The sequence below is a fragment of the Misgurnus anguillicaudatus genome, chromosome 4 (genome assembly GCF_027580225.2).
Source record: "Misgurnus anguillicaudatus chromosome 4, ASM2758022v2, whole genome shotgun sequence".
Lineage (NCBI taxonomy): Eukaryota > Metazoa > Chordata > Actinopteri > Cypriniformes > Cobitidae > Misgurnus > Misgurnus anguillicaudatus.
This window is the reverse complement of record NC_073340.2, coordinates 10493014-10770975: the sequence shown is the minus strand read 5'-3', so window position 1 is coordinate 10770975 and position 277962 is coordinate 10493014. Positions and strand designations below refer to the sequence as shown.

At 37.4% G+C, this 277962-nt stretch overlaps 12 protein-coding genes and 2 long non-coding RNA genes across 18 annotated transcripts; 8 read left to right on the top strand and 6 right to left on the bottom strand.

The window, feature by feature from the left end:
* Positions 1–278: 278 nt before the first annotated feature.
* On the top strand, positions 279–61959 carry ngfrb (nerve growth factor receptor b). Of its 2 annotated transcripts, none has more exons than XM_055176405.2 (6): positions 279–572; positions 14410–14551; positions 35043–35402; positions 53729–53897; positions 58209–58369; positions 60489–61959. In XM_055176405.2, exons 1-6 carry the CDS (start codon positions 537–539, stop codon positions 60815–60817), a joined length of 1197 nt encoding a protein of 398 aa, XP_055032380.2. In that variant the 5' UTR covers positions 279–536; the 3' UTR covers positions 60818–61959. The 2 variants fall into 2 exon arrangements, with proteins under 2 accessions (XP_055032380.2, XP_055032379.2); XM_055176404.2 differs by having other exon boundaries at positions 280–572; positions 53621–53897; positions 60489–61958.
* Positions 61960–90811: 28852 nt separating this feature from the next.
* LOC129421140 (uncharacterized) lies at positions 90812–91247 on the bottom strand. The gene is made up of 2 exons (XR_008636990.2): positions 91185–91247; positions 90812–90998 (listed from the first exon to the last, which is right to left on the bottom strand). It is a non-coding gene; the product is annotated as an uncharacterized lncRNA (long non-coding RNA).
* Positions 91248–98286: 7039 nt separating this feature from the next.
* Positions 98287–100707, bottom strand: ndufa4b (NDUFA4 mitochondrial complex associated b). Its single transcript, XM_055176471.2, has 4 exons — positions 100548–100707; positions 98818–98906; positions 98663–98723; positions 98287–98562 (listed from the first exon to the last, which is right to left on the bottom strand). The coding sequence occupies exons 1-4, from the start codon at positions 100587–100589 to the stop codon at positions 98506–98508; spliced, it is 249 nt and encodes an 82-aa protein (XP_055032446.1). The 5' UTR covers positions 100590–100707; the 3' UTR covers positions 98287–98505.
* Positions 100708–102336: 1629 nt separating this feature from the next.
* On the top strand, positions 102337–107682 carry prdm9 (PR domain containing 9). The gene is made up of 6 exons (XM_055176387.2): positions 102337–102518; positions 102812–102922; positions 103033–103304; positions 103386–103453; positions 105105–105295; positions 105728–107682. The coding sequence occupies exons 1-6, from the start codon at positions 102503–102505 to the stop codon at positions 107632–107634; spliced, it is 2565 nt and encodes an 854-aa protein (XP_055032362.2). The 5' UTR covers positions 102337–102502; the 3' UTR covers positions 107635–107682.
* Positions 107683–114760: 7078 nt separating this feature from the next.
* Positions 114761–142169, bottom strand: ppp1r9bb (protein phosphatase 1, regulatory subunit 9Bb). The gene is made up of 10 exons (XM_055175327.2): positions 140299–142169; positions 127274–127406; positions 126851–126971; positions 126663–126767; positions 121709–121844; positions 118513–118656; positions 118331–118384; positions 117973–118202; positions 116723–116813; positions 114761–115172 (listed from the first exon to the last, which is right to left on the bottom strand). Exons 1-10 carry the CDS (start codon positions 141682–141684, stop codon positions 115131–115133), a joined length of 2442 nt encoding a protein of 813 aa, XP_055031302.2. The 5' UTR covers positions 141685–142169; the 3' UTR covers positions 114761–115130.
* A 360-nt stretch (positions 142170–142529) lies between these two features.
* On the top strand, positions 142530–177988 carry heatr1 (HEAT repeat containing 1). Its single transcript, XM_055175326.2, has 45 exons — positions 142530–142677; positions 143590–143731; positions 143969–144185; positions 144335–144476; positions 144621–144722; positions 144803–144949; positions 146043–146254; positions 146338–146468; positions 147547–147655; positions 147748–147852; positions 149223–149340; positions 149517–149624; positions 149703–149798; positions 149911–149993; positions 150836–151047; positions 153321–153442; positions 153799–153993; positions 154072–154240; positions 154361–154509; positions 157620–157812; positions 158334–158506; positions 160752–160907; positions 161315–161557; positions 161677–161808; positions 163539–163639; positions 163724–163870; positions 164001–164119; positions 164236–164357; positions 164431–164559; positions 166122–166352; positions 166438–166564; positions 166670–166839; positions 166921–166973; positions 167065–167188; positions 170758–170898; positions 171000–171301; positions 171489–171639; positions 171715–171873; positions 171963–172097; positions 172177–172281; positions 174130–174298; positions 174392–174567; positions 175638–175796; positions 175896–176004; positions 177469–177988. The coding sequence occupies exons 2-45, from the start codon at positions 143590–143592 to the stop codon at positions 177555–177557; spliced, it is 6474 nt and encodes a 2157-aa protein (XP_055031301.2). The 5' UTR covers positions 142530–142677; the 3' UTR covers positions 177558–177988.
* A 1833-nt stretch (positions 177989–179821) lies between these two features.
* Positions 179822–192483, top strand: arg1 (arginase 1). Its single transcript, XM_055175328.2, has 8 exons — positions 179822–180042; positions 180124–180196; positions 184326–184500; positions 184700–184859; positions 187905–187999; positions 188117–188221; positions 188309–188445; positions 191062–192483. The coding sequence occupies exons 1-8, from the start codon at positions 179932–179934 to the stop codon at positions 191223–191225; spliced, it is 1020 nt and encodes a 339-aa protein (XP_055031303.1). The 5' UTR covers positions 179822–179931; the 3' UTR covers positions 191226–192483.
* A 4999-nt stretch (positions 192484–197482) lies between these two features.
* p4ha1a (prolyl 4-hydroxylase, alpha polypeptide I a) lies at positions 197483–225722 on the bottom strand. Of its 2 annotated transcripts, none has more exons than XM_055175781.2 (15): positions 225575–225722; positions 212404–212526; positions 211968–212064; positions 210670–210821; positions 210004–210141; positions 209664–209918; positions 208090–208283; positions 205769–205945; positions 205364–205434; positions 201227–201326; positions 201094–201147; positions 200921–200986; positions 200727–200795; positions 200085–200181; positions 197483–198154 (listed from the first exon to the last, which is right to left on the bottom strand). In XM_055175781.2, exons 2-15 carry the CDS (start codon positions 212501–212503, stop codon positions 198084–198086), a joined length of 1641 nt encoding a protein of 546 aa, XP_055031756.1. In that variant the 5' UTR covers positions 212504–212526; positions 225575–225722; the 3' UTR covers positions 197483–198083. The 2 variants fall into 2 exon arrangements, with proteins under 2 accessions (XP_055031756.1, XP_055031757.1); XM_055175782.2 differs by lacking the exon at positions 205364–205434 and adding an exon at positions 204175–204245.
* Positions 225723–226385: 663 nt separating this feature from the next.
* nudt13 (nudix (nucleoside diphosphate linked moiety X)-type motif 13) lies at positions 226386–235260 on the top strand. The gene is made up of 8 exons (XM_073866662.1): positions 226386–226983; positions 228910–229052; positions 230156–230263; positions 230466–230572; positions 232338–232463; positions 233426–233545; positions 233706–233852; positions 234809–235260. The coding sequence occupies exons 1-8, from the start codon at positions 226844–226846 to the stop codon at positions 235001–235003; spliced, it is 1086 nt and encodes a 361-aa protein (XP_073722763.1). The 5' UTR covers positions 226386–226843; the 3' UTR covers positions 235004–235260.
* A 3096-nt stretch (positions 235261–238356) lies between these two features.
* On the bottom strand, positions 238357–243514 carry LOC129420738 (uncharacterized). Its single transcript, XR_008636898.2, has 6 exons — positions 243277–243514; positions 240028–240149; positions 239276–239366; positions 239123–239183; positions 238631–238754; positions 238357–238501 (listed from the first exon to the last, which is right to left on the bottom strand). It is a non-coding gene; the product is annotated as an uncharacterized lncRNA (long non-coding RNA).
* Positions 243515–244001: 487 nt separating this feature from the next.
* LOC129420737 (uncharacterized) lies at positions 244002–245545 on the top strand. The gene is made up of 3 exons (XM_055175786.2): positions 244002–244215; positions 244315–244480; positions 245097–245545. Exons 1-3 carry the CDS (start codon positions 244071–244073, stop codon positions 245503–245505), a joined length of 720 nt encoding a protein of 239 aa, XP_055031761.2. The 5' UTR covers positions 244002–244070; the 3' UTR covers positions 245506–245545.
* A 144-nt stretch (positions 245546–245689) lies between these two features.
* Positions 245690–248807, bottom strand: dnajc9 (DnaJ (Hsp40) homolog, subfamily C, member 9). The gene is made up of 6 exons (XM_055175785.2): positions 248655–248807; positions 248329–248504; positions 248025–248165; positions 247686–247940; positions 247484–247567; positions 245690–246114 (listed from the first exon to the last, which is right to left on the bottom strand). Exons 2-6 carry the CDS (start codon positions 248500–248502, stop codon positions 246010–246012), a joined length of 759 nt encoding a protein of 252 aa, XP_055031760.1. The 5' UTR covers positions 248503–248504; positions 248655–248807; the 3' UTR covers positions 245690–246009.
* Positions 248808–250196: 1389 nt separating this feature from the next.
* LOC129421268 (uncharacterized) lies at positions 250197–257986 on the top strand. Of its 3 annotated transcripts, none has more exons than XM_055176685.2 (5): positions 250197–250583; positions 250979–251144; positions 251266–251324; positions 256125–256224; positions 256302–257986. In XM_055176685.2, the coding sequence occupies exons 1-5, from the start codon at positions 250392–250394 to the stop codon at positions 257315–257317; spliced, it is 1533 nt and encodes a 510-aa protein (XP_055032660.2). In that variant the 5' UTR covers positions 250197–250391; the 3' UTR covers positions 257318–257986. The 3 variants fall into 3 exon arrangements, with proteins under 3 accessions (XP_055032660.2, XP_055032659.2, XP_055032662.2); XM_055176684.2 differs by having other exon boundaries at positions 250199–250583; positions 250976–251144; XM_055176687.2 differs by lacking the exon at positions 250197–250583 and adding an exon at positions 250712–250755 and having other exon boundaries at positions 250976–251144.
* Positions 257987–261427: 3441 nt separating this feature from the next.
* pgap3 (post-GPI attachment to proteins phospholipase 3) lies at positions 261428–275781 on the top strand. Its single transcript, XM_055176076.2, has 8 exons — positions 261428–261865; positions 264070–264167; positions 264267–264419; positions 264584–264646; positions 264925–264986; positions 265067–265203; positions 266850–267054; positions 269804–275781. Exons 1-8 carry the CDS (start codon positions 261685–261687, stop codon positions 269865–269867), a joined length of 963 nt encoding a protein of 320 aa, XP_055032051.1. The 5' UTR covers positions 261428–261684; the 3' UTR covers positions 269868–275781.
* The last annotated feature ends 2181 nt before the right edge of the window (positions 275782–277962 follow it).

Here is a 277962-nt window from a genome sequence, read left to right as displayed (position 1 = left end):
CTGTTTATTTGATTTATGAGCCGCTAAAGACGTTAATGCCAACTTACGGCATAATTAATTTAGTGCAGGGACACTAAATCTAAACAACTCATATAAAATATATAATAAATAAATACATTTATAATAAATACTTAAAATTAATTTACGATAGTTTAGTTTTTTTATTATATTTATTTGAATACATTGTGTTCCTGTGAGATGAGATGCAAATGGGAGGGGAAACCCTCTGAACTGACATACGATGACGCGTAGAGAGAGAGAGAGAGAGAGAGAGAGAGAGAGAGAGAGAGAGAGTTTCAAAGCTATATTACTTGACACGAGCACATGCACAGATTGCAGTCTTTCACGTGTGAAGAGACATATTTTCTTAGGTTTCATCTGGATGTCCACATTGACAGAATAATGCTCGTGGGATCTGCGTAAAAGTTGTGCAGCGGACGCGCGTGACAGTCGGACAATATAGTCTATGAGGGAAATATGATGCTGAATGTATTTCAAAGCCATTGATTGAATTATTCATCCACAGAGAAGACAGCATGTTCGGTGTGATTTTTGTGTTTTTACTCGGAGTGGTGAGTACACAATCTCTTATTCAACCTGCCTGTGGTCTGCTTCAGGACTCTTTTCACACCTAAAAAAGTCAAACCTCATACTTTAAATGTCACATTTTACTTCATTCAAATATAACAGTATTATAACAACATTATAGTGCATTCACTGTGCATTGAATTATACATTAAAAACATGGTGACTACACTTACTTTTACCACAAAAAAATTGTTAATTTTCTCGTAATGGATGCTTGTGAAAAATTGAAACGTGTCATACATTATTATACTTACCTATTTACTGTTATAACTTTAAAGTGATTAATACATCAAAACACGTGATTACCAGCCAAAGTAATGCATTATAATGCATTATATTCACTATTAAAAAAACAAAATATTGAAATGCATTACATTGCTTATGACAACATAAAATTATTATTTAAGCATACCTTTATAATGCATTATAACGTGCAAAGTCTTATTTTCATTATTAATAACACCAATTATCTTGTCACGCCCACTTTGACAAACAAGCACATTGTTTTCTTTTCAACTAAAGTGTGGCCATTCATGTTTTACTTGTGTGTGTGTTTGATGGGTGGGTGTTTGAGAAGTAAACATGTGTACTGTATGTGTATTGTGATAATGTTAATAACAATCCAATGCAAGTCATTTTTTCGTGATTTCTACATAAAATCATCCTACATAAAGAACATATAACCTTGATATGTTTAATATTGACTGAGTAATGTCATGACAAAGATGGAAATCAATGAGGGAAATCAATCTTTGATGTTCCTAATCCCATAATGAGATTATGTGACTTTAGCCTGGATTTCACAGACAGGGTCACATATGCGTTAAGGGTCACATGTCGTGTCTTGCTTTAAAACCGACGCTGACCGTACCCCCATGCGAAGAGCACGATGGGCGTGTGGGCAAAAAGGTCTCAGTCGAGCAGGATGTCAAAACGTGTCCTTTGTAGCTACACCCACATATTAGTGTCAGTTTACATGCAGCTATATTGTCGCAGGGACCTTACAGACAGTACACAGACTGCTTTATAAATACTTTACTATTTTTATGATCTTTTTGAGAGACTTGGTAAAAAATAGATGAGTTGTTAGAAAAACGTGCACAGAAAAGTGACTGTTGCTGTGTCAGCACATCATACATGTTTTATGCCACACGAACCATTACTTCATTTTTCATATATGTCTTATTTTAATTTTCTGCAAAAAAATTAGCTCCCCCCAAAAAAGGTATCTGTGATATTCTGCTCTTGATGGTTTCAGGAATTTGTTTCAACCAGATATAAAACAGGAGTCAGGTAGACCTCAACGATCTTTCAACATGTGATTTCCGATATCATTCATGTCTGCAGTGCAATACAAACAGTGTGACTTTAAAAACTTAATCCTGATAAAGGATTTGGAAAAACCCTTGAATCAATATGCAGTATAAGCAATAGTAACAGTTTGCTTTAGTAAGCGTAAATCATATGTCATTACACTATAAATCAACTAAATAAAGTGAGACACAGATGGAGAAAGAAATCCATTAACTTCAGTAAGATCATTAGAAAAAGTTAACTTTGCCAGAACTGAGAATGATTTGAAATGTTGACATGCACTAACAGGCTGTAAGGGTAATGAGTGAACCCCGTTCAAGCATTTAAATGTTAGTTCCCAAACATCATGGACATTCAATGGGAAAATACATATTGCATTCATCATGCTTTGGTTTTCAGGACACATGGCAGCTCCATAAATCACTTTAGTGATAAAATTACTGTCTGTGTGTGTGTGTGTGTGTGTGTGTGTGTGTGTGTGTGTGTGTGTGTGTGTGTGTGTGTGTGTGTGTGTGTGTGTGTGTGTGTGTGTGTGTGTGTGTGTGTACGGGTGAAACTTTTTTTTATCTCTTAGAGGAACACATTACTGCTTTGACGTTGATCTTTCGTAGCTTAGGAGATTTGAGTGGCGATACTTTTGGCAAAAGATAATTCAGTTGCTCTTCATACATCTCATTTAAAAAGAATTAAGCGATTAAAGAGATATTATCTGTGATTTTTCTTTCTTAAGGGCTATAAAAAAGAAAAAAAAGAACTTGGGCGTAAATTTTCCCTTTTTATAATCTACACCTGTACACAAGCCTTGTTTGGAAAGACGCCACAGTAATTAGTGGTGTGTGCTAAGGCAAGCGTGTTTTCTTATTGCTCATGCTTAGAGATCTGAACAAACTCGTCCTATGCTGTTTGTGCCTTAGACGTGAATTGTACAAAAGTCTTGTAGGTTCTTGAGGAGATGCGTGTTTTTACTTTCCCAACAATTGGAATCTCAATTTCTGCTTGGCAGACGATTAAACAGACCGAGAAATCCTTAAACTTACAATGAAGAAAGAAGTAGAGACAGAGATTAGGATATCATAAAGACTTGGGTAGGTGCTGTTAACTTGAGCCAGAGAGCAACCACGCAGGACATCCTTGCAACTGCATAAAAACACATAGGAACCACTAGGACTGTGGCTCTGACTTTTGCTTGGGCAAACGCAACTTATGTATTTCTTTCGAAAACGTACAAATGGTAAGACTTGAGTGCTTTTCTGTTACACTTTACTTACAATAAGTTTGTATTTGTTAACATTAGTTTATACAGTAGTTCCCAAACTGGGGCGGGCTCCCCTTGTGCACTGTAAAAAATTAGATGTAATTATGCAGCAGGTTTCCAGCAACTTACTGTAGAAGATAAAGACTGAAAATGTTTCATGTTCATTTAACTTTGAACAAACTGTTGCCAGTAAATAACATAAATGTAAAATCTACAGTAAGTTACTGGCAGCTAGTTGTCAGTAATACCCAGTAATACTGTAATTTCTACAGACATTTTTTTTACAGTGTTGGGCACGAGATGGGGGCCCCATAACATTTTATAAAACACATGAATCAGGGTTTCCCACAAAAAAATTTGTTAGTTAAGGTGGTAGGGTTGGATGAGTGGGCGGGGCAATCAAAGGGGCGGGGCGTATGCGTCATGATGAAAATGACAATATTTTTGTTTAAAACACTCAAATAAAACTTAATTTTGAAGAAACTATGACAGAAAATGAACACATACTAGATTATTAATGAATTAAATGTTTTTAACAGATACCTCTAATGGGAATAGCTGCGTGATGAAGTGAAACTAAAGGGTTAATAAACACAAACTAAAGCAGATGTTGTAGAACATCAGACGAACGATGAAAGATGGCGCAAAAATTGTAAAAACTGATTATTTCTCACTATTAATGACATTATCTTAAAGGAGTGTAACTACTGTAGCATGTAAATAATGCACATAAATAACGTGAGCAAGAGCGCTCAACAATTATATCGAATCAACAGACACGTGAAACCCTAGCAGGTTGCTCAAACAACAAAATCACCAGCTAACTTACTTTCAATTTGCAAGAACTTTAGAAGAATACAATAACAGGCTTAAATAACCCCAAAACACAAGTCCACTTACAGTTCTCACGGACACGCGTTTTATCAACTGGCTATCCTCCAGACATGACGGACCACGTCTTTATCTCATTTCGGCCGTATGGCACGCATGCTCGCTCGCGGTGTGAAGCGCGTACGCTGTATTCTCCGAGATGCACCTCACGGCCTTTTGTGCAGCAATTTTTTATTTTTTTGTTGGATGATCTAGTTAAGGCGGTAGGGTTTCCAAGCTTAGGTGGGCCGCCTGAACTGAAATGTGCTGCGGGAAACCCTGTGAATTAATCATAACTTCTGAGTAATTAAAACACAGAAAATGTATAATTTAATATGTTTTGTTTAATTCAAATTATAAGTTTGAGATTGTTTTATGTCATAAATTTTCTTCTTTTGGGGGACCTTGAAGATATGCACTTTACACAAGGGTTGGCAAAAAGTTTGAGTTAATGCATTTAATGCTAACATGAACTTATAATGAAAAATATTTCTACATCATTTATTAAAGAGCACCTATCGTCCAATTCACGTTTTTAAATTTCCTTTGGTGTGTAAGTGTGTATTAGTACATGTTAACGATATGTAAAAGGTACAAACCCCAAAGTAAACGATGACGCGAGTACAACAAACACACGGATTGTAGGCAACAGTTTACTTCCTGGGATTGGTGATGTAGACAAGACCGACATTATCATAATTTCTCCCGCTTCGGACTTACAGCCTGTAAGTTAACTCCTGTTAGCATTGCATTGTGAGCGAATCTTTCAAACATGGTAATGAGCGTCACATTTCCTGCTGGCATCAGAGGTCTGAGGATGCGTATAAATAGCACGAAGTGTAAAACTCGTGCAATACATACGCCAAATTCCACTTTGGCGTGCATATGATACGCAAGTCCTTCCCATTCACTTGGACGGGGCATCTTTTTTTGTCGTTTTATTTGTTGGTTTCTCAATTTCTTTTCTGTTTTTTAAACCATTTTCGCTTGGGTTTACGGTTAGATTTTAGATTTGCTTAATGAGGTTATTTAATATACAGGTTTCTCCATGTTTTTGTCCATATTTAAGCCATGCTCGCTTGGAGTTGGGGTTAGAGTTGGGGTTTGGGTTAGGATGTCATTTTTATATAACAAAAAGTTGTTCTAACCCTAAACCCAAGCGAAAATGGTAAAAAATAGCAAAAAAATTGAGAAACCAATGAATAAAACGACAAAAAAAGATGCACCGTTTAAGTGAATGGGAAGGACTTGCGTATCATATGCACGGCAAAGTGGAATTTGGCGTATTTATTGCACGAGTTTTACACTTCGTGCTATTTATACGCATCTTCAGGAGACTGGGTTCGGTATTCAGGACAATCACAACGTGCAGATTAGCTGGCCAATCTTTTTTTAGATCGATGAGCTTTGTACGAAATTTGTACAAAAAGTGCATTTCAGGAAGACAGGGATATCTAGAGCTAAAAAAATGCACGGTATGTGGAAATAATGTGTTTTTTGCAGACACATTGTATTATACCAAATACACAAAATAACATTGTTTTAAGCAATGAAATAGGTGCTCTTTATCTTAGTTTGTGTTAATTTCACATTTACTACATTTTTAAAATCATAAATTGTAGCTGTTAACATTAGTTAATGCACCGTGAGCTAACATAAATAATTGTATCGCATTAATGAAGATGAATAAATGCTGATAAACTATAGCTCATGGTTAGTTCATGCATTTACTAATGTTAACAAATTCAACCTTACTGCAAAGTTGCTGGCAAATTGTTGTTAGCAAATGAGTTTCCATTAACGTTACGCAGACATTGTTCACATTTCTGCTCGAACAAAACTACACAAGTTACTACAGCTTGTTCTCCTGTCAAGATTAATGGCGACTCTGAACTGGTTTAGTCACATGCATACTTGTTTATAGTTTTTTTTACACCTTTTAAAAGACATCAGTCAAATCAGTCATTAATCAAAAAACCACAACAACACCCGGCTAGCGTACAGTTCTCCCTGCGAGGTCAAAAGTTACCTTCCAGAGGTGAATATCTGAGGATTGTTGAACTTTACCTGGAGCTGGAATGCTTGTATAGGTGTGTGTTTGTGTGTAAAGAGGTGACTTAATGCCAGGGGGTAATGTGAGGGACAGGTAGAAACGAAGGGAATGTTTATTTCCCAACCTCCTCTTCTCCTCACCCGTCACTGTCACTTATTCAGCTGATTCACAAAGGCCTTGAGGGGATCATCTAATCTTTCTCTTTAACTCTTAATCTCGCACTCTGTCTTTCTTCTCCCATTTTTTAAATGTCCTTCCCCGCACACCTGTGACAAACGAGTGTCACAGGATCAGCCAATCAGCTCTTTCCATTCCTCCTCCTCCCTCAGACATCAGCCAGTCAACAGCTGCTTCAGCACGAGGCCAAATTCTAGTTCACTGTTTTATGTCAGTGTAGCCTGACTAAAACATTTTAGAGATACTTCATGCGTTGCACGAGTTGTTCAGGTGTCATGCTGTTGGCTGTGTCTGTCAATAATTTTATTTGAATGCTGATCATAATAAAATGTTGTTTTGTTGATTAGAAATATTTTAAGATACATAACAGACTTTGTATGATAAAATAAAAACATTTAAATTACTAAGCAAAAAATGGCAATAATAAGCAATAAGGTAAAAGAGGCTGTGCTGTATTTTGAAATAGTAAGTCATTTTTGCTGGATTTACACTGCTAGTCTTGATGCCCGATTCCAATTTGTTGCCTGTATCTGATTTTTTGTTGACCCGCGACTTGTATCCGATATCAGCATTTACACTAAACTTAAGGTAACTTTAGCTTAACCCACAGAGGAAGTAAAAAGTTGCGATATGCAATGGACACAGACAAAATGATTATATAGAGCTTTATTTCTGTAACAAGACATAAAACTTCAACATTACAGCATTAAGTGGAGTCGTCGTCCTCCATTGCGCTGCCAAGAAGAGACGTGATCGTGGGTGGTGTCCACCTGAGTTGATGTCATTTGCCAGCGTCAAATTTTTAATGACGTACAACATATCGTGTAATGGAAATGCATGTATTCGATGGATAGGAGGCGCAATGATATTACGCAGCAGCCGAAAATAGTCCCCTTAGTATCTTTCAATAGCAGGGGACTATTTTTGGTTGCTGCACAATATCATTGTGCCTCCTACATATATGTTACAGCAACAAAGTCCTTGATTATTACGCCAGAATTAGAGTATAGTTCCTAGCAATATCGGCCTAGAAAATCGCAACTTTAATTTTCTGTCTGTTACACAATGTAACTCCAGAAGAGTCAAGTTTTAAATAGGAAAAATATCAAAACTCTTTGGTTATTTTTAGTGCGATGCTAATGGTCTAATCAGATTCAATGGATTATGCTAAGCTATGCTAAAAGTGCTAGCACCAGCCGGCGCTTGGCTTAGAGCGTCGAGGGTTGAAAGAGATTTAACTTTGGGTGAAAAGCTCCGCTCGTCAATGTCAGTTCTCACACGGCCGTCCAATCACAGTGGAGGAGGGGCGGGACAAGTATCACAACAACCAACCGTCTCACAGCTCAAGTATCACAGCTAAAAAGCGCTCGGCTGAAAAAACAGCTGGCAATCGGTGTCCTCCAGGCATTTTTTAGCCACGCTTAAAAGTTTTGGTGTGCACAACCTCTAAGAATCAAATGTTTAACTCTAGGGGAGCTGGAAAATGAGAATTTTTTTAAGTTGAGTGTCCCTTTAAATTAGTGTCTTGAGAGTATTTTGTGAATGTGAACGTCTCTTTTATCACAAACCCTTTTGACGGATATGCAGCAGGCTCGTATTTTGACATGATGCTTGATGCACATGGTTCACATGACCAAACAAACATATATTTTGAAATGACGAGCAACATACGTGACACTCTGAAGACATATTTCAAATGCGCGCCCTTCAGAAGAGAAGTCATTGGCCGCCACTGGTAAAAAAGTCTTCCTTCCGCTGGAAAAAATAGTCCTTGACTGATTGTAAACAGCAACAGAATGCTGCAAAGTGATACACAGAATCGTTGGGTGCATAGCTTGACCAATCATAATCAAGGTTTGGAACTAAGCGTTTTATAATAATTAGTATTTTAAGCAGATGGGTTGGACTTTGTGAGAATTTTCAAGTTTACGTCATTCATCCCTGCATGTTTATGTCACGTCTGTTAGTAAAGAATGATACATCCGCTCTAATGGTAAACACCTATATAACCTAAACCATCAGATTAATCTATTTAGAAGATCAATGCTGAAGCACAGCTGGAGTAATTTTATGTATCAGCCACACATAGTGTACCTTTTAGGTTAAATGTACTATGAATGTTTTGACGCAAGCTGATAAGGGCTTATTTGGATCTCTATCTGTCTAATGCAATGCTGTTGACAGGCATTAGACATTATCAGCACTAAATAATGCAACAAGTCGTGCACCATTGCTATCAAATAGTATTTCTGGCTCTGAGTCTAAATGGGAAGTTTCTGGGATTGCATTCCCATGAGATTTCAGATTCACAGCAGAGTAAGGAAAACTCATTAGTTACAGTCTCATCATCTTGCTTCAACACAAGTTTCCTTATGTATGACTTATCATTTCATTGGTTGCTAAAAACCCTTTTGGCTGTAAAGTTTTATAGCTATAAAATCTGCTAAGCTTATAATGAGAAGTAAGTTAACAAACAGCATTCAGACACTTTTTCACTACTGTAATGATGTATTTGACACTGAATTAAAATATTAAACAAAACCAAATTGTTTTATTTGGCATTGATTCAATTGTGTAAAGCAATACATACACTGTACCATGTGACCTAAATGTGACTCGGCTTGTTTTAGAGATGGAGCAACTATCTATATAAATATACAGCAATTTTTATGGAAAAATACTTTAAGCCCGATGGCTTACCAGGGCTGAAAGTACAACAGAATGGGTTGTTTTGAAAACATACTTTTCTGAGGATATTTAAGGAGATTTAATATTAATTTCCCTACTGAAAAATCCAGCAAAGACCAGCATAAGCTGGTAGCTGGTTTTAGCTGGTTTAAGATGTCAATAGCTGGTCTAAACTAAAAAGTGACCAAAACCCAGCTAGACCAGCTTAAAAAGTGACCAAAACCCAGCTAAACCAGCTTAAAAAGTGACCAAAACACAGCTAGACCAGCTTAAAAAGCGAGCAAAACACAGCTAGGCCAGCTTAAAAAGTGACCAAAACACAACTAGACCAGCTTAAAAAGTGACCAAAACACAACTAGACCAGCTTAAAAAGTGACCAAAACCCAGCTAGACCAGCTTAAAAAGTGACCAAAACACAGCTAGACCATCTTAAAAAGTGACCAAAACCTAGCTAGGCTAGCTTAAAAAGTGACCAAAACACAGCTAGGCCAGCTTAAAAAGTGACCACAACACAACTAGACAAGCTTAAAAGTAACCAAAATACAGCTAGACCAGCTTAAAAGTGACCAAAATACAGCTAGACCAGCTTAAAAAGTGACCAAAACACAACTAGACCAGCTTAAAAGGTGACCAAAACCCAGCTAGACCAGCTTAAAAAGTGACCAAAACACAGCTAGACCATCTTAAAAGTGACCAAAACCTAGCTAGGCCAGCTTAAAAAGTGACCAAAACACAGCTAGACCAGCTTTAGAAGTGCCCAAAACACAGTTAGACCAGCTTAAAAAGTGACCAAAACACAATTAGACCAGCTTAAAAAGTGACCAAAACACAGTTAGACCATCTTAAAAAGTGACCAAAACACAGTTAGACCATCTTAAAAAGTGACCAAAACCCAGCTAGGCCAGCTTAAAAAGTGACCAAAACCCAGCTAGGCCTGCTTAAAAAGTGATTAAAACACAGCTAGGCCAGCTTAAGAAGTGACCAAAACACATCTATGCCAGCCTAAAAAGTGACCAAAACACAGTTAGACCAGCTTAAGAAGTGACCAAAACACAGCTAGACCAGCTTAAGAAGTGACCAAAACACAGTTAGACCAGCTTAAAAAGTGACCAAAACACAGTTAGACCAGCTTAAGAAATGACCAAAACACAGTTAGACCAGCTTAAGAAGTGACCAAAACACAGTTAGACCAGCTTAAGAAGTGACCAAAACACAGCTAGGCCAGCTTAAGAAGTGACCAAAACACATCTATGCCAGCTTAAAAAGTGACCAAAACACAGTTAGACCAGCTTAAGAAGTGACCAAAACACAGCTAGACTAGCTTAACTCTTTACCCGCCAGCGTTTTTAAAAAAAGTTGCCAGCAAGCGCCAGCGTTTTTCATGATTTTCACAAAAGTTTAATGCCTTCCAGAAAATGTTCTTGTTCAAATATATAAATAAACATACAATATACCAAATGAAAGAACAGACCCTCTGCTTTCAAACAAAAAAAGTTTCATCCTACCTTCAGTAGTTCTTTTGTAATCAGCTTTTGAATATGGGTAGGTTTCTGCAAAAACACCACATTTTGAGCAAAAAGCAGATATAATTCCATTTTTTTTACGGACTTTTCATAGAGATCCCATTCAGAGCGATCTTTAAAACAGACACGGACATGCAGCAGCTTGCCATAGGGCAAAACTTCCAGTTTTAAAAAGTTGCGGAAGGGCGCCACCTAGTGGATAATAGCGGTATTGCGGAAAGATGAAAATACTCGTCATTGGCGGGGAAGCGTTTTCTCTTGATTGACGAGATATCTCGTCAATGGCGGGGAAAGAGTTAAGAAGTGACCAAAACACAGCTAGACCAGCTTAAGAAGTGACCAAAACCCAGCTAGACCAGCTTAAAAAGTGACCAAAACACAGCTAGACCAGCTTAAAAGTGACCAAAATACAGCTAGACCAGCTTAAAAAGTGACCAAAACCCAGCTAGGCCAGCTTAAAAAGTGACCAAAACACAGCTAGGCCATCTTAAAAAGTGACCAAAACACAGCTAGGCCAGCTTAAAAAGTGACCAAAACCCAGCTAGGCCATATTAAAAAGTGACCAAAACACAGTTAGACCAGCTTAAGAAGTGACCAAAACACAGCTAGACTAGCTTAACTCTTTACCCGCCAGCGTTTTTAAAAAAAGTTGCCAGCAAGCGCCAGCGTTTTTCATGATTTTCACAAAAGTTTAATGCCTTCCAGAAAATGTTCTTGTTCAAATATATAAATAAACATACAATATACCAAATGAAAGAACAGACCCTCTGCTTTCAAACAAAAAAAGTTTCATCCTACCTTCAGTAGTTCTTTTGTAATCAGCTTTTGAATATGGGTAGGTTTCTGCAAAAACACCACATTTTGAGCAAAAAGCTGAGATAATTCCATTTTTTTTACGGACTTTTCATAGAGATCCCATTCAGAGCGATCTTTAAAACAGACACGGACATGCAGCAGCTTGCCATAGGGCAAAACTTCCAGTTTTAAAAAGTTGCGGAAGGGCGCCACCTAGTGGATAATAGCGGTATTGCGGAAAGATGAAAATACTCGTCATTGGCGGGGAAGCGTTTTCTCTTGATTGACGAGATATCTCGTCAATGGCGGGGAAAGAGTTAAGAAGTGACCAAAACACAGCTAGACCAGCTTAAGAAGTGACCAAAACCCAGCTAGACCAGCTTAAAAAGTGACCAAAACACAGCTAGACCAGCTTAAAAGTGACCAAAATACAGCTAGACCAGCTTAAAAAGTGACCAAAACCCAGCTAGGCCAGCTTAAAAAGTGACCAAAATATAGCTAGACCAGCTTAAAAAGTGACCAAAACCCAGCTAGGCCAGCTTAAAAAGTGACCAAAACCCAGCTAGGCCAGCTTAAAAAGTGACCAAAACACAGCTAGGCCATCTTAAAAAGTGACCAAAACACAGCTAGGCCAGCTTAAAAAGTGACCAAAACACAGCTAGGCCATATTAAAAAGTGACCAAAACACAGCTAGGCCAGCTTAAAAAGTGACCAAAACACAGCTAGACCAGCTTAAAAAGTGACCAAAACCCAGCTAGGCCATATTAAAAAGTGACCAAAACACAGCTAGGCCAGCTTAAAAAGTGACCAAAACACAGCTAGGCCAGCTTAAAAAGTGACCAAAACCCAGCTAGGCCATATTAAAAAGTGACCAAAACACAGCTAGGCCAGCTTAAAAGTGACCAAAATACAGCTAGACCAGCTTAAAAAGTGACCAAAACACAGCTAGACCAGCTTAAAAGTGACCAAAATATAGCTAGACCAGCTTAAAAAGTGACCAAAACCCAGCTAGGCCAGCTTAAAAAGTGACCAAAACCCAGCTAGGCCAGCTTAAAAAGTGACCAAAACACAGCTAGGCCATCTTAAAAAGTGACCAAAACACAGCTAGGCCAGCTTAAAAAGTGACCAAAACACAGCTAGGCCATATTAAAAAGTGACCAAAACACAGCTAGGCCAGCTTAAAAAGTGACCAAAACACAGCTAGACCAGCTTAAAAAGTGACCAAAACCCAGCTAGGCCATATTAAAAAGTGACCAAAACACAGCTAGGCCAGCTTAAAAAGTGACCAAAACACAGCTAGGCCAGCTTAAAAAGTGACCAAAACCCAGCTAGGCCATATTAAAAAGTGACCAAAACACAGCTAGGCCAGCTTAAAAAGTGACCAAAACACAGCTAGACCAGCTTAAAAAGTGACCAAAACCCAGCTAGGCCATATTAAAAAGTGACCAAAACACAGCTAGGCCAGCTTAAAAAGTGACCAAAACACAGCTAGGCCAGCTTAAAAAGTGACCAAAACCCAGCTAGGCCATATTAAAAAGTGACCAAAACACAGCTAGGCCAGCTTAAAAAGTGACCAAAACACAGCTAGGCCATCTTAAAAAGTGACCAAAACACAGCTAGACCAGCTTAAAAAGTGACCAAAACCCAGCTAGGCCATATTAAAAAGTGACCAAAACACAGCTAGGCCAGCTTAAAAAGTGACCAAAACACAGCTAGGCCAGCTTAAAAAGTGACCAAAACCCAGCTAGGCCATATTAAAAAGTGACCAAAACACAGCTAGGCCAGTTTAAAAAGTGACCAAAACACAGCTAGGCCATCTTAAAAAGTGACCAAAACACAGCTAGGCCAGCTTAAAAAGTGACCAAAACACAGCTAGGCCAGCTTAAAAAGTGAGCAAAACACAGTTAGACCAGCTTTAGAAGTGACCAAAACACAGTTAGACCAGCTAAAGAAGTGACCAAAACACAACTAGACCAGCTTAAAAAGTGACCAAAACACAGTTAGACCAGCTTAAGAAGTGACAAAAAAAACAGCTAGACCAGCTTAAAAAGTGACCAAAACCCAGCTAGGCCATATTAAAAAGTGACCAAAACACAGCTAGGCCAGCTTAAAAAGTGACCAAAACACAGCTAGGCCAGCTTAAAAAGTGACCAAAACCCAGCTAGGCCATATTAAAAAGTGACCAAAACACAGCTAGGCCAGCTTAAAAAGTGACCAAAACACAGCTAGACCAGCTTAAAAAGTGACCAAAACCCAGCTAGGCCATATTAAAAAGTGACCAAAACACAGCTAGGCCAGCTTAAAAAGTGACCAAAACACAGCTAGGCCAGCTTAAAAAGTGACCAAAACCCAGCTAGGCCATATTAAAAAGTGACCAAAACACAGCTAGGCCAGCTTAAAAAGTGACCAAAACACAGCTAGACCAGCTTAAAAAGTGACCAAAACACAGCTAGGCCAGCTTAAAAAGTGACCAAAACACAGCTAGGCCAGCTTAAAAAGTGAGCAAAACACAGCTAGACCAGCTTTAGAAGTGACCAAAACACAGTTAGACCAGCTAAAGAAGTGACCAAAACACAACTAGACCAGCTTAAAAAGTGACCAAAACACAGTTAGACCAGCTTAAGAAGTGACAAAAAAAACAGCTAGACCAGCTTAAAAAGTGACTAAAACACAGTTAGACCAGCTTAAAAAGTGACCAAAACACAGTTAGACCAGCTTAAAAAGTGACCAAAACACAGTTAGACCAGCTTAAAAAGTGACCAAAAAAACAGCTAGACCAGCTTAAAAAGTGACCAAAACACAGTTAGACCAGCTTGCTACACCAGCAATACCAGATAAAACCAAGCTGGGAGACCAGCTAAAACCACCTCACCAGCTTATGCTGGTCTTAGCTGGATTTTTTAGTAAGGTTATCCAAGCATACTAAACTGTGTATAAAAATATCAGAGCAGTGTGACTTGTTGGAAATGTTATATTGTGTATTTTTTAATGTTTGAATACTTTTTGATATGGGACATACTACGGTTTTTGGTGCTTTGGCTCATGCCTTACGTGGGAGAGTATTTGGATTATTCAGTCTGTTTCTCAGCTGACATATCTGACCAAATTTTATCCGTCAGTTGAAACCTTTTTTATCTTCTCTAAAGGGACAAGTCCTGTCCAGACTGGATCCGTGTCCTTCAAACGCCTTCACAAATAAAGGAGAGTGTTGCAAACAATGCCAGCCAGGAGAGGGAATGAAGAAGCCCTGTGGAGTGGAACAGACAGAGTGTGAACCATGCCTTGACAGTGAGTATCATCACACACACACACACACACGCACGCACGCACACACACGCGCGCGCGCACAGTCATCTTATTTAAAATGCCATTTCCTGAACTCTCACTTCAGTGGGGGCAGAAGGCTTTTCAACTGTGAACGGTAATTAGCAGTTAAAGTGGAAATGCTTTTAGGAAATTAGACAAAATAACTGCGTGGAGTGTTCAGAGACCGGGCTGAGGGTTTGTGACGGCTCTAAGTAAAATTAATTATGGAAAAATTCAATGGTAATAGGAATGATTTGCCTTTTACAGAGTCATCCATTATAGTGCACCAAAAGAACTTTAGAGTTTAGATTTGAGTTTTTTTATACACAGGAACTGGTCCTGAACCAGTGCCAGATTCCCATCCCAAAATGATCTCCCACACCTCTGTCTGCATGACCCAGCTGAACAAGACAAGACACAAGAGAGAGATGAATGGAAATAGAGAATAACTAATCAGGAATGCAACCAAATATAGTCATCTTGTTTTACTGTGTAGTTATATCAAGATTTTTTTTACCTTTTAATCAAAAAGGTTTATTACATAGACATACCCCAGGGAATTGTTTTGTTCAGAGGTTATTTGTTTTTAGGTCAAGAGATATTTATGTTTCATTAAAGAATCGTCGATTGTGGGGGCAGATGTCACCACCATGTGAAAAAATAACAACTTAAAAATATGTATATAAAAGTAGGCCTAAATGAATAAATAAATGATTATTTATAATACAGATTATCATGGTAAATAATTTCCCCTCATATCCTCATCAAAAACATCCTTCTGTGGGGTTTGTTAAAGCATGAATCACTTTATAAATATGAAGGCTTATAGGGGTTAATAAGTGGGAAAAGTGTGGCCCGTGATATTTTGGTTTAATTTAATTTATTTTTTTTATTAAGGATTTTCAAAGAATACATCATCAAAAACAAAGACAGACAAACAAACAAACCCCAAGCGCTGCATGTTAATTAAAATATACAATATACAGATGTGACTATTTACAAAGAACATAAGTCAAAACTAAAGAAGCTAAAACTTTCAAAATGTTTGTAGAAGGGATTGGAGAGGATCCCAAAGACTCCTGAATTTGTCCTATTTGTGGTTGAGGTCATAAGTTAATTTTTTCAAACGAAGAAAGGCTGACAGCTGAGCAATCCACATAGAAATAGTAGGGACCTGAGATGTAGACCATTAAAACTAACATACATTTCTTAGCTAGAAATATAAAGGTTGTAAATAGAGAAGTCAAGCAGGTCTTTAGGAATGTCATTCAGCAAAAAAAAGATTTTGGTCTAATCTTTAATATACATAATTTGGATTTAGGATTTATTTCAGTATTTTGTGCGATTTCTGGCAACATACAGTAAGTAAGAATATCTATTTTCTTGTGATTTCCTTCACCACACATACAGAAGAGAGCCCCATGTCCATAAACAATTCAAAATATTGTGAATTGTTTATGTAACATTTTAGCATAATTGTTTCAATTTCTCTAAAATCATAGTGGCTTACATTCTATCAGTAGCTGAGTTTCCATAGACTTGCGCAAAACGTATGCAATATTTTTTAAATGTCGATAAAAACCCCAAAAATGATTAACTCCAAAACAGTTAAGCCCCAAAATTACCGCAACACTCTCCAAAGCATGTAACACCTCTGTATATAGTGGTTTATTAAAATTGCAGAACATAACTCTGTAATATTACTTTGGTTAAAACAACAAACGTTAACCACGCAAGATGGTAAAATGTTGCCCTGGTTACCACTGTCAATCAACACAACTAGTGTACAAAAATTTTTACATACAGTGAGGAAAATAAGCATTCGAACACCCCGCTATTCTGCAAGTTCTCCCACCCAGAAATCACGGAGGGGTCCGAAACTGTCACCGCAGGTGCATGTCCACTGCGAGAGACACAATCCAAAAAAAAACCCAGAAATCACAAAGTATGATTTTTTAACTATTTGTATGACACAGCTGCAAATAAGTATTTGAACACCTGAGAAAGTCAATGTTAATTTGGTACAGTAGCCTTTGTTTGCAATTACAGAGGTCAAATGCTTCCTGTAGTTTTTCACCAGGTTTGCACACACTGCAGGAGGGATTTTGGCCCACTCCTCCACACAGATCTTCTCTAGATCAGTCAGATTTCTGGCCTGCCGCTGAGAAACACGGAGTTTGAGCTTCCTCCAAAGATTCTCTGTTGGGTTTAGGTCTGGAGACTGGCTAGGCCACGCCAGAACCTTGATATGCTTCTTACAGAGCCACTCATTGGTTATCCTGGCTGTGTGCTTCGGGTCCTTGTCATGTTGGAAGACCCAGCCTCGACCCATCTTCAATGCTCGTACTGAGGGAAGGAGGTTGTTCCACAAAATCTTGCAATACATGGCCCGTTCATCCTCTCCTTAATGCAGTCGCCCTGTCCCATGTGCAGAAAAACACCCCCAAAGCATGATGCTACCACCCCCATGCTTCACAGTAGGGATGGTGTTCTTGGGATTGTACTCATCATTCTTCTTCCTCCAAACACGTTTAGTGGAATTATGACCAAAAAGTTATATTTTGGTCTCATCTGACCACATGACTTTCTCCCATGACTCTTTTGGATCATCCAAATGGTCATTGGCAAACTTAAGACGGGCCTGGACATGTGCTGGTTTAAGCAGGGGAACCTTCCGTGCCATGCATGATTTCAAACAATGATGTCTTAGTGTATTACCAACAGTAACCTTGGAAACGGTGGTCCCAGCTCTTTTCAGGTCATTAACCAGCTCCTCCCGTGTGTTTCTGGGTTGATTTCTCACCTTTCTTAAGATCATTGAGACCCCACAAGGTGAGATCTTGCATGGAGCCCCAGTCTGAGAGAGATTGATAGTCATGTTTAGCTTTTTCTGTTTTCTACTGATTGCTCCAACAGTGGACCTTTTTTCACCAAGCTGCTTGGCATTTTCCCCGTAGCCGTTTCCATCCTTGTGGCATACCTGTCAAGTTTTGGATTTGAAAATAAGGGAAATTTTCCGGCGCCCACCGCAAACAGTCCCACCACCAACCCAAACAAGCTCCAGTATTCCTTACATTTTAAGACTGGTGAGGGACGGATAATATTTTTTAAACTTTAGTGCTGATAATTGTGTTAAAATTAACTAAACAAACTAATTCATTAGCAAGAAAACTAGTGAAACACACAGCTCTGTGAAAACTACATTTCATAAGTCACACTCATACTGTACATACTATACACACAAATTTGCATCTGTACAAAACCCAATGGCCTTAGTTTGAAAAGCCTTATTTTAACTTCTGTTGCATTATACCTTAATGCCAAAATTATTTATAAACCATTCACTTTTCTTTGTAATGAGAACAGTCATTTTTAGAAAATGAAAATGCTAGATGGGGCAGTGGCCCAAACCAAAAGGGCACTATGGGGGTGGTACTATTAGTTTGGTTTTAATATAGTATTATAAATAAATGTGTTACTATATTACTAGCATCAATTTAGACAAGTGATTACAAGTGATTATAATGGGAAAATATAATAACAAGAATTAAAGTGTGACAATAGATATTCAATGATTTACCTGCTGGCTTGATGGAGCTTTGAATCAATGTTTGCAATGTTGAACTGCCTTTACCAGCCTCCCTTTCCGTTCTCTGTCTTTATTTTGTGAAGGCATTAGTGTTTTTGGTATTTTTTTGTCTACAAAGTGTGCCAACAACAGCAAATTTAGTGTTTATGTTAACTTAGATCTGACCGGGAACATTTAATTCATTAGACAAGCATTGTAACGATAATAATGTGGATATTTTGTTGCTGTTTGCTTGCTAACTTGTTAGCACTTTTAGAACACCGACAGCAAATCATTAACCAAAGAAATACATAAACAAACTTTCAAATTAGTAATTCTGCGGTTTAACAACTGATATATTATGTAATAAATCTACCTGTTAATGCAACAAACTTCAGACAGAAACTCTCGTCTTCGTTCTCCAGGGAGAGAGTGCACACAGAGATGCTGCGGAGCGGGTGGGAAAACACGAAGTGGATTAGCGGAATCAGTGGATCTTTAGCGATCTGGGATTGGGAATGTTTTTTATTACTCCGCCCGGGCATTATTATTTTTGTAATAACGCAGGTTAAAATACGGGAGATTTACGGGAAAATACTAATACGGGAGGACGGCGGGAAAGAAGGGTAAAATACGGGACTTTCCCGGCCAAAATGGGATACTTGACAGGTATGCCTTGTGGAGGTGTACAATTTTGTCACTAGTGTCTTTGGACAGCTCTTTGGTCTTGGCCACGTCAGTAGTTGGATTCTTACTGATTGTATGGGGTGGACAGGTGTCTTTATGCAGCTATTGACCTCAAATAGGTGCATCTAATTTAGAATAATAAATGGAGTGAAGGTGGTCAGCTGATAGACAGGTGTTCAAATACTTATTTGCAGCTGCATCATACAAGCAAACAGTCAAAAAAAATCAAACATTGCGATTTCAGTTTTTTCCCTAGATTATGTCTCTCACAGTGGACACGCACCCACGATGACAACCCCAGACCCCTCCATGATCTCCAAGTGGGAGAACCTGCAAAATAGCACGGTGTTCAAATACTTATTTTCCTCACTGTATGCATTACTGTATGACCTTATTGACATGTCAAGTGAGAATAGAAGCAATCCATGTAAAATGCAACACTTACCTGTTGGTTTGTTGAAAGATGCATATAATGGAGGCAACCGTTGACAGCCTTAAATTGGGCTGCACCCTTTCACTAGCCTCTCTTAGTGAAATCAGTGAATTTCATCACTGACTACTGTTTTTGCAGCTCTTGAAATGCCACCACCATGCAGTCTTACACCTCTACAGTACATTGCCCTCTCCTTGGGCATGCTCTTCTTCCTGGCCCCTTGCTCTTACTCTTCCTCATCCAGCCATTAGTTTTTGTCTTTTTTCTGTTTCTGTTTCCAAAAACATCACTCCTCAAAGTCCTCATTTTACTGTAAAAGTGTCAATGTAATAGATAAAATCAGCTGTGTCTGGCCCAATTTACCTCACATAAATCAGTTGTAGGTCAATTATTCAATTTGTTTGTTTATTATCTGCTGAGATATATTGTTTTTGAACTGATAGCATTGCAGAAACAGAGGTTGTTGGTAGGTATAGCTTATCTGTTAAGAAAATGTAAGCATTGTGGAAATGTGTTCACTGGCTGCATATTGTGTGAAAACGACATGAAATGTGTGAATTGTATGGCCACAAAAGACTGAATTAGACTGTGCTAATTGTGTTTAGACAGTCCTTCCAGAAAAACGCGGAGTTTTTTTGTGATTGTTGCGGGCGAAAATCCTCGATTTTGCAGCACGTTTTCTTAAAAAATGCGATGGAATATGCGGGATATTTATGCAATTTATGCGATGGAATTGCGGGAATTTGCGAAAATTGCGGAACTTGCAAAAACTGCGGAAACTTGCAAAAGCTGGAATGATGTTCACATCACATAATCACGTCACTTCATAACGTTCCTATGGCAATAGAGGACACGGCTGCGCTTTTGGGAAGTAAATGCAAAATTTTTCAACTTTCTGCTAATATATATGTGACATTTTGCTACGAAAATGCAGAGATAATGAAATAATGCAAGCCCCGCATATTTTGTGCGCGGAAATATTTAATTAATGCGGTGAAAGTGCGTCGTATTTGGAAAAAATGCAGCCCCGCATAAATATGCGGACTTTGGCTGATTATGCAATATATCGCGCGATCGCACAATCTCGTTTTTCTGGAGGGACTGTTTAGAGTTTTGAAAATATGACAACTGGTTGGACAAACGCTTGTTAGCGACTGAAATAAACTTTAGTGTGTGCAGAGAAAGATGTGTTCTATTTTGAAATGAAGAGTTAGTATATATTTAACAAAATGTGTTTTTGAGAAGAAAATTATCCATTTGGCCAATTGTGTTTTGTAGGTGTGAGTCTGTGTTAAGTGTTTATAAAAAGTATCTGAAGTATGGGTAAGGGCTTGTTAGCGATTGAAAATAACTGTAACTCCCACGAAATGCAGGTAGTGACAACCACATTTTTAGAAACACTGCATAATGCGTACCAGTTGATGTTGTTTTAAAAGTGTATCATCGACATCAGGTGATGGAAACAACAGGAAAAAGGTACAAGCTTTTTTTAACTCGCGTTGCCAGATCTTGCACAAAATACTGAAATCAGTCAAAATTCTATATATTAAAAATTAGACATGCAAAATATCACAAGCTGCACCTTTTCACTTTATTAACTCCATAAACGTATAAGCCAAGCCCAAAAATGATTAACTCCAAACGGTTAAGCCCCAAAATGAACGAACATAGTAACACTCTCCAAAGCAACCTCATACAACATTTAACACCTCTGTAGATAGTGGTTTATTAAAATTGCAGAACATAACTCTGTAATATTACTTTGGTTAAAAATGTTAACCACGCAAGATGGTAGAATGTTGCCCTGGTTACCGCTGTCAATCATCGCAGTTTCGGGAGTGATTATAGTTCTGTACACACATGGAACAACCATTTAGGTCATTCACTCTTAACACATTTAAATGTGGTTGTCATTACACAAAATTAAATATAATATAAATATAAAATGTCTTTTAATAACATATCCGGCATTATATTTACAAATGATTAAACCAAATAGTGTTTTTGTGACATTTGAACATCTTAAAACCTCATGGAAAGTCTGTATTCGTTAAAAATTTGCAAATAAAATATTTCAAATCAATATTTAAAGGCGCTCTAAGCGAATTGAAGCGTTTTAGACCATAAAACATTTTTTGTTACATACCGGAAACATCTCCTCACTATCTGCTTGCTGCCTGTCCGCTGATCAAACTGTAAAAAAAGGCGATCTCTGTAGACAGCCCAGGCTTCACAAACGGCAATATCAACATAGTGGCCAAACCTACCATCACAAAACAAAGTATTCCAGCCAATAAACGACAAAAAGGATTTGGGGGTGGGGGTTGGGCGCGTTCATGAAAGAACGGAAGGGAGGTGGAGGGGGAGGAGTTAGCTACGCTCCGTCTGTTTGAAAACAGTTCAAACGTCAACAATAACTAACGTCTCCCAGATTCGCTTAGAGAGCCTTTAATGCTCCTTATCTTACTCATGAGGTAAATACATATGTAATAAGCAGAATAATATACAGGCAGCAGTTGGTTATTGCGCCCCTTCAATGTGACATTATCTTATTTCTGCGATAACAACCTGCTCCCTATACATTATCCCTTACTTATTCTTGCCTCATGTAACTGAGAGCGTGTGTAAACAAAAAAAATGTTGATATCTTTTTCAGTGCAATCAGTAAATTAAATGCTACAATGTTGCTATTGATGACAGTAAATATGTCTGACCAGGGCTAGACATAACACCCGCCAATCCCCAAATGCAGTTAGATTTCAACTGTGGTGGGTAAGACAGCCAATTCCACTAGCCACTATGGCAGGTTGAGTCATAGATATGTATAAAGGCTAGATGGCTCAAGGCGGAGTCCCTAACGGCATCACCTGGCGGCCATCTTAGGACAGGGCGCTCGCTCACTCGTAGCATTGAGTTTAATGGTGCAGGTACTTTTAAATGACCATAACTTGCTCAATTTTCTACCGATTTTCAAACGGTTTGGGTTTTTACACACGTTATTAACGTGGCTATAATTCTGGATGCTTTAACATGTTTCATGAATTTATTTTTTATTTTTAGTATAGGTATGCAGTGTCATAGGTACATCTTTGACGTTTATAACAAACCAAACCGTTTGAAAATCGGTAAAAAATTAAGCAAGTTATGGTCATTTAAAAGTACCTGCATCATTAAAACTCAATGCTACGAGTGAGCGAGCGCCCTGTCGTAAGATGGCCGCCAAAATGCGGACGTTGCCCTCAATTGGCCAGCAGCGCGGACGAGCCATCTAGCCTTTATACATATCTATGGGTTGAGTATATTTTTTTAAATTGTAGTTTTCTAAAAAGTAATGTGAAATAATAAACAATGCGCAATTAGACGGTACAGAACTTCCATGAGCACTCCCTGCACCCAGCGCAATGTAGGGGTTTAGTTTTGACAACGGTTTTTACAAAAATGTTTTTTATTTACTATATACATATTTTATACATGCTTTTCAAAACAGAACATTTACTGATTAAAATATTTAAAAAATCTATAAATTGTGGAGCACAAATCTAGACATATATGGTAAAAGCTTAGTCTAAAAAATGTAAACAAAAACTTTACCTTAAAATCATGTGATGGACTGGTGGTGTTTAAAGAGACTATCCTCTATGTTTGGATTTAAAATCAAGATAAGCAAACTGCACCCCCCCCCCCTTTATATTTGTGGTAAACAATGAAACGTTGGCAGTGTGAATGCACAATTGGCACATACTGCGTCCGCTCTTTATGCCTGCGGCTTGCACTCGCTCTGTGTCCAGTGTTAAGCTGCCGTAACCCACAACATTCTTTCTTCTGTAATTAGTTTCCCATCTCTCCGTCAGGCCTTCTCCCTAAGGGCCTGTTCTGAGATTTCAGATTCTGACCCCATCCATCAACTTTCAACCATTACATGCTGAAAAGTCCAAACTGTTTTTTTCACAGCTCTCATAAGTCATCCAACGCTGCTCGACAGCAGTTCAGCAATTATGTGTTGACATGTAAAAGCAGTATGTCTGGTGGTTCTGGAATGAAAACCGCTGCTTAACAAGTGATAAATGTAAGTTACACAGCACATATGAAAGAGTCCCATTATGCGTTTTAACTTTAGTTATTGTGAAATATTGCTGTTTAAGCATTTAAAAATGATCTGTAAAGTTGCAAAGCTCAAAGTTCACTGCAAATTGAGATACTCTCTTTAACAGAAATCGCAAGAACTACAATGAACGACTGGTAATGGACTACAACGAGGTTCTTGAAATTTGAATAAATCCCACCTGCAGGAATATACAAAAAATGGATGAGTATTTGTTGAGTTGCTTTAAAGTGCACCTATTTCTTTGCTAAAAACAACGTTATTTTGTGTATTTAGTATGATACATTGTGTTCGCATGGTTTATGGTTCAAAAAACACATTATTTTCCACATACCGTACATTTTTGTAGCTCCAGATTTCTTCCTGAAACGCACTGATTTTGTACAAAACTCATCGATTTGAAAAGCTCCTTTATTGGCCAGCTAATCTGTACGTTGTGATTGACCTGAATACCTCTGATGTCAGCCAAGAAATGTGACGCTCAATTCGTGTGTTTGTTGTAGTCCAAGAAAAGAGATTTATGTTGGAGATGATAACTCGCGTCATTGTTTACTTTGGGGTGTACAAACTTACGCATCAAAGGAAATGTACAATTTTGAATCGGACCATTGGTGCTCTTTAAGATAGCAGCTGATTTAACAGCATGTCGAAGAGATGGTGTTTATTCAAAGTTAATTTGTACGTATTTTACGAGTTGGCTAATTCGTATTCATTCGTACAACCACACTCGTGCATTTTTGTACGATGTGCCTTGACCCATGTGACGTTGGGGTTAGGGGTGGGGTTTTGTTATTGTTTTTTCATGATAATCACGTTTTTACAAGATTAACTTCGTATGAATTCATACAAATTAGCCAAATTTGTAAAATATGTACAAATTCTCTCGAGATCAGGCTGGCTTATTTTACTCTTGATTCTAAACCCACTTTGTTCTGCCTTAGGGGCTGGACACACCAAAGCTTTTACGCCCGCTGCCGGCGCATGTTTTCAATTAAATCCAATGGAAACTCTGCGTTTTTTAAATAAGCAAGCAGCTAGCATTTCTTTTCCACGCTGAAAACCGCCGCTCTGGGTTTTTTTGCGGTGAGCGCCGAGAGTTCAAAAATATTCAACTTTGAGTAAAAAGCTCCGCTCGTCAATGTCAGTTCTCACACGGCCGTCCAATTACAGTGGAGGAGGGGCGGGACATTACCACAGCAACCAACCGGCTCACAGCTGAAGTATCACAGCTATCAAAGTGCTCGGCTGAAAAACAGCTGGCATTCGGCGTCCTCAAGGCGTTTTCAGCCGCGTTTAAAAGTTTTTGTGTGTCCAGCCCCTAACTAATACGAATTAATATTGATGTTATATTTTGCTTTGGGCTCACTTATTTCGCTTTTGAAAGTTGTTTTGAAGTTCAAACCTCTAAAACATCCTTTCCACATCATCCTTGTGTAACACAATCCTACTGTAACCTGCCGCTCTGACATACAGTAAGGTTTATACACCACACTGTACAGTTTTAACACATATGGCGGTCCTCTGTCACACTTACAAAGACAGACTGGAAAAAGACGTGCTGCAAAAAAAAAAATAATAATAATAATGTGTTCTTTTGAACAACAAGCCATGGGAACCTATTCTAGGTCAGATTAAAAACAAAATGTAGACTTTGAAAAAGTGTATAATATGACCCCTTTAATTCTTCTTTACACATTAGTGCTGTGTAATGTGAATAAACCCAGTATGTACATTTACCATGCAGATAATCATATGACCTTCATTTGGTCTCATGGAATTAACTATAACTTTAAGGTATAAAAAATATGTAACTTCTGAAAGAATAGAATCCACTTTAGAGATACAACTACTTGTCAATTAACTCTCATCAATTAGTACCCTGTGAGGGTCAGGGAAGGGGTTAAAGTTAGTAGAATAAGTTAGTAATAGTCAAGTTACTTACAAACCTCATTCACACAGCATTTTGGTCCCAGAAAATACCCGTAAAATAACTTCTGTTTGAACGCAAACATGTCCCATAAATGTTCCGGGATCGCCTCCGGAAAGAGGACATAGTAACATTCCCATAACATTCCTGGAAAGCTCTCTGTGGGAACAAGATGCAGAAACAATGCCATAAGGGGCATGCCGTAGTGAGGATGCACGTGTCATCGCAACAAGTTATGGTTTAGCTCTTTAAAATGAGGGATTTACATGCAGATCAATGAAATAAAGCAGAGATCAGGGAGCTTGTCACTTTCCACACTGAAGCTGAGATCATTTACCAGCATACTAGAACGGTGCGTCACACGCTCTTTATAGTCTTATCATAAACACGCGAGTGGTTTCTGGAGAGAGAAATAATAGATAATAAGTGAACTTGCAAGTGCAGGTTTTTTAATACGTCATGTGTCTTTACTGGATCTTTACAGCATATGTGGGAACGCGTACACAGATTCCGGAAAATAATTGGAAGTGTGAATTAACCAAAAATCAAATGATCCCGGACAAATCCAGGATGCATTTTCCATGTATTTTCTGTAATGTCTATGCAAAGAGGGCTATACAGTAGAAAGTAAATATCTAGTTGAGAGATCATCACAATATAGTGTTTGTTGATATTACAGATACAGTCTACTAATACTATAATGACTCTTCCAATTCTGCAGAGACAACATTAATAATGTATTTTAGTATCAAAAACATTTTTAGCACTGAGATAAATGAAATAAAATCATCACCGTACTACAATATCAACAGTCCTGTTTTGTTGTTGGCTATGCAAATCTGATGAGCCCCACCCAGTAAATTACAACAACTATATCTGTAGCCCTCAGGGAGATCTACATTCTGTTTACTTACAGTACAATTGTCACAAGTTCCCATCACTTTACTGTCCAGAATTCATGACTCACATTAGCTGCAGTATATAGTTGATTTGATATCTAATTCACTTCTTCATTAAATGTCTATATGCAGGACCACCTCAAATACACTGAATTGTTATGAGAGGATAACAGTGTTTAAAGTACCCATGATATCAAAACTGACCATTTTTATTTTTTTAATGGAATATTGCAGTGTTTATTATAAACAATGTGTCAGTGCAAGTTATTTATTTAAAAAATATATTAAAAAGTAGAGGGCCTAAAACTGATCCCTGAGGGACACCAGTGAGCACCGAGCAAGTGTCAGAGCTAAAGCCACCCATCGAAACAAAATGGGAACAGTCGGTAAAATAGGATTTAAACCAGTCCAAAACTGTCCCGGACATCCCGAAAAACGGGAAAGTAATAGACCATGGTCCACAGTATCGAAGGCTGCTTTAAGGTCCAAAAGAATGAGAAGTGAGGTAGCTCCAGAATCGGCGGCCATTATCAAGTCATTGGCAACTTTGACCAATGCCGTTTCAGTGCTGTGAAATTTACGAAAACCTGACTGAAAGGGTTCAAAGAGGTTATTAGTTATAAGATGATTACGGAGTTGAGAGGCAACAACCCGCTCAAGTACTTTTGCCAAACAAGGAAGATTGGAAATGGGACGATAATTGTTAAAATCATCCACAGGAACATTATCTTTCTTTGGTACAGGCGTAACAGCAGCAGTCTTTAGTACTCCTAAAGTACAATCCTCTGATGGCGTCAGCTAGACGGCTTGGCCGGGAGCATCCATTAACCCCGTCTTGTTTTTCAGTACAAATATCTACAAAATTGTAAAACAAAATGTATTTTCTTGATGAGCAAAATGACCTAAGAGTCTAGTTTTTAGAGAAAAAAATATACAGTTGATGTGCTTCACTGCCAATGTGGTAACAAAATATTTCTGGACTTTTTCTTGAATTATGTGTTTAAGAAAAAAGATTTTTTTCTTACCCCACTGGCAGATTTTAAAACATAAACATAAATTTACTTAAATTTGATGATTTTTTTTGTCTAAAAACTAGACTTTTTTTCTTCGTTCATTTTGCTTATCAAGAAAATACATCTTGATTTAAGAATATTTAAATATTTGCATTTAGATAGATTGTAACTTGAATACACGTTCAGTGTTCAATGTTAAATGTGTTTGTATCACATCAGAGTAACAGATCAGAATTTAAAGGAATATTCCATTTTCTTAAAAGAAAAATCCAGATAATTTACTCACCACCATGTCATCCAAAATGTTGATGTCTTTCTTTGTTCAGTCCAGAAGAAATTATGTTTTTTGAAGAAAACATTGCAGAATTTTTCTAATTTTAATGGACTTTAATAGAACCCAACATTTAATACTTTACTCAACACTTAACAGTTTTTTTCAACGGGGTTTCAAAGGACTATAAACAATCCCAAACGAGGCATAAGGGTCTTATCTAGTGAAACGATTATCATTTTTGACAAAAAAAATAAAAAATATATACTTTTAAACCACAACTTTCCGTCAAGGTCCGGTCCAGCGCGACCTAACGTAAATTTGTAGTGACGTAGGAAGGTCACGTGTTACATATATAAAACGCACATTTGCGGACCATTTTAAACAATAAACTGCCACAAAGACATTAATTAGTATCAGTTGACATACAACAACGTAGGAACGGTCCTCTTTCAAGACGCTTGTAAACACTGGGGCGGAGTTTCGCGTTCGTCCTCTGTGACCTCTTGACGTCATGACGTATTGCGGTGACGTAGTGGGGTCAGCTGGCACATCACGACCGGATCTACACGACAAGAAGTTGTGCTTTAAAAGTGTATATTTGTTTTTTTTATTGTCAAAAATGACAATCGTTTCGCTAGATAAGACCCTTATGCCTCGTTTGGAATCGTTTATAGTCCTTTGAAACTCCGTTGAAAAAAACTGTTAAGTGTTGAGTTAAGTATTAAATGTTGGGTTCTATTAAAGTCCATTAAAATTAGAAAAATTCTGCAATGTTTTCTTCAAAAAACATAATTTCTTCTCGACTGAACAAAGAAAGACATCAACATTTTGGATGACATGGTGGAGAGTAAATTATCTGGATTTTTCTGGAAAATGTACTAATCCTTTAACTTCAGGGTACTCTTGTGATCTTGTGGTGAATGAAGTTCTTGTTTCGGTTTCCTGAATGCTACACATATGCACATGTCAGATATTTTTAAAGTATCATCTGTTTTGTTTCTTGATTTTATTAAGTACAGTTTTATTAAAATCTTCAGCTATTCCTGCTTCAAATTGAACATTATATTTGCCAGACTGCTCTTATTTGGGTATTTTGAAATTGTTTACATCAAAATGTTTATAAAGCCTGTCGGTGTATAGGTTAGTTTTATACACTTTGTTATCTAAGTTAGTATGTCAATAAAATACCTAATCAAGTGATCAATTTGTACTGTAGGTCAAAATTGCATTTTAACATATGTTCAATTATTAATAAAATTTTATAAAATGATACCTTTTATTTTTAAAAACTGTATTTTAAGACTTATCCAATTAATGCAAACAAACAGTATCAAAAAGTGAATTGGCTGTGTTAACTAAAAGGCGGGACAAACAATCCTACAATTTATTACTATCTCCGTACCCACCAGTCTCTTGCAGTTCATTCGAATTTGAAAAAAGATGTCAGTGTAGCTTTTTTGGATATTGATAAACAGAAGCCATTGACAGAATCTTACGTGAGCACTTTACTGTACTAATGTTGATTTACACACACACTCTCATACTGTACAGTTCAAAATACTGTACACACACACACACAAACTCAGTCCGTCTGTTTTAATGCACAGACATGCATTATTGATGGCTGGCATTATGCTAATGGATCTCAGAGAACAAAGATGAGAAGAGCAGACGAGTTTCATCTGCAGGAAATGCACAGATTACCCATCACCCCATCTCCTAAATAAAGCCCCTTATAACAAGCCCCCTAGAAGCCAACACATTACCCCCTTATCATTAGGACCATTAGCAACACCAGCACACAGGGGAGTAAGAGAAGCCCTAATGGGTGCGACTCTATTTGTCCAGAACAAAGACATAATAACATCTCATCCAATTTGATGCATAGATCTAAAGATACGAATGGCATTAGCCTGTTATCTCTCTTTCTTTCTTTCTTACTTACTCACTCTCTGTGTCAGGTCACTTTTTGAATACCCCACCAATGGCATATATTATACCGAGAGACCTGATATGGTGTGGGATATGAGGGCAAAGTGCATGGGGGCTGCTTACAAAGATTGTGGTGTCTCTCTATCACACACCCACACGTGCACTCATGGACAAAATAGCTTCTTGAATAATTTATTGATAGCTAGACTTCTATCCTATCTACTAATATATCTGAATAGGACAGAGGATTGGAATATAATACCATAAGCGTGGAGCATTTATATTTTCTTTCTCCACTCTTTGCAATATTAATATTATAATTTATTATTACTCTGCAGCTCATAGATGCCTAACTTACATACGGTACTCAACCCATAGATTCTCAAAATATAATTCAGTGCAACATACATTGATTTTCCAATGGCTTTCCATCGGCTTTTGTTTCAGGGATACGGTAAATGTTGTTTTACAAAGTTGACTACTCATGGAAAAATGGCTAATGGTAACAAGCAAATACTATACAAGAAAACAAGCAAATATTATTGCATCGCACAACATTTGTTTTTATATGTGCACTGTAACTCTCTGAACAATTAAGGAGCTCAGATGCAAAAGCTGCTAAACGCCATCTCAGTCAGAAATGAGATAATGATATTAACCGAATGCACTCGGCATATATTATCCGTCATTCATCAAATGTGTTCGCTTCATATCTGATTAATCTCTGCCTCAGGCAATTCAGAAATACCGATATGTTGGCAGAATACATTAAAGGTGCAGTGTGTAATTTTTAGAAGAATCTCTTTACAGGAATGCAAAATAATATACAAAACTATATTATGAGGGCAGTGTTGGGGGTAACGAGTTACAAAGTAACAGATTACAGTAACTACATTACTTTTTTGGGTAACGAAGTAAAGTAACGCATTACACTAATAATATTGGTAACTACACTACTTTACTAGACTATAGGAACGCGCTTTCCTGCGTTACCCAAGCAGTGTTTGCCTGGGTGTAAAGTTCTGTCTGTTTAAGTGGTGCGTGCATGCGTGTCCCTGTACGTGTGCCGTTGCCATAGATATTGATTTGACGGAGCTGCTGGTGCAAAGGGGAGCGGGATATGAAGACGGAGGGTTTCAGCCACTGGGGCGATATTCACATTACTTTCAGCGTATTGCTCGAAAGGACAAAAATATTCGTGTGAAATGCACACTATGCCCACACGACAAGTGTCTTTCAACTGCTGACAACGCGATGAGCAACCTGTCTGAGCATTTGTAAGCCCAGCATGGCAATACAACACTTGTGGCGAAAGATCCTGCTTAACTTACCGGTCGGTCAGGGATCGAGAGGTCCGACCCGAAGACGGAATTAGGTAAGTTAATGAACCTCAATCGAGTCAGAGCCAGAGCATAATTCTTTTAAAGAAATTAATTGAACGTAACCCGAACAGCAATATCGCGTGCGCTCAATTTATAGAAAAAAGCCAGGAGTCAGGACCGCTGTTTTCTACATAATCTTACTTCCAAATCTAATCCTATAAACTTTTCGGTGTTTGATGTATCGCTGTTAACGCCCTGCCAGACTGTCTTAAATAGAGAAATAAGTTAATTCCTTGATTTGCGTTGTTGATTCATTTATAAATAATTCCCCCAAGGGTTTAGTTTATGCGCAAAAAGCATTAAAATGAATAGAACGTGATGATTACGTCTTTCTTTGGTGAAAAAATAATAGGCTAAAATAAATAAGCCTATATGAAATGTGTTTCCCTTAAATAATTAGCAAATTAACAAAACGAATTCAAAAGTAGCCTATAGCCTATATGAGTTTATTTTTTGTGTTACGTGCTCCCAAACCGATGCAGCACAAAACACTTTTTACCTATTTAAAAAAGCACAAAGTTTTGTTATTATTGCGAGTGTAACTTTACATAAATAAATTTACTCATTACAGTTTTGAATGTTGTTTTACTTTTATTTGTATGACCATAATTTAAGGTAATTTAAGGTAATGCAAAATGCAAGCTCCTCACGCGTTTGCCATCACCCGCGTGGGTTTACACAGGGCAGCGAGAAAGAGACATTAAACTTTAAACATTTAACATTCTACTTGAGTTTTTTTGGACATCCCTTTGGAATCACTGCAATCATATCATCAATTTATAAGGTAATAATAAATATAAGCGCAGCGCTTATGAGTGTTCAAACACTGCTGTCCGCTCAGCTGTCAATCAGCCGACCCTCACAAAGTTTCACATTAAATGATAATATAATTGAACAGTCATGGTCCTGTGCTTATTTCTGTCAATGTTCTGCATGAAGATCTTTAAAGGTTTCTACTTACATCACGATTTGCGGTGCGGCCGGTCGCAGTCTTTATGTAAAACGGGTATGAAATAAATTGATGCTGATGTCGGATAACGGGTCAACTGTTATTTTAATCGCGCGGATGCGGGTTATCAAACAGGACTGTGCATGACTCGTATAAGGAAAATGGAATGACAACATGAAAATTATAAAATAGCCTACATGTTTATATTCTGTATGAAACCACAATGGGCGCTAAACTTGCGGTGTTAAAGGGACAGTTCACCCAAAAAGAAAAAATTCTGTCATCATTAATTCTCCCTCATTTTGTTACAAACCTGCATATCTTTGTTCTGATAAACACGAAGCAACATATCTTGAGAAATGTTAACAACCAAACCAAGCATGAGCCCCATTCACCCCCACAGTATGAAAAAATAATACTATGGAAGTGAATGAGGCCCATGAATGGCTTGGCCACAAACACCACTCAAAATATTTTCAATCATGTTCACCAGAACAAAGGCATTTATACAGGTTTGTAACAAAATGAGAGTTACAAACCTGATTTACAAATAAATTATACAGAATTTTAATTTTTGGGCGAACTATAAATCCGATGGGGTCAAAAATTAGGGTGCACCTAACTTTTGTGCTGGTGCACCTAAGAAAAAATGTTAGGCGCACCAGTGCAACCAGTGCAAAAAGTTAGTCTAGAGCCCTGGCCGGTCATTTAAAGTAGTCACTCATCATCAGCCGACCCCGCCTAAACCATGTCCATGTATCTATGTGGTAAATTAAGAAAAAGGAAAGTAAAGTAATAAGTAGTGAAGTTACTTTTCAAATGCAGTAACTAGTAAAGTAATCTCATTACAATTTTAAGAAGTAACTAGTAACTAGTAACTAATTACATTTTTTGAGTAACTACCCCAACACTGTATGAGGGGTGTGTAAAGACCTTTCTTTATAAGCCGTTATGTTTTTATTACCTTAGAATGAGATGTTTTTATCTACATACACAGAGGGTCCCCTTACATGAAAGTCGCCATTTTGTGCCGCCATGTTTCTACAGAAGCCCTTAATGGACAACCTTTTTTTTTACTAAGGGTGTTTTCACACCTGCCTTGTTTAGTTCGATTGAATCGCACCAGGGTTCGATTGCTAAGTTGGTGCGGTTCGTTTGGGCAGGTGAGAATGCAGCAATTGAACTCTGGTGCGCACCAAAGTGGACCAAACAAGCGGACCGAGACCACCTTAAAGAGGTGAGAACCGTTTGTGGTGAGAACACGATCCGAGATTTAACCGGACTAAACCAGCTGCCGTAGTCAGCTGCACAGTGCATTATCGGATGAGGAAGTGTTTGTTGACACTTTCTATTATTAATATAAGCACAATGACAGATCGCGGACATACCTGGAGTTGCAAGGGGGTGAATGAGTTGCAATGAGTGATGTGGATGTTATCACATGACTGAATTTTGTTTCGTTTCAACTGGTGCGGGTCAGAGCACTCAGTGTGGTGTGAAAAGGAACCAAAACTGCTAAAAAAGCTACAACGTATAATTTTTTGCTTTTTGTCCGAACCAAATGAAATGAATTGGTCTCCGACGATGACATGTTTGTCCCGTGGCGGCTAACGTAGCTTCTCTATTGGTTTCAAAAGTGAGGGGTGAGCAGTGGACTATGCCGTTGGTTGCAATGCGCAACCTCACCACTAGATGCCACAAAAATGTACACACTGCACCTTTAACCACCACATAGATTGTTCAGCAACGTTCTCTTACTGTACATTCACACCGCCGCCGCTGACTTGAGCTTCCAAAGAAGCTCAGGCCGCCCGGTCAAGGACGCTTGTCAAAAAGTACGAGGAAGCTTGTTGACGCTTTGGCTGCTCTGAAGTCTGTTTTCTCCGAACTAACGTTTTGGTAGGAATGAAAGTTTACAACTATGTTTTTTCGGAATCAGCCAGCGAAGAACGTCTAGGCTATATTCTGATTGGTTACTGGCGTTTTGTTGCTGCTTGCCACTGAACCACGTCATAGCTCATTACCATAAAGTTGAGCTTCTTTAAACTTTCTGATTTATGCACTGGTCGCTCAAAACGCGATGCTAATGGATTTGACGCTCCTTCCTTGCAGCAGAGAGAAGCCAGCTGCTATTGTAAATGAATGACTTACAGCAACTTTGGAAGTTTAAGTCGGCGGTGGTGTGAAAGTACAGTAAGGGCGTGTTCACATTATCCTAACCAAACCTATCCCAAGTGTGTTTGACCCTCAAAGCCTGATTCGTTTGACTAGTGTGATCGCTCTGTACCGTGCCTGGGCACGGTTTGGTTAATTGCGCTCTGGCCGGCTTACAGAGGTGGTCTAGGCGCGGGACGTGCAGTATGTTCACAAATCGCGCCAGAGCACTGATCACAAGGAGAGACGTAAACTTTGCAACCACTCACCTTCATCTGCCTTGTAAAAACCTTCTGATGTGTGCAGCAGGGTTACATGAATGGGTGAGCTGCACACGCGACAACTAAGCAATATGAAAGGCATGTGAGGGGGCTGTGTGTCGCGCACCAAACGTCTCAGAATAAAAAATTACGATCGACAGTTTTCATCCTCATGACGAAAGCATGCCTAAGCTCGGACTGCTCAAAGTAAAGTGTGAGTGTGTGCTTCTGGGGGAAGGGGGGGACAATCGCACTCTGCATGGTTTGGTTGGGTTAGGTATAATATGAGCGTGCCCTAAGTGCACGGAAGGCGAATGTAAAATGACCATTGACCACATTAAATCTTAGGTCTCTTGTGAGTACTTGGGCCTGAATACGACACGAATGTGGCAGCCACATGCATCACAGCACCCCATAATGTGTGCCTCAGTTTCGTCAGTTTTACATTCTGAATTCTAGCTGCATCTTTAGTGATTTTGCAATTGTTCACAATGTACGAAGTGGAGGTTTTTGCAAATTTACTTAGAGGGTTTTGCAGCAAAAGACAGTCAAATTTGTTAAATACCAATGAAATAACTAAGTGACATTTGTGAAAATAAGGCATTTCAATTACTGACTTAACCTTTGCATTGCAATTAAAGTGAAATAACTGATCCAAAACAAAAGAGCCTGATAAAAATGCTAATTTTCAAGAAAACTTGACTCTTCGATTTTAAATGCCTTGTGTAAACATAATGGAGCCAATTAGCAAATCTTAATTTGAAAACATGGTCAGAAAACTTTGGTGACATCATTGTCAGAAATATAAAACCATAATTTTTTTGAGAGGTAAACTTTTAGAAAGTAACAGCAACGTCTGTGTTTTTAAAAACATTTTCTTTTTTCACTTTCAGGTGAGACGTTCTCTGAGAACTTCAGCCACCAAGAGAAATGCCAGCCATGCACGCCCTGTCCCGATCTCATGCGGATGTTGACACCCTGCACTGACTCCAACGACGCTTACTGCGTCTGCAACTATGGCTACTTCTTCAGCAGCGTCACAAGCCGCTGCGAGCACTGTACAGTGTGTCCTGTGGGTCAGGGGGTGTTGAGTCGCTGTAACTATGACCGTGACACCATATGTGAGGAGTGCATGGATGAAACGTTCTCAGATCAGGAAACATCTCTTGACCCGTGCATGCCCTGCACAGTCTGTGAGCAGCCCGATATAGAGCTGAAAAGCTGCACTCCTGTCAGCGATGCTGTCTGCCAAGGTAGGAGCCAAAATTTCAAATGCAAATTGCAAATGATTAATAACAAGGCAGGTTACCATCAATGCAAACTGAGCGATGTTACAAATAGCTCAACCTGTTGTAAGTTGTCATCATTTCCTGATGTCTGTTTAATACTTGCAAATGTTGTTGCCATGATGCTAGAGGCGTTTCAAGCAGCTTTGCATGCTGTGTACGGTTGCCAGGGCGTGCTGGGTGGTTGCTAGGGCAGTGCTACTCTAGGTGTTAATGCCAATTTTGTTCATTTTCAAGTGATACATAAAATCAAATGATAAAAGAATGAGGGCGAGTCACAACCAGCTTTCATATGCATTCATATGTTGCATGAAATAATCACAGATCAATGCTCTACCAGCATGTCAGTTTACAGGATCCTGCCGTATCCTTCACAACCTAGCATACAGAACTGGCCTTCAAGATGAAGAATTATTATGTGCAAATAGCTTTCAGCACAAATGCTGCGTATGTGTTTACAATCTTCCAATACACAACACAAGATTTAAAATCTAAAGCCATGTATACACTGCATGACTGAGGCTCATCCTTTCATGTTTTAAGTTTGCAACTAGAAGACCGTAGCCAGCTGGCAGCATGTATATCACGCCGCTTTTGTTGTCGGCACACTTCTGAAGCGTGCTTCAACTAGTTGCAGACGCTGTAATAAATTTTAGTCTGGTTTGAGATCTTTCCTGCTAAATTTACTTGTTCAAACTGGTTTATGCCGGTCATTTTAGCCATAGTTTTTACCGGTAAAACTTACATTGGCTGGTGAAGATTTTAACCAGCATGGCTTTTCCAGTTAACCTCCTTGACCGTTTAAGTATTGCTGAAAGAGTTTTGGAATGTGGCACACGTAGCCTGCAAATAGTTGTGTAAAGTGCACACCAACAACACTCTCTAAACCGCCAAAAGGTTCAAACAGAATCTGGCTTTTTGATCATTAGCACACTGTATTATACCAAATACACAAAATAACGTTCTTTTTTAGCAATGAAATAGGTGCACTTAGTACAAATATGTACCTTTTGTGGTACTAATATGCACTCTTTGGCAACAATAGGAACCTCTGCTGTAGTAAAATAAACTCTTTAGTTGCAGTCATGTACGTTTTGAAAGGGTACCGCCCCAGTGATGGCTAGGGACCATTTCTTTTCAGCCCAGGTTCTGCCCTAAAAGAGTGGTACAACAGTGTTTTGTATTGTCATTGCGGCATTGCAAGAAACATAGACTGTTAAAAGTTGGATCAACTTTAAAAATTACTTTAATTGCTAACACCTAAAATTAAAAAAATTTCAACTTACATTTTCACTTTCGTTTTACTTTAGGATAAAAATGTAAGTTGAAACAACTTCATTTTTTAGGTGTTACCAATTGTAATTTTTTAAGTTGATCCAACTTTTCACTTTTTACAGTGTATTTGTTCCAAGCTATACTTTATAGGATGTCACACTAAATTCTTGCACTCCGTTTTTATCCATTCATATGTATGCAAAAGCAAGAAACTAGAAATGCAAGGCTGTGCAAGAAAAAAATGAAAACAAAATAGTTGTAGGCTAAGAAGAGTTTAGGTGGTCCTCATTCAAAAACAGCAACAGTAAGGATTCAGAGTAGTGTGTCAAAGAGAGTAAAAATAGGACCTTTTGGCCAGTCCTCACTTTTTGTCATCCCTTTGAAGGGCTGTTTGAAGGTTAAGACTTGTTGGGGTTTGGGTTAGAATTGGGTTATGGATGGGGTTAGGGTTAAGGGGGTAGGGATTGCATAACGTCTATTGGCGCTTTTCCATTGCATAGTACCCCACGGTTTAGTTTAGTTTGGGTCGGGTCAGCTCATTTCACTTTGGCGTGGTTTGCTTTTTCATCGAGTTTAGTAACACTTCGGAGTGGGAGGGATTATAGGCGTGTCGTTATATTTGCGCTGCCTACTGCTGTGACATCATACAAGTGAGAGCGTTGATGTACATTCCCATTTATTTATTTATCAGTCCGCCACAAAATTAAAATTGGCCACCACAAACAGTTGTTTGCACATCGCGTTTATAACTACCTCTGTCTCACATGACAGTTTCTGTACAAACACCCGCGGCGTCAGTCGACGGCGCTCCGCTGAGCCTCACTGAAATTGCATTTAAGCATATATAATGCGGACGTGCACGTCGCAAATGTTCTGCCACAAACTGCAAGTCTGGAAAAAACTGTTATGGTGTCCCGGATTCTCAACCTATGAATGTTGTCTTGACAAAGATAGCTGAAAGCAGAAAAGAGTATCTGTTTTAACTTCTTCCACCCTGAAGCTATTTTGGGGATTTTCGCCTGGATTTGTCCTACCCAATTTCAAAAGCTTCCCATACCCACATGCAGAGGTTTACATACAAATGTTTGGTATCATTTTACAGGAAACCCTTTGAAATTACATAAAACACTGTTGAAAGTGCTAAACATGGTTGTATGTGATGTCAGTCCTCTAATAAACACAAAAATAAATAGGCGCTTTTTGATGTTTTTTTTCTAAAGTTTTTATTTAAAAGTGTATAACTCTGGCCCTGAGTGCCTCAGCTCCCTGTAGACAGTTTTATTTGATTCCAGCAATTGCCAGCTTACAGAGGAAAAAAGATTTTTTTCTCTATCATAATCTATGCAAAAGTTATTTTACTCCAACTGATGGGAGGAATAATACCCTTTTTGTATACAATTTCTGCCTAAAAACATTTGAAGTGCTCCCATAACCACATACAGTGGAATAAATGCAATTGCTTTATATCATTTTAAAGAAAACCCTTTGAAGTTACATAAAAAGCTGCTGTTTGTGACAAATAGTGTTATTTATGTTGTTTTTCATATGATGAAACACCAAATTTTCTTTTTTTATGTTGTAAATACTGCCTCTGATAGTGTATAACTTCTGGGTGCTCTAGCAGACTGCAAACAGTTCTGGTTGTTACCAGCAGCAGACAGTAAACACCAAAAAAAAGAATGATCTCTTTAGCATGTCGCATTCAAAAGTTATTTTCATTTTACTGAAGTGTCCAAAAATACATTTTTCATATAAATATTAATTTTTTGTTTTGCACATATAATAAATAACAAGGGATTATTCATGCACACAACCTAAGAAAATGCTGTGAATGGACTCATTTTTTAGAGTAGGACCTAAGAGAAAAGATGGTGTATTATTTGTGGCTATATGTGCTATCTGAGGCAGTCCACACTCAATTTTCCCATATGTTTACAAAAGACGATTTTTTACCTTATTATTCATTCAACTATTGTTGGATATGTGTTGATATAATAGAACAAAAGTAACGCTGTAGCCTTATTCCTGAGAATGAGAGCTTTCAGTTGATATAAGACTTGCCCATGTTTGTCATACTTGAAAAATATGAAATATGTGAATATTAAATCATATAAAAAATTATGGGGGGGGGGGGGTGATAGTGTAAATTAAGTGTAAATAACTTTCTTACAGTAAAAGATTTCTCAAAGTGATGCATATCTGGAGAAAGTAGAGAGTCTAAGCTTTCAAACAGTATCTCATATGTGTTACTGGGGTCCATGATGGACCAATAAAGATAAAAAGAATATTTTATTTGAGTCAAAATACGAAATTTTGTCCCCGGGACTGGGTCCTCAGGGTTTAAGAGGTTAAAGCAGCTAATTTAGTCTGGCTCAAATTCAAATGGTTAGGTTTTTATGTTTCTTAGCAAACATTAAAAAATAATGCATTGTGTACGTAACAATTATTTTAACATTTAGCTTATACTACAAATCAAATATTAAAGTGTGCCAATGTGAACTTTAACTCACTATGGGTGGGCGATGGATATGAGCCGGTAGAAATTTGTCAAGAGAGATTTTGGTAGATTTTGGACTCTCGTCTCTATCGAGGTTACGTGCCCACGTCACATTGCTGCGTGGTCACGAAAATGTTTGCACACGTATTTAAGCATCCCAATTTTAAAACAAGTGATTTTAAGTCATTGAAACACAAACAACAGTGCTATATGCGTGCACTGTTTTTGTGTGAGAGGAGCGCGCAAGCTGTGCATCTCCACTGCTTTGCCGCTTTATTGGTCTTAAATACACATATGCGTCAAAATTCCCGTCTTTGCATGTATCCTCGCAAACACAACAATTTAGGGCTTTGGAGAAAGTAAACAGTAAACTTCTGTTTGTCAGTCATGTTTTTGTGAAAATCTCACTGCTCTTAAATCCGTGAAAATCTCACGGTTAACCCAACCAAACCGTGCCCCAGTGCGATTGTCCCCCCTCCCTACCCCCTCCAAAAGCACGCACTCACACTGTACTTTTATCGATCCGAGTCCAGGCGCTTTGGATGGCCATTGGTCTATGAAAGCGCTATATAAATGCAGTCCATTTACCATTAGGATGCGAAAACAGGAAGTAAAGCTCGCTCTTAACACTGGAGCCCATCGTAATGTTAAGTCTGTGTTTTTATTCGGAGTCGTTTGGTGCGCAATGAAAAACAGCTCTCTCACATGCCATCATACTGCTTAGTTATCGCGTGTGCAGCGAAGACATTTACGTAACCCTGCTGCGCACATCAGAAGGTTTTTACGAAGGCAGATGAAGGTGACTGGTCACGCAATTGACGTCTCTCCTTTTGAATCGCGCCCAAGCGTGATTGCGCTCTCACTATATCCTTCCGCACCTGAGCCCAAGTAAACCGCGCTTCAGCCCACCTCTGCAAGCCGGCCAGGGTGCGATTAACCAAACCGCGCTTGGGCACGGTACAGTGCGATCACACTAGTCAAACGAACTAGGCTTCGGGGGTCAAACGTGCCCGGGCGCGGTTTGGTTTGCATAATGTGAGTGTGCCCTAAGGGACAGATTTACTAACAGCTTGCGCCAGCTCAAATTACTTTTTGCCGTTAAAAACACTGTCAGGATTTACTAAAGACACACAATCAAAAATTAGCGCTGAAAAGGCATGAAGATGTTTTTGCGACTGACCTTTATAAATTAATAGAAGGAGAGTATTTAAATGAATCACGTAATTAAATTTGCGTGCGTCAGTTTACTCGCATTTGCGCCATTATTTAATGCCTAAAAAATAGGAGAGATTATAATACATACTCAGATATGAAAGTTTATAATTACTTATTAAAAATCAAAAAAATCTAAAATCTTTTATACTAACTAACTTTTAAGACTGACTTTTCTTTTATAGTTTGCAATGTGAATGATAATGTAACGTCCTCAATAAAAATTGTGAGTTAGTTCTTAGTTTGGTCTACGTATTTGTGACCATGCCTGTGAAATCCAGGCTAAAGTCTCATAATCGAATTACTTTATAAGAGTAGGAGTGTTATGTGTATGTATTGCATGTAAACACATTTGAAATACAGTAAATGGAGCTATAAGGTTTAAGTGGGTTTGCTCAGCACAGTTTCAGATATGTGTGAGGCTTTGTTTAAATCCCTAACTCTTAAATTTGAGCGATATAAAAAGTATTGCATGCATTAGCAAAAAAGACTGATATTGTGACACTCTTTTACTTATTGAGTTGGCTTGGGAGTTAGCAAACCCCAAATTTTGTTAAATATGGTTAAACTTTATTCTTTAGTTATTGGCCTTATACATTTTATTTGACATAAACCCAATTAACATTCATTAGACATTAGTTATGTAGCTTGTATGAGTTTTTTCTTAACATGTGTAGGCCTGTGATGTTTATCTGTGTGCTGACCTCGTCCGACCTCTGGTTGAAGGTGAGAGGTCAGGGGTCACAAGTGATTGTAGTAAATTTGTTTTATAAACATACAATAATTGATAAAAGCAAGTAAGTAAAACATCCTTGTTCACGGCAAACCAATGTGGCATCAATTTCAGATTTTAAAAAAACCTATACAGAACTGTGCAAAAATCTTTGACACATTAGATCGTTCACCAGAACCTACAGAGATGTAAAGAAGATCACATAGAGAGACAGAATGGCATGTAAAATAATGTTAGATATTTGGATTAGAGACGCATTTGTATTTCTCAGATGTAATTGGAGATAGCCGCTTGTGAGGCAGTATCTGTCGGTGGAAAAGCCAGCATGACAGTGGCGTGTAACGTCATTATTAAAAGCATGAACAGTAGCTATGTTTCCATCACACTGATTTTATGCACATTTGGAAGTATCACATAAGAAACGAGTGATGGAAACGCCAAATTTCAAATAAAAATCCTTTAATTCGCAAATTGTTTTTATGCTTGCTTGAGGGGTTTTTTGACTTATGCGAATAATAGGAGATGGAAATGCATTTGCCAAATAAATTCTGACGTAGCAAACATTAAACCCATGAGATTGATTGTCTAGCTCTATCAGCTGACGTTGTCTTTCCCGTATATGCGTCTTGAAGTTGTCGTAATGCCCTTGCTGCCAGAGCCTGCATCAAAAAGTCAGCATTTTGGCAATTACAAGCTGCACTGCTAGTATATTTGTAACTTGCCCAATTGTAACTACTTGCATGTCTCCGTTTTCTAAGCATGCCTTGGTTTATTTACTGTTGGTTACTAGGTTACCAAAATCATCTAGATGCCATTTTTACAGGTGTATATACCGTAAATGAGCAAAATAATAGTATAATGCTCTAATACTATTATCCTCAAACTTTGCTTTCCAATACAACTAAAGGTGGCCATCTGTAAAAGCCCATATGACAATGAAGTACTCTCTCAACTCGACTTGTGTGTGTGCGTATGTGTGTAAGCACATAGAAGAGCTTTATTGGTCAGTCTACCCTCGTCCAAAGCCAAAGATTTATCATCACCCATGTTGACTCTTTAACTTTGACCTCTCTCTTTGCCTACTACAATGTGTGCCTTGAAACTGAGACGTCTGTCTATAGTGGACACAAATATTCAATCTCGCTCTCTGTCTTTTTCCGCTCCCTCCGTCCTAAGACAATGAAGTGTGTCCATTCATACTGTAACAGCTACACATCCTCCAGCTGTCTGCACTGGTCTGGCATGTGGCCTATGACATGAGTACAGGGGGATGCTTACAGAGGTGACGAGTCGGCTCGTGTCTGAGTATCCGTCAACCCAAATGAAGCTTGTTTTCCGGCTTAAACATTTTTTAAGACTTTGGGCCAGTGATTTTGTCCCATTCTTTCTCTGGGATATAACTGTGATTGTGACTGAAATGACATCATCGAAATTCTGGGATGCCCAGTGTGGAATTTCAGCTTCGCACTAAGAATTTCCCTTGCTTGCCTGTGCCAAAGTTTCCGAAAGAATCCTTTCAGTCGAGAACAATTTGCATCTATTCTTTTATCAAACAATCTTCCCCTCTAAAACCCCGATGTCAAGGTTCAACCACAATTCTGCAGGGCAAGAGTGTAACTGCATGACATCACTCACATTCAAATATGGAAGTTCATTGACTTGAGAAGTTATTATTGCATAAATAGGGGCCACAAATGTCTTGGATTTGATGTGCTAATCGTTGAGTTAAGGAGTTTGCACAGTCCGAAATTCTCATTGAGAATTTTTAAATGGTAAAAAATAAATGCAACCTCGTGTTATGTCAGTCACGCACTGCCTCCAAAACTTTTTTTTGTCATAATCATATTTGGATCAGGTTTGATTTTCTGTGTTTTGTGCATCCACAACAAGCATTTTGAGAGGTGTTTTGACCATTCAGAGCCACCGTACAAACGAACGCCATAGTCCAGAATGCCGTCTTTCAAGTTGATCCACTTCGTCTCGCACACTGTAAAAAAGTCATATCAATATAAAGTTTTAGATTTACGATACCGGACGAGCCCCCACTTGTTACGACTTCCTAGTCTAGGAATTTCTCTCTCCTAGATTTCTCTCTCTCCACACTTAATAAATTACTTTAAATAATTTCAACTTGTTTTATATGTTATGTCAACTCATCACTAGTTAAAAACTTAAAATAGTAGGCTCAATTAAATTGCATAACCAATTTGATTAAACTTGCATGCAGCATTATATAATTTTTACAGTGTACCACAAAGCGCTGTATGACCAACAAAGTAACAGATGAGATCTCTTTTAAGGGCACCTATGTACCGATTCACGTTTTTACATTTCCTTTGGTGTGTAAGTGTGTATTAGTAGTACATGTTAATGATATGCAAAATGCAGAAACCCCAAAGTAAACAATGACACGAGTTATCGTCTCCAACGTAAATATCTTTTCTTGGACTACAACAAACACACGGATTGTAGGCAACAGTTTGCTTCCTGGGATTGGTGATGTAGACAAGTCCGACATTATCATAATTCCTCCCACTTCTGACTCACAGCTTGTAAGTTAACTCCTGTTAGCATTGCATTGCATTGTGAGCGAATTTTTCAAACATGGTTTGATGAAATTTTCCTGCGGACCCCTACTGAAAAATCCAGCATAAGCTGGTGAGCTGGTTGTAGCTGGTCCCCAGCTTGGTTTTAGCTGGTTTTGCTGGTGTAGGAAGCTGGTTTTGCTGGTGTAGCAAGCTGGTCTAGCTGTGTTTTGGTCACATTTTAAGCTGGTCTAGCTGGACTTAGCTGGTCATGCTGAAATACCAGCTGGCCCACCAACATGACCAGCTTTGTCAGGCTGGGAGGACCAGCGTAAACCACCTTAAACCAGCTAAAACCAGCTGCCAGCTTATGCTGGTTTTAGCTGGATTTTTCAATAGGGACGTCAGAGGTATTCAGGCCAATCACAATGTACAGATTAACTGACCAATCAGGGACACAGAGCTTTTCAAATCCGTGCGTTTCAGGAAGAGAGTGAAATCTGGAGCTACAAAAATGTCAGTATGTGGAAAATATGTGTTTTTTTAACCATAAACCACCCAAACACATTGTATTATACCAAATACACAGAATAACATTGTTTTTTCGCAATGAAATAGGTGCCATTTAATATATCAGTGGTTTATTGACAAAAATATTAAGTAAGAAAGTCATTTTTTGAGTGTAGATACAGATAAAGCAGTATTCCTATCTTGTTGATTGACATGATGACGCGAACCCTAAAGATCACGGGTGGCACCGAACAGCATTAATGCATTAGAGCTTGATTGAATCAGGTAGTGGGAAGTACTGATTGAGGATCAGATTTCCCCGCCACTGAATTGACATTGTCAACTTCCTCTAGTCTGGGTTAACTAAAGATTAGAAGAGCAAAATTGAACTCTGTTGACGTGATACAGATGACAAGATTTGCTTGTTCGTCACATCAACAAAACTTGGTTAAGAAGGTAGAATTTGATAAAGACCACACGGATTCAAAAGAACGAACAAAAGAGAATAGAACCGAGATGCTTGAGAAAACAAGAATGCCAAAACGAAGATAGATATCAGGAGGCTCAGATTTAGAGAGAAGGCATATGTACAGAAGCGATTGTGGTCGATAAAAGAGATGGGGTTTCTCTACTGAGCTCTCAGGTTACTTGCGCTGACCTTTGTGAGTGCTATCGCATTTTGCCGCAGAGAACGCACACGCGCACGCACACGCATGAGTAACAAATTACATATCTGCGCTTCAGCATGACAAGGCATGTACAGTATCTGCAGGAGTCGTGTAGTTACTCCTCAATAAAGATAATGACACACTAAGGGTTCGCCCACAGGAAACGCTTTCTTAAATCGCCATTTCAGTTTGAAGACTGCAGACAGAGTGTTGTGAGATAGCTAGTTATCTTCTCATTGTAGAATAAAACACTCTGCATTGTAAAAATAATTATGCTGTGTCTGTGTGGGTTTATTATACTATCACACGCACACCTGATTATAGTAATTAAAGTTTGTACAGTAGTCTGTTAGGGCATAAAAATCTGATAAAATAGAAACAGAGGTCGTCCAAACCTGTATGTTCCTGTTGCTCACAATGCATTGTATTAGTATGGGCTGTAGATGTTTTATAACTCTATAATAAAAATAAGAAAAGCAGACAGCGTCTCTATTCATGAAAAAACTAAGTAGGAATCACTAAAAATGAATATCGCCCACTGAGTTTTAATGGCTAATTCAGGATTGGTTTCAATCAGGGCACGTTTACATAACACTGTTCTTAACTAAAAACTAAAATTTAGGCTTTCATTTATATGACTGCAGGTTTCGGTAAAGGCCAAGTTCAAGTTTTTAAAAATGACGCTGTTATCATCTTCATACCGAAAAAGCGAATTTGTGAAAATTTGTTTAGTCATACTTATATACATATATTATGTGTTCAGAGATCATGTGACAGCCTGGCATCCATCATCTGTATGTGAAAAACATGAAGGAAAAACAATTCTGTCATGTAAACGTACCCTTAAATCAGGGGTGTCAAACTCATCTGGTTAAGGGCCAGATGGTAAATAACATCACCATGTGAGGGCAGGATAACTTTTTAATATTAAAAATAACTGTGTTAATATTAACTAAACAAACTACAAAATAATTAGCAAGAAAAGTAGAAAAAACAATGCTCTGTGAAAGCTAAATTTCATAAGTCTTTAGAAACATTAACATACTCATACTATACAATAACACAAATTTACATCTGTAAAAACCCACTGGTCTTACGTTGAAAAGCCTTAAAGGGACATTGCACTTTTTTTGAAAATATGCCCATTTTTCAGCTCCCCTAGAGTTAAATTTTTGATTCTTACCATTTTGAAATCCATTCAGCTGATCTCCGGGTCTGGCGCTAGCACTTTTAGCATAGTTTAGCATAATCCATTGAATCTGATTAGACCATTAGCATCGCGCTAAAAAATAACCAAAGAGTTTTGATATTTTCCTATTTAAAACGTGACTCTCTGTAGTTACATAGTGTACTAAGACCGACGGAAAATTACTATTGCCATTGAAAGTAACCAAGGGGACTATTTTCGGTCAGTGCGTAAAATCACTACGCTTGCTGCAGCCATGTTACAGCAGCAAAGTCCTTAATTATTTCGCTGAAATGAGAGTATAGTTCCTAGACATATCTGCCTAGAAAATCACAACTTTTAATTTTCCGTCGGTCTTAGTACACGATGTAACTACAGAAGAGTCAAGTTTAAAATGGAAAAAATATATAAACGCTTTGGTTATTTTTTAGCGCGATGCTAATGGTCTAATCAGATTCAATGGATTGTGCTAAGCTATGCTAATCGGATGAATGGATTCCAAAACATTAAGAATTAAATGTTTAACTCTAGGGGAGCTGTAAAATTAGCATATTTTCAAAAAAAATTTAGTGTCCCTTTAAATGCACTCTAAGTGAATCTGTGTGACGTCACTTTTTGTTGATGTTTGAACTGTTTTCAAACAAACAGAGCGCAGCTAACTCCTCCCCCTCCCTTCCGTGCTTCCAACCCCCACCCCCAAATCCTTCTTGTCGTTTATTGGCTGGAACACTTTGTTATGTTTCGTGGTGCTAGGTTTGGCCACTGTGTTGTTATTGCCGTTTGTGGAGGCTGGGCTGTCTACAGAGATTGCGTTTTTTTACAGTTTGATCAGCGGACAGGTAGCAAGCAGATCGTGAGGAGATGTTTGCTGTATGTAACAAAAAATGTTTATGGTCTAAACGTGTGAATTCGCTTAGAGCACCTTTAATTTATGGAACCTTAACAGAAATATACCATATCCTCTGGTATCTGTATTGCCAAATAATGCTAAAATTATTCATAAATCATGAACTTTTCTTTGGAATATTGAAACTTGAATTTAAGAACATTTATTTAGCAAGGAAAATGCTAGATTTGTAAAGTATTACAGTGCCTAATACAGATTGAAGTCATAAAACCCAGGCATTATGCTTTTAAATCGTGCTTCTTTACATTTCTTTGACCACCAAATCAACATTACCAGTTTTGGGGCAGTTGCTACTCTCATTTCTAGACATTTGTGTGAGTCCAGACCAGCCACTACATTTAAAATAAACTGTTTCTGTTGCCATCGGGGCTAAAGGCAGAAACTGATTCATGGCCGTACATACATGGTACGTGGCGCAACCGGCGTTGGTCACAAGCACAGGATGTCGGTGTGTTCTGGCTTCTTAACTAGCTAAACCAGCAACACAACCAGCAAAATTATGCTGGGTAACCAGCTTCATAGTTGTGATGGTCCACCAGCTAGAGCAGCATCAGATGAGCACTGGCCAGTTTGAACCAGACTAAGCAAACATAGAAATTGAGCAGTGGTTGTTTTTCTATCCTTCTGTGCCTAAAGTGATTCAATAGAGTTCTCAATTACGTTTCATTAAACATCAAGTTTGCACCTTTATTTTTTTAGACTGAAGCACAGCTCACACAATCCTTCATTCGCAGTCAAGGGTGGATTTCAGAGTAGAGACTTCAATATAGAGTTTAACAAGAAATGTTCATAATTACATCTCTGACATGTGATTGTAGACTTCAATTGTATCATTGGTACCATTTAATGTAATTACAGTCTGGGAGAAATAATTGAGGTATTCGAAAGATTTACTGTGGGTTTGTGCACACGAACAATACGTAAAAGTGCAATGTTGACAACACAAAGAAAAATACGTAGAATAGGAGTAGAAAATTAAGCACTAGAAACTGTGTAGATGAGTGAGTCATATCTAAATGAAGAGGAAGAGTCGTCCAAATAAAGGTCAAGCATGAGAGATGTGATGGAGAGATAATAGAGAAGAAAGAGAGCGATATGGAGAGGAGTTACAGAGAAATGGGTGTGTGTATGGTGGGTGTGTGAGGAGGGGGGTTATTACAAAGAGGATCTCTGTCCATGATGGTGTCTGGTGTCTCTTCTCCCAGGATTCACTCTCTGTCAATGTGTCCCACTCCCATCTTTTAAAGGACCCGTTCTTTCGGTGTTTTTGAAGCTTTAATTGTGTTTACAGTGCGCAATATAACATGTGTTCATGTTTCATGTGTAAAAAACAGGTTGATGTCTTCCTTGTTCTATGAAGTCCCCCCTTCAGAAATACGTAACGAGTTCTGATTGTGTAGTTTGTTTAGTGTGTTGTGATTTGATAGCAGCTTAGCTTGCCGTTAGCTTAGCTGGCGACGGATATATTCCTGTGGGCGGAGTTTAGTCAAAAACTCATATATTGACGTCATTAAAGCAGGAAGTAGAGGGCTGTAGTCCAAACCGGCCGTTCGCTGTAGGCTTTGAAAGAGGAATTCTGTTAAAGAAAATATATCGCCTGCCGGTGAACTTGGAGCTTTATAATTTTACAGGTATTATTTATGCTATTATAGCAACATTACACACTAACTAGGGTTTTAAAAATGGGATCAGGAAGAACGTGACCTTTAAAGTTTAAAGTTCAACATGCACAAAAAATGATTTGCCTTATAACACTCACTTGTGCTTGGGTATTTGTTACTTTCTCTAATCTAAAAAAACAAAAACATGGACAGGAACGGTGCCGGTGAGTTGAAGGCTAAAAGGATACAGCTACGACCAAAATCTAAAATCTCGCTGGATAAGTGCTGTTTTTATCCTAATCCTACCCCCAAACCTAACCCTAAACCCAACATCTGGCGAGATTTGGCTGTAGCTGTATCCCCTCTAGCCAGAACTCGAGTTGAAAGGTGCGGGGGACAATCATCTTTATTTTAAAGTGTTTAAGCAAACCATGGGAGGTTTACAATTGAACTTAGTGTTTGTGCTCTGGGCAGGATTGATTGTGTGGCTTATTAAAGTGACGTTACTTTTCTGTTATCAGAGGGAGGGACGCAAGCTGTTGCACTTAAATTTTTATGAATAATCAACTTGGATTTACAAGTGAATAGTTTGGTTCCAAAACGCAATAAATCAATTTAGACTAATTTGGGTAAAAACAGGTTTTCTACACCAAGTAAGTGACAAGATGAAAACCACTATTTTCTGTTACAAACTTTCACATAGCATCTTTAGGTTATAATAACATTAAAAATTCAAAGCCATTATTTGATTTTCAAATATTTATTATAAGAACAGATTATTTTTTCCGCAAAATGCAATAAAGTTTTTTTTCAAAATGCTTTAAATCTATTGAATAAACAAATGTGCATTCATCTTTGCCATGTTATATTCATTTAGTTGACTAGTGGTATACACTGATAATAAAAATAAACATTAATGGCATTAATCAAAACACTTACTTTGTCATATTAAGCACACTGTCATTGCTGAAGTTATACTTGGGACGTCGCCACTGAACTTTTTTTGACAGCAGTCAGCTGTAAAATGTTTCGGTCCTGCTCGATTTTCGTTGACTTTGAGTAAAATAATGGAAAGTTTTTCATAAAATCCTCTGGGGTCAATGTGTTAGCATGACAGAAGCTCGATGCTGTCGGGAGAACAAGCAACAGTCGGCATTTTTCCTTTGCATGTGTGCCTCTCAAGTAAATTATTTGATTTTGATGGCTTACGTTTCTTCCCCGCCACAGAAAACCACCTCAAGTTTATCAATGCCATTGAAAGTATTATTTTGTTTTTGTTTGTTTGTTGATCACAAAGTACAAAGTAGATGAGAAACGCCACCATTATTGTTTACTATGCGTGTAATGGTGCGCTGTGATTTGTTGAGCAAATTTATTGCATTCTGCAGAGGAGGAGGACTGGTGTTTGTCGCCGTTTGAAAAAAGTGGGAGAAAAGATGACAGAATAACACAGCGGATATCAGATTTTGCGTAAAATAAAGAATTTACTTTTAAATACTGACCTGATACAATACTGATTTTGGCGGTAACAATTAAAAAAAAAAGAATTCTTGAAGTCATTTTTTATTTCTACAAGTCGACAATTTTTTCTTGACTAGTGATTTGCTATAACCTATAAAATAAAGTTACAACAACTTATCACTACTCAGGATAATAAACAGTGAGTAGCTGAAATGACTAAAATCAAAAGTTGTAAATGACGTAAATTCAAGTTGATCATACTTAAAAATTTAAGTGCAATAGCTTGCATCTAAAGGCCCAAAAATCTAAAGGCAACAATATTTTTTTACAGTATATGTAGAATATTACTGAGTTTGAGGGTGGACTCTTTGATTGGGCCTTGAGATCAGTTACCTCAAAATGCCCAAGAAAACATTCAGGCTGCGTTCACATGGTGTGTACAGGTCCTGCAAGTCAATGCGGTTGTGAGGCCCAAAACTTTACAGGGTGTGAGTTCGGTTATAAAATGCGGTTGTCAGTTTTTTGCAGCATCCTTCCTCCACCCTGTTGCCTCACTTTCTATCCCAGTTAAGAAGGGGGGGTACTCAGGGTTCAGGCTAATACTCAGAGCTCGGAGCCCTCCCCTCGGGCAGCATGCAAACTCGTGAAATAACCAAAGTGGGTGTGAATGCAACCATATCAAGGACTCAAATATGGTAGCGTAACCGGATTCTGGTGCTGTTTGAACAGCCCCAGAGAACCCAATAACCACGCTGTGAGCAAACACCCTGGCAACCGCTACAACATGCTAGCAATGTGACTGAGTTTTACACAAGCAAACAGTACTAACATTCTCTTCAGAAAATGTTAAAGTCTAGTTTTAAGTTCTTAATAACTTTCTAGTTTTAGTTAACCCAACACTGCCACCAAACAAGCTCGCCTTGCCACAATTCTCTCCAAAATCTGTCACGCTGCGCTACTTTGATCAATTAATCCATACTCTACATTCCCTAGAGTAGGGCGCTTCCCCAAATCAAATCCCAAATGGCCCCCAACCCCCCTACAGTCAGAATATCTGATGATCTTCAATGTGTCTGTCCATCTGGCTACAGTATAACTTACACAACCCAACCGTACACACACAGACTCTTACCCGCACACATACACACGGTAGCCTGGGGCGAGGTCTGTCCTACATGGACTAGGCTTTATACCTCTCCAATCTAATCACAGTTTCCTGCACTACCAAGTGTCCATTATGTTCGACTCTGGACAAAGCCTGTTTATTATGGCTCCCAATCGAATCAGGCCTAATTCAATCAAAAGGACCATTTTTAAGCTGGATAGCTAACAAAATGTACAGAACAGAGACAGGGCGGTCTTATTACTTGTCTTCTTGGTCTCAAGTTTACTGCTGTATTCTCTGGGCTGTTTTTATGTCTCCTGTTTGGGGATGTATTAAATAACTAATAACAAAGCCCAGAGGACATCTGCAGCGTTTTTTCTTTTTAATTGTTGATTTGAGGGAAAATCTGAAGGATTCTAAAGAACAGAAACATGATAATATTGTTAAAAATGAGTTAAACATAGCTAAGGGTGGTACACAATTCTAGGTACAGTAGCTAATGACAAATGAAAATAGCCAAAATAAACAGCGCTGAAGCATGCAGCTCAATTGCTTACTTGCCATACGCACATTTTATATGTCTATATTTTAGGGATGCACCGAAATGAAAATTCTTGGCTGAAACTGAGAACCGAAAAAGAGGAAACCAAGGCCGAAAACCGAAACACCAAAAGAAATTATGCCAATTATTAGTACCATTGCATTTATAGCTATGACTGTGTACTAACTTTACGGATCACAAAACTCACCGTTCAGATCACATTACAGTTGTTGAAAATTTTATATGTTGAAAAGAAAAAATATCTTTTTTGCTGTGGGTTGTAAAATTAGAAATGTATTTGTTGCACCTAGACGGTTTCATCAGACGCACACACATGGTCGCGGTTATGCGTGTGGACGGAACTTAACTTCTGGTCTCTGTTTGATTAATGGTCTGATTAGTGGCTAAACTAGACTCCGGAACAAATACCTCATCGAAAATAACAAATGTTTTGGTTTCCTAAAGACGAGGGCAGTTGGCGATCTGTAGTTAACATTGTATACAATATTATATAATACACATTTTACACAGTAATGTTAGCTAAGTGTAGTTTTTGCAGCCCACTCTTACGAAATTTCGTGATATAGTCACGTATTTTTTTGATTCTTTTTTCGTGAAATTGTCAAGAATTTCCGCGTTTTTCGTGATCGTATAACGAATTCCTATTTTCGTGTGATTATAACGTATTAGTTACTCAACTGTTTTGTCCTATTTTCTTACCATTGTCGCTTCGGTTTAGGGTTAGATTTACATAAAATGACATTCCTAACCAAACCCAACTTTAACCCTAACGCCAGGTGACATATAAAAAAAAATTCAGAAAAAATAGTATAAACCAATATATAAAGTGGCATTCTAATGCAAGCACCAAATCTAACCCTAAACCGAAGCGACAATGGTTTAAAAATAGAAATACCAATACATGATAATCACACGAAAGCGAATTTGTTATACGATCACGAAAAAACTTGGAAATTCGTGACAATATCACGAAAAAAGAATAAAAAAATATGTGACTATATCACGAAACCTCATGAGACTGGGTAGAGTCTTTGATAAGCTTTAACTATGATTCGAAATAAGGTAATCTGCTTGTCGTTTATTTTGCTTGTTTTTCAGAACAAACTCTTAAAGGTTTATTTGCGAACTTTTACCGGAAGTTACATTTGTTTCTGCAAACGAAATATATTTTCAAATTCAAAATATATTTAACTTAGCTTTACTTTCCACAAAATGTATTTAGCATTATTTATTTAAAACATATTTTTGTTCAAAGAAATTAATTTTTTTGCCGTATGGGACTGTGTGTAATTAGTTTCAGGTGGTTGTCGGATTGTCCCGATTGGCCAATCAGAATCAAGCATTTTTAGTGTTCCGTGTAATAATACTTTATAGTCAATTGCTTCCTGTAAACAACAAGTACTTGACATACCTTGGCCAAACATAATTAATCCTGATGGCAACAACATCATACATTTGTAGCAACCATGTGTAGAACTTTTAAAATGAAATCTGTGAAGCTTACTAAATTTTGGGGCAGGCCTGCTAAAATATACTTAACTATAAATGTGACTAACTTAAACTCATGAAATATGAGCAGAACATTTTAGCGCAAATTCTTGCAGAATAGTTACAGTTGACAAATTATTACATAGAAACTTGCATGACAGTTACAAACATATGCTTTCTGACAATTTACATATAAATGTTATTATAAAAAAAAGTTTGTTAAAATTGTAAAAAAAAATGATTTAGTCAGACATATGTTCTGCTATGGTTTCATGACTGAGACTTATGCTTATGAGGTTAATTAAAAATGCCCAACTGTTGTTGTAACTTACTCTATTTTAACCTGCTTTAAAGAAACTGTAACTGCCATGTACAAACTAACTATGCTTCTAGCAACGCAAACTAACAGATGTTGTGAACTCTTTCTCTTTGTCTTTCTCTCTTCCCTCCAACAGATGTAGATCCCGCTAACAACTCAACCTCTTCCTCTTCTCCTCCTCCATATGTTTCAACTTCTCTTTCCTTTCCTGCTTTTTCTCCTTCTTCTCCTTCTCCTTCATCAGATGTCTCATATGTAGACAAGTCTCCTCCCGCGAGCCCTACGGAGAATGTGACCACAGCTGACCCTGGGCTGAGGAAACTCCCCGGTCTCAGTGATAACCTGATTCCCATCTACACCTCCATACTGGCTGCGGTGCTGCTGGGCCTGGTGGCCTTCATCATCTTCAAACGGTGAGAAGAATTGGGCTTATGATTTTTCCCATGTTGTTTTGATTTCCGTCATCATCAGGACCTGTGGTGTTAAAACACACTTTTAAGCTTTTTTTAAATGTGCTCCTAGGCTTTTCTCTCATCTGATCCATCACGAGTGCATTGTTTATTATGTGGAATCAAATTATGAGAGACACTGATCTTAGATATTTATGAAGATAGTGAGACACATTTGAGGTTCAGCTTTCAAATGCTGTGCTGCTTGGAAATATTATTATCAATCACAAATATGTATACACAATCGACCGCTCCACATTTGTATACGCGTCTGCCTTTTTGTGAAAAATGGACTAACCATATACAGGTGAGAATGTGTTGTTTTGTTTATATATCAACTTAAAGAGGACATATCATGAAAATAATTGGGTCCCCAGTGCTTCTATTAATCTAGAAAATGTGTGAAAGATCAACCCACTAACTTAGTTTTGGTAAACCATTCTCCAGAGGCATGTGAAAAAATAGGTAATTAAAATGTGTCTTCCCTTGTGATGTCAGAAGGGGATAATACCACCCCTTAATCTGCACTATCCAACCACAGCACTGCCATTTCGTGCAGAGATCAACTCATCTGCATTTAACAGGACACACACAAAAACAGCAAATTTTTGCTTACACCTACAAAGTGGCAATTTTAACATGCTGTAATAAATTATCTATATGGTGTTTTGAGCTAAAACTTCACATATGCACTCTGGGGACACCAAATATTTATTTCACATTATAAAAAGTCTTGTGAAATGTCCCCTTTAAACCTATAAAGTTATCACTGCAGACTTGGCAACGCTGGTTGCCATAACAGGTAGCTTTATTTGCTTTTTTATGAGTCAAACCCCATTCATTTTATTAAAGCTGCAATCCGTAACTTTTTCAGTAAAAAATAGACAAAAATCAGTTTTTGAGAAAATACATCTAAAATCTCCTTACTAATTAGTCAGAAGAAACGCGGCAGATATTACTTTCAGATATTATGACTTTTAGGATGTACTTCTAATGGTACATTCAATCAGGGCAAAAGCGTTAACGCTTCTCATTTACTTTTAATAGGTGACGTCATGCTTTGCCAAACTAACTTGTGGATCCGTCAACGTCACGTCACTGTTGTTATTCACGGCAGAAGTTTAACATTTCTAAACTTTTCAAGCACCAACGCATGCGTCAACCAATCAGTTGCTTTATGCAAATAACCTACTCTAGTGCGAGCAAGCCAATTACGTTTATGCAAGACCGGAGCATGTGTTGCAGCCACTGTTATTGTCCTTCCGTCAAGTGCCTTCCGTCAAGTGTTAAAGTGTGAATGTTTACGTTCTGTCACGTGTGAATGTAGGGTGACTGTCATGTCGATGTATAAATTAGATTAAAATTTACTTTGCAAATTATTTTATGTTTTAAACAGATGGCGATAAAGCCCCAAAATTATAGATAGTCGTTTCAGGTCCTTATCATTTATCTATATAAATGACAGGATTGCGCATAGAACGCTTAACGTAACAGCGTGAGGTGAAGCCAGCGCCGAGTTCGAGCGGCCATCTTGGTATACCCAAACGGCAGAGGGTGTCATTGACTTACATTCAAAATCTAAATTCACACGGTTTACAGCGTATCAGTCACACAAGATTCATGTTTAGGATATGTGTACGTAAATTAATTGTTAATTACGCTGTTATTTGCAATGTTTATGATTTAATCGGGCAGGATAATGCATTTATAAAAAATGTTAAGGTAAGTGTGTCTGCTGCATTCTGTTATTAGTGCCTTTCACACATACAGTCTTAACTGGTAATTTACTGGTAAATTGCAGTTAACAGATCATGTGTGAACAGAACCTTTCCGGTAAATCAGTGCTCCCAATTTACCAGTAAGACAGGTTGTAAGATTACCAGTAATTTACGGGTAAACGCTATGTGTGAACGAAAATTATAGGATTACCGGCATTTAGAACAGACAACGTCAGACCGCGCTGACAGCTTCGGGCCAATCATAGCGTTTTAATACAGATGACGCGTTTACCCCCGCACTGTTTACTGACGTTTCCACACACATGCTGCTTGAAAGTTGAGCACATCTGCAGTTTACGTCCACATTTTTTCACCAAAGTTGATAAAAACAGCTGACCGCCGAATTGCCGACGTCCTTAGCACGCCCTCTGTGAAGCCTAAAGTGCCAACAGTACTGTTGTTAAAAACGCATTTCGGTTTGACGTCGTCTCATTCAATGTTGTTTGGTCATGAGCAACTTCGCGACTGTTTACCACAGACATGAAAACAACAAAATGTGGACCGTGGATGTGAACGACGTGGATTGTTTACAAATACAACATTGAGCTCGCCGCGTGCTACAGGTACTTCCGCTTTCTCAACGAATTTACCGGTATTTTGATACTGATGTGTGAATGATGTCTTACTGGTAAAATAACGGAACGCCACTGCGTGTGTGAACAGCCCATTTTTGTATTTACTGGTAAATTCATTCTGGTAAATTCATGGTAATTTAACAGAATTACTGTGTGAAAGAGGCTAATGACACGGGTATAAATAAAGTTTTTTGACATTCAGCTACACGGTCAGCGTTATTTTTCTGAATAAGTTTAGGTAACTTGTAAAGATACCATAATTACATTATAATAATAACCAGCTAATTATTGCATGCACATACGGTACAAAGCATGTTATTTATTCAGATTTCAGAATGAGCACGTTTGTCATTAATACGAAATATGGTGCAGTCTGTCTGCCGATCTGATACTGTAATGAAGATGAATGTATTGTAACTTACTGTTTCAAAAGCAAAATGTACAACTTTTAGTTTATAACTATATACATGCTTAGGGCGTTTGCATTGTAATAATGTACATGGAGACTTCCGATATAAAAACAGAGACTATAGACCGTTTCAGCAGTAACAACATAAACAAGCGGCTGTCGCGGTCCGCACGTAACTTCCGGTAAACTCCGCTAAGAATAAATAACAACAAAGTTCTTTAAACGTAGTTTATTTATATAACAAGCAAAAAAACAACACATAGATTACCTAGGAAATCAAAACATTAGTTATTTTCGACGAGGCAAATTTGTTCAAGAGATCAGTTTAGCAACTAGTCAGACCATTAAAAAAACGAAACTGGAAGTAAGGTTCGGAACCAGACGTGTATCACGTGCGTCCGATGAAACCGTCTATAGTAAAGTGATGTTTTATCATTAAAATCTGATAACGTCCATTGATTTAATAGAATGTTTGAGCATACCAATTTGGCGGCGCGGTGGCTTCACAATTGTGACGTCATGCGCAATCCAGTCATTTATAAATCAGTGGTCCTTATTGAAGGGACAGCAGGGGGCAGTGGGCTAAGATATACTGTATATATAATACATTTCTTAAAAATACAAAAATATTCTATACTGTGTATATTTTAAAATATATATTCTTTGTTTATTGAGGTCTTTTTTAATTTCTTTTACAACATTTAATCTATCCTTATTTTATCCCAGCATATAAATAATATCTATAAATAAGCCATTCATATGCTGACTTCCTGAAGAGTGTAAACACTATGACGCTGTCAAAACATTGCTCTGTTTGTTTAAGTATCTCCACCAGCTGAAGGACACGAGTATAAGCTGTTTGTTCAATCATCCTCCCTTTTGCAGTTTCGTAATGATGCTCTCGGTGCAGAAATTTCAAAACAAACATTAAGACTCTCTCTCTCTCTCTCTCTCTCTCTCTCTCTTTCTCTCTCTCTCTCTCTCTCTCTCTCTCTCTCTCTCTCTCTCTCTCTCAGACAATAAAGTAGTGCAGTAAATCCAGGACGTTTAATGGTAGCTCAGTGACAAACTGGTTCAAAACTAGTTTAACATGATGATGTTTGTTCATGTTATTAATAGTTAAAATGTAGTTGCGTGTTTATAAAAAAATATGTTGGTATGAGCAGACACAAAATGAAGATTGTAGGAAAGGGTGCATACAATATTAAAATGACAACTGGAGGGTGCAACACTGACCCACATTGGTTCCTAAAGCGAGTAAACTGTAGCTCTGTTGTGCTTTCAAAACATTGTTGTGTTGGTTTGAGTGGTCCGACGTGTCAGCTCCAATAGTGCCCAAGGATGAATTACTGTACGTCCTGGGCCAATGAGGCCAGCGCCCCGAGGCCTCGGTGATACCAAAAGCCTGAACAATGTCAATGAGGTGGAAGAAGCAGTGAGAGTGGAAAATACACAAACATGAGTAACGACTTTATATTGTAAAGCGTCTGAAGTTCAGTTTGATATCTTCCAGGTGGAACAGTTGTAAGCAGAATAAACATGGAGCCAACAACAGAGCGTGCAGTGCAAACCCCAGTCAGACTCCATCTCCTGAGGGTGAGAAACTTCACAGTGATAGTGGGATCTCGGTTGACAGTCAGAGCCTACAGGAGGGGCAGGGTCCTCCACATACAGGTACATAACACAACAGGTGTTGTACATCTGTTCAGTGTCACGCTTTTAACAAATTACACGTTTCAGTTCACTAAAAATGCATTTGATTTGCAAAATGTGAAGTCTTCAATCTACATTTACGTTACATTTATGCATAGAGACAAAGCGCAGTTATGCAAATTTGAAAACCACGCCCACCGGGGGGGAACGCAATCCAACCGTCTCCATTGACTTTGTATTGCGAGAAGCCGCCTCCTTGTCATTTCTGGCTTATAACAAAAAACTGAATAATGCCTAAAAGCTGCTGTGTGACAATATGTACAGCTAACAAGCCAAAGAACCTAGAAATAAGTTTTTATAAGCTGTCGAGCCGTAAAACCCAGTCTTTAAGGAGAATAAAGTGGATCGCCGACTACGTTTCCCCCTATTGGAAGCAGTTCTACTAATAGAAGTACTTTGAAAAGCTGCCTGTGTCCATTTTTGTGTCTTTAAACGCTCGTTTTTTGGGGCCGACAGCTTATAAAAACTTATTTACAGATTAAACTTAAAAACAGATTAATACCTAAAAGCTGCTGTGTGACAAGGTGTACATCTAACAACCCAAAAAAAAAATATATACGTTTTTATAAGCTTTCGACTTCAAAAAACGAGCGTTTAAAGACACAGAAATGGATACAGGCAACTTTTCATAGTACTCCTATTAGTAAAACTGCGTCCAATAGGGGGAGGCGTGGTCGGCGATCCACTTTGTTCTCCTTAAAGGCTGAGTTTTACGGCTCGACAGCTTATTAAAACTTATTTCTGGGTTCTTTGGCTTGTTAGCTGTACATATTGTCCCAAAGCAGCTTTTAGGCATTATTCAGTTTTTTGTTATAAGCCAGAAATGACAAGGAGGCGTCCTCTCGCAATACAAAGTCAATGGAGACGGTTGGATTGCTTTCCCCCCCGGTGGGCGTAAAAAAATCAGTTAATTAGTCCCTTTGGGGGTAAAAATGACCCAATTGAAATGAATGGGAAATGCAAAAAAAAAATGTTTTTGTTATTCATCAAATAAAATCAATGCATCCAGAATAAATCTGAATATTTTGACACAGAAAGGTAGGCCTGGTACTAGAGTACAAATGTTACATAGAAAATACATGCTCAATCACACACACACACACACACACACACACACACACACACACACACACACACAAACAGACACACACAAAGGTATGGCTGCCGCAGAGAGCATTTCTTATAGAAATTGGCAAAAAACAGCCACAGATGCAAAACAAAGATGTCAAGTACTCACACAGGTGTGCGCACACACATACACACACACGTACACACGTACACACACACACACACACACACACACACACACGTGCGCACATACACACACACACACACGCACAAACACACACAAACACAGACTCACACACAAAGACACAGTAAAACTTACACACACACACACACACACACACACACACACACACACACACAAACACACTTACATTCAGTCAAATTTCAAAATGCATCAAAAACTAAAAAATTCTACTATTTGAAATAATATTTATTTTTAATGTCCTTTCTAATGTTTATATAAACATAAATTCACAAAATGTTTCACTAAAGTAGTGATGTTGAGCAGTTGGCCACATCCAGTAAAATGAATGGGTCTCTATGGGCCTCTGCTGGTCGAAGTGATTTATTTCCTAAACTGTAACCATAAACACCAAATGGCTGAATTCAACACATAATATCTAGATCAATATCTAAAAACAATTTAAATCAAATTTAGATCATAACTTATGTGAATTTTTCATAAAAATTTGATATTTTTCAGGCAAGCTAATGGTGTAGTTGAGGAATTGAGTGATAAACGGGTATAAAAGTACTTCATATCTCTCAAAACACAGCGTTATTGTATAGATGGGAAGTAAATGAAAAAAATTATATATTATTTGTATCATTAAAAATGTATATATTTTTTGTAATCACTCTGGGGTCATTTTTACCCCCAAGGAGCTATAACGTATACAGAAAAATACAGACTTATGAGGGTTAAAAATATAATCACATAGACGTAATGTTATTATTGCATCCCATTTAATATTTAACACTGTGTTGACTGAATGACTTCTCTCTCTTTTAGTGGTCAAGATAGATGGCGGTTCATCCCTCCCCATACCCTTACATACACGAGAAGAGGTGGAGAAGCTGCTAAATCGCACCTGTGAAGGGGAGGAGTCAGGGGCCAACGAAGAATCCGATTGGTGCAACCTGGCAGGGTTGCTCGGATACAAGGAGGAACACATTGCTAATTTCAAACAGGAGGAGAGGCCTGTTCAGGCCCTGCTGTGTCATTGGGCGAACCAAGATTCGGCCAGTATCGATACGCTGTGCACGGCCCTAAAGAAGATCAACAGGGAGGATATCGCGCAGAGCATCACGCCCAAACCTACAGCTACATCTAGCGTATGAGAGAGCCGCGATCATCCGTCGGTGTGCTTCAAAGCTATAGGCGCTCAAATACACACCTTATATTGTATCACTGGTGAAGTTGATGTATCGCTATATCCAAATCCTAAAACCAAATGCTGTCTTAAACTCTTTTGACCAAATCAATCGCATCTTTCACGATATTGTTTATTTTGTTAATTTGAGAACACTTTATCCACCAATAGGCTTAAATAATTAATTATCACACAAGGAGAAATCATTTAAACAACACAAATACACAAAATACAAGCTTCTTCACACTTTAGCATACCATAATATACAGTATTGGCTTTTTTTTAAACAATATTGATTTTAAAATACATAAACTACTCATAACATGCTAATAATATATAAAATGTAGCAGGTTCAGTCATTTTCTGTGCAAAACCTCAAACCATATCCACCATTTTTTTCAAAGTTTGACCCTTACCATTTCATGTACACTGTCAGTGTTGTGCTCCTGTGTTTGTAATACATGTGTGTATTGTTAGTCAATGCGCAGAACAGTATGAAGGGGAAGAAATACTGAATGCAACACCTCTACGAAAGGATGTCCAATAGCCAGTCGTCTTATTGGCTAACGTATCGATTGGTATGTAGAACCAGCTTGATGAATACAATTTATACCTTAGCAAGCTTACTGAAATAGCTGTTTTAAGCCATGCACTATGATTTGCTACTTGCGTTTGCTAGTCAGTATCAGATGGTATTGGTGGATGGACATTCTCATTCTTAATGGTCTCAGTTTATTGGACAAAAATGTGTTTAGCGCAAGATGAGCCATGAATATTCTTGTTGCGTTTTCCCAGACTGTCGTTGATGTATTCCGTGATGGTTTAAGTCAGATAATGTGACTGTAGCCAAGACAATGAATCACTTTGAGAGCTTGGAGATAGCAGAGCAACTATAATGAGAAGATTGTAGGATTTTAGGGAGAATGTAATGTTTGGGTTTACAGACTATCTTCATATTTGCTAGTTAGCTCCCCTGTGACATAATCACATGATAACCACATTATTATTGCGACACACACTCTTACATCTTTAGCCCGCAACCCATTCTCATGCGTGTGAATAGGATGCAGTGTGAGAGGCCGTGCAATATGTATGATGAACCAGTCCTTCCTGTTCACTTAACCCCTTACCTAACGCAGGGGAGGGGGGGGAGCTGATGTACACTCTCAGAAATAAAGGGACAAAAGTTGTCACTGGGACAGTACCCTTTCAAAAAGGTACACCTTTGTACCCAAAGAGTGCATATTACTACTTCAAAGGTACTTATTGGTAGTTTAAAGATACATATTTGTACCTAAATGGACCTTTTTTAAAGGGTACAGCCCCAGTCACGGCTTTGTTCCTTTATTTTTGACAGTGTACACCTTCAAATAAATATACATTTGTTTTGGTCTAGAAGACTAATCTTGGTCTTATTTTAAAGAAGACACTTTTTCTGTTTTTTTAAATCATTGTCGCTTGGGTTTGGGGATAGATTTGGGATTTGCTTTAGGATGTCATTTAATATATAGGTTTCTTCATGTTTATCTTTTTTTTAAAATCATGGTTGCTTGGAGTTGCAAAGCATTTTTGTCGAATCAACATACAGTATATTTTTTGGGCTGTCAGAAGATTAATCGCGATTAATCACATACAAAATAAAAGTTTGTGTTTGCATAATATATGTGAGTGTGTGTACCATGTGCATATATTATGTATATATAAATACACACATACATGTATGAATTTAAGAAAAATGCTATTTAGGTATTTTTTTATTTATATTTATAATATAAATATTATATATATGTAAAAGTTTCTTACATACAAACATTAATGTGTGTGTATTTATATAGATATAAAAAATTACACACAGCACATCGCACACACATAAATTATGCAAAAAAACTTTTATTTTGTATGCGATTAATCGCGATTAATCTTTTGACAGCCTTAATATTTTTTGTGTTACTTTAAATTAACAAATTAAGTTAACTTTTTTATAAGTTATGTCAGCTTATCAAAACTTAAATTAGCAGGTTGATTGACTTGCAAAACCGCACTGCAAAAAATGATGTGTTAATTTTTTGCACATTGTGTGTGTCATGCCATTTAATGCGTTATTTCATGTTAAAATAAATGAAAGGGACAACACAAGTTGTGTTGAAAACAGTGATGGGAGTGGCGCGTTACAATTAGTTCTGTTGCAGTGATTCCACTGCTTTTGGCTGTAGTAAACATGTAGCGAAGTATTTTTTTTAAGTCAAGTAACGCAGTTACAATTGGTGAAATTTGGATGAGTTGGTTACTCACGTTAAATCTATTTTGTGATAAAAGAACACATTAAATGTGTCGTCCCTATACTAACACACCTTCTGTGTTATTATTCGTTGTGCCACCCCCCATGGTCCTGCGACGTTAGATCAGAAATGTCTTGTCTGCAAGTGTTCATTTATCACAAAATAGCGTGAGTGACAAACTCATTGAAATTTCACTAATTGTAATTGCGTAACTTGAAAATATTTTGTTGCATGTTTATTGCCGCTGAGAGTGGTGGAATTACAGTAACAGAATTACTTGTGGCGCGTTGCTCCCATCGCTGTTTTTGGCACAACTTGTGTTGTCCCTTTGATTTGTTTTGGCATGAAATAACGCATTTAATGGCATGACGCACACAATGTGTAAAAAAAAACATCATTTTTTGCAGTGCGAGTTTTAACTTTGTGCTGCTTTTTTTACAGTGTGTGAATAGAATTGACATTTTATATAACAAAAAGTTGTTTTAACCCCAAACCCAAGTGATAATGGTTTAAAAAATACAAAAAGATGCGTCGTATTTAGTGAACAGGAGGAACTGGCGTATCATATGCACGCAAAATGAGAATTTGGCGTATGTATTGCATGACTTTTCACACTGTGTGCTATTTATACGCCAATAATGAGAATCTTTTGACATTCTGGTTTCGTCTTGGGAACATTTCTGTAATCAAAGTCTTTTCATTTATAGTCATTTTAAAGGTAAATGAATGTATGTTTTGTTCGTTGTAGTAGTGTTTATGTTTTTTGTATGTGGGCAGGTGACTCCGAACATTCGGGGTGGAAATAATGAGGGTTTGCTGGCCTGGTGGTCTGGCTGAAAGATGATAGCAGTATTTTTGTGTGTTTTCTTTATTATAGAGGTAATGTGACACTGGTCACTACCTGTCTAGGGTCATCACCATGACAAAGCGCTTGGCCACGCGTTCTGGGACCCAGATAGAAAAATGTTTAAGATTCAACGCACTCGCATGCCATATGCTCAACACATGACAAAGATACAACCTACTTCAAATAAACCAGTGACTTATCTAAACATTCAAGACATTATTACAAGATTCTCACTGTTAAACCCTGGACATTTCAGAGAATAGTACAGTTAGGATTGTCATACCTGGAAGTGTCAGGGAAATGAATCATGTACTTTTAGATAGTAAATATGTGAAAATGTTTTTAGTTTTGCTATAAAATAATTCTCCGGCTAGTTGTTAAGTAATGATTGTGTAGAGAAATGCTCTAATGCACTAAAAGTGTCATAATGTAAATCAGTTCCAGAGGTTGGTACGGATGGAAATCAATCCCTCTAAGTTAATTTTGTTTAAATTTTTTCCAAAACTTTTTAAATACTCAAATTGCCCTTAGTGGAACTTTTGTGTTTGATATTTCTCAATGCAGGGCGTTATATCTTCTCAGGGTTTATGTGGAGGTTTGCCCATCTGTAATATTATATTCCATGTTGTCAGCATCAGTGGCCTTATAATAGAGTAGTTTAGCAGAACACACGTGCGGGAAGCCCTGAATGAACATACGGTAGATTTATTTTAAGAAAGGAGGAAGGGCAGTTTAGATATGAAACACCATTTAAATTCTCTAGCTGCATGATAGTCAGTATTCATCCTTGTGATATCTGTTCAGTATAAAGAGGGATGCGAGAGCATCTATTATTGTTATAATATATTTGATTATTAAAGTCAGTGTCTGTTGAATGCTGAGAAATTTTAGTTTTAAACTTCGTATAATCAACATCTCTACCCACAAATGTGACCCTGGACCACAAAACCAGTCATTTTTTATTGAGATTTATACATCATTTGAAAATAAATAATAAATAAGCTTTCTGAGTCAATGCATGCATGTTTGTTAGGATATAAGACAATGTTTGGCCGAGATACAACTATTTGAAAATCTGAGGGTGCAAAAAAAATCAAACTTTGAAGTTGTCAAATTTAGTAACACATTACTAATAATAAATAAATTTGATATATATTTATGGAAGGACATTTATTAAATATCTTCATGAATTATGATCTTTCCTTAATATCCTTATGATTTTTGGCATTAAAAAATATAATTTTGACCCATACAATGTATTGTTGGCTATTGCTACATGGGTGATTCTCACGAAAACTTGGTTTTAAAAATGTCAAGCATGAAAATGTAAAAATTGCTTAAATTTACTTTTTTTCCCACCAGACATTGAAAAACAAAGCCTGGAGTAAATGGGAACATTAATTTAAAAACTTTTACTTATCATTTAACACTTTTTGTAACATAATTTTAAAAATTAGTCCTAAAAAATCTCATTACCGCAACAGTCCGAAAACATCAACACTGACATATTTTCAAAATGACATGACAAACCTGAAAGAACATAATTTGGAGATTCTGCACATGCATTTAAAATCAAAGTATTATGCTTCTATTAATTAAATTAACATTTAATAAGCATCTGTTGCGGTAATGATAATCAAAATGTCGTGTAAGCATTCTGACAAGACAATATTTCAAATTAACTGTAAAAAAATGATCTTACCTGGTAGCCATCTTGAAGTAACTGGTCCATGTGCTTGGTCACTCAAAATCAAACTTTATTAAAATTCTGTATGTGTGCTTAAACTGTTCTCAAAAAGTGTTGCGGAGGATGAGAACATCAGGCATGGACACATCATTTTCCTTCATTATTATTATACATGAATATTCAGTAAATATTTTTTCTGTCATCTAAAGTAGTCTAGCAAAACATCCATTTATTTTTTTTCTTAATATTTTTGTGTTAATTTCATTAAATTACAACATAACGCATGTTCAAACACAGCCGGACACATTGCGGTAATGAGAATTTCAGCAGAAAATGAGATAAAATTTACAATTATAACTTCTTATGTTGAAATCACACATTGTGCAAGGTAGAACACAGTATTGTGTTGATTCTGATGCTTTGTTTTAATGTTACTATATTACACATTTTAAAGCTAAAATCATTAGTGCCGTGGTGTTTCAATGGTTTCGTGAGAATCACCCACATATACCCATGCAACTTATGACTGGTTTTATGGTGCAGGGTCCCAAACGCATTTTTGAACATGTAAACCCACTGTATTTTGTATCTTAATCATTTGTATCTAAAATGAAGGCATTCTCCGTTTCTGGATGTGAATTGTTTTAATTCTTTCGCGATTATGTTTTTTTTTTTAGATTAGAGTGTAGCACTTACAATTATGATATGCATTTTTATTATAAATGCCTGAGGTTAATATCAGGCCAGTGTTGTTTTTTGTGTTTGTTTAGTATGTACATAATTTGCTTGTTTTTGTAATCTATAGTTTTGCTTTTTGTTTGTGTTTATACGCGGCCTCGAAGGCTTTTGTTATGGTCAATATTTTTATGGCCAGACTGTACATCTGCATCAAGTGATTTTGAAAAGTGGCTTGTGTCAAATCTTACCTGCCATTTTTAACCTCTTAAAGGCTTTATGCTATAAAGTCTGTCATTTGTGCCACTAGCTTCATTCCAAAACATAATGACAATTTATGTTGCCATGTTGTGCTGGTCAAGATATACAACAGATCAGCCTGTGAATAATTTAAAGTTGTTTTGTTGTTGCTTAAAATAACCTGAAAACACACTGCACCATGATAACAAGACTGAATCTTGACAGAAACTTGACAGAAGAGCTTTGTGACGAGAGACAAAACAATGACCGTGAGAAACAAAGGGGAAATGAGAGATGTACATGGATTTGTCGCAATTATCTGGACACAGGTTCAGCAGGAAGTAAAATTGAGTTGAATGTTAAACGTATTTACTGTTATGTACACTGTATCATATAAATGTGAATTTACTAGAATTCATAATGCAGTTAGTATCACAAACAAGAAATAATAAACCAAATAAGATTGCAAGTGTACATTTGTCTGATGTTTTTCTTGCTCATGCAAAGCTTCAGATCGCAGTTGTGTTATGTAGGTGTTCTGCATCTCTGCAAGATCGTGTTGATAGCCATAACAGAAATGTTTAGCACTAAATGATGGGACATTTTTTTTAAGTTTTTTTTTTTTTTTGATGAATTACTGTTTGGTGTTTTAACATGTCAGGTCAACCTATAGGGGTTTTTTCAAGAAGAAATCTCCTAAAAAGTTAGTTCGGACAAATTGAGCTGAAGTTCTCACATCTACACTGACATCTCTGAGGATTTGGGGTATTAGAAGAGCTGTTGACAAAACAAACGTCTTATTCCCCCTGTGATGCTCAGTTCAGGGTCAGTAAGCAGGCACTTTCTCACTGAATCTTACATTCCTGAATGTGTGCGAACACTCACCACTTCCTTATTTTGCTTCTGTCATTTAAATAGACATCCATATTTTTCGTCCCATTTGCACAGTTTAAATTGTGAATATCTTTTTCAATGATTTTTCTTTCAATTCTTACCTGTCATCTATTTTAGGCTGTATGTGTTCTGGTTAGAAGATTTGATTAAACAAAATTTAAGTGTTTAATAAATAGAATAAATAAATAAAATATTTTTTTTTAAATATAGACATATATACGAACAATGGCAAAGCTAGAATTAAATGTGGCCAAAGCTACTTTACGTGGTACATATGAAAGAAAACGATGTGTAACCTGTACACTAAAAAAAAATGATTCATTCAATTTACTCGATCATTTTAAGGGTAAGTGGTTGCAATCAATTTAATTAAGCTACATCTAAACAAAAGTTTTTTGTTTTGTTATTCTAATTTTTTTGTTTAAATGTAGCCTAAATAAATTGATTGCGACCACTTACATTAAAAATATTTAGTAAATTGATTGAATAATGTTTTTCAGTGTATCAAAAAGCATCAATCATGCAATCATGAACCTCATGATTGCTGATTACTTCATATTAGCCCACATTTGATAAATATTACTGCACTGACTGCACAGATTACTGTCACTGATGTAAACACAATGTAATGCTGAATATTATTATTATTTTTCTCACATAAAAAAGTTGTTCAGAAAAATCCTAACTCCATGATACACCTTAAACTTAACACTTTTGGCAAAAAAAAGTAATTTTAGCCTTTTAACAGTCATAGCAGTGTGTTTTTTCTCTTCTTCTTTTCTTAAATTTAAATGACAGAGACTTAAACAGGTAGGCCTATAAGACTGAATGCCATAAAATGTTTACATTCGGTTAAGATAATCAATTGTTTACTATGATACTATTATTTACTAAGATTTTTGAATATTTTGAGACATGTTCATGTGTACACTACAATTTACAATTTACAGTTCAATTTACTCAATTTTTAAGGTAAGTGGTCGCAATCAATTTATTTAAGTTACATTTAAAAACAAATTTAGAAAAACAAAACGAAAAACTTTTGTTTAAATGTAACTTAAATAAATTGATTGTAACCACTTACCTTAAAAAAAATGTATACCAAATAAAAATGAATAATTTTTTTTCTGTGTGGTTGTCCATAAACCAAAAAGACGCAAACATGAACTCATAGATGTGCACGCACGCTATTGTTGGGTAGGAAGCGTCGTGCCGTGTTTTCAATAAAGGCCGCAGTCCAGTCCAACACAGTTAATCTAATCATCAAACAGTAGAAAGATCACTTTAAGAATAAGAACATGACGCATTGAGCTCTGTTGTAAAACAATGAGAAAAAGAAAGACTGTAATAATCAGTCCACAAAAAGGCAAATAGCCTACTATGCAATTCTTTCAGCCCGAAATTAGCATGTAAAATTTGCAACATACGTTAATATTTTCTTAATATTTGTTTTTAACAATCTGCTGTGCTGCTGTTGAAATAAACATGTCGATTAATGGGAAAATTAATTATTGGAGGGAGTGAAAGTAGTGCATTAAATTTGGACACCCCGGACACCCTTCTAGCCCTGCCACCTTATCAGAGCGGGAAGAGCCAAAGCTTGCCTTTCTGCCGTTTTCATATGAAATTTAAATGGCTAAAGCCCCCCTAAAAATGGCCTAACGACGACCATGTTATACTGAGTAGTAATGATTAACAACATGTACTTATAAGGTTGGGGTTTGGTTTGGGGTTAGTTGTAATTATACATAATTTGCTTTTATTACTATAATAATTGCACGAAATGTGTTACAAAGGCGCAGTCAAATAAAGTGTTACTGCTCTTTCCACAACAGGGTTATATATATTATACGGTAAATTACTTGCAAGGCAGTACTGTATTGATTTCCTCTGCTTAGATTATTTTTTGAACTCTTAAAGAAACAATATAGAAAAATATATAAATGTGTTGGTATTTACTTACCCCACATACTAAATGTCAGTTGTTTTTAACTGCAATTCCTGATGTGGTAGAGAGACAGAATATTAGTGAATATTTCATGAATGACAAATAAGTTAAAAGGGTAACACTTTATTTTTACGGTATCTTTGTTACACATGTTACATGTAATTATTATAATAATAACAATTAATTATGCATAATTACATGCAACTAATCCTAAACCCCAATCCTATAGTAAGTACATGTTGTTGATGATTATTACTTAGTACTTAAATATATAATTACACTGTAACAGTGACGCCGTAAAATAAAGTGTAACTGTTAAAAGTTACAAATAACAACTAATTCTAACACCTAATGATACTTCTTTCACTATGAATGTGAAATCTTTGTTTTGTAGATTATTTGGGTCCTGTTGTCATAAAGAATCGGTAGCACTTTATTTATTTATATTTAACTTGTACATATATGGTAAATATGTTGTACTTACAGACAAATTACTTTTGCGTATCTACATGGTAATTAAATGGTATCATTACCAGTGGTACATACTTGGTAGTTATTATGCAACTCTAGATAAGTACTGGGTAATACCAGCAGTGGCGGCTCGTGACTGCTCATAAGAGGGGCGCTAATTCAAAATAAGTGTTCGGAGTGTCATGTGTGTTGCTTGCGTTTTCAAAATATGTGTTTGTTGTGTCATGTGAACCATGTGAATCACGTACAGTATCTTGTCAAAATAAGTGCCTTCTGCACACACGACAAAACCTTTTATGATAAAAAAGACGCTCACATTCACAAAATACACGCAAGACACCCCCTTAACACTAAACTCTGATAACGCATGAGATTATGTGGCAAACGCGAGCGTCTCTTTTATCATAAACCCTTTAGGATCTCTCTGTGCGCAGAACACATATTTTGAAAAAAGGAACCACATATGACGGGCTATACATGTTGTGATGAACTTCGCATCGAGCGCTCTCGAAAAAATAAGTCACACTGAATTGTGATCTTTCTTGCATCTATTTACATTACACAGACTTACAGAAGTCATGTTATAATTGATTGTCATACCCAGTGATGCCATGTTTGTAGTATGTTTACTTGTCTGGATAGTTTGGTGCATAAAAATTTCAGACAAGTAAACATCCTACAAACATGTTGTACGGTGCTTTGAGGAACATGTCTGCTATAGGAATGTATGTGTGTGTTTCTGCTTTGGTATTATAGAGCATCATCTGGATCTCTAAGCTTTTGAAGCTGTACATGTGTGCACAGTGAAACGCAATTAAACGCATGCGGTTGCAAACCAAACAATAAAATAGTTAATCGACCATTAAACCTCTGCTTTTCCTGCACTTTCAAGCAGCATTTCCTTGTTAAAAGTGTTCCTTGATTTAATCAAATCAGGAGAGGTATTGTTATGATCACCAAATTCTTCTCTAAATCAAAACTGTATCCTTTTGAAGTAAAGCTATAAAATGTTGATCTGTACCGCATATCTGGTGTCCTTTCAGTTCATGCTCTCATAAAAAAGAATAATTTTGTGATCTCTATCCTTCAACTTCAACCATTTCAAAATCATATTTTTATTATAGATGCTGAAGTGGAAAGGACTAATTCAACCCAAAATAACAGATTGTAATCATTTACTAATCCAACATATTTCAAGTCCGGTATGGTTTTCTGTTGTCTGTGGTATAGATCAGCTGAACTTTCCTTCAGGTCACCTGCAGTGATTTGAGTTTTCCTTTATTGTATTTATGAGCTGTTTACTGGCAGCTGTGTGGGACATTTTTCCTTTCATTTTCAGTTGTTCCCTTTCAAACTTCCATTTCTTAATGACATTTCAGACCATGGAGACAGTAAACAGGAAATGATTAATATCTTTTTTATAGTCATTTACTGTATTGTAAATTCCATTTTAAAAATGACATTTTAGACTGCAAAAACTGCGTCCAGGAAGCACTCAGAGCTCTCTTTATAGCTTTCCACCAAATCACTGGATTTAATTTTTGTCTTTATTTCATTTCTTTTCGTTTTATTTCACATTTTCAGTTTGCTGAGAGAGAGAGAGAGTGAGAGAGAGAGAGAGAGAGAGAGAGAGAGAGAGAGAAAGAGAGATTCATAAACTCACTTCATGTAAAAGAGCCTAAGTTGAATAAATTCTGAGATCTAACTTATGGATCCACAGAAAGAGCAACTAAAGATTAAAACAGTCGCATGAGAATATTTGTAGAAATAGCCAACAATACGGTGTATTGGTCAAAATTTTCGGCCTTTATGTCAAAATCATTAGGATATTAAGATCATGTTCCATGAAGATATTTTGTACATTTCCTACCATAAATATATATATATAAAATGCATTATTAGTAGTGCTGGGCAAAGATTAATTGCGATTTTATTCGCTTTTATTTTGTAAGCGATTAATTATGATTAATCTTTGCCCAGCACTAATTATAACAGTAATATGCGTTGCATTTGGACAAATTGTCCAAAAACAGCATTAACTTACATTTCCAATGAATTGTAACGTGGTGCTTTAATGAAAGCGGAGAAAGTGTGAATCCATATGCAAAAGGTGTTTATTAAGTAAAATCCCATAAAGGGCCAGCAACCAAATCCAAACAGGGTTAATCCAACAAACGTAATCCAAAATACAGGCAATGTGTCAGGGCAGGCGGCAGTACAGGCAACATCCAAATAACAGGCACAGGTCAGAAAACATAGGCAGATGCAGATACAGATACAGATATAACAGAAACAGATACAGGTAACAGGATAAACAGACAGGTTGGGGCAATGTAATAATCAGCCAGGAACAGCTATACAAGAAGTGCTTAAATACAGACAGACAGGAAGTGTGAACTGTGACATGGCATGATGTATATCAAAATAAAAGCCAGAACAGAACAGGATGTCAAAATAAAAGTCCAAAATACAAAAATACACAGAATACAAGAAAACACAGAACAAAACCATTACATGAATATTCTTGTGCTTTGTGCCAACAATATACACCATAAAAAATGTGACTGTTATTTTTAAAATGTTTCACTTTGTGAAGTCAATATAAATTATGCAATAAACTGAAAAAAAAATCCTCAGCATTTTTGTCAAATCAACATTGATTTTATGTTACCTTAACTTAAAAAATGAAGTTAAACAATTTCAACTTGATTTCTTAAAGCGACACCATGTAATTTTTCAACCTTCATAATAAATTTTCAAGACCCTTGTGATAGTACATCGACTTTAAATAGGTTGAATGACATGTCTACAATAGCCTGACGGGGTCTGTATCACTTTTACTCGTACTTTAAAACTTAGGGTTTCGGGTAGTAACCAGAGCACAAAAAAACTACAAAATTCAACTGCTTTACGGCATACGTCACTTCCTCCACACAATTTTTTTAACGTGAATTTCCCGGGTTTGATTCCCCTTTAAGGCAATTTTTTATATAAATTCACGATCTTGATTCATACATAAATGCGATCTTCTTTATAAATGACGGCGATTATCTTGCATGTTCCCTGTATTCAGATGCTGCATTCACGTGTTCACGTATTTACCTTTCTTTTACTGTCTATGGTATTTACATTACAATCCAGGATGCTATAGCAGTCAAACTTGCTCAAACTCACACAGTGTAAAACCAAACCCTATTCATTCACCAATCAGATCCGAGCGTTTCTCTCTTCTCTCTTTCTAATTTGCTGCGTTCCGCTGTCACTCGCGTGACGTATTACAAACGGCATACCTAAACACATCGGTTTACTTGGATTTGGAGCAACAATTTTCACACAAAAGAGAGGAAAAACGAGCGCCATTGCAGAAAATCCTGGTGGCGAGGGAGAGAGAGACGATGCAACAATATTTGTTTAGAAAACGGCAAGGAAATACTTCTGATCGTTTCTCAATTGGAAGGCTGCAGCCTCCGGAGGTCAAATATGCAGGCTGCATACGTCATGAAGCCTGGTTTATTAAGGTAAACTGAGCATTACATTCGCAAGTCATAAGCATACTGCAACAATTTACGATTAACTTAATAGTCAACTTTATAATTGTTAATATTCTGAAATAAGACAGTCTTGATGACATATGCAGCTTAGAAATACGACATCCAGAGGCTGCATCCTTCAGATTGAAAAACGGCTTCTGCCACAACGAGTTCCTCCTCAGAAAGTTGTAACATGACTGCGTTTCTCCCTGATGCCTCAAAATGTTGATCGTTTAGCGTTTAAAGGTTTAGTTTTTAGTTTAGTTTTAAGGTTGGTCAGTTCTTTTCCTTTGCGACAGTGCTGCGGCGCTTGTGGCCTCTAGGGGCGCTAGGCGTGGGAAATACATGTCTAGCGCCCCCTAGTGGCCAAAAAGTTCCGCGGTGTGCCTTTAAAGAGTAACTAAACCCCTGGTCAGAGCCTGACTCCACCCACTGACAATATTTGAAAAATGCAAGAAAAGTGGGCAGATCCCAAGGAGATAGAGGGGACGAACTAAGCTCGTACCAAGTGTGTGGTGAGATCGTAACAAGGGCGTTGTGAGCTTGAACCTGCTTACGTCACGAGTCACTTTTTGGACCCACCATCCAATAGGAAAATTCAACTGCAGTAGCCACCGTTCAATCTGAAGAGGGCAGCACTCAGACGTTTTTACACCATATATTGTAGTATTGAAACACTTTACATCCAAATGTCAACAAACGTACTAAAATCAATGAACAGCACTAATAAAGCCCCATTCTTACAGATCATTAACAAAAAAAAGTTGCTTTAGTGTTTAGTTACGCTTTAAGTTATTTTAACTTATCACAAGCCAAAACTTATAGTAGGTTGAATTGATTTGCAAAACCAAGTTGTTTTAACAAGCTGTTTTTTACAATAAAGCATTGTAAGAAAGAACTACACAGTCAACTTTTCGCTTTATTTTCTTTGCCAGAATCAATATTATAAATAGTGCCAGTGTATTAAAAAAACTGAAAAATAAATACCATTGGAAATTTTTTTGTTGATATTTGTTGATTCTAAGTTCAGGTGTTAGAACTGGTTTGTAAAAATAAAAATATGTTTGTTAGTATAAGTTTGTTTAATAGTTAGCAGTAACCAGTGTTGGGGGTAATACATTACAAGTTAACGCGCATTACGTAATAATATTACTTTTCTGAAGTAACGAGTAAAGTAACGAATAACTTTAAAAATGAACACTTTAATATTTGAGGTACTTTTCAGTTAAATTAAATCAATGTAAAAAACATGTGCTGAATAAAACTGAACATATAAACGTAGAATTACTTTTTGGGGAGTAACTTAATATTTTGTAATGCATTACTTTTAAAAGTAACTTTCCCCAACACTGGCTGTAACCAAACAATATAAAAGTTGTGCTGTTATGAAAGTCAAATCAGTTTTCAGTCCAGATGTAACAAATAAATAAACAGCAGTGTTGAGCGTAATGCATTACAAGTACGCATTACGTAATAATATTACTTTTCTGAAGTAACTAATAAAGTAACGTGTTACTTTATAAATGTATACATTAATATTTGAGTTACTTTTTTTAAGTAATGCAAGTTACTTTTCAGTTTAATTAATTTGATTTAAAAAAGATAATGTACTAAATAAAGTGAATGTAGTCACATAGAATTCTGCATGCGTGCATGAGCGGGAAATATTTGAGTCAGAAATGGAGATGGCAGGCCAGAGTAGATATTTTTGCGATGGAAATATGCAATTTCTGACTGAAGAACTTCCCAGTCATAAAAAACACCTGCAAGGCCTAAATAAGATCAAGCCTCAGCCAGTAACAAAAAGTTACTGTTTTGGGGAGTAACTTAATATTGTAATCCATTACTTTTAAAAGTAACTTTCCCCAACACTGATAAACAGATCCCTTGATTCAAATAATTATCTCAGTGTTTAATAACAAATACACATCTTACTGCTAAATACCCTTTACTTGTCTCTAGAGCCTGTGAAAGTGATCTGTAGATCCCTGTGGTGAGATGTGAGTAATCTCAAGGCTTAAAAGTGGCAAAAGCATCTGTCATAACCCCTGCCTCCGGTATTTAGCGTACTCCACCCTCATAAGAAACTCACTCAACAAGTTAACACCCATAACCTTACAACAACAACAAAGTGACTTGAAAAAATGCAGCTCATATTGATATATGATATATTAATATACAGAGGTTATGTTATTGAGATCCTTCTTAATGATGTGACATTGATGTTTGAGTTCATTTTCATTCTGTACAATTTTCTTTGTTTTATGTTTGCTGACTGTGGCATTGAAGCCGTCTAGAGGGTGCATTACAGAAATATTACATTTACTTGTCCTGTCTTGTTTGAGCTACCAGCACTCCAGATCACAGCAAAAGACTGAAAACACACATACAAACATGCATCAAATAAACATGGTTCATATTTTATTCTTTCATAATAATACATGATGTTTATTATAATCTAAAATGAAATAATATTTAGTAACATTAAAGGATTACTCCACTTTGAATGCTTTATTCTGATTGAAAGAGAAATGTTTCATAGGTATGCATTGTTTTTTGATAAAAGCACACCTGACCTGTCAAATGTCTTAAAATAACCACCAGAGCAATGTCTGTGGTAGGTAATCGTGGGCATTATTTTCGAAGAATCCTGTCGGAAGTGGAATTAGAGGGATTGACTAAGACTTGCAGTTGAATTGTGGGTCTTAGTTCACACCTACACATAAGCAAAGCCGCATACAGTTAAATGTCATTCGTTTGCTGTACAGTCAATAGCGGATACCTGCCACAGACCAACCCCGACCCTCCCTCAGGCTCAAACCATTACAAAGCTCATAATCAACCACAACACATTGAGATGTTAACCACATGTAACAGCGATCACTCTGAAGATAATGACCTAACTTCATACACGCAAGTTAAAGATCAATGACCAATGTTTCTTTTACATTTGCATTTTATTTTAAAAATTATAGTCTATCACAAAAAAGACCATGTTTTACAACAGGGCCATGTTTTAAGGTACACACATGCCCATACACATGATTTTGCAATGATTCATTCTTGAAGGTGAACAAGTTCTTGACAAGTATTCCTGACACAGTGCTAAGGGGCGCTCTTAAAAAGTGTTATTAAGTGTAGCTCTGATGTATGTGGCAACTTTCAAGAGATTTTGAGCATGTTAAGGGCACTAAACTTTGAATAAAAGCACTTGCTTAATTTGATTTGAAAAAAGTTATGTACTAAATTAAACTGAATGTAGAATTATGCACTCTATGCATGCGTGCATAAGCAGGAACAGTTTGAGTCAGAAATGGAGATGACAGGCCAGAGTTGATATGTTTGCGATGGAAATATACAATTTCCATCACCCTAAAAAGTACCTGGTTTTCTGTAAATCTGTACTTTTATACAACAGTTCGACAGGACACGTTTGAAAAATGAAAACTAGAAAACAACAACGGAGTTATTTTAAAAGCCTCTTTGTTTGGGAACTACTTTCTTCCGCCACGGATTTGAAGGCCAGAATGACAGGTAACACTTTTGGCTGTTTTGAATCTCATAATAACTCAATGGACGGAATCACCGTTTTTAAATATTACAATTTCTTGATCACAAAGTAGTTTTAAGATTAGTTAAGTCGAGAATATATGTGTATAATATTCAAATCTGCAATCGATTAGTAAAGATAGCGCCTGTTTGAACGTTTGCTTAAAAAGATTCGGTACGTGAGAGAACAAGAGCCATGAGAGGACGTCAGTGTTCACTCGCCCCGCTGACCACCGCCCTCTCTGGGCTACATCTCTGATGGCTCTGATATTGGCCCTGTCTGTGTTTGATGGTCAAAATGAGATCAAATCAGCAGTATTTGGTGTCATGATAAAACTATTACTTGTTTTCTTATTCATATTTAGTGTCTTTTGTGTTGTTATTGTTTTGGCGCGAGGTAAAAGTTAATAAAACTATACTTATATAATGTCACTGTTGGTTTCCCATTTACTCTTAACGCGATACGAGCACTCGATTATTATTAAACTTTGTTCTTGTCAGTACTATATAAAACTGTTTTTTATAAGTGTCAGAGAGATGTTTTTGCATGCTGCTTATAAATATACCAGTGGCGATATTCTCATAACATGTTTTAATAGTGACGTCGCGATTAAATAAATGATTAATGTCCACATTTAAAAGCTGCGGTGCTTACCTGCAGTTCCACTGTGTTTTCGCGAGAGATATTGCTCCAGAAGAAAAACCGAGTGTTTACATTCCTCTTTCCAAGTGTCCACATGATGTGACAAGACCTTAATCCCATTAAGTTTAACGTAACATCCAAGAGAGCTGATCTTTAACGAAATAATAACTTCCGATTGGGATTCACCGACTGATTTACGAGCTAGTGAACTAATAAGACACACGGAGAGTGTTTAAAAACAGAGCGTCTGAGTTTTTCCATTTAGAGATGAGCCTGTTTAGGACCTCCATTCACTACGTGGCGGAATGATACGAAAGGTGAAGCGGTTACTGTGCCGTTATCAGTACAATATCACATAGCTCTTAGCCAATCAGATTCGAGAACCAGAAAGAACGGTTGTATAATAATATATAAGCAGGCCTATTAATTTGTTTAAAATAGTTTTATAATAGTTTTAGAACAAACATGTAGGCTATAAATATAAGGAAGAAAAAATTATAGAAAACTTAAATTTTTGAAATATTTAATAAATGGTATTACATGATAGTATTGCTTTTATATGTACTTAAGCAATTCATATTTTAAAAATAATTGATTTACCAATAACGAACAATACATATACATTACATACATGCACATATATCAGTCAAGCGTGAACTTTAATCTATCTAAAAAATAAATGTAACGTGATGAAAAAAACGCTATAAGAAACATAACGCTAAAGGGAAACAGACTTCGACAGAACACTGAATCCTTAACAATCACAGTTTAACGCTAACACCTCACACCGCTATTGCACAGCTGTCACTTTCTGCCACCAGTTGGGCTCCGCCCAAAAAATATGTCATCTCTGTTTACAAACACACAATAGGTCATCATGAAGCACCTTTATTTTTAAAAGAGCAATGTAAAGAAAATATCTGTGAAAATATAGCCTTGATATCTTTAATAAGGTAATGTCAAAGATTGAAATCAATGTGAAATCAAAGTCTCATGCTCCTAATCTCATCATTCGACTATTCCGTTATTATTAGCCTGGATTCCACAGACAGGGTCACATTTATTAATAAAAGCTTAAAGGGACACTCCCCCTTTTTTTAAAAATAGGCTCATTTTCCAGTTCCCCTAGAGTTAAACATTTGAATTTTACAGTTTTGGAATCCATTCAGCTCATCTCCGTTTCTGGCGGTACCACTTTTAGCATTTTACGGGCACTGCGTAATATCATTGCGCCTCCTGCAGCCATGTAACAGCAGCAAAGTCCTTGATTATTACGCCAGAATGAGAGTATAGTTCCTAGTCATAACTGCCTAGAAAATCACAACTTTTTTCCGTCGGTCTTAGTACACGATGTAACTACAGAAGAGTCAAGTTTTCAATAGGAGAAACTTTGGTCATTTTTGAGCGCGATGCTAATGGTCTAATCGGATTCAATGGATTGTGCTAAGCTATGCTAAAATTGTTACAGACAGACCTGGAGATCAGCTAAATGGATTCCAAAATGGAAAAAAATCAAGTGTTTAACTCTAGGGGAGCTGGAAAATTAGAATATTTTCAAAAAAGTGTAGTGTCCCTTTAATGATGTTTGTAAAGGTCAACATGGAGCAAAAGTACTCATGCACAGCTGACGTAACACACATATCTGGTGAATAACATCTCCTCTTTTCTTGCCTTTTTCCCTACACCCCCTTACACTGAGCTTGTAACACTGAGCCAAGATTTCACCTCACCGAAGGAATATGAATGAGATGTTAACCCTTGATATATATACTGTATATATTTATCAATGGTATGCAAAATTCTGATCTTATTTATTCATCTTTAAAAAGTTGTTTAAGAGTCTCTCCAAAACAAGACCAAATGGATAAGGTTTTCTCTTACTGTACTCCACTGTCCTATCCATATCTCTGCTGCTCTCTCTGTTTTAATGACTGAATCCCTCTGGAGTACAGCATTGGTGTCAGGTTTAGCAGCAGTATCGGTTAACAGGGATGAAGCAACATCAAAGCCACTCTGTAAAATGACACAGAACTGGACTATAGAGCGGAAAAGAAGAACTTGCCTCCATTCAATCCCACTCTCACTCATTTATGAAATACAACACAGAGATAAAGAGAAAGTTTATATTAGTTTTTAATTAGTTTTTTTATAAATAAAAATCCCTGGATCATTTGATTTTGGTTCATTCAGACTGCCAATGATTTTCTGGAATGTATGTGTGCAATCACAAACATCTTCATATATCATAAAGACATCAGAGTGTGATGTGTAATGAATTTGTAAATGTGAACCTGGATATTTTATCTAGCATCTTAAGTTTGTTTATTATCTTCAATTTCTCTCTAAAAAAAAAAAAAAAATGCAATTCGTATGCAATTTTTTTATCATAAACTAGCAGATCGCGTTCAATTCCATTAAAGCCACAATAATAAAATATCCAGGAATAACTTGCACAGTGTGATATATTTTAAGGAGTTGTGTACTTGATTATCCCAAAAGTTAAGGATTTGTAAATCCAGAGAAATTCCTCTTTTAAATTATGGCTCGTCCCTTGTCTTCCTTGTAATTGTTGCGCTTTTATGGTACATTCAAGCATTAACGCTTCTCGTTTACTTTTAATGGGTGATGTCATGCATTGCCGAACTGAATTGTGTATCCGTCTATATCACATCACTGCCATTGCTCGCAGCAGAAGTTAAACATTTCTCAACTTTTCAATTGCCAACACTTGCGTCAGCCAATCAGATCACCTTATGCAAATAATATACTGCAGAGCCAGCCAATTAAGTTTATACAAGACTGTAGAACAGCCACTGTGATTGGCTGTTGGCCACGCTTCAGACATGCCTTCCGTCAAGCGTTAATGCTTAAGTTAATGTAACGTGAATGTACCGTTAATGACCGTTAATGACGCTGAAATGGAGGTTAGGCTATACAGCATCTACACACAGCTGTTGTGCCTTGCAGTTAATTCATTACGATGACATACATTAATGTGATTAAATGTACAGGTAATAAAATATGAATTCATTACCTCATCTATGAACATGATTAGTGAATTCCATGCGTCGGGGTGCTGAAAAAACAACAACATCCCGCATCGTTCAACTCTCCTTCATAATGTCATTAAGCTTCGCTTTTGTTATTGTGAAATAGCACCACTAGTGGTGAAAATCCTACATATTGTGCCTTTAAGCTGTAGAACAAAATCAGCCTCAGCTCTGATATTGAGTACGTTTACATGCACATAATAAGTGGATAAGTATCAAAAATCTGCTTATTATAGAAAACAGTTTCATGCGTTTACATGCAAATCAATAAACCGGCTACGCAGACACCTATAGTACATAATAGTCGTTCAAAAAGTCAACGGCATATCTGTCTTAAGCTGTAGGCTACAGTTGTATCTGTTCTCGGGTCTTCAGAACCTGTAAATGTAAGATGAGCTTCTATTTTCACAGTTTCTCTGCCAACTGCTTTAGTCGAGCGGAGACTTTTATGCGTTAATTTGCGCTTACTTCCGCGTCTGACTTTTATCTTTCATGCGCGGAGACATGGATAAAACCGTGAGGAAGCCGGTTAAGGTGTTTACATGCCACGTGAAATCGGCTTAATGAGCAAAAAACTACCTGTCCTGTGCCGATTGGTTTTTGCTTACGCCGTTTATGGGCTTTCCCCGATAAAGGAAAAACGTTTTACGCGTTTACATGATCCCACACATTATCAGTTTATTAAGCATAATCGGCGTAAGACTGTGCATGTAAACGCACTCACTGTGTGAAAGGGGTTTATGACATTCTGATCCCTAGACATGGGTCAGGTTTCTCTGTCCATGGATATGTATAGGACTTTTATTTGTTCACCAAACAAAAATCTGATTTAATCAGTCGCTAGATATGGTTCCTTTTTCTAAAGTAAATTTAAACTCTTAAGAATAAAGGTGCCACATGCTCTTCACAGCGATGTCATGGAAGAACCGTTTTGGTTCCACAGAGAACCATTCAGTCAAAGGTTTTCACAAAAAAATTATTTTTATAGTTTAATAGTGAAGGGAATAACCCTTTAAAATATTAGGGGAGAACCGGGGCGAAAGTAACGTGGGACGAAAGTAACAAAGTGATTTTCTCAGAGCCCTGATAACATTTGCATTCCAAACTATGAAAGCATCTCTAGCACACAAACCCTTGACAGACATGACAAATATCACGTTATTTACTCACCGTTTTTTCATGTGTATCCAGAAAGCTGTTTTCAACCATGATAAGTAAATTCCTAAACAATCATTTTTTCTAATAACGTGTTGTGTTTCTGGTTTTATGTGTTACAATACTGATCAATCTACAGGTTATTTAGTGCTCTAATACATCCTGAAGTTTCACTTTTCAGAGTTTTTCAAAATAAAAAGTCAATCAGGTTTAAATGTCAGGAGTTTCTGTCGGAACGAAAGTAACACTTTTTACTTTTGTCCCGCTGCTACTACTGTTGTATATGTTGAAAATGTATATTATTCTTATTTGATTTAAGTTCAAACTGTTTAAAATGTTTTATTCTCAAAAATTCAAGCATATACTGTCGGGCTGCTTTTGAAACAGTTGATAAAACAAAAATTTAAAATGAAAATGTATTTTTTTTTTTTTTTTTTTTCAAAGATAAACAACAAAATATGTTTGCAGTTATATATTAATGTAACGTGGGGTGCTTGAAGAAAGCGATGGAGAGTAGAATCCATGTGCAAAAGAGGTTTATTAAATTAATCCCAAAAGGGCCAGCAAACACATCCAATAAGGGGCAATCCAAAACGTAATCCAATATCAGGCAATAGGTCAGGGCAGGCAGCAAAACAAACAATATCCAGAAAACAGGCACAAGTCAAAAACAGGAACAGATAACAAAACAGAAAACAGGATTCAGGTTAGACAGAATGGCTAAACAATAATCAGCCCTGATATGCTCAACAGGAAGTGGTTATATACAAATACACAGGAGTCGTTTCTCAATATCAAGGATACTTCCTTGGCAGGACTAGTCCTTACAAGTCACTTCCTTCAGAGGCTAGGTGAGGCTCCTCTTAAGCATTCGGAGAACACGTTAAATGGAACAGGCTAGCAAGTGCACGTCATTGCGTGATTGCAAGGTGTGCTTTTGGTGCTGCGCGCATAGGATTGTGGGTGATTTCAGCGTGTGAAGAGCGGGAGGATACACATACGCATCCTTTCCTGTATAAGGGATATTTCTCGAACGAAGGACTCAGTCCTTGGCTGAAATTTTGAGGATCCTCGACATTGGAACAGTCCTTCGATGGACGTCGATGACGTAGCATCCTCGAAATTCTGGCTTCCGAGGATCCTTCCTTGACATTGAGAAACGGCTAGGAAGTGAGAAGTGAAGTGAGACATGACCAGATTACAAAATAAAAGCCAGAACAGAACAGGATATCAAAATAAAAGTCCTAATAACAAAAACAAACAGAACACAAGACAAAAACCCTTACAATTAACAAGCTCATAGTCAGGTATATTTACTAAAAACAAGTGTAACACAAAAATCTATCTTGTTTTGTTGTGTTACATTCATCACTGCTGACAGGGTTAAAAGTAGCAATGTGCTACTTGTGTTCAGGGTGAAATTATACTGAAGTTGTTTTAAATTTGTTCAAAATTCCACCTGGTATTGATAGACCACACTTGTGAGTTCCCTTTCGAGGAACTTGAGCTGCGTCGCCATAGCAACGCTTTGGGGAACGCCCCGGCGTGAGTAATTTGAAGCACGTGTAAAACATAAACAATGATGAGATAATTGTATACTGGCCGTGATGCCGTGCGGACCAGGGGTAAAAGGCGGCATCCTACACAAACACACTCGCTTATAATGCCTCAGCAAGTGACTACGTGTATGTATTAACACTGAACATCTGAAGTATGTCTAAGAAGTTTAAGTTGTGCGTACCTCCCTGTCGGCGTTACATCACGGACACACACAGCCTCTGTGTTAAATGCCTTGGAGCGCAGCATGCACAGTTTGGTCTTGAGGGATCTGATTGTGTGCATTGTGAATGGCTTCCCATGCACGTGCTGCGTTCTCGTCTCGCACTCTTCGAGAAGGGTGCTCAGGCTCGCGCCCCTCACGGCTCCGGTCCCGCTTCTGTTGAGGCAGAATGGCGACTGCACTCGTGGGGGGTCGCAGATGGATCTCACCGAGGAGATGGAGTCGGTTTCTCTCCCCTCCTCGGTGTTGTCACTTCCCCTCTATGGTAGGCCAGGAGCTGTTCCTCCTGCCCCCGAAGGTAGTCCAACGCTTTCTCTGTCCTCTGAGGACGTGAATGTGTTAAGTGTTGATGCAGGAGATATCAGAGAATTTGATGACTCACCCACGGTCTCACCCACGGTCTCCCCCGCGTACGATGAGCTGGTGGAGGCGGTGACTCTTGCTGTGACTCAGCTCGGCTTGGACTGGCCGGCTGAAATGGAGTGCGCTCGCCCTCAGAGCGTCTGGATGAGCAATATCTGAAGCAACCGGCACAGCCGATTAAACGGTGCCTTCCCTTCTTCTCCGACCTCCACGGTGAGTTGTCTAGGTCTTGGTGTCATCCCTATTCAGCCCGTACATTTCCCTCTCAGTCCAGTATGTTTTCTAACATCTCGGGGGCAAAGGATCACGGGTATGGATCGTTACCTCAAGTGGAAACGACTCTGGTGAGTTACCTGTCTCCTTCCTCGGCTTCTTCTCTGAACATTAAATCTTCTTGTCCAACATTAAATCAGCTGATAAGGTGTTCCTCATGGATGCCCCGATTGCTCCCTCGGGTCTCTTCGGCAACGCTGTAAATTCCGTGGTCGAGAGATTCCAGGAGCACAGAGACAGGCTGCGGCTTTCAGAAGATATCTCCCTCGTCGAGATCGCTATGAGTCTGCTGGACGTGCACTGCCCCAACCATCCTTTAGTTACTCATACAGAGATCGTCAGAAACAGAATGTGGCATCTCGTGTTCCCCCTCAGAGCACACGGGGGACCAGGCATCGCTCTCAGTCACGGAAATCCGAACCGAGGTCGGATCTGAGACACGTCATCCAAGCGAGGAAGGCTTCGGCGAAGAAGAGATCCTAGTATCAGACGTAGCAGGGGCTCCCCCTGCCGAGGCAGAGTGGTATGCACCTCAGTTTATGGTGCCCGCTGTGTCTCGGTACCCCCTGCGCATCATGACGCCAGCTCTACCACAGGTAGCGCGGCAGGGCAGAGCGGTCTTCATTTCACAAAGTTCACAAAGCACACAAAGCACACCAGAGACCAGTCTCGAGCGACTGGTTCCCTTGGTAAATTACATTGCGGCATGGAAAAAGCTCCCCAATGTATCAAAATGGGAAATACGCACAATCGAGCACGGGTATGCCATTCAGTTTAATGTCACCCACCTCGGTTTTCCAGCATTCTGCCCACAGCGGTGCGACCCGAGGAAGAAGGACGGCGGTTTACGTCCCATTCTGGATCTCAGAGAATTAAACCGCCCAGTTATGCGGTTAAAATTCAAAATGTTGACACTAAAGCACATTGTCAAACAAATAAGGTCGGGCAACTGGTTTGTCACCATAGACCTCAAAGATGCGTATTTCCACATTTCCATCCTTCCCCAACACAGAAAATTCCTGAGGTTTGCGTATCAGGGGACAGCATACCAATATCGGATCCTTCCTTTCGGCCTGGCATTATCACCCTGCACATTCACAAAATGTGTGGATGCAGCTCTAACCCCTCTGCGCATGAAAGGCATTTGCATATTGAATTATATAGACGATTGGCTCGTTTTGGCGGAGTCAGAACAGATGGCGGTTCAGCATCGAGATGTTGTTCTTGCACATATGAGAGATCTGGGGTTGCGGCTGAATACCAAAAAGAGTGTGCTTTTTCCTGTCCAGAGAACCACTTATTTGGGTGGGATTTGGGATGCCACGACGATGCAGGCGCAGCTTTCGCCTGCACGTATTGATGCCATCGTAACAGCAGCAAGAGCGTTGAAGCTGGGCCAGCTACGCACGGTGAAGCAGTTTCAGAAATTGCTAGGTCTTATGGCAGCCGCGTCTAGCGTTATCCCCGTGGGTCTGCTGCACATGAGACCTCTACAGTGGTGGCTAAAGACCAAGGGTTTTTCCCCGAAGAGGAACCCCTTTCGTATGATCAAAGTCACGCACCGTTGTCTGCGTGCTCTGGTGATGTGGAAGAAGCCAGTGTTTTTTGTCCCAAGGTCCTGTGCTGGGAGCGCGTTGCCGGCGTGTGACGCTGACAACAGACACTTCTCTCACAGGTTGGGGTGCGATTATGGAAGGCCGTCAGGGTCAAAATCGCTGGAAACCGCATCATCGTCTTTGGCACATAAATTGCCTGGAAATGATGGCGGTATGGTTTTGACTCAGGCATTTCCTTTCAGACCTGAGGGGCCATCATGTTCTTGTCCGGACAGACAACACCACATCTGGACTGTATTTGGACGCACAGACGTAGATCTGTTTGCATCCCAGGACACCACACATTGTCCCCTGTGGTTCTCCCTGAGGCATCCGGCTTCACTGGGTCTGGATGCCATGGTGCAGATGTGGCCGAGGCTACGTCTGTATGCCTTCCCCTCGGTCACGTTGATCCCAGGAGTTCTAGAGAGAGTTTGCCAGGACAGGGTTCGGCTCTTGTTAGTAGCCCCCTTCTGGCCAGCCCGGGTATGGTTTTCGGACCTCATGTCGCTTCTGGAAAGCCCCCCGTGGGAGATTCCTATCAGGAGGGACCTTCTGTCTCAGGTAGGGGGTGCAGTCTTCCACCCCCGCCCAGAGATGTGGAAACTGGGTCTGGCCGCTGAGGGGGCCAGGCTCATAGACTCGGGTCTCCCAGCTGAGGTTGTGGAGACCATTCTTAACTCCAGAGCTCCCTCCACAAGGAAACTTTATTCCCTTAAGTGGAAAGCTTTCACTTCTTGGTGCTCGGCTCGTCTGACAGACCCAGTTAACTGCCCCGTCGACGCGGTGCTGAGGTTTCTGCAGGAGCGTTTCTCTGATGGATTAACTCCTTCCACCCTTAAGGTTTATGTGGCAGCAGTTTCTGCCTACCATACTCCTGTGGAAGGCTCGTCAGTGGGTAGACACCCATTAGTGGCTCGCTTTCTTCGTGGGACTCGTAGGTTGCAACCTATTAGTCGCTCCAGGGTGCCCACTTGGGAGCTAGCGGTCGTGCTGGAAGGACTCTCGTTGGCTCCGTTCGAGCCACTTGAGACTTCGCCAGATAGGTTTCTGGCCTTTAAGACGATGTTCCTTCTGGCTATTACTTCTTTAAAGCGAGTGGGGGACCTTCAGGCCCTGTCGGTATCCCCGACATGTCTTGAGTTTGCACCAGGGATGGCTAAGGCTTTTCTACACCCAAGGCCAGGTTATGTTCCTAAGGTGCTGAACAATGTGCTGAGGCCCATTGTTCTGCAAGCCCTTTGTCCTCCCCCATTCAGGAGTGCGGACCAGGAAAAGCTGAATTTGGTGTGTCCTGTGCGTGCACTGGATACATATGTTCACAGGACTGCTCAGTGGGGGAAGTCCGAGCAGTTATTTGTGTGCTTTGGTTCACCCAGAAAAGGTTAACCGGCAACCAAGCAGACTCTGAGCAGATGGATAGTGGAGGCTATCTCACTGGCTTATGAACATCAGGGTATACCCTCACCCATCGCTGTGAGGGCCCACTCTACCTGGGGTATGGCCGCCTCTAAGGCCTTAGGGTCAGCGCTTCACTCCAAGACGTATGTGATGCTGCCAGTTGGTCTTCGCCGCTCACCTTCGTCAGATTTTATGATTTAGACCTAGACTCCTCTTTAGGGTCCCAGGTTCTTTTGCCTTGACTGTTTTCAGTTATACACGCTGCAGGCATTTGGTAGTATGGAAGCGTGGGCATCTCGTTCCCCAAAGCGTTGCTATGGCGACGCAGCTTGAGTTCCTCGAAAGGGAACGTCTCAGGTTACTAATGTAACCCTAGTTCCCTGAGAAGGGAACGAGACGCTGCGTCTCCATGCCATACTCCCTGCATCCCTGCAGGCACTTGCTTCGGCACTTGGTAGCGAGTGTGTTTGTGTAGGATGCCTTCTTATACCCCTGGTCCGCACGGCATCACGGTCAGCATACAATTATCTCATCATTGTTTATGTTTAACACGTGCTTCTGATTAGTCACGCCGGGACGCAGGGTCTCGTTCCCTTCTCAGGGAACTAGGGTTACATACGTAACCTGAGACGTTACTGACCATAGCAAAAAATATATATCTCTGTCTAAAACATCTTTTAAAATTAAGTTTTTTTGAAAAATGGTACTTTCGCCCCTGCTCTCGCCTACTTTATTCTGAGAAACAAAATCAGGTTAGTAATGATGACTGGCTGATCTTGTCCTTTGTAAACCTCTGTAAATCAGATCTCATTTCAATCCTTATTCAGAAGCAGGAAGGAGAGCAGAGGTCAGTACACTGTATTAGGGATTTATTTCACCGTACACTGTAAATTACAGTATTACTGGCAGCTGTTTGCCAGTAACTTACTGTAGATTTAAATTGATGTTATTTACTGGCAACAGTTTATATTGTTAAATGAATATTAAACATTAACAATACTTTACAGAATAAAACTAAAATAACAGCCTCATGCAAAGCATTCTGGGAACCAAAAACAGAAAAAGGTTTATGAGGATTTCTTGTTTCCAGAATACTTTGCACGAGGGTGTTTTTTTAGCACAAACAGTTGCAACTACAACAATTTTTTACAGTGATAATAACAAGTTATACATCTCCCATGTCATATGTGGACTTCATTAAAAAACCTTGACACTGTATTGAATTTATCATTTACATTATATATTATTTTCTATATATATATGCAATGTTCATGTAAATATGCAATTTTAAAGCTGTCCTCAAGCTTCATTACTTTTTCATTACTTTGTGCACTATATTGGTGGTTCTTAAAGCAAAATGTTGAATGCTCTCTCATTTTTAGTCACTATAAATAAAAGCATTTCTAATAAAGCACAAACAGTAACTTTAGGGCATCCGTATTTAATGACTGAATAATTTCTAATAGAACGGTACCCAACTTCTGTTTCTTTCATCAGTTTAATTTAATTCAATGCAACCAGTCTTTGTTCTGTGACATGACATTTACACTTCAATAATTGACTTTCCTCCTATTCAAAGTTTATTCAATACAAGAGCTTTATGTGTCGACCCTCAGACTGTTCCCATGAGTATTAGGTTCAACATCTAATCAGAAAAAGCCAAGGCAAACCCATCCGAACATTTCATCCGGTGAAAGTTTAAAGTGATAATGTTTATTGAGAACAAGAGAATGGTTGAGCACACATGAATCCAGTCGAGCATATGGCCATTGTGGCTCCTTAAATTTTAAACTAGAGTTTTACTGCCTCATAAAACACACTGGAGGATTGTGGAAACCTAAAATGTCAATAAAATATAACAGTGAAAATCGTCTGTCCCTCTTCTGTGCAAACTTATTTGTGTCTGCAACATAGGTGGGTCAATATGTTCTTGTTTACATTTTTGTTAACATTTAAAGAAGTTATAATTTAAAAATATTGTTTTTATATTCAGCAATGGGGCAAAAATTAAGAAACACACTGGGTTGTAATTTAACCTATAGCTATGTTTCCATTACCCTTCGAACTGTGAGGTGTTTTTTCAGGCAATTCGAAAGAGGAATATATCGCAAAACTGCAATGGAAACGCAATATGAATTTTTTTTTCATATTTAAATATAGTGTGGTATGTTTGATTGGAAAACAAGGCAGAAGAGCTTAGTTTAGTTTAAAATCATTAACTTACCTTTTCAAGTTGTTGTCGAAGTCGAACACACTCATCGCCATGCTTTTTGGAGTAACTTATCGGTAGACAACAAAATTATGTTCTAGTTGCATGCACTGTAAAAAATACTTTGCTGCCTTAAAATGTTTTGTTGAATCAACTCGGATTTACAAGTCATTTCAACTTACTATTATTTATCTTGACTAGAGATGAGTTGTTATAACTACAGGTGAGTTGTTATAATTTATAAAATTATGTTGACTTTTCTCAACTTTATTTAATAAGTTGTGACAACTCATATCTGTTGACATGACTTGTAAATCTGAGTTGATTTGACAAAACATTTTAAGGCAGCAAAGTTTTTTTTACAGTGAAGTTAATGGCCGTCATTTTGCAATAGTTTTTTGTTGGCAAGTAGAAAATAACACTAAAGTTTTGCACAAATCTTTAATCAGTTTAATTTGGTTCAACTTGTTTGTTTAAGTTTACATTACTTAAATTGAGTTAGGTGAACTACATCACCCAAAATCTCATGACAATTCGTACATACTTTACGAGGTGGCTAATTTGTAATAATTTGTATGACCACATTTGTACATTTTTGTATGATTTGCCTTTGCCTCTGAGATGTTGGGGTTAAGGGTTGGGTTTCATTATTGTTTTTATGATAAACATTTTTGCACGATTAACTTCGTACGCAGTGTTGGGGAAAGTTACTTTTAAAAGTAATGCATTACAATATTAAGTTACCCTCCAAAAAAGTAACTAATTGTGTTACTTAGTTACTTTTCATGGAAAGTAATACTTACGTTACTTTTAAGTTACTTTTGCATTACTTTTTCTTACTTGACTGAGGCTTGATCTCTTTCAGGCCTTGCAGGTGTTTTTTATGATGGCAAAAATGTCAAGCTCTTGCCTGCCATCTCCGTTTCTGACTCAAACTGTTCTAGCTCAGGCGCACAGAGTTCGTAATTCTACGCTAATATGTTCAGTTTAATTCATTACATTATTTTATTTTTAAATTGAATTAATTAAACTGAAAAGTAACTTGCATTACTTTTTTTTAAAAAGTAACTCAAATATTAATGTTTACATTTATAAAGTAATGCATTACTTTACTCATTACTTTAGAAAGGTAATATTATTATGTAATGCGCGTTACCCCCAACACTGTTCGTACGAATTCATAAGTCAACACATAAAACATGTTTGAATTCTCATGAGATAAGGCTAAATAAATTCTCAAATGCAAAGACAAAAGGTTCTACTGCAAGAGATATGATTCTGATTTTGAACCTCTTAAGTGATAACTTAATATTTTTCTGTTTCTATGATGTGAGTGTGGGCATGTGTAAGTGTTTAAGCATTAAACTTTAGGAGTGGGTACATGGTGTGATGATATATTATTTGGGAAGGGCAGAACAAATCAGGGGTCAGACATTAAATGCTGTGTAAAAGGTGTAATCCATTGCCATTATTATCCATGTCTCCTTGTTCATCGGGTGACCTCTTCATGTTCTCCTCTTCCCTTTGAATGTTCCCTTTCAATTTTACTTGTTCGTATGGCTGTATAGAGAGAGTAACAGCATGGGGCAAGAGTGAATCCATATGGTTTATACAGCATGTACTGTATTCACTTATAACCAGGTACAACATGGAAAATCTTTTTTATATTTATCATTTACAGCCTAAATATTCACAGAACTGTGGTATGTTTTCAAACTATCTATAACCAAGTACAAAATTACAAACCAATAAGGTGTCAAAAGCATATAAGAGCATTTTGAGAATGTTCAGCATACTGTACAACATCCAGGGCCCTATTTTAACGATCTAAGCGCATTGTCTAAAGCGCACAGCGCAACGTCTAAATGGGCGTGTCCGAATCCACTTTTGCTAATTTAACGACGGGAAAAATCGTTTTTGCGCCGAGCGCATGGTCGAAAAGGGTAGGTCCTATTGTAATGGGAGTATTTTGGGCGTAACGTGCAGTAAACCAATGAGAGTCACAGCTCTCATTCCCTTTAAAAGCAAGTTGCGCTGGCGCTATGTCTTATCCCTATTTAGATGACGGACTTTGTAAACTGAAAAACTAAGCAGAGGTAGAAGATCCCCAGTTTAAGATTAATGTTAAATAATTGTGTTGTTTTTCCCTTATATTGAAATTGTTATTTTTTTATTAAAACCTTTAAAACCCGTTTTCTTTTAGTCATGGAAGTAAAAAGCAGGCTTGTAATTGCTTTAAATGTATGGCTATCCAATATCATCAAAAAATTATTTACAAGTATGTAAGATAAGGTTTGTACTCTAAAAATACTTTATTTGTAACAAACAGGAGATAAAGAATTTACAAACGGCTCTCCGCACGTTTCAGCACTTTGGACAGCGGTTTTTTTTTTAGCAAAGAGTTTTTTTAAGCATTACTTACAAATGTTTCTCATCTCGCCATATCCACAGGTACAGAGTCATCATATACAATAAATCCGTGAGGTAGCATTAAAAAAAACCATTTAAAAACAGACGCATTTGTTTAAAGCAAAGCATTTATTTACTTATCAGGCTGCAGGTAAAGCAGCTCTTTGCGCCTTCTAACGTCTCATAATTACTCCTCATTTATAAATATGTCCAAGAGACTCAATAATAATCTCTTAAATTCAATCCTTTAATCTTTCATATTTAAAAGCATTTTTGTGCTGCTGCGCATTCATGTACTTTGTGATAAGCAAACCCGCGTTGTCCTCCCGTTTATAGGCGCATATTACTAATGCGCTCTTTAAATAACATAAAACATATTGCGCCATTGACTTTAGACTTTAGACCAGGTTTTTGTTGGTCAATGGTGTAGTCTATTTTAGTTGCCTCAAAATAGCAATGCGCCAACAATGCGCCTGAACACACCTCGTTTTTCAGACCAGAACGCCCATGGGCGCAAAGGGGGCGCAAATGCATTTGCTATTTAAACAACGCGGCGCTAAACGTGAAAATTAGGGTGGAAACTAGCGAAAGACACTTGCGTCGCGCATTGCGCTGCATTGCGCCGGGTGTAAGATAGAGCCCCCAATGGGCCCTATTTTAATGATCTAAGCGCATTGTCTAAAGCGCACAGCGCAACGTCTAAATGGGCGTGTCCGAATCCACTTTTGCTAATTTAACGACGGGAAAAATCGTTTTTGCGCCGAGCGCATGGTCGAAAAGGGTAGGTCCTATTGTACTGGGAGTATTTTGGGCGTAACGTGCAGTAAACCAATGAGAGTCACAGCTCTCATTCCCTTTAAAAGCAAGTTGCGCTGGCGCTATGTCTAATCCCTATTTAGATGACGGACTTTGTAAACTGAAAAACTAAGCGGAGGAAGAAGATCCCCAGTTTAAGATTAATGTTAAATAATTGTGTTGTTTTTCCCTTATATTGAAATTGTTATTTTTTTATTAAAACCTTTAAAACCCGTTTTCTTTTAGTCATGGAAGTAAAAAGCAGGCTTGTAATTGCTTTAAATGTATGGCTTTCCAATATCCTCAAAAAATACAATACAAAAACAAGTATGTAAGATAAGGTTTGTACTCTAAAACTACTTTATTTGTAACAAACAGGAGATAAAGAAATTACAAACGGCTCTCCTCACGTTTCAGCACTTTGGACAGCGTTTTTTTAGCAAAGACTTTTTTTAAGCATTACTTACAAATGTTTCTCATCTCGCCATATCCACAGGTACATCATATACAATAAATCCGTGAGGTAGCATTAAAAAAAACATTTAAAAACAGACGCATTTGTTTAAAGCAAAGCATTTATTTACTTATCAGGCTGCAGGTAAAGCAGCTCTTTGCGTCTTCTAACGTCTCATAATCAGTCCTCATTTATAAATGTGTCCAAGAGACTCAATAATAATCTCTTAAATTCAATCCTTTAATCTTTCATATTTAAAAGCATTTTTGTGCTGCTGCGCATTTATGTACTTTGTGATAAGCAAACCCGCGTTGTCCTCCCGTTTATAGGCGCATATTACTAATGCGCTCTTTAAATAACATAAAACATATTGCGCCATTGACTTTAGACTTTAGAGCAGGTTTTTGTTGGTCAATGGCGTAGTCTATTTTCGTTGCCTCAAAATAGCAACGCGCCAACAATGCGCCTGAACACACCTCGTTTTTCAGACCAGAACGCCCATGGGCGCAAAGGGGGCGCAAATGCATTTGCTATTTAAACAACGCGGCGCTAAACGTGAAAATTAGGGTGGAAACTAGCGAAAGACACTTGCGTCGCGCATTGCGCTGCATTGCGCCGGGTGTAAGATAGAGCCCAATGTGTCTCACAGTCAGCAATAACAATTTGTCTCAGATTTAGACATCTGAAAGAGAGACGGTCTGCAAAAGTTGTACATTCATCACAGAAACCTATAGGCATGAAATACAAAAATGACAGGGGTTGTGATTTATGCACATTCAGTACCAAAGCCAGCTGGATCATTTTTAAAAGAACATTGTATACAGCCAAGCACCAGAAGGCTAGACAAGATTAACCTAACATTATTTAAAGGTACAGTGTGTAATCTCTGTGCCAACATCATCACCAAAACAATCAAATGTTTTGGTTTGCAAACCATCTGGTGTGAAAACAGCACTTACAATTGAAGCATTACTTTACATAATAAAAAGTCATATGCAAACTGTAGATAAATACATCATTGTGCGTTTTATGCACTGTAAAAAGTGAAAAGTTGAATCAACTTAAAAATGTACTTCAATTGGTAACACCTAAAAAATTAAGTTGTTTCAACTTATTTCAAGAATTTTTTCGGTAAAAGTAATTTTCACTTAAACAAACTTTTTTAGGTGTTACTAATTGAAGTACATCTTTAAGTTGATCCAACTTTTTAATTGAAACTATCATAAAATCTAACATACTGGTTGCATGAAAGTTTAACTGCATGAATATGTTGTTTAAGGGCTATTCTTTTGGGAATATCTATTTAACACATTACCTCATGCTCTATGAACTGAACCTTATACATAAACAAATCATTCATTTTACATCAACAGAGAGCCTGAGACCAAATCTTAACCTCTGAACCCTTTATTACGTCTTTCCCGGCCAATATTGGTTTCATATTTGTATCATCACCTCATTGGCTTGTTCCCTATAGGAGATTTGTGCGATGTAAGTGGTATTAAAAGATTAACCCTAACCTAACTGATGAAAATTGGTTCTTTATCCAAATAAGCCAGACTGCATAGCGTATGTGACAAACAGACAATCGAGTATGGGAAAATATATGCTAGGTTTAGTTGATATAAAACCAAGAACTAGAAGAAAGAAAATAAATAAATAAATAAATATATATATATATATATATATATATATATATATATATATATATATATATATATATATATATATATATATATATATTATTCTATGATATAGATCACTGCTTTTAACATGTTTGAAAGCCATATTTTTGTTCTATAGTAAATGTATCAATGTTTAATAAACTTGCTTCTAACAAGTTTTATTATTATTACAATGTTAAAAGGATTTGTTGGTACAACTTTAATAAAGTAATTTACATGGTGGACTTAAAATTTTGAGTTGCTTTGACTTAAAGGTGCAGTGTGTAGATTTTAGCGCATCTAGCAGTGAGATTGTGAATTGCAACCAACGGCTCACTCCACCGTTCACTGAATTACATAGAGAAGCTATGGTAGCCTTAAAAGGACAAACAAGACAAAATACAGTAGTGACGAAACACGGTCTGTAGAGCAGTTTGTCTGTTTAGGGCTACTGTAAAAACACAGCGGCACAAAATGTAGATAAAAACGGCTCATACTAAGATAACAAAAACAATACAGTTCATTATGTAAGGTCTTTATACACCACTGATAATATAGTTATGTAGATTAGATTGCATTTCTGTCAAGGGATCCTGCACCTTTAAACATATTAGTTGACCCAAAAAAATATTGTATAAACTAATATTTTGAGTTGAATTAACTTACATTTTAAGGCAACCAGGTACGTAACTTACCAACATTTTTTACACTGTAAATAAATATTTGTTAACTTTAGTGATGGCAGACAATAAAAAGCTTAGTAACTTATAATTTTACCATCAGGCTGCTCCAAACCTGTCTGTGAAAGACCACAAAGATATTTTGAAGAACATCTGATGTGTATTTTCCATACAGTGGGATTTGCAATCAATTGTGAGAGAGTAAATGATAGCAATTTCTTTGTGAAATACACCTTTAACTGTCTGAATGACTCTTTTCTATAACTCATGAAAACACTTTTAAACTTTACACATTGGGTATCTGTCATGAGCATGTCTGTTTTTATGGCTGGGATTAGGTCTAACCCACTTTGTTATGTTAGCAACTCCTATAGGAAAGCTTACAGTAGGACATCGCTCGTCCCAAAAAGAAGTATGTTTGAGGGGTTCTTTTGTGTCCTCTTTTTTATTTTAACAATGGAGAGAAACTGAATAGAGTAAGTAACACCGGCAGACTCTTTCAAGCGGTCTCCGCTATGTTACAGACTGCATGTAATCATACACCTCACGATTCGGAAGTGAATAGCAACTTTGTATTGTGAACATTGTTTGTTTCTTTAGTCTGATAGATGAACTTGCTGCAAGCAAAAATACTGCACGGCGTGTCCTGACATTAACCTACATTTTACTCAAAAAAACTGTGTAGTCACCTGCCTGAAAGAATCAGCTTTTGTGTCTTGTTGCTAAGATTAATAAAATAAAAAGTGGTTTTACATAACAACATATATTACATTATAATCTAAAGGGCAAATGTTATTTAAGGTATCTCTCTTAGAGACAAAAATATTAAAAGTAACAATTATAATTAACATGAATTAGGAGGTAAATGTTAACTAAATGAGTCTCATGTAGTAGTTGTTGCTGTTGCTTTTTTCAGATGTGACATATGGCACTGTACATCCAAGTGCAAGTTTTACAGTAAAGCCTAATAAATGCCATCAAAACTGTTAAATAAAAAATAGTAAATAAATTATAAGTGTCAATCATGTACTTACGTACTTTGATTGTATTTAAATTTCAAATTGTATTCAACAATAGAGTTTAATTTTATAATTGAATAATTGTAAGAAAAGTGCATTTCAAGAAATTTTAATCCAATGGCGCCACCTACTGTCGCACTGAAGAGTAGCGGTTAAATTTCACATTTAGTACACTGTCAGAATAAAAGATACAAAAGCTGTCACTGGGGGCAGTGCCCTTTAAAAAGGTTTCATACTTTTAGGTAAATGTATGTTTGAGGTACAGTATGCACTCTTTATGCACAAAGGTGTGATTTAAAGAGAAAGCTGCTCTAATGATAGCTTTTGTAAGTATAGGCCTGTATGGGTCATTCTACAGATAAGGTGGAATTCGGGTGATTGAAATCTGCTTAAATGAACTTCTTTCAAAACACCCAAAACTTCTATAATAGCATTAATTAACTTGTAAAATCTATGAATCCGCAAAACGGGGAGCTTAATCTATGTTTAATTTTTAATACATTTTAATAAAGAATCCATTACGTTGTATCTTCAAAACCTGACAAAATGAGAATATAATAATAGATAATGAATATGATAAAACTTATAAACTTAAACATTTTTCCATCTTGCTTTGTTTGTATGCTTTTATGTTGGTCAGTTAAAGGAATAGTGCTTAGGAAGTACTCATTAGAGAAGACTGTAACACCAATGACGGTAACACCAATGATGGTAACACTAATGACAATTTACAGAAAAACAAACATTTTAACAAAATGGCTGCCATTAGCCATGTGCTATTTCATCAGAGATGTAACAATTACATACTTATTCGGTATAATGTATTTTTATGTAAAGATCTTAACACTCCCAGCTATAAAAAAAGAGTAACAATAATGACATCCAAAAAATCTTATATCAAAATTCTTAGATATATCATGATATTTTAGACAAATAAAGTAAGACATCTCACAAACCTTTTGCCTTCTTCCACTGCACTTCTTCCACTGCTCTTGACCCATGAAAAACTTCAAAGAGCTGATGCATTGTTTCAAAATAAAAGTGCTTTGGGTAGGGTAACCCCAATGATATAAATTTTGGGGACAAATATTTATTTGATATTATTCATATTAATAGTGTATTTTTTACCATTTCAGTGTTGTAGTAAATTCATACAGGGTTAAATGTAAATGTAAATTAGATTTGTTTTATAAAAAACATGGTTTTAAATAATAAGGACACAGTTCAACTTCCATGTATGATCAAAGGGACAGGGCAATTTTCAGGACCAGACATTTAAAAAAAAGTTTAAAAAAGAAAAAAAAAATTACATAAATAAACTCTCTCATCATGTTAAGGACAGTCTATATTTATTCAATATACATCATTATGGGATTATTGGGTCAAATTAAATGATTAAGGGGTCTGCAAAAGCAAGGGTCAAGCATTTCCACCTTTTTTGTAGAATGATTCTTTCTGCATAAAATGAACAATCTGTCCCGATTTAAACTTTAAAGTTTAATTGTCCTTTGATTTTAGTCATTATTTATGCCCATAGAAACAGTTCATGCAGCCCAGGGTTTTACTCTTGTCTGGGCAACCACAAATACGCAACGGTTTCTCAATTAAAATGAATTTTCACATAACAGCACATACATAATTAACTTTTGTAACAAACTAAAATATATTATAAAAGGTACAGCCTATTGGGGTTTTCGTACCTTGAAGTACCTTTTATAAATTATAAAAAAAAGATTTAAACATTGTAATGCAGTAATGCATTATGCGCACGCACGCACACACACACACACACACACACACACACACACTCACACAAAACCACTCCTATTATTGCTGTCTGTTTTCTTTATTTGGATAACAGGAAAATTTGAACAGATTTAATGACAGTACAGTAAATATTATACATAGGGTGAAAATTATAAGATAAATATTTATATATATTTGTAACTGTACAGTTTTTAAGGGTTTATGTTCAATTTCTGTTATTTAATGATGTTACAGAGATTTCTCTGTATGTATTGAATAGATGTCCAGGAGAGCAAATGTTTAAAAGTCAGGTCTGTCCTTCTTCAGTTTTGAGTAGTCCATGTTCACTTTAAAGAGCTGTGGAAATTAGGTTTATGCCATTTTAAAACATTTTATAGACTTTTACAGAATACATAGGCTGTAATGTACAATTAGGTTTTTGTAAAGATGTTTTTACCTTGTACTGGTCATTTGGCCCCAATTTTGTCCAAGGCTCTGGGTTGTTCTTGCGATCCCATCTGTGACAGATTTCATGGTCAGCACCTCATATAATCATAATACTGAAAGACTGTATTGGATTATGGTGTTGAAAGAAATGAGATTGTTACTCACGAGCAGTCAGGACTCTTTAATGCGAGGCGACACAGGTAAAGCATAGACATGGTCGCTCCACCACCAATGAAGACAAACAGAGGGATTAACTTAAAATAAAGGAAAGGATGTGTTAGGCGATAATGATAAAACAACATTCATTACATTAAATCTAAAAAAATAGCATGACAGGGCAATAAAGCTGAACAATTTATGTATAAGATGCATTTGATGGTTCCTGTGTAGACAATTACCTTGGTTTTGAAACACAATTTCTTCAAAAACACATTTTTTATTAGACTAAGATCCTGCAATTATTCACAGCCTATAAGTTCATTTTCTGGACAGATCAGCATTGCGTAACTGCATCTTCAAGAAAAAAGTGAACCTGTAATGAAATCCAGGTTTGATTTCTTTGGCCAAAAAAAATATGTTTTAAATGCTAAATACAATTTGTAGAAAGTAAAGCTTAATTAAATATATTTTTGAATTTGAAATTATATTTTTGTTGACAAAATATCTAACTTTGTACAAAATGTATAAATGCACTGAAAACAATCTCTGGTTGCACATGATTGAATTAAAATGATTTTTCTTTTAAAAAAAATTATCTATACGTAATTTAATTATGTACACCAGTTCAACATGATTGAATCAAGTTTTCTTAAAATGAAATTTATTTTAATTAATTTTAGTTTCATTTTAAGAAAACCTAATTTAATTATGTGCAACCCATGTCCAGACGTTTTTTTGTCAGTGTGTATACTTTTGTATAAAATATAAAATTCTGTATATTTTTGAAATTTTATTTAACCTGTTATATTTATAGGTTTGTAACATACCAAGTTTTTCTTCCAATGCGACTTGAATCTAAATGCTTTAAAGTATATGTATTTTTATATATATATATATATATATTTTTAAATACATTTTAAACCTTTTTAAAATACATTTTTAAATAATATCATATTTTTTTAAAAATTACCTAAAATATATTGGGGAAAATATATATTTTTTAAATATATTTCAAAATATATTTCAGTACATATACTTTTGGCCATTTTTTGTATATTAAGAAATATATGTATATATTTTTTTGGCTAATGGGTTCAATCTTTGCCGTGGCCTTACTGAGTCATTTTATATTAAATATATCAAGATTATATTTTCACAGCATGTTCTTTGTATTATGTAGGATGATTTTATGTAGAAAACAATAAATCACAAACATGACTAGCTGGGTTTTCACAGGCAAGGTCATAAATGCTAAACCAAATACAGCAAAGCCATTAACTTTAATTATTTTAGATACATGTAATAACATCTTATACATATCTAATGATAAAAATGGAATCATGTGATATACAGGAATTTGGCCACATTTCTAAAAAAAAAATGGATAAACAGATTTTACCAAGTTGCCCTTGAAATAGCTGTTCATCCTTCTGTACACTCCCTCACCTCTCCTACATTGCAATGCATCCAGATAAGCGTCCATTCGCGAATATGGTACGGTCACGTTCATACTATACACCCTAAAAACCGTTTTGAGCAATGCCACAAATTCTCATTCTATCACAGAATGCCTAGAAAATCCAGTTAACATACAGGCCTGACCCATATTTACATTTACATTATAATTTTCTATTTCTGACCTATGCTAAGCTGGAGAAAAAAGGATGCTGAGACACATGAGAGAGCAATTTATCCCAAAAGTGCATCATCACCAGTAACAAACCTGAAATACTTACAGCCGGGTGGCTTTTCATTTGTTTAAAGACGGTACTCAGCATGTTAACCTCCCAAAATGAATCTATATAGCAGGATTAATGAGACATCCGCTGGATACACACCGCTGTATGATACTGGAGGACAGTGTGAAGGGATGCAGACTGATATGCAGGTGCTCTGTGATGACGACAGAGGGCGCCCGCGGGTAAGACGATCCTCCATTGAACCTCATGCAACATACCATTTTACTTTAAAAGCGACGTAAATATAGATGCTTTAAAATATATTTAATATATAAATTATACATAATTTTTTTATATATACATAAGTGCTGGGCATACAAAATAAAAGAGATTTTTTTGCATAATATATGAGAGTGTGCTGTGTGTAATTATTATGTATATATAAGTACACACACATTTATGTATGTATTTAAGAAACATTTACATGTGTATATATATTTATTTATATTTGTATATATTTTATATGATATATAAGTACATTTTTATAAAAATTATAGAATATATATGAAATGAATATATGTATGTGTGTGGTTAAGTATACATATGGCGCTTTTCCATTGCATAGTACCCCACGGTTTAGTTTAGTTTGGGTCGTGTCAGCTCACCTCACTTTGGCGTGGTTAGCTTTTCCATTGAGTTTAGTATCACTTCGCAGTGGGAGGAATAATAGGCGTGTCGTTATATTTGCGCTGCATACGGCTGTAACATCATACAAGAGAGAGCGTCCTTGTACATTCCCATACATTTATTTATTTATCAGTCCGCCACAAAATTAAAATTGGCCACCACAAATAGATGTTTACTTTGCACATCGCGTTTATAACTACCTGTCTCACATGACAGTTTCTGTTCAAACACCCGTGGCGTCAGTCGACGGCTCCGCTGAGCCTCAATGAAGTTGCATTAAAGCATAAATAATACTGACGTGCACGTCGCGAATGTGCCGCCACAAAATTAAAATTGGCCACCACAAATAGATGTTTACTTTGCACATCGCGTTTATAACTAACTCTGTCTCACATAACAGTTTCTGTTCAAACACCCGTGGCGTCTGTCGACGGCGCTCAGGCTGAGCCTCAATGAAGTTGCATTAAAGCATAAATAATACTGACGTGCACGTCGCGAATGTGCCGCCACAAACTGCAAGTCTGGAAAAAACTTTTATGTGTTCCTGATTCACAACCTGTGGATGTTTTTAATCGCTAAAAGGGTGTTTGGAAACTTAAAACAGAGCACAGATGACAACATGTTTGCTCGAGACAGCGCAAGCTAGCAGCAAGCTAAAGCTAATATTTTACATAATAGGATGACGGCGCCGATGACGATTCTCTCAGACCAATCAGTGAACTACAGTGTTTACGCGTCACGTTTGGTATCAGCTCGGGTCGCTTGGAACCCCAACCGAGGTGGTACGAAAAAAAGTATCGGGTACTACGAAGTGATCCCAATGGAAAAGCTCCCAAAAGTAAGCTGACCCGACCCAAACTAAACCAAACCGTGGGGTACTATGCGATGGAAAAGCGCCATTAATTACACACAATAATTATTACACACACAGCGCACACACATGTATTATGCCAAAAATCACTTTTATTTTGTATGCGATTAATCTTTGCCCAGCACTAGGCTGCCTGTATAGATTTATATATGCCATATATATTACAATAATAATACAATGTTACTATAATATTAGATTTATTATATAAACACAACTATGATTGTTTCGAAATGTCTCACAAACGGAGGGTGGCTAAAGGGACTTTAATTTTAAAAGACGCCCGATTACCTCACATGCTGAGGTCGACTCATGACAACTTCCTGTGATGGGTAGCCCTGAGTTCGCTGTCTAGCTAGGAAGCTAATAACACCTTTACCCTTTCATAAGTCTTTACCCTTAAAATATTTTTTATTTTATAAAGAGTAGATGTTAAAGTAAAGTTTTAAATTAAACAATGTCGGACAGTCCAGGTGGGTGCGGTATTTGTGCATACTGAATTAGCTAACTATTCACAGACTTACGATGCTAGCTAAAGTCTTATTACAAAACTAAGTTACCAAAAACATTCGGAACAGCGGTTACGTCAATAACCATAACGGTAGACAGAAGTTACCTGATCTACATGCATAAATAAGTAACATAATCCTACAAAGACTGGAAACAATACAACAAAAAACATTTTTGTAGCGTTATGATGTCGTGATTAAAATTTACAGATACTTTTGTATTTTAATTGTATTAATCTGCTTATGTTTACCAACAGATTTGCCACCAAGCGATGAACAAAATGTAGAGATACAGGGCTCTGTTACTAACTATTCAATTGTGGTAATAGGGGAACACGAGAAAAACATGATTAATGACTGTCAATACTGTAAGTACACAACAACGATTGTTTTGTTGCATAAATTCTCCCTTCATCACTGTCATTAGACATTTCACTCTCTCTCTTTTGTCTGACATAACTTTTACATTTTGTGTCAGATTGTGAGATGTGCCACCAGCCCTTCACAGATCAGTGTGAGGTTCATGGTCCACCATTATTCACATACGACTCACCTGCGACTAAGGGGATTCCTCAGAGGGCTCTCTTAACGCTCCCTAAAGGTTTGGTTATAGGTAGATCAAGCAGTCCTAATGCTGGACTTGGAGTTTTCAACCAAGGCCAGACGGTGCCTTTGGGGATGCATTTTGGACCTTTCGATGGCGAGGTGACCAGTGAGGAAAAGGCATTAGAAAGTTCCTACTCTTGGGTAGTAAGTGTCAACCTGGCTGTTGTTGAAATTAGTTATTGTTGTATATTTGCCTAAAGTAAGTGCCATTTCTCTCGTCAACAGATTTGCAGAGGCAGTGATCAAAATAGTTACATAGATGCAGAGAGAGACACTCACTCCAACTGGATGAAGTAAGCTTTCATTTATTGTGTGATTTTTCAACGTGATCTCATGACAATAAAGTTGTATTTTTACGTGAAGTGTGGTTGTACCACACGTACATTTAGTGAAATTTTAAAACGCACTGAAATGTATAATATTGATGTTTTGAGAGGACTAATAGATTAATTATGTACGTATTAACAGCTTTAAAGATATACAAATTTGTACATATTTCTATTCCTAAATATTAAATTGCGGACATTGTACACTTCAGCATCTATTTAAACTAGGGATGCATAATGATTAATCGCCATTAATCTATAGCAGAATAAAAGTTTTTGTTTACATCACATATGTGTGTGAACTGTGTATAATAATTATTTATATATAAATATGCACACATGCACGTATTATTTTAAGATATATAAAATATATATATTTATATATTAAGTATTTATATTTATATATATATAATATAAATTATACATAAATATACAAATGTATATACGGGTGATTCTCACGAAAACTTGGTTTTAAAAATGTCAAGCATGAAAATGTAAAAATTGCTTAAATTTACTTTTTTTCCCACCAGACATTGAAAAACAAAGTCTGGAGTAAATTGGAACATTATTTTTAAAACTTTTACTTATCATTTAACACTTTTTGTAACATAATTTGAAAAATTAGTCCTAAAAAATCTCATTACCGCAACAGTCAGAAAACATCAACACTGACATATTTTCAAAATGACATGACAAACCTGAAAGAACATAATTTGGAGATTCTGCACATGCATTTAAAATCAAAGTATTATGCTTCTATTAATTAAATTAACATTAAAAAGCATCTGTTGCGGTAATGATAATCAAAATGTCGTGTAAGCATTCTGACAAGACAATATTTCAAATTAACTGTAAAAAAATGATCTTACCTGGTAGCCATCTTGAAGTAACTGGTCCATGTGCTTGGTCACTCAAAATCAAACTTTATTAAAATTCTGTATGTGTGCTTAAACTGTTCTCAAAAAGTGATTCGGAGGATGACAACATCAGGCATGGACACATCATTTTCCTAATTTTTCTTCATTATTATTATACATGAATATTCAGTAAATATTTTTTCTGTCATCTAAAGTAGTCTAGCAAAACATCCATTTATTTTTTTTTCTTAATATTTTTGTGTTAATTTGATTAAATTACAACATAACGGATGTTCAAACACAGCCGGACACATTGCGGTAATGAGAATTTCAGCAGAAAATGAGATAAAATTTCCAATTATAAATTCTTATGTTGAAATCACACATTGTGCAAGGTAGAACACAGTATTGTGTTAATTCTGATGCTTTTTAATGTTACTATATTACACATTTTAAAGCTAAAATCATTAGTGCAGTGGTGTTTCAATGGTTTCGTGAGAATCACCTATACACACATGTAAACATTTCTTAAATGCACACTCATGCATGTACAATTTTATCTATACAAAGTTATTATAAACAGTTCACACCCACACACACACATATATATATATATATATGTGTGTGTGTAAACAAAAACTTTTATTCTGCTATAGATTAATCGCGATTAATCGTTATGCATCCCTAATTTAAACATACAAAAAAGTATGCTTTTTTTAGTTGGTGTTTTTTAATTGTCTCTGTTTTGTGTTTTGTTTAAGGTATGTGGTTTGCTCGAGAAGTGAGGTGGAGCAGAATCTTGTTGCATTTCAGCAAAACGGACGTATTCTGTTCCGCTGCTGTCGACCTATTACTCCTGGCCAAGAATTTCGAGTATGGTATTCCGAGGAATATGCTGACGGACTTGGCATCATCTGGGATAAGATTTGGGACAAGAAATGCAACCCCCTTGGTAATTTAGCCGGACATTTTTCTTGTGTTGCAGTGCAATAGTATGAAACGGCACGCTTAAACGTTATGTTGTTGTGTTACTTTATATCAGTGGACATAAATGTGTCACACAGCATCATCTTCAGTGAAGTCTGGTCTAGGGGTGGGCGGTACAAGCAAACAATTGTACCATGATATTCTAGACATGTTGCTTGAAAATGCAAAAAATGAGATGTGCGTTTATGAAGAAAGTGATTATTAATTTTGTAACATTTAGCAGCAACATTCTTTACGGGTTGCAGTTCTGTAGCAAAGCATTCTGACTTAGTTAGCATTTGCATGTGTGTAGCATTTAGTGAGTTTAGCATGACTTTGACACGGTAGTTAAATACCGCAGCTGTAATGTATTTAGTCTTGGTCTAGTGATATTTAGGTAACTTGTTTTTATTTACAGGTAAAAATGAAGAGCAGGCCCCTCAAGACCGCCTATGTCCTCATTGCTGTTGCTCCTTTCCTACCTCCTTTTATCTGCAACTTCACGTTAAACGTTCGCATCCAGATCAGTACGAACACTTTTTAGAGACAAATGCGTCTATAGACCTTTCATCAGTCATAGACGAAGACCAGTGCCTCCTGGCGTCTGATGCACTTCCTCCAACCCAGGTGCAGCCAAACACAGAAAACTGTTTGGGTCCAATTTCGACCCCAAACGAACAAGCCGTCCACCACCCGGAAAAGTCAGACAGCACAGATTTGTCCAATATATGCAGTAGTAATGCTTCGAACGATGATGCTAACTGTGTGCCCGAGGACAGCGGAGCAAATAAATGTGGCGAGTGCGGGCGAACATTTTTGAGAGCTTGTCATCTAAAGAGACACCAGCGCACAATTCACTTCAAAGAAAAGCCTTACTGCTGCAGCCGTTGTAGGAAGTGCTTTAGTCAAGCGACGGGGCTGAAGAGACACCAACAGACCCACAAGAACGAGGAGGAGAAGGAGACGGATCCGGAAAGAGCGTCTGTTATTTACCCTTGCACCAAGTGTTCGTTCTCTTTTGTGGACAAATTCAATTTAATTCAACATCTCAAGCGGCACCACCACGGAGAGTACCTCAAATTAGTTGCAAATGGTTCGCTCACACCCGGGGTTACGAAACCAGATTTTGACAAGCATGACCCACCCTATGAACCTCCTGCTAGCAAGTCTGCCAAGAACCGCGTGAGGCGCAAAATCCGCCCTAAAAAAGGGCCTACAGGCCGACCGCGTGGACGACCACCGAAAAATAAGCATCAAGTCACAGTTGTGGCAAATACGAGTTCACCAGTCTGCGCTGAATGCAAGCAAAGCTTTTCCGATTCGGAGACGCTAAAAACTCACCAATGCCCTGGAAAAGCTAACGGGGAAGTAAAGGAACCCCAAGAAGCGACAATTTTCCAGCATGTCTGCGGCGAATGCAGAGGAGTTTTTAGTAATATGGAGCTTTTAAAAGCCCACGAGTGTATTCAGGAGGGAGACGGGCCTCACGGCTGCCTCAGCTGTAACCTTTATTTTAGCCGCATGTGTAACCTTCAACGCCACGAGAGCACCATTCACTCTAAGAAGAGGCCCTACTGCTGCGCGGTGTGCCTTAAGACTTTCACCCAATCAACTGGCTTAAAGCGTCACCAGCAGAGACACTCGGGCCGCGGTTCTCACCGTCAGATCTCTGCGTCGGTCAACGCCTCCATCTTTTCGTGTACGTACTGCGCTTTCTCCTTCACGGCAGAGCGCTATCTTCACAAACACATTCGGCGACACCACCCCGAGATGAGCATGAAATATCTGGGTTACCAGGACGAGGGCGTTTTGATGGTTGAAAAGCCTCACCGCTGCAGCCAGTGCTCCAAAAGCTTTACCACAATCAAGGGCTTTAAAAACCACACCTGCTTTAAGCAGGGGGAGAACGTCTATCTGTGCCCAGACTGCGGGAAGGCCTTCGGCTGGTTTAACAGCCTCAAGCAACACCAGCGCATCCACACGGGTGAAAAACCGTACACGTGTCAGCAGTGCGGGAAGAGTTTCGTGCACTCTGGTCAACTGAACGTGCACCTCCGCACGCACACGGGCGAAAAGCCCTTCCTGTGCGCGCAGTGCGGGGAGAGTTTCAGGCAATCGGGAGACCTGAGGCGGCACGAGCAGAAGCATACTGGAGTTCGGCCGTGCCAGTGCCCCGATTGTGGGAAAAGCTTCAGTCGGCCACAGAGTCTCAAAGCTCACCAACAGCTTCACCAAGGCACCAAGCTGTTTCCCTGTACGCAGTGTGGGAAAAGCTTCACCCGTAGATACCATCTTACACGACACCACCAGAAAATGCACTCCTAGCTACAGTAGCTGTGTCATGCTAATAAACTTTTGAATGTCATGTGAAAAGTTCAGTTTTTCTGCTTGGAGAACATCTTTGTTAACAAAAAATCATCATTTTATAAACGAGACTGATCTGGTCGAACTAATGAAAGTGTAAGGACTGGATTATTGGGCACACAAAAACGTAATATAGTTGGTGCCTACAAACAGAACTATAGGACCGATTGTAATCGGGTCACTGAGTCAGAACTATATTTTATTATTAAAAAAAAGCCTAGTTGTTAAACATGTGTATGTTTCTATCATAGTAACATTATTTTAGAAATATAAAGGCTTCAGCATGTTTTCCAGTGTTTTTGTAAAATACATTTTTTTTCCCAACATTATTGCAGAAGTAAAATCTTTCTGTTTTGGCAGTTGCAATTGTCAATCTTCAAAATTTACGTTGAGAACCTTACGATGGAAAATAAATCTACAAAGATTTCCCATGTGAATTTTTCTCATGCAAAGAAACAAAATATTTCATGCGAGGGACTTGAGTACAGACTTTGCATACATGCGTGAAATTTTATGCATTGTTCAAATGTATTGTGTTTTCTGTTGCATAGAGGAATAATGAACAAGTTTACCTGGTTTTGTGTTTCGTTTTTTTTCTAGTTTGCCGTTTACAAATTTTGAATCTGATGATATTTTAAGGAATTTTATGTTTATATATTAGCGGGTATAAAGTTATGATCGTGCACAAATAACTGATTTCCCAATAATCTGCACTGATTGTAAAATTACAAAATGTGCACCATGCAACCAATTTCATAAATCTGCTCTCACATTTTTTTAGTCGGCCTGCTAATTTATGAAAGGTGCATTTATGTTATGTAGTTGTAAGCAGTTGTCTAAGATATAGCTATTCTTTTATAAAAAAAAAATTAGATTCATGTTTATATGGTGAGATTTTATCCATCAAACAACTGTGATATTTCAATAAAAATAATCCATACAGTCTAATGTAGGAACAAATGTTTATGAATTAGTAGAAATACTAAAAAATTTTACTTTTTAAAATATTTAATTCAGTTTAATACTGATATGTGGGCTTGAGCATCATATTGAAAATTACATTACGGTCTGACCTATGTTTGTGAATGATCATTTTAAGCGTCACCTCACATGACATTTGTAATATCCTGTGAAAACTGGTAAAGTTTCTGTTTGCTACATAAATCACAAATCTACACCTGTGTGCAACTGTAGTGCATGCAGTCAGTAAATCTCCTTAGTCGTTGCCAGTGTGCTCGTGCTTAGTGACATTCAAACTTCATTTAAAATGATGACTGACATGTTTTGCACATAATTATCTGTATAAATGTCTTTGTTCTGATAAACACAAAGAAGGATCATTTGAGGATTGTAACCAAACCGATCAGAGGCCCCTTTGACTTTTCCTACTATAGGATTTAATGGGGCATCTAAACTTTAGTGTTTTTGTACCATTATAGCACAATGTTGCCCTGAGACATCAAACCAAATTCTAAGACAGAGTTCCCCCAAAAATAAAAAGTCATGCAATAGAGGGTTAAGTTAAACAATTTTATAAGTTGTGTCAACCTATCACAGTTCAAAACTTAAAGGTGCCAAAGAATGCATTGAAAAATAATCAGTTTAATTGGTCTATGATGTCGACATAAAAGTTATGCAACTTTATTAAGTGCAAAAATGATCCAGAAACAGATTTACATGTCCATTTACAACCCATCCAAATGGTCTATTTTTGCCCTATTTGAAAGGGTCATGAATAATAATATTGAGCCCTGCTCTGATTGGCTCTGCTCTCTCTGAGGCTCATGCCAGTATCTCACATTAGTAAACATGTTGGGGTGTACATCTTGACTGTTACAAAACAGTTTACATAAGATTGAGGAAACAAACGCTCAAAATTTCATTATCATGTACAGAACTCTTATTATTCATCTATGACTAAGAAAATACAGTTTTTATTCTATGGCACCTTTAAAATAGTAGGTTGAATTGACTTGCAAAACCAAGTTGTTTTAACTTCATGCTGAATTTTTTTACAGTGTGGAAACATGGCAATTTCACATACATCACAAAAGCGCTTTTATGCTCATTTGAAAAAGAAATGTAGCACAAAACTGCAATGGAAACAGGTTAGCTGACATGGGTAAAAGTCACAGAATCACTGCTTAAATATGCACTGTAAAAAACTATTTACTGCCTACATTTTTTATTTAATCAACTCGGATTTGAAAGTCATTTCAACTTACCATTATTTATCTTGACAAGAGATTAGTTATTTCAACTATATTTTATAAGTTATAACAACTCATCTCTAGTCAAAATAAATAATAGTCAGTTGAAATGACTATTTTTGAAAAAGTAAGGCAGCAAATAATTTTTTTACATTGTGGTGCGGTATGTTTGGTGAGGAACAAGACAGAAGATGTTTGTTCGATGTCAAGACCGGACATGCGGATGACATCAAAGTACTGCAAAAGTGATTTGGGAGCAGTGTTGGGTAAGTTACTAAAAAAAAGTAATTAATTACTAGTTACTAATTACATCTTCAATCATGTAGGGGAGAGCGGGGTAAGTTGTCACACGGGTAAGTTGTCACACTGTTAATAACTCCAACACTAGAGGCTCTATCTCAAAAATCAAATAGCCACTTTATGTGACTTCTTCTTCTATAGTGAACTTCCTGTTCACATGTGGTCAAGATCACTGTAATCTGAGGTTAGCACAATTTTCTTATTTTTCTGCTTAAAAAGTAAAAAAAAATCACTTTACATTTTATGCAATACAACTTTGTTAGGTGTGAATGTTTAAAATGATTATTTTGCACAAAATAGAGGAGACCGTAAAGTGTCTTTTGATACTTTAGCTAAAGTGATATGATGAGCTAAACTTGAGATTTAGACAACATTAGCACACAAGTAAGTATGGGGCAAGTTGTCTCAATGACTTTGGGGCAAGTCGTCACATCTGACAACTTGCCCCTGTACAAACAAACACATCGAACATGCTCAGAAAACATGATATAGAAAAGAATAAGCCTCAATCTAGCAAAAAGCTGTTTCAAAAGAAAGGGAAGCAGAAATCTGGACCTATGAAAAACAAGGCAGCTAAAAGAAGAAAAATCATGCAAGAGTCATCATCAGATGATGAAGAGTGCTTCTGCCTCGTCTGTGTAGAGCCATTTTCAAAGAGTCGTCCAAAGGAGACCTGGGTAAAATGTGTAAAATGCAACAATTGGGCCCATGATGCTTGCACCTCAGGCCAGGCAATTTATGTGTGTCAGAATTGTGATTCTGGAGATGAGTCCTATTAGTCATACAGGGCATCTGTTTTGTTCAGAGGTTCAACATGTTAAGTTAAGCAAGTTATCTGCAGCGTTCCATTCAGTTATCTGGTTTTATGTGAAAGCCATAGAACATTTGAACCAAAGTTCAAAGTAAAGTGGTCTTGCCACTTAATTGAAATGTGCATTATTTGGATTGAAATAATTGTTTTTCCAGATTCTCCAGGCACGGATGTTTATATTTCCAGTTTGGTTTGAGTTTAAAAATTAAAATCAATATTCACAATTAAGTAGTTGTGTTCTTATTTTTAGATAATCTAGTGTGACAACTTACCCGCCCTAGTGTGACAACTTACCCTCCGATGGGGCAAATTGTCACAAGTGCACAGTCACTATTCAACAGTCTACAACTCTGTAATGAGATAAGATATAAAGATGTTATGAATACAACATATGTGCCCAAGACTTCCTTCTTTCATTTGGTATGAGATTTATACCATTTTGATGTATGGTGCTCAGTAAATGTTAGACAGTGTGAAAAGTGTGACAACATACCCCGCTCTCCCCTAATTAGATTACTTTACAAATTACTCTCTCCAAAAAGTATTTAATTACTTATTACTAATTACTTTCTAAATCCTATTCAGTACATGATAAAAGGATAGGCTTGAAATAGAAGAAACAAAATATATAAGTACATAAATTATTCTGGTCCCACTTTAGGGTCCGATTCTCTCTATTAACTAACTATTAATTACTTTTGCCTCAATATACTCCAACTACTGCTTATTAATACTAAAGAAGTTGTTAATTTTAAGAATTGGTAGAAATGGGGAGGGTTAAGGATGTAGAATAAGGTTTTGCAGAATTAGGCATTAAAATGTGCTATTACGTATTAATAAACAGCCAACATCTCATTAATATTAATGCTAATAATAATCATCCAGTTAATACTGAGAATTGTAAACTAAAACCACACTCTAAAAAACGATTCGTTGGCTGAACAACCATAACTTATGAAAGTAATTGGATTAAACACAAAAAACTTAGTATTTATAACTTTTCAACCTCTACTTACCATATTTAGTATGTGTAACACAAAAATTTAAGTTACCAGGTGAACTTAAATGTATCCAAAAATAAAATGAAAAAACATAAGTAATGCTAACTACTATAACAACTGCATCAAAATTAAGTAAATCTAGCATAACATTTTAAGTAACTATAGAGCCACGTGATTTCCCATGATGCCTTTCCAGCCAAAAATGATGACATCTGTCGTAGCCATTTTGTTAAGCACATGCCCTGTAAAAAAATCCAACTTCAAAATGTTCTTTTAACAAAAAACAAAGTTTTTCTTGTTGAAGGGCATCAGTTCATTAATTTGTGTTCACTGAATGAAATAAGCATAATCATCCTGTTAACAAATATCATTTGTTGACTGGAGTTTTAAGTTTTTGTCCAATTTGTTTACCAAACTTGCCAAATTGAGTAATCTGAACAACCAATTAAAAAAAACAATGGTCTGAATAGTTCCCAGCATGCATTGCGACATGTTCACTTCTTTGGTTAATATTTACTAAAAAAGATGACTGTTTTAATGTTTGCTGGGTTTATTTATGTTGATATGTTGTTAATGTTAGTTATATGTTGTATTTGGAGTTATTTTGAAAAAATTATGTTTGTTCATTGTTACTATGATTGAGAAGTGTGTGCTCAGTGTAGAGGGCAACACAGTGGGTTAGCGCGCATCATTGTTTCCTCACAGCAAAAAGGTCTCTGATTCAAGCAAGAGCTAAGTCAAAGACTTTGTTCAGGAGACCTTTCTGTGTACACTCCCACAGTCCAAAACATGCAGATTAGCTGAATTGGGTATACTAAATTGCTCCAACTTCACTCTAAAATATGTGTTGGATTTACTTAAAAAGTGTGATGCAAAAATGGTGCATATATATTTTAAGTAATCCCAACTTGGAATAATTTTACTTGGGATGAACAAGAAAATATGTGTTATATGAACTTAAATATTTGAGTTCATCATCATTCTTTACTTAAAAATTTAAGTAAATAAAACACAGGTTTTCTTGTAAATTTTAAGTAAAACTATCAAAGTTGGGAATACTTAAAAAGTGTGATGCAAAAATGGTGCATATATATTTTAAGTAAATCCAACACATCATTTTTTAGAGTGCATGTTAAATCCACTATTGTATTTTAGTATACATAATTGTTTTACAGTCCATACACAGTATTTAGTTACATCAGAAGTAACTGTATTTAGATTACAAGAAAAATAAGAGTAATCCCTTACTTTACTTTTTCAAAGGAAAATAATTAAATTACAGTAACTAGTTACACCCAACACTGTTTGGGAGTCGACTGGTAGGTATGCTTTCAAATCGCTCTTGCGATATTTTGATGTCATCCGCATGTCGGTCTGCGCAGTGCCGTATGAAGTCGAACACACCTTTTACGTTTTACAAAATCGCACAACATCAGTTATAAAAACGCCGTCATTACACAATAGTTTCTTTTTGTATACATTAAGAAAATAACACTAAAGTTTTGACGGAAACCAGCTAATGACAGCAGAATTGCCGCAGAATTCGTTTGTACGCTCTGCACTTCTACCATTTCATGATATCATAATAAAAACAGGAAGTAAAAAGCAAAACTATTGCTATCTGTCAGTATCGTTAGATGTAATTAAATATCGTCACCGAAATGTTGTATCGGTGCATCCCTTATTTAACTGTGAAAGCTTACTGTACCACAAGACAACCAAACAATTTTTGTTACAAATCCACAATTGACTGTTTATTTCATAAAACCACATTAACAAACCACATGAGTGTGCGTTCCATACAAGCTTTGCACTGAAAAAAAAATCGTTTACATGCCTCATTGATTTATTCAGTCTCTGCTGAAAGACTTAATTAACAGTGACACTAAATACTACAATCAATCACAATCGTTTATGTTTTGAGTTCCTTCCTATATCTCACATCAATATGTTCACAATTTGTAATTTTGTATTTGTAATCGTTGCTGTAATGACTTCCAACAACTTTAATTGCAGCTAGTGAGAACTTTCTGGTTTTGTTAGACTGAACGATCAATGAGTTCGATTCCAGGCAGCGGTATAAAGATTTATTCAAACTATTGTGAGCCCAGCAGATTTAAAGTGTATTTAAACATGAACAACACTCAGATAAGAAAAGAAAGATAAAAATATACACACGTGGGCACCAATCTCATAATCCTGTCTGGTACGGTTCAAAGGTCAAGATCCACTGGAAAATACTGGAAGCCACTACGGTTTTAAGGAACTGTAAGGACTTGAACACTTGGGAGTGAGTGAAACACTGGAGTAATACTGAGATAAAGGCAGCAGTTGGTTTTTAAGGTTTAAGTCACCACAACCGTGCACAAGAGGTACAGTATAGTGTGGACTACTATAGGTAGAGGGGCATCAGGAAATAAACACCTTTAAAAATGTGGCTATACAGTAAATAAGGCTAAGCTAAGCATCTTTCAATAAACACAAAATATTAGCTGTAATACTTCATCCTTATAGGTAGTGATGTGTCTATCATTACCCAGTTAATGACATCCCGACCCCTTTAGCAGAAATGATGCTTCTTATTTCATGTTAACATATGGTTTTAGACAAATAATACTGGCGTTGTTTCATCACACATAAAACCTGGAAATACATTAGGATCAAAACAAAATGAAACAATAACAAGACTTAAGGTACAGCACCAAGGCCCATGTGTCCCAGTTTCAGGAGTTGAAGAAAAAGCTGAAAGAAAATCCACTGTGGTGTTTTGTTAATGAAAGATCAGAATTCATAAAAGTAGTTAATGTAAAATACATGTTTCGTTGTTTAGATTGGGTTACTACAACTTTGGTAAAACCTTCAATGATGACCGAATCGGTATATCTATAGATACATATATAAGGTTAATACAAAGAGCAAATACTGTAGAGAAAAATAAGTATTCACAATACTAAGAATAAGGAAATGGAAATCTACAAAACCATAAAAATCCTAAAATGATGTTGTGAGGTTGTAAAACGTCTCTTTTAACATGTGTGGGGTTTACTGACTATATCTAAATGAACAACATTATAGATTCTCTCCTCCGTTCCGGTACATTTACACTGAAGTAGTTACGATTATATCAGTTGAACTTTACGATGGATCCACCGTCTTCAGTTCCTCAACATCTGTTACCTGTTTATAGAGACAGTATTATCACATTTAAGTAATGAAGTATTTATTATTTATTTTTAGTTTAAAAAATCACTACTACAGCGCATGTGCATCTTAATAAATTTTAATGTCATGGAAAAGTTAATTTATTTCAGTATTTCAACTTAAATTGTGGAACTTGCGTATTAAATAAATTCAATGCACACAGAGTGAAGTACTTTAAGTCTTTTTTTTATTGTGATGATTTTGGCTATGGAGGACTGGGAGTGCAAATAAATAAATAAATACATGTACAAAGAAATGTGTAAAACAAACATAAACATATAAATACAAAAATAAATATGCAAAGAAAGATAAAAAATCAAACGAGTATTGCAACTTTTATTTCTTTATTTTGTTTTAAAATATTTTGACACATTAATTTATATATTTTTATTTATTATTTTATTAATTTCTACATTTATGTTTTTATTTATGTATTTATGTTTACATTTAATATTTTTACATTTATTTATTTCTACATTTGTTTATTTTCACATTTGTTTATTTCTACAAGTATTTATTTTCACACATATTTATTTTTACATTTCTGTGTCTAATATGTAATGAGGAGGGGGGGAAACAATCCAACCGTCTTCATTGACTTTGTATTACATGAGGCTGCCTCCTTGTCATTTCTTGCGTATAACAAAAAGCAGAATAATGCCTAAAAACTCCTGTGAGACAGGGTGTCCAGTTAACAAGCTAAAAAAAACAGAAATACGTTTTTATAAGCTGTCGACCCCAAAAAACGAGCGTTTAATGACACAAAAGTGGATCGCCGAGTACGTTTCCCTCCAGTGAGCGTAGTTCTAATAATAGTAATAATAATTTCACAAAGTAAGACATGATGCTAGATCGACATTTGTTGGTCCTGGATCAACGTTTTAATCAAAGATACCCATAACTCAAACCATAGTGTCAAATTATAGTTTGAGAAGAATTTTTTAAAAGCCCCTTATCCAATACTAAATCTATCATACACCCTAATCCAATCCTGCAATCTGACTGGTTAATAGGGCTGTCACGATTAAATAATTGTCTCATCGCGATTGTTTGACCTCATCGCGATGATTTCAGATCACCGCAATGATTGCACATCTCTCTAAAAAACACAAGGGAGAGCTGCAGCGCCTGTATAAACGACAGTATCAGACTACTTTAAAATATGTGTTATGTGTATTAATATTTACTGCCTTGCAAAATATTTAATTTTAATAAACACAACAATATGTGAAAATTATTTCATTAACAAAGAAAAGAATGTATAAGAATTAAAAGTCAAAGCAATAAAACAGGCAATTAATTGTCATGATCGTCACAAACTATTAATGAATTAACTGTCAGCCAAATTTCATAATCATGACTGCCCTACTACTGGTTAATGAACATGTTGATCCAGGATTTGTGCAACAACAAAACACAAGTTCCACAATTTGAGTTGAATTACTGAAATAAATGAACTTTTCCATGACAAAATTTATTGAGATGCACCAAAAAAAGGTATTTGCAACAAAAAAAAAAAAACATACCTTGTCTTGAAGTTCTGTTTCTTCTTTATGTAAAGCCTCCGTTTCTTCTACGGTGTTCTGCTGTGCTGTTTTCTTTAGAAACTCAATCTCCCTACATGTGACAGGACACACAAAATACACGGATTGAAACATCAGTTTAATATTCCATCAAATTTGTATATCTTTGTATATCAATATCTGATGCCTATAGTAATGATGTGAAGGTGAAGACACCTCTTCAAAGAATGCTTATCGCCCAGTAAGTAATTTTGCGTTTGAAAAATGACGTCAAATAGCCGTCCAAACACAGCCCAGACGTCACTTATTTTGGCTGGGCTCTTCAAAGTGTGAAATCCAGAGACATGAGCAACAAAGGCATTTAACCCTTTATGCAGGTACTGCAGACCCGGCACCAGGATGGCATAAATGGGGAGGGGGCATTTTAATTCCTTGGGGGGGCTCCACTACCTTTTCATTTATTTTATTGCCTGTATGGGAGGTATACACATTCAACTTTACCTATTAAATCACCTAACAATGCCAAATTGTCCCTCCCCCAACCTATGTATGGATCAACTTGTCTGAATAAAACTTGTATATGGATTAACTGATTCTCGCCATGAATATAGTTGAAATATGCTGGAATGGTGTAAAGAAATAAAGGAAGAAGAAATCTAGCAATCTTAATAAGCCTTTTAATCATAAAGGAACTTTGTTATCTCAGTTACCTAATGTCAAATTATTTCATTATATTGTCGCTGAGTTGGCTAGTAGGCTAGTTCGTTTTTAATTTGCGCACTGAAGCTATTTGCTTGCGATTAGGTAGTTGCAGTCATTGGATAAATTCAGTTTCAGTATAAATTATTAACAGAATCGTTATATCAAAGTATATGACCGAATTTAGCTCTCCAATTTAATTTATGTCTGATAGAAAAACTGGGGGGGGGCACAAATTCTTTCGGGGGGAGGCCTACGGTACTGTGTTTAAAATGACTTACCGTGTACTTAAACATAGTATGCATACTGACACAGTGTGCTTTACGAGTTTGCTATATAATAGTATAAATTCACTTAAAGGTTTAGGGTCACTTAACTGTAATCATTCTTATGACGAATGCATAAAATGGATCGATTTGTTTTAAATACAAAAATATAATTGTGTCCACATATTAATTTTGTTCATTACAAAACTAAAATATAAAAAAAAAAAATTTGAAATGGACTTGGACCAAATTGGACAAACAGCCAATAAGAGCCCAGAATTTTTCTCCTTTTGCTGATATTCTTTAATAAGACGTTTGGCTTTGCTGTATTTTCGCTCCAGAGCCTGATACTGAGCCTGTGTTTCTTTCAGGTGCTCGTCCACAGCCTGGCACAGACTCTGAGCCTCCATCCAGTATCCCTCCAGCTTCTCCATGCGCTCCCGGTTCTCTTGCATGTTACGCTCCATCTGGGCCTTCTCCACACGCCAGCGCTGCTTCTCCTGTTCAGCATGATTCAACTTCACACATAGAAACAAACAAAGACAATTACATTCTCACATTTTTGTCATACAATAATTAAGTGAGATTATTTGTATATATTATTATCATTTTTTTAATCTGTTTGGTGGGAAAAAAGTCATTCTACCTTCCGCTTGAGCTGCTGGATCTCAGCCTGAGTCACAGCATGTTTAATCTGCAACTGTGTTGAAAGATGAACACAAGTTAGACAATACAACTACATATAGGTGGAAGCAGGGCATTTTTTGATCGCATTTGTTAAACGCATAAGTTAAACTTTACTGCACGAATCTAAGAACCATATCTTACCTCTTTATATTTATGAGTAAGTTTCTCAGGGTCCACTTCCACAGGTGACAACATGTCCTCATTCTCGGCCAGGTCAAACACCTCTATGGCACTTGGGTATGTGGGGCTCATCTCATCCTCTTCATCAGTGCCGTAATCACCACCCTAAAAAACAGAAGACTCTTAACCTTAACAAATACTAAATCTAATGAAAAAATGTCAGTCCTGGATACTGACTGCACAAAAGTCATGTTAATTTCTTTATTGAGCTTATATTTATCATTGTGCAGCGCCAGTACCGGATCATTTTTGTTACAAAGCAAAATTCTAATATTGTTAAAGGTGCTCTAAGCGAATCTGTGTGACGTCACTTTTTGTTGATGTTTAAACTGTTTTCAAACAAACGGAGCGTAGCTAACTCCTCCCCCTCCCTTATGTGTTTTCATGAACGCGCCTAACCCACACCCCCAAATCCTTCTTGTCGTTTATTGGCTGGAACACTTTGTTTTGTTTCGTGGTGCTAGGTTTGGCCACTGTGTTGTTATTGCCGTTTGTGGAGCCTGGAGCTGTCTACTGGAGCTGTCTACAGAGATCGCGTTTTTTTACAGTTTGATCAGCGGTCAGGTAGCAAGCAGATAGTGAGGAGATGTTTGCTGTATGTAACAAAAAATGTTTTATGGTCTAAAACACGTGAATTCGCTTAGAGCACCTTTAAGACTAAATAAGATTAAAGGGTACTTGGTATTTTGTATGTTCTGTAAAGCAATTATTTTAAAAACAGCTTTAATGGGCGCCTATTATGTCTTTTTTTACAAGATGTAATATATGTCTGTAAAGTTTCAGCCCAAATTTCCCTACAGATTATTTATTACAGCATGTACAAAATGCACCTATTTGGGTGGGAGCCAAAGCAATTTGTTTTGGTATGTACCTTTAAATGCAAATGAGCTTCAGCTCTTCACCCCTTACCAGAAGAGACATTGATGGCCCTTTAGTTAAAATAGATCTGATTCATGTGAATACAGTCTGAGACAACACTATTGAGATATGGCAGACAGTGTACCACCCACTGAGGGTGGAATCTATGGTGATGCAAGACTGTCAGTCTTTGGCTGTGGGCAGGGCTTTATCAGTGTGACATCACATTGATAAGAAAAAAAATAGCATGTCGAATGAGTCTGCTTTGGTTTAGTGGGAATTTAAAAAAAAGTAGTGGGTGGATTGTTTCATTGTAGGATGGTTGTGTTCACACACTGCGTAAACAAATGTATGTCCAAACACCTTGTAAAAGTGAATTTGGCACAAAAGATTTATCCAAAAGAGACCTGAAACAATTCGATCAGACACGGCCCCACGTATCTACGTAACTGTGAGGAAATATTGGAATAATGCCGCCAAAATACGTAAAGAAAGAAGGTGTGGTTTCAGTTATTGCTGTATTGTTGCTGCACCCCCATGTCGTGAAGATGCTGTGTGTTTCTTTGCTAATGCAAAAATATTACATTTTTCCTTCCATGAGTTATGGCCTCGATCTTTTTAAAATTTAACTTGTGATAAAAGTGCACATTTCCACCTCTTATATCTTAAATGTACAAAATAACAAACTCAGCAGAGTCAATTTTGAGAAAAATCGATATAGGATTTTTGAGGTTTTAAAAGCAAAGTCACCACATCCATACCGTAAAATCACTGGTAAAACTATATTTAGCATAATACAATACTATAGGAAAATATATATGTTCAACTTCAATATGTTTACTTTCTTTTATTGTTGGTTTTACATTAAGACAGACTGCTTTAAGGTCTACTGTAATGCAAGGATCTAATATAATGTTACACATCAGATATTTTTTGTTAACCAAAAACAGTCAACCAAACATTCTCTTAAAACATAACAGATTATATCTGCGTGATTTCTTGTCAAAACAGATATTTTTAAAACTGTAATTCTGTGTATATATCAGCATTCTCGTGAAATCCGTGTCCAGCATCAGAATTAAAAAAAAACTTGAAGCCAACTTTTTTTTGCACATATAAGATTAAGTTCTGAACTTAATATAACCATTTTTTTAGAGGATTTAAAAAATATTTCCTATAGAATTATTTACATTTTTTAGACTATCATTATAAAAAATGATCATTACAGCAACACGAAATTACATTAATTATATGCATTTACAAACTCATGTTTCGGTAAAGAGAACTAAAAAGTTGTCTAGGTACTATGACGAACAAAATTTCAACTTTTATCTGTAAAGAAAAAATAAGAACTGCTCACAGACAATTATAACCCCTCCAACATTTTTTTTAAATGACAATTTTTCTTGGACACATTTATATTCCTTATATTGTCTCTATATATACCAATGATCACCAAATACCACATGTTTCTTTACTGTAAATGTTTATAGTATAACATGCACTGAAGCTTTTTATTTTTTATATTTTATTTTTTATATTAACCAAAATCATGGACACGTTGCGGTAATGAAAATTTCCCCCTTAAATGTGGAAAAAACAACAAAATTGGTTTGTATGATATCATTTGAAATCATGTGCAAAAAAGTACATGAAATATGTTTATAACTGTATGCTTCTTATTTTGATACTCTTACTTTGCATTTATTTTTTTATCAAAATGTTTCATGACACCTGATAAGTCTAATTTCGCGAGAATCACCCCTGTGTGCATGCTTCAGATCTCTCAGTCAGCACAATGAAGATAGTTTACATGTCTTATCTCTCTTAATAACTCTTTTAACATCAAGCAAATCCTGCACTTTTTCTAATTCCTTCATGTTTTAAAACCAAAACCAGAATGTTACACGCATGTGGATGGACACATCTTTGTATTAGATAAAGCATTTAGGACAGTACACCTCTCAGAAAACATACAAATAAAGATTGTTTTAAATTTTTAAAGACTATTTAGAGCATTGAGAACGCTAGACGAGGGCTTAATGTTCTTATTTTTATGAAAACCTCAATTTCGACGAAAATGTACATTTATCCTTTCTTTTGCATCTAGCTAAAAATTAGCCGGTCCGCACTGCGACTCATTTTGCCAGCATGGGTCACATATAAATGTCAACATGACCGGACAGAGAAGAGCAATAATAATGTACAGTATGTAAAAAAATTATGTTTTCTTTAAATCTTCAACCATATAAGCACATTGTATTGCGATATGACTCATTTAAAATGTATGCTTACGCACCTCTTCTTCATCCCCCATGTAGTTATTGTATCGTTGTTCCATCATCTCTCTCTGCCAACGCTCCTGTTCAAGGGTTTGCTGGATGAGTTGAGCCACTTCACTCTGCTCTCCTGGTTTCTCTCTGCCAATTATAAACCTGAAAACAGGAATATTTATCATTCTTATTTAAAAAGAGACATTTAATTGTTTATCATTTCATTTCTGCCCTATTATGTTGGTGCAGCTGTTTGATGTTAGTAACATAGCATCTCTATATTAGTTTATCACAAAAATGTTCGGTAACGCTTTAGATTACAGCCCGTAAAGTACTGCGTAAGTACAGCAAACCCACAGCGCATGCCTCTGCAATTAGAGTACACCCATGAAGCACGTACGTGTAACCATAAGGGAACAATTTACAATATTTGGGGAACAAAGCGGTAACAACCAGGAAAGGTGCAAGTGATATATTCAGTAAGTATTTTAGATTACTAAACAACAAAACTTGAAATTCAGTTAATGTGTTTATGCTATTTATTAGTACGATACAATTTATTTAGAATTTTCAATAAAGGTTACTTACCTTAAGAAAGAAAAAGAGTACAGGAATGTGTTGGGTCATCAAGCAAAATTAAAAATAGGCAAGGCAACTATGGTGAAAACAAAGCAAGCAAAACTAGAACTACACTCTTAGAACTAATGTGTTAAAAACATCACATTAGTGTTGATTCTGGGACGACACACTAAATGCGTTGTCGCAGAATCCACCTATCTCTGTGTTATTATGGAAACAACAAATTTTTACCCCCTTGTTTCACGTAGTTACAGAGTAAATACAACATCTGCGGGCTGTAAATTAAAGTGGCACTTGTTACCCCCTTGTTTCACGTAGTTAAAGGCGCTCTAAGCGAATTGATGCGTTTTAGACCATAAAACATTTTTTGTTACATACAGCAAACATCTTCTCACTATCTGCTTGCTGCCTGTCCGCTGATCAAACTGTAAAAAACGCGATCTCTGTAGACAGCTCAGGCTCGACAAACGGCAATATCAACATAGTGGCCAAACCTAGCACAACAAAACATAACAAAGTGTTCCAGCCAATAAACGACAAGAAGGATTTGGGGGTGGGGGTTGGGCGCGTTCATGAAAGCACGGACGGGAGAGGGAGGGGGAGGCCTTAGCTACGCTCCGTTTGTTTGAAAACAGTTCAAACATCAACAGGAAGTGACGTTGCACATTATTCGCTTAGAGAGCCTTTAAAGAGTAAATACAACATCTGCGGGCTGTAAATTAAAGTGGCAATTGTTACCCCCTTGTTTCACGTAGTTAAAGAGTAAATACAACATCTACAGGCTGTAAATTAAAGTGGCACTTGTTACCCCTTTGTTTCCAAAATATTATAAATTGTTCCCTTAAAATTACATGTATGTACTTTAGAAGTACACTATAATTACAGAAATGTATGCTGTAAATTCGCTGTACTTACGCAGTACTTTACTGCATATATTATTTGTATTTTTCCTGGTTGTTACACCTTTATTTCCCAAATATTATAAATTGTTCCCTTATAATTACACGTACATACTTCATAAGTAAACTATAATAACAGAAACATACACTGTAAATTCACTGTACTTACCCAGTACTTTCCGGGCTGTAATCTAAAGCGTTAGTCTCAGACCTTTAGAATGAATTTTTCCTTTCTTTGATACGGTGCCTTTAAGTCCTATTACGTACAGTAAATGCCCACTTTACATTTACTTTAATGAGATTTGCTGTAGTTACTCATTGGCTGTGGGTTTGCCAAATATAACTGGTGGTTTAATTGTGATTTAGAGATTTCTGTCTTTCCCCATTCAAGTAGATAGGACTTTAGGCATGACTGAAATAACTGCCCGGAGGCGAAGTAAACATGGTCGCCTAGGGCAATATTGTACTGATGTACTATTATTTCTTTGCTTTTGATAAGGCTCTCATAAATCCCTCTTTGTCTTTCCTCTGTATTTATCCCTCCTCTATTTCATTCCTCTTGTCTGATCCTACGCTGTGCGTGTCTGGTCCACACAGTGTGTCTGTATTCAAATAGCCTCTCCTTGTTCTGCTTCCCCCCTAAAAAACAATCGTCTGTCATAATACGATCTAGTATTCTTCCCCTCTAAATACAAGCTTTGTAACACATCATAATTACAGCTGTCACACTTAACTCAATTTGCTGAATGATGAATGCATGAGGAAAAAGAGCGGGGAACCCAACCGCTACATGTGTGCAAGCGTGCATATTAAATTTCTTATGAAGCCATTTGAAAAGATATTGTTTTTCCTTATCTAAACTTTATTCCTTAAAGGAATAGTTCACAGCCCATATATTACTCACCCTTAAGTGATCCTAGGTGTATATGGCTTTCTTTTTTCAGCCAAACACAGTCAGAGTTATATTAAAGGAGGCACATTTCACAAGACTTTTAAGATGTCAGATAAATCTTTGGTGCCCCTAGAGTACATATGTGAAGTTTTAGCTCAAAATATCATATAGATAATTTATTCTAAAATGTTAAAATTGCCACTTTGTAGGTGTGAGCAAAATGTGTCATTTTTGGGTGTGCAAATTTTAAGTGCAAATGAGCTGATCTCTGCACTGACACACAATGGCAGTGCCATGGTTGGATAGTGCAAATTAAGGGGCGGTATTATCCCCTTCTGACATCACAAGGAGATACAGATTTCAATTACTTATTTTTTCACATGCTTGCAGAGAAATGTTTACCAAAACTAAGTTACTGGGTTAATCTTTTTCACATTTTTTTAGGTTGATATAACCTAAATTATAGCACTTATACATGAAAAGGTCAGATTTTTATGATATGTCCCCTTAAAATAATATAATTTTTAGCCTTATAATGGCATTGGATAGTGCCCCATTTTAAAGCCCCAAAAAGCTCATTCATCTATCAAAAGATAATCCATACAGTTATTAAAATGTCTTGGTGAAGTGATGTTTTTTGCAATGCAGGGTCGGAGGAGGTCAACCTTCCACCTCACCTCAAGTCTCATGTGAACACACGTATGGCAACCATAGTTTAAAATGCCTGAAATATAAATATTTTATTTCCTTACAAAAACCCATTGCATCACCTGAAGAGATTTAATAACGATATGGATTTGTTTTTTAATGGATGGGGCGCTTTGAGGAGCTTTAAAAATGGGGCACTATCCAATGCTATTATAAAGCTGAAAAGATATGATTTAAAGGGGACACATCATAAAAATCTGACTTTTTCCATGTTTAAGTGCTATAATTGGGTCTCTATCAACCTAGAATATGTGATAAAGATCAACCCAGTAACTTAGGCTATGTCCACACGAAGGCGGTGCATTCCCTATCCGAATATTTTTTTCCTTGCTCTAAAAAAATAATCCGTAAACACGAAACCACTGAAACCGACTGAAAGCGGTGTAGTATATATGCCGGACCAGTATGGGGCGCTGTAATTCTACCACAGATATACCCCAGACAGCAGACGACTCTGGGCCGGATCCGCTCCGGATCTGTGCCGAAGTCAACAGCTCTGGCGCTGATCCGGTGCGGATTCAGCCCAGAGTCGTCTGCTGTCTGGGACACTATACACGGAGAAGAAGACTTTGAGCATGCGCATAACCAACGTATGGTGTTGTCCATTATCGCTTGTTGGTCACCACAATTGCACAGAAGCAATAGATTTTGCTGTAATAAAGCTAGTAGGCTTTAGTAGCTTCTGTAGCACAAACACAATCACGTAGTCCGCCGTTATTGTTGTTTCTGTTACGTGTGACGCTTCCGACACGTGACGTGATGACGTTTTCGTTTCACAAAATATACGGATTGGCTGTACAGACGAAACCGCAAGGGTGTCGGTTTCAGATTTATCCACTTTAGGACCCGGTTTCAAAAAAATAGCGGATTCAGTCTCCCAAAAGGCCGGATCCGTGTGGATGAAACGCCAATACGATAACAAATTTATATGTATACAGTGATACGCGTCTCCGTGTGGACAGCCCTTTAGTTTTGGTAAACCATTCTCTACAAGCATGTGAAAAAATAGGTCACTGAAATTTGGCTCCCCTTGTGATGTCAGAAGGGGATAATAACGCCCCTTAATCTGCACTATCCAACCACGACACGTCATTTAGTGCAGAGATCAGCTCATTTCCATTTCATAGGACACACCCAAATAGGGCACATTTTTTCTCACACCTACAAAGTGGCAATTTTAACATGCTATAATAAATTATCTATATGATATTTTGAGCTAAAAGTTCACATACGTACTCTAGGAAAACCAAAGATTTTTTTGACATCTTAAAAAAGTCTTGTGAAATGTCCCCTTTAATATTTAATAATAATAAGAAAGTCATATACACCTAGAATGGCTTGAGGGTGAGTAAAGCATGGGCTGATTTAGATTTTTAGTAGAAATAAACTATACAGCTACAATCAAAGTTGCATCTGAAATAAGACACAAGTGTAAGTCACTGTGCAGCCTGGCCTGTTTTCACACAACGCCTAAAGTGCAAAAGCAATGGTGCTCAAAATAAAGGTGTAAAAATAAAGCTGTAATGGGGCGGAGTCAGAAGTAAAGCCTTTAATTACTTTAGTGTTTATTGCTGCCTTCAGGGAAACTCGTACCAGTTCAGAAGTTATAATTATGAGGTGATGCACATTCAAGAGATTTTGGCTTGGATGGAAATTTTTATATTTCCATTTCTAACAAACACAACTAAGATATACTGGTGCTTTGAAAAGAACAAATGACGAACGGTATTGAAGTAAAAGTGGAGTGAAAGTGACGTATTTGCCATTGTATGGTAACCCATACCCCTGTACTTGGAATGTAGCTAATGTAAAGTCGATGATATAACAAGTTTTGGAAATGGGACTTAAATGAAACTAAACTACAAATAAAGCAACTTGTGGTTTTTATCCATTTAAGGTTACCTGACAGTGCCAGATGTGTTTCTTAAAACCGAGGCAGCAAAACTTTGTGTTACACCGACCAGGCTTGTTCCATCTACCTCCACGATCAAATCATTCACCTGAATCCTGCGTGAAACAGAGGAGAACCAGACTGAATAATGAGATTCAGTCATCAAATCAAAAGATAAGCCTGTGTGTGTGATTTTTACCTGCCATCCCGATGAGCCGCCCCTCCCTCTGTGACAGTCTTTACAAATATACCAAGCTTCTCCAGACCCATGTCAGCTCCAGCACCCATCCCAATAATGCTGATACCCAAACCTTCATTGTCTGTTGAAAGTCAACACAAGATGGATGCAAACTTTAACACAACGACATAGAGCGTCTCCAAAACTAAACACTTTGGGTCACAGTTTGGGCTACAGCTAAATATGTATGAATGGCATTGAATTCAAATATGTGATGCTAAATACTCCATTTTTGTTGTCACTTTTCAGTAAACATTAATGTAGATTAAACACTGCCATGCTCCTGTTAGTCTTATTGATCCTTAAATATTGGGATTCCCCCTATTGCCATGCATCATTCATTCATAAGTCTTCCCACCATCCTCCCAACTTTATATTTCAAACCTTTTTCCAGTTCAGCGGGGAACAGGTCCAGCCTTTCCACACGTTTCTCCAGCTCATATTCAGCAGAAGCGGCCATGGGATCCACATCATCGTTCCTTCTATCATAGTCCTCATTGGAGTAAGTTGTGTAAACCTTAAATGTTGAAGAGCACATGTTGAGCATCTTCTCCTCTTCATGAACAAACATTTATGGTTATAGAAGATCAGCATGATATTGTTTGTGTTGATAATGTAAAAATGTTTTTTATCACTTTTCATCGGGCCACCTTCTGTATCCACCACTAACCATGTTTTATTTGCTTTCCTAAAGTCGAATGCACTAAAAACCATAAACCAGTTTTTAGCTAACACAATGTAATGTGATTTAAAGCAGCCCTCGGGTTACCAGAAGAACACTCGACTGCTTTTGGCACGATGCATTGAATGTGGTGCTAACTCTGTTGAAAGGCAAGCTGTGTGGGCAGAGCAGGTGAACCCACATTAAATCTGCTCTTGTGGCTTCAATGTAAGTTTTATATAATCTTTTTTAATGTGAGCACAGCAGGGCACATTTTCAAAGCTGCCATAAGCGGCTATTTAAGACGTCTTGCTGATTTGCCCTCTGCAAAAACGCGCCCTCCAAAGACATGTCAGCAAACCCAATGTCAACAAACCCAAATACACAAAATGACTGATGTGCCTCGAGGATTTTGATCGGTTAACATCTGCACTCTGAATACTTATCACAATAATAAAAAAATTGGTAACACTTTACTTGAAGGGGTGTTCATTCAAGATGACATGACACATTCATAATCATGACATGACATGTGCTATGAACATGAAGGAGATTTTATGCATGTTTATGACAACTGTTATTAAGTGTCATTCGTTCAATTATGTCATTTTTAATGCAAAGATGACATTGTTTGAGATGTCTTTATTATGACAACTTGACATAAACCAATACATCATAACTTGTCATGACAGCTTGACATTATCAAGACAATATAACTGACCACTTTTTACCAGTGATACAAATTTGTCATTAAAATGTTATTAAGTGTTAATACTCGGTCATATAGTTTTATAACTGCGTCATTAATATTTTTCTTGACCTCAACTACAGTGATACAAATATAATTTATCATTAAAAAGTCATTAAGTGTTAATACTCTGTTAAATAGTTTTATAACAGCGTCATGAATATTTTTCTTGACCTCGACTACAGTGGTACAAATATAATTTGTCATTAAAATGCCATTAAGTGTTAATACTCTGTCATATAGTTTTATAACAGCATCATGAATATTTTTCTTGACCTCGACTACAGTGGTACAAATATAATTTATCATTAAAATGTCATTAAGTGTTACTACTCTGTCAAATAGTTTTATAACAGCGTCATGAATATTTTTCTTGACCTCAACTACAGTGGTACAAATATAATTTGTCATTAAAATGCCATTAAGTGTTAATACTCTGTCAAATAGTTTTATAATAGAATAATAAATATTTTTCAGTTCATAATGGGGTTTTTTAAGTTTCTGCCATTTGTTTAACAAATAAAATCAATAATTTAATAATAATAATAATAACAATTAAAATTGATAAAATTATATTTTATTGCATTTGAAGACCGATTCACCCAAAATTAAATGAAAACAGTACAATAATGGGTTAAGCCATGCAGCGCTGTGTCCGTATCGCTGCAAAGTTAATTACATTAAATTAAATTGATTCAATGTTTTGTTAGTTTTTGGCTTTTTTTATGTATTGTGCACATACATAAAGTTAAATATAATACTTTTCGTGTCTGTTACATTTTTGTTATTTAAGGTATTTGAAATTATTTGATAGTATATTAACACTTAATGATATTTAAATTAGATTTTAATGTAATGTTAATCCATAAAGTTAGGTAGTGTCTTAAGTTTGATAGTTATTCTGCTATGTCATGTTTATGACAGATTTATGACAAGTTATAATGCATTGGTTTATGTCAAGTTGTCATAACAAAGAAAATTCAAACAAAATGTCATCTTTGCATTAAAAATGACATAATTAAACAAATGACACTTAATGACAGTTGTCATAAAATCTCCTTTATGTTCATGACACGTCATGTCATGATTATGAAGGTGTCATGTCAGTCTTATAAACACCCCTTCAAGTAAAGTGTTACCTGAATACAAATACAGGATAACCCTACCTCTTCCGTCACGCGTCATAATAGTGTCACGCTTCATAATAACTAACTGACCGGTGGGGTTAAATATGGAAACCAAAACTTATGTATCACCTGCAATAATGAATGCGAAATTGCCCAGTTTGTCAGTGAACTATGGCCTTGTGTAGTAAATGCCGCTCCATCTGAAAGCAGGGTTAGGTTAGGGTTAGGGTGCAGATCTGTACTTCACATGTGCACATTTATCTCTCTCTCTCTCTCTTCTATTTCTCTTGTCTTTCTTTGCTTTTAACTCCAGTAATGGTGCTGACAGCTGAAAGGATCTGTCATGTCTTTTAGACTTGTCTCCATGGTAACCTTTTATGCTTTCCACACTTTCATCTGACACCTTCTTAAACAAAAGCCTGTTCTAAATGTATCAATTCTGTAAATGTGCAATCCTCTACATGACCACAGCATGTAAAGTACTTTCATGTACTGTACTTCCTGTACTATGATCCTTTCATGATCTAATTTGTATTCGGGTTGTTGATAATTCAGGGTGTTGTGATCCAAACTCCAAACTGTCACATATCATAAAGTAAAAATGAAACATCTCTTCTTGTAATGTTTTTGAAGTCAAAATTCATATAATAAGGGAGAATCTTTCACAGAGAATGAAATCCCAAGAACCCTTACAAAATTGTAGTTAGTTAAGACCAAGAACATGGCTACTACAAAATAACCATGGTTTTGTGACAGCCACTGTTAAACCATAGTAGTAAAATAGTGATTTTGCAAATAGTAATCAATATGCCAAAAACATGGTTAGGCCTACTACAAAAAAAGGAAAGCTTAGTAAAAATCCAACCAGTTGAGTCCCACCCTACATTTTTTCTCATTAAAAATCTTGATTGACTCAGAAATTAGAGGTAAACATCTTGTTTTTGTTGACTTTAATGTGCCATTTTAGAACAATACATAGGCAGTCTTATGTCTAAAACACCAGAAAACTAAATCAATCCCACCTGCACACTTCTTCCCCATTAGAAAAACACCCCATGATGCATCACATAACCCACCTAAGACCAGACACATGATTTAGTATGGATGGGTTTTTCTGTTTTGCCCGGTGGACACAAACACGGGATTGGGGGGGGGTCTCCAGTTGAGTAGGTCACATCTTAAAACAGATGGTCAGGAACAGTCATCCTCTGACCAAACTCTCCAACCTTCAATAGTCTATAAGGATAAGTCTTAGTTGTTAGGTATGAAGGTATTAAAGGTATAAGGAATGACATAAAATAATTACTAAAATTCCTGATCTCCTTACTCATTTACATATATACAGTATATATATATCCAACACATTCTCACTTCCCAAGCCTTCAGCGTCAGTATGAAGACGCGAAGGGTGCCCCTATGCGTCACTATATCGACGAAATGGGAACTCCGTTGCTTTCATGCTAATCCCTCAGCGTCGGATATAAACGAAAGGGAATCCCGGAAGGTGATGCCATCACGTTATGCGATGATCGGCAGGATCATGCCGCTTCTGGACGAAAACTACTCAATTTTTTTCCAATTTTTAAACCAATTGTCGCTTGGGGTTGGGGTTAGACTTGGGGTTTGGATGTCAGTCTGTTTATACTTTTTGTCTTCAGATTTTTAAGCCACTGTTGCTTGGGGTTAGGGTTAGAGTTCGGGTTTGGGTTAGGATGTCTGTATTGGTTTATTCTTTTTGTCTTCTGATTTTTAAACCATTGTCGTTTGGGGTTAGGGTTAGAGTTGGGTTTGGGTTAGGATGTAATTTTATGTAACAGAAAGTCGTTCTAACCAACCCCAAGCGACAATGGTAAAAAATTTGGAACAAAAATTTAGTTGTTACCGTCCAGAAGCGGCATGATCCTGCCGATCGGCGCATAATGTGATGGCATCACCTTCCGGGATTCCCTTTCGTCTATATCCGACGCTGAGGGATTAGCATGAAAGCAACGGAGTTCCCATTTCATCGATATAGTGACGCATAGGGGCACCCTTCGCATCTTCATACTGACGCTGAAGCCGTTTGAACATGCTTCAGATTTTGAAGCCTTAGGGAGTGAGAATCTCCCAAGGGTTTTTCCTCCTAGGACTTTTTTCTCCCGGCTAAAAAAAGTCGGGGGTTTTTCTCCTAGGGGATTTTTGAAGCCGGGGAGTCAGCATTCATTGGCTTAACTTAGCACGCTCTTCTATACGTTACATTAGTAATACGCTCGCTTATAATGTTGATTCATAGCCGCAGCAAATTCTGCTGCTTATGCTTTCTGTATTATGTTATGCTATCTGTCGATTTTTCTGTGTTTTTCCTTGCTTTTATTAATGTAAATCTGCTTGGAAACAATTACCAATTGTAAAAAGCGCTATATAAATAAAATTGAATTGTCTCAAAATACACCACAGATCTTTCACTATACGATGTTGAACATGCAGCCATTTGGGGCTGCAATGAATAACCACTTTAAAATGAAAGCTTTGAATGTTTCGTATGTGTGAATTAGTGTTAATGGCTAAAAATGAGTCCCCTGATATAGTTTAGAGGTCCTCATACAGTACTGTTCAAGCCAAGATTAAATAACTTCAACAAAAAGTTTTAAACAATGTTAATGTTAAATGTTGCATACCCCCTGTGGCAATGTATAATTTTTTTATTACTTGCAAAGTACCAATTTCATATTTGCACTACTGGACCGTTTCATACACTACTGGACTGTCTATTTATGTACTCTGTTCATTTGCACTACCGGACTACTTGTATTATTTCACTACAGTTTAGTTAAATTTAATATGTACATATCCATTGTAAATTTCTGTATATTATGTTCATAGTACACACCCACAGTAAATGATTTCCATACTATTAATCCTGCACCAATGCAAATGCTGATATCCTGCACTTTTTATACTGCTTTTGCACTTCTGGTTAGATCTAAACTGCATTTCGTTGCCTTGTACTTGTGTAATGACAATAAAGTTAAATCTAATCTAATCTAATAATAATATGTATGGCATAGTTTGAAAATGACACTGATATAGCCAACAAAACTTAGAGAAAAATATGTAAAATATAGTATATTACATGCAGATAAAGCAATGCAGCATCCTGCTGAGCCTTAAATGGTGTAAAACTATGTAGCGATTTCATCCTGATGCACTGGGAGTTCAAATATGATTAATATGCACTTTTTATAAATAAACCTCAATCCGCTCTCATTATATATGATGAAAACGGCACATGCATGATCAAACGCTGGTTTGACTTGTAAATGCAGCCGTTCTCAGGTTAGCGGAGTGTAAAGTAGGACAGATCCACCTTGCTGTGAGTACAGCCGACCTTCCCCGACTGTCTCACAGCAGCTGAGGTGTGTGTGGTGCTTCCCATCCGTCTCACTCTCAGACAGTTGTGCTGTCTGTCTGCTCCTGATATTTCTGTCAACTGTCTGCAGTGATAACTCAAGACTCTCTTCTTTCCCGTTGTCATCCAAAACACAATAAACATCACTGACTGACAGAGACAGAGAGAGATGTCAGAGACGGTGAAAGACAAATGAAATGCAAGAATCACACGTTTACAAGCAAATCTTGCAAAACCTGGCATTTATACCTTTTAAGCTCAACATCAATAAATTATTTAAAGGTCACGTTCTTCCTGATACCATTTTTTAAACCCTAGTTAGTGTGTAATGTTGCTATAATAGCATAAATAAAATGATAAAGTTCAAAGTTCACTGCCAGGCAATGTATTTTCTTCAATAGAATTCCTCTTTAAAAGCCTACAACGAACGGCCGGTTTGGACTACAGCCCTCTATTTCCTGCTGTTAGACGTCAGTAAAACAGTTCGTTTACTAAACTCCGCCCACAGGAATACGTCAGTCACCAGCTTTGGCTCAAACGGCTCTGCTAAGCTAAGCTGCTATCGAATCACAGCACACTAAACAAACTACACAATCAAAAATCGATACGTATTTCTGAAGGAGGGACTTCACATAACATGGAAGACATCAGCCTGTTTTGAGGACAGTGAAAACAGCGCTATACAGATAAGTAAATTGTGTGAAAATATATTCTATATTCTAAATATATACTATAAACACAATCAAAGCTTCAAAATCACAGACAGAACGGGAGCTTTAAATTTATAAAAAAGATAAAACATTTTTATTAAAGGGGCCATGGCACAAGACTTTTTAAAATGTTAAATAAATCTTTGGTATCATGAGTGCATATGTGAAATTTTTGCTCAAAATATCATATAAATAATTTATTATAACATGTTAAAATTGCCACTTTGTATAGGTGTGAGCAAAAATATGCCGTTTTGGGTGTGTCCTGCTAAATGCAAATGAGCTGATCTCTGTACTAAATGGCAGTGCCGTGGTTTTATAGTGCAGATTGAGGGACAGTATTATCCCCTTCTGACATCACAAGAGGAGCCAAATTTCAATGACCTATTTTTTCACATGCTTGCAGAGAATAGTTAACCAAAACTAAGTTACGGGGTTGATCACATTTTCTAGGTTGATAAAAGCAATGGGGACCCAATTATAGCACTATAGTCAGATTTTCATGATATGTCCCCTTTAAAGTAAAGAATTAACACCCTAGTAGTACTATCTATTGTGTTGAATGTATTTGTAGTGATTTAAATTATTATTTATAAATTATTTAAATATCACATTCATAAATATAGGTATTGCGCTTAATTGCTATGAAAATACTGTCACAATATAACCCAATTTTTGTTATGCAAAATACAATTACTTAATTTGTTGCTTTTAAATTTGAGAAGAAATATGATCAAGATGTTACTTCACCTACTACAAAATGTTTAAATGGTGTTGTAAAAAAAAAACGGTTTTACACATCTGGTAATGACAACACCAAAAAAATAGATCATAATGAAGGATCTGGCAACAGATGCTATACACACTAATTAGTGCCTTCATATGTTCAAATGTGATATATGCCATGACGTTGTGTATGTGTGTCTGAGAGAGAGAAAGACCGGAACAGAGAGTTAATGAAAAAACGATGGAAGTTTCTATTTGGCCCCCAAACGCCTCGCAAGGGGCACTGTCTGTTACAAGGACAATACCACTATTTATAAGCACTGCCAGTGCCAAACCACTGAGAGAGACGGAGAGAGAGAGAGAGGGGAAAATGCAAACAGAGAAAGAGAAAAAAGGAATAAAACTCAAAAGTTAGAAATAAACATAAAAGAAAATCGATAAGAATAGCAGATGAACTCAATGGGAATGTCAAAAAATGAATATAGGTTGATGAAGGACAGAGAGAAAGAAAACTGAGCAACTGAAAGAGGAGCAGTGAGAAGAAAACAAGAACAAAGTGGATAGTGTGAGATCTTCCTCTTAGGTCAGCTCTCCAGTCTAAAAAGAGAGAGAGAACGATAGAGAGAGGTTTAATAAAGACCCAACACCCCGGCCAACACAACAGGCCTTGTGTTTGACTGAGAGCTGTTAAATTCATTTAGAGAGAAACACTGTCCCAAATTCTGTCCACGAATGAGAATGAATGTAAAATAGCCACAGAAAGAGAGAGAGAGAGAGAGATAATGACACGGCCACTTACTGACCAACACAAAGGCAGTGGTAACTTGGCCGAGACTGAATGCTGTGTCTGCTCAGTCTGCAGCCTCTCTATGATCTCACATATCAGCCAGAAACGCACACATACACACCATACAAACACTCCAGATTAGGAACAGCTGACATTTTGGCAGACACTTTAATCCAAAGCAACTTAAAGTGCATTCAGGGTATATTTTTAATCTACAGGGTATATGTTTGCTGCCTGGTATTTGAACCTGTGGGCCAGATGAAATAGCAACTACGTTTTAAGGGTGTTTTTAGACGTGGAGATCAATTGCTTTGTTCCGAAACCAGGGGTTTAATGGCTACAATGTTGCAATTTCATATTAGTTCGGATTGCATTCACAAGGCAATATTTCTAAACTAACCAGGCTTTGTTAATACAAGTCACGTGCGAGTAAACTCTCCTTTAATTGGTCAGAGTGCATCTGTTTATTTTCCGTGATTCTGCTCAAAATTGTCCTTCAGGATTGACAGACAGCAGCTTTGCGGGATTATTGTGTGTTTTTTTTTGGTAACCGCTCCAGAGTTCATTTGCAATCGGCTGAGACCACCATCATTCAGGTGGTCTATGAGTGGTTGTTTTGGTGCAGATCCAAACGCAATTGCCGTTTTCACATATGCCTTAATGAACCGAACCGAGGGAGATAACGCACCAGGTTAAAATAAATACTCCCAGTGCAACTGACTGAGAATAACATGCTAACACAATTGTAAACACACAGTGCTAAGGCATTAGCAGTAAATCCTATTTTAACATTGTGGAATGAAGCAAGAAAAATCTGAGTACTTGATGCTTCTCATGAGCAAGGTGGAAAGGCGGGAAATGCTTTTGTCTGAGAGTTTCATACTGTTAGACTTAAAGGCGGAGTCCACGATGTTTGAAAGCCAATGTTGAATCACCTAAACAAACACGCCCCTACCCCAATAGAATCTGGACCTTCTGTTGATAGACCCGCCCCACACACACGTAACCCGGCAAGGATGACGGTTATTAGACACGCTCCTTACTGCTGATTGGCTATAAGTGTGTTTTGGTAGTCGGCCCGTCTCCTTTTCCAAAGCGTTTTTCAAACATCGTGGACTCCGCCTTTAACTGTAATTTCTACAGTTAATTACCACAAAATGCCAGTAAAATACCATCATTTTCTTTACCAGTTCAGTACACTGTAAAAAATTTCTGTAGAAATTACAGTATTACTTGGTATTACTGGCAACTAGCTGCCAGTAACTTACTGTAGATTTTACATTTATGTTATTTACTAGCAACAGTTTGTTCAAAGTTAAATAAACATGAAACATTTTTAGACTTTATCTTCTACAGTAAGGTACTGGCAACCAGCTGCAAAATTACAGCAAATTTTTTACAGTGTACTGTAATATGCATTGCATTATGGGTATACTGTAAAAAATTAGCTGTAATTATGCAGCTGGTTGCCAGTAACTTACTGTAGAAGATAAAGCCTGAAAATGTTTCATGTTCATTTAACTTTGAACAAACTGTTGCTAGTAAATAACATAAATGTAAAATCTACAGTAAGTTACTGGCAGCTAGTTGCCAGTAATACCTATAATACCTATTTTTTACAGTGTACTAACATTTAATTTACAGTGATTTACTGTATGTTTTGAATTTGCAGTAGAGTGCTGTAAAACAACAGCAGTAGGGCTACTGTAGTTGAATAAAACAGTGTTATAAAAGAATATAAAATGGAAAAATAAAATATATCTATGAAATGAAAATTATTTTATTTGTTGTCCTTTTAGCAGTGAAGCTACTTGGGGAGTGTTGCGAGTAACTTTTATTAAGTGACTCTGTGGCACTGTGGTAGTGTTACAGACCTACGACATGGGCGACCTGGGTTAGATTCCCCTTCAAGACACTACATTTTTTTAAAACTAGGTTACAGTAAGGGTATGAACTGTAAAATGGAACTGCGGTAAAGGCATCATACTGTAAAAACATGTACAGTTACGGAACTCTAATGGGGCAGTTACAGTATTACGTTGCCAGTGAGTTACCGCATATATACAATAAAAAGTCTAACAGTGAGTATTTATTGTCCATAGTAAGACAGTAAGATTGCTATATTCACAACACTATGCAAATATAGTGTGATTTTCCGCATCTATGGTTTAAAAACAAAAAAATATATGTCACTGCTAGGGTTCTCCCAGTGAAACTCAGTCATTTTACACCACATTCTCCTTTTTTTGGTAAAGAGCATTTTATTGGACATGAGGTAAATGTCAGTTAAAGTTACATAAAGCTACAGCTGATGTTACAAGTCGACGTTTGAAGAAAAAAGAATATAGATATAACAACATGCTGATGATACATGCGAATCATAAACAGGTCAGACACAGTCCCTGCATATAAATTCACATACTGTGACAATACCAACTGAATTCGATTAATCATCGATTACCTTATCGACCATTAACACAATGGGGTGGTTTCCTGACAGGTTTTAGATTAATCCAGGATTAGGTCCCTGCTGTAAAAACACAACATATGCTGGTCTTGCTGGTATGCTGTTAAAATCGTACACTTGGTAAATTTCAATAGTAGGAGACTATTTTCGGGCAGATCGTAATATCATTGCGCCTGCTGCAGCCATATTACGGCAAGCAAAGTCATTACGCTAGAATGAGAGTATAGTTCCTAGCCATATCGGCCTAGAAAATCTCAACTTTTTATTCTCTGTCAGTCTTAGTACACAATGTATCTACAGAAGAGTCAAGTTTTAAATAGGACAAATATCGAAACTCTTTGGTCTTTTTTGAGCGTGATGCTAATGGTCTAATCAGATTCAATGGATTATGCTAAGCTATGCTAAAAGTGGTACAGCCAGACCCGGAGATCAGCGGAATGGAATATATATATTTGGCCATTTTTGCCTTTTACTTAAAAGTGATTAAAGCTGACATAACACAAGACGTTTTTGCCAATCTAATGTTAATCTTGCTTATATATAGAGTAGTATTTCATCATTCATATGTCCAAAGAGTCAGATTCATAAAAAAAAACAGCCTTTCCGATTTTTGGCGTAAAAGGTCAAACTCTTGAAGGCGTGCGGTAGCCGGAGCTGAAGAGTTACGAGTATGCGCAGCTTTTTAACCAGCCTTTTATTATAAATATGATCCAGAATCGCATACTAAGTCAGTAATGGACGAACAGCTACAATAGCAGCAGCGATTACAGCAGGACGTCTCTATCAGGTAATTAATCCTTGCTTGTTTATCCGCTATTTTAATAAAAAAGCAACATAATCCAGTTTTTAACTGCATTTGCCTGTTTTAAAAGGTGTAAATGTTGTAAATGCAGTACAAAGTTTACATTACATGCACAAATGCGCGATTGCAAACAAAACAGGTGAGATTTTGATTTACTTAGGCCTGTGGTTGTGACTCCTAAACGGGGTCTTTTTAAAGTTTTGACCGCTCCAATAGTTGTAAAAAAGTGGAAAATCCGGCGTCAAACTGAGCCTTGTTTGTAAAGCAGTCCTCTCCGAAATACAGCCAGGGAACAAACAAACTCATTCGCCATTACGTTGCTGTCCGGGAACAACGAACTGCATCCACTGTTGTCTTACGACAGGGAAAGCTAAATAAGGTTTTCTTCTCCTTACATCCAAAAACACACTTCTTTTGTCGAACTATCTTGCTAAAACAAAGTTGTCGCGTGCTGTGCAGTGATACCGGTGACTTTTACTCAACGGAGCAATGCTAATGCGCATTTGCGCTCTCACTTGACGTGCAGGGCAGGCATGCTTTTCGGGGGGTAAAGGCCCATAAAAGGAATATGGGGTCAATCAGTCGTAACGGATACCCCCATTTGAAAAAAACTTGTAGGAAAAAGGAGGCGTGAGTTTGGCTTAGAAATACTCAACTGCTTTTTCGACACTTTGCTTATGTTTAGCATGACGACTACAACTCTTAAACTGTGTTAATAAGTCAGAATGCATGAAATAGCATTAAACCTCCCCTTTAAGGAAAAGACAGTAAAGTACAGGGAGGAGAGAGGGGTATGGGATCGGCAAAAGTCCACGAGCTAGGAATCGAACTCGGGTAGCCGAAAGTGCGAAAGCACCACATGTCGGAGCGCTGCCCACTACACCATCGGCTCCGACTTCACATGCATTTTAGTCTGGGACTAAAATAAGCCTAAAATAAACCACCCCAATATGTTCTACATAATAATTTTGGGTACAGTATGCATATGTTCCAGACATACTATATCCACCATGTTTTCATTTTCAAGTGACCTGTTTGTTTTTTACTCTGGTGTTGTCCATGAGGAAAACATATATTGCTACCTTTATCACTTAGTACACTTTAAAAAAGCTGCTAGACTTTTTACATTCGGAGGCTCTTTCCCATGGCTTCATAGGATAGAAAAATATGTCTATCCAAAACATATTGAGAAATCTCGGCAGGAGCTGTAAACCATCTGGGAACTTCTCACTCAGCTAGTTTTTTTTTGCATAATGAACTGAATGCATGCTTTTGACTATACTATATTATAAAAAGTACATATAATAGTAAAAACAGTAAAAATAAATGTGCTTAAAAGGTTCTTCACAGCCATGCAACATTTTTGGTTCCTCAAACCATTCATTCAAAGGTTCTTAATAGAATTGTTTCTTATACGTTTTGAAAATCTAAAAAATCTTTTTCACTACAAAGAAACTTTTGTTAAACAGAAAGATTCTTCAGATGTTAAAAATTCAGCCAGAAATGGTTCTTCTATAGCATCGCAAAATCGTGTGTAGATGATTCTGGAAGCAGTGACTGTCTATGTGAGGTATACTTGTTACCTCAGCAGCTGATGTCAGGTCTGGATTTGTCCTGGTTTGTCACACTTAATCGAAGAGAGGGAGGAAAACATGCTTGGATGCTAAGACGAACTGGCAGTTTGGATTATTGTATAAGCCGTTGTATTTAACTCATTTAGTCGTACCATCACAGTTGCAGTGTTGTAAAATGTATGAAGCTCATTCACTTACTCACACCAACACACACAACCATAAAAACCTTAAAACAAACAAAGCATAAAATAGACCTGAAAATAGTTTTAATTTAAATACTGATAAATTAAGAAATGATTAGGTCTCAAATAAAATTCTCAGATTATACTGAAACATCAGGATTCGCATAAAATCCTGTGTGTGCTCCTAACATACTAAATACTAAGATATTTCTTAATTTATTTTGCAACAGATCTCACCTTAATGGGTGAACAACTGAATTTAATCTTCCTGCTTGGGGGCGGCTCCTCCTCCACAGGTAATCCAGGAACCTCAGAGCAGCTTGACTCTGGCTCATATGTCTCCTCTTCGTCCTCCTCATCCTCGATCTGACTACCACCAGAGTCTTCCCCCACTGCGCTGTAGGCACTGATATCCACCAAATCAGCCGTAGAGTAATCCTCCTTCACAGTGCCATCATCATCATCATCCTTCTTACAGACTCCCACTGATGGACGTTCATGTCCTACAAGAGCATCCTCTGCCTTTCTAGTGTCTGCGATCCCAGCGTCTCTCTTCAGCAGCACCTCTCCATTGGAAGCAATGTCTCCATTTTCCAAAGATGTACAGACACCAGCTGTAACAAGAGTACCTTTGGCCTTCGTGGCAGTGACTTCTTCTGTCTTATCAAGGGGTTTGGACTCAATGGCACTGGATTCATTTATCTCACTATCCTTTGAGGACTCTTTGTGCACAGGTTTGATACTGTCCTGATCCTCAGAGGCTCCGTTGAGGCTGTTTAAACTCCCATCTTGTTCCACCTGGTGCTGTTGGTTAACCTCATCCTCCCTGTTTGACCCCAGAGGAAACGTGCGTACCCGTTTAGTGATGACCTTTGAGTTGAGCGAACCGACCCGGCCGGTGACCCCGCGCAGAGGGAGCGGAGGTGTGTTGGACAGCCGGTGCAGGTTGTTGCGTAACTCCGCGGCCCGCTCGAACACCGCGCTGAGCTGGCTGACGGTAGGAGACACGGCCTCGCTGGTGCCGCCAATCGCGTCCAGGCTATCCAACGACTCCGTGCTGCCGTTAAAGCGAGCCACCACATCTAAACGCGACGCGTCGTGCAGTCCACCGGCGCGTTCCTTCTTTAGTAACACCCGAGTGGAAGCCGCTTGGCTTTCCAGATTCTGTTGCTCGAAGATCTTCCTCGTCTCCTGCAGCTTGGAGTACCGGGGCGACGCGTCCGTTTTGTTATCAAAACGGTTGACGCGCTCGGAGACGCTGGATCCCAGTTTAAGGAGCGCGCTGTGGTCCACGTTCTCGTTCAGACTGCCAGCACGAGGGAGGCTGAGACGCACACATTTACCGTCGCCGTTCGCCCTCTGCGGCTCTTCGGCCTCGGTGGGTGAGGATGCGCCCATCTGCATGAACATGTTCTTGATGCGGTGCACGTTTGAGCCGTACGTGCGACCGCGACTGGTGGGCTTCGGCTTGCCATCCCGAGCGTCGCCATTATTTAAAATATCAGTCGCCGGCTTCAACGCCTGAATCCCTGCCGCTTCGTACGCGTTGCGGTGTGGAGAGGGGCTGCGGAGCGCGGTGGTGCTCGCTGGCTTAGAGGAGGATGAGGATTCGGTCTTCATCATGGTCTGTTAGGCTTCTCCGAGGCTGTGCAATAACAGCATCACTGTGTCGTTGACCCCAGCACCTCCTATGCAATGAACATACCTTTCGGTTTGCAATTAACTGGCAACGAATAAAAATGATTAATAATGCGCCCTAGAAAATGCAGAAGAGAATAGCGATCGAATGGCCATGAAGGCTTGTGGAGTCTCCATCAGCATCATGGCAGCTGCAGCGCATCATCTGTCCACGGCATCCTCGCGCGCGGTCTGTGAAAATGCCGATAAATCACGGACGCATTCGTGAAAGAGAAACTAGAACAGCAGTGCGCCCTGGATTTTCACGACAGATTGTGCGTCTATAATCCGCGTCATTTTGATCTCTTGATTTTCTCAGCTGCAGATTTCTGTCGTTGGCAGTGATGCTGCAGCAGCATCAGCGCGGTAGAGATACAGGGTCATAGAGCGCGTCTCATTTCGCACCATCTCAACACATTGATTTTTATGAGGGCACGCAGTATTGCCACAGTCAGTGCAATTATTAAAAATATAAAAATGATTTATGCATAATACATGTATACCATCAAATAATAACGCTGTATAGATTAGGTACACATCTCATCAATTTAAACAAGAACCCCCTATATATTTGACACGAGCATAGACTGTAAAATGGACACGAGGTATGTCCAAAATATCAATAAAATACAAATTCCTTTCAAAGCAAACTGGTAATGAACCAATAATTGCTTTATGGTGAAACACAACTATTGTCAAAAAACAATGCTACACTGATATACACTCATTTAAAGCCTGTAATGTGCGAATAAAATGATTAATTTAATGTTTGTGCATGCTGTCACTATCCAGTCAATAATATTCAGTGGCGCGCAGTCATCCGATGCACTAGGTGGCGCTATCATGTTTATTTATTCCTCTGCTACTGACGACAAAACGCAGAGAAATCACCCAGCACTGTAACACACGTGGAAACTGGTGTGATAAATACTTTTTAAGGTAGGCGAATTTATGTACTTTTTTCAACAGAAAGACTTAAAGCGACACGTTTTATTTTTAATGGGGATAACTTCAATCGGTGCTGTTACGTCCAGATCATATACATATGCGATTGCGTTGTAGTTAAACGTGTTTGTTTTCTAGCATCCCAAATCAAGCTAATGATTCATTTTAATGTCATTTACCTTCATGCTCTCTCTTATATTTCACGTTATTGTGATTCTCGGTCAATCTCGTGCTTGTGTCATATTTCATTCCAATGAATTTGTTAATACCGTAACGTTAAATCTTATCAACATTAGCTGCATAGTAAAATTATTTTACCCATCTGTCGTAATGAAACTATTAAAATATCTTTACATATATAAGAACATACCAAATATATATATATCTATATTGTAATGCTGTAGGAATTACTGTTAATACAAAGTGATTTCTCTTAAAGGGGACATATCATGAAAATCTGAGTTTTAGTAGTTTAAGTGCTATAATTGGGTCCCCAGTGCTTCTATCAACCTAGAAAATGTGACAAAGATAAACCCAGTAACTTAGTTATGGTAAACCATTCTCTGCAAGCATGTGAAAAAATAGGTCATTAAAATGTGGCTCTCCTTGTGATGTCAGAAGGGGATAGTAATGCCCCTTTATCTACTAAAGTGTCAATTTTATCATGCTATAATAAATTATCTATATGCTATTTTGCGCTAAAACTTCACATATGTACTTTGGGGAAACCAAAGATTTATTTGACATCTTAAAAAAGAAATGTCTCCTTTAAAGGCCATCAATGTACATAGTATTCCAGGGGTAAATAGAAGATGAAAGCACAGAAAAGAGAGATGTGTAAAGTATTTCTGCAATGTTGTGTATATTATAATTTTATTTGAAATACTTTATTATGCTCGTTTCTAGATGACATCTTTAGCACATCAGTTGAAGCGGCTGGCATTGCCTCAAAATGACGCGAATCTGTTCAACCGAAGAGAGGTCGCCTCTGTACTCTTTGAACCTAAAGATGCTGCCAGCATGGACAGAAGCACCTTCTATGCACTGGGTGAGCATCCTGTCAAACCATGATTTGTGTATATTTCCTTTTATTATTGCTCTCTGCTTAATAATAAGGTTATTGCTTATGATAGATAGATGTATATGCACCTCTGCTTACTGAGTAATGTTCACATGCTATTAATGCAAGCAATGCGCCAATATACCTATTCAAACATATTTTAGCAGTCAGATTTGTAGCAAAAATCAAGCAGTAATAATCAGGTTTTTAAAATGATTTTTCCAGGATGCACAGGATTGGAGGAGATGATGGGAATTGATCAAGCGTTCAGTGAGTTTCAGGAGACTCTCTTCAGTCAGGCCTCTCTGACTTTAGAGCGCAGCGTTCAGTCCAAAGAGGTCAACAAGAAACTGGACACGAACATTTCTCTCTTTCTCACGCGGCTGTCACCTTACTTTCTGCTCAAGCCTGCTTTGAAGTGCATCGAATGGCTAGTACACAGGTAAACCCTCCGTCTGTATGAATTTTATGATGTGATTCATCTTATTTTTTACACCACAGCTTAAAAGCTGTGTAATTCACTTGCAGAGATAAGATGAATATGTGGTAAAATGATTGAAATAATCGATAATACAAATCTGTTGCTTGTAGATTTCACATTCACCTGTACAACCAGGACAGTCTGATCGCTTGTGCGTTGCCATATCACGAGACTAAAGTGTTTGTACGAGTGATTCAGCTTTTTAAATTAGAAGATCCAACCCACAGATGGCACTGGTTACATGGACTTCAGGTAAACTTTGATTTTATGCTTGCACCAATTCCTGATTTAATATAAAGAGATTTGTGATGGCCCCAGTGCTTTAAAGATAAAACATACATTTTTTGACGTTTAGACTGCAAACTAGTAAATGTTGTACATGTGTTATATTTGTAGAAGCCTGGTGTTCCTTTGGCTCGAGGAACTCTTCTCACACACTGTTATAAGGATTTAGGCTTCATGGATTTTATATGTACTATGGTCACAAAATCAGTCAAGGTAAGACACCTTTTTTCTTATGAAAGCATGCCTGTTTAATAATGTTGCACTGGATAATGCGTCATTGAATTGTGTTGTAGGCATACTCTGGATTTTTCCGCGATGGAAATTGTCCCCAGCTCAGAGTCATCTTCTCTTTTTATGCTTCTACCATCGTTGCTGCGCTTGATGCAGTTGAGAAGATAACGGATCCTATTATTGCCAAACTACTACCACATATACAACTGGTAATATGATATGATATAATGCGTGTGTGGTTGCATTTGAGAACCTGATGGTTTGTGCCAACAAAAGTGAAGTGAATATTCAAATCATGTTTTAAATGTTAATTTCAGTTAATTTTCCTGCAGCTTGTTAACCGAACATTAACCATTAACAGATAAGATTTTAATACTACATACAACTCAAATTGTGCTCGGCTGGTGAAAGAAAGATGACATGAAAGATGACAAACGTTTTGGATGACATGGGTAAAGAGGGGTTCAATGGTATTTCATGCATTCTGACTTATTAACACAGTTATAAAGTTGTTTCCTCATGCTAAACGTAGGCAAAGTGTCAAAAAAGCAGTTGGGCGTGTTACAGAGTATTTCTGTGCCGAATGCACTTCGCCAGGGTTCGTACAAGTTTCGGAATTTTTTTTTCGATTACGGGTCCAGCTGACGTTTCAGGGTTTTCTATATGTATCACTTCTTTATATGGGCACTTCCCCCGGAAAACCCCGCCCCGTCAATCAGCGGGAGACGCTAAACTTACAACATCACCATCAGCTTTGTTTAATTTCAAAACTCAACAATGGCATGAAAGAAGAAGTGTGTTTTTGGATGTAAGGAGAAGAAATCCAGCCTTATGGAAACAATGTATATAGTTTATTATTCAGGGTAGCAGAGGAGTTTTGCGTGTGTGTTTGATGCGCTGGGTGTTATTGAAAACTCCCAACCGGGTCATGAGTTGCATGTGGTATGTAAGACTTCTGTCTTATGTTGGAAATAGGCGCGTGCATATTATATAAATGACATGAACATGTAGTGAATCATAAGTTAAACAGTGTTGTATAGTGTTGCATGACTCGTACTGGCTCCGCCCGCGGTAGTAACTCCTCCTTCTTAATTTTTTTGTTTGTTATCAGAAAGATTCGGTAAAGCTAATCTTACTTTTATAAATCTGATTAAACTAAAGACTCTTCAGAGATATAAAGGATGTAATACTACTCCAGATTAACATCAGAAATGCAGAAACAGCGTGTGTTATGGGAGCTTTAAGTAATGGCTCATTAATTTGGTTTTATTTCACAAGTCTTTTGTGTGTTTTTATAACTAGGGGCTAAAATCTGAGCTGTTGGACTACAAGGCCGCAAGTTACATGATCGTGTGTCAGCTGGCAGTAAAGGTGGTGATGGAAGATCAGCTTGTGAACTCATTGACCGTTCAGTTGGGCAGGTCTTTAGGTCAAACACCACAGCTAGTGAAAGATGGTTTGAGCTCCATCATCATCCTCCTGCAAAACCAAAAAGAAGAAGTGGTTGGTCCAAAGTAAGTGTTCCGCATTACAAGGTCTAGGGATGCTGACCTTTTTTTTTTTTTTTAATACGTAATTATTTGTCTCTTTCTGTTAGGCTGTTTGGATATCTGTGTGCTGTCCCTACCTTGGTGTCCACCTTGCAGAGTATATCAACAGTCCATGACATCAGTCCACTGATGCGTTACCTGCTGCCACATCTCATCCACTCAGTCATTAACCAGGATGGTTAGTTTTTCTCCATATGATTTTAAATGGGTTAAAGCATAGAGTTAAAGGTCAATTTTTAAAAAAAAAAATCCAGATAATTTATTCACCATCATGTCGATCAAAATGTTGATGTCTTTCTTTGTTCAGTCGAGAGGAATTTTTTTTTTTTTTTTTGAGGAAAACATTCCAGGATTTTCTCACTTTAATGGACCCCAACACTTAACACTTAACTCAACACTTAACACTTAACTCAACACTTAACAGTTTTTTTCAACAGAGTTTCAAAGGACTTTAAACAATCTCAAACGAGGCATAAGGGTCTTATCTAGCAAAACGATAAAAATCAAGAAAAATAAAAATATGCACTTTTAAACCACAACTTGTCATCTATCTCCGGTCCTGTGAAGCGCCAACGCGACCTCACGTAATTGCGTAATGGTGTTGAAAGGTCAGGTGTTACATATATGAAACGCACATTTGTGGACCATTTTAAACAATAAACTTACACGAAGACATTAAATAGTATCATTCCACATCAACGTTGGAACGGTCCTCTTTTGTAAACACTGGGGCGTAGTTTCGCATTCGTCATCCGTGACCTCTTGACCTGATGACATATTGCGTGAGGTCGCGCTGGCGCATCACAGGACCGGAGATAGACGAGAAGTTGTGGTTTAAAAGTGCATTTTTTTTCTTGTCAAAAATGACAAATGTTTCGCTAGATAAGACCCTTATGCCTCATTTGGGATCGTTTGGAGTCTTTTAAAACTCTGTTTAAAAAAATGTTAAGTGTTGGGGTCCATTAAAGTCCATTAAAATGAGAAAAATCCTGGAATGTTTTCCTCAAAAAACATAATTTCTTCTTGACTGAACAAAGAAATACATCAACATTTTAGATGGTGAGTAAATTATCTGGATTTTTTTAAGAAAATAGACTAATCCTTTAAGCCAATAAACTGTATTTTACTATCTTATTGTGATAAATATCTAATAAGAAATGTAAATACATAGTTACCATTGATCTATTCGATTAGCAGTAGCACATGTCTCTTAAGACCATGATTAAATTGCATTATTGTTTTATTTCATTGTGTAGGTGAGCAGCAGAATAAAGATTCATCATGTAGTGTTGAGCATCACAGTTTATTAGAGTCAATCATCCAGAACCTTCAGTTGAGCAACCAACTCGAGAACAAAGTGGCCAGGTAAGAAAAACTGAATTTACCTTAAATCGTGACACTTTAAGAAAGACTTCATGAAACTTAAATCCTTTTTTTGTGGTTGCCTTTATCTACAGGCTTCTTTTGGATGAATATGTTGCCAGTGGCCGTGAGATGTCCTCTGATAAGATTTCAGCTTTGAATCAAAGGATGCGGTCTACTGTACAACTGTTTGAATCCAGGTAGATTTCCACAGCTATAGTTTGTCAAATATGATGTTGTTCAATTTGTAAAGTCTGTAAAATGCTATAGTTGAACATAGTGATGCACTAAAGTGAAAATTCTGGATGCATTTGGCAAAAAAACAGTGCTGTCAAAAGATTTATTGCAATTAATCACATGCAAAATAAGAGTTTGTTTTTGCATAATATATTTGTGTGTGTATTATGTCTAATTATAATGTATTTATAAATACACACAAACATGTAAAAATCTAAGAAAAATGATATTTATGTACATATTTTTTATTTATTTTATTTATTTTTTATCTAAATAAATATATACATTTAAAAAAATTAAATACATATATGCATGTACATGTGTATTTATATATCAGGGCTCCAGAATGCCACCAAATTTGAGAGTGTGCCACTGAATTTTACATCCAGTCGCACATGTGCGACCAGTAAATTTGACCTTTTTTGTGATGTGACACTGAATTTAAAACCGCACATTGTACGTTCTGCATCTATCATCCAAGTATTTATTAGTAATACAGTGTATTACTTAGTAGAAATGTGAATATTTGGTTAGCATGTTGATTTATGTATATGTGCCCCTGAATTTTCTGGTTGTGCCCCTAAAATTTTCAGTTGGGGGCCACTGTGCTCCTAGTAAAAAAAGTTAGTCTGGAGCCCTGTATATACAAAATAATTACACACAGTGTACACGCATGTAATATGCAAAAACTAGCTTTTATTTTGTATATGATTAATCGTGATTAATCTTTTGACAGCCCTACAAAAAAAAAAAAAAAGTTTCTGAATAATTAAAAAAAAAAATTTTGTCATTTAATGAATCTGAGTTGGATTACACAACAATGAAATGGTCCAACTTTTTTTTAAAAGTAATAGACCAAAATTAGATAAAAACATTCTTCATTTAGTTATATGCAACAGAATAAATTTAAAAGCATTTTATGTAAATATGTATATATTAATGCAATTCATTTGATCTAATATATATTTTAAATAAATTGTGAAAAAGGGTTAGTTCACCCAAAAATGAAAATTCTGTCATGATTTTCTAATCCTCATGTTGTTGTAAATCTGTATGAGTTTCTTTTTTTTTTTGATGAACACAAATTAAGATATTTTGAGAATGATGGTAATCACACAGCTGATTGTAACCATTGACTTCCATAGTAGGAAAAACAAATACGATTTAATGGGTACCATCAACTGTGTGCTTACTATCATTTATCAAAATATATCTTCTTTATCATTTATCACAATACTTCCTTAATATTTGTAATTTTATTCAATTTAATTAATTATTCATTTATTTTTGGGGAAACTATCCCTTTAAATTGTATTTTGTGTTTATCTTGTAGGTATCCATCTGCAATGGATGTGGTCCTGGAAAATCATGTTAAAAATGTATCATGTGACCAAGAAAAAATCTTGCTGCACCACTTTATCTCTCTTACTATGAGCTGTGGGAAATATCAGGTAGGCCGGTAGTCTGTGTCCTATCCATTGCTCATCTTTAGGATATTGCTCACAACACAAGCCATTAATCATTAAGGCATAATTTACAGACAGTCTGCCATTAATGCAAAAAAACATGTTAATAATACGTGCTTATTATTGTAGCAATTGCACATTACACCTGTTTCTATCTGCAGATCCTGGCAAAGTCGGACACATCTCTCATGCTCAGCTTAAACCACCCGTTACCCTCAGTGAGAAAAATGGCTGTCAACTACCTGAAAGAGATCTTCACCTCACAGCATGTGTGTATCTATATCTGTAATGTTTTAAATCTAAACGATGTGAACTGTTAATCTGTAAATCTGTACGCTATGTTGCAGAATGGTTTTGATGAAGCGTTTCTGAAGGATGTGTTAATGGAGAGAATAAAGGATGATGTGCCAGAGGTTGTGATGTCTGCCATTAAAGCAATAAAGGTCAGATAACACGTCTATGCATCAATTACTCACTGCATTGTGTTTTCACATGGCAAACTAAACTTTCAATTTTACTTATTTCTCTTAACATGTTGTTGTGGTTTCCTAACAGCTGCACATGGACCGTATGGATTCAGAGGAGATGGTTTCCAGTTTGATCGCACTTCTACAGCGCATCAAACCATCAGCTGATTGGTAAGTTGTACCTTGTTTTACTGGACCAACAGATGGGTGGAAAACACTGTCATTTGACAGCAAGTGTGTCATGTTATATTTCTAATGTGTTACGCATGGTGGGATTTGCGGGCGGGCGGGTGTCAGGGATTATCCCTGCCTCTGATTAATTATTTTGTATCCTCTGTGGTGAAAAAATGTATCCTCGCCATATAAACGGTCTACAATAAAGATAATTTAATAGTAAAAATGCTGCAACGCAATAGTGCAAACAACAGGAATGAAGTATTACTGTCAGCGCTGCCGCTTCTGTGACAACAGGTGACAGCGCTAGCCTAGCTTAGCACAAAGACTGGAAGTAAATGGCTCCAGCTGGCATGCTGATCCCAGTGAGTGACAAAATAATGGGAACGTTTTCCTATTTATATGTTGTGATTTGTATGGTCGCAGCGTGTACGGATGGCAGGGTCGTATGGGACACGGCCATCTTTTAACCGTATACATACTGGGAACTATATTCTCAGAAGGCGATTTGTCTGGGGGAACTGCAACGCATTCGTGTTCCGGAAAATGCGAGATCAAACGTGACTTAAGAAAAACAAATGCGGTAGTTCTTGCATGAGACATTATAAAAGCACTTGTACTGTTGCCATAGTTGTCCAAGTCGATATTCTTTCCCAATTTAAATATCAAACTTGTTTGTTAACTATTTACATTTTGGGCTCAGGGAGGCTCCAACGCCTCCAAAATCAACTGCGATAAAACACTAATCGGGTAATGCCCCCTTTCAATCGCAGATGGGGGAAATTGGGCTTAAAATCTTCATGTGTTTGGCCAGCCTTAATCAGTCTTGTTTTCTGCAGGTGTTCGGTGCTAAAAGAGGCTGTGCGAGTTCTCGATGACCCGCGAGTTGTTAAGGACAGCCCGGATCTGAAGGATCAGATTGTGTGGGAGTTTCTGCCTTTCCTAGTGGTGACGAATGCAGAGCCCGAATGTGTGGATCTACAACTGGCATCATGTGTCGCTAAAACCACTCTGATCTCCCAGCATCCTCTGACTGAAGGCTGGGCTGACGGTAACTACTGTTGATTTTAAAATTACTTTATTAGAAGAGTCATCAGAAAGAACATGATTGTATGTTTTGATAAGCCTACATTTTATATGAGCTATTTCTGAGGGAAACCAATATTGTTTGGTGGAACTTGATATTGTCCTATAGGATTTGACTATGTTATAGAAAGTAGGCTAGAAAATTGGTTATTTTTCCAACCCACCCACATGACCTTGTTTAGATCAGCAGAAAATACATTTTTTCAGAGGCTTTTCTTGAAAGCAGACATTTTTACTCTGATAATTTACTCACCCCCACGTCATCCAGGATGTTTATGTCTTTTTATCTTCAGTCGAAAAGAAAGTTTTTTTTTTTTTTTTTTTGAGAAAAATAATTCAGGATTTTTCGCCATTTAGTGGACCTCAATGGTTTGCAGTTTCAATGCCACTTCCAAGTGCTCCAAATGCCTAACTAGGGCTGTAACGATATATCGCGTGTCCCATTAAAAACACATGTCTAAAATTGATTCTGAATCGCAAGGCTGCGATTTTGTGTTTCATGCGCAGCTTGTGCGTGTACTATGGCGTTTTGTTCAGTAAGAAGTCCTTATCGATCTAAAATCATTATGAGTCGTTTATAACGTGCATTTAAAAAAGCAACACTCGTTAAATATTCAAAATGTTCTTTATTATCATGAAAATACATGAAACAATCTAAAGAACGGCGATTTAAATATTCTTCTAGACATTTCCTGGAATAGCGTTTGTAATGCTGCTTCTTCTGTGGAGTATATACTCTATATATATATAGAGAGTATATAAGCATTAATTAATTCTTGTTCATGTCAATACAGTAATTCATGGTAGTTAATGGTGCATTTACAGTTTCAACTTTGATTTAAAAAAATTATTAGTAAATGCTAAAATTAATATATTTAGAATTAATAAATAATTAATAAAAGATTCATTAAAGGTGGTGAAATTCATGTTTTCTTTTTAAATAGTGAGTTATTTAGCTGTTTCGCCTTAATCTGAAATGCCCTGCAAACTACAGCTACCTATATATGCCACAGGAGACTTCAATATGGAATTAATGGCAAAAAATCTCCCCTTAAAATGCTATTGGTCTCACCTACATTAAGTGTTAGTTAAAGGAATATGACTTGGCCTGAAAAACATTTCAGTCAAAAGAATTTTTTCACTTTAATCCATGCATTACGTATTACGTAATCATGTTGAAAGATCATGCATGACGTATGTGAAACTACCGCTTCAGTGTTTACAAGTGTGGAGAAACAACAACGTCTGAACGGTTCTCTATGAGAAATAATACAAATTAATGTCTTTGAGTCAGTTTATTGTTTAACTCTTTCCCCGCCAGCGTTTTTACAAAAAGTTGCCAGCCAGCGCCAGCATTTTTTATGATTTTTACAAAAGTTTAAAGCCTGCCAGAAAATGGTTCTTAAATATATAAACATAAAATATATCAAATGAAAGAACAGACACTCTGCTATCAAACCAAAAAAATTTCATCCTATCTTCATTTGTTCTCTTTTTATCACCTTTCAAATATGGGTAGGTTTCTTCAGAAATACCAAATAAGAGAGATATTTGCATTTTTGTGAAGGACTTTTGATGGAGATCAGATTCAGAGCGATCATCGGAACATACACAGAGTTTGAACTGTTTGCTCTTAGGGAATATTTCTGGGTTTTACAAGTTGGGTAAGAGCGCCACCAGTAGCGGAAATACGGATTGCGTAAAAACTCGTCATTGGCAGGGAAGAGTTTTTTCTTAATTGACAAGTTAACTCATCAATGGGGCAAAAGAGTTAAAATGGTCCGCAAGTGTGCGTTTCACATATGTGTTACGTGTGACCTTTCGACGTGATTACGTAATACATAAGGTCGTGCTGCCTCGCTAGTGCAAGATGAGAAGTTGTGGTTAAAAAGTACATATTTTTTATTTATTTGATCAAAATTACTGATTGTTTCTCTAGATAAGATCCTTATGCCTCGTTTAGAGCCCTTTGAAGCTGCATTGAAACTGTAAACCGTTGAGGTCCACTATATGGAAAAAATCCTGCAATGTTTTCCTAAAAAAAGTCCTAATTTCTTCTTGACATAAACATCTTGGATAACATGGGGGTGAGTAAATTATCAGGATTTTTTTTTTTATGAAAGTGAAGTAATCCTTCAACATGCTAATGAATTTTGCACAAAGAAACCAGGAATGTTTACAAGGAAAGTATGTGTTGGGTGAATTTTAATATCACGTTGACTTTGTGTTTATTTGTAGTGCTGAATGTTATTCTGGATGAAACCTCACAATCAGATGTGCTGGAGGTGGCCAACCAAATGCTGACAACAACTCTTATCAAGAATCTGGCCAACATGGATCACACGACAAAACGCAACACTGTAAGAATCACACCACCTGTGAAACCTGAAAACCAGCAGTGTCAAAAAACTGCTCTAGTTAATTTCATTTAAATGATACATGAATTGAGAAATACATCTTTGACATATTAAAAGCTCCCTAAACACTTCAGAGTCAGATTTTGTCTCAGTATGACATCATGATGTGACCAAAGACTGGCTCTGCAGAAGATCAACGCAATCTCTAGATCCCTTCCTCTTTAACTCCGCCCCCTAATTTGCACTTGTAATAAGAGTTGAGATCTAAACACAGGGTTACTTGATGCCTCCAAGGATTCAAGATATTATGTAGCGTCTTTGCATTGCCTTCCATGTGAAGTATTGTCTGTATGTTGCAGCTGGAAAGTGTGTGTAACGTCCTGGGACGTCAACGCGGTGGCGTTCGAGGTAAAGCAGTGTTTGTTGTGTTGAGTTACACACTTCTTCAGAGTCTGGAGTCTATGAGTGAGAGTCAACATCTTCACACAGCTCAAAGTGTCTATAAACTCCTGGAGCCTTCACTCATTCGGCTCTACGGAATCAAGTCTGACCAGGTCCGAGCACAAATATTATTATTTGATAACTATATACAGATACAGAGATTTTTACAACAATCTTATTTTTTGTGTTAGGTTTATGATGAGGGTATGGATATGTCTGTGCCGGTGTGTGTCGGGCTAGGTGGGTTTCTGCAGAAGATGAATTCTGGTTTCAAAGCAGAGGGAGAACATAGCCTTCTTCTTCTCTCACTCCTGCGACTATTCATCAATGCCCTCAAATGCCCCGACTCGACATTTAAAGGTACAGGACTGCGTCAACTTTAGATCTGTTTAAAGCAAAGGTTCACCATTCTTATAAAGCAAAACCAGTAGTAAGTGCTTAGTAGCATGATGACATGCTTAACAATGTTGTGTGTTTCAGGTGAGTCCTGGTGGAACTCAGAGAAGATGGACACTAATACTTGCTGTTACCTGGGCCTCCTGTGTCGTCTGTTTAATGTGGTGATATCAGGGGCCAGTCAAGAATCCCTGGCCCCCTGCTTCAGGGGCTTGATGCAGCCTATTCTACAGGTGATAAAAATAATGTCACATGACAACAAGGGCTTTGTGACAGACTTACTAAAACTTTAATTGTGGTTTATGCAGCTATCAAGTTTTTTGAACACCGCAAAGAAATGTTATTTTTCATATCTCACAAAACTAACAATTTCTCTCATTCTTTAAAGGGGACAGAGAATGAGAAACCATTTTAACCTTGTCTTTGTTGAATAATGGTAGTCTACCCACATTACCACAAATATACAAAAAGTGCTAAACATGCTAAACATCTCAGTCTCATAGAAATTCCTCTTTTAGAAATGTCAGCCAGAAAACAGCCCAATCTGAAAAACTGATGCTTATGACATCACAGGCATCTAACTGCCCCTCCACTTTAAAATAATTGGCTACATTTTTCGTACATTTGAACCTCTTACGAAAACTTTCTGCCCACTTTACAACACGTGCGTAAGCACATGAATTGGGTGCACAAGGTTGGCAATTTGCATAATACACGCCCAAACCAGCTCCATATAAGGGCTTTTCGCAGCGCTTGTCCACATAAAAGTTTAGAGCAGTTTGTCACTGATGCAAAGAACTCCAAATCTGAATCCATGATCGTATTTATTATCTGTAATATATAGTTTTGCTTTACATTTTTGATTTGGTAGGGTTTGCTGTTGTAAGCCAGTGTTGTGTGTCCACCAGAGTAACATTAAAGTATTGGATGCGATAATGAGATTTAATATGACAGAGACACACATTTGTATCTAAAATTAAACAGATAGGAGATTAAATTATTGATGTTTGGACTTCTCATTACATTAACATAACGTTTACATTAGGCATCAAGGCTATGTTATACTCTCGCTTTGCTCCGCAACACGAGCCTCCACTGACAGTGTGTGGATTTCAACAAACAGACCAGCGTTTACAGTTGACGCGTTTGCTGTTGCACTATTCTTTAAAACGACAGGGGGCGACTCGTGCAATCGAGTCCAAAACCAACACAAAGTAAATGGTAGAAGTTGTTGTTCGCTGGAACAACCCTTAGGGTTTCCCGCAGCACTTTGCAGTTCGGGCGGCCCACCTAAGCTGGGAAACCCTAACACCTTAACTAGGTTGTCCAAAAAAATAATAATTCCGCTGCACAAAAGGCCGTCAAGTACATCTTGGAGAATAGCACGGACGTGCTTCACACCGCTAGCGTGCACGCGCACCACACGGCCGAAATGGTTCGTCAACTGGAGGATAGCCAGTTGAAAAAACGCGTGTCCTTGAGAACTGTAAGTGGACTTATGTTTTGGGTTTATTTAAGCCTGTTATTGTATTAGTCTATAGTTCTTGCAATTTTAAAGTAAGTTAGCAGCAGGTGATTTTGTGGTTTAAGCAACCTGCTAGCTAGGTTTCACGTGCCTGTTGATTAGATATAATTGTTGAGCGCTCTTGCTCACATTATTTATGTGCATTATTTACATGCTACAGTAGTTACACTCCTTTAAGATAATGTCATTAATAGTGGGAAATAATCCGTTTTTACACTTTTGCTATCATCGTTCCCCAGACGTTCTACACCATCTGCTTCAGTTTGTGTTTATTAACCCTTTAGTTTCACTTCATCACGCAGCTATTTTCGCAGTTAGTGGTAAAAACATTTAATTCATTAATAATCTAGTATGTGTTCATTTACTGTCATAGTTTCTTCAAAATTAAGATTTATTTGAGTGTTTTAAATACAAATATTTTTATCATGACGCCCCACCCCTTTGATTGCCACTCCCCCCGGCACCCCCCACCCGCACAACCCTACCACCTTAACTAGCACATTTTCGGCGGGAAACCCTGACCATGGTGCTTGTAACATCAAAGCTTGATATATAAATATTAGAACATAAATAAAACGACAATCTCTTAAATGTGTCTTTTATTAAACATTATAATTTCATTAATGTTTTTACTAAACAAACAATAGAGAAATCTCAAGGTTTGTATTTTATTTCTAATCCAGTGGTACATTCAATACAAATATAAGCCAAGAATTCTGAATCATATGTAAACAAAAATTGGTGTGCACACCTCCACGCAAAATGAGTTCTTGCGCACAACCGCCCACTCCACATAACGTTATTTTTGCTACGTGCAATACTTTAAGCAGACACTTTTATCTAGAGATTTAAAAAGTGAGGAAGCAAATATAAATTTTATACATATCAACATTTATTATATACATTATAATTATAGCCTAGAATTGATTACGGCCTACTTGATTATTGTGTATGTGTGGTTTTAGTTGTTCTTGTACATTTAGGGGCCAGTCACACCAAAAGCGCTTAAAACGCTTGCAAACGCAAGGCGCGACACACTGCCTTTAAAAAAAAAGAGCAGTGCGACACGGCTTTTCATATTGCTAAGCAACCACCGAGTCAGCTGTCTTGTCAATCAAATACTTAAGCGTGAGCGCTCTTTTGCTGTTAACTATTAGCAGAAACTTTAAAAAGAGGGTGTTTGCTCTGACCTTGTTTGGGGTGAGAGGTGCACAAACACGCAGGAGAGAGTGAGCGAGTGGAGTCCGGTTCTTCAAAGCAACTGTAAACTTCCCTCACCACAACGTAAGGCCCGCCTCTCCCCTCATTCGATTGGACAATGGAAAGACGCGAATGACGTCGGGCGCTTCTCCGCTCTCCTTCAAAAACGCGTGCGCGGCAGGCGGCAAAAAACCGCAAGGCGCTCGGCGCGCATAAACAGCGCGCAAACGCACCCTGCCCATAGAATATCATTCAAAAAAGGCGCCTGCAACTGCCATAAACGCTTTTGGTGTGATTGGCCCCTTAGAATAATTGTTTCTTTTTAGTTATTTTTTGGGCCATTTTTGGGCCATTATTGGATAGATGGTAATTAAGGAGATGACAGGAAAGTATAGGGTGAAGAGAGGGGTATGGGATTGGCATAGGACCTTGAGCCAGGATGTCGCCAGAAGTGCGACTGCACCGTCCACTACACCATCGGCTCCGACACATTTCGAAGAAATTTTATACGAAAGTTTTTGTTGAATCATAATTTGTTTGAAAAAGAAGGTTGGCTTAGTGAATGAGATCCAGTGTTTATGGCATGGCTTATTTTCTTCTGTCTTTATTGTATTGTAGGTGCACCTGCGAGAGCCCTTGACCTTGTTTAAGTTCCTCTCTTTCCTATGGGGCTACAACAGTAATTTAGTTGACCAGCTGGATTGTCGAGTCAGTGCCGTTCTGCAAACACAAGCTCTTTATGTGGGAAAGGCTTTGCTTTCCAGCCAACCGTTAAAAACCCTCAACCTTCTGGCATCGGGTGCTTCACCAGGTAGGTCACTGTGGCTGCTCTTACATAAATATATGCTGTTTATCCATGTTGTGTTAAAAGCGTACCTATTGTGCAAATCCACTTTTACAAGGTGTTTGGACATGTGTGTGTGTTGGCAGTGTGTGAACCATCATAAAATCCGCCCACTATATCCCCATTAAACCAAAGCAGTCTCATTAGACATGCTGTTTTGATTCTCTTGTTAATGTGATGTCACACTGATAAAGCCTTGCTCACAGCCACTGACTGAAAGCATTACCATAGTTTTCGCCTTCAGTGAGTTGTTGCATAATAGGTGTCCTTTAAATATTAAATTCTGGACACTATGAGCACACATGATGTTGTAAAATAACATATTTGCCTGTAGTTTTCTAGACACTGCTGATTAAATCATTTTAAGTGTCTTACTACATAATCTATGCATTTACAGATATTGTGCAAGAAAAAATAAATGTATTTGTATTTGCTTGTATCACACAGCTCTAGCTTGTGTAACTCATGTTATGACTGTTATCTTGCAGTGGTGCCGTCTTTGTTGGTGTGTTTGCGATCGGGCGTTTGTGAGGTTCGAAGGGCTGCCATTGCCGTGCTTCACTCTTTCACGGAGGTCACTTCTTCACCTTACCATCCACTGGTGGAGAAGCTCCTTAAATCATCTGAGGAGATCATCGCTGACCCTTCATACCAAAGCCAGGTCAGTCTCATATCACCAAAACACTGAATTTTCATCCGTTTCCATGAGTTACATATATACAGGCCCAAATGGAATCCATGCTGTTTGCTGTGACCGTTTTTAATGATAGAGAGCAGGAACCATTTGATATTTGATATGAAATTAAACTTACAGAGTTAAGGAGATCTCACTTAACTTTGTTGACTATGACTGCATTTACACTGTCACAAAAAATAATTTAGGATTAAGTGCTCACATCGGATATTGCTGCACGTGTGTAAACACAAAAAACTTACAGAGATCCTCCAAATGTGGATTTGTATCAGATACATATCCGATATCCAAACATCCGAATTGCTTCTAAACACACATATCCGATTCAGCTTGATTTTGCCGTCAGTGTTACATGACGGATTACGTTGAACGTCATTATTTTGCACCTGAAGTAAGGAGGAGTTATCACGCGGCTGCACCTGGCAGCAATGCCAGCGCAAAATAAACAGCATTAAAGCCAAGTATTAGGAAGTTAAGGATCACAACAACCGCAGTATTCAGGACAGAACGACTTGCCCATTTTTTTGAGCAACTGGAGAGAATTTTGGGTGATAAACATAGCTGCCGACCCCCCAAAGTTCTAGACAGTTTTTCAGAGGAAGACGTGATGACAGAGAGACAGTGTGGATGATGATGATGATGCCGAAGGTAATCATTAAAAATGGCCTTAACTTTAAATAAGTGATGATATTAACGTTAGATAGCTAAAGCCGCCTTTCCACTGCACACGACAAACGAGGCCGATAAGCCGGAAGTCATTCATTTCCTATGGAGAGTCGCAAACGGGTTGGGTGAGGTGCCGACCATCTGCAGATGCGTAAATATCGGATCCGTTTTGAGCGTTGGATCCGTAAAAAAATTAACTAAGAACTTGTGGGACTAAACAACATGCGATATGCCAACCGGCAGTTATGATTTTCATTGTATTTCAATCACAAACTGTGTGTGAGGTGAAAATGATTAATCCTTTTGGTTTAACTTTATTAGTAACACTTGAATCCTTAAAAAACAATTTTCTGATAAGTAATACATTATTAATTTAATTTGTGTACGTTATTATTTTAATCTTGTCTTTATATGTTCTCTCCAAAAAAATATTTGCAATCTTTGTCATATATGCATAGCTGTTTATTGTTTCATTTATTTGCGTTCATTTATTTATTTCACCATGGTAAACATATTAGAATGAAGCCTCTTGCACTGGAATGAGCTTCTCTCCCATATACGATTAAATTGAAACTTCATTACGACTGCCACTAGGGGGAGAACTCCGACTGTCGTTTCCGTGTGTCGTGTGCAGTGGAAAGGCGGCTTTAGACTATACCCAGTTAAGCTAGCATTCTGTCTGGGCGGGAGTTAATGTAAACACAGACATTGGATATGAGGCGTATCTGAAGTATGTGTAAACAAGCAGGACAAAAAATCGTATATGGTCAAAAGATCGGATCTGTGCATTAAGACTTGAAGTGTAAATGCAGCCGCGACAGTCAGCACATGATCATTTCAAATGCTCTTGTTATGTTTAATAAAAAGTTTACATTGCGTTGTAAAAAATGATGAAATTATCTTGATACGTGCTAAATACATAATGAGAATGTATTAAAACAAGCTTTTTTATTCTGCTATAATATATGTAACACTATAAACAATAATATATTTCATTTTATTTACAATATAAAATTCTATCTTGACATGTACGTTATCTGGTTCATGTTGGTCCAGTTTAATTCAGAGGACTTAATTGAGTACCGTATTTTCCGCACTATAAGGCGCACCGGATTATAAGGCGCACCTTCAATGAATGGCCTATTTTAGAATTTTTTTAATATACAGGGCGCACCGGGTTATAAGGCGCATAGAATGAAAGATAGGCTACTGCAGTCAAACGTTTGACTGGGTTTGCGTTATGCATCCACTAGATGGAGCTGTGCTAATGGGAATTGTCAGATAAAGTCAAACTTTATTAAGCCTTCTGAAAACTCAGTTCACCATGGTGACGTTGTTCAAACGTTGAGGACGCTTCGGCGGCCGGCTCGCGCGAGGACGCTTCGGCGGCCGGAACATTTTGACATTGACCCGGAGTTTGCCTTGATCCATATATAAGACGCTCTGGATTATAAGGCGCACTGTCATTTTTTGAGAAAATTAAAGGCTTTTAAGTGCGCCTTATAGTGCGGAAAATACGGTAATAACTCTTCTGTTGTTCCTATAGGTTTTGTCCAAGCTTTATGAGGAGGCATTATTATTAAAAGGCAAGAATAAGAAGCTGGCGTCTATCGATCAGCTCCTGCAATGTGTGCAGTTACCCTGTTGTCCTGCTTACACCTCCAAAACACTGCTGCAGGTCCTTCAGGACATCCACGGAGAGGTACTTCAGCGTAAACACTCATTTTAACCATTTATTTCTTTGGTTGTTTTTGTAGAGGCAGACATACTAATATTTCTGATATTTTTAATCTAAAGTTTAGACACTTCAGATGATTCTCAATTATTGATGTTGTGTTGCAGCCCAAAAATGGATCACATGACTATTGTCCTACCTACCATATACAGTACATAATGAAACAAAGGATAGCAAAATAAAGAAGATAGTTTTATTTTTAAAAGGAGTTTAAGCTAGCTGATTTATGTAGATGCAAATCAGGATAAAATAAAATGCAATACAGTCCAAATGTTAATATGATTTATTTATAAGCCACAGCGTGTTTTGTTTGGTGAATTAAATCATTAACAATAAATCATTGCAATTCAAGTGACATTTCTGTCTTTATTTAGCATGTTTTGAATGTTCTTCTGCCCGCTGTGGAGCGACTTCTGGATCAGTGTGCCCTAGACACCTGCACCTTCCTGCCGGATGAGGCGCTTGTGCTGAAACTCTTGCTGAGCAAATTCAACGAGCAGTCTGCACCTTTACTGGCCAAAGACCCCCGATGCCTGGAGATCTTTATCAGGGCTATTGGCACCCCAGCCAAGCCGTACCCCACTATGCCTAGTTTCCAAATTATTGCCCTGGAGCAGGTTGGTGGATGAAGCTGAGATGTGTTTAATAAATCATGCTTTATCAGATTTAATAGTTTTAAGACTCATGGGGCAAGAGTTTAAGACACCTTGGCTCAGTTTTCTGTTTGTTTCTTCAGATCACCAAGCCGTTCTTTGCTGCTCTTGGAGATGAAAAGATTCAACAGAGGATTCTTGCAGTTCTTTTTGACTTGCTGGTGGGGAACAAAAACCCAGTCTGTGCCCAAACTATCAACAGTGTCTTTAAAACGGTAAGGGTATTTTTAATGTTCCTCTAGCTTAATTGATCAGAGGATTGCAGGAGCAACCCAAAGATGTGGGTTTAAATTTCAGGAAACGCAGTTATGAGTAAATCCATACCTTAGGGGAATGGTCTACTCATTTTCAATGTTGAAATATGTTATTACCTTAACTAAGAATTGTTGATACATCCCTCTATCATCTGTGTGCGTGCACGTAAGCGCTGGAGCGCGCTGCGACGCTTCGATAGCATTTAGCTTAGCCCCATTCATTCAATGTTACCAATCAGAGATAAAGTTAGAAGTGACCAAACACATCAACGTTTTTCCTATTTAAGACGAGTAGTTATACGAGCAAGTTTGGTGGTACAAAATAAAACGTAGCGCTTTTCTCAGCGGATTTAAAAGAGGAACTATATTTTATGGCTTAATAGCACTTTTGGGAGTACTTGGACTCGCCTGAAAAGTCCGCTCCCCTTCTCCCTCTCATAATGGGAGAGGGAGGGTGTTACTGCGCCGAGTCGAAGTACTCCCAAAAGTGCTATTACGCTTTAAAATATAGTTCCTCTTTTAAATCCGCTTAGAAAAGCGCTACGTTTTATTTTGTACCACCAAACTTGCTCGTATAACTACTCGTCTTAAATAGGAAAAACGTTGATGTGTTTGGTCACTTCTAACTTTATCTCTGAATGGTACCATTGAATGAATGGGGCTAAGCTAAATGCTATCGAAGTGTCGCAGCGCTCCAGCGCTTACGTGCACGCACACAGATGATAGAGGGATGTATCAACAATTCTTAGTTAAGGTAATAACATATTTTAATATTGAAAATGAGTAGACTATTCCTTTAAAAGCATCTGCAAGATATATGAAATGTAAATGGTATCTATTGTGTTATGGATGTAATTTTTTTTACCTTCGCTGAGGGTGGAAACTATGGTAATGCTGGACTATCAGTCAGTGGCTGTGGGCGGAGCTTTATCATTGTGACATCACATTAACAAGAAAATCAAAACAGCATGTCTAATGAGACTGTTTTGGTTTAATGGGGATTAAAAAAGGAGAGGGGTGGATTTTTTTTTATTATACGAAATCCAGACTTAGAAGGTGTCCAGCATCAGATTTTTTTAAAAAGCCCTTGAAGCCAATTTTTTTTTGCACATTTAAGATTAAGGTCTGAACTTACTTTAACCTTTATTTTTAGAGGATATAAAATATTTTCTATAGAATTATTTACATTTTTTTAGATTATCATTATCAAAAATTATCATTACTGCAACATATTACATTAAATATATGCATTTACAAACTTATGTTTCGGTAATGATTGTCTCTACATTTTCCAATGATCACCAAATACCACATGTTTCTTTACTGTAAATGTTTATAGTATAACATGCACTGAATTATTTTTTAGATTTTTTAATTATAAATATTTCCATGTCAAAGAACCCAAATCCAGTCATGGACACATTGCGATAATGACAATTTTCCCCTTTAATGTGGAAAAAACAACAAAATTGGTTTGTATGATGTCATTTGAAATCATGTGCAAAATAGTACATGAAGAGATGTTTGTAACTGTATGCTTCTTATTTTGATACTCTTACTTTGCATATACTTTTTTATCCAAATGTTTCATAACACCTAATAAGTCTAATTGCGCAAGAATCACCCGTTTATATCTAAACATAAAGTAAATTTTGCATAATAGGTGACCTTTAATGTGTCTCTACTTATAGATTTCTGTGGATTCGGAGTTAGTGGCCAATGAGTTGATGCCTGCAGATAAACAAAAAGTAGCAGTGACAGTTCAACAAGCACGTAGAAGTAAAATACAGAGGTGAGCGGTTGCCCTTATAAACCAGACATTTTGTTTTTAATTCTGAAAGATTAATGTGTTTAATCTGCATTTGTATTCCCGTAGAAAAACACAAGAGGCACCTACGTCGGTGCCAGAGAAGTCTGACGTCTCCTGGTCGAGAGTCACACTGATATTAGAGCTGTTACAACACAAGAAAAAGCTGAAGAGAGCTCAGTGTCTAGTGCCCGCTTTATTTAACCTGCTTTCCAGGTGTGTGAAACTAACTTGATTTTCCCGGAAAATTGCACATTAATAAATGTGAATGCCCTGTAAGTCACTTTAAAAGGGGCTAATGGATGTAATTAAGTAATGACGTTTCATAAATGTTTGTGTTGGTTAGATGTCTGGAGCCCGCAGCAGCGGAGCAGGAGAATATCGAGTACACCAAACAACTTCTCCTCAGCTGTCTCCTTAACGTCTGTCAGAAACTCTCTCCAGGCGGAAGTCCAATCGGCAAAGGTACAACAAACCCAATCTGCTTTTAAATGTCAAATATGAGTTTATTACTCCTGTGGAGCCAGCTTCTACCGGCCCGTCAATGAATTGCATTTTAAGTCACTGTTTACTCTGATTAGATGTGCTGGAGGAGGATAAATTTAATGTGGAGCTGGTAGTGCAGTGTGTCAGGATGTCAGACGTACCCCAAACTCACCATCACGCCCTGCTGCTGCTCGGGGCTTTAGCTTCAATCTTCCCTGTAAGTTTACACAGATACACACAAACACATAGATACAGTTTTAAAATATTGCTAATTGTCTCACTCATTTCAGGAGAAAGTTCTTCACAACATCATGCCCATCTTTACCTTCATGGGTGCCAACATCATGCGACTGGATGATACTTACAGTTTCCAGGTCATCAATAAGACTGTACAGGCGGTCATCCCTGCTCTTATAAAGGTTTGTGTCAAAATCTTTTTTTATTTATTTATAGTCAAGTAGTTTTTTTAACTACATTGCAACACCCTGTGTGTAATAATTTATTAGACACATTTATTTACTATCGTACTAACATGGCATACATTGAGTTCATATATCAGCCAAATATCAAAAATACCCAATTATTTATTTACCCTCAAACAATCCGAGATGCATATGTCCATCATCTTTTAGACAAACACATCTGGAGCCATTTTAGGAAATGTTCTTGCACTTCTAAGCTTTATAATGGTAGAAAACAGGGATCAGGGAACAACGTAGTTCACTTACGAGCCATATTGCATACATTATTGCAGGCAATAATTCATGTGAAATTGCCGGGATTGTCAATTAATTACGGCTCTATGTGCAGGGTTCCCACGGGTCTTTTAAATCCTTGAAAGTTTGTGAATCTGGGGGGGAAAATTCAAGGCCCTGGTAAAGTTTTTGAAAATATACATGCATAGATACAGATCATTGAAAGTGCTTGAATCTATTTTATGCAAGAAGTTTCCTGGAAAAAATCCATATTAATCACTGTGTAGTGTAGGATAATATCATAAAAATTCTAGACTTTTTAAGCACGTGTGCTAAACTGTTCACTTTAAATGCTTAAATCTTCTGTATGTGAATGTTGATTCAAAACGTCTCGGGTTACAAATATAACTGTTGTTCCCTGAGAAGGGAACAAGATGCTGCGTCTCTCTCGCCATACTTCCTGCTTCCCTGTAACGCCGTCTTTGGCAATATTTCAGATAGTGATATACTTCCTGGCTCCCGCGTCACCTTGTCTTTGTCGTTAAGCTTCACCATTGGTTGAATATGATATACACATTCAGACGCACTTAGCCTTGGAGGCGTCCCCAAAGTGTCACAGCAGTGACGCAGCTCGAAAGGAAACTGTAACAATGTATCTTTAAAGGCGGAGTCCACGATGTTTGAAAAACGGTTTGGAGAAGGAGACGGGCCGACTACCAAAACACACTTATAGCCAATCAAATCAAATCAAATGCCGGGTTGTGTATGTGTGGGGCGGGTCTATCAACAGAAGGTCCAGATTCTATTGGGGTAGGGGCGTGTTTGTTTGGGTGATTTCAAATATCAACAGTGGCTTTCAAACATCATGGACTCCGCCTTTAAAGGTAACACAATGTATCCTTGCTCTCACTTGAAATGTGTCCCCCTATTTAGTCCTTGATTTTGAGGGTAGTGGACCTGGAAAGTCCCTGAAAGGTCCTTAAAATTTGATGTTAACTACGGTGTGGGAACCATGTGTGTAGTAAATGCCGCTCCATCTAAAGGAAGATGATGGTGATTTACTAGTAATCGTCTTTACTGACGAGATGTGCATGACAATCACATGCAAATTATCGTGCAGCCCTATATATTATGGAAGTGTACTACTTTTTCACCTGGGACAGTCTTTGTAACATGTTTCAGCAGTACATTTTTAAGAAACGATTCTCATCAGGAACCCTTATTACAGGACCATGAAAGCTCTTTTGAATATCACAGCCTGCATTACTCTTCTCTCTCGTCCACAGGCCCATAAGGATGGCAGTGCTCAGTCTGATGGTCATATGGAGATCGTGGTGACGCGTATCGTACACGTATTTGTTGATGCTCTGCCACATGTTCCCGAGCACAGACGCTTGCCCATCCTCAGTCAGTTGGTGGGCACGCTGGGCCCGTCTCGCTTCCTCTGGGTCCTGATGTTACTTCTGTTCAAGCAACACGTCACACAGACGTCTGTGAGTGCCGCCGGGGCAGAAAAGGTAGGGAAAGTTTTGGACAGACCCTGTTAGTCACTGCAGTATGTGTTTAGTTATTAGAGGCAGTTACATGATGTTTTGTGATTAGGAGTCGGTTGTGGAGAGAGATCAAGACTTCTGGATCTCAGTGTGTTGTGAATTTGAGGTAAAGGAGCAGCTCACCTCTATCATCAAGGTCATGCAGTTTCTCATGACTCTACCTCAAGATAATGAAGGTAAGATTATACATCATAAAGGGTTAAAAATATTTATAAATATGCTTCATATTGACCAGAATTTTCATTAAAGAAACATTTTTTATATATATTTTCTTTTCACAGCTCCTGAGAAAAAGCGGGCACGAGGAAGAAGCGTGGTGAAGAAGGAAGAGACCGTCTCCGATCTGATCTTCAACGTTCAGGCTCATAGTGGCAAAGATCTCCGTCATTTTAAATTCCTCTCCGTCTCTTTCATGGCTCAGCTACTGGCCTCCGACACGTTTGTTGGAAAGGTAGTCCGATTTAGACTGGAAAGAGTTTATTCGATGTTGATATTACTGTCAAAGTCACACGTGTAATCGTTTGATTGACAGGTGTCTGACTGTGAAGACATAACAGAAGCCGGCCTACAAAATCTTCAGCAGAAGTGAGTTTAAGCATGGCAGCGTTTGTGTTTGGTTGTGGTGAAATACTTTGCCCGCTGTTTCCAGATGTTGTAATGTTTGTTTTCTGTGTAGTCTGCTGGAGGAGGTCCTGCGCTACATTCATACGGTTGCTCGATGTGTGGAGGAGAACTCAGACAAACCCACAGCTAAGTTCTGGAGAGCTCTGCTCAGCAAGTCATATGACACCCTGGACAAGGTAGATAGTACTGGATAAAGCGCTTAACATTGATCAAATACATTGATATTACATGACAACACTTACAACTCCATCGTAACAAGGCAGTAGTGCAGGGTTCCCACGGGTCATTGAAATCCTTGATGTGTGTGAATCTGGGGGAAAAAATCCATATTATTCCCTGTGTAGTGTAGGATAATATCATAAAAATTCTAGACTTTTAAGCACACGTGCTAAACTGTTCGCTTTGAAAGCTTATATCTTCTGTATGTGAATGTTGATTCATACCAAAATGCTTTTTTGCATAGTTGTGTTTGACACATGAAAACGTCTCGGGTTACGTATGTAACTGTTGTTCCCTGAGAAGGGAACGAGACGCTGCGTCTCCCTTGCCATACTTCCTGCGTCCCTGTAACGCTGTCTTTGGCAATATTTCAGATAACAATATACTTCCTGGCTCCCGCGTCACCCTGTCTTTGTCGTTAAGCCTCACCATTGGTTGAATTTGATATACACATTCAGACGCACTTACACCTGGAGGCGTCCCCAAAGTGTCACCGCAGTGACGAAGCGTGAGTTCCCTCGAAAGGGAACTGTAACAATGTATCTTAAAAGGTAACACAATGTAACCTTGCTCTCACTTGAAATGTGTCCCCACATTTAGTCCTTGAATTTGAGGGTAATGCACCTGGAAAGTCTTGAAAAGTACTTGAATTTGAAGTTAACTACGGTGTGGGAATCCTGGTTGTAGTACAAGATTGGTCACGATACCATTTTTTGAAGGGCTCTGTTAGGGATGTGCATTTTAGTCATTGTTTTTTCATTTCGAGTAATCCGTAGGTCTGATAAACAATACTCGAATAATTGGGGGTGGGGCATTCAAGAGGGCGGGCCATACACAACAAGGTGAAATGAAAACACTGAATGTTGATGAAACTACTAGATTATTTATGAATTAAATGTTTGTAAAGTCAACTGGAATAGCTGCTTGAAGTGAAACTAAAGGGTTAATAAACCTAGCAAACAGCTTTCACACACTCTATGTGATGTTAATCAGCCTTGATACAACATAAATATATTATATAACGTGCATCTATCTGTACAAAATGCAAGACTTAAACTTAGTTATGTATCAGATAGAAAGTTTAATTCTTATTGTGGATGCGCACCATAACTTTAACAGCATGCTTTAAAGGGACACTCCACTTTTTTTGAAAATATGCTCATTTTCCAGCTCCCTATGAGTTAAACATTTAATTTTTACCATTTTGGAATCCCTTCAGCCGATCTCCGGGTCTGGCAGTACCACTTTTAGCATAGCTTAGCATAATTCATTGAATCTGATTTGACCATTAGCATCGTGTAAAAAAATGACCAAAGAGTTTCTATATTTTTGCAATGATATTACGCAGCACCTGAAAATAGTCCCCTGCTATTGAAAGTAACCAAGGGGACAATTTTCGGGCAGTGCGTAATATCACTACGCCTGCTGCAGCCATGTTACAGCAGCAAGTCCTTGATTATTACGCCAGTTTGAGAGTATAGTTCCTTAAAGGATAATTCCGGTATTTAACACTTTGGGTCTCATTTCTGGTTTGTTTTGGATGGGCTGCAGTGATGGACACGGAGATTTTGACAATGGGTCGTGTCTTGAGTTTTTGACTCGTTTGGAGGCGTCTCTTGCCTGCTTCAGGGTGGAGGTCGGTGGCCATGCACAAACATGTCATTAAAACAACACTTAACGTTCATTTTCAAAACTGTGCTGCTCACCGAGTGGTTCGTGGTGTTCGTTGATGATTAAAAACAAGTTGTGTAGCGAAATACAGTTTCTGTCGTGTTTTATTTGGCATTTTGTAAAATTCCATTGACTTCTCTGGAAGACTATTGCTCGCTGATATATCACTCCGCCGCCGGAAAAGGAAAAGGGACTGTTTACATGTGGTTGTTGTTTTTTCGCTCGGTTTCTCTCAGAATAAATTTTTCCCATATTTGTAGGGCTGGACCAGAATATTCGAATATTCGTTCCGTATTTCAGTTTTGGGATTCGAATATATATATAAATATTTTACAGCGTTAATGCAGAGCTTTTGCCAAGCAGGAAGTGCGCTTCACGCTCCCGCTCTATAGGTGGCGCAGAGAGACCAACATCCATAGCCAACAGCCACCAAACGCACACCAGTGGAAGAGATCGCCTCAAACGGAAAACACGCTTCCTGCTTTGACATTCACGCTAATAATGTTGTAAATAACATTCAGTTTCTTGCAAAAACTGATTGATTTGCTTCACAAGACGTCAATATGTCACACGGAGTTATGGGGGATTACTGTTGTATTGGATATATATGCTTTAGCTCTTAAAGTGTGTGGATCTGTTGACTTGCAAGACGGAGCACTGGGGTTTCTGCAAAATATCTTCTTTATTGTTCTGCCGATGTAAAAAACATATTGGATGGTGTAAGTGTTATAAATAAACTTGATTTTGAAAGTATGCTACCGTTTTATTACAGTTTGTTGGACTACGTTCATTCATGCTTCAGACTCAAATATAGAGCGGAAGTATATACGCGGTTGTGAGGTATCTGAAAAAATAGTTCCACTATAGCAAATAACACGGATTGAAATCATACATTGCGCCAATATATTTGTTTTTAATCATCAACGAACACCATGAACCACTCGGTGAGTAGTACAGTTTTGAAAATGAACGTTAAGTGTTGTTTTAATGACATTTTGTGCATGGCCATTGACTTCCATTCTGAAGCAGTCAAGAGACGCTTCTAAATGAGTCGAAAAGTCAAGACACGACCTATTGTCAAAATTTCTGTGTCCATCACTGTAGTTCATCCAAAACAAACCAGAAATGAGACTCAAAGTGTTAAATACCGGAATTATCCTTAAACATATCTGCCTAGAAAATTGCATCTTTAATTTTCCGTCTTAGTACACGATGTAACTACAGAAAAGTCAAGTTTTAAATAGGAATAATATCAAAACTCTTTGGTTATTTTTTAGCGCGATGCTAACGGTCTAATCAGATTAAATGGATTATGCTAAGCTATGCTAAAAGTGCTAGCGCCAGACCCGGAGATCAGCTGAATGGATTCCAAAACGGTAAGAATCAAATGTTTAACTCTAGGGGAGCTGGAAAATGAGCCTATTTTCAAAAAAGTGGAGTGTCCCTTTAACACACGTCCAGTCAAAGCACAAGGATTCATAACATTAAAAAAATCTTGTTAGCGATTAGCTGTGTCGTGTCTTCCTCTCACCTCTTTTCAGTCAAGATGTTAGGTTCGTATGACTCTGGTATCTCTTGACATTTGATGTTTAAATATGAGATGATAACCCATTGAACTTGTTACGGCATTATACATTTTGCACCTGACTGACTGTATGTTCATCTCATCAAATTGAAGCCGAAATTCGCTGTATCCTGTCTCAGTGATGTGAGGTGTGTGCGGCTTTACAACAGAGCATTGTGCGGACCGGCCGGGGTGCCGATGGTGCGCTTTGGGAGCGAACTTGGCACAATGTTATATAACAGCAAGAGGCCACGCATTTATGTAAATAAAATCCTGTACTCACATTTTTAGGTAAACGCCCTTCTGCCTATGGACACCTTCATCACAGTAATGAGAGGTCTGATGGGTAATCAGTTGCCGTCAGTCAGAAGAAAGGCCATGGAGTTGCTCAATAACAAACTACAACAGCGAACGCAATGGCAGGAGGACCAGGTACAAAATCTTAAACATACCATCAACTTTTTTTGTGTATTGTCTCAGTATACTTGTATCTTATTCATAAATCTTAACTGGAAAAATCATTTTTATGACAGATCACCGTGCTTCTTGAACTCATCGGTGACCTCCTGAACATTGTGGGTCGGGGTCACGGTCAAGCCTCTGCACAAGAAGACGAAGAGCAGGCCATCAATCGACAGACGGCACTTTACAGCCTCAAGCTGCTGTGTCGCAGTTTTGGCTCAGACCATCAGGAGCCGTTTGTCCCCGTGCTTAACAAAGCGGTGGAGCTGGTTGCTGATAAAGACGAGGAGAAGAACGTCATGGGAAGTGCCCTGCTGTGTGTGGCGGAGGTGACCAGTACCCTGAAGGCCCTCGCTATACCACAGTTACACAGGTAATGTAACATTGTGATTTTTATGATGAGTTCAGCTCAGTGGTAGTGCATGGGCAAAAGGTCCTGGGTTCGAACTCATGCTGATGTATACGTTGTAATGCACATTGCATTAAAGCATCTGACAAACGCCTACATGTAAATGTACTCAAGGTGGCATGTGTTAATTGTTATGTTCATTGTGTGTCAGGCTGATGCCCGCTGTCCTGAGAACTCTAAAGGAGAGGAAAGATCTGTTGACCAATGAAATCTATCTGCTGAGTGCCGTCACGGCCCTGCAGCGCGTGTCGGAGACCCTGCCACACTTCATCAGCCCTTACCTGCAGGACACCATCACACAGGTCAGCATCATCACTGTAAAACAAAGTATTGACATTATTTTATATTTTGCCATTAAAACTAAATTTTCTGTATAGGTCACACGTTTAACTCTGCTTGTGGAGCGTCTGACGTCCTGCCCTCAGCTCCCTGTGCGTCTCACGTCTCTCAACAACACTCTCGCCACAAAAGTGCCATCCAGGGTTCTTATTCCCACCATCACCAAATGCTACTGTAGCATGGTGGATACACACCAGGTAAGATGCCCACAGTAATGACTTAAAAAGGTCTTGAAACTGGTGGCTTGCTTGGGTAGCAAAAAATATGCCTTTTGTTCATGCTACAGAATCGTCTCGGCCCACTGATGAACATCTTGAAGGAACATCTCACTCACATGGAGAAGGACCAGCTCAATCACCACCAATCAGAGTTGACTTCCTTCTTCCTGTCTGCGCTCGACTTCCGTGCACAACATTGTCAGGTACTGAGTGATCTTTTTTTGTACCCTTCATTGATGTGTTTTTCTTGAAATGGAATAATTCTGTTTTGTTTATTATTAGGGCGATCTGAAGAAGACGGGTGAGATCGAGGGCAGTGTGATCAACTGTCTTCTGGTGATGATTATGAAACTTTCAGAAGTCACCTTTAGACCTCTATTCTTCAAGGTAAACCTCAGTTAAATTACTTACATTTTTTCTCAGGGCAACATCTTAGGCCCTGTTTCTTAGGATCCTCGTTTATACTGGCATTTTAAAAAGAATCTTCATCCACACTATACATGACCATAAATGCATGAAACATGACCAATCACGTAACTGGGCATGTGCATAAAAGTGTAAAATAACTTATTACTCTAATAATAGCTTACCTTTGCACCTTTATGCAGCCTATGGGTGTGCGATATTGACAAAAATTCATACCTGGATCCTACAACAGACACTATTTTTGAACCTATAAAAATGTGTTTGGGAAAGTCTTATATTGTTTTAGCTCCCCCCTACAAAATATTAATATGATTAATAGGTCAATGTTGATGTTATAAACCAAACAGAAAGGTCTTTATGGTTTAAAAAGAAAGCATTTAAGTGAACAGTACTAAACAGTAGCGAACTTGAAGCAAAATAAATTTCAGCAAATGCAAACTTCAATCAAACATAATAAGAGGTGAAGTATGGCTTTAGCCTACAGAAAGACTTATTGCTTCAATGTAGGGAGTTCCTCTTCAGCCATTTCACGCCAAACACCAAATAACTTATCTTCCCTTACCTGTCGCTGTTCAGTGCGTGTGTTCCCTCACACGCGTTCTCCGACAAAAAGCATGGCCGGCTAAAGTATTAAAAATTAATATGACGTTAATTTTTAAAAGTGTGCGAGGTTCGTGCATGTCCTCCGCTAGCAACACAGAAATAGCAAAAAGCGCAATCGGCTAAACAAGCATTAAATATTAATATGACGTTGATTTTATTGTTTTTAATAATTTATATTCACAAAAATTATGAAAAAAGCATCGATTAAAATTAAGAGACAAATTATATGAAATTCATTTTAAAGTAGCAAACAAAACTTAAATTAAACTCGAAAATAATGTCTGACCCATTACAATTCTCCCTTTATATTGGCCTTTACAACGCCCTATATGGCGTTTAAAATTACAGTCTATCTTTCGTAATAAGCTAACTAAATTTAAACAAAACATAAACAACATTTTAACAATATTCAAACTCAACAATACTCAAACATAAATATAAAACAGACATTATCTATAAGTATACATTTTAAAACAATCTGATAGCGTTTATAATAGCTGGTTGGTAGATGTTTACTATTTGTGGCAAAACCTCCGTTGCAAACCTCCATTTACCTGAATAAAAATAATTTTCACTTTGAATATGATGCGCTGTCACATTAACATCAGATGTTTGTTTACATGAGACTCCGTCTACGTTCATTTACACCCTGCACAACGTCTGAGTTCTCAAACTAAAACAGGGTCTGCAGCGTTTACGAATGACTTCATTTATGAGGGTCGAAAACGGTGGCGTAGTGTAAATGAAAGGCGTAAACGTGGCAAAAGTAATGTGTTTTAAAAGGTAAACGCATTAATGTAAACATAGCCTTAGTTGCACAGATAAAACTCTGCTTAAGCTGCGTTAACCTAAACCAGAGTCCTGTACGCTGGGCTGCTAATATTTGATGTAGCCGGTGGACTATTAAAGCCAATCAGAGTGGCCGCATGGTCTTGCATAAACATAATTGGCTGGCTCTGCACTAGGTTATTTGTATAAGGCGATCTGATTGGCTGACGCACGCGTTGAGGCTTGAAAAGTTGAGAAATTTTCAACTTCTGCCGCGAGCAAAGGCAGTGACGCAAAGCCGATGGATCCACAATTCAGTTGTCTATATGTGAAATGTAGAAGTCACCTAAAAATATATTCAGATGCCTCCTGTAATTGTCTAGTGAGCAATTTTTCAAAGTAAATGTATTCTGATTGGGTCTCTTCTCACTCCTGCAGTTGTTTGATTGGTCAAAGATGAATGGCGCTTCTAAAGACCGCTTGTTGACCTTCTATAGACTGGCAGACCGCATCGCAGACAGACTCAAAGGACTGTTTGTGTTGTTTGCCGGGCAGCTGGTCAAACCTGTTTCTGAATTGCTCCGTCAACTCAACGCTGCCCATACAGGTAAACATCCATGATTTGAGATTATGAGCGTGTGTGTGAAGTCTGAATACACCTGTAAACAGTTTTTTAACTAATTTGATTTTTTCTCCATAGATGAAGCCTTCTTTGAATCGGATGACGATGATGATGAAGATGGGGATAATGTGGAGAAGAGCAGTTTGTTGCTGCAGTATGTGTTGGATTGTCTTCATAAGGTCTTCCTCTATGATACGCAACGCTTCCTCAGTAAGGAGAGGGCTGATGCTCTATTGAGCCCCCTGGTGGATCAGGTTAGTATAACACACACATCAACAAGAAAACTCACACACCAAGCCAAATTCAGACTATATAATATTAAATAAACAAACACGCAGGGGGCTTAGAATATAGCCTCTTTCACACAGTAATTCTGGTAAATTACCATGAATTTACCAGAATGAATTTACCAGTAAATACAAAAATGTGCTGTTCACACATGCAGTGACGTTCCGTCTTTTTACCAGTAAGACATCATTCACACATCAGTATCAAAATACCGGTAAACTCGGAGAGAAAGCGGAAGTTACCTGTGGCGCGCGGCCGGCGAGCTCCGTCCGTGTCGTATTTGTAAACGGCGGGTTATGACTTAATATCCACGGTCCGTATTTTGTTGTTTTCACATCTGTGGCAAACGGTCGCGAAGTTGCTCGTGACCAAACAACATTGCGTTAGGCGGCGTCAAACGGAACCTGCGCGTTTGCACATTAGGCTTCACAGATGGTGTGCTAAGGACGTCGGCAATTTGGCAATTAGATGGTAAGCTGTTTTAAACAACTTTGGTGAAGAAATGTGGATGTTAACTTCAGGTGTGCTCGACTTTTAAGCAACATGTGTGTGGAAACGTTTTCTGATTGGCCCGCCCGATCTGTCAGCGCGGTCTGACGTCATCTAAATGCCGGTAGTGCTATATTTTTCATTCACACACAGCGCTTACCGGCAAATTACCGTTAATCTTACAACCTGTCTAACTGGTAAATTGGGAGCACTGATTTACCGGAAAGGTTCTGTTCACACATGACAGGTTAACGGCAATTTACCAGTAAATTACCAGTAAAGACTTTATGTGTGAAAGGGACTTATGTTGAACTTCATGAGCGATAAAACAGGTGTGTGTGTGTGTGTGTGTGTGTGTGTGTGTGCGTGCGTGTGTGTGCGTGTGTGTGCGCGTGTGTGTGCACGCGTGCATGCGTGTGTGTGTGTGTGTGCGTGTGTGCGCGTGTATGTGTGTGCGCGTGTATGTGTGTGCACATTTATTAAATGAATTCTTTTTCTGGTTTTGTATTAAGACACTTCCTGAAAGTTGTTTGTGTGTATTTTGAAGTTGGAGAATATGCTAGGAGGAGAGGAGGCCTACGAGACCCGCATCACCAAACATTTGGTGCCCTGTATCGCCCAGTTCGCCGTTGCCATGGGAGACGATTCTCAATGGAAAGTTCTCAATTATCAGGTTCTCCTCAAGACTCGTCACAGCTCTCCCAAGGTATGTAGATGACTCAAAGAAAGCAATGAATGTGGTTGGTGTCTTGGTAACTGCGTTAAGTAATACGTGTATCAAATGTTTGTGTGTGCTTTCGTTCAGGTGCGTTTCTCATCACTGGTCATGTTGCTGGAGTTGGCAAGCAAACTAAGAGAGAACTACATGGTTCTTCTACCAGAGACCATCCCATTCCTGGCTGAGCTTATGGAGGGTAAGAGCATCCGATCATTATATAATTAAACAGCACACAAGCTAATGTAACTGTTTCATCAAAGGGTTAATTCAGTATTAGTTTTGCATAGTCTGACTTTTGATAAACATACATAAACATTGCCAATAAGTTAAGATTGTGCGTTAAAGGAATAGTCCACTCATTTTCAATATTAAAATATGTTATTACCTTAACTAAGAATTGTTGATACATCCCTCTATCATCTGTGTGCGTACACGTAAGCGCTGGAGCACGCTGCGACGCTTCGATAGCATTTAGCTTAGCCCCATTCATTCAGTGGTACCATTTAGAGATAAAGTTAGAAGTGACCAAACACATCAACGTTTTTCCTATTTAAGACGAGTAGTTATACGAGCAAGTTTGGTGGTACAAAATAAATCGTAATGCTTTTCTAAGCGGATTTAAAAGAGGAACTATATTTTATGGCGTAATAGCACTTTTAGGAGTACTTCGACTCGGCGCAGTAACACCCTCCCTCTCCCATTATGAGAGTGAGAAGGGGAGCGGACTTTTCAGGCGAGTCGAAGTACTCCCAAAAGTGATATTACGCCATAAAATATAGGTCCTCTTTTAAATCCGCTTAGAAAAGCGATACGTTTTATTTTGTACCACCAAACTTGCTCGTATAACTACTCATCTTAAATAGGAAAAACGTTGATGTGTTTGGTCACTTCTAACTTTATCTCTAAATGGTACCATTGAATGAATGGGGCTAAGCTAAATGCTATCGAAGCGTTCCAGCGCTTACGTGCACGCACACAGATGATAGAGGGATGTATCAACAATTCTTAGTTAAGGTAATAACATATTTTGATGTTGAACATGAGTAGACTATTCCTTTAAAGGATTAGTCAATTTTCTTAATAAAAAAATCCAGATAATTTACTCACCACCATGTCATCCAAAATGTTGATGTCTTTCTTTGTTCAGTAGAGAAGAAATTATGTTTTTTGAGGAAACCATTCCAGGATTTTTCTCATTTTAATGGACCCCAACACGTAACAATTTTAATGCATTTTAAAATTGCAGTTTTAACGGAATTTCAAAGGACTGACCGATCCCAAACAAAGCGTAAGGGTCTTATCTAGCGAAACGATTGTCATTTTTGACAAGAGAAATAAAAAATATGTACTTTTAAACCACAACTTCTCATCTATCTCCGGTCCTATAGTTCTCTTTTTACACGTTTATTTAGTTGACATTTGCATGGAATTGCCCATTTATTATCAGAAATAGTCTCCGTCCCATTACCACTGAATATTTATCAGCCTCTTAGATAGCTTGTTTGCCAAGAAGTGCTTCAAAGAAAACTGAAAATACTTTAAATATACTTTATTTAGCCCCAAACATTAATTTTATTCACCTGGGGCTGCATTAGAGAAACATTACAGAGACTTTAGTTTTGTTTGGCTGTTGTAGTTACTCTGTCTGTCGTTTTTACAGATGAGTGCGAGGAAGTTGAACATCAGGTACAGAAGGTCATTCAGGAGATGGAGACTGTTCTCGGTGAACCTCTCCAGAGCTACTTTTAATCTCACCCAAGATTGAATGATTGACTTCATGAGCAGCTTTTCTGTGCCTGACTAATTTTGTCTGTCGGCTCCACCAGCAGCACATCTCATCTCCAGACAGACAGCTCAACGTCTGGGTTATTGTCCTGCCTTTTGTCTTTTTATCTGTGATTGAATATGACATGCCTTCACTTAAAATAACATGTTTGGTGTTTAAATGTCTTTTGACATTTTTATGACATTTTATAATGCATGGATTTGCATCACTGAAACACTATTCATACATACGAACTGATGAATCTAGAATCTAGAAAACATGTATTTGTATTTCATGAAGAGTGTAAATTATGAAATCAAAACCCGTTGCGCATTTCTTGCTTTGTTAACAAGTGTGAACAAAAAAATCTTTGTCAACTTTAACCAAAATATATGAATTTTTTTATTCTCTGAAATGATTCAGTAAGCTGATGTCAGTTGTCCTTCTTACCATTTAATCACCCGGCTCCTTTCTGATATAAAATTTCTGTGCATATAACAATGCACAAAGTGACTTGAATCTTTTCTGTTTGTACTCTTCAGACAGATCATTAGTCCATGGTTGTGTTCACTCAATCAAAAGACACCTGGTATAACTTTTATATCAAGAACAACATTAGCCAACAGTTCATTTGACCTTTCTTGACCCTTCAGTTCTTCAGCCACACCTTTTATGTCCTATCATCATTCAGTTTATCAAAACTATCATTTACCTGAGAAAGATCACTTATGATTGCAAGTCATTTCACAACTTTCCATGCTAACAGTTATATATTATCTAAAGGACTGTAATTGTAGCCTAGTTGAAAACAAACTGTTCGACATCAAGGTTAAAATGCATTTAAATATGCAAAGGAAACGTGCATTTTAAGTTCCTGACACTTTTTTACAATATTGTTAATCATATTTTAGATGTTTTGTAATTTATATTACTGCATCTGTGGTGTAAAATATATTTCAGAAATCAAGCCTTGTAATTGGTAACTTAATTAATGCACCGTGAGCTAACATGATATAACTCTATTGAAATTAACTAACATTAACAAGAACGTATATATTATAGTTAATGCATTCGCTAATGTTAACTATACAGCCTTATTAAATACTGAAAACTGTTTTAAGTAGCCTATTTTAAAAAGAAAACCAAGCTTCTCAATTAAGAAAATCTAATGAAGTAAACATAACAAAAATGTTTAACCCCTTAGCGTTCCAATGTACCGTGGAAGGGACATTGCATTATTTAACAGAAAATTTACAGAGATACAACAACTGAAAACCAAAAAGCTAAACATGTCACATATCTTTGAAAAGCTGAGATTCATGTGATTCAAATGATGTAAACCCTTTTAAGATACATTCAACACAGCAAGTACAATTAGTGTCCTTTTTAGGATTTTTTCTTCTTTTATAAATTCAAATGTATTTTTGTTTTGCTTTTCACAGTTTTGGATTCTTGCAAACCAGCTTTACATAAAACACATTGTAGAACAGTTAGTATAGAAAACTCATGAAAACAGAAACTGAAATAAATGATATTATACTGTACATCACATTTAAAAAAAATTACCCTGCTAAAAAACAGCCTAAGGTGGTTGGCTGGTTTAGCTGGTGTGTCAAGCTAGTTTTAGAGGGATTTTGACGCTTTTTGTCTGGTCAGACTGGAAGACTAGCTGACCTACCAGCTTAGTCAAGCTTCCAGGCTGGTCTCCAGCTGTTGGGTCCCAACCTTTTTCACCTCAAGTCCCCCTAGTTGCCCACAACCATATTTGAAGGCCCCTCACTCAATTTTTTCCACATAATATTAAAAAGAACTTAGAATGACTAGACAGATTCACTACTAAAATGACCAATAAATCAACATCTTGACTTTTTTTCTTGTTTTAGCTTCTTTTAATGCTTGTTTTGTCCAATTTTTAATAATTTTAAGTCAGCCTGAGGCCCCCTTGGAAATCTGCCTCGGCCCCCTGGTTGGGAAACACGCTAGTCTGACCAGTTTAAGTGTCTAAAACCAGATATTACAAAATAATTGTTATATATACATTTTAGTAGTGATTTGCATGACAAATAACGTATTAAATTTTAACAAAGGCTGTAATCTAATATTAAAATATTCGTGATATATAATAAAGATGTTACTGATATATTAATTAAACACTTAATATGCAAATATGCCAGTGCCGTTATGTCAACATAATGTAGTTCTTTCCTGTTTACCATGAACAAAAACACATGCCAGGTTAACTGAGATGAACTCGATCAGTCCAATGAGTTTAACCCGACACATGTCGTCACGCGTCCCGTAATCCGCTTTGATTTCAGAGACAACAGCGCGCGTGTACATCACACTGCGGCATCCCTTATGGCGGTAAATAAGAGTATCAGCGGATTACGAGCCGCTTTCCATATATTCAGAAGAAATCATCATCATCACTCTGTGGGAATAATAGGCGCACCTTTCTCTAAAGGACAGGTGAGATATAAAGCCCAAACACACAGTTGTGCTGTTATGATCCAGTAGTGCTCAGTGTAATGCTCGTGTTTTTGATTGTAGAGGAGAGATGGTGTGCAGAGAGGAGCAGATCTTATCCGAGCCGCAGGATTGGTGCAGAAGCTTAAAGTGCAAGGTAACTGCACCGCTATACACAGCAGCTATTTACACTCTTACTAGCACTTAACTAGTCCACAAATAAATTCTGTTCTATACGGATATTGTTTGCTCTTGCGCCACAAATCGCATTATTCTTTTTTTTTCGCAGTCTTTTAAATTATTAAATGTTTGCATATGAGGAAAAAATATTACTGATGCTGATATAATGTACAGTAATTAAGGTAGAAATGTGGAGCAATGGCATATTAGATTTGATTTTAAATCATTTTGACAACATTTGTTTCATTCTTGGATAATTATTCTTAATATTCAGTTATGAGCTCATAGTTAAGAGACTGTATGAAATATTTGTGAGCCTTGACCACAAAATCACAAGGGTCAGTTTTTTTAAATTGAGATGTATACATCATCTTAAAATTTTCCAAATGAAGTCTCTAGCAGCACATACTAATGATAAATATTTTTTATATATTTAAAGTAGGAATTATCTTAATATCTTATCTTAATGGAGCATGATCTTTACTTAATATCCTCATAAATATTATCATAAAAAAATCAATAATGTATTGTTAGCTTTTGCTACAAATATAACCACACGACTTATGGTTTTGTGGTCCAAGGTCACATTTGTTATAAAATCGGATAAAAAAAATTTGAGGTAGCTGTCTACACCTTTGCACCTTATAGTATCTTAGAGGTACATATTAGTACCAAAGATTGCATATTAGTACGTCAAATGTATGTATTGGTACCAAATGTATACATGTCTGTATCTAAATGCTACATATTTCGACCTTAAAGGGCACTGCCCCAGTGATAGCTGACCGTTTTTTACCAATTTTTCTGACAGTGTGTAGATGTTAAAATTGATGTTGTCACACCACAGGACTGCTACAGTTAAACATTATGTAAACAACAATCTAAAAATGGCTGTGTTATTTTTAACCCATGCTGAGTAAATATTGGACAGAAGACACCGCTGGGTTAAAATCAACCCAATGCTGGGTTACCTATACTTAACCCAACTGCTGGGTTATTATAACTCTTGGTTGCATAACAACAACATTGGGTCGTTTTTAACCTTTAAGCATGTGTTCTGTCCAATATTTACCCAATAAAGGTTTAAAATAACCCATTTTTAGAGTGTATGTAAAAGTAAAACCACATAAAATATAAAACTATTCTTATGCACGCATTTTTATGTTAAACAGTATATAGTATGTGTCCAATGTTATATTAAGTACTCATGCATAATGCAACAATAACACAAACAATATTGTAAATGTGAATTGTTTTTTTTAAATATATAGGCTGTTGGCTATTGCTTTCATTACCATATGAGTAAATGATTTGAAGTATGTTACTGTACTATGAAAAAGTGATATTGCTTTAAACCCCGAGCCAGAGAGACTTGTGTCCTGACCATCAACAGCAGATCAGGGATTGCCAAGTTTGCTCTTTTATATATTTACTTTGAAGATGAAATCTAATAGGAGCAGCAACGCTGATCCAGCACCACCCCCTTTTGTATTACTGACAGATTTGTGTTACTACATTAAAGGGAAGCATGTTTGCATCTGAGATCAACAAACCCAGTTGATCTTGTTAAAAAGAGAACTCAGTTAAATTTCTCAAACGCAGATTGAAACACAGTTAGTTCTAGTTTTTTAATAGTCAGTCTACAGAGTTCAACTGTCCTAAAACCTATACCTGTGTATATCATACTCAATTACTGCTTAAAAGGCTTTGTGCCCAGCTGCACTGCTTCCTGGGCTTCGGCCGGCTCCTTGTTTCCTGTTTGCCATTGTTGGACAGACTGATTAATCCAGGTGTGTCTGACCTCAGTAGTCACAAACAAACTGATTAATCCAGGTGTGCCTGACCTCAGTAGTCACAACAACAATAATCAGACACATCTGGATTAATCAGTTTGTCCAATAATGGCAGACAGGAAACAAGGAGCTGGCTGAAGTTCAGGAAGTAGTGCAGCTGGGCATAAAGCCCATTGACACACCAAACTTGTATTTTTTACTAGGGATGCACCGATACAAAATTTCTTTGGCGATACTAAGATTTATGACATCGGATACTAATAGATACCCATAGTTTTGATTTTTACTTATTTCAAGTCTGCTGTCATTGTGGCCCAATTCAAAGTAATCACACTGTTTGAGATCTGATGTGGGTTTTTTCAACAAATTTGATTGCCAGGTTGGAGCCAATGGTGTTTTGGGCAGCGCTCCGACATGTGGTGCTTTCGCACTTTCGGCGACCCAAGTTCGATTCCCGGCTCGTAGTCATTTGCCAATCCCATACTACTCTCTCTTTCCTGTACTTTCCTGTCCTCTCCTCAATTACTGTCAAAATAAAGGCAAAATGGCCCAAAAAAAAAAAACTTTTTTTTTGATTGCCAGGATTTATTCTGTCCTGATCATCGGCTACTCTTTCAAATACTAATATAACAACATATTAAACATTAATAAGTCCTCCTCTTCTCTTACATTCATTAAAATGCATAAAATAACCCTTTATTTTTTTATTTATTCTCATTATTTAGTCTCATGCAAAGCATGCTGGGAACAGAAAAATTCCTGCCCAGTTTTAGCAATATTGCTTTAACACAAATTATTCATGTAGTTCCAACTTGAGTCATGTTCACACACTGTAAAAAAATCCGTAGAAATTGCAGCTGGGTTGCCGTAACTTACTGTAGATTTAAATGTATGTTTTTTACTGGCAATATTTAACATTTACAAGTCTTTGTCTTTATAGAGTAAAACAAAAAAAGCATCAAACAAAACATTATGGGAAACAAAATCTGAAGCAAAAAACATAAAAAGGTTGATGATGATTTCTGGTTCCCAGAATGCTTTGCATGAGGCTGTTATTGTATAGTTTTATTCTGTAGGGATAGAGACTTGTTGATATTTAAAATTTATTTAACTTTGAACAAACTCTTGCCGGTAACTAACATAAATTTAAATCTACGGTAAATTACCGGCAACCCAGCTGCAATAACATTGAAATTTCGATGGAATTTTTTTACAGTGCATAAAACACATGTGATATGCATAGAAACCACTTAATATTTTTTATGAAAACCAAAACCGATATTGTAATGGATTAAATGCCCAAATTTTAATTATACTGTAAAAAAAACGCAGCATTTTTGTCAACATGTCAACAATCTACATGGATTTTATGTTACTTTTACTTGATACATATAAGTTAAACATTGCAGCTTGATTTTCGAAGTTATGTCAACTTATCACATGCATTTATATTTTTTATCCAAAGTGACTTACAGCGCCTTAGAAGTAAACGTTTCATTAGCATGTGTTTCTGGGATTGAACCCACAACCTTTGTACTCCTGATGCAATTAAGCTACAGAAACACCAAAAGAAATGTTAGCGACTGACATTCTAGTCTTTATTTACTTCCAAAGAACAGTTTCTTAATTTTTTTTATAAAAGTATAATGGAAAATATAAAGTCAAATTGGTTTGAAATTTTTGTTTGGTTTGGTTTTTATACTCGATTCTTGATTCAACTCAATGAATATAGATTTAATACATACTATATTAATAAAAAAGAACAGTGAACAGAAGTTTACAAGTGGGTAATTAATAAAAAGAAATTGGTGACATCTAGTGAAGAAGACTAGTAATTTGATTAACGTTAATTTTACGTTCAATGTTTGCAGAAAAACAAATGGGGGGAAAAAAATCGATTCTGCTCTTTGAGAATCGATTCTGAATCGACCACGTTTTAAAAAACGATTAATCGAAAAATCTATTTTATTGCCCAGCCCTACTTTTAATTTGTCCAATATGTAGTAAACATTTTGTTAATATTGTGCACATAGTCACATATTGTGAATATTTTATCACTCCGCAGAATGTTTTGCTTATGCACATCTTTACATAAAACATTCACAGTATATAGCTTAGCACATAGCTTGTTATATAAATAAGTAACCGACTCTCTTTGGGATTATTGCGGTTCCTTGAGTTACTTTCAACAACATTCATTCAGTTTAACTTGTTAAATATCATTTCATCTAGTAGATGTTCAACCACCTGTCCTCTAAGCAGGGTTTTGATTTTTAAAAATTCACTTATTTCAGACCTACTTTCCATCTCCAGGTTGTATAGTAAAGGATTATGGAAATCTGACGTTTGAAGACATTCCCAATGATGAGCCTTTTGGAACGGTGAAGATGCCAAGATCGGTTGGCCGTGCAAATGAGCTACTCGCGGGAGCTGTGCACAAAGTCAAGAGTGATGGCAACACTTGTGTGATGCTGGGAGGAGATCACAGGTTATTGTCTTTCTTTGTTCCTCTGGTTCTTCTCCATAAAAAAAGCAGTACAGCCAAAAGTGAAATCCAACACTTCTGTTGATCTAAGCCTGTATGATTTTTTTTTACTTTCTTTAAACATTTGAAGGTAAAAACAAGACATTGAAACTTGTTTTGGGTCTCTAGTTAAGATATTGTCTGTGTTTGCTGCTTCTTACAGCTTAGCGATCGGTTCGATCTCGGGTCACGCAGCGTCCAGAAATGAGCTGAGTGTTTTATGGGTGGATGCGCATGCAGACATCAACACACCTTTGACCACACCGACTGGAAACATTCACGGCCAGCCGGTGTCTTACCTTATTCATGAACTGCAGTCTAAGGTAACTGATCATCTATTCTTTCAGGATCTTGCGTTAAAGTTGGTGTAATATGTTGCACAGTTGTTATTGTTACAGTGAATTTCATCACTAATTGCCAAACTCTTACACAAACCTTCAGCTGTAACATCCTGACCACATAGCTGGTGTGAAGTTCTTAGGATTTTACAAACAAATTGAATTGCATTTTGAAATATGTTGCAATATGTTTAGGATGTATTTATTCATATCACAGAAGATTTTAAACTCACAGTGTACACTGCAGTCTCACTGAATCACAGACAGCAATATATTAATAATTTATTAAAAAATTAGTCTATGTCAGGTCATCTCGGATTTTGATATGGAGATAAAAAATTGGATCGGGTGTTTTTGGTAGTTTTGCATTATGATACAAGAGGATATTAGCATCCTTTGTATTTCCAAATTGCATTTGAGATCTGTTGGACTGATTTACAGTAACAATCGGATTGACACCTCTGTCTTGCACACCAGGATGAAGTTTTCTGAAGCAATACCCATCAAGCAACAGCCATCATTTTACCATCTAGGTTAACTATAGACCTGATATAGTTCGGTTCTGAGTAATCCACTTCTAGTCAAAATAAACTTGAATTTGGTTACATGTAGTTTTTGCCAAAAAAAAGTGAAATGTATGATATTGCATATTTATTTATTTATTAAATCTTTTCTTGAGCTATGGTTAGACGTCTATTCAATTTTCATTGACAGTCCACATTTTGCCTTGTTTTAGCCTAAATGTCTGGGCTGTGTTTGAACTTATTTTCACAAATGTCACTTTAGTCATTTCATTGGTCTTTAACAAATTTAACTGCAAAAGCCTCTAAGCGCATGCAGAACTTTTTGGCAAAAACCTCCACTTTAAAAAAAAAAAACTTCTTTGGACAAGCACAGTTGCAAAATCACTAAAGATGCAACTACAAACATTGCAAAAGATCACACAGTGATCACACATTACATTAGGGGTCACTGTAATGCATGTCACTGCCACATTTGGGTTATATTCAGGTCCGAGTACTCACAAGGGACCCAAGTTTGAATGTGATACACTGTGGTTTTGCATGCCGCTGTTCTTACAATAGTTCTTCCGTGTACTTAGAGGACTTTGCTAAAAATTGTTCACATTATAACAATAGCTATTAAAAATATTGTTTTAAAAATCGGTTTACATCAAAGAGAATAGTGGAGTTCACACCACAACTATAAAGAATAAAGATACAATGAACAATATCGTTGGGATTACTTTCTGAGCCATTTTTTCCACCTGATTACCGATAAACCATTGACAGCCAATCAAATTTATTTGAACTTCAAGTGCATGCGCACTTGAAATGACAGTGAAGAAGCTCATTGCTGAGGTCGATTTGGCCTGGATTAAGCGGATTTATGCAAAAGTAGTTGATGAACATATAATACATGCCAAGAGCATTCGGTTAAATCCGCTTAATCCAGGCCATTCAAAATGTCATCCAAAATGTTGATGTCTTTCTTTGTTCAGTCGAGAAGAGTGTTTTGGGGAAAGCATTGCAGGATTTTTCTCATTTTAATGGACTTTAATAGAGCCCAACATTTAATACTTAACTCAACACTTAACAGTTTTTTTCAACGGAGTTTCAAAGGTCTATAAACGATCCCAAACGAGGCATAAGGGTCTTATCTAGCGAAACGATTGTCATTTTTGACAAGAAAAAAAATGCTCTTTTAAACCACAACTTTTCGTCTAGGTCCGGTCTAATGCGACCTAACGTAAGTGCGTAGTGGAGTAGGGAGGTCACGTGTTACATATATAAAACGCACATTTGGGGAGCATTGTAAACAATAAACTGCCACAAAGACATTAATTAGTATCAGTTGACATACAACAACGTAGGAACGGTCCTCTTTCAACACACTTGTAAACACTGGGGCGGAATTTCGTGTTCGTCCTCTGTGACCTCTTGACCTCATGACGTATTGCGTGGGGTCACGCTGGCCATCACGACCGGATCTAGACGAGAAGTTGTGGTTTAAAAGTGGATATTTTTTATTTTTCTTGTCAAAAATGACAATCGTTTCGCTAGATAAGACCTTTATGCCTCGTTTGGGATTGATTAGAGTCCTTTGAAACTCCGTTGAAAAAAACTGTTAAGTGTTGAGTTAAGTATTAAATGTTGGGCTCTATTAAAGTCCATTAAAATGAGAAAAATCCTGCAATGTTTTCCTTCAAAAAACATAATTTCTTCTTGACTGAACAAAGAAAGACATCAACATTTTGGATGACATGGTGGTGAGTAAATTATCTGGATTTTTCTTTTAAGAAAATGGACTAATCCTTTAAGCGTCGCCGTCCCGAATACGGGACACTTAAGTTTGCATTAATATTGTTGATGTAAATTTTAATCTATCACTACAAACTATATATTGTTGGAAAGGTCTAAGCCTCCAGAATAGACATTTCAACAGTGTTTTATAAAATAAATTATGTAGGGAGAGTAATTGATTCATTTATGAAGTGAGTGTGCCTCAAAACATTTATTTTCTGCTAAATGTCAGTCCCACCAGCAGGACCACTACATTTACTTCAATGTTTGCATATGAATTCTTATCTAATCATGACAAACTGTATATTGTTTGAAAGCTCCAAGAGTGTAGATTTAACTCAAACGCTTAAAAGGTTAAAAGTGAATTTTATTTTCTTGCCAAAAATGACAATCGTTTTGCTAGATAAGACCCTTATGCCTCAGTTGTGATCGTTTAGAGACCTTTGAAGCTGCTTTAAAACTGTAAACTGTTGAGGTCCAATAAAGTCTGCTAAATTGAGAAAAATCCTGGAATGTTTTACTAAAAAAAAATGCAATTTCTTCATGACTGAACAAAGAAAGACATAAACATTTTGGATGACATGGGGGTGAGTAAATTATCAGCATTTTTTTAAGAAAGTGGAGTAATCCTTTAATATAATTATCTTATTTTTGATGGAGGTGGTGGCGTTTAGCAGCTTTTGGATTTACGCTCATCAAATATTAAAACTTTTTCCATCTTCCTCAGATTCCCATAATGCCAAATTTCTCATGGGTGAAGCCCTGTATAGCAGCCAAAGACATTGTGTACATTGGACTCCGGGATGTAGACCCAGAAGAACAGTAAGTTTATAGACTCCATCCTTGTTATGTATTAAAATGTTACAAAAACAAAACAGATTCCATTATTTCACAGATTTTTTATTCTTTATGAAGTCTCAATCAGTCTGTATATTTCAGTTATATCCTGCAGTACCTTGGCATCAAAACCTTTTCCATGACAGATGTTGATCGGCTTGGAATAGCGAAAGTTATGGAGCAGACATGCGATCACATGTTTTCAAAGTAAGACTGAAGTGACAAAGATTGAGTTAGGATTTTAAATATACTAAAAATGTTGCAGGAAAACATTTCTGCTCTTTTATGGATCAGGGTGAAAAAACCCATCCACCTCAGTTTTGACATTGATGCATTGGACCCTTCAGTATCACCTGCAACAGGCACACCTGTAGCCGGAGGCCTGACCTATAGAGAGGGGATTTATATCACCGAACATATCTGTCAAACAGGTAAGAAGACATAAATGGAGCACAAGTTTTTATAATCATATTGTGCCGTTTTATATTGATTCTGTTTAACATATTGAAATTATAGTCAGTGATGTATCAGTGTGTGACTGAATTCAAATTTGGTCAAATAGACCTTTAATTGTATATTATTGTATATAATTTGGCCAGTTAACAGACCTGTTCAAGTTTTTCACAGAACGTAACTGCAAATTCTCTGAATTTAAATGTTGAAACAGTTGAGATAAAGCAAGTTAAAAAATATAACACTGTGCTAGTAGTTTCTGGATATTTCAATGGAAAAACGTAATATTGTGCCTTTCATTTTGAGTAAATTTGAATAATTTGTTTTCATATTAGCAATTTTATGTGTCACATTTTCTAACAAATTATTTCTTATATAGTGTGGAAAATAAGTATTTGAACATCCTGCTATTTTGCAAGTTCTCCCACTTAGAAATCATGGAGGGGTCTGAAATTGTCATCGTAGGTGCATGTCCACTGTGAGAGACATAATGCAGAAATCACAAAGTATGATTTTTTAACTATTTATTTGAATGATACAGCTGCAAATAAGTATTTGAATAACTGTCTATCAGCTAGAATCCCTCAAAGACCTGTTAGTCTTCCTTTAAAATGTCCACCTCCACTCCATTTATTATCCTAAATTAGATGCATCTGTTTGAGGTCGTAAGCTGCATAAAGACACCTGTCCTCCCCATACAATCAATAAGAATCCAACTACTAACATGGCCAAGACCAAAGGGCTGTCCAAAGACACTAGAGACAAAATTGTACACCTCCACAAGGCTGGAAAGGGTTTCGAGGAAATTGCCAAGCAGCTTGGTGAAAAAAGGTCCACTGTTGGAGCAATCATTAGAAAATGGAAGAAGCTAAACATGCCTGTCAATGTCCCTCGGACACAGGACATCGGATAGACGTGCAGATCTGGGTAATTTTTTGGACGTCATTTGGACGTCATATTTACGGCAACATTTGACGTTTGAACTGGGTAATTTTTTGGACGTCATTTGGACGTCATATTTACCGCAACATTTGACGTTTGAACTGGGTAATTTTTTGGACGGCATATTTACGGCAACATTTGACGTTTGAACTGGGTAATTTTTTGGACGTCATATTTACGGCAACATTTGACGTTTGAACTGGGTAATTTTTTGGACGTCATTTGGACGTCATATTTACGGGCAACATTTAACGTTTGAACTGGGTGATTCTTTGGACGTCATTTGGACGTCTATGACAGGCCTATGTCTATATTACATGATTAGGCCTATAAAAATGTGTTTATTTACAAATATCAGCATTATTGTACCAACATGATTAATACTTACGAATAGTCTATATTATTTATACAGTACTGTTTTTTCTGCTTTCTTGAATTATATACAAATTCTTCTCAATGTACAATTTAAAATCTGTAATTAAATGTGTAGTTCGTTATATTAAAATTATATGATCATACTAACAATTTAGTGGTTAGCGAGTGGTTAGCGAGACTTGCTTATAACCCAGAGATCGGTAGTTTGAATCCCGCGGCCGGCACGAAAGGACTGAAGTGTTTCGGTGTTGCAATGGATGGTTGAAATGCAGAGACAATCATCTCTTTTCGCTTTTTTCATGTCTATTTTCCTTACACGGAGGTCCTACGGATGTCAACCTTTAGACGTGCAGAAGACGTCGAAAAAAAGACGTCGCCTGGCGTTACAAAACAACCCCTTTTATGGACTGGATACGGACGTCCAAAAATTACATGAAAAAGACGTCATTCCAACGTCACTTTGCGCAGTGGGGGGCTCCATGATCTTAAGAAAGGTGAGAAATCAGCCCAGAGCTACACGGGAGGAGCAGGTCAGTGACCTGAAAAGAGCTGGGACCACGGTTTTCAAGGTTACTGTTGGTAATACACTAAGATGTCATGGTTTGAAATCATGCATGGCACGAAGGGTTCCCCTGCTTAAACCAGCACATGTCCAGGCCCGTCTTAAGTTTGCCATTGATCATTTGGATGATCCAGAGGAGTCATGGGAGAAAGTCATGTGGTCAGATGAGACCAAAATAGAACTTTTTGGACATAATTCCACTAAATGTGTTTGGAGGAAGAAGAATGATGAGTACCATCCTAAGAACACCATCCCTACTGTGAAGCATGGGGGTGGTAGCATAATGCTTTGAGGGTGTTTTCCTGCACATGGGACAGGGCGACTGCACTGTATTAAGGAGAGGATGACTGTAAAAAACATTTCTGTAAATAGTTAAAAAATCATACTTTGTGATTTCTGGATTTTTTTAGATTATGTCTCTCACAGTGGACATCCACCTACGCTGACAATTTCAGACCCCTCCATGATTTCTAAGTGGGAGAACTTGCAAAATAGCAGAGTGTTCAAATACTTATTTTCTTCACTGTAGTATCATTTTTATATACTGGCTACCCCGCATTTACATTGGTATCAGCACTGGCTGTTGGTTGACCACTAATTCTTATGTTTATCTGACTGGCTATTAATTGCCATGATCTATCTTAAAGTTTCATAAAGTTTGGTTTGTAATATAAATCTGACCTTACCTGTAACTATCTGGTTAACTGTTCTTCAGGTCTGCTTTCTGCTGTAGATATGGTGGAGGTGAACCCACAACAGGGCAGAACAGAGGATGAGATTAAATCAACAGTAACCGCTGCCGTGGATCTGTTATTGGGCTGTTTCGGTCGGGTCCGCGGGGGCTCTCATCCACCAGATTACAAAATGCCAAATCCATAAATCAAAAGCTTTGCCTTTGTGAATGATGATATTAGGTGCTAAAGAAACACTTGGGTATGGCTTTCTTTCACAGAGCACAAACAATCTATTTCTCTTTTCTATGCAGTACAATCAGCTTGAGAAAGTGCTCCATATATTGATTTGAAAGGTTTTTGGCTGATTTGTTCCTTTAATGAAGGCTGTAATAGACGGCAATCATAGCCCAGCATGTGATTCAGAAACATATGTATCTGTTATGGATGTCTAATGAAGGTGGCATTCCTATTGTTTTTAATTTCTATATAAAGCATCAATTTGAAAGATAAATACAGCAGAAAGCAAAGAGCTGCTTTAAATAAATAGTTCCTCTGCTGATATGATTACATGAATAGATACAAAGCTTGTGTGGACTGTTGGGTCAGTATCGGGTGGCAATAGTTTATTACTTTCCATGTGACCTTAACACTGACCATTGACTATGCGGTGTACTCATGTGGTGTATTATTGGGTCATTGACGTATTTGGGTAGGTAGTGTTCAACACAGCTGTACCTTTGGATTTGAATATCAGACTGTTTGTTCTGACACAAATGCCTCGTTGCTAAACAGTCCTGCCATAGCGAGGAAGGAGTGCAAGTTAGGAATGATAGGAAAACATGACATAGGGGATATAAAATAGGGGATAGTTCACCCAAAAACCAAGTTTTGTTGTGTTGTTTGATCCCCAATGTCTTTCTTTGTTCTTCAGAACCCAAATGCAGATTTATAAAAAATAAATGTTTTTGTGACCACCTCGGTCACCATCCACTCCTATAGTTAACCAGAAAACCCTTCAAAAGGACCCAAAAGTGTTAATTTAACGTCACTTGACTTGTGTCATATATTTGAATTGTCTTGAAGATATTAAAATATACGACTTCCCAGGTGAGTAAAAGTGCTCTATTTTTACATGCTAATTTTGTACATAAAGCTCCGATCCGTAACTTTTTTTCAGAAAAAAATTTACAATGAACAAAAATCAGTTATTGAATATGTAATTAAAAAAATCTCCTTACCCCAATTCACAATGGCAAGCTTATAATAACGATTTATAGTTTGAGCTCTCAGATTTCCAGGGAAAAAGTTTGAAAAACGTCATTCGTCTTTGCGTGATAACGTCATGTCCGTAAACAAAGAAGAGGAGCCGGAAAGTTTTGACCCGTGTCTTTCTTTCAGTGCAGTTTCTGTGTCTGAACAGAGATTTTGTGCACTAATTTTGTACTTAATATGTATAATAAAGCAATAAGCCCCAAGAAGCAGTGGGTTGCCAGTGCATTTTATAGCGGCTCAGGGGCGTTGTTAGGCACGACGCGAAGCGGAGTGCCTAAAACCCCCTTAGCCGTTATAAAATGCACTGGTAACCCACTGCTTCGCGGGGCTTATTGCGTTTATAAAACGGTTGCTTCAAATTATGTATAGCAGGATTTCATATAATAAAACACAGCAAATAAGTTGTAATTATATTAGTACAGATATTAGTCTTCCGCCAAACAAAGTAGTTCCTCAGACTCAAGTGTGTCTGCAACAGAGCGGTTCCCAAGCAAAACAGACGGAGCAAAGACACAATGAAAATATGATTCATTAAGACTGTGGTGTTTATTTTCATAAATTAACATTCATCTAATTTATACATTAACATTTATACCGTGCAACTGTTGACGTGTGGATCAAATATGCTTGGAAGCATGCTTAACACTTTCCCTGCCAGCGTTTTTTAAAAGAGTTGCCACCCAGCTTTAGTTAAACATGAATGCCTTCCAGAAAAATGTTCTTCTTTAGATATATAAACATACAATATATCAAATGAAAGAACAGACCCTCTGCTTTCAAACAACAAAATAAAAACGTTTCACCCTACCTTCAATTGTTCTTTTATCCTCTCAAATTTCGAGCAAAATGTTGGGATAATTCCATTTCTGTGAATGACTTTTGTTAGAGATCCGATTCAGATCGCTGATCAAAAAATACACTTGAGTTTTAAAGTGTTGAGTGAAAGCATCAGTGTTTGTGTAAGATCGCCACCCAGTGGATAATATACGGTACAACTACTCCTCACGGAAGCATTAATGATTAATCAACAAGAAAACTCAACAATATTTATTGACACTTATCTGGATATCGCCATTAATTGTTGAGGATTATAATTAATACAATATAATATAATTAGCCCACCCAATAAATCAAAATTGACAACAAAATCCGACATTTTGACAGTTATTTTCTACAGTACACAACAACAGTGGCGCAGTGATACAAGCTATGTAATACGGTTTGAGCCGTGGGTTTACCGGTGAGTTTTATCACAGCTGAGAACGCGTTTCAACCAATCAGAATGAAGAACCAGAACTGGCCGTTTTATAATAATGTATTTAGATACCACTTGTAGTATATTTGAAACCATCTTTGTTTGAAAGATGGGTTCAGGGGCCTCATTTATAAAATGCTGCGTAGAAACCATCCTACATTTGATCTTACGATCATTTCTCAAAAATGTGTACGTGTGATTCATAAAACGAACGTACGCACAGAAAACATACGCACGTACCCCTTTCTTTCAGATCTATAAATCGCAAATGATCTTGAACTTGTGTGCAGCTGAGCAGTTTCAGATCTCCGCCTTTAAACGATGCCTAATTAATTGCATTGGCATTTAAAAGAGCGTCTGTCAATGTTTAAATCTTTTTCGAGCAGCAAGAATGGCTTTATATTAAAAAAAATCGGACAAGCAAAAGCGCACACGCTTTATAAATGAGGCCCCTGGTTTACTACAAATGTTAAATTTTAAATACAGAGATACTAGTATGTAAAAAGCACATTTGGTTCATGTTTACCGACCCCCTAAGGTGACATTGGAGTAAAAAATCAAAAGTTTTTCTTCATGTGCTCACGTGAAACTTTCATGTGCTCGCGCGAAACCTTCATGTGCAGAATTTTTTTACGTTTAGATTCGCGCGCGATAGTTTCACTTGAGCATGCGAAACTAAACTTTATTTAATTTTTGCTCCATGTCCCCTTAGGGGCTCCGTACATATTCATGGTTTCTTAAGGGACAGGTTTGTTGTTTTGCACTTGGAGCCCTGTTTTCGGATTGTTTGTGGTGAAGTAGAGCGGTTTTGACAGATTTTGGCTGCCCCGAGAATTTTCGGGTGTTTGTTGTTTCGCCTCCCACCTTTACAATGGCTGTATAGGTGCACAGGAACAATCCTTCCTGGGATGCATTGAACTTTCGTTTTACAAAGACGTGAAACTCAGCGAGTGGTCAGGGGTGTTCACTGATATGCTCACACAAAAACCGCTGCAAAAGATGCTCCCCAACAGCTGTCTTACCATTCGATGTAAACTTGTGGACCTATTTTTCCAAACGCCTCACACCCGTATATTCTTCCATTGAGAGCTTGAATAATAGACACTCCAGCCCAGTTGGTGGCGATAATCCGCCTTTGCCAATTGCAAGAATACAAACAACGTTCCCGGCACGGAGTAATACCGTTCCTCACAGCACATCTAATACAAGTCAATGGAGTTGGACAAAACTACGATAAAACAGCTGTTGGAAAGCATCTTTTGTAGCGATTTTTGTGTGGGCATGTCGGTGAGCGCCCCTGGCCACTCGCTGAGTTTCACGTCTTTGTGGACGAGGGTTTGATGCATTTTGGGAAGGATTGTTCCAGTGCGCCTTTAAGCCATTGTAGAGGTGGGAGGTGATACAAGAAACACCCGAGAATTCTCGGGCCAGCATCATGTGTCCAAATTTCAGTCAAAACCGTTTTATTTAATCATGAACAATCTGAAGGCAGGGCTTTACGTGTAAAATACCGAACTTGTCCTTTAAAATAACAGATAAGTACACCAAGATGTATTTATTAAATGCTTTTGGGTCTTTTGAAGCTTGAAGAGGTTGGTCACCATCCACTCCCACGGTAACAAAAAGCAACACTTTAAAAAGGTTTGAAGAACAAAGACAGGGGTTTAAAACGGCATGAGGGTAAATAATGACAAGGTTTCTAATGATGGGCTCTAATGATAATCTCACAGCTGAGGATTTATCCTTCATATTGTCCTGCACACGTCACACACAGTAATGCACTGATAAACACCTGTCTGTCCTGGCCATCACAGTGGAAATGAAATCTGTCTCTGTAATCGCACGGTTCGCACCACCTCTGGGGCAAATATTGTACAGCGTGACAGTGTGAGTGATTTAATGTTGATTTACTGAAGCACTAGGGAAGGAAAATGTACAGTTTTTTGTCTTGTCTATTATAATCACTAAATCTATTTATACTGGAAGCATCAAATGTTCATTCAGATGACCGACAACATATATCTGTTTTATCACTTCATACTCTTTTTGATTGTCTGTTGCATTTGAAATAAAATAACGTTACTATTGAAATCATGCGTGTCAAGTGATTTTTACGAATTTTATTAACTATGGGGTGGTTTCCCAAACAGGGTCTAAAGGAAAACACCACCGTTTTTCAATATTTTACTATGTTATTACCTCAACTTGAATTAATACATATCTATCTTTTTTTCAATGCGTGCACTTAATCTTTGTACAGCGCGTTGTGAATGCGTTAGGATTTAGCCTAGCTCCATTCATTCCTTAGGATCCAAACAGGGATGAATTTAGAAGCCATCAAACACTTCCATGTTTTCCCTTTTTAAAGACTGTTTCATGAGTAAGTATGGTGGCACAAAATAAAACATGGCGATTTTTTAACCAGATAAACAATGAAAACTATATTGTATGGCGGAAGAGCACTTCATTTGTAGCACTTCGACCTCGGCGTGCAGTAACATCATCACTTCTGACTACTCCCACCCCTCGCTCAAACTTCCGTCAATATTACTGCACCAGAGGTCGTGTCAGCTCTAGGTTGGGTTATAAGGACTCCCACTGTACTTCCTGCACTGAAATTGCCCATTAAAGAAATAAAGCAAGATTGTTACGTGGGTGATTCTCACGAAACCATTGAAACACCACGGCACTAATGATTTTAGCTTTAAAATGTGTAATATAGTAACATTAAAAAGCATCAGAATTAACACAATACTGTGTTCTACCTTGCACAATGTGTGATTTCAACATAAGAATTTATCATTGTAAATTTTATCTCATTTTCTGCTGAAATTCTCATTACCGCAATGTGTCCGGCTGTGTTTGAACATGCGTTATGTTGTAATTTAATCAAATTAACACAAAAATATTAAGAAAAAAAATAAATGGATGTTTTGCTAGACTACTTTAGATGACAGAAAAAATATTTACTGAATATTCATGTATAATACCAATGAAGAAAATTAGGAAAATTATGTGTCCATGCCTGATGTTCTCATCCTCCGCAACACTTTTTGAGAACCGTTTAAGCACACATACAGAATTTTAATAAAGTTTGATTTTGAGTGACCAAGCACATGGACCAGTTACTTCAAGATGGCTACCAGGTAAGATCATTTTTTTACAGTTAATTTGAAATATTGTCTTGTCAGAATGCTTACACGACATTTTGATTATCATTACCGCAACAGATGCTTATTAAATGTCAATTTAATTAATAGAAGCATAATACTTTGATTTTAAATGCATGTGCAGAATCTCCAAATTATGTTCTTTCAGGTTTGTCATGTCATTTTGAAAATATGTCAGTGTTGATGTTTTCTGACTGTTGCGGTATTTATTTTTTAAATTATGTTACAAAAAGTGTTAAATGATAAGTAAAAGTTTTTAAATTAATGTTCCCATTTACTCCAGAGTTTGTTTTTCAATGTCTGGTTGGAAAAAAAGTAAATTTAAGCAATTTTTACATTTTCATGCTTGACATTTTTAAAACCAAGTTTTCGTGAGAATCACCCACGTATGAATCTTTCTTGTTTGGAAAAAAAAAATTCTGAAACTTTTACAAACCCTGGCGAAGTGCATTCTGCACAGAAATACTTTGTCATACGTCCAACTTCTTTTTTTGCCAGGAATAATCCAACTCTTAAACAGTGTTAATATGTCAGGATGCATAAAAATAGCTTTAGACCCCCTCTCAAACAACTGACATTACGTTAAAGTAAAATAAATTCAAGTAGTAACAATACTAAAGCAAGACTATAATGTGCTGTCTGTGGGTTTGTTATGTAGTAACACTAAGTTTGACTCTCATATCAGTAAAAACACTAGCAAGTTTCAGTGGAAAAGGAGTCAATGGAGCGATTGTGAGGTGAAAACAAGAAAGCAAAGACGAGCCATGTTGTAAAAATCACGTTTTTATTCTGAACCGTTCCCAATCATTCTGTGAATGTTGTGAACATTCATTCTGTGCGTCTTCTTTTCACGTTTCACTTTGGTCATATAAACAGCTCTGATATGATTACATTATACAGTGCAACAGTAAACGATCTGTTATGGCAGTGGCTCTCAAACTGGGGGTCGGGGTTTGTGCATGAGATGGTGCCCCAGTTATGACTAATTCTTCATAAACTCTTTGCTATTAAACCTCAGAAAAATAAGGCAACTAAACCAACAGCACTACATTGCATCATTTAATATGCTTTGTTTAATTCTAAGGGATGCACCCTACACAAGGAGGGGCGCATGCTGAAAAGTTTGAGAACCACTGGGTTGTGGAGTGTTGTCCGAAAAAGCTCCATCTATTGGAGCCCTGCTGTGACAAAAGGCACTAACAGAGGTAACATTACCCATAGGTTGGCACACACACGCATGCGCACACACACAAAAATCACACACTTCAGTTAAAAATAAATGTGATGATCACAGAGTGCTGTCTTTATAGCTTTCTCATATCGGAGGTGCACATAAGGAAGACGGTTATGGATGACATTGGTTTGATTAATCCGTCTCTTTCAGGCCACACTGTCTTCTGAATTCCTGCCCTCTCTCGTGAATCCATTTATTAGAAACTAGCAGAAAAATAACAAAGAAAAGGTTAAAGACAGAGTAAATGAGTCATATGAAATTGATCTTTCAAAAAGGTAATTACACAAAAAAAGGTTTCCTGGACAGGGACTAGTCTGTAAGAGCTGTCCAAACTGAAAACAACTTGTACTGACATATCTTAAAATACAACAGAACCCTTTGTTTTGCCTCAAAATGCATATCAGTGATGTGTTTGGTAAGGCATGTTTGTTATATTTCCTAATGAAACTAATTTCATAAGACTTTCTTTAAGATGTCAAATAAATCTAGGTGTCCCCGGAGTACGTAGGTTAAGTTTTAGCTCAAATATCATATAGATAATTCACTATAAAATGTTTGTAGGTGTGAGCAAAAATGTTGACGTTTGTGGGTGTGTCCGTTAAAATGCAAATGAGCTGATCTCTGCACTATATGGCAGTGCTGTGGTTGGATAGTGCAGATTAAGGGGCGGTATTATCCCCTTCTGACATCACAAGGGGAGACAAATTTCAATGACTTATTTTTTCACATGCTTGCAGAGAATGGTTTACCAAAACTAAGTTACTGGGTTCATCTTCACATTTTCTAGGTTAACAGAAGCACTGGGGACCTCATTATAGCACTTAAACATGGAAAAAGTCATTTAAAATCCCATCAAAACCCTTTTTTAGGCCTAAAATATGATTTCAAGTAAACATAAAATTAAAAACACTTTGAAAAAACTTACTGGATGTCTACATGATTACAAAATGACTATGGGTGAGTGACAAAAATGGTTTGGCAAGATGAGAAATTCAAAAATCGTTTTAAAAGCATGCATCAGGTTTAATTCAATGCACATAGTGTATTTATGTTGATTTTATGCAATAAAAACAATTTCATTTGCACCATTTTTATGAAAGTTAACACTGAATGGACCTGAAAATGTCAAATGGTGTAACCGCCAATTGCGGCAAATGAGAAATTTTAAATATTTTATCCACCTTGATGGGATGTAAGCATAATTATAAAAAAATATATATTTTATTAATTATTTCTAAATGTTAACAGCTCTGTTTTCTAAATAATTTTTGACAAATGATATAAAAATTTAAGTAAAATTATATTACACTAAACTAGATGATTGTATTTTATTCCACATTTTTTTATGAATATATTTATATTTTCATTTTAAAGAACACTAGTTACACCAATTTTGTAATTATCCCCCAAATATTCTTTAAAAATGAAATAATACTAGAAATTTTAGACTGGGTCCTCAAAAAAGCCAATGTATGCAAGTAATCTGCAAATTTATTTTGACATTTTAACCCTTCTACATTTAATTGAACCATACGGACACAAAATAATTAATGTCACATCATTGACCCCTATAACATAGTGAAAACTTGTGTCTATTAATTAATAGTCATTTTAACACATGACCCTTGACCATTAAACTAGTCATAAGATTTATACATCATCTGACAGCTGAATAAATAAGCTTCCCATGGATGCATTGTTTGTTAGAATAGGATATTATTATTTATTCATATTTGGCCGAGATACAACTATTTGCAAATCTGGAGTTTGAGAGTGCAAATCATTAAATATTAAGATCAATATAAAAAAGTTGTCCAAATAAAGTATTTAGCAACACATATTACTAATGATAGACAAATGTTTGATATATTTACAGAAGGAAATATGATCTATAAAGGAAATATGATCTTTACTTAATATCCTAATGATTTTGGCATTAAAACGATCTATAATTTTGACCCACACAATGAATTGTTGGCTATTGCTACATACTTATGACTGGTTTTGTGATCCAGGGTCACATATGATAATAATGAGGGACACAAAAGACACTTGGTATTGACCCAAATTACAAACCTAGTATTATAGCATTCAGGAAATGTAATAAAATTATTATTAGAATCTGAAATTTACCCCATTTATTGCCCACCAGTACTGGACAAGCAGCGTGACGCGTACTGTAATCTCCCTCGCCGCTGGGAAAGAGATTATACCAGAATACTGCCGTACCCTAGACACAAACATCAGAAAATTACAATCAAACTCCAATAAAGCATTTCATTGTCTAAAGAGCAAACACTCTTCTGCTGTTTCTAAATAGCTAACATTTTCTTTTCAGATTTTTTATTTTTTGGTCTGATGATACACCATGAAATCTGCATATGGCAATATTTTGCTAAAAGGTTTCTCTCACAATTACTTGATTAAATTCAATAATCCTTTTCATAAAATAATCCTCAATTGCAATTTACAGTTTTGCGTATTCAACAAAATGTGGGACATTAAGATGAATGTTTGTGCAACAAACATCAGATAATGTGAACTGTGTGAGAGCGATTTACTTTTGATCTGAAAAAATCTGGTTTAAACAAAGTTTTATTTACAACTTAGCCACTTGGATAAAAGCAATTATGATCTCTGACAAAATGTGAAGTAAACATTATAACAATCTATTTTTTTTTCTAAATGTACGCATTACTGTTTATTGCGATGTCAAAATAATCTGAATAAATCTAACTATACCCCAGCCTCACAAAAATCACAAACAACCAGCACCTTCTTTGGCTTTACCGCAGCTCCGACTTCTGGAAAGACTGTGGCGCCCCCTGCTGGTACATCACTCATCTACAATCAATCAGATGTTTTACAAGAACACAATTTAAAACCAAGCAGCAAAAAAGTCAAAAAAAAAAATTCAAAGCATATCTACATGAAGAAAGACACCAGTAGTCATTTATCAAATCACTCATATAGAAGAGCCAGGTCGCTATTCGATTCCCTGTGCCCAACTCTTTAAACGCATCTGGTTCATCTTTCTGGTGGACAGAAGCAGTTTAATCAGTTTAATCACAACATACTGTGTACGACTATATACCACTACACTTTCTTTGACAAGGTGACTATAAAAGGGCTTTTGATTTACCCGTCCAAAGTCAAAATGAGGCTCGTATTGTCCGCCAACACCGTAATTTGCCACCTAAAAAAGGCAAATAAAAGATTATATTAAATATTAAAAGCAAATGAAATCATGAATTAAAAGACGTAATGAACTCTACCTGTAGCTCTTCTGCAGTTTTGACATCGAGGCCTGTGATGTCCTCTATGCGCTGATTTATACGATCCACAACCGGATGCTCATAAGCTGCTAACCAAGCACTGAAACCAGACATTTCATCTCAGCTAGATGTTTAAATGTAACACAATACAAATACAACACTCTAGAAAACTAATAAAAGATGTGAGTTGTTTAGTACAGAAGTAGTAGTGAATAGCACCGAAAGAAAGCAGTGTTTAGTGTGTTACTGTAGTATTGTTAGTACATAAAATGCACTCGATAAATGAATAAGGACTAAATTATGTCTTTCAATTGCAAGTGGGCGATTCTGACCAAAATTCACATCTCTGTAGTTTCGGGATGAATGGCGATATACAATAAATATCTCTGTATTTTCTAGCAAGTGGAATGAATGTTTACATGCAGGTTAAAGCCTCATGTGAGCTGTCACAATCATATTTACTAAAACAGCGTATGATGAAAATAAAATGCAAAGAGAGGGCTTTTCTCCTTGTTTAACTGTACAACGTGTCAGCTGGATGGAAACTTAACGTCTGACCTGAAAAAAATACCAATATATTACCAAAACTCTTTGTCAGCGCTACTTTCACTTTAGCACTCTGTAGATATCCATGTGACATCATATTGTCCATCACGGTTGAAGTTCTTCACATACTTTAATACATGATGTATCATTAGCTATATAAACTCAAAATATTTGTTCTCTTTTGATCATCTCTCAAATATTGGATAGTTTTTTTTTATACCAAATTTTGAGCAAAAAGCTGGAGATAATTGCATTTTTGTGAAGGACTTTTGTTAGATCAGATTCAGAGGGATCTTCAAAACATACAGAGTTTTAAATGTTTGGCCTTACTAGTGGATGCTTCAGTGTTTTATAAGTTGGGTAAGAGCGCCACCTGGTGGATAATAGCAGAAACACGGTTCGCCGTAAAAACCCGGGAAGGGTTTTCTCTTAATTGACGAGATAACTCGTCAGTGGCGGGGAAAGAGTTAAAGGGATAGTTCACCCAAAAATGAAAACAATGTCATCAATGACTCACCCTCATGTCGCTCCAAACCAGCAAGACCTCCGCTCACCTTCGGAACACAGTTCAAGATGCTCTATATTTAGTCCGAGAGCTTGCTGACCCTTCATCGAAAATATATGTACGTATAGACCGTTTCATCGGACGCACGTGCGCTGACGCGATACACGTCTGGATCCGAACTTTACTTCCAGTTTAGTTTTTTTTAATGGTCTGACTAGTTGCTAAACTGATCTCTTGAACAAATGCCTCGTCGAAAATAACAAATGTTTTGGTTTCCTATGTAATCTATGTGTTGTTTTTTTGCTTGTTATAATAATAAACTACGTTTAAAGAACTTTGTTGTCATTTATTCTTAGGAGTTTACCGGAAGTTACGTGCGGACCACGACAGCCGCTTGTTTATGTTGTTACTGCTGAAACCGTCTATACTGTCCATGTCCAAAAAGGCAACAAAACACCATCAAAGTAGTCCATGCGACATCAGTGGGTCAGTTAGAACCTGTTGAAGCATCGAAAATACATTTTGTTCCAAAAACAACAAAAACCACGACCTTATTCAGCACTGTCTTCTCTTCCGTTTCTGTTGTGAATCGTGTGCACGAGACTAAAGTCACGTGACTGCAGTGACGCGGCTGACGTGTTTTCTGGTGCGCCCCAGCTGTTTTTTTTGTGCCCGGGCTTCGTTTACAGTATGAGGGAGACGCTTGCTGTAAGTTTTGAAAAAAAAACTTTGCAAACACGTCTGTTGATAACACGTCATCCTCGTCACTGCAGTCACATGACTTTAGTCTCATGCACGCCGTTTACAACAGAAACGGAAGAGAAGACAAAGCTGAATAAAGTCGTAATTTTTGTTATTTTTGGACCAAAATGTATTTTCGATTCTTCAACACATTCTAACTGACCCACTGATGTCACATGGACAACTTCGATGATGTTTTCATTACCCTTCCGGACATGGACAGTATACCGTACATAGATTTTCAATGAAGGGTCAGCAAGCTCTCGTACCAAACCCAAAACCTCTTAAACTGTGTTCCGAAAACAAACCGAGGGCCCACAAGCCCGGAACGACATGAGGGTGAGTCATCAACGACACCACCCTCATTTTTGGCTGAACTATCCCTTCAACATCGGCCAGTTTGGTAGATGCTTGCTGGCAGATGCTGTGACTACAAGATTCTGCTGACATCTTTGTCGATTCGAATCAATGGACCTTGGTGCTATTAGCCAATATACTTTAGGCACCATGGGACCTAATTTCTAAAATGCTGCATGGAAACCGCCCTAAATTCGATCGTATGATCATTTCTCAAAAGCGCGTACGTGTGAATGAACGTACGCACACAAAATGTGTGTACACCTCAATTTCAGATGTGAAATCTAAAAATCGCAAATGACTTTTTAAACAATGCCTAATAAATGTCACCTGTCAATGTAAAAAGCATTTTCTAAAGGCAAGAATGGCTTATTTTCCAAAAACCTGCAACAATCGGACAAGCAAAAGTGCGTACGTCTGATCACATCATAGATCGTTTTCATAATTATGAATGTTGCCGCGCACGCTTTATAAACGAGGCCTCAGATGTCACTGTAAGTATTGTTACCAGGAGCAATTCAAATGTGAAGAGGTGTAAAACGAAAAGCAGAATACAACTATTCTTGTGTAATTTTGTTTTTTCATCGCAAATATGTATGTAAGAATGAATTTACTTGAGACTTTCAAATTTGTTAAAAATCAAAATAAATCTGTTTATCTCAGCAGACCTATCTCATTCTTCTAATATCAGATGAACTAATGGTTTTCAAATGAGGAGATGAGATAACATGATGTTTTATAGATTTGGAAGGAGGTGTGCATGCCTCCTGATCTTTGCCCTTCACTTTTAACCCCTTACCTCTTGGAGACTCTGTACTGGGCGGTGGTGAGTTTGCCAGTTTGGGGGTCATGCACGGTGGCACGCCTGAGCTATAAAGCGAGCACAGAGAGGAGAGATAGAGAACGAGACAGGTGAAAGGAGGAATCATTGTTTGCTGTTGGCATGTGCACTGTCGAATATCATCATTACCCCAAAGGGACGGAGTCACAGCTGGTGACTTGTACTGCATGGGTGGTGAGCAGCATCTGCCAGGGCTGAACTACTACCTTTATCTGATAATATCTACAGTTGCAGGATGAAGTATCTGAACCCTTGGGTTTACAATAGATTTATGCATAAATTAGTAATAAATTCTAAACAACTAAAAAGCAGTTTTAATTTATCTGAGCAATGACAAACCAAGAGTAAGCACATATAAATTGCTGTCTACCTCAATCTTGTGATGTCAAATTTAGTCTTCTTATTAATTTTTCTCCTCTTTAAAGTGATAATGCGCACGAGTCAATTATTCTGCTTATACCACAGTTACCACAGACATCACTCTGGTGGTTATTTTAAAGACAGGTCAGGTGTGCAATTATTGAAATATAATGCATACCCATTTCTATCACTTATTATACCACAATTATTATGTGGTATAACAGGTGATAATCGACAAAATCTGGAAAAATGACCACTGGTAAGCTAGAAAGTTGGCAATTAAATGAAAAATAATGTAGTAGTTACTTAACACCAAATATTTTTGTTCCATATTTTTATAACTGATATATGCAGAAATCAATGTAAATCAGAGAGTTCACAGATGCAACTGTATGTTTTGACTGATTCTGTTCCTCCCGTAAGTAAAGAATTATTGGGGGCAACATTCCCAGGAACGACAAAACAAAAAAGGGATATTTGGGACACTTTGAAAGGTCACAGGAGTTGAGGGCTTCCTGCTTTTATAACACAGCTACATTATACACCACCAATGTTCAATAAAGAGTTTATTATTAAAAGATTCATTTGATAATTTTACTGTTTTGAGTCACCTCAAGTGTTTATATAACGTGAAGCTGTTCTTGCACTGATATTATCTGTAAAAAATATTTTCGTTCATGTCCATCCATATCCCCATTGTTTGCATTCCTGCTAAAGTTGCTTTTTCCCAGCATGCAGTAGGAGGAGCTGGTCGGTTGGCAGTGCTACAGGACAATAGGAGCCTTACCTTTTACTGATGCGATAGTGGGCCGTCTCTAGAATGCCAGTAATGGGATTGGAGATGGTGGCTCGGCGCAGCTGTAGAGCCAACCGGCCAAAAGTAAACGGTTACAAAGAGTCTGCTGTCCCCGTGACTGCAGACCAACAACCTTATAATCCCGCTAACCTACTAAACTTTTGTGAGCCCTCTTATCTTAAAATTAATGGAGGTCTGATTGTTTTGATGCTCAGTGTGAGCAGCATTCAGCAGATAGACATACAAGCAGATATTCCTGGCTTTTTGAATAAAAATGTATGCTCTTTCGTCAACAACTACTAAAATAAAATGAAAGGTGTGCACATTAACCATTTAACTTTATATCAATTCAGAGTTTTAGCAGGTGCATATATGCATCTTTTAAAGTGAACTCACCCTTGGCTTGGCCAGCTCCTTCACCTTCTCCATTTCTTTATCACTTATAATGTCGTGGAAACGGATGATACGTGGACGGTCCCATTCGTCCTCCTGTTTTACTGGGCCGATCACGTAAAACGGATGTCTGTTATTGTCATAATAACGGCAGAACAAACGCCTTTGTCTGCGAGGGGTCTGTGAAAGAGCGATGTCACAAAAAAATCACTAAGCAAATTACAAAGCATCAACAAAATTCTTGATCCTGATTGACAGCTGTTCCGATTAGCTGTTTTAGGCTATGTCCACACAAAGCCGGTGCATTCCCTATCCGATAATTTTTTTCCTTGCTCTAAAAAAATAATCCATAAACACGAAACCACTGAAACCGACTGAAAGCGGTGTAGTATATATGCCGGACCAGTATGGGGCGCTGTAATTCTGCCACAGATATACACTATACACGGAGAAGAAGACTTTGAGCATGCGCATAACCAACGTATGGTGTTGTCCATTATCGCTTGTTGGTCACCACAATTGCATGGAAGCAATAGATTTTGCTGTAATAAAGCTAGTAGGCTTTAGTTGCTTCTGTAGCTTGAACACAATCACGTAGTCCGCCGTTATTGTTGTTGCTGTTACGTGTGACGCTTTCGACACGTGATGTGATGACGTTTCCGCTTCACAAAATATACGGATTGGCTGTAGAGACGAAACCGCAAGGGTGTCGGTTTCAGATTTATCCACTTTAGGACCCGGTTTCAAAAAATAGCGGATTCAGTCTCCCAAAACGCCGGATCCGTGTGGATGAAACGCCAATACGATAACAAATTTATATGTATACAGTGATACGCGTCTCCGTGTGGACAGCCCCTTAATTAATTTGCTGTAACTGCATGGTTAAATAGTAGGTAGAGATGAAACGGTATGAACATTTTACAATCACCATTATCATGGTTTTGTGAACAATTTCTAGACATGTAAAAAAAATGCAAACCAAATTTAAGTGTACCATATTTTCTGGACTGTAAGCTGCGTTTTTTTTCATAATTTGGCTGGTGTTGCGTCTTATCATTGGTTCACACCAGCCGCGTTTGAGTCGTCAAAATCGCATCAAACGCGTCTAGTTTGCCGCTTGAACATTTTGAGTTTACTCAACTTCATTCACCGCGTGTGAAATTCTAGATATCGAGACATTCACACGGAAATTCGCGTCATGGGAGGGTCTTCCGTAGGCTTCTGCGACTTCCTGTAATCACGTCACTACTAGAGCAAGCTCCTGATTGGTTAACGTGGCGAGTTTTCCAGTCAAACTAGAATTGGACGCGCAAATGAGGCGGAATTGCGTCTACTGCACCGCGCTAAACGTCTCATTTGCGCCGCAAGACCTCCAGACGCACGTCAACGTCTTCACATTGACTTAACATTGAAATCACTCGTGCTTGACGCCTCTACCGCTGCTGGTGTGAACACAGCATTATAGTCAGGTGCGCCTTGTAAGTCAGTATGAATTAATTTTGACATTTATGAGGCAAGAGACAACATTACTGTCTACAGCCGCGAGTTCCCGTAATATGCTGCTTCTGTATTTATGTAATTCAATGGATTCAGTGATGTGGAATGACGAGTCTGTGAACTTCACGCTAGTTGGCTTGTTTGGTTGATTTAGACTATTTAACCTTCCAGGTAAGTTCTGTATGCTATGGTTTATCGTTTAAATAATTGATGATATTACTTTAACGTACGGACATCTATTTAGCCTGCTGTACTGTGTGCTATTGTTTTGTTGAATAACTTGCCTTTCCAGATTAAATATCTGTTCTTCGGCTTGGATTTTGTGAAATAAATGCAACGTATAGTCCACTGCGACTTATATATATTATTTCGTCTTAATGATGCATTTTTGAATGATGGGACTTATAGTCCAGAAAATAAGGTAAGTACACTTTATTAGGATATAAATTCAGTGATGCACTATCACCAAAAACACATGGGAGCAGATGTGACTGAATGTGTTTGTCTCATGTTACTGCTTAAATTGGTTGATGCTGGACAGGAGTTTCTCTAATAGTAGTTACAGTTTTGGTTACCACAATTATATGCAGGAAGATTTTTTTTAAAATATATAACCACCCAGACAGCATACGATTCTGGGCCGGATCCGCACCAAAGTCGGCAGCTCCGGTGGGGATCCGGCCCGGAGTCGTCTGCTGTTTGGGCACTTACTAGTTTTGCGTAGGGATTCAAGCTAACTCTTTAGAAATGCTCCATATCAACTCCTATTCAACTTTCGTTGAGATTGAGTAAATAATTCACAAAATAAACACTTTTTACATATTTACCATTCGGATTCCTTCTCCTCTGCATAGCTGCTCATATTTTCTCTTTTCAGGGAGGAATTCCTTTTTCTTTGTCTCCTTTTCTTGCTCTTTCTTGCTCTCCTCTTGGGTACTTTGCTCTTTCTCTGCCTTCGTCTGTTTGGCTAGCTGGTATTCAAAATACTTCAGGTTCCCAAGGGCTCGCTTGTGCTCGGCATCTGTACAGCACAGATGAATGTTTTATCTTAAAATGTATGTGTTATACACTCACCTTAAGGATTATTAGGAACACCATACTAATACTGTGTTTGACCCCCTTTCGCCTTCAGAACTGCCTTAATTTTACGTGGCATTGATTTAACAAGGTGCTGAAAGCATTCTTTAGAAATGTCGGCCCATATTGATAGGATAGCAACTTGCAGTTGATGGAGATTTGTGGGATGCACATCCAGGGTACGAAGCTCCTGTTCCACCACATCCCAAAGATGCACTATGGGTTGAGATCTGGTACTGTGGGGGTCATTTTAGTACAGGGAACTCATTGTCATGTTCAAGAAACCAATTTGAAATGATTCAAGCTTTGTGACATGGTGCATTATCCTGCTGGAAGTAGCCATTAGAGGATGAGTACATGGTGGTCATAAAGAGATAGACATGGTCAGAAACAATGCTCAGGTAGGTCGTGGCATTTTAACGATGCCCAATTGTCACTAAGGGGCCTAAAGTGTGCCAAGTAAACATCCCCCACACCATTACACCACCACCACCAGCCTGCACAGTGGTAACAAGGCATGATGGATCCATGTTCTCATTCTGTTTACGACAAATTCTGACTCTGACACCTGAATGTCTCAACAGAAATCGAGACTCATCAGACCAGGCAACATTTTTCAGTCTTCAACTGTCCAATTTTGGTAAGCTCGTGCAAATTCTAGCCTCTTTTCCCTATTTGTAGTGGAGATGAGTGGTACCCGGTGGGGTCTTCTGCTGTTGTAGCCTATCAGCCTCAAGGTTGTGTGTGTTGTGGCTTCACAAATGCTTTGCTGCATACCTCGGTTGTAACGAGTGGTTATTTCAGTCAAAGTTGCTCTTTTATCAGCTTGAATCAGTCGGCTCATTCTCTTCTGACCTCTAGCTTCAACAAGACATTTTCGCCCACAGGACTGCCGCATACTGGATGTTTTTCCCTTTTCACACCATTTTTTGTAAACCCTAGAAATGGTTGTGCGTGAAAATCCCAGTAACTGAGCAGATTGTGAAATACTCAGACCGGACCATCTGGCACTAACAACTATGCCACGCTCAAAATTGCTTAAATGCATTGAAGCAACTGCCATGTGATTGGTTGATTAGATAATTGCATTAATGAGAAATTGAACAGGTGTTCCTTATAATCCTTTAGGTGAGTGTATATCCACCAGTTCATTCAGGTTAAGGTTGCATCTGTAACTATTTACAATTCAAGAAGATTTGCATAACTTAGCACCACTAACTAATACTCTTAGCCATTGATTTTTAATAGTTAGGGTTGAAAAAACACCCGTGATAGGTAAAGTATTTTAACAGAAGAAATTACACATCTTGTCAAAAATACTAACCCACACTAAGCAGTCTCTTGGTATGTTCAAGAGCTCTCTCCAGCTCCCCCTGCTGGTAGACTGAATAGCTGAGGTAGTCCAGCACCGTCACAATCTCAATGCTGGATTCTTCCCCCTCATCCAGCTGCTTGAGCGCCTGAGCCATCCACAACTCCGTATGGTAGTAATCTGCTTCAGAGTAGGCAATTTTTCCCAGCTCATAACAGTCCTCTACAGACAGTGTGCTTTTGAAGGGCAGGTCTGTGGTGGTGATGCCTACAATAAAACGTTTGTTGAATTCAGAGTAAGTATCGTGGGTTTACATGTATTTGTCTTGGTGTGGTATGTAGGTCACTCTCACCAGGCAGATTTCCAGAGGAGATGGTCTGTGTGTCCAGGCGATAAGTGTCCTGCAGTCGGAGGAGAGCTTTGCCGGCACCCGTCTGGTCTTCATCATTAGGGAAATACTGCCGCTGAATGGTCAAGTTTGAGATGAAGCCTAATAAAGAAAAAGCACCATTGAAGATCTATCTTATGAAAGGAAACTGCATATCTCACCCTAGTTTAAAACATTTTTTTTATTTAATTTTGTTTAATATTAAACGGTACCAGTTAAATGATTTGCAGCATCTGGGCTACCGTGTGTTATTAGTTTTGAGTAGTAGTTATCTAAGAATAACAAACCTGCAACTGTCGCGACTGGCCAATTAGAATCAAGCATTCCATAACATAAATGTTTATTTAGTGTACCAATTATCTGTTTGTCATTCATTTACTTTAATTACATTTATGTTATATGACCCTCATATCGGCCAGCCAGCTTTCTCAATATCAGTATCAGCATCGGCTATAAAAAAAACCCACATCACATCGACCACTATTTTAAATCTATCATATACTTGCTATAAATTCTGTGATTTTATTACAAAAAAACATTAACCAACATTGAATAACTGCATCAACCAGAAACTCTTATTTTTGTCTCGGATGACATCTCCTATGTACTTCAGATGTAAATGGCACTGACCATCAGACATGTCCTTAAGCACCAGATCTTCCACTTCGCCCCACTCTGTGTTTAATCTCTTCATCAGTTTAAATGCATTGACAGGGTGACCCAAAAACCCCTCCGGGTCCTGTGTGGCTGTGACTGTTAAAGCATCCAGCTTCTCTGCCCACCTGACAACAAACACACGCAGAGAGTACTGAGAGATCATGAGCGTACATAAATATTTGCTTTTATACACTTGTTGTATATATCAGGGGCGAGGCAGAAAATTTTAACTGAGTGGACCTTGGTGAAATAGGGTGGACCTTAATGCCTATTCTTCAATTACATAATTTTAAAATATAGTGGTTAAACAGATTACATTATGTTTTTTGGGTCATGTATCAAATATTTTTCGGATCAGCAAAAACTGGAAAATAAAATAAAGACAAATGAAGAAATTATAAGCGTATGTAAAAAACAAAAAAAACAAAGTTACAAATAAAGTATAGCAGTAGTATTTAGGAACAGAAATAGAATCAAATGAATAATAACATCATCTTCATTCTATGAATTAAATATAATTCATCTTTTTAAAGGTACAGAAGTGATTTTCCTTTTATCTTTTGTTGTTTGATTAACGTAATAACACAAAACAGATTTTTTTGAGGTTACTGCCACTTTAAGACCGGATAAGCACGTGTCCATATACTGACACACATCTGATTTCTTTCTGAACTGTTTGCTTTTACTTTAAGGCATGACTGTATCTTTAAATAATAATATTTGCCGAAACTGTGGTATTTCAAGATCATTTTGGGTGTGCTTTTTGAAATGCGCGTCTCCATGTGTAGGCTCTTAAGTGTGTGTCTATTCGGGTATGCTCACTTTAGCATCTTCTTGCACTTTAATTGTTTAAAATGGCTTGAATGTTAACATTTGCAGGGTTTATAAACACATGCAAATGATAAACTTTCTATGTAAATAGTTTTTTATTTCTGAATGATTATTATAATTTAAGCATGATTTATTTTGCTTTTATTTTGTCTGTTCTGACTGGGTGGGCCAGCCGCCAATCTGAGTGGCCCAGTGCCACCGGTATATTTTGTATATTACAGTGAAGTGGTTCCCATGATGATACTAGCTTAAAGTTTAACACTGCATGCAACAAATAGCAGTTATAGGAGCAAAAGGCTCTTTGTTTTTAAATCTAAGACATGCAAGATGAGCTAAGGAAGATGTATTTGTAACTGTACTATTGTCAGATTTTTTAGGAAGGTCAAAAGTGTCCCTAGATGAAAAATTACCCATGTATTGTATCATCAGATATGACTCACTGTTTGACCTGCTCCAGTTTGCTCTCTTCTGCTTTGATGTAGTCTTTCAGTGATGTTACCAGGTCTTTCTCTGTAAACAGCAGATCTGTCATGTGACCTGCCAACACATACCACAGAGATTATCAACCAGAAATGTTAAAGAGTCACCATTTACTCCCTCTTAATGTTGCTCTAAAAACTGCAAGATTTGCTTTCTTCGTAACACAAGACAAAATTCTGTGTTTTAATACATTATGACTCTCTTGACACGTCAACCGTGCATAATAGCATAAATACTGCTGCTGTACTGAATCCAGAAGTATTACACTAAACTATCGTTTTTTCTGTTCTGGTCAGGAAAACCATTAATCCAGTTTTAGAAAGGTTTATGTACACAAGCGGCTTAAAAAAAAACTTTTCAAACATTAAACTCATAAAATGGAAAGAGGTCACATACCGATGGAGGTGAAGAAGTCATTGTGAGCAGAGGAAAACTTATGCAGACAGCTCAGGAGCAAAATGCAATGCACGCTCCAAACTCCCATCCTAACCCCCATACACACACACGCACTTAAATGATCTGAAAGAGAGAAAATAAGTGCACTATTAACACAAGTTTACAGACATTTCATGGAACAATTCATATAAACCATCCAGTGTGTCTAAAAAAGTTATTTGTTGCACTTTAAGCTGTGAAAATTAGTTTATTCTGAATCCCAAACCACTAAGACTGGATTTACACTGCGGATCTTGATGCACAATTCCAATTTTTTGACCTTTTTTATTTTTTTGATGACCCCTTTCAAGTTTTAAAAGTGACTTGTATCTAATATCAGCATTTATACCATACGCTTGGCAAAACAATTCAAGGCAGACATAATGACCAGGAACAGCTTAACCACAGGGGAAGTAAAATGTTTATATAATGTTTAAATACAAGATTATAGAGCTTTATTTCTGTAACAAGACATGAAACTTTAGCATTACTCCACTAAGTGGAGCCGTCGTCCTCCGTTGCACTGCCAAGAAGAGTCATGTGATCGCGGGTGGTGGATCGCGTCACTTTTATTAATGGCATACGACCAGAGGTGTATAATACTTAAGTATTTAAGTTACATTTTCCAAGCATCTATGCTTTATCAGAGTGTTTGTCTTGGGAAAAAAATTACTTTTCTTTACTAAAAAATGTTCACTACATTCTAAAGCATAAAATCATACTGTGTATTCATTATATATTGCATAATAAAATTTATTTTAATGCCTAATTACATAAAAATTGTGTACTTTTACTTTCTTGAGTAAAAGTACGAAAAAATTTCTAGATGTTTAATGTACTTAAATATTAAATATAAACCAAAAACTTGAAATTATGAAATGTTGTGGAGTAAAAATTATGATAATATGTTTTGGAATGTTTGTTTTCCAAAGAAAAACACAAATAAAATACGAATAATTGAAAATGTACTTTTATGTAGAAAGTAAAAATACTTAAGTACTATACAACTCTGCATACGACACGCTTGACAAAGAAATATCCGAACTGTCCGCTTCCATTGTGGATGCGAATGCATGTATCCTGTTTATTTCCACATATGAATGAGGCCTGAAACGAATCTAAAAAAAAATAAAAATTTATGCGTTTTTCCCTTTTTACACGTTTGTGGGTCTTATCCGATCTGTGCCACATGAAAGAAAAATATCGGAATTTAGTCACTTCAAACATGCATTTAAATGTGTCCTAAAACAAATATACACACAGCGACATTAAAAGGTAAGTTTACAGAAAAATACTAATTGGTTCATTCAATCCTCGGATGCTTTAAGAGCTCAAAATACAGATTTTTTTTTTCATTTTTGGGTGTACTAGCCACAACCAAACCACATATCAAAAATAGAGCATGAATCAGGAAACTGACAAGCAAAATGTGAAAGCCTCTGATTTTAACCAAGAAAAGGGGAAGTTTATAAAATCACGTTTATTCTACTTAAGCGTTAATGCAATAACAGAGTATTGAACTTCTCATAGTCGTTGCATGTATTTCAGCAATGTTATTGTGCAGTGAGACATGCAGTAACATGAGGCGAGACATTGTAGAGTTGTTCAGATCTAAACACTGAGAGATGCCACAGAGTCCACTCAATAACCCACATCAGTCAGTTACATTACATACAGCAAGCCTGCGGATTCAATTTGTAAACAGGGCAGCACAACAGAGCAAACTTCTAATATTTGCCAACTTTATAAATGGTTGCCCTCTAAGGACTGACTTTTCCTTTTACAGACATCTACAATTAGACTTTGGTTGGATCCAACCTGGCATACAGTTTTATTTGCTCTGATTACGAAGGAACGGGCATCAAAGCGAAGTTTGTAGGCAAGTTTCTGGTCAATTTTAATCTGAATATCACTGCCACTTCTACTGTAGACGTGGTAAATAAGTCATCTTTAATCAGCCATATTCTAAATCGCCTTTAATATGCAAGCAATACCTGTAAAAAATACAGTTAACACTTAACAATTTCATATCAAATCCTAGTCATTAGAGAGTTGTGCTTGCAACCAGAGCTTGCTGGTTTGATTCTCACAACTGGCAGGTTTCCCGCAGCACTTTGCAGTTCGGGCGGCCCGCCTAAGCTGGGAAACCCTACCGCCTTAACTAGGTCGTCCAAAAAAAAAATTATTTGCTGCACAAAAGGCCGTCAAGTGCATCTCGGAGAATAGCGCGGATGCGGTTCACAGAGAAAGACGTGATCCGCCACTGTCTGGAGGATATCTTGTAGCCAGATGATAAACCATCTTGGGGAATAGCGTGGACACGCTTCACACCGCGAGCGTGCACGCGCATCACACGATCGAAATGGTCCATCTGGAGGATCGCCAGTTGATAAACGCGTGTCCATGAAAACTATAAGTGGACTTTTGCGTTTATTTAAGCCTGTTATTGTATTAGTCTATAGTTCTTGCAAATTTAAAGTAAGTTAGCTGGTGATTTTTGTAGTTTGAGCAACTAGAATGCACGTGCGGTTGATTCGATATAATTGTTGAGCGCTCTTGCTCACTTTATTTATGTGCATTATTTACATGCTACAGTAGTTACATTCCTTTAAGATAATGTAATAGTTAATAGTGGGAAATAATCCGTTTTTACAATCTTCGCACTATCTATCATCATTCGCCAGACGTTCTACAACATCTGCTTCAGTTTGTGTTTATTAACCCTTTAGTTTCACTTCATCACGCGGCTATTTTCGTTACAGGTATCTGTTAAAAACATTTCATTAATAATCTAGTATGCATTCATTTTCTGTCATAGTTTCTTCAAAATTAAGTTTTATTTGAGTGTTTTAAATAAAAATATTTTCATCATGACGCATACGCCCCGCCCCTTTGATTGCCCCCCCACCGGCCAGGCTGTAAACATATTTATTTCTGCAGTAAAGTTGGGAATTTGAACATTGGGGTGAAATCTATGGGAATTGACTCCCTTTTGGAGCCAGCCACTAGAGGCCTGTCCATGAATTGCAGTTTAAGTCACTTCTGAGTTGGCTTCTGAGTTGGCTTCAAAAACCAAGGGGCAACCTTTTGCTCTCTATCTTGAAGCCCTTGGTTTTTTGGTTGATCGGATCACAAGTGGACAAGAGAGATGCATGTTCTTTTGTCCACTTTCACCTGCTTCTGTCCTGACTATTTTGAGGGGATGGTCTACAGGCAAGTCGTTAAAACACGAGCCAGAGAAATGACAGGTTTAAGTTGACGCGCACCAATATTAGGTCAGGGTCTGCTGGTTGTGTTGTTAGTAAATATGCTGCACAGTGTGTAAATGTACATTTAAGGGCTTTTCTCTGATTTTCAAAGCTATTGGTGAAATATAAGCTTGCGCAACTTTTACAGGTTCGCAAAATGAAACAAAAATGAAATAGGTGGAGAGCAGCCACTTTAGTTTTATCAATGAAACCCTAAAGACAACGCTGAACACTGTGGGTTCGCGCTAGAAGTGCTCGATACATCACACATTGGATCAATAGGTGGAGAGTATGCAGTCTTTTGTGGCTGCTCGAACACATTCGACCGCATGAGCGTCTACACCACAAAAGCAATCTGGCCTAATGCGTTTTCTACTAACTCTGATGTGTTCGAAAGTGGACGAGCTTAAAACATTTTACACCCCACCTGTATTTAGCATCGCCCACTTGTGATCCGATCGACCAAAACGCATCTTAATACCAAGGGACATTTCCCCAATTGCTCCCCAGGCAGTACAGTGATAGCTGGCCACTGCTCTTCATTTTTTACATTTTTATACTAGGAAATTCATCAAATATCTTTATGGAACATGATCTCTTAATGATTTTTGGCTTAAAAGAGCAATAATTTTGGCCAATTATATACAATGTATTGTTGGCTATTGCTTAGAGATGCTCCAATCAGCATTTTTGGGGCCGATCACCGATTACCAAGATCATGATCTGCCGATTGCCGATCAGTGCCGATTACAGAATGGCAGTGGAATGGGAATCTTTTATCTATAATCTAGCAGAGTTTGCACCATTTGTAGAAATGAAACTAACTATAAATTAGGTATATTATTGTTTTAATAGAGAATCAAATAAATAAGCACAACAAATAATTCTTCTTGCAAAGAGAAATGTAATATGCCTTTAAAAAGGTTTATGTCGGTTAAAAGTACTTAAAATAAAACACTTCACAGTCTTTACTGTATAAATTAAATATACACGCATTCATATGAAGTACAACAGTTCTTCACTGATGAGCAGAGAGTAATTTTATTGAGAGATGAATTAGGATACTGTAGCTTTAAGACGCGGAAGAGATCGTTCTTTTCACGTGCACTGATGACAGGCTGCTGTGTATGTGTGCGGTGAGTGTCCGTAAACAAGAGCAGCTGTGAGGAAAATGGAAGTTTAAACCTTTAAAACTTTAAAACGAATGCAAGTAATAAACTTTCGGCGTGAGGATGCAATGGTCTGTGATAGGGATGTGAAGACGCATTGCGCTGTTGACCGGAGCGCGTCCTCATAGAAAATACACATATCTCTGTAAAAGCAGAGAGAGAAATCCAAATCTGCACGTCACACATGAGCAACGGGTTACAAAATGTTCGCACTGTGTAAAATGGTCTCTAATTGCAGCCGCATCAGGAATGCTATGATGACGAAAGTAAACAGAAAGATCGGCTCATGAGATCGGCAAATTTAGCGAGCGCCAATCGCGTCATTTAATCCCGTTATCGGCCGACTACGATCGGCGGCCGATCGATCGGAGCATCCCTAACACCCCCTCTCACTCACACTCACCCACTCACTCACTCTCTCATGCTATCTTACACGATGCTACCTTACTGTCAATTGTAATTAGCAACAGGAAATGTGGCACATTATACTACACTTTTAAATGGTTCACCTATGTTTACATGGTTAAATGCCTATTTACTACTGTTCCCTTTAATTCTTATGCCACGGCGTGGCGGTGTCATGTGTGCGAGGGCCCTTCCATCAGGACGGAAACATACACATGATGACTAGGGCTGTGCAAAAATATTGATACAGCTAACTATCGTGAAAGTTAGCTTTATCGATAGTGTATCCATATTTCGATCTCTACTATCGATATTTTAAAAACATCAAATCCCTCTGTGCATGTGCATCAAACGACCTCCTCTGCCGCTGCTGTAGTTGTCACTGTCCAGTTGTCTGTCATATACAGCCATTCGGCCAATGTCTCGGAAGTTAGAGGGAGTGAGAAAATGGCAGGAAATTTAAAAACACCTGCATCTCGTGATACGTATCGTATCATGACCCAATGTATCGTGATACGTATCGTATCGGGAGGCCCTTGCCAATACCCAGCCCTAATGATGACATCACAACTAAACAGGGTGTAGTTTCACATAGCTATCCAAACCTTAATCCAAACCTTAATTATTTTTGTGAGAAACAATTTTTTTTTGAAACATTTTATTTTAAACAGTAAATTTATAAGTAGTCTAATGCATATAATAAAAATATGAATTACATTATGATGGCAAAAACAAAAGTTCCATCATAATGTTGTGCAAGGCTGTAAAAGCCTTGTTTAAATTTTAGATTCGTGTCCACAATTAAATTAATTGTGTAATTCACCTTTTAGTCATCGTTTCCTTACACCACATTGTATGTTAGATGTAAAACTACACTACAACAACACCTACATTTTACATGAATGGATATCCAAAGCCACTGAAAGGTCATTATATATTTTCTGAGTAACTTCATTCTGTGAGAACCAAACCCATGTCAGCTGTGTTTCTAGCATCATGCTCAACCAAAAACAAGAGCCAACACTGAAACCAGGAGTGAGTTTTGTTCATTTGTGTATGAAACACAAGACACAACAGGAACAAGGTTTAGAAATGCAAAAAAGATGTATTGTGTTTTAGTTGTTGACTTAAACAACAGCTGCTGCTGCTTTGAAAAACTCTTGGTTGACTCATTTTTTTTACATATTCAAAAAGACAAAAAACTAGAAATCAAAAGCTATATTAAACAGGTTACCGGTAGGTGAACTATATTCACTTCATTTAAAAGAAAGATCAGTAAGATGATGAACAATCCAAACGGCTGTATCTCATCCTTAAAACTTATGTTTCATTGAAACTAAAACACCCAAAGCTCAAACCATACTTCACTTTCTGTGTTTAAGAAGCCAAAGAAAAAAGAAGAAGAAACAACAGCTTGCAAATGCAATTCCCAACAGTTCCCAAGACAACAGAGCAACTGTTGGTGACAATAAGAGCTGCTAAAACAAGCACTTGTGCAAATTTCCAAAAAACACAAATGTAAATACTGAGAAGTACAAATCATTTTAGATTCATGTTGTTAAAAATACATACAAAACCTTTAAATACAGGAATGTGATGAGAACCTGTGATTTGACTAAATCTTGGAGGAACTAGTATTAACTTGTACAGACAGCTTGTCTAAAATCCTGCAGTGAATACACTGAAACGCAATAGCCTGAGGTTACATTAGGGAAGGTTACTGAATGTGGTCACTTGATATAACAGACAAAAAATTACAAAAATGTACAATGGTTAGGGTTGGTACTCAGTTGTACCTGAAATTTGGTAATCGTACCCAGTAACAAAAACATTTATTTTAGTGAAAAAAATAAGTCCAAAACCTCTTGAATTTAACATTTAGCTATTTATTAGGAAATTAAAAAAATATATAGACAACATCTAGATCTAGGCTGCAATGTAATGCAACGTGTAAAGAGGGCCCATAAGAAAGCCATTAGGTAAAATCACAATATCAGCACAAAACAGCAACACTGCCACTCAAACTTTCTGTTAAAGAGCACCTATTTCATGCTAAAAACAATGTTATTTTGTCTATTTGGTTTAATACAACGTGTTCGAGTGGTTTATGGTTAAAAAAATGCCACATACCGTACATTTTTGTACCTTCAGATTTCACATTCTTCCTGAAACGCACAGATTTTGTACAAAACTGTCCCTGATTGGTCAGCTAATCGGTATGTTGTGATTAGCCTGAATACCTCTGATGTCAGCCGGAAATGTGACACTCCTAAACCATGTTTGAAAGATTCGGTCACAATGCAATACTAACAGGAGTTAACTTACAGGCTGTGAGTCCAAAGCGGGAGAAATTATGATAATGTCGCCTACATTAATTATCATAAACTGTTGCCTACAATCCGTGTGTTTGTTGTAGTCCAAGAAAAGAGATTAACATGGGAGACGATGGGCCCTATTTTAACGATCTAAGCGCATTGTCTAAAGCGCACAGCACAACGTCTAAATGGGCGCGTCCAATTCCACTTTTGCTAATTTAACGACGGGAAAAATGGTTTGTGCGCCGAGCGCATGGTCGAAAAGGGTTGGTCCTATTGTAATGGGAGTATTTTGGGCGTAACGTGCAATAAACCAATGAGAGTCTCAGCTCTCATCCCCTTTAAAAGCCAGTTGCGCTGGAGATATGTCTAATCCCTATTTAGATGACGGACTTTGTAAACTGAAAAACTAAGCGGAGGAATAAGATCCACAGTTTAAGATTAATGTTAAATAATTGTGTTGTTTTCACTTGTATTGAAATTGTTATTTTTTTATTAAAACCTTAAAAATCGTTTTCTTTTAGTCATGGAAGTAAAAAAGCAGACTTTTAATTGCTTTAAATGTATGGCTATCCAATATCATCAAAAAATTATTTACAAGTATGTAAGAAAAGGTTTGTACTCTAAAAATACTTTATTTGTAACAAACAGGAGATAAAGAATTTACAAACGGCTCTCCGACGTTTCAGCACTTGGACAGCGTCACAAGTTTTTTTAAGCATTACTTAAAAATGTTTCTCATCTCACCATATCCACAGGTACAGAGTCATTATATAAAATAAATCCGTGAGGTAGCATTTAAAAAAAAACATTTAAAAACCGATGCATTTGTTTAAAGCAAAGGATTTATTTATTTAATTACCAGGCTACAGGTGAAGCAGCTCTTTGCGCCTTCTAATGTCTCATAATTGGTCCTCATTTATGTCCAAGAGACTCAATAATAATCTTTTACATTCAATCCTTTAATCTTTCATATTTAAAAACTTTTTTGTGCTGCTGTGCATTCATGTGTGTGATAAGCAAACCCGCGTTTTCGTCCCGTTTATAGACGCATATTACTAATGCGCTCTTTAATTAACAAAAAAACATATTGCACCATTGACTTTAGACTTTAGAGCAGGTTTTTGTTGGTCAATGGCGTAGTCTATTTTAGTTGCCTCAAAATAGCAACGCGCCAACAATGCGCCTGAACACACCTCGTTTTCAGACCAGAACGCCCACGGGCGCAAAAGGGGGGACAAATGCATTTGCTATTGAAACAACGTGGCGCTAAATGTGAAAATTATAATTGCGCAGGGTGGAAACTAGCAAAAGACACTTGCGTCACGCATTGCGCTGCATTGCGCCGGGTGTAAGATAGAGCCCGATAACTTGCGCCATCGTTTACTTTGGGGTTTGTACCTTTTGTATATTGTTAACATGTACTAATACACACTAACACACCAAAGGAAATGTAAAAACATGAATCGGGCCATTGGTGCTCTTTAAGCCCTTTCACACAGAGATTCTGGATGGTTTGATTTTGGTTCATTTACACTGCCAGTGATTTTTAATCTCAGCTTCAGCGGATTGTGAGGAGCTGCCTGATCTTTGCATCATTCCAGTTTGCAGACGTGTTTTTGTTGTGAACGTCGATCTGCATTTAAACCAGGTTAAAGAACTGCAGGACAACCATGTCATTTTCACAACACATCCGCCATCACTATGACACACCTTACTGTGCGTTCACACCACACACGGAAGAGGCGGCAAGCACAAGTGATTTACATGGTAAAGGGCCAGTTCACCCGAAGACACACTGATCTTTATTGAAAGTGGGTCATATTTGAAGTCGAAATGTAACAATCATTTAAAATTTTGTGCCTATTTTACAGAGAGAAGACAGAACGTGACTTTAGGGCGCATTTGTATGGAAAACTACAACTCCCACAATGCACCACAATGCACAGCTCTGCAGGCCACTCCCATTAATCGGAACACGGCTCAGATATGCTATTGTGTACATAAATGCCACGTTATTAAAACAAAGAAAATAGAAACACTCACTTTATAGTCAGACTTTCGTTTATCCCTGCAGGCTTTGACTGTCGCTTCCAGTTTAGGATTCTAAAATATGTATCCAACACGCCGCTGTCCATATACTGTACGAAGCTTGGGTAGGAGAAAGCTTCATTCAGTTTCTGATATATTTTTAAGAGTGCTTGGCCAAACATTTATATTCCCAAAGAAGAAAATGCCGGATCCTACACACAAACGCGTCTACCGCACAATATGTATACTCCACAGACCCGCTGGCTCAGCACTTGTGCTCGTAAGCCGAAACACGTCTGTGAAATAAATACGCCCAAAGTACCTCTCTTGCCATTCACCAAACAAACGTCCATATCCTGATCTGATGCAGAAATGTTATACAGGAGGCACACAGCAAGAGTACAGCCACTACTAGTCCGTTCAAGCTCGAGCCAGTCCGGGCTATTCTACGCAGCAGAGGCCGATGGTTGCGGCGTCTTCCCCGGGCTCCTCTACTTAGCCGAAGCCCAGGCTCCGGCCTACTCCTCGGGCTTCAGTTCCTCCATCTGCCTCAGCTCTTTGCTGTATTGTGGCTCATAAAGGTGCCACGAACAGCGGATTAGAGCATCACGCTAGCGAAATCACCCTCTTCCATATAATATTGATTAACTTCCGCTATTATTATAACATGAAGTCTGGCTCGCTCCACAATGTCTGTTAGCTTAGCTTAGCATAAAGATGGCGGCTGATTGTTTTTTCGTCTGTGTTCATATATTTTAGTAAGTCCCACCCACTGATCTGTAATAGGTCTGTAGCGCGAGTGCAGGGCTCGACATTAAGGCTTGTCCGCTTGTCCGGGACAAGTGGATTTTTTGTAGGACAAGTGTAAGAGAAAATTAGTTGTCCGACTGGACAAGTTAAATTTCAATCAATGTTACTTCACGTTATGTGCCGTTAACGACAGAGCAGAACGCGCAGCGCAAACACCGAGCAGAATATTGAACAGAGAGCGCAGCGCGCCGACACACACGTTTACATGTTACTGTTATTGTTACTAAACAAGCTGTGCGCGCATTAAACCTGATCGCCGAACATGTCTGCGTGCTGCGCGACAGCGATTTGAATGACAGAGTTCGTCACTGTACATTAAAAATCCCACACGAACATTACAGCGTAAATGCTAGGTTTAAGATTGATTTTATATATATAACAGATAATCTAGATACATTTATTCTAATAAGTTTTAAAACATGGTAATGTTTTGCTTTAGTGTTTTTATGTCAGACAATCATTGAAAAATCTTCTATTATTTTGCTTTAATTGCTAGTCCGGGTTTGGTTGAAGGTTACAGTTTGTCCGGTTAGAACAAGTATGTCTCACTCAAAGTATTCAAATCGTTAACTTTATTAAATGTGCATAGATGTGTGTTTAGTATAATGCACGCACAGTCCACAAAACGTCCTTTGATTTTAATCAATCCTGCTTATTTAAACTATAACTATTTACACTATTCAGCCGATCTCCTTTCCCGTTATCATTCACCTGCTCTATTCTCCGACACTGCGCAGACTTTCTAGCGGTAAGTTTTGGAACAGTCCATTTCGCACTTAATAACAGGGGTGACCGGATTAGTCCATTTATTAAAGGTGACTCTTTTCTACAATCATTGAAATGTGGGAAAAATGAAGAGAAAGGCAGCAGATATAGCATCATTCTTCAGAAAGAGTAGCAAGATGCAGCCAAATGAATCTTTTTCAGTGGCCTATAAATTCACATGATTTTCTGGTCTCTATAGTATTTTCAGCAATGGGAGATATAAATCCTGGTTTCAAAGTAAATTTCAAAAGTTTTATTTGATTAAATAGTTTAAAAAAACATGAGGTTGAATTATGACTATAAATTTTATGTTAATCTCAATTAATTTTAATTAAAATTCAAGTATTGTAGCAATTGTATGTTATACATTATTCTTTATTAACACACCTATAATACTTAAAAGTATTTTAAGGATGGATGATAGAGATTTTATGTGCCACCAGAGTAACTGCTGGCCCCTGCCTGGCCACCACTGAAAATCCCTTGCTCCGCCACTTATTAGCAAAACACAAAAAATACATTATATTATCAATCTTTACCCGGACAAGTGTCTTTTGTGCATGGACAAGTGAAACACAAATTTACTTGTCCGAAGGACAAGTTGCTCAAAAAGTTAATGTCAAGCCCTGGAGTGAGTCCCACCCATAGCCCCCACCTTGGAAAAATGAGGAATGAGTGTCTGTAGTCTTTCACCCTCGACAAAGATACATCAGTTCCTTCTTTCAATGACGCAAAATGACAATTTTTACATCATTGATAAAAGGAAGTGCAACAATAAAATCTTTATTTCTCCCGTCTCAGGGGAAACTGAGGGAATGATGCACGACCATTTAAAAACACAACTGGGGTTCTAACGATACAAAGCTTAATGCAAATCGGTAAAGTGTCTCTTTAAGTCAATGCAAAGATGCGAATAGGCATCCTGCGGTGCGGAACGTGCAGTGCGTATGACGTGTTCTGTGCAAATTGATGGTTGCGTGGGAAACGTGCAAGTTAAAATATCTGAACTTTGGCAGATATTCACGCTGCGTTAACCAATCAGGAGCTTGTTCTAGTAGTGACGTGATTACAGGAAGCGAGTGGAGTCGCAGAAGCCCCTCCCATGATGCGAAATGCCACATAAATGTCTCGAATTACTAGAATTTCACGCACTAATAAAGCGAGTAAACTCAAAATGTTCAAGCGACCAACTACCCGAGAATAGCGTGTTTTTTGCAGTCTCTCCTGCATCTGGTGTGAACGCACAGTAACAGCACTGTTCCTGCCTTTTGTTTACACAGGGTGCGACCCGTGACTGATCCCAGCAATGTTGCTAGGTCGCTATCCCGGGATCGTTCCTGGGATCAATTCCGGGACGTGTTTGAACACAGAAAGCCCTCTGGGAATTTTAGGGCAATTTTTTGGGAACAACGTGCAGCGTAAAACGGCTTTTATGTCCTTACTGGTATGACTCTGGTGACTAAAACTAAGTTACTACTACAGTTTAATACCAATGAATGTACAGTACTTTGGTTACCATATTAACTTTTTGTGGGGTAAATATTGGATTTTACTTATTTGGTTAAAAATAGGGGTTGATAACCATATACCGTTAAAAAGGCAAAATAAATTAAACTAGTATACACTTAATTTCGTATGCTATACACTACTTAACTGCACTTGACTAAAGTAATTAAATGCTTACTAATGCCAGCTAACGGTTATCACGCAGTTTTTACAGTATTTTTGTAAACGATGGGAAATTGAGTGCCACGTCCCGTCCCCTCCCCCAGCGCAAAAAGTTAAACCAACACTACTAGTTTATTACTCTAAACACCACTGCATTCACACAACTAAAATTCCGTGTCTTTGACTTTTTACATTACTAGTATCTGTTTGTTTGCCAATGCATAAAGTTAGTTTTAAACAGAAGTGTAACGTAACTAGAGAAAATTTTATTACAGCGACAAAAAATAATATAATATTCTAGTATGTCGTCATGTTTTAATAGAGCAAGCAGCGTAAATGTTGATAATAAATTTTCTCTTTACTTTATAATCACTGATGGTTTAGGTCAGTTTTAACATCATGTACAGAAGTTACCAGAACAACACAGATTCTCAGTTTATGATCATTGAGCGTCAGTGAAATCACGACCCAAGATGATTTTTCATCAATAACCGCAGTGGGGAAATCCACAGACGCCAAACTAACAGACAGAAATGTTTTTAATCTTATATAACATCTATTTAAAGCGGCGTATACAACTCAATAGAAGCAGCAGGCACACTGAAGGTGTAAACTATGAAAATGTTGGGAAATTTCTGGAGTCTCGAGGCTTCGTTCCTTACATTGATAGTATGCGATCGTCTGCAGACATATTTACTGAAGTAACGTTAGATCAACTCACCTTCACCTCCTGGATCTGAGTAACACCAAAGTAGCTAAATGTTTTTGGATAGCTCCTCTCTTCTTCGACCTATCTGTCTGGAGCTTGACCGCTTTCACAAGCTGGAGATCAGATCAACTGTACTGTAGAAAAATCTGCAGGAGACGAATGTTTACACCGGAGCGCCACCTGCTGATCAAAATGCGTAGCTGTGCCCTTAAAGTTATATGCACAAGCAAAACAAGATTTGGTTAATTATTCAATTTTTAAATGTCAATATTTGTTTTATTTTAATTTTTAAATTACGAGTTTGAATAAACAGACGTTAACCCTGTTGAATGGAGAGGGATTTTCAAAATCTAATTAAAGTTAAATAAAACCTAACTACACTGGATTACAGAACAATATATACACATATATGCAAATAAAAATGTTTATTTCTATAATAAGTATGTCACTGACTTTCTATTTTACGTTACGTTACAACCAAAGATTATAAATGATTGACATGACTCCTAAGTTCTATTACTATGAACGTGAAACGTGCAACGCTCTTTGTCCCGCCTGCACTTTGCGCACGCGCAGCGACAGGAAAAACGTGTTGTTTAGAGCTATTTGAGTTTAAAAACGCAAACAATTCTTGTTTATTTGTTGGTCATAAAAATCTCGTTTTATTGCAAGTGAGTTCAAAGATATCAGTTAAAGCAGATATCAGTTATCAGCTGAAATATCTGTCTGGATGCGTTATAAATATGACCCCCGAGTTGGAGGACTTTCTTTAAAGGCTCTTTGGTTACAATACAACACGCTAAGCACTTTTCTAGCGCAGGGGGCGCTGTTTCCTCATTTTACAAAAGCCACCGGCAGGAACTACAGCAGCTGGTTCAGCTACTTGTGTATATTGTTGACGTATTAATGTGTAGACAGAATACACAGAGGTACATAGCGATCACTATACGTAAATGTATATCTGTGCTTAACTCAGGCTGCATTTGTGTAAACGGAAAGCTTGCTCAAGTGGGGCAGACAAAATTTCGAGAGACTCCATCTTTAAACACTTTCACCGTGTTTGTTCTGTAACAGTAATACTATTGTATTTTTATGCATCGGCGTTTACAGCAATCAGTTGAATATAATCAATGAGATTTGACTGACTTAAAATCCATGTAGATTTTAACTGTTTTGCCACTGTACTGTTCGCAAACAAAGTTTTAAAGGCAAGGTCTGTATCAAAGGCGAAAGTCTGGACTGTGTTGTCAAAGATTTTATTTGACTCGTATACACACGTGCATGTCTTTGAAAGCTTTAACATTAAACATGCGAGGCAGTTTGTGGAGTTCCTTTAAAACGCTGCATTCATTCAAGTCTGTGCTGAAGTCGAACCCCGCACTCTCTCGGTCCTGCTCCTCTGGATATGTGTCTCAAATCAGGTCTGTTTACTCTTATACATTTACACTTTAAAGGGCTTTCAAATGTCTGGAACATGCTATCAGTTCCTAATGTAATCACACTTATGTTTTAAACATAATAAAATAATAACATTGGTTTTTATGAAGTACTTTATTATTGGTATGTGTGGGGAAACTTGCAGGGGATTTTAAATCACAAGATTTCAAGGGGTCCTCAGAAAATTCCAAGACATAAAAGACAATGTAAAAATTGGAAAACGTTTTGTCTACGTGTGTAGCCAATTATTTAAGTTTGTTTGTACACAATTTGCTGTCTTTATAATATCATTACTCTTTATCTAACACAAGTTTTTTTAAAAAAATATATGGGTATATATAAAAGGGGTCCCTGTCATCAAAACGTTTGAATACCCTAAGACTATAGTCACACTTGAAAGGGTTCAATCTCAGAATATACAAAATCCATATGTGCTTTAGCATTGACAAATCTGGGATTTCTGTCATTTATACTAATATTCCAATAAAAACACATTTTTTTAATAAAAACGCTTTTATATAATCTATGGATGTATTGTATTAAAGGTGCCATAGAATGTAAAACTGTATTTACTTAGGCATAGATGAATAATAAGAGTTCTGTACATGGTAATAACATATTGTGAGCCTTAAACACGATTGTTTTCTCCTTCTTATCTAAACCTTGTGCATGCCAAAGACTGCTGGAAAACAGACAATCTCAACATAACACAGACTGCGGCATTACAGTCCTGATGTAGGCCCCCAACATTAAATTACACATTAAATTAATTACAATGTTGTTACAATGCTAAAAATGAAGTTGTGACTGCTGAGTTAGCACTATATGCTAGTTAATGCTAAATGCTAGCATTTAGGCTGAAGTTCTACTATTTACTTTAAATTTACGTTTCGCATGTCCATACTGAAAAAACACAAACTTATCACTCAGTAATGTCCATTTTCAATCTCCAGAGTCCAAACAATTGATTATTCCTCAAAATCTGTATTTTCGTACAGATTTTGTATTTTTCAGACTCAAACATATAAGGTCTGATTGCTTTAAAGGAAAACACCACCGCTTTTCAATATTTTACTATGGTCTTACCTCAACTTAGACAAATTTATACATACCTATCTTTTTTCAATGCGTGCACTTAATCATTGTACAGCGCATCGTGAATGTGTTAGCATTTGGCCTAGCCCCATCATTCCTTAGGATCCAAACAGGGATGTATTTAGATGCCACCAAACACTCCATGTGTTCTCTATTTGAAAACTGTTACATGAGTAATTACACAAGTAAGTATGGTGGTACAAAATAAAACTGGCAATTTTTTAAGCGGATAAAAAACGAGAACTATTGTATGGCGGAAGAGCACTCAGTTTGCAGCACTTCGACCTCAAGCGCAGTCATATTGATGGAAGTTTAAGCGAGAGGGGAAGTAGTCAGGATTGATGATGTTACTGCGCACCGAGTTTGGATCCTAAGGAATGAATGGGGCTAGGCTAAATGCTAACACTTTCACGACATGCTGTACAAAGATTAAGTGCACGCATTGAAAAAAGATAGGTATGTATTAATTCGTCTAAGTTGAGGTAAGAACATAGTAAAATATTGAAAAACTGACTGACAGCCAATCAGAGCAGAGCTCAACATTATTATTCATGACCCTTTCAAATAAGGTAATAATAGACCATTTCATTCTGAGGGCAAATCCTAGGGTTGTAAATGGAAATGAAAAATATTTCTGTATATTTTATTTTTGCACTTAATAAAGTCACATACATTCTATGTAGATATCAGAGAACAATAACATATTATTACAATGCATTCTTTGACACCTTTAATCAAATAATTTTTATGTAAGTTTTGGAGATGTAGTGCACAAGGAACTAACCTAAAACCCAATGTGTGGATTTTGTCTTTAGGTACCTGATGAGATTGAAGGAGGATGATGAAGCGTGTCGAGAGGCGTTAAAGTCAGGCAGAATTCTGCTTTATTGTAATTTTGCTCCTCTGCTGCAGAAGAGCAACAACAACGTTTACAAACCAGCTTTTCTGAAATCCTCAGGTCTGAATATAACAACATTTGAACACTTTCATCACACAAATTAAAGGGATGGGGATATAAGGGGTCGTTAACATGATGTTTCTTACCGAAATTGGGAATGTTTACGCGGTTTGCCCGAAAATAGCAAAACTTCTGAAGACGTGTTTTAAAGTGGAATATTGTGTAAAAAAAGCCTTGTAAATGACAAGGCATCCATGTAGACCGTAAAAACAACTTAAACTCGAATCTGTGAATCTCTTAAAAAAATACACTTCAATTGGTAACCTAAAATATTTAAATATTTTCAACCCAAATTTTTACTTTTTGAGGCATTACAGTACCAATTGAAGTAATTGTGCTTCTGTGTAGCTCAGTGGTAGAGCATTGCGTTAGCAGTGTAAAAGGTCATGGGTTCAAACCCAGGGTACACACATACTGATAAAAAAGAGTTAATGTCTTGTACTGTAACATTTTGGATTAGAACGTCTGCAAAAATGCATAAATGTAAATGTTTAAGTTTATTTAATTTTTACTTTTTACAGTAGAGTGGCATCATGGGCATGTGTTAATTCAGTCTATTGGTGCGTTGAAGTCATGTCGGAAATATGAACATGCATGTGATTCAATAAAAGAAGGTACACCGCCATCTTGCGCTGACGAAAGTAACTTGAACACCACTGATGTCGTAAACACAACAGCTTGTAAATACGAACAATCCAGAAGGTCTTGAACGCACCATGTAGGCATATGTGTAAATATAACCAACAGGACTGTGTAGTCCAGGGTCATTTTTAGTCAAATAAAAACTAGATGGTCGTCCATCTAAACAAAGCAGCTCAATGTTTTTCTTGTTTTAATAGTTTGTATTTATAGCTGCGTGATGAATGAGCATGTGTGCAGGCGTGTAGTGTTTCTTTACAAATTAACATCGCCATCTACTGGCCTGGCACACATAATACAGCGTTTTTAGTCATCTTCACAGATCTGTGTAAACGCAGATCTTTTTGCGTTGTTGTGTTTACGTGACATTTTTCAAAAATGCAAAGGAAAAACATATTAGTTGTTCTTCTACATCATTGTCGTGTAAACATAGCTTAAGTTTGTACATCTCCCCATTTCTTTAGATTTGGATAAAATACTGGAAAAAGTTGGAAGGGACAAACTCTTTATTAATGAATCTGTTCTTCTGGGATGCGCTGAAAATGGAGAAGCACAGTTCTCACTGGAAGTGGGTTAGTTAATACAACTATTACTGTACATTGAACTGCTATGCACTGTATTCAATTATTCTCATGGAGAGTTGTTGGTCATCACTTATGGTTATTAAATAAAGATTTCTTAATGATAGAGATTTTACTTACAAAGAACAGTTTTTGAAATACTTTACAGCTGAACATAATTACAAAAGTGAACAGCGATCTCTTCTCATTGTAGGGGATTTAGACCGCAGTACATTGGAGCAGCAGTGTGGAGGTGTGTTTGTGGATCTCAGGAAAGCTTTCTTCATGTTAAACGGACAAGATACTCCTCTTGTGGCCAAAGTATGAACCTAACGTTTCCTTCAGATAATAGCATAAGTTAAAGGATCAGTAATCCTATGGCACTGTTACTGCTAGCAAGTGGATAGCTGTACCCAAGTAGAAATCCTGGTTTGACCCCGGATTAATTATAAATCAAGTAAATTGATGCTTCTTCTACGCCCAGGGTTTCAACAGATCATTAATGAAAAAAAATAATGTTAAGAAGTAGGGATGCACCGATATGGAAATTTTAGCCGATACCGATAATTATTTATATTTGGGGGCCGATTACCGATATATATAGGCCGATAAATATTAATATTATTTTCACAATGAAAAACTCCCAGACTGCGGACATCTTGTCTTTGCGCTAGACTAGCATACTCTTCTTAAGCCCGCAACATGTGTCATCTTCGTGCTATGTCACAGAAAGCACCAATCAAAACTCCACATGGCCAGCAATGAGCAAGTGAAGCGGTTCAACAAACCAAAATAATCCATCATTTATCAGCTTTCATTTATCGGCCTAATTTTGCTATCAGACCGATAACCGATAATATTAAAAATAAGCAGTTATCGGCCGATAACTATATGTCGGCCAATATATCGTGCATCCCTATTAAGAAGTGTGTTGATATCTTTTGCTTAAGTGTGGAAATATATCAATATAGATTTCCAAGCATTTTTGGAATTAAAGGTGCAGCGTGTAATTGTTAGAAGAATCTCTTTACAGAAATGCAATATAATATACAAAACTACATTATTATGGGTGTATAAAGACCTTTTTATAATGAGTCGTTATGTTTTTATTACCTTAGAATGAGATGTTTTTATTTACATGCACGAGGGTCCCCTTACGTGGAAGTCGCCATTTTGTGCCACCATGTGTCGACAGAAGCCCTTAACGGACAAACATTTTTGTCTCCGACGATGACATGTTTTTAAAAAAAAGTTGTTTAAAAGGCAAAGGATAACTAGATATGTGACCCTGGACCAAAAAAACCTAAGGTTAATTGAGATTTCAAATTTTTAAAAGCTTTCCATTTAATGTATGGTTTGTTAGGATGTGGAACAATATTTGGCCGAGATACAACTATTTGAAAATCTGGAATCCGAGGGTGCCAACAAAAAAAATCAAAATATTGAGAAAACCGCCTTTAAAGTTGTCCAAATTAAGTCCTTAGCAACACAGATTATTAATAATAAATACATTTTTAATATAATATCTTCATGCAACATGATCTTTACTTAAAGCAAGAGTTTTTTCCCCCTAAAATAACATTTCCAAAAAAGTTTCAGTCATTCATCCACTCGAAACAGGGTGAACGGCACTTTCACATTCGCTTTGCAGCCCTCTATCGGCCAAAACCGTACTAAAGAAGTTTTCAACCGTCGGGTCGTGGTCCTGTAGTTCGAGTGAAAACTAAAAAAACTTGCTTTACGGCAGACCTACGATGATCCAATCAGAGCCAGCTATGCCGCAGTATTTTCGTCAGTGGTAATGAACAATTACGCTTCTAACCTGTAGGGGGAGCAAAGAGCAAAAACTCGTTAGTGTTGCTTTAATATCCTAATGATTTTAAAAGAAAAAATTCTAATTTTGACCCATACAAAGTTTGGATGGCTATTGCTACAAATACACCCATGCTACTTTTGACTGATTTTGTGGTCCAGGGTCACATATTTGCTTGATTTAGTTAACCGATAAATAAAATCTATTCATGTCAGTCTTTTTACAAACATCCTCACTTTTGGCTTTTTATGGTGGTTATTTTTCATATTTTAGGGTCAGTCTCTACTTCGATGGCACCAGACCAATGGCTTCTGCAGTGCTACAGGGCAGCCCACCGTCAGGAATCAGTCGGGAAGTCACAGAATCTGTCACAGCAGTGGGATCACATACTACCCAAAAGTAAGCGTCACGGTTTCAGTCAGGTGACAGGACAACTGCCACAGATCATAGCATCATAACAAATTATCTCATCTCTTTTTTCCTTTGTTTTATAACTACACTTTGGATATTTGATTAGTGCATTTAATTAAATGTGACCCTTCATGTAAAAACTTAGCTCAAGTCATGTTTTTGCTATTTACTGTTTTCTACATTAAATTATCCTACATAATGTAAAGAACATTTAAAAATATATATTGTAAGTATTACAGTTTTTCTCGGTTGCTTAAACACATTTCTTGAAACTATGCCTCATATTCTCAAAACAGTAAACACAATATCATAAAGTCTCACACAATACTCCAAACATATTTTCAGGTCAAAATGAAGCTCTACACTCAAAACAATTCACTCTTACTGAAAAAACAACATTTTCCATCAGACAACACACACAAGCTTTCAAAAACACACACACACACACACACACACTACAACATAGTCTTACACACTGGTGCAATAAATTCAAAACAATATATCCAAAACTGATAAGTTGCTTGTGGTTCTCCCTCTCAAAAACCTTTTTATATGACCAAAAAGACAAAATCAATGTATGCATTAGCACATTTTTATTAATTCATGTGCTTCACAGCACAACTGTAAAAATAAAAAATTATTCCGCCTCAACATCCCGTCTTTGTTCTGGGATATACCAGATATTTGCATAATAAGAGTTTACTGTTAAGGGAGTGTCTTGCGTGTATTTTGTAAACGTGAGCGTCTCTTTTATCATAAACGGTTTTGACACAGGCACTTATTTTGACAAAACACGTGATGCACACAGGATCTCTCGACACGCAGGACACATATTTTGGAAAAGGGAACCACACACATGATACTCCGAACACTTATTTTGAATTCGAGCATCCTCGGATAAGGGGTCATGAGCCGCCACTGGTATAAATGTAGTATTTGTTGACCCGCAGATGGCTCCAGTGGTGATCGTGTTGGTGTCTGATGGGAGCAGATGTCTGCTGGGACGACAGGCCATGTTTCCTCCGGGCATGTACAGCGCTCTCGCCGGATTCTGTGACATGGGGGAGTCACACTTTTACATAACATTTCCAGCTGTGAAGTTACTTTACTATTCGTTCTTGGTTGTACTCAGCTGTGTGGTTTTATCACAAACATCTCAAATGCATGTGGCGATTGTTAGTTAAGCTTTATCGATCAGCACTATTTGGATCTCCACCTGTAGGGGAGTCAATGGAGGAAGCCCTTCACAGAGAGGTGGCAGAGGAGGTGGGTTTAGAACTGGAGTCCCTACAGTACTCCGCATCACAGCACTGGCCTTTCCCACAAAGCTCCTTTATGGTAGCTTGCCATGCAACTGTAAATCCAGACAAAACACAGGTGAGACCTGAATGAAAGTAAAACACAAAAGGTTTAACTTATATGTAGGGCTGTCACAATGATAAAATAATCATGAGAATCGTATGATTTCGCTTGATTCACTTCGTATGAATTGATACGAATTAGCCAACTCGTAAAATATGTACGATTTCTCGTGAGATCAGGCTGTATAGTCAGTTTATTTAACAATTTTTATTTTCAGTTATTTTCTATTGTGTTTATTTCTTATGAAGAATTTTCAGTTTTTTAAAGATATATTCAATAAATAACTACTTTTAAATATGTGTTATGTGTAGTAATATTTACTGCCAGGTAAACCTGGCAAAATATTTAAATTAAATAATCACAACAATGTGTGAACATTATTTCATGAACAAACAAAAAAATGTATGAGAATTAAATGTCAAAGCAATAAAACAGACAATTAATCGTCATAATCGGCACAATTTATTAGTCAATTAATCGCCAAAGCCCTAAAAAGGCAATTAATCATCATAATCGGCACATTTAAAGGAACAGTATAGGATTGTGGCCAAAACTGGTACTGCAATCACAAAACTTGTGGCTAAAACTGGTACTGCAATCACACAACTGGTGGCCAATACACAAAATGACAACAAACATCAGTTGAGGGCTGCAACTCCACTTTTTAAATGACAATATCCTGGCCGGACCACTGTTGTCAGTGATATAAGTATTTGAAATGAAAATAATTTCTTAATGTCTAGTGACATATTAGGGCCATTTTATGATTAATTGATATACATTTCTTATATACTGTTCCTTTAACCGTCAGCCAAATTTCAGAATCGTGACAGCCCTACTTATAAGTTACATAGGTGAATTTCACAAAACATATTTTACCCAAAGAAAGGATAAATGTTGTGTTTTTTTTTACTTATGAATTATGTCATGGTTCCATTTATCAAAAAAATGATAACTGGGTTTGTTGACAGGTGAGCATAGACAAAGCAGAACTTGAGGATGCTCGGTGGTTCACTTTTAAAGAAATAACAGAAGCACTTCAGATAAAGAAACCGCCACGCAACCCTAAAGGAGAACCACCTTTGTTCTGGGTCCCACCTTCTTATGCCATAGCCAATCAGCTCATTCAGGAATGGGCCAATCAGCAACGGCTATTAAGAAAATAACACCCACTCAATGTATTATTGCATAATATGTATGCATCTACAAAATAGATTCAGTTGCCACTTTGATGTTTTTTAGACTTGGATAATATGAAAACTTGAAGAAAATGGATTTGCTGTGATAACCAACTAATACATTGTAATGTGTTAATAATTTTAAATGGACTTTTGGATTTTAGTTCTACCTCGACTTACTTAAGCCCTTTTCACACAGAGATTACGGAAAATACATGAATAAAGCGTCTGTGATTTGTTCGGGATTTGTTTTTTAGTTCATTCACCCTGCCAATGATTTTCCTAGAATCTGTGTGTGCATTCACACATATACAGTGAAAATCCCGTAAAGACATGAATGTTAATCTGCATTTAAATCCCTGTGTCAAAGAGCTAAACCATAGCTTCTTGTTGCAATGACACGCACGTCCTCGCTACAGCACGTCCCCTACGGCATTGTTTCTGCCTTTTGTTCACACAGAATGATTTCTGTGAATGTTCTGGCAATGTTGCCAGGTCCTCTTTACTGGAGCGATCCCAGAACATTTAGGGGACGTGTTTGTGTTCACAAAACCCTCTTTTCTGGGAACAAAGTCCTGTGTGAATGGGATTTACGATACAATAAAAATGTCATAGATTGGATGAAATTTTTTTTATTATGATGTCATAACATGTAATGTAATTGTGAAGTGTAAGAGCATCAATGTGCATCTACCTCAAATACTACTAAAAGTAATCAATCCAATTTTTTAATTGGATTGATTTTTAAATAAACATCATTTTAAAATTAGTGTCATCATGATAGTGACATAAATAACAAGTCTAGTTTGGATGTATAGACTGGATATATTAATTTGCGTTTCAGATATGTATATGTATACAATTTACATAAATGTACACAAAAATTCTGTTTTCAATTTCTTTAGGTCCATATTATTTTTAAATGTTAAAACGGTTAAAAAAAATTCAGCTTTGAGGCCAATGGACATTACAGCTTTGGACTTATTTACACCACTAGTCAATTTTCATGTCTACAAGTGGAATATATTCATATTGCATTCATATTATGTAAGGCATAATTGACGACAGGCCTTTGAATTATACGAAAATAATGCACACCCAAGGTGCAATGCGTTACACCACGTTAGGGCTCCAGATTAACTTTCTTCACTAGGAGCACAGTGGCCCCAACTGAAAATTTTAGGGGCGCAATCAGAAAATTTAGGGGCACACACCGTAAATCAACATGCTAACCAAATATTCACATTTCTACTAATTTCCACTGTATGACTAATAAATAATTTGATGATAGATGCAGAAAGTACAATGTGCTATTTCAAATTCAATGTCACATCACAAAAAAAGGTCAAATTTACTGGTCGCACATGTGCGACTGGATGTAAAATTCAGTGGCACACTCTCAAATTTTGGTGTGCATTATTTTCAAATAATTCAAAGGACCAGAGTCAATTATTTCTCTTATACCACGGTTACCACAAACATTGCTCTGGTGCCTATTTTTAAGACATTTGCCAAGTTAGGTGTGCGGTTATCAGAAATTAATGCATACCCATGGAACATTTCTTAGCCAATCAGAATACAGCATTCAACAGACCCATGGTATAATAAACAATAATTGTCCGATTACAGGGCTAGAGGTATCTCAATTTGGCACACAAGCCCATAACCAGTATTACGGCCTATTCACATCATATATTTGCTTGTAGGCTTTTTTCTGTCTTAGCATTGTTTGTTGGATCATAGAACAGAAATCTTCTTAAATAAATTAAGTCCAACATAACAAAAATTTGAGTTTGTGTAGATATTTAAAGAGCCTGTAAGATGACAATTTTAAGTGTCCTATCACGGTTTAGGTCCCGGACAACAGGTTTAAATGCATGCAAGGTCAAAAACACTGTAATTTTCTCAAAATATAAATTAAAAATTACCCAATTTTTCAGAGATCCCCAAACGATTCGTGTGAAGCCGTTCAATGACTCAGTCTGCCTAAACCCGACCTTTCAGTAGCCTACTCTGCTCTGATTGGTCAACTGACACAGTGTCTTTGCACAGATCACAGATCAGTCACACAGACCACAGATCAGTGGCACAGACCAACAATAGTGCAACATGTATTGACCTCGTGCTAACATGATTTACTAAGAAGACATTGCAGGGCTCGAAATTGCGACTATTTTGGTCGCATATGCGACCGAAATTTAATCTGTGCGACCTTAAAATTTATTTGGGAGCATTTGTGCGACTGCCCATTTTGTTGTGGTGCGACTTGATTTAGATTGAACCTGGGACAGCAGCATCACAGTGTTCGCTCCAACGTTGCATAACCAATCAAATTTAACCATTAAGTTCTTGCGTTTAATGAAGACCGCAGATTGGCTAATATGAGCGTCAATCATTCCTTGTTGCCGTGCTACGTTGGTACGTGAAGCGCGAAAATGTGAAAAAGACGAACCGCGAGCATGACAAGAACGAGCCGACTACAGCCAATGTTACTACTGTAATTAATGACGACGATCCGGATTCAAATGCGACTCCACCACCGGAAAAAAAGACTTAACGTTAAAACAAAAACATAATGCAAAAAGAAATCAACAGCAGTAAAGAGACAAAAGCTTCTTGATACCCTTTCAAAAAGTATCTAAAGAGTGCATTGGTTCCAGATGTATACATATTTGAAGAGTTTCGTTGCAAAACGAGATAACCACCTTTTTTTTTTATTATCACAGGCGATACGTCTTCGATAATTAATGCAAATCTGCCCCGATTGTCAGCGAACTGCGGCTCTGTGTAGTAAATGCCGCTCCATCTAAAAGCAGCTAATGGCTGTTTACTATTAATCAAGGAACCGTCATTACTGACGAGATGCCCATGACAATCCCCGCTATATCTCGCCCAGCCCTAGTCGCTAGTCAAAAATTTGCATAACTACTGCAGCTTTGTAATTGTTGTAATTGAGTTCAGGTCTAGACCAAGACCAGATCTGGTCCTGGGGCCTCACTTATAAAATGCTGTGTAGAAACCATCCTACATTTGATCTTACGAACATTTATCAAAAATGCGTATGTGTGATTCATAAACCAAACTTACGCGCAGAAACACGCATACCCCTTTCTTTCAAATGCGAAATCTGTAAATCGCAAATGACCTTGAACTTGTGTGCAACTGAGCAGTTTCAAATCTCTGCCTTTAACCGATGCCTAGTTAATATCATAGAACTATAAAAGATTGCTTGTCAATGTTTAATAGATGAAACCGACTATAACAGGAAATGCATTCTTCAAACCTTTTAATGGGATTTATAAATTGAAAACACACACACATACTCTGGCCCTGGTCATCACCCAGAGACTGAATGTGGATGCCCTCAGCCGCCGCTAGCTCAGACTGAAAGTAGTCATAATCGTATCGGCTCCAGTCCTCTCCCGAACACTCCGAAGGAAAGCCAATAAACAGGTAAGTGCTGTTCGAACCAAGGACGAGTCGATCCTTGATCAGTACAAAGTAAAGACAGAGATTCAAACTAAGCCAGAACTTGAGTTGTTTAATATTATCACCTAAAACATACAGTATTATCTGATTTGACTTTAAATATTTTTATGATTCGTGTGTTTATACCAAATGCTGCAGCTCTGTGATCTTAGATTCAGACATCCCATTCACAATGACCTTAGATCCAGAGACGGGTGTAATCGATACTTTCCTTTGGTGATTCGAGAACACAGCGTGTTTCTCCTGGATGCTAAAGACAAGCCACATGATTCAGAGACAAAAGATACATTTGCCAAAAATAACTAAACACAAAGTCACAGTTCTGGAGCAACATCAACACAGGAAATAATATTTAATGAGGCTACAACGTTGTATTTGCAAGATGTGAAACATAAAAAATTAATGATTATTAGAAATAATGCAAAACCAACCCTAACCCCACCTATAAACCCAACCTTACTGGGCCGAAAGCATATTATACTAAAGTATATGAATGAGATCACACAAATTAGATTAGAAACAGCAAAGAAAATGTTATAAATGTTTGCTTACAATGTTGTAATGTATATGCATTGTCGGATCTCTGTATTTAAATCACCTTTCCTATACTTGACTTACCCTTAACCCTTAATAGAGAGAGCTCTGGGTGAGTTATCTGCCAGACCTATATCCCAATCACCTATACACAGGAGAACAAAAATGAGATGTTATATTTAATTAATCTTCAACTTGTGACTAATGATGTCTTTAAAGTGAGACAAATTCCCTCACCATCCTGAATAAAAAGCTTTACCACGCCAGACAGCTGAGCGTCCTCATTGACATTCATTATGTACGGATGCATCTGCATCATCCTTCGTTCCTAACATGAGCAAACAAAGCAGAGAAAACCTACTGGAGATGGCAGACGTCCAAATGTAATAACACATTCAATAGTATTATTTTAATCACTAAACCTTCAGCTGGTTATGTCAGTATACATTTCTTGCAAAATGTCCTATACTGTTGAGGTCAGAGCACTTTTAAAGGGCACATATTATGCAAAATCCACTTTTACAAAATGTTTGGAAATAAATGTGTGTTGGCAGTGTGTAAATAAAGCAACCCTAAAATGAATCCCCATTGAACCAAAGCAGTTGTGCTGTTTGGATTCTCTTGTTAATGTGACATCACACTGACAAAGCCCCACCCATGGCCACTGACTGACTGGAAAATTTTAACCAAAAGCTTTTCCAAATGTGTTTGTTAGCACGTTGCAGCACTATTGTGGCTAAATATACTATTATTCACAGGAATCAGATCTATTTTTCACCAAAGGCACTCGCTGTCTGTTGGTAAGGAGCTGTAACTAATTTGCATTTAAAGGTACAGACACGAAATCCTAAAAAATAGGTGCATTTTGGACACGCTATTATAAACGATCTGTGGGGTATTTTGAGCTGAAACTTCACAGACACATTCTAGGCACTCTATAGACTTACATTACATCTTGTAAAAATGGGCATAATATGTGCCCTCTTTACCTGTGTTATAGTGGCATATTGCGTTTCCCAGTCTTTGAGAGCCTCCTGAAGATGTTGTTCCCACAATGTCTGAATAGCTCTGATCTGGAGCTCATTATGAGTCAGCAATCGTCGCAGCTCCTCTATAACAGAGCATTGAAATTAGATGAAGTGTACTTCATTTTACAATCTTAAAACTAAAAGAGCTGCAAAAAACAACAACATTTTGGGCTTTTAAAGAAGCTTTAAAGGGGTCATATGACGTTGCTAAAAAGAACATTATTTGGTGTAATGCAATATGTTTACGTGGTTTAGGGTTCAAAAAACATTGCACATACTGTGTATTATGGTCGTTTCTCTATCCCCCGCCTTTCTAATCGTTCTGAAAAATGGTGTACTGTGATTGGCAAGATACCCAGTGCATTGGCCGAATACCTTAACGTATTTTCCGGACTTTAAGTCGACTTATATGTCAAAATTAATTAATACTGACTAACATGAACCAAAGGAAAACATTACTGTCTACAGCCACGAGAGGGCGTTATATGTTGCTCCTGTAGCCTACCCCTGAAAAAAACTGTTAACTGAAACATTAACTTAAAGACACACAGCAGAACTTTTTGGCCACTAAGGGGCGCTAGACATGTATTTTTCACGCCTAGCGCCCCTAGAGGCCTCAAGCACCGCAGCACTGTCGCAAAGGAAAAGAACTCGCAAACCTTAAAACTAAACTAAAAACTAAGCCTTTAAAACGCTAAACGATCAACATTTTGAGGCATCAGAGAGAAACGCAGTCATGTTACAACTATCTGATGAGGAACTCGTGGCAGAAGCCATTTCTCAATCTGAAAAGGTTGCAGCCTCCGGATGTCGTATTTCTAAGCTGCATACGTCATCAAGACTGTCTTATTTCAGAATATTAACAATTATAAAGTTGACTCTTACTTAGTTAATCGTACATTGTTGCAGTATACTTATGACTTGCGAATGTAATGCTCAGTTTACCTTAATAAAGCAGGCTTGATGATGTATGCAGCCTGCATATTTGACCTCCGGAGGCTGCAGCCTTCCAATTGAGAAACGACCAGAAGTATTTCCTTGCCTTTTTCCAAACAAATATTGTTGCATCGTCTCTCTCTCCCTCGCCACCAGGATTTTCCGCAATGGCGCTCGTTTTTCATCTCTTTTGTGTGAAAATTGTCGCTCCAAATCCAAGTAAACCGATGTGTTTAGGTCTGGTTTGGTTTCTTACAAACGTTATCAACGTGGCTATAATTCTGGATGCTTTAACATTTTTCATGAATTTTTTCTATTTTTTTCTGTATAAGCATGCAGTGTCATAGGTACATCTTTGACGTTTATAACAAACCAAACCGTTTGAAAATTGGTAAAAAATTAAGCAAGTTATGATAAGTGAGTTTTCGTATATGTGTGTGTGTGTGTGTGTGTGCGTGCGTGCGTGCGTGCGTGTATAATAATGAACAAACATTTAAAGGAACAGTATGTAGGATTGTGATCAAAACTGGTATTGCAATCACAAAACTTGTGGCTAAACCTGGTACTGCAATCTCACAACTGGTGGCCAATACACAAAATGACGACATAAACATCAGTTGAGGGCTGCAACTCAACTTTTTAAATGACAATATCCTGGCCAGATCACTGTTGTCAGTGATATAAGTATTTGAAATGAACATGATTTCTTAATGTCTAGTGACATTATGTCAGGGCCATTTTATGATTAATTGATATACATTTCTTACATACTGTTCCTTTAACAAATTTATTTTATTAAGAAATGGAAATATTTAATAATCTAACGTTAAATATCAAATGTAGCCTACAACAGATTTTAAACATCTTTGCCAAATATATTTTCGTTTAAAATATGCGGTGTGTTTAATAAGTTCAGAACGTGAAAAAAATCCTCACCTGCATATCCCTAAATCCAACACATCTTTGTAAGAACGTAAGTTAAGTGTCCATGTTATTTTTACATTCTGACTTAAAAGAACAATTTGGAAAAAGAGATCAGAGCAGAGGAGTGTGTAAATGCTGCAATTACACTTGCTCTGACGGCAACTTATTTTGAAAAGACGCTGTATTTTATTGCTCTATTCGCCAAGTGTATTTTAATTGGCCACACCATAGACTGTAAAAAAGATGGACGACGCCTGTTCGCTCTCTTCCATTTGGTGAAAAGTGAAGCCGCCAGTGTCCCGATATGGTGCTGACATCTTGGGTCTTGAGTCTGCGCAATAGCGATTTCGGGACCAGTCATGCGCAGTAGTGAGCAGGAAGGGAAGGCGAAGTCAAAACCCCGCCCTCGCTCTCGTAGAATGCGCATATCACACGATATCACAGCTGTCAATCATGACGTGACACCACCATTTTTATATCATTAAATAACTAACTAAACACAAACCTATTTTAAAAACAAACATTTGAATTTACATCAGTGTGATAAAAACTACAGTTAATGACAGAAACCAGCTTCGGAAAAAAGATAATTGAAGTATAATAAATTTTTTTAGTTGGTCTCAAGTCCCATTGAATAACATGGGGAGGCGGGCTTTATGACCTATACTGGGACCAGTCACTGGGGGGCGATCGAGACGTTTTGGCTTCACTTTTCAGTGCTTGTGCGGCACGCTTGGGCCACACTATGAAATTTATATATAAATTCATTACTTTTAAAAATATTATTCAATTAAACTTATTCAAAAACTACTGAAAGGAAATAAATGTGTTTAAATGGTGGGTCTTGAGATTACCTGTGGGGTTGAAAAAGTTTGCAAACCCCTATACAATACATAAGCAAGATAGATTTTTTATTAGTAATTATATCATGTTATTCATGTAGGTAAATAACGTCGTAAGATAGGCATACTTTGTGTCCAAAAATAATATTTTTTTTTTACTTGACATCATATATGAAACTTACTTTATTTTCCAATAAACTGATGAGTTTTGCATCAAATAGATTTTTGATACTCTTGCAATAGACGATATACAATTCATTGTTACATCTATGACTAAAAAAATTACGATTTGTATATCCTTTTCTTTTTAGAGACCGTTCGCATCAAGTTGCCAAGTTTATTTATGTAAAATAACCGGGTCATAGCAAAACCGTAAGTGAGCATGCGCTAGCCGTTTGCTAACGTGACTCTCTGACAACGACATCATTCATCATTAATCCAAGCAATAAAAATAATGATAGACATTTTAAACTCATTTAAGCAAGTATGTAGCTATAATCATACTTACAGGTTGTGGTTAGGAGACGCATGTTGTTCCAAATAAAGTGGGTACTGAACCATCTTTCATTGCCAAAAGTCTAAATTCCTCCGTTAAAAATTAATTTTAACCACTGATTCTTCACAGCCAGACACGTTTAGTATATCCCTCCTTGAAAAAGCCTCATTTGGTAGTGAAAACAACACAAACTGAAAACACACCGTGAGCTGATGTTTACCCACACACTAACTAGCTGTGGGCGGGTCATAGTTTTCGTTACTTTCGCAGGGCAGGCTGTATCTTGTCTGATGTGGATGCGTTCGTGTGCCGTGGATAGAGACATGCAGGAGATTCAATCCATATAATGACTCGTTTTAGCGATTCAGAGTCGACTCCCTGCTTTAGAAGCCAATAACTTTATTAATCGTGCACAACTACTTTACACGTTGTTTACATTGATGGACAGCTACATGACACACTGCAATACAGGTCAGTTTCGATTTTGGATCTGTGTGGCTCTTTAAAAAGATGTCGTTTAAAAAACATATCAGCAATATGGCTATATTTTTGACTGTCATAGGTGACTGTACATTTTAAAAAAGTTATTTCAAATATCTGTTAAATTATCTTGGTCATAAATAGCAAAAAGCATCGTCCCGCACAAGTACACATGACGGAAGGGGGTGGGACTACATGTATCGCTCCTCCCCTGTATCTGTTCATTGGATGGTGGGCGGTGCTACGCGTGCTCGGGTTAAAATGTGTACTCCGTTCAGTTGGAGGTGCTGGTGTACTAACGCTGGTTTGCCACGACGAGAAGAAGAATGGTTGTGAAGATGGACGCTGAGGTGTTGTTGTTTTTGGTCTCTGAGAATAAAGAATTGTTTGACAAAAACCACAGCGAGTACAAAAATACCAAGCGGAAAGAAGTACTTTGGCAGGGAATTGCGGACAAAATGGGTGTCGACGGTGAGTTTGAGTAGCGTCGTTGCGTAGCGTTGTTACCTCAGCTTGTGATGATGGTCAGTTCGCTGAACTCTCTTCAATGTGTGTGTATGTGTGTACTAGTTGAGGAGGTTAAAGCAAAATGGAAAAATCTCAGAGATACATACACGAGAAAGAAGCGACTGGAGCAGGATGGTGGTCGGAATGGACGGGCTAGTAAGAAAAAGAAACAGTGGAAATATATGAGAGTGATGGATTTTCTCGACACATCTACTACAGAACACAGAAGGTATCAGAACCTGTCAAATATACGATACGAGTCCTGCACCAACAGTGTTTGAAAAAACTCCCAGTAAATGTTCACTATTCAAAACACGACACGGTGTCTACAGCGTCAGAGCGGACGACATAAAACCCATAATTAGTGATGTTGTCCACTTCTAGGTCCAGCGCGACGCGACAGTTTGGTTCCATTGACTTTTGGTCGCGTCGCTCGTGTGTTCCGTTAATAGTGGTATTTTCTAGCTTACATCAAGCGCAAACTGATTTGTAATTGGCCCTCTTTCGTTGCTTTGCAAGTACATATTTTTTAGTTATAATATATTTATGAACATTAAGTCACGCTCACTAATAAAAAGTTTAAGAATTATAATAAAACTTTTAGTTATATAAATGTTCATGTCGGCATGTCCTACCTTTTAACATGACCTCTTCACAACAACAATCATACAAGATGTTAAGATCATATTTAGTCACGCCCCTCAACTAGATTTACACCTTATTAAAAATGGAAAGTTTTGCTGTGCCAAGCGATACGTGGATTTTGTTTGCATTTGTAATTAAACATATAGACCCTGACATGACATTATGGCTCATCACAGTGCATGGTTGTGATTTGTGCACAGTGTTTTATTGAACACCATCCCCAACAAAATTGAAGATGATGAGCCAGATGAAGACAGCGGGGTCGAACCAGCCAGCACCAGCACAGGGACATCCATGTCGAGTCCAGGAGTCCGGTCCAGTGCTGTAAAACGAAGACATTCAGGAACACTTGACCTGTTAGAGAGGTATTTGGTAACCAAAGACGCTAAGGACAAAGAAGAACAACAGCACGATGAGGTCGATTTATTTCTTCGTAGTTTAGCACCTGCGTTGAGGCGCTTGCCTGCTTCAAAACAGTCCTTGGTAAAGCTTCAGATCCAAAAAATACTTCACGATGCAGAGTTTGGCCAACCCGGCTTTCCACAGATATCATCTGTTTCACCAAGTAATCAGTTGTTACTACAGTGTAGTGTTGTGAAACCCAGTTGAGTTTTTTTATTTTATTACAAATAAATAACTTCTAAAGGATTGACTTTGCACTGGTTTTATTGTATTTTTAAATAAATAAAAATAAATAAAAAACTGCATTGTTTGTCATTCCTATTGTTGAACAATCCAAAATTATCCCATAATCCATGAGTGTATTAAACAGTCCAGTCAGAACATACAGATCTTCATAATCAAAACAAGTTTATTATTATGATATGATAACGCTACATTAACATTCATACATTAAATACAAAGAAATGCTGAAACATGAAGGAGTCTGCCAAATAGAAAACACTAAAAAACAAGTGCTTATATTCTGTGGTCCGAACAAGAACGCACAGTGAAATTCACCTCATTATACTCGTATGCATTTTCCAATAGGTTTTAACAACCAGAAAAGGACCACTATTAAAAAAGTGTCCTTAAATAATATTTACAGTTCTGGAGGAATTCTATCATTTGGTAGAAATTAGTCATCATTAGCTTCTCTTCTCAAACTCTTGTTTACTTTTTCTTGCCCTTCTTTCCAGCTGCTGGCTTCTTGCAGTATTTTGCCTCCAGATCTGAGATGAGGGAGTTAAATCCATTTTCTTTAGACTTCTGTCTTTGCTAAGAAACACAATTACCAATGGTCAACATAAAATCATGAGGTTAGGACATTTTCATAACTGCAAAATTTTATGAAACGGTATCAACAGTGCTAAAAACATTTTCGTAATATGAATGAGGTGAGTCTGATTTATATGTGGAAAAAACATGCTACTTAAGAGCCGTTCACATTACAACGATATATTTAAAGGAAGGAGGGGGGCTTATTAACACAGTTTTAGAGTTGGTTTCCTCATGCTAAACAAGTGCAAAGTGTCAAAAAAAGCAGTTGGACGTGTTACAGAGTATTTCTGTGCCGAATGCACTTCACCAGGGTTCGTAAAAATTTCGGTAAGTTTTTATCGATTACATGTTCAGCTGATGTTTCAGGGGTACGCTATACGCATCACTTTTTTTTATGGGCACTTCCCCCAGAAAACCATGTCCACACATCAATCTCACTCTTCGGAAATATGAAGGATGTACTCCAGATTAACATTAGGTATGCAGAAACAGTCTGGTTATGGATGCTTGAACTATAACAATAACTATTTTAGCATCCACACAACCAGGGATGCGTTTCCCGATAGCATCGTTAGCCAACTACTGTCGTAAGTTTCGTCGTTACTGGTTATCACCTGTCGTTAGAAGCATCGTTCCTTGTTATTATAATATGTAGACTAAAGGGCGATTTATAGTAGTGCGTAAGTTCTACGGCGTAGCTACGCCGTAGGCTATCCGTAGCCTGTGCGTAGCTCTGCGTATCCTGACGTGCACCTCGCAGAAATTTTAACAGCGCGTCAGTTCTACCCGGACCACAAGCGCTGTGATTGGTCCACCAGAACTGCATCATAGGTATTTCCGTTTGTGACAGTGAAAACAAAGATGAGCCAAGTTGAGGAGTGATCTAAATCAAACTGCAACACAAGTCACCGTTTATTTACTTCCATCATTGCTGGTCTTCTCAAATCATACACAAGTTGCTGTTTCTTCTTTGTTTGTGGGTTAACTTGCCAAGCTGCTGCTTCTCTGACGGTCGCGCTGCTACTGTGGTTACACGCGTGGATACTGCCTACCCGCGGTTTGCACGTCGACACGGAGGACGACGCAAAAGTATAAATGAAAACCGACGCGGAACCTACGCCGTCGCGACTACGCTGCAGGACCTACGCACGTCTATAACGAGCCCTTTACGTTGGTCATGCTTTTAAACAAAATAAGCAAAAAAACATGTAGTAAAATGTATAGCCATCATTCTAAATATATTAAAATTTAATTAAATTTAATAACACACACATGACGGGCTAAATACATGTTGTGATGAAATTCGAAAAAGTCACTGGCCGCCACTGCCACCAGTTACACTTTTCTAGTACTTTGCTCATTTTACCTGTATCATTGCGACCAGACTGTCTTCACTGTTCAAGCCCATCTCCTTCTGCATTTGCTCCGCCTCCTTACGTTCTTTATCTGCCTACAAGGGAATAAAAAGTTTTTACCCAACATGTTAGTTCTTCATCAGAGCTTTAATACTGCATTATTTAACAACCAAAATAACTATACATAATTTATAATGCTTTTTGACACCGTACCTTTCTTTTGCGGTTATTCTTCTTCTTGACACTCTCGTGTGTGAATGCTTTGTAGGTTGGCACCTCTTCGGCATCAACGGCTTTCTGTAGGATTTCTTTGACTCGTGGTTCATCTTCGAAGGAACAGCACAAGGCTGACTCCATTATCAGATCCATGTCACCTTCATGCTCTAAATACAATCTCTTCAAGTCCTCCACCTCCTCATCGGAGCCTTTGTACTGCTTCTCAAAATCCAAGATGTCTTGTAATGTGATCTACGCAGAAAATCAAAGCAATGTTGGATCAACTGGTTACCCTTTAAAAAAAGCATATAAACCGACATTCAGTGTAAGAAATACCTTAGGAAACAATCGTCGCCAATGCTCCTCCCAATTGCGATCTTGATTAAGCGAGTCTGACTCTTCATCTACGATTCCCTGTTCATCATAGACTCCTCTTTGGTCCTTGTCAGCCAGCACTGCATATACCTTTCCCAACACCTGGACAAACAATGTCAAGTTAAAAGATGATGTCACAAACATGGTTAGCGGGAAAAAGAAAGCAGATGCATTTTAATGTCACTGTTAATATTACACCGATGCTCTTAGTTATCGTGAATGCTAAAGCATCCTTACAGAAAAGACTGCAAAATACAAATGTTACCTGAAACTTGGTGGTTGCGAACTCATCATCAGGGGCTCTGTCAGGATGAACCTGTAGAGATACTTTATAATATCCGCGTCTGATCTCTGCATCCGACGCTTCCTTGCAGACTCCCAGAACTTTATACAGATCAGAAGTCTTAAAAAGATCCTCACACTGCTCCAGCAAACCCATCACTGTTGAAAACATCAAAAACTTTATTTATGTAACTTACATCATATCATATTTATATTCACAAAAAATGCTTTAAAATCTAACAAATCTACCCACCGGTGCATATAAACATTCAAACCAAACAGCTTTATGTTTGCAATTTAAGGACTTACCGCAGACAGAGTTGTTATAAACGACAGTAAGCAAAACCAAACGTTTTCAGCACGGAGAACAGCAGCAGACGCTTACTACAGCTGGTCGCGCCAAAAAATTTGGCGCGTTGTGTATACGTCATCAATCGTCCCCGCCTCACTACATGCTACGTCATTTTTCCCTATGTTAACTTGTTAATTTATATATATATATTTATTTATTTGATTTTTTTGGTACTTATTTTTCATTCTGTTATCGTATGTTATTTGTGAAACTTTACATATATAATCTGTATGTTTTTATTCATGTAGAGGTTTTTTGTGTATTCTGTCTCTTTTGTTAAATGTTTTGAAATATAAAAAAGAGTGGCAAAACGTGCAAAAAAAAAAAAAAAAAATGCTACGTCATTGTTTTGTTATAAAAGTTGATCATTTTATTATTCATCATTATCATTATTTTGGTGGTGCCGTATGTTTTTTTTTTTTTAATAATTTTCTATTCATTGATTGCATGTTCGTCTAACCAAATTTTCTTGCTGTTTACTAAGAACTTAGAAACACTCAATCTAACAGAAAATAACTGTTAAAAAATTAAAGTGTATGATTTTATGCACTACTTTTAGGAATTTTGTGAATCGACAATGACCTTAATATTTTTTCCTTTTTTTAAAATGATAATAATTATTAATTGTTGTAATGATAATAATTATTAATTGTTTTATTGTTACTTCTAAAAATATGTTAGTTGAAATCATCATCATCGTTGTTTGTGAATTTGTTACACTTTTAAATAAACATAAGTAACGGTTACACTAGTTTTATATTACAGTATATAATATATTGTCTACATTATATGTTTAATCTTATATTTTGAAGCTTTCGAAACCTTTTAATTCTAGTGATGGCCGATTTCGAAGCACTGCTTTATGAATCCTCGAAACATTTACGAATCTTTTGTTTCGAATCATTGGGTCGGTTCGGAGCGTGTTTCAAACCTTTCGAAAATCCGATGGTTCACCCCTAGGGGGATCTGATTAGAAATGACCAGCTTCTAATATGGTAAGGTGAACTCGGGTCAGTTTTATTATGCAAGTTCATAAATATGCAAGGTTCATAAAAAATTCATCCTGCTGACTGATAACGCTAGATTTAATGACAAACATGTGCATAATTAAAAGGAGATTAGAGTGTTAATGATCGGTTTGCCCTAAATAAAAAAACAGAATACACTTTTAATAAGTTAAATTTAAGTTATTAATTTAGTTACATTAAAAAAAACCTTTGCATTTATTTTGAAAAAAGTGTCATGTTTGGATTGAGATCTTGTTGCTTTTACCAGCAGGTGGCGCCATATTTAGATGTTTCGAGCGCTTTGAATACGAATCGTTTTCAAAGCAATTGGTTCAGTTGATTCAAAGCTTCAAAAGCTTGGTTTCTAATATCACTATTTAATTCTACCCAAATACATGTTAGATTTGACCCACGACAAATGTATTATGCTGGTGCGATCTCCCAAAAAAAGGTTATGTTGGTGCGATCTGCCAAAAAGGGGAAGAAGAACTTTTATTATGTATTTTGTGACCCCGGATTTAGTCGAATTATGTTTGTCGTTGCCTTCACTGTTCCCTAAAGTATCTTTTCCAATGTTTGCTCACTTTTAAGAGCTAATAATGCTCAATCAGCATTTGTATTTGGATTGTAATTAAACAGATAATAACGGCGTGACTCGCAGAAGTGCGAGCTTTACTTTTCGGCAGAATGTCGAGCTGCGTGGCCTTACAGACGCATGTTGCGTCCGTAATAGAGGGGTTCGTTTACGCTGCCATCTCCGAAATGAGCAAAATCATGGGATTGGAGACGATGCTGTTTCTTACTAGTGATGCTTTTATAGATGAGAGTACAATGGAGCTGGCCCATTTAAAAATAAAGACGGAAAAGGAGCAGAAAATGGTGAGATAAAGGCGATGTTGTTTATAGGTCTGTTACCCTAAACGTGACGCGTTTGTATTGCGTTCAAAGTTCGAGCGCGTGTGCATATAGTATAAAGATCAGCGCATTATTTGCGGAGGTCTGAGCACCTGCGGTCCATTGCTTTAAAACACATGCTGGTTATTTATTAAAGGTTTTATGACATTTTATTTAAGCTCTTTTCAGAACTGTTTTGAAAGAAATTTGAATTCATATGTTGTCAATAAATAAGTGTTGCATTATGTTTTGTATTAAGTACCATGGTAATGCCATGCTTATTGGTATATTATTATAAAAAATGTTGAAGACCCCTGATGTATGCTGATATATTGGTCTGTCACTCCCTAGTCATTTCTAATGATTTAATCTTTCAGAAGCAGTTTGCATCAGTTATGGAAGTATTGGGCAATGAAGCTCTTGGGAAAATAATCAACCTTGTTGATGAAACCAAATTCTTGTTGGACCTGGAGTGCCAAACGTTTTCAGGCAAGCAAGCAAAGCAGCCAGGCTGTATCTTGAACATTCTGTCTGTTGGAGGACTTGGTGAGTGTTCTGATCCCTTAAAATCATAAACTCATATTATCATGCCATACGTAATGTCCAAATGTTTGATATTTTACACGATTAAGTTGTTTCGTATCAACCTTGCATTTGTACGTTTTAGAAGAGGAACATTCTTATGATGGAAGTGCAAGAAACCTGGAAAACAGAACGACAAATGAGGTAGATACAAGATAGTATATAGTCTTAGTACAAGTAGTTTTAAAAACTTGGTAGCAGTCTGTAGCCCTTGGTGTCCCTCTATTGGCTAGTGCCCCAGGGCACTCGCCCAATCCCGTCTATGGCCTTGTCCCAAATGGCACACTCCGGACTTGTGGACCTCCTCATGACATCATGTAGTGCAGACCTTAGGGACCCTTGACGCGAGTTCAAGAGGGCGCACCAGAGTCGTATTTCGGGACAGACTCGAGCGCCACGCCGGAAATAGAAAGAGAAGTTGCCCATCAGTGTGTTGGGAACGTTACTTTAAAAAAGTAATTAGTTACTTCTCAAAAATAGTAACTGAGTTAGTAACTGCGTTACATCATTAAAAAGTAACTAATTACCAGGCAAAGTAACTATTGCGTTACTTGGATGCCCCTAATATTACATTTGTTAAATGAATGAATTGGACACTAAAGAGAAACCACTAATTTTGTGGCAGCATGTGATGATGTGGGGTGCTTTATTAGATCAGAATTACAGACGTGGAGAGACTCTTTCTTACTCGGTTGGTATAAGTTGCATGTTATATAAGTTGCATGTTACATAAACATTCTTGCCTTTCACCTCAACGATGGAAAAGTAGTGCTTATTATACTTTATGTTTGCGCTGCTACCTTTAAGTTTGTTGTACTTGCCATTGCTCTGTCGTTGCGGGTGTGTGGGACTCGGACGGACTGCAGCGCAAGGACCGGGCTGCCTGTGAGTGGCTAGCAGCAGAACCCACTGCTCGTTGAGAAGAGAGAGCGAAACATGCTCTCGCGTCAGTCTCCAACCACGCCAGAAAAGATTGCTAGATTTGTCCTAGTCGCTTTTTTAATGTCGTTAAAGGGGTTTAGAAAGTTGGTAAATCTAGCGACAAAGTCACCAAGTTGGCAACACTGCACTGCTCGGACTGTGCATTAGGGCTGCTCGATAATGGGAAAAATCATAATCCCGATTGTTTTGATAAAAATCTTAATCTCGATTATTTAACACGATTACTTAAATGACTGTAAAAACATGCATTTATACATGGGCTTGACATTAACTTTTTTGCTCACCAGCCAAAGTGGCTAGTTGTTTTCCAAAGTTACTAGCCACTCAGCATTTTCACAGGCCACAATTTTGTTGCTGGTAAAATAAATTTTATATGATTAAACTTGACTTTGGCATCCTAAAATGACTTTAATTTGAGCAAATTTACTTGGTTTAGCTAAATTAGATGCAGATTGAATTTCAAATGCAGTCTGACCACCCAAATTAGGACAACATTAGCTGGTATATACCAGGTATATCAGTATAGATCATATCATATATTTAGGTGCATAAAAACAGTCTAGTAAGGCATAAATAGATTTACATTAACTGAAAAGATATACACAAAACCCCTCGACAACCACTTTAAATATTTATTAACAACAGCAGTCAAGAAATGTACATGAATTTTACTTTCAACTTGTTTATGCAGATTGTATTTTATATGCTTGATCATGTTTTCTGTTAAAAGTGATTTAAGACTTTTAATGACAACTGTCGAGAGGGCATTATTGTTGCCCAAAGTAGCTTACATTAAAATGATGCGCGAACCTCTCAGCTGGCGGGTTTCATTTGATTTCGTGTGCATTCAGGAATGCGCTGAATTTCTCTCCGCTCTTGCCCTGAGAATGTGCACCCAATATATATCTCTCCAATCACTTCCATGCAATTGTTGTATCTTTCCCGAAGTGTGTATGCGCTCAGACTGCGTCCTCTTGTGCATTCGCAAATCCATCACCTCTCGCGCGCTCTCTGGGAGGTGGCGCTTTGGTCCGCAACGCGCCGCTGAACGCGCGCGCGTCTCCACAAACGGTCGCAGCCATTTATAGTCGTGCGTAGGTCCTACGGCGTAGCTACGGCGTAGGCTATCCGTAGCCTGTGCGTAGCTCTGCGTAGCCTGACGCGCACCTTAGCGCGTCGGCTCTACGCGGACCGTGCTGTGATTGGTCCACCAGAACCCCTCCCGTCAGGTAAAAAAACTGCGTCATAGGTATTTCCGTTTGAGACGGTGAAAACAAAGATGAGCCAAGTTGAGGAGTGATTTAACTCAAATTGAAACATAAGTCGCTGTTTATTTACTTCCATCATTGCTGGTCTTCTCAAACTATACACAACAAGTTGCTATTTCTTCTTCGTTTGTGGGTTTACTTGCTTAGCTTCTTCTTCTGTGACGACTTCTGCTGCTACTGTGGTTACACGCGTGATTACTGCCAACCAGCGGTTTCGCGTGTGTTTGCACGTCGACGCGGACGGCGACGCACAAGTATAAATGAAAACCGACGCGGAACCTACGCCGTCGCTGCTACGCCGTAGGACCTACGCACGACTATAAATCGCCCTTTAATGTCAAGCCCTGCATACATTTAATGCATTGTTTAGTGTTGCTGCAGAAGGCTACACGTGTCAAAGCAGTAGTGTTTAAGTGCCAGCAGAACGCGATTCACATTTTAATCACGATCACTTGAAATGCATATAACTTTACAAACATAAACAGGATTATTACCTAGTGACCTGACTTTAAACAGATGACTGACAGAGCGCGCAGCTCTCTGCACGGAGAGCGGCGCCACGATCCAGCTGATATTTTAAACGTGAGGGATAGTTTGCCTCCGCTCGCTTGAAAAGCATAAAACTGAACAAATACATGAGGATTTCTACTTTGTGTGCGAGGCGCAGCTGCTTATGACGCGTCGGATTAATGACTCAAAACGAAATAACAGAAATGCGGCACACTAATCGATCTCCCTCGATTATCTTGTTTTTGCAATCGAAATGTGCAAAAATCGAAATTGAAATCGAAAAACGATTAATTGCACAGCCCTACTGTGCATGTGTTTGTTTATGAACTCTGGCTGCTTCTGGATGGATAACGATGTAAATTAAGCCAATCATCATCGGTTATGTGGTTGTCCCATCCCCTCTAAAGCCCGATTTATAGTCGTGCGTAAGTTCCGTAGCCTGTGCGTAGCTCTGCGTAGCCTGACGTGCACCTCGCATAAATTTTAACAGCGCGTCAGATCTACGTGGACCACAAGCGCTGTGATTGGTCCACCAGAACCCCTCCCGTCAGGTAAAAAATTTCCGTTTGTGACGGTGAAAACAAAGATGAGCCAAGTTGAGGAATGATTAAACTCGAACTGCAACAAAAGTCGCTGTTTATTTACTTCCATCATTGCTGGTCTTCTCAAATCATACACAAGAAGTTGCTGTTTCTTCTTCGTTTGTGGGTTAACTTGTCAAGCTTCTTCTTCTTTGAAGTTCGTGCTAAAGTCTGCGTGTGTGTTTGCACGTCGACGCGGATGACGACGCAATAGTATAAATGAAAACCGACGCGGAACCTACGCCGTAGGACCTACGCACGACTATAACGAGCCCTTAACACACACACACACACCAATCATCATCAGTTATGTGTCTCTCAGCCCCCAACACACACACACTAGAGAAAAACATTGCCTGTCTGGATGAGAGAACCTACTCTGGTGAAATTCGCTTCTGTGAGATTAATTATAGTAACATGCAGCATTTACTGTCAGTAATGGTAACGGGGTTATAACGGGGGAAACAGTAATTTCTTTGATTACTCGTTACTGAAAAAAATAGCGCCGTTAGTAACTCTGATTACTTATAACGCCGTTATTCCCATCAGTGTGTTGCCCAACTCCTCCCTTCCGTCGTCTGATTGGTCTGATTGCTCTTTCGCAAAGACTTCTGGGTTGGTAAAGTGCGCGAACCCTGCTGCAAGGGGTTGCTGATGAGCACACTTCGGAGCGTAAAAATGACAGATTGGACACCCTACGGACTTGTATACAAAGCGAGCATGCACAATTTAAGGCCACAAGACCGAAGGTCCACATGAAGTGTGCCATTTGGGACAGGGCCTCTGCATAATCCACCCTTGAGTTGTAGGCAATCCAGACGTTCGCCGTAGTATAGAGACAGAGCGCATTTATGCTAATTTGAAAAACACACCCATCGGAGGGGAAACAATCCAACCGTCTCCATTGACTTTGTATTGCAATAGGCCGCCTACTTGTCATTTCTGGCTTATAACAAAAAACTGAATAATGCCTAAAAGCTGCTGTGTGACAAGGTGTACAGCTAACAAGCCAAAAAACCCAGAAATAAGTTTTTATAAGCTGTCGAGCCGTAAAACTCAGCCTTTAAGGAGAAAAAAGTAGATCGCCGACTACGTTTCCCTCCAGTGGGCGCAAGAGTAGTACTAATGAAAAGTTGCCTCTTTCCACTTTTGTGTCTTTAAACGCTCATTTTTTGGGGTCAACAGCTTATCAAAACTTATTTTGGGTTTTCTGGCTTGTTAGCTGTGCATCCTGTCACACAGCAGCTTTTAAGCATTATTCTGTTTTTGTTTTAAGCCGAAAATGACAAGGAGGCAGCCTCTCGCAATACAAAGTCAATGAAGACGGACAAATTGTTCCCCCCTGGTGGGCGTGGTTTTCAGATTATGACGCGTTGCGCTCTGTCTCTATATTAGAAGCGATTTCTGTTCAAGCTAATATTAAATCAGAATCAGCTACACCTTTAAGTAATTGATTTCACATTTTCGGACATTTTCTTTTTTTTTATTTTCGTCTGCTGAAAATTCGGTGCTTCTCTATTCTTTACACTGAGCATATGGCCTTAGAATGCTTGTCATATAGCAAATGACACTACTTTTATGATGGATGTTTTTGTATTTTTCTTGGCTAATACTATGAATTAAAAACTACTTTATGCCCCTAGACTGATGAGACCATAGACGACAGACCAGAATCTCCTCTGATGCTGGCGGTGACCATAAAACATGAATTTGGAGAAATTGACTTGAAATCCATAACTACATGTATGTGGGAACAAATATTTCATAATTTTCAATACGACCTATTCATGCTAAGTATTGAAAATGTGTCTTCCTTCCAGGTCACTTAAACGCTACTTTAGAAGACGGAGTAACATCTGCTTTACAAGAAGGAAGTGAAGAACCCCAAGACGGTGTTACAGTCGGTAGAAAAGCCTCCTTTATTTGTTCTGAGTGTGGCAAGAGTTTCTCTTCACCCAGCAACCTAAAATCACATCAGCGCATACACACTGGAGAAAAACCTTATGGCTGCGTCCTCTGCGGCAAGGCTTTTGCTCACAAACAGAGCCTGTCCGACCACCATCGAGTCCACACGGGAGAAAAGCCATTCGTTTGCAAAGTCTGCGGGAAATGCTTTGGGAAAGCCGCACACCTCAAGACCCACGAAATAATCCACACCGGCGAAAAACCGTTTAGCTGCGACATCTGCGGAAAAAGGTTTAACATTGCTCAAAATCTCGCCAGGCACCAGCTCACCCATACCGGGGAAAAAGAGTTTCGATGTTCAATTTGTCAGAAAGGTTTCACGCGGGCCATAACGCTTAAAACTCACCAGCTTATCCACACGGGCCAGAAGCCGTACTCTTGCGTGTCGTGTGGCAAGGCCTTCCGACACGCCGTCAACCTCAAAAATCACGAGCGCATCCACACGGACCTGAGGCCGTTCAGTTGCGACCTATGCGGCAAGACCTTTCGACAGGCTGTTAATTTGAAGATCCACAAAAGGATCCACACAGGAGAGAAACCGTTTAGCTGTAAGGACTGCGGGAAGAGCTTCAGTCAACAAAGTAGTCTGATTTCACACGGACGCACGCACTCCGGCGAAAAACCCTTCGGGTGCAGCTTCTGCGATAAGTGGTTCAACAATACAAACAGTTTAAAGTTACACCAGAGGATTCATACTGGCGAAAAGCCTTACAACTGTGAGTACTGCGGCAAGTGTTTCAGTCAAGGCAGTCACCTGCGTACTCACAAACGACACATTCATGGAGGGGGGAAGCAGTACATTTGCGATAAATGCGGAAAGAGATACGCAGATCCTCGCAATCTAAAGTTTCACAAATGCATTTATGCTTAGACACCTAAACGTGAATGCTATGTGGACCACGTTTGTCATAGTGAAGAGATATTTTGAACCATGTTTGTGTGTTTATTACCGATTTGAGTTGAGTTTATATTTTTTTATAAAAATAATGTATGCTAATATATACTGTACTAGTATAGTAATCGTCATATCATGGTTAATATCACGGATACTTTTTAAGTTATTTGTTATTGCTGATAGCAGTGTAGTTCAAATTATATGCTTTGTACCTTTTGTTTTCATTGATATTGAGTTTAAATATCACACACTAATGTAGAAACTCGTTTTAAGCCAGTATGCATTAAAAAAAAGTTTTTTTGTCTGTTTTATACTCTGAGATTGAATACAGTAGATTAAAGTATAATGATGTTGTCATATGGAAGATATGTGTGAGAATAAAGATGAGCCTTTTAAAATGTAAGGTTAAAGGCTTAAGTGGTTAATGGATGGTTTTCATCATAAACGTTTTTACTGTTATTTCTGCCTTTATTTTTATTTCAGAAAATATTGCAAAGTGCAGTGATCTTGGACTTGCAATCTGAACTGCAATTCTCATTAATGCAAATGTATTGCAGAAAGCTCAGTCATTACTATTCATCCCTTATTTGCATTATTTACGGAAAAGTGAAATGGGGGAATGATTAAAATAACAAAAAAGATTAAGCGTCTTCAGATCTTTAATTCTGCAAAGGAAACAAATTCATTTTTCAACAACACAATTAATGTATTTTAGGAATAGTTCAAAATGATTAAAGGCAAAACTGTAGTGGTCTCTTAAAGCTGCCGTAGAACGGAAAACTGTATTTAAATGGCATAGATGAATAATAAGAGTTCTGTACATGGTAATGACACATCATGAGTATCAAACACGATTGTTTCCTCCTCCTTATGTAAAGCTTGTGCATGCAAAAGACAGCTGGAAAATAGGCCAATCTCAACATAACAATGACTGTGATGTTACAGTTTAGATGTACGCCCCAACATTAAATTAATTACAATGTTGTTACAATGACAAAAATAAAGTTGTGACTGTCGAGTTAGCGTTCTATGCTAGTTAATGTTATGTGCTAGCGTTTAGGCTGTAATTATTGATGTTACAGTTACGTTTTGCAGGTCCATACTGAGAAAAACACGAACAAAATTATTCCTCAAAATCTGTGTCTTTGTCTAATACAGGCTCAGACATAAGGGGCCCTATTTTAACGATCTAAGCGCATTGTCTAAAGTGCACAGCGCAACGTCTAAATGGGCGTGTCCGAATCCACTTTTGCTAATTTAACGACAGGAAAAATGTTTTGTGCGCCGAGCGCATGGTCGAAAAGGGTTGGTCCTATTTTTTTAATGATTAATCGAAGTATTTTGGGTGTAACGTGCAATAAACCAATGAGAGTCTCAGCTCTCATCCCCTTTAAAACCCTGTTGCGCTGGCAATATGTCTAATACCTATTAGATGATGGACTTTGTAAACTTAAAAACTAAGCGGAGGAAGAAGATCCCCAGTTTAAGATTCATGTTAAATAATTGTGTTGTTTTTCACTTGTATTGAAATTGTTATTTTTTCATTAAAACCTTTAAAACCCGTTTTCTTTTTGTCATGGAAGTAAAAAAGCAGACTTTTAATTGCTTTAAATGTCTATCCAATATCATAAAAAAATAATTTACAAGTACGTAAGAAAAGGTTTGTACCCTAAAAATACTTTATTTGTAACAAACAGGAGATAAAGAATTTACAAACGGCTCTCCGCGCGTTTCAGCACTTGGACAGCGTCACAAGTTTTTTTAAGCATTACTTAAAAATGTTTCTCATGTCACCATATCCACAGGTACAGAGTCATCAAATACAATAAATCCGTGAGGTAGCATTTAAAAACATTTATAAATAGATGCATTTGTTTAAAGCAAAGCATTTATGTACTTACCAGGCTGCAGGTGAAGCTGCTCTTTGCGCCTTCTAACATCTCATAATCGGTCCTCATTTATGTCCAAGAGACTCAATAATAATCTTTTACATTCAATCCTTTAATCTTCCATATTTAAAAAACGTTTTTGTGTTGCTGCGCATTCATGTGTGTGATAAGCAAACCCGCGTTGTCGTCCCGTTTATAGGCGCATATTACTTATACATTTTTTAAATAACAAAAAACATATTGCGTAGTCAATGGCATTGTCTATTTTAGTTGCCTGCACCTGAACACACCTCGTTTTCAGACCAGAACGACCATGGGCGCAAAAGGAGGCGCAAATGCATTTGCTATTTAAACAACGCGGCGCTAAACGTGAAAATTATAATTGCACAGGGTGGAAACTAGCAAAAGACACTTGTGTTGCGCATTGCGCTGCATTGTGCCGGGTGCAAGATAGAGCCCAAGGTCTGTTTACACAAACAGAGAGCTACTGAACTGTTCTGAGAAACAGCCAATCAGAGCAGAGCTCAACATTATTATTTAAGACCCTTTCAGGTAATAATATGCCATTTCATTCCAAGGGGAAAATCCTAGGGTTGTAAATGGACATGTAAAAATGTTTCTGGATATTTTTTGCACTTAATAAAACCACAAACATTCTATGTAGATATCAGGGACAATAACAGATTATTTCAATGCATTCTTTGGCACCTTTTATTTTTTCCATGTTTATATGTAATAGCAACATTAATTGCAGTTTATAAACGTAATACAATTTTATTAGAACTTATTTTTAAAACATTATTTAGTCAGAATTCTTTAGGGATAGTACAGACACTATGCATAAGTAAATGAGTTTTCTGAAAAGACTCGTATAAATTAGCAGCAGGTCTGAATACATCTGTATCTCACCATCTTTACCTCTCTCTCATTTCTGAACCTGCCTTTTAAACATGCTTTTAGGAGTAGTGACGTGTTAAAAAGTACTTCTCATGATTATTATACATTTATGCAAGCACAAGATGTTTATAATTCAAAGGCAGCTGAGGTGAATACAAAATGTTTTGCTCTACTGAGTTTCAAGCTTTCAAGTTTTAAGCTTTGCTTTACTCCCATCGTTTTTAAAAATCAGTGCACACCATACATTATTTTGATAAATATAAAAATGACAGAATAATAGTCATTTTGTTTATTCTTTAATGGGGTTAATGAGATTTTACTGAAAAACACTGTTGTTTTGTATGTTCTTGATCCTTATTCATATTTTTTTAGAAAATCCAAATTTTCAAAAACATCATTATAGAAATTATGGTAGTTTGATGTAATTTATTGTTTTTGTTATTAGTTTGTCACCTTTTAACTTTATTGCCTGTGATTTTCTAGGAATTTAAAAGTATCCTGACCCGAAACATGCTTCCATTCCTATCTTAAAGGGATAGTTCACTTTAAAATAAAAACTCTTTATTTACTCATCCTCATGTTGTTTTGAACCTGTATGAATTTCTTTTTTCTGATGAACACAAAGAAGATATTTTGAGAAATGATGGTTAACACACAGCATATAGTGTCCATTGATTTCCATAGTAGGAATAAAAAATATGATGGAATTTAATGGGTACCGTCAACTGTGTGCTTACCATCATTTATCAAAATATTTTTTTCATCATTTATCACAATACTTCCAAAATATTTTTTCCTACTATGGAAGTCAATGGACACTATGTTGTGTCTTTACCATCATTTCTCAAAATATCTTCTTTTGTGTTCATTAGAAAAAAGAAATTCATACAAGTTTAAAACAACATGAGGATGAGTAAATGATGACAGAATTTTTGGGTGAACTATCCCTTTAAGGTGTTTGTTTTACTGGACGGTTTTTAATGTAAGATTGAGAAACAGGTGTTGTTATGGTATATATATTATAAGGAATTTTATTCCTTCCATAACATTTCAAATGATTTCACATGATCTGCATGAGGCTTATTTTGACCAACCAGTAGGTTTATATCTTTGAAATTTTGGGGTAAAAGCAACTTTTGGTATTATTTTAATGACAGTATTCCTAATAACAAAAATGTTTGCAATGTCATACGAACTGAACACTTTACAGCAGGTATACTGTTTTTCAACATTAAAAAATACATGGAAAGTAGCCTAGATATTTTGGCACGTGTATGTTTGTGCGTTAGTGCGAGATGCGCATGCGCACTTCATTGCACTTCCGGATTTGAAGTGAAATGTAACATTTAGCTCGTGGCTTTTAGAAACTTGTTGCAGAGACAGCGCATAAACGGAGCATTACAATAAAGGGGCGCATTATTGTTTACAGACAGAGGACGCAGTGACGGCGAACAGTGGCATGTTGTGTGAATGAGACTGTCAGTAGACTCCCTCTGATGCCCTGATGTCGTTTTGTTGTGCCTTATGATCGCGACTCTTTGACTGACTGACAGCAGCATGACGCGCCTGGTGTTTCTCGCGGCCGCGGCGCTTCTCGTGTCCGCTCCGGCGCGCGCCTCTCAGGGGGATAAAGAGCCCGTGTACCGCGACTGCGTCAAACATTGCGTCCGGACGAACTGCACGGGGGCCCGGCTGCGAGGCTTCCAGTCAGCCCAGCCTCCGTACATGGCACTAACAGGTACTAAACTAACCTATTTGTACAGCTACTACTAACACGTTAAACTCCATATACTGGAGTTGTTTTACAACAGTCACAAAAAATGTCAATAGAAAATTTGCAATGAAATTTTGAATGAATTATACAAGATTACTAATTTTAAAAATAATTATTTTGTAAATGCTCAGTAGTATTAGAAGAACATATGCATAATTAATAATTAGTATGAATACACTGTATGTTAAGTATAGTTATTAACAAAAATAATACCATGGTATAATGTACAGTACCTGGCTGACCATCTACATCGGCTTGCCTTAAACTGTTTAAACTTTATGATTAGTTTATACAAAAGTTTGTACAAATTTATACAACGTATGAAATAACACAAATGCAAGAGTATAGAGTTTAATGTCTTTAAACTAGGGCTGTCAAAAGATTAATCGCGATTAATCCCATCCAAAATAAAAGTTTGTTTACATAATGTGTGTGTACTGTGTAAATATTATGTATTTATAAATTCACACACATTCATGTATATATTTAAGAAATATTTGCCTTTAAATACTGTATATACATTTATATAATTTATATTATATATACATATAAATATTTTATATATAAATATAACAAATTTTCTTAAATATATACATGATTGAGTGTGTTTTTATATATAAATAATTAGGGATGCACCGATACTGGTATATGGTATCCGCCTCGATACCACATTTTCTAAAGTACTCGTTAAAAGTCCCCCGATACTGGGGATCGATACCACTGTCTGAGAAATGTCTATGTTTGAGCGGCGTGTAAGGGGTTAATGCCTCTTGTGTTGTCCAAAGAGGCAGAGTTTACAACAAACTGGAAAACAAGTCCCTTGTTTTTTTTTTTGTTAAATTATATGACTTTTTATTAAGTATTCGGTATCGGCAAGTATTGAAATGCAAGTACTCATACTCGTATTCCAAAAAAGTGGTTTCGGTGCATCCCAATAAATAATAATTATACACAGTACACACACATATGTTATGTAAACACAAACTTTTATTTTGGATGCGATTCATCTTTTGACAGCCCTTAACTAATACATTTATGCATTTGAGAAATTGTAGCAACATTATTAAGTGCCCCCCTCACCTACAAAAACTGAACCCAATACATTACCATTTAAGCTACAGAAACACACTGTATAGTTCATATGGGTGATTCTCACGAAAACTTGGTTTTAAAAATGTCAAGCATGAAAATGTAAAAATTGCTTAAATTTACTTTTTTTCCCACCAGACATTGAAAAACAAAGTCTGGAGTAAATGGGAACATTAATTTAAAAACTTTTACTTATCATTTAACACTTTTTGTAACATAATTAAAAAAACTAGTCCTAAACAATCTCATTGCCGCAACAGTCAGAAAACATCAACACTGACATATTTTCAAAATGACATGACAAACCTGAAAAAACATAATTTGGAGATTCTGCACATGCATTTAAAATCAAAGTATTATGCTTCTATTAATTAAATTAACATTTAATAAGCATCTGTTGCGGTAATGATAATCAAAATGTCGTGTAAGCATTCTGACAAGACAATATTTCAAATTAACTGTAAAAATGATCTTACCTGGTAGCCATCTTGAAGTAACTGGTCCATGTGCTTGTTCACTCAAAATCAAACTTTATTAAAATTCTGTATGTGTGCTTAAACTGTTCTCAAAAAGTGTTGCGGAGGATGAGAACATCAGGCATGGACACATCATTTTCCTAATTTTTCTTCATTATTATTATACATGAATATTCAGTAAATATTTTTTCTGTCATCTAAAGTTGTCTAGCAAAACATCCATTTATTTATTTTCTTAATATTTTGGTGTTAATTTGATTAAATTACAACATAACGCATGTTCAAACACAGCCGGACACATTGCGGTAATGAGAATTTCAGCAGAAAATGAGATAAAATTTACAATTATAAATTCTTATGTTGAAATCACACATTGTGCAAGGTAGAACACAGTATTGTGTTAATTCTGATGCTTTTTAATGTTACTATATTACACATTTTAAAGCTAAAATCATTAGTTGTGTTTCAATGGTTTCGTGAGAATCACCCATATATTATAGAAAGCCTTTGAGCTCCCCACTGCTTTGTTATACTGAATTGAATTGTCTTTGTTAAGGTTGTAATATAATGTTCATTGCATTTGTTTTGCCTCTGATCTTTCAGGCTGGACGTGTCGTGATGACTGCAAATATCAATGCATGTGGACTACGGTGGGTCTGTACCAGGCAGAAGGTTACAGTATACCACAATTTCACGGGAAGGTGAATATCTTCTTATCCGAACTGAAACCTTTTATTGAACAAATACATAAGTACGATTTCTTGTATCCTCAACGGTGTTTCTTTCTGGGTTGTGTTTAGTGGCCCTTTACCCGTTTCCTGTGTTTTGAAGAACCTGCGTCTGCGCTGGCATCTCTTCTCAACGGTCTGGCCTGTCTGTTGATGCTGCTGAGATACCGCAGTGCCGTCCCACGTCAAAGTCCCATGTACCACACCATCACGGCCTTCTCACTGGTGAGACTACATCTGAATTGGACATTTATTTAAGACCGGGTCCTTTAAAAAAAAAAAAGACTGAACCTAACTTGTTAATTTTTGTGATTCCCATCCATAATCCTGACCTCGGCAAATTTACAGTATGTATAAATGTCAGACATCTACTATATCTTTGACCGCAGATCTCTCTGAATGCGTGGTTCTGGTCTACGGTGTTCCACACGAGAGACACTTATCTAACAGAGGTAACTTTTCAAGAGATGATCAAATAAAAACTGACAAATTACACAGATTTTACTGATCATTTTTTATTGTTGTCCGTGTATGAAAACCCTCATAAAAAGATAAATTAATGTGAGAAGCAGAATTCTGTAAGTTGTCATTGTGGCCTTTAAGCGCAATAAACTTCGTAAATAAATCAAGATGAATGAAGTTAATCAAGTTAAGTAATTGATCATTTATAATACTACATTATACTCAATTTCTACTTGTGTTAAAAGGGATTTTTGTCTTAATTTTACAGAAGATGGACTACTTCTGTGCATCAGCCGTCATTCTCTACTCCATCTACTTGTGCTGTGTCAGGTTTGTGCATTTAAACGTCTCTTTATTGAAGAGTACAAGCTGTGGATGAAGTTAATTTAAGGATTATATTTGTGTTGTAGGACGTTGGGTTTGCGGAGGCCTGCCATTTCCAGTATGGTGGGAGTTCTGCTTATTCTGGCCTTCACTTCTCATGTCTCTTATCTGACCTTTGTCAGTTTTGATTATGGATACAACATGGCAGCCAATGCCACCATAGGTAAGAGTGTATGTTTGTTTAGATGCATAATTTTCACAGACTAGGCTTAAGATTTTGATTTGGTTAACATAACCACTTTGAAATTAAAATTTTACACACTTCTAAAGATAGTATATGGCAGTGGCGGCTCGTGACTGCTCATCCGAGGGGCTCTTATTCAAAATAAGTGTTCGGAGTGTCATGTGTGTTGCTTGCGTTTTCAAAATATGTGTTTGTTGCGTCACGCGAACCATGTGCATCACGTGTTTTGTCAAAATGAGTGCCTGCTGCACACGCGTCAAAACGTTTATGATAAAAGAGACGCTCACGTTCACAAAATACACGCAAGACACTCACTTAACAGTAAACTCTGATTACGCATGAAATTATGCGAGTATCTGGCAAACGCGAGCATCTCTTTTATCATAAACCCTTTGGACGCATATGTGCAGCGGGCACTTGTTTTGGGGAGACACGTGATGCACACAGGATCGCTCGAGGCGCTGAACACATATTTTGAAGGAAAAAAAAAACACACACATGATGGGCTACATACATGTTGTGACGAACTTCGCATCAAGCGCCCTCGAAAAAGTCACCGGCCGCCACTGGTATATGATGTAGAAAATACAATATGTAACTGTTGTTCATACAGCAAAAGTCATGCCTGTAGTGCTGTATGCATGCATATTTAACCCTTTATATGTCTCCATGTGTAACATATTTAACTGGAGCAATACCTGTTTTTTTTTAAAACCTTGTGTACATTCGTTTGGGTTTGATTCACGTGTAAAATGGATTTGTTTGATTTGTGTTAAGTGTTTTATTGTATGTAAGCATAGCCAATGTTGTGTAAATATTGGGTAGTTACAAACCGAGTCCTTATAATTCAATATTTTACACCTGCTAGATACAGCATCGCTTGATTGTGTTTTGCAGGATACAGTAGTGTGTAGGATCTTTTTTAGGAAGTATTTATTGTCTAACACAACTAGCTGTAACTTTCCTAGTTGTGTGATGTTCATTGATTTAATGCTTATCATTGTTTGTCAAAAATGGATTAAACCAATACAAGAACATATGTTTTAAGGGATTACTCCACTTTCATAAAAGAGTTCTGATGATTTGCTCTCCCACATGTCATCTAGGATGTTTTAAGTCTTTCTTTGTTCAGTCGAAAAGAAATTGGGTTTTTTGAGGAAAACATTCCAGGATGTTTCTCCATATGGTGGACTTTAGTGGACTCACGGCTCAAGACGAGAAGTTGTGGTTTAAAAGTACTTTTTTTGCGAAATTGACCATCGTTTTGCTGCACAAGACCCTTATGCCTCGGTTGGGATCGTTTAGAGCCCTTTAAAGTGACAGTAAAGGGAGAAAAATCCTGGAATGTTTTCCTAAAAAAAAAGACTTAGTTTCTTTTCGACTAAGGAGGGACATGGGCATCTTTGATGGCGTGGGGGTGAGTGAATTGTCAGGATTTTTTTATGAAAGTGGAGTAATCCTTTAAATTAGATATGTGACTGACCCCTATATCCTCATACTACCCAGCAGCACTAGTAGTTTAGCGTGAAAGATGTCAACCTGTTGAGTTTTCTTAGATCTTCTCACCCACCCACCTTCTCCACTGTGTTCCCCTCTGGTCGTGTTGTGCTTTTCTGTCACTTCAGGCATGATAAACCTGTTGTGGTGGCTGTGCTGGTGTTGGCAGAACCGGAGGATCTTGCCGTACTGGTGGAAGGGCGGTATGGTGGTCTTTTTACTGCACGGTCTGGCCCTGCTTGAGCTGCTAGATTTCCCTCCACTCTTTTGGGTCTTAGACGCTCACGCTGTGTGGCATCTCAGCACCGTCCCCGTCCACTTTCTTTTCTACAGGTACGTGTGCTCACCTAGCTTGTTGGGCCTGTTTTGTAATTCTTAAGCACGTAACCGTCCTGCAGTAAATACAATGTTAAACTATTTATCAACACAATGTAGTAACTTAACTCTACTGAGTGGTTGTTTAAAACATGCATATGTCTGGATTGATGCACATTTCACATACAGAAATGGTAGTTTCTGTTTAGTGGATCTGATTTAAGTTAAGTATTTTATAGCATTTTTTTATACATACACAGCATCTATTGCTCTGTTTATTCATTAGAGAAGATTATAAGAAGGACATTGTTTCACGTCTTTTGCCTGTATGTTGTTATATTTTTAAAATGGTGGAGTTTTCAAGATTGTTTTCTGACCAAGCAGAGAATGAGAGATGACACGTTTTTTTTTAAGTGCATGCCTGGGGCGTTCGACACATCTAAAGTCATTTGCATATTCAGTCATATTCATTGTTCTCTTTGGTGTATTGAGAAATATGCACATTTTAAAATAAGTAGCAAATCCATAAATCACTTGACAAAATGCTCTTTTAAAAAGATCCTATTGAGAAGATTGTAATAATTTTTTTTTAACCCTGTTATCATGAATAACCAAATATTTGTGGAAAAATCTTCACAACCTTGAGGCTTATGTCAACCAAATTTGAAATTTGTCAACCCTGTTACCTTTAGGTGTAATTATCCAACATTTGTTACTTACCCAACAAATTACTGAGTGTTAAAAGGTATTTACATGATATAAATGTGGCTTAAAGGGGTCATATGATGCGATTTTACATTTTCCGTGTTTTTGGAGTGTTCAAAGCTGTTTGTGTATATAGAAGGTCTGCAAAGTCGCAAAGATTACAGTCTCAAACCCAAAGAGATGGTCTTTTTAAAATTGAAGAAGCATCCATGCATTCCTAAAACACCTCATTCAAACATGCCCCCACATATCTACATCATTGTGTGGGAAGATTTGCATAACACCTCCCAAATGTATACGCAAAGAAAGAGACCGTTACTTTAATTCTCGCTGTAGTATTTTTGCCACAGCCGCCAATGTTGTGCACTCTCAAAAAAAAAAAGGTACAAGAAGGTACAAAAGTTATCACTCGGGCAGTACCTTTTCAGACTTACATTTTTGTTTCCAAAAGTTGCATATTTGTACATAATAAAAGGTGCAAATTGGTGCCAAAATTGTACATATTAGGACCTTTTTAAAGGTACTGTCCCAGTTACAACTTTTGTTCCTTTTTTTTTTTGAGAGTGTTTTTTCGGAGATGTTGTGCTTTGGGAGCTCATATTCCAAATATGATAACATTTCCGTCACACGCTTGATTTACCAAATTACACCGGACTGGATAGTTGGCCAATCAGAGCACACTGCGCTTTTCAGAACAATGAGCTTTGTAAAATTTGATGCGTTTCAAAAAGACGGAGCAACAACAATGAAAGGTATGTGGAAATTAATGTGAGGAAATGCGTAAACCAATTGCATTACACCAAATACACAAAATAACGTTCTTTTTAGCAACGTCATATATATGACCCCCTTAAGGTTAGATTTAGGTTTAGGATCAAGGCTGATACATTTCTACAGTAGTTATTGTAATTACAATAGTAAGTATAATGTACGTACAGAAAGAAATGTATTTAAAGAATTTGGTTCCAAAACGCAATAAATCTATTTTGACTAATTTCGGTAAAAATGTGTTTTATATACCAGGAAAGTGACAAGATGAAAACCACTATTTTCTGTTACAAACTTTCACAAACCATCTTTAGGTTATAAAACATTAACAATTCAAATCCATAATTAGATTTTTTTATAAAATATTTATTATAAAAACTGATAATTTTTTTCCGCAAAATGCAATAAATCCATGACAATTTTTTGTTTTCAAAATGCTATAAATCTATTGAATCAATATATAAATGTACATTCATCTTTGCCATGTTATATTCATTTAGTTGACTAGTGGTATACACTGATTAAAAAAATAAACATTAATGGAATTAATCAAAACACTTACATTGTCATATTAAGAACACTGTCATTGCTGCTGTCATTATTGGGACGTCGCTACTGAACTTTTTTGACCGCGATCAGCTGTAAAATATTTTGGTCCTGCTCGATTTTTGTTGACTTTGAGTAAAAAAATATAAAGTTTTTCATAAGATCCCCTGAGGTCAATGTGTTAGCATGACAGAAGCTTGATGCTATCGTGTAAGACAAGCAACAGCCGGCATTTTCCTTCGCCTGAGTGCCTCTCACGTAAATTATTCGATTTTGATGGCTTACGTTTCTTGTCCGCCACAGAAAACCAACACAGGTTTATCAATGCCATCAAAAGTATTATTTATTTGTTGTTTGTTTGGTGATCACGAAGTACAAAGTAGATAAGGAAAACTCAGATTCTGTGTGAATTCAAAGCGCCGCCATTATAGTTTACAATGCGTGGAATGGTGCGCTATGATTTGTTGAGCGGATTTATTGCATTCTGCAAAAAAGGAGGACTGACGTTGGTCGCGTGTTTAGAAAAAAAGGGAGAAAAGATGACACATGGGATATCGGATTTTGCGTAAAATGAAGAATTTACTTTTTAATACTGACCAGATACAATACTGATTTTGGCTGTAACTATTAAAAAAGGCGTTTTGCGTTTTGGAACCAAATTCTTAATTTGTTCAACTTTTGAGGGTGTTATGTAATTTTCTGGTGAATGCTTGTAAACCCTGTTTGCTCTACTTTTGTGTCTTTATAGTTTTCTCATAGACGACAGCCTTCATCTTCTAAACACAGAGAAGCCGGGAGTGAAACTGGACTAGGAAGAGAGAGTCTCAGAACCCCAACCCCTCCTCTGATACCCCTCCCATCAGGGCAAGAGGGAGTCGAACTGAGCCGGGTCTCAATCGTGCCGACTCCCCGCATGTGTCCCGGTGCTGAAGTTTTGAGTTGTTTTTTTGTTGTGTTTAAAGTGTTTTTTCATCATGGATTTTTTTTATTTTGCATTGTACAGAAAAGGTTGTCTGATTCTGAAGATTTGCCACTGTGTGCTGTAGTTTGTGTGATTGTTGTTTGCATCTACTAAGCTTTGCCTTCGGTTGAGTCGATAATAGAGTAAATTAGCATTTCTTTACATGGTACTACTAAACTCTCTAAAGGGTGCACAAATTAACGCCATCTTTGCTGATGAACACCTTCACAGAAGTTGTTAATGTCTCCCATTTACAGTATATAAGTTTGGAGTGCAAGATTTAAAGGGCCTGAATGAAGTGTGAATATATTCGGAGGTAGAGCTAGACTTAGTTTTAGTTTTTAAACATGTGTTCACCTTAAGTGTGCTGAACATCGATACTCAGGAGGGGTTATGATTGAGCAATGCGCTCTGTTTCTGAGACGCGTGACGGTGATTTCATTATGGTGCAATAGTTTGAATAAACAGCAGAGAGCGCTGCTGAGTTGATGTGTTTCCAAATTGTGGGACGTAGGATTCTTCATGTTCTCGGTTTTGACCTGTAAAGGATTTGAAGATTATGTGTTGTTGTAATAGTGCACACCAGGCTTACCAGAAATTTGAGGGAGAGACTTTAAATTCATTTAAATGGATAGTTCAGCAAACAATGAAAATTTGGTCATCATTTACTCACCCTCATGTTGTTCTAAACCTGTATGAGTTTCTTTATTCTGTTGAACACAAAAGAAGATATTTTGATAAATGATAGTAAGCACACAGATGACGGTACCCATTGACTTCCATAGTATTTTATTAAATATTCAACAGAAGAAAGAAACTATATTTACGTCTTTGATAGATTCAAATGATTTACTCATAATGATCTTGCTAACTTCCATAGAGCAAGCAACCATTGGATCAATGCTAAAAAACTGTTGATTTGTCAATGTTAATTGAGTTGAATCAATATCACTTTGCATTCTCCATTATTGTTGAAAAATATAGAAATTTGAACAGACTACCATTATGGTGATCAGTGTTTGCTTTAGTTGGGCCATGTTATACATCTGTTGTTGCAAAGAAAACTAAGAGCTAATGTGACCCGGTCAATTTAATCATTATGGGTTTACCTAAACAAGAATTTGTTGTGTTAATGAAGTGTAAATATTGTGTGATACTAAAATGTTGGATGGTGGCAGTGTTACGGCTGTTATATTTTTATGAATTATGAAAAAACTCTCAAAAAAGCTACATGAACTATGACATTATGAATCAGTGTATGGAACTCAACAATGGTGACAATCAACAGAAGTAAACTTCAAGCTGCAGTGCATGCTGGGTATCAACATAGTACTAATCTCATCCATGATTCCCAGCATGCATTGCAAGTGATTGTTTTTTTCTGAATTAGTTTGATGATTGTAACCATTGTTGAGGTTTTTGATGTCTAAGTTTGTCAGCATTTTTTCTGCTTTGACATTTTTCAGCTTTCATATTCTTCAAATAATGCACTTAAAATAATTTAATACAATATAATTTTAGCTCGAAATGCAACCAACCACACATTAACAACGCTTGAACAATATTTTTCTTCATCGAGCATACATGCATTCTTACTTCAACACGTACACAAGTGCTGAAAAATAATTAATTGAATAAAAGTCAAGAGTCATGGCCCAACTAAAGCAAACACTGATCACCATAATGATGGTTTGTTGAAATGTAAATATTTTTAAATAAATGGAGAGTGCAAACATGATATTGACATTAAATCAATTGACAAATCAACAATTTTTAACATTCATTCATGGTTTTTGTCTTGTCCCTTCTGACATCATTGACTCACCCTCATGTTGTTACAAACCTGTATAGATTTCCTTGTTCTGCTGAACACGGAGATATTTGTAATGAAGCAGGAAACCATGGACTATTTTTAGACTTTTACAAACCCTGTTCACTGTATACTTTAAAAGTCAAAAAAAGTATGGAAGGGTTGGAAGGATCACCACAGGGTTAGTTGTAGCCATGTGAATATAAAAGGCCTGTTTGGGGGGATTGTTCACCCAGAGGTGAGACATTTGTCATTATTTGCTCACCCTCATGTTGTTATAAACCTGTATAAATGTCTTTGTTCTGATGAACACAAATGAAGATATTTTGAGGAATGTTTGTAACCAATCAGAAGCACCATTGACATCTATAGTAAGAATGAATAATACTGTGGGGCTTCCTTCGCGTTAATCAGAACAAAGAAATGTATACAGGTTTTTAACGGCATGACGGTGGGTGAATGATGACAGAATTTTCATTTTTGGGTGAACTATCCCTTTAAACCGTATTGACTACAGTAATGTGTATACACGGCATGAAGACTTTAGCTTTGGCATCTTTTACTGGAAGCTGCTTTTTCCGGTTTATTTACGGACGCGTTTTATGTATATACAGTACAATCACTTTGTGCTTTATTTTGTTGATCTTTTAATTTAGATGTTGAGATTATTTGACTTTATTTTCACCAAGAATGCCTTTGCAATGAAAAGATTACATAGATCAGAATTAGTTTTCCCACAGAAGGTAATGGAAAAGGGATAAAGAAGGACTTAAAAAAGTGTGCGTGTGCGTGTGTGTGCGTGTGCGTGTGTGTGTGTGTGTGTGTGTGTGTAATTCATCATCACCTTTATGCACATTTATAGCTGTATCAACCGGACAGCTTACAGAGATTTTTCCTTACCAGCTTCTTGTGTTCTGTCTCTTCATGCCTTATTTGTTTTATTTCTTATCAATGTTTGTGTATGTGAATATGTGTGAACGGTTCAGATTAATGAGAAATACAGCTACTTTCATCTTTTGTACTCTCATTCACCAGTGCCAAACTCTTTCTCTGCCTTCTTGCATCATTTTTAAACGAATACGCACCTTTGTGGATTCTACAGTTATTGCCAATGGAGCCGAAACTATAACGTTTGGCTGCCTGTTGTGTCTTTGTTTCAAACTGTCACTTGTGCACTGTGTGTGTGTGTGTTTCAGAAGAGGAGTGCAAGCATGATAGGCCTGGAGGGTAAATATAGACATTTAAAAGCTAAAAGCGGTAGAGGGGGGAAGGGGACATCAAGGGTGTCTGCTAAAGTGATGGCGGGGCCGTTGACACTCAACAATACATCTCATCCGTCTTTACACTCCAATCATACAGTATAGAGAGTGCCACTAACTACCATTACACTTTATCCTGTTAATTTGCAAGAATCTTCTTGTTTAAATACAGTTAAGCCCTGTCACCAATTTCATACAGTCAGTTACCACATAGCCTACACAGTTTATAAAACACAATAAAGATGCATTGACAAAAACCCACTATAAGTGGAAATTGTCAAGCAATATATAATTAGAGTTTATTTCTATAGCACTTTTTACAGTTTTGCATTGTTGCAAAGCAGCTTTACAATAAATACGTATGTGACCTTGTCTGTGAAATCCAGACTAAAGTCTTACGATCTAATTTTGAGATAAAGAGCACCAAAGTTTCATTTCACATTGATTTCAGTCTTTCACATACACCCACCTAAAGGATTGTTAGGAACACCATACAAATACTGTGTTTGACCCCCTTTCGCCTTCAGAACTGCCTTAATTCTACATGGCATTGATTCAACAAGGTGCTGAAAGCATTCTTTAGAAATGTTGGCCCATATTGATAGGATAGCATCTTGAGTTGATGGAGATTTGTGGGATGCACATCCAGGTCACGAAGCTCTCGTTCCACCACATCCCAAAGATGCTCTATTGGGTTGAGATCTGGTGACTGTGGGGGCCATTTTAGTACAGTGAACTTATTGTCATGTTCAAGAAACCAATTTGAAATGATTTGAGCTTTGTGACATGGTGCATTATCCTGCTGGAAGAAGCCATCAGAGGATGGGTACATGGTGGTCATAAAGGGATGGACATGGTCAGAAACAATGCTCAGGTAGGCCGTGGCATTTAAACGATGCCCAACTGGCACTAAGGGGCCTAAAGTGTGTCAAGAAAACATCCCGCACACCATTACAACACCACCAGCAGCCTGCACAGTGGTAACAAGGCATGATGGATCCATGTTCTCATTCTGTTTATGCCAAATTCTGACTCTTTTTCCTATTTGTATTGGAGATGAGTGGTCTCCGGAGGGGTCTTCTGCTGTTGTAGTCCATTCGCCTCAAGGTTGTGCGTGTTGTGGCTTCACAAATGCTTTGCTGCATACCTCGGTTGTAACGAGTGATTATTTCAGTCAAAGTTGCTCTTCTATCAGCTTGAATCAGTCGGCCCATTCTCCACTGACCTCTAGCATCAACAAGGCATTTTCTCTCACAGGACTGCAGCATACTGGATGTTTTGTCCTTTTTCACACCATTCTTTGTAAACCCTAGAAATGGTTGTGCGTGAAAATCCCAGTAACTGAGCAGATAATACTCAAACTGGCCCGTCTGGCACCAACAACCATGCCACGCTCAAAATTGCTTAAATCACATTTCTTTCCCATCCTGACATTCAGTTTGGAGTTCAGGAGATTGTCTTGACCAGGAGCACACCCCTAAATGAAGCAACTGCCATGTGATTGGTTGATTAGATTATTGCATTAATGAGAAATTGAACAGGTGTTCCTAATAATCCTTTAGGTGAGTGTACTTGGTGGTTATTAAAGATTATATCAAGGTTATCTTTACATTAGATGAGTTTATGTAGAAAACATGACAAGAAATGATTGTAGCTGGTGTTTCACAGGCTGGTTCACATAGTAAAGACCAAACAGACAAAAGGAAGAAATAGAAATATGAAAATATACGTATTACATTGAAAATAATTGCTATTTTTCAATCAGACTTATATATTCATAGTGCTATAGGTATGTTTATCAAATTGTCATAAGATGCATATTAGAGAAACTATATATGAGAGATATATTATAATAAATATTGGGTTATGAAGTTGATGGGGAATGAGCTTTTAACTAGGCTTTTGTCTGTAAAAGTGATCATGGACGAGTCAAAATGATTTATGTAAATGTAGGCTAATTGACAATCAACAGATGCTGTTATAGCTTAAATTGTTTTTAACCCCAAGTGTTACAAATGAGAACCAAGTTTAAGCAAAGTAATATTTAATATACCAAAGTGATACCAAAAGTAATATTTTTTAAACCTTCCCTTGAAACTGTCACCTTTTGTTAAAGAGTCTGAGCCATTAGTGGCACCAAATCACTTTTTGCAAATCTGCTGACACACATCATGTTTAAGTGTTGTTCAAGCTTAGCATTTTGTTTCTTTTAATTAAAATCTCCATTTGATTGACTATACTGTAAAATAACATGCATGCTGAATGTAAACTTGACCTTTTTTTCAGGGTTTTGAAATAAAGGGACATTTGCGAGGGACTTGCTGTATGGTTGTACAGGTCATTGGTTGTTTTCTGTAAGACATTCATTAGTATTTTTTTACTAACACTATTGTCTGTATGTAATGTACTTTAGGAAAAACACCAGATGTGGTTGCTGGGTAATTGTTAATCTCCCAAAGGTCCTACTAATCTCTTTTCCTTTGGTCACTTTGACTGGAGCCGATTCAAAGCTGACAAACATTGACTTGCTCTGTACATCTCCCTTACTTTCCCTTTCTGTCTCTCTCTCTCTTTCTCTCTCTCTCTCTATAGCTCTCTTTCTTTTAATGGTGTTAAGCTGCACCTTTCTCTCCAAGTTGTACACAGTCATGTATAAAGAAACCTTAATGAAAATTAATAAAATTGTTCTCTATTAATTTTTTTTACGTCTGCTTCATATTACTGGACTCTTAAAATTGATTGAAAGTTGATTTATAATCATGGCTGCATTATTTCTATACCAGTAAATACAAAAACATTTTGCTTAATGCTGCATCCCACCCAGACTGATAGGTCAAGACATCTGCCATATCAACCAGCCCAACATTAAAAAAAAAACATTTAAATGCTTTTAAGCACATGCAAGTGTCAAAGTAAGTTAAACTTGTCAAAGGTTAATTGTTCAGATTTTGCAAGATAAAATATGTCAGCATCACTTATTGTGAGAATTATTTGTAAATAAAAAATAAATTTTGTGTACAAATTTATTAGCTTTTGACAGATCACATAATAATTCATGAATTATACATAAAAAGTTGTGCATGATACTGCTTCCATGATCTTAACACTGAATAGTTAAATATATAAAGGATTACACTCATTATAATCTAAAAATCAACAGTTGGCATTGTCTAACAAGCACACACCCAAATAAATATACTGTTAAGTACAGTAAACATACGGGCACATGATGAACTACTGTAGAGTAAGGTTTACTCACTTGTAGGTTTATCCAGATAGGGTCTTGTATGTAGATGGTGAGAAGTGTCTTGATAGTTTGAATGAATGAGGTTTATTATTCCTCCTCCCTCTTCTGCCTACTGCTCAGAGTCTGGGCCTGGACTACAAACCCGCTCACTATCAATGTTACAAAACAAGGGCACTTTTGGTGACACATGCCATTCTCTGGAATTTTCCCCCATGTCTACTGACTCTATTAACTGTGAATGCATGAACTAGAAATGCATGAAATGCATGCAATTTTGCTTTGAATGAATTTGTTTTAGGTAATACTTACATTTTCTGAACAGTCGCGCAATGTTTCTCAGTTAAGAGAACTGACAATGCTGCCCAGTTAGCCAGCAAAAAACTTAAAAACAAAGCTATGGTGGCATCTTACAATAGTTTGGGCTGTCACAATGATTAAATAATCGTCTCATCACAATTTTTTGACCTCATCGTGATGATTTCAGATCACCGCAATGATTGCACTTCTCTTTAAAAACACAAGGGGGAGCTGCAGCGCCCGTATAAACGAGACCGTATCAAATGACGCCCCTTAACTGACAGTGTAACGCGATACATTGCAAAGCTATCCAATACAGTAGAAAAAACTGCATTTAAAGAAATGCTGCAAAACTTTGACAAGAAGTATGAACTGCCGGATAAAACATACATTTCCGAAACAGCAATTACAAATTTAGGGAAGTGAAGGATGCTATTCGTAAGGATCTTTAAGGAATTGAATTTTTTGCAGCCACTACAGATATGTGGCCCAGTATTAATATGACCTTAGTAGGAGTTACACTTTATTGTGTTATTTTTTCATGAAGAATTTTCAGTTTTTGAAAGATATATTCATCAAATAATTACTTTTAAATATATTTTTTGTATTAATATTTACTGCCTGTTAAACCTTACAAAAAATGTAATTTAAATCATCACAACAATGTGTGAAAATTATTTCATGAACAAACAAAAAAATGTATGAGAATAAAATGTCAAAGCAGTAAAACAGACAGTTAATCGTCATAATTGTCACAATTGATTAGACAATTAACCGTCAGCCAAATTTCATAATTCTGACAACCCTAACAATAGTGAATACTAATTTATTTTAGGGCTGTTTAAATCTAATTAAAAGCTTTTCTTATTCATTAGTACTTATTTATAATTAATTAAAACAAATGTTACATATTTGTTTTTAATATTAGTTATTTAGTTGTTATTTATTAACTTCCAGTTTTATTTTTTTCCAGTGTAACTAAATTTATGATCAATGCAATTTTTGGGTTGCTAGTAACAAGATAATAAGAAAATTTATAGATCTTCAATTTTACTAACGTTTTTTTCTCATATTAGTCAAAACATTTTTTTTATAGATTTCGAAACTCAGAAAAACAGATTTGATATCAAAACAAAAGCAGCATATAGAATTAAATTACAAAAATATATTAGCAGTGAATTACAATGGAAAATTTGCTAAGCACTATTAAAATAGGGACTATAGTTGGAGACTGGGGCTAGTTGTCACATGGGGGAAGTAAATATTTGTAAATATAACCAAACCGTGTCTCATTTTTGTAAATTCTGTCTTCTAAACTAAAATCTCAATATCA

What these genes read in the sequence shown, in the direction of transcription:
- ngfrb (XM_055176404.2), top strand. Translation starts at nt 537, where the DNA reads ATGTTCGGTGTGATTTTTGTGTTTTTACTCGGAGTG. An exon ending in GTGTGAACCATGCCTTGACA is followed by an intron (nt 14,552 to 35,042) that starts GTGAGTATCATC and finishes TTTCACTTTCAG; the next exon opens with GTGAGACGTTCTCTGAGAAC. An exon ending in GCCTTCATCATCTTCAAACG is followed by an intron (nt 53,898 to 58,208) that starts GTGAGAAGAATT and finishes GATATCTTCCAG; the next exon opens with GTGGAACAGTTGTAAGCAGA.
- ndufa4b (XM_055176471.2), bottom strand. Translation starts at nt 100,589, where the DNA reads ATGCTGAGTACCGTCTTTAAACAAATGAAAAGCCACCCGGCT. An exon ending in AAATGAAAAGCCACCCGGCT is followed by an intron (nt 98,907 to 100,547) that starts GTAAGTATTTCA and finishes CTTTATTTTAAG; the next exon opens with TTAATCCCTCTGTTTGTCTT. An exon ending in GGCCAAATGACCAGTACAAG is followed by an intron (nt 98,563 to 98,662) that starts GTAAAAACATCT and finishes TAATTTCCACAG; the next exon opens with CTCTTTAAAGTGAACATGGA.
- prdm9 (XM_055176387.2), top strand. An exon ending in AAAGTTCCTACTCTTGGGTA is followed by an intron (nt 103,305 to 103,385) that starts GTAAGTGTCAAC and finishes TCTCGTCAACAG; the next exon opens with ATTTGCAGAGGCAGTGATCA. An exon ending in ACTCACTCCAACTGGATGAA is followed by an intron (nt 103,454 to 105,104) that starts GTAAGCTTTCAT and finishes GTTTTGTTTAAG; the next exon opens with GTATGTGGTTTGCTCGAGAA.
- ppp1r9bb (XM_055175327.2), bottom strand. Translation starts at nt 141,684, where the DNA reads ATGATGAAGACCGAATCCTCATCCTCCTCTAAGCCAGCGAGCACCACC. An exon ending in TCCAGCAGCTCAAGCGGAAG is followed by an intron (nt 118,203 to 118,330) that starts GTAGAATGACTT and finishes CTATGTGTGAAG; the next exon opens with TTGAATCATGCTGAACAGGA. An exon ending in ATTAAAGAATATCAGCAAAA is followed by an intron (nt 116,814 to 117,972) that starts GGAGAAAAATTC and finishes TGTCACATGTAG; the next exon opens with GGAGATTGAGTTTCTAAAGA.
- heatr1 (XM_055175326.2), top strand. Translation starts at nt 143,590, where the DNA reads ATGACATCTTTAGCACATCAGTTGAAGCGGCTGGCATTGCCTCAAAAT. An exon ending in AAATTATTGCCCTGGAGCAG is followed by an intron (nt 161,558 to 161,676) that starts GTTGGTGGATGA and finishes TTGTTTCTTCAG; the next exon opens with ATCACCAAGCCGTTCTTTGC. An exon ending in CCGACACGTTTGTTGGAAAG is followed by an intron (nt 166,840 to 166,920) that starts GTAGTCCGATTT and finishes TTTGATTGACAG; the next exon opens with GTGTCTGACTGTGAAGACAT.
- arg1 (XM_055175328.2), top strand. Translation starts at nt 179,932, where the DNA reads ATGGCGGTAAATAAGAGTATCAGCGGATTACGAGCCGCTTTCCATATA. An exon ending in GCAGAAGCTTAAAGTGCAAG is followed by an intron (nt 180,197 to 184,325) that starts GTAACTGCACCG and finishes TTCCATCTCCAG; the next exon opens with GTTGTATAGTAAAGGATTAT. An exon ending in GATGTAGACCCAGAAGAACA is followed by an intron (nt 188,000 to 188,116) that starts GTAAGTTTATAG and finishes TGTATATTTCAG; the next exon opens with TTATATCCTGCAGTACCTTG.
- p4ha1a (XM_055175781.2), bottom strand. Translation starts at nt 212,503, where the DNA reads ATGGGGGTTAGGATGGGAGTTTGGAGCGTGCATTGCATTTTGCTCCTG. An exon ending in CAAGAGACTGCTTAGTGTGG is followed by an intron (nt 208,284 to 209,663) that starts GTTAGTATTTTT and finishes TGTGCTGTACAG; the next exon opens with ATGCCGAGCACAAGCGAGCC. An exon ending in GAGGAGAAGGAATCCGAATG is followed by an intron (nt 205,946 to 208,089) that starts GTAAATATGTAA and finishes GCTCTTTCACAG; the next exon opens with ACCCCTCGCAGACAAAGGCG.
- nudt13 (XM_073866662.1), top strand. Translation starts at nt 226,844, where the DNA reads ATGTCTTTGAAAGCTTTAACATTAAACATGCGAGGCAGTTTGTGGAGT. An exon ending in GGATCACATACTACCCAAAA is followed by an intron (nt 232,464 to 233,425) that starts GTAAGCGTCACG and finishes GTTGACCCGCAG; the next exon opens with ATGGCTCCAGTGGTGATCGT. An exon ending in TAAATCCAGACAAAACACAG is followed by an intron (nt 233,853 to 234,808) that starts GTGAGACCTGAA and finishes GTTTGTTGACAG; the next exon opens with GTGAGCATAGACAAAGCAGA.
- LOC129420737 (XM_055175786.2), top strand. Translation starts at nt 244,071, where the DNA reads ATGGTTGTGAAGATGGACGCTGAGGTGTTGTTGTTTTTGGTCTCTGAG. An exon ending in GGACAAAATGGGTGTCGACG is followed by an intron (nt 244,216 to 244,314) that starts GTGAGTTTGAGT and finishes TGTGTGTACTAG; the next exon opens with TTGAGGAGGTTAAAGCAAAA. An exon ending in TCTACTACAGAACACAGAAG is followed by an intron (nt 244,481 to 245,096) that starts GTATCAGAACCT and finishes ATTTGTGCACAG; the next exon opens with TGTTTTATTGAACACCATCC.
- dnajc9 (XM_055175785.2), bottom strand. Translation starts at nt 248,502, where the DNA reads ATGGGTTTGCTGGAGCAGTGTGAGGATCTTTTTAAGACTTCTGATCTG. An exon ending in TCGCAACCACCAAGTTTCAG is followed by an intron (nt 248,166 to 248,328) that starts GTAACATTTGTA and finishes TTGTTTGTCCAG; the next exon opens with GTGTTGGGAAAGGTATATGC. An exon ending in GGCGACGATTGTTTCCTAAG is followed by an intron (nt 247,941 to 248,024) that starts GTATTTCTTACA and finishes TTTTCTGCGTAG; the next exon opens with ATCACATTACAAGACATCTT.
- LOC129421268 (XM_055176684.2), top strand. Translation starts at nt 250,392, where the DNA reads ATGTCGAGCTGCGTGGCCTTACAGACGCATGTTGCGTCCGTAATAGAG. An exon ending in CGGAAAAGGAGCAGAAAATG is followed by an intron (nt 250,584 to 250,975) that starts GTGAGATAAAGG and finishes TTAATCTTTCAG; the next exon opens with AAGCAGTTTGCATCAGTTAT. An exon ending in TCTGTCTGTTGGAGGACTTG is followed by an intron (nt 251,145 to 251,265) that starts GTGAGTGTTCTG and finishes TGTACGTTTTAG; the next exon opens with AAGAGGAACATTCTTATGAT.
- pgap3 (XM_055176076.2), top strand. Translation starts at nt 261,685, where the DNA reads ATGACGCGCCTGGTGTTTCTCGCGGCCGCGGCGCTTCTCGTGTCCGCT. An exon ending in TCCGTACATGGCACTAACAG is followed by an intron (nt 261,866 to 264,069) that starts GTACTAAACTAA and finishes CTGATCTTTCAG; the next exon opens with GCTGGACGTGTCGTGATGAC. An exon ending in ATCTACTTGTGCTGTGTCAG is followed by an intron (nt 264,987 to 265,066) that starts GTTTGTGCATTT and finishes TTTGTGTTGTAG; the next exon opens with GACGTTGGGTTTGCGGAGGC.